This window comes from Chanodichthys erythropterus, chromosome 10 (genome assembly GCF_024489055.1).
Source record: "Chanodichthys erythropterus isolate Z2021 chromosome 10, ASM2448905v1, whole genome shotgun sequence".
NCBI lineage: Eukaryota > Metazoa > Chordata > Actinopteri > Cypriniformes > Xenocyprididae > Chanodichthys > Chanodichthys erythropterus.
This window is the reverse complement of record NC_090230.1, coordinates 32852578-33140935: the sequence shown is the minus strand read 5'-3', so window position 1 is coordinate 33140935 and position 288358 is coordinate 32852578. Positions and strand designations below refer to the sequence as shown.

The window sequence follows — 288358 nt, the reverse complement described above, 5'->3', positions numbered from 1 at the left end:
TTGCGAGTTATAAAGTCAGAATTGCGAGTTATAAAGTCAGAATTGCGAGTTATAAAGTCAGAATTGCGAGTTATAAAGTCAGAATTGCGAGTTATAAAGTCAGAATTGCGAGTTATAAAGTCAGAATTGCGAGTTATAAAGTCAGAATTGCGAGTTATAAAGTCAGAATTGCGAGTTATAAAGTCAGAATTGCGAGTTATAAAGTCAGAATTGCGAGTTATAAAGTCAGAATTGCGAGTTATAAAGTCAGAATTGCGAGTTATAAAGTCAGAATTACCAGTTATAAAGTCAGAATTACCAGTCATAAAGTCACAATCGTGTGTTATAAAGTCAGAATTGCGAGTTATAAAGTCAGAATTGCGAGTTATAAAGTCAGAATTGCGAGTTATAAAGTCAGAATTGCGAGTTATAAAGTCAGAATTGCGAGTTATAAAGTCAGAATTACCAGTTATAAAGTCAGAATTACCAGTCATAAAGTCACAATCGTGTGTTATAAAGTCAGAATTGCGAGTTATAAAGTCAGAATTGTGTTAAGTCAGAATTGCGAGTTATAAAGTCAGAATTACCAGTCATAAAGTCAGAATTGTGAGTTATAAAGTCAGAATTGTGAGTTATAAAGTCAGAATTGTGAGTTATAAAGTCAGAATTGTGAGATATAAAGTCAGAATTGTGAGTTATAAAGTCAGAATTGTGAGTTATAAAGTCAGAATTGTGAGATATAAAGTCAGAATTGTGAGTTATAAAGTCAGAATTGTGAGATATAAAGTCAGAATTGTGAGATATAAAGTCAGAATTGTGAGTTATAAAGTCAGAATTGTGAGTTATAAAGTCAGAATTGTGAGTTATAAAGTCAGAATTGTGAGATATAAAGTCAGAATTGTGAGTTATAAAGTCAGAATTGTGAGTTATAAAGTCAGAATTGCGTGATATAAAGTCAGAATTGTGAGTTATAAAGTCAGAATTGCGTGATATAAAGTCAGAATTGCGTGATATAAAGTCAGAATTGCGATATATAAAGTCAGAATTACCAGTTATAAAGTCAGAATTACCAGTCATAAAGTTACAACTGTGTGTTATAAAGTCAGAATTGTAAGTTATAAAGTCAGAATTACCAGTCATAAAGTCACAATCGTGTGTTATAAAGTCAGAATTGCGAGTTATAAAGTCAGAATTACCAGTTATAAAGTCAGAATTACCAGTTATAAAGTCAGAATTACCAGTTATAAAGTCAGAATTACCAGTCATAAAGTCACAATTGTGTGTCATAAAGTCACAATCGTGTGTTATAAAGTCAGAATTGTGAGTTATAAAGTCAGAATTGCGAGTTATAAAGTCAGAATTGCGAGTTATAAAGTCAGAATTGTGAGTTATAAAGTCAGAATTGCGAGTTATAAAGTCAGAATTGCGTGATATAAAGTCAGAATTGCGATATATAAAGTCAGAATTACCAGTTATAAAGTCAGAATTACCAGTCATAAAGTTACAACTGTGTGTTATAAAGTCAGAATTGTAAGTTATAAAGTCAGAATTACCAGTCATAGTCACAATCGTGTGTTATAAAGTCAGAATTGTGAGTTATAAAGTCAAATTACCAGTTATAAAGTCAGAATTACCAGTTATAAAGTCAGAATTACCAGTCATAAAGTCACAATCGTGTGTTATAAAGTCAGAATTGCGAGTTATAAAGTCAGAATTGCGAGTTATAAAGTCAGAATTGCGAGTTATAAAGTCAGAATTGCGAGTTATAAAGTCAGAATTGCGAGTTATAAAGTCACAATTGTGTGTTATAAAGTCAGAATTGCGAGTTATAAAGTCAGAATTGCGAGTTATAAAGTCAGAATTGCGAGTTATAAAGTCAGAATTGCGAGTTATAAAGTCAGAATTGCAAGTTATAAAGTCAGAATTGTGAGTTATAAAGTCAGAATTACCAGTTATAAAGTCAGAATTACCAGTCATAAAGTCACAATCGTGTGTTATAAAGTCAGAATTGCGAGTTATAAAGTCAGAATTGCAAGTTATAAAGTCAGAATTGTGAGTTATAAAGTCAGAATTACCAGTTATAAAGTCAGAATTACCAGTCATAAAGTCACAATCGTGTGTTATAAAGTCAGAATTGCGAGTTATAAAGTCAGAATTGCGAGTTAAGTCAGAATTGCGAGTTATAAAGTCAGAATTGCGAGTTATAAAGTCAGAATTGTGAGTTATAAAGTCAGAATTGTGTTAAGTCAGAATTGCGAGTTATAAAGTCAGAATTACCAGTCATAAAGTCACAATTGTGAGTTATAAAGTCAGAATTGCGAGTTATAAAGTCAGAATTGCGAGTTATAAAGTCAGAATTGCGAGTTATAAAGTCAGAATTACCAGTCATAAAGTCAGAATTGCGAGTTATAAAGTCAGAATTGCGAGTTATAAAGTCAGAATTGCGAGTTATAAAGTCAGAATTGCGAGTTATAAAGTCAGAATTGCGAGTTATAAAGTCAGAATTGCGAGTTATAAAGTCAGAATTACCAGTTATAAAGTCAGAATTACCAGTCATAAAGTCACAATCGTGTGTTATAAAGTCAGAATTGCGAGTTATAAAGTCAGAATTGCGAGTTATAAAGTCAGAATTGCGAGTTAAGTCAGAATTGCGAGTTATAAAGTCAGAATTGCGAGTTATAAAGTCAGAATTGCGAGTTATAAAGTCAGAATTGCGAGTTATAAAGTCAGAATTACCAGTTATAAAGTCAGAATTACCAGTCATAAAGTCACAATCGTGTGTTATAAAGTCAGAATTGCGAGTTATAAAGTCAGAATTGTGTTAAGTCAGAATTGCGAGTTATAAAGTCAGAATTACCAGTCATAAAGTCAGAATTGTGAGTTATAAAGTCAGAATTGTGAGTTATAAAGTCAGAATTGCGTGATATAAAGTCAGAATTGTGAGTTATAAAGTCAGAATTGCGTGATATAAAGTCAGAATTGCGTGATATAAAGTCAGAATTGCGATATATAAAGTCAGAATTACCAGTTATAAAGTCAGAATTACCAGTCATAAAGTTACAACTGTGTGTTATAAAGTCAGAATTGTAAGTTATAAAGTCAGAATTACCAGTCATAAAGTTACAACTGTGTGTTATAAAGTCAGAATTGCGAGTTATAAAGTCAGAATTACCAGTTATAAAGTCAGAATTACCAGTTATAAAGTCAGAATTACCAGTTATAAAGTCAGAATTACCAGTCATAAAGTCACAATTGTGTGTCATAAAGTCACAATCGTGTGTTATAAAGTCAGAATTGTGAGTTATAAAGTCAGAATTGCGAGTTATAAAGTCAGAATTGCAAGTTATAAAGTCAGAATTACCAGTTATAAAGTCAGAATTACCAGTCATAAAGTCACAATCGTGTGTTATAAAGTCAGAATTGCGAGTTATAAAGTCAGAATTGCGAGTTATAAAGTCAGAATTGCGAGTTATAAAGTCAGAATTGCGAGTTAAGTCAGAATTGTGAGTTATAAAGTCAGAATTGCGAGTTATAAAGTCAGAATTGTGTTAAGTCAGAATTGCGAGTTATAAAGTCAGAATTACCAGTCATAAAGTCACAATCGTGTGTTATAAAGTCAGAATATTGAGTTATAAAGTCAGAATTGCGAGTTATAAAGTCAGAATTGCGAGTTATAAAGTCAGAATTGCGAGTTATAAAGTCAGAATTGCGAGTTATAAAGTCAGAATTGCGAGTTATAAAGTCAGAATTGTGAGTTATAAAGTCAGAATTGCGAGTTATAAAGTCAGAATTGCAAGTTATAAAGTCAGAATTGCGAGTTAAGTCAGAATTGTGAGTTATAAAGTCAGAATTGCGAGTTATAAAGTCAGAATTGCGAGTTATAAAGTCAGAATTGTGAGTTATAAAGTCAGAATTGCGAGTTATAAAGTCAGAATTGTGAGTTATAAAGTCAGAATTGTGAGTTATAAAGTCAGAATTGTGAGTTATAAAGTCAGAATTGCGAGTTATAAAGTCAGAATTGCGAGTTATAAAGTCAGAATTACCAGTCATAAAGTCACAATCGTGTGTTATAAAGTCAGAATATTGAGTTATAAAGTCAGAATATTGAGTTATAAAGTCAGAATTGCGAGTTATAAAGTCAGAATTGCGAGTTATAAAGTCAGAATTGTGAGTTATAAAGTCAGAATTGTGAGTTATAAAGTCAGAATTGTGAGTTATAAAGTCAGAATTGTGAGTTATAAAGTCAGAATTGCGAGTTATAAAGTCAGAATTGCGAGTTATAAAGTCAGAATTACCAGTCATAAAGTCACAATCGTGTGTTATAAAGTCAGAATTGCGAGTTATAAAGTCAGAATTGCGAGTTATAAAGTCAGAATTGCGAGTTATAAAGTCAGAATTGTGAGTTATAAAGTCAGAATTGTGAGTTATAAAGTCAGAATTGCGAGTTATAAAGTCAGAATTGTGAGTTATAAAGTCAGAATTGTGAGTTATAAAGTCAGAATTGTGAGTTATAAAGTCAGAATTGCGAGTTATAAAGTCAGAATTGCGAGTTATAAAGTCAGAATTACCAGTCATAAAGTCACAATCGTGTGTTATAAAGTCAGAATTGTGAGTTATAAAGTCAGAATTGCGAGTTATAAAGTCAGAATTGCGAGTTATAAAGTCAGAATTGCGAGTTATAAAGTCAGAATTGTGAGTTATAAAGTCAGAATTGTGAGTTATAAAGTCAGAATTGTGAGTTATAAAGTCAGAATTGCGAGTTATAAAGTCAGAATTACCAGTCATAAAGTCACAATCGTGTGTTATAAAGTCAGAATTGCGAGTTATAAAGTCAGAATTGCGAGTTATAAAGTCAGAATTGCGAGTTATAAAGTCAGAATTGCGAGTTATAAAGTCAGAATTGCGAGTTATTAAGTCAGAATTGCGAGTTATTAAGTCAGAATTGCGAGTTATAAAGTCAGAATTGCGAGTTATAAAGTCAGAATTGCGAGTTATAAAGTCAGAATTGCGAGTTAAGTCAGAAGTGCGAGTTATAAAGTCAGAATTGCGAGTTATAAAGTCAGAATTGCGAGTTATAAAGTCAGAATTGCGAGTTATAAAGTCAGAATTGCGAGTTATAAAGTCAGAATTGCGAGTTATAAAGTCAGAATTACCAGTCATAAAGTCACAATTGTGTGTTATAAAGTCAGAATTACCAGTTTTAAAGTCAGAATTACCAGTTTTAAAGTCAGAATTACCAGTCATAAAGTCACAATTGTGTGTTATAAAGTCAGAATTACCAGTTATAAAGTCAGAATTGTGAGTTAAGTCAGAATTGTGAGTTATAAAGTCAGAATTGCGAGTTATAAAGTCAGAATTACCAGTCATAAAGTCACAATTGTGTGTTATAAAGTCAGAATTACCAGTTTTAAAGTCAGAATTACCAGTTTTAAAGTCAGAATTACCAGTCATAAAGTCAGAATTACCAGTCATAAAGTCACAATTGTGTGTTATAAAGTCACAATTGTGAGTTATAAAGTCAGAATTACCAGTTATAAAGTCAGAATTACCAGTTATAAAGTCACAATTGCCAGATATAATTTTTTTTTCCACATATCTCTGACTTTTTTTCTCATAATTGTGAGATATATAAACTCGCAGTTGCGTGTTATAATGTCCAATTGTGAGGGAGAAAAGACTGCCTTTTTTTCTCAGAATTGCAAGTTTATATCTCACAGTTCTGACTTTAAAAGATGCAATTGCGAGTTTATATCACGCAATTCTGAGAAAAAAGTCACAATTATGTTAAATTTGTTTTTATTTAGTGGCAGAAACAAGCTTCCACAGAATTTTTTCTTAAGGCAGAAAATCAGCATATTAGGATGATTTCTGAAGACTGGAGTAATGATGCTTTGCATCACAGGAATAAATTACATTTTAAAATATATTCATATAGAAAGTTGTTTTATTATATTACTTTTTTACTTTTGATTCAGTAAATGCAGCCTTGTTGGTGAGCATAAGAGACTTCTTTCAACAGAATGAAAAAATCTTAATTATTCCAAACCTTTGGAAGTATATGTCTTGGTTTTTGCTTTCAAATTAATTCAAATTCGAATTTAATCTTCTTGTGATTGTTCAGATGAAGTTCCCAGTTCAAAAGTTGTTCGAGATCTTTCCCACTTCTCAGATATCAGATGAAGACTCTGTATCTGCTCAGATGACACTGTACTCTTGATCTGGTTTTCCAGGGCACCATTAATAACAGTATCCAGTGATGTGAGCGATACTGTTACAGCACAGAGCGTCAATGAGACACGGAGCTCGATGGCAGCCCGCCAAACACTAAGAGGTGTAGAAATATGTGCAGATTGAACATTTGCTCCTTTCGCCCTGTTCTCCAGGGACGTCTCGCTGGAAGGGGAGAAACGTGGATCTTATCTCGCTTGCATTATTCTCCGAACCTCCCGTTAAAATCAAAGAGCCCGTCTGCCTCCAGCTATCCTACACGTCCTATCTGCTATTTGTCCCTAACATGATAACAGCCAGCAATTTGTAAACGCAACCCGAGGACCGAGAGGAGAACAATGACTAGTGTGAAAGGACAAAGAGAACAAGAGTGCTGGAGAATTTGAGGTGACGCTCTAGTTTTAGAGATTAAGAGCATAATTGTGGCTCATGGAGAATATGAATTGTGAAGCTGGATATTAAGTTTTAACATGATCATCTTGTGTTATCTGTAGGTGTTTGGAGAAATGGTCAAATGTAGGGCTATTAGCGACCTGCAGTGCTTATCAATAACGTATGAATAGAACAATATACTTTTTATGTATTATATTATACAATTTAAATATAACTATAAATATATATATATTGTGAAGTGTTCAATTATTTTTAATCTCCCTTTTGCCTTTGTGGGCCAACAAATGCATTTTTAAAATAGGTATGCACCATAGAACTTGCATGGTACACCAAGGTACTTTTTTCATTCAAGCAAAAAAAACATGTTTTTGTCTTCTCTTTTATAATATATATTATAGTTTTAGGGTGTGAAGTTTTAATCATCTTTGATTATAACCTCAAAGCAGATTTATTGAGCTGACACTGTTTACTCTCTGTAGAAATGAGAGGTCATAATTGGTTGGCTCGAATAATCTTATTCATAATGGATCCACACATGCTGTTATCCAGAGGGGCTTACAAAGAATAATTTATGTGGCCTAATGCAAGTAATTAGACGACATGAGAAACCCCGGCACAGATGCTCATTACTAAACACTGTATTGTTTACATAATGTCAGCCAATGCCAAACATACTCATGAAAATATTAAGACTGAGTGTGATGTCATGTTAGTCAGGACAGGAGTCGTGTTCAGAACAGCTCACTGCTTCTGCTGGAAGTAATGTGTAAACTGTGCACAGTTTAGATTTCAGTATGCATGAAATATGTCATACTTCATTTGCCATAATGTGCAGCTGCTAGAGCATGTTGCATGAAATGTTGCTCTCTACAATGCAATGCACGGTACTTGTACTAGAATACTGTTTAATCCATACTGTACACAAGACTAAATACTACCTGTTCTTTTTCTTGTTCAAAAAGTACATATGCAACATTTGAAACAGTGGCATTTGAATTGTGTTTAATCGAGTAATGTTACGTAACGCTGTTAGATCAAACACACGACGAGGAGAAGTAACGTATAATAAGTCTTTACTTGATAATCCACAGGGAGAAACAGAATCCAGAGCAGAACATACACCAACACATCTCTAGTACAAACGAGACCCGACAAAGACACACTGACAGAACTGAACTGATATACACACACTAATGAACTCAAAAGACTAACAGCTGTGATGATGATTAGTGTCTATGGTAACAGATTGTAGCGGGAACAAGGAACAGAGGAACACGTGACAAACAAATTGAAAGTCCATGTGAACGTGACAAGTAAGTGATGTCCAGGTTGTTTTTGTTTTGTTTTATTATGTTTTATTTTTTATTACATTTGATTTGTTATATATATATTTCTTTTTTATGATATGTTATTTTAATTCATTTTTTTTCTCATTCTCTCAATTATTAAGTATTTATTTGAGAGATTAACATCACTTGCTGGATTAAACATGCAATTTAATATGTCACTGTTTTAAATGTTTATTATATTATATTTAATTATATTACACTTTATTTTAAGGTGTCCTTGTTACAGTGTAACTATACATGTAAGTACTACTGAGTAATATTAATTAACATACTGCATAATTAGGGTTAGGGTTTGGTTTAGGGTTAGTTGCATGTGATTATGCATAATTTACTGTTATTATTACATGTAATATAACACAATTTTAGTGTCCTTGTTACATTACAACACATTTTTGACATTTTAATAATCTGTCTTGGCTCATTTGACCATTTTTACTCAAAATTGTATTAGAATGCAAATTAACAATATCTGTTTTAGATAATTGGATGGCAATCACTGAATTAAACACGCAGCCTACTGAGACATGATGACAATGCAGCATGATTAACATTTCAAACACTCTTTCTCATTCTATCTGTAAGAATAGTATGTATTATACTGTACAGTCTGCACTGCACAGCTATTACTTTCTTCACTCAGGAAGACATGTGGTTGAAGTGACTGCCAAAAGCTGTCATGAAGGACATATGAAAGAGTTAAACATTATTTACTGAATCATAAATCATTTTTACCTTTAAGGACGTCTCCCTAAAGAGAGGTTTTGTGAGATTTGCCTCACTTCTGATGCCGTTTTATGTCTCTAAAGTGAAGTGAAGTAAACAAACATACACAAACAGGATGTCTAGTGGTGTTACATGTAAACAGGTTGACGCATATCAGAGATAGTTTAGTGTAATCTGTATTCTGCAGACTGATGGACCCCTTGAAGGTACCTGAGAATTTCACTCAGTCAAAGAGATAAAATGGTTTGAGATAAATACTGAATCTTGTTGCTGTGAAATCAGTCACGCAAAAGTTTGCCAGAACTAACAACTCCATGAATTTAAATGAGATGCTCTTGTAGGTTTTGCACTCAGTATAAATGGGAACCGTGAAGAACAATCGTATTTACAGAGGCCAAAGGTACGAGCACCTAAAATGCCATCAGGGGTTATAAATGTAATGTCTTTCTCGTAACAGATCCCATCCTGTCATGAAACATGATCGTACAGGATTCCCTTACAGTTATATTTGAAGGTTTCAGTAGAAGTATGGTGATACTCTGTGTTTTTAAGCTTTCTTCAGCATGTCAGTGCCTGCTGGTTATTATTTAGAGCTTTCTGAACACACTTGTGTGAAGTAAGTCAAGTTATCTCTCACTACTGAGTTTGTTTGGGATGACACTGAGGATTTTGAGCGCTTCAGTGCCAGGGGCCAACATCTGCATGTCTGTGATTGTTGAAGAGAGTCAAACTTTTGCTTTTAGCAGGATATTACGATTTTTTATTTTTATTTTTTAAACATGTGAACGAAATTATTTTTATGTGTTCGATTCTGCTAATGGTTCATGAACATCTGTTGATGTGGATTGAACACTTGAAATACTCCAAGGCACCTCAGACTGGACTGAAAAAATGCTGTTGCTTTGGAAAAAAAGATACACGTTTTTTTGTAGCAGAATTTAAGACATTTGAAACTTTTACTTTTAATTGGGGTCCAGTTCCCAATATTAACTAATTGTTTATTAGCATGCATATTACTAGGATATTGGCTGTTTATTAGTACTTATAAAACACATATTAAAGGTGCTACAGAGGATGTTTTGTTATACATTTTTGCAATATTACTTGAAACTGTCTTTACTAACTGATAAACGACTATTTATTAGGTGCACTGAAAGGAATAATATTAATATACATCATCTGTGCACGAGGTAGGGCCTTAAAAACATCAGCCATTGGCCCTCTGGCTTGTCAATCACTGCCATGGCGTTCCTTGTGCGAGACTGCTTGCTCCAGTAACTATCCACACTCCACACTCCTTTTGTCAGGAGACAGGAGTAAAACTGCAGATTATGAGTTACCTGCGGCGAGTCCGACATAATGAATCCACTAACACGACACAGAGAATGCCGGTGGTAAACACTCGTGTTCCAATACTCGTGCGCGAGTTTTGGGAGGCGTTCCCTCGAAATGAACTGTGAAGGAGGGGGGTTGTTCTTACGCATGCGCTCATTTCAAAAACTAACAGTCTTTGGTTTCTCAGTCGACGAAAAGATCCTCTGTAGCACCTTTTAATGCCTTATTCTGCATGACCATATTCTACATCCCTTAATCCTACCCAATACCTAAACTTAACAATTACCTTACTAACTATTAATTGTCACAGTCATGTTTGATTCCCGCCACTCGTTCACTGGATCTTAAGCGTTAAAGAATAACTGACCAAGAATGGATTACGCGACAAAATTTTGTGCAACCTCATGGAATTCACCCAATGTTTTTGTCGTCTTGCCACCACCTGTCCTTACGACGATGAAACCCTGAAGTCACTGTTCTGAATGTGGGCCGTCCGCTGCTCTCTATCCCTCCACCCCTGCGGCTGCAGCGGATTCCTTCTTCCCCTCACCGTGGCCTCTGTCCTCATGCACACTGGCTCCGCCTCAGCCTTTGGATACTCTGGCTCCACCTTTGACATTCGTTGCTGCGGTATCGCAAGATCGCCACAGCCAGCGATGCCGCTTGAGTCCATTGGCTCTCTGTCTGTGCCCATGGATCCATCTGCCAAGTCTCTGTCGGTCGTCCCCCAGATGCCGTCAGTCACCGCCACATCATCTCGGCTCCTCCCCTCCTTGACTCCGCCGTGGGCTCTGGGTCTGTGCCAGCAGACTACCTCCACCATTGCCACCAGGGGAAAGTCATCGTCCACCTGTCACCATCCAGTCACCTCCTCCTGTCACCATCTCTTCAACACATCCTTGTCCACATCAAAAAAAAACCTTCCTCTGCTCTTTTTGATATTACGTGAGGTCACACCTTGCAGAAGGGTGTGCATTGTCATAGTCACATTTGATTCCTGCCACTCATCAGTCACCATAATCATCACAGCTGTTCATCTTTTAGTGAATCATCGGTGTGTATTTAAGTTCCTGCCTTTGTTCTTTTCATTGTCGGTTATTGTTTGTGTCTCGACACACTGTCTCGCATGTTGGCATTGTATTTGGATTATTCCAAATGTGTTATATTCTTCATCTTTGTCTTCACTGGATCTTAATAATTTCTCTTCACTGGAGAAATAATAAATAAACAGAAATTAACAATAAATAAATTAATTAATTAAATAAATGCAAATTTCATGTCACTGGTACTGGTCATATAATTCGAATATCGTGAAAAAGTTCATTTTTTTTACTGTAAATTATTTTAAAAAAATTAAACTTTCATTTATACTAGATTCCCTACATGTAAAGTAAAACATTTCAAAAGTTTTTTTTTTTTTTTTTTTTTTTAATTTGTTGATTAGAGCCTACAGCTAATGAAAGTCCAAAATCCAGAATCTCAAAATATTAGAATACTTACATTTGAGTTTCATTAAATGACCATCCCTACAGTATAAATTCCGGGTATCTCTTGTTCTTTGAAACCACACTAATGGGGAAGACTGCTGACTTGGCAATGGTCCAGGAGACAATCATTGACACCCTCCACAAAGAGAGTACGTCACAGAAGGTCATTACTGAATGTGGTGGCTGTTTACAGAGTGATGCATCAAAGCATATTAAATGCAAAGTTGGCTAGAAGGAAGAAATTGGGTAGGCAAAGGTGCACAAGCAACAGGGATGACTACAAGCTTGAGAATACTGTCAAGTAAAGCCGATTCAAACACTTGAGAGAGCTTCACAATGAGTCAAATGAAGCCGGAGTCAGCGCATCAAGAGTCACCACACTCAGACATCTTCAGAAAAAGGACTACCAAGCCACTTCTGAAACAGAAACAATGTCAGAAGCATCTTACCTGGGCTAAGGAGAAAAAGAACTGGACAGTGAACAGTGGTCGAAAGTCCTCTTTTCAGATAAAAGTAAATTTTGCATTTCATGTTGAAATCATGGTTCCAGAGTCTGAAGGAAGACTGGAGTGCCACAGGCTGATCACTTCCATGCCACACTTCAGTGATGCTGTCATTTGTGCTAGGAGCAAGTCTTGTGCTGTAATATGTGCTGCCGACCAAGTATTGAGTGTACAAATGAACATACTTTAAAGAACTTGAACTTTTCTGTTTTGAAAATCCATTTTTTTGATTGATCTTAGGAAATATTCTAATATTTTGAGATACTGGATTTTGGACTTTCATGAGCTGTACACTCTAATCATCAAAATTAAAAAAAAAAAAAAACCTTTTGAAATGTTTTACTTTACATGTAGGGAATCTAGAATATATGAAAGTTTCATTTTTAAAAATAATTTACAATAAAGAAATGAACTTTTTCCACGATATTCTAATTATATGACTAGCACCTGTATATATAAACTGTAAATATTTTTTTTTAAACAATGAATGTTAAGACACTGATAAAATACAAATAATAAAATACTGATAAAATACAAACAAATACACACAGCATGAGCGGTCAGAGTGAAGGACTCTTCTGAGCTGGTTCATTTTACTGAATCATTCAAAAAGGCTTATCAGACTCAAATGTTATTCAGTGTAGTTCTCTCAGCTTAGTTTACCGTGTTTCTATCCATTCTGCAGAAGTCCACTCATTTCTTTCCAAATCAGTGCTGGAAATGTGAAAACAGTCTATTCTCTCTGGGCCTGAATATGAGCTTTCATAAAAGAATTTTTAATGGAATCATTAAGTTGAATCCGAATTGGAGCCAAAATCATTACATTCTTTATGATTCTTATTGCTAGTTTGGGGTTTAATTTGTTGATTTGTTCTTTGTTTATATCTTTAACTTGAACATTAGTAGTTTTATGTCTGTTGTACTGTGGTTGTTCTTTGTTTTTTTAGAATAAGCAGCTTCATATAGTCACAGAAGTGCATCGTTATCAATAGTCATGTAACAATTGGCTTTTTTTAATTATAGAAGGAATCACTTTATAATTCTCCACAGGGTTCCAACATTAATTAAATTTTAATTCACAGGCATTCTATGTTCACTTTTAATTACCATAATATTTCCAATTAGGACCAACTGCATGACTACTTAGATCATTACTCACACTTAAAAGAACACGCTTCGTTTTATGTGACGAATAGCTGCATTTCGGGAATATAACGTCGTATCAAGTTAAGTGCATTACCTTAAATATATAAATGTGTGAGATTAATAACTGTCAGATCAAGGGAGTTATGAGGAGCGAGTGATGTGTAAATTCTGTATCGCTCTGAATATTTAACAAGTTCATTATCATTCTGTTAGGCCAAATCTTCCCGAACAACACTTTGAAGGATAATGACAGATAAAGATAGCGTTATTCAACCTTATTCTTCCACTTGTATTGTTCTCCCACTTTCCGTCTCAGAAAGCTGCCGACAAAAGGGCGGTCGAGGACTGAAGAAGAGAAATCATCAAACTTTGCATTTTTTGCTGTAGTCTTATAATGAGAGAGCTGCTGCGATACCAGCGTGCCATGGCTGCCCACTCGATGACCCTGTCCTAACTATCCACACCGACTTGTCCTCTAGTCATCAACTATAATGAGTGGATGAGCTATTTGGACTGAGGTGGTTTGTGTTCAGGTGAAGTTTTTAGTGATTAGATGGCATGAGATGGTAATTACTCTATGCTGTGTGCAAAAATAGAACCAACTCTACCTCATCAATGAGAATACAGTGATGTCTATTAACAGGATGTTCTTCACTTTTTAACATTTGATTTAATAAGGTGCAGCTCCTACTCGGAGTGTGCAGTACAACCAAAATTTAATGAAAGCTGCTTTAACTCATTTAATTATTACCATTCATGCTTAAACTGTCTACAGTCAGGTTAATTTTCAAACCAACAGTTTCACGAGAATCTTGAAGAGCATGCTAGTTAAAGTTGGCATGAAACAGAAGTTGTGATAGTCTTTTCTTCCCTACTGTGGTGTATCTGTATGAAATGGCTTCTGGTTTGCTATTTGCTACACATCATCAGAGAAGATAAGACTAAAGTTGATGCATTAAGACAGGGCTTAGCCTAAGCCAGGATTAGGCCTTAATTCAATTAGGGCATTTAAGTATCTTTTATAAACATTCACTAGAAAAAAAAAAAAAAACTGGTGTACGTCTTGAGACAAAACAATGACACTGATGTATTTTAAGATCTGTCAGGGCAAGTTGCTTTCAGTTAAAACAGCTCAAACATGCATTTTAGTCTAAGACTAGCTGAAACCTGGTCTGTGAAACTGGAGGTTATAGCCACAGGAGTAATAACACACGCAGGTTAATGCACAAACATTTGAAGGTAACTACTGCCTCCTTTAGGTTTGAAGTTTGTTGCCGCTACATTAGCACAAAAACGCACACCCTAAAAAATTCTGGGTTCAAAATGGACAAACCCAGCGGTTGGGTTAAATGTTTGTCCAATGTGCTGGGTAGTTTTATTGAACCCAACTATTGTTTAAAAATGACTATATGACTTAAAATGAACACAAAATAGGTTGGAAATCAGACACATAATTACTAGAGGCAACAAGAATATTCAAAAGTTGAACATTTATTAATAAGCACTTTAATAAATGTTTATTATTTATTCATTTCAATTATTAATACAGAAATTTCATTTCTGAAACATATTAATACATGTTAATTTCCAACACATTTTGGGTTAATTTTAAGTGAGCAATACAGTAATTTTTTATAGAGCCTGACCGATATGGGTTTTTAGGGGCCAATACCGATATTAGGAAGTAAAAAAAAGTCTGATATCAATATCATCAGCCAATATTCTTTATTCTTAAATATGGTAACAGTGTAGGACAAGCAAGCTACTGGCAATCCAACAGGGGCAGGTTTATGCAGTCAATGACTTGTTTTCTGGTAATCAAATGAACATGCAGAGGATCATATTTAAATAGTCTTTTTGCAGTTTAATATTCACAGACACTATAGTCTACATTGCGATTTGTTTTAAGTGTTCTGACCTGTTTTTTTTTATTTATTCATCAAAAATATGACAAATTCCATGTTATACAGTAAAATCCATTTTATGACTGGATTCCCGTGATTTCGTCCTACTAATCCTACTAATGTAGCAAATGAGTATGATAAGCTCGTTGTAAGAGTAAGAGTAAAGGATGGGGACATGTTTCTCAACATGACAGACAAAAGGACAGACTCAAGCCACCACCGCACCACGGTCTATTGGACTGCAGAAAGATACTAACTTTTCAATCTGCTGCGTTAACTGACTGTACTACTGACAAACTATGCTAATTTAGGATATGTGATGTGAGTGATGTGATATGCATGAGTGACATGGCAGTTTTAAGGGACGGGGGTGGGGGGGTGGTCATTGTTATTAAAAAACGAGAAAAAGAGACCTCTTTACTGAAGTGAACGGGTTGGCTGGGGCCAGTAGCGAACAATGGAGTGCACTCTGCTGGACAAACTACGTAATCACACCATTTACAACCATTTTATCTGCGATATGATATATGCAGATATATCGGCGACAGGCTCATATCGGCCGATTAAAATCAGCAAAAGATATATTGGTCGGGCTCTAATTTTTAAACAATGGCTGAGTTAAATAAAACATTTTCAACCCAACTTAGGTTGTTAATAACCCAGCTTTTTTTTTTTTTATTTTTTTTTTTTTTTCAAATTTGAAGCCGTATTTTATATTATTACAATATATTTCTATTATAAACATCATAAATATAAATGTATAAATTGTATATGTGTGTGTGTGTATATATAATATATATATATATATATATATATATATATAATATAATACACGTGTGTGTGTGTGTGTGTGTGTGTATTGTGTAAATGTATTTATTTATAATTATCAATGTTGAGAACCGTTTTTGATGCTTAATATTTTCATGGAAACTGACTGTGATACACACTTTCATGCTATTCATTAAAGAATCATGGAAGTACCACAGTTTTTACAAAAACATTAAACAAAGTTTAAAAGAACAGCATTTATTTGAAATAGAAATCTTTTATAACACTAAATGTATTTACTGTCACTTTTGATCAATTTAATGCATCTTTGCTGAATAAAAGTATTCATTTCTTTCTCTTTGTTTTCAAATCTTTCTTATCACACTTTCCACAAAAACATTTTAAGCAGCAAAAACCATTTTAACATTGATAATAAGAATAACCAAAAGTCCTCTAAGGGGGAAATGAAAAGCCCTTGGGGAACAAAAGTGTTATAGTTTGATCACAAGTTTCTGCCCACCCAAACTCCCCATGCATATGTATTAGAAGATGAAACCTGTTAACTATACACTGACGCGTTCATTTATCATGGGCATCAAGTTATTATGGCCAAACAGTGCATGCATGACTGGAGCCAATTCATCTTCTGCCTATATGCGCTCATGCCCTTACTTCTGATAAGGAGAAGTGTCTTCGGACAAACCAAGAAGCCCTGCGAGAACCTCGTTCTAGTGTAATTATCAACCCGTGAATCTGTGGCCATTGACAATGACCTTGCGCGTGACCTGATATACTTGCTGAAGTCAGATGTTTGCATTCCTAAGAGGCTCCGAAAACCGCATCTCATCTACTCCCATCCCATTACATAAATAGATGTTTGATGTACTGTAATGACTAGCATCATGCTTAATTGCATGAAAGGAAAATAAGCAAGTAATTGACCTCTGAAGCTAGAGGATGAGCAGCACGCTTGCCGCTAACCAACCAATTTTGAGATGCAATATGTTCCGTCAATAACATTTTATTAAGAAGATGCTTTTATAAAAACCTTTGCTGTTATTGCACTCGTGAACAAAGCTACTAGAGTCATATAATGACTTTTTATAAGGTATCGACTCTCTTGAATGCCACAATATCAACTTGTAACCCGTAATCCACCAGCTGCCGTGAAGAAGTCTCGGTATAAAGCTGTGTTTTCATGCTGTCATCTACGCTGGGATGCTTCTGCGTTTATTGTCATGCAGAACAGGAAAATAAGATCTCGCTAGACGGATGTGCTACATGACAGGTCAGTGATAGCGAGGTAATTGTTTACCTCGGCAGATCACTAAACCTCAACATGACGGCATGATCAGTCAGATGACCGTGGAGAAAACAAGATGTGTCTGTTAACTCTTTAGTGATAGCTGTTACAACAGGTAACTTCCACAGCACTGAGCGTGTGAAAAACGGCCCTGCTGACTTTAAACTCAAGCACTTATATGTTGTGATTTTTGCTTATTTACACACAAGCTCTGTTACAGAACCTAGTGAACTCGATGTGTGTTCACTGTAAAAAATGCTGGGTTAAAAACAACCTAAGCTGGGTAAAATATGGACAAACCCAGCAGGTTGGGTTAAAAGGGACCTATTATGCCCTCTTTCACATGATGTAATATAAGTCTCTGGTCTGGTCAAGTTTCAGCTTAAAATACCCTACAAATTCGCCCCTATTTGGGGGTGAGCAAAAACATGCCTTTTACTATATTACTGTATTGCTGGCTAAAAAAATAAATCCAAAATTGGTTGAAAAAAATGGCTGGGTGAAAATAACCCAATCCCTGGTTTTGTCCATATTTAACCCAGCAGTTTTTAGAGTGTTATCTATTCTACACTGACAGCTGCCTTTTAAGGGTCCTTCTGCTCTGATAGCGTTGGACATAAGTCGAATGAGTTTATCTGCTACAAAAATAAAAAAAACACACATGAACACTATGTAAAATGGCACCATTTTTGGCTAAAACAAATAGTGTGGGAGTAGGGCATTCTTAAAAACAACCCAAGTTGTGACTGGGTTTGTTTGTTTCACTCCATTTTCAACCCAACTTGGGTTGTTTTTAACCCAGGATTTTTTTTTTTTTTTGAGTGCAACACCTATATTTCTCTCTACATGTTGCAAACTATTTAAAAAAAAAAAAAAAACGAAAAACAGAAAAAGTGTAATAAAAATAAAATATTATTTGTCTTTTTTATAATCTATAACCTATAAAATATAATATATAACAATTGTGTGTGTGTGTGTGTGTATATATATATATATATATATATATATATATATATATATATATATATATATATATATATATATATATATATATATATATATATATATATATATACACACACAGTATTATTTATAATTTATAATTGAGAACTTATATACTTATATACTTGTAAGGTTTTTAACATTATTATTTAATAATATTTAATATAAATATATAAAGATATATTAATAATATTTTTATATTAACACTATTATTAACCAATTAAATTAAATTAAAATCTGATTTAATATGACACATATTTGCAATCTCCATATTAATAATTTATTAAATGATAACAATAATAACAATATACACAATTTTAACATTCATTTTCTTGAATTTTTTTTTATAAATTATTTTTTTGTAAAATGCAGAGAGGAATATGTGTTTTGAAAGAATGCTGTAGTACCAAATTATTTTAATGCATTCTCTTTTTATTTATATGCGACTTACTATATTTGACAAAATTACATCAGAGCACACTCTACAAATACACTGTATCCCCCAATGCAATGCACTTCAAAAATGTTTATTTATTTTTATCATTTTTACACAAGAATGATTTCAAAATAATCATCCCATTGTTTTTAGGATGATGAACTGGATGGCACTCACATGCAACATGGAGAGGTCATGATGTGACAATGTGGCATACTGCTATTTGGAATGTTCATTGTTGAATGTTTACTGTAGGCAGTATGCAGTAAACAGTAAGTATTCTTAGCCAGTGTCCAGGCGTGTGTCCCACTGAACTCCACTTTCACCCTTCCAAATCCCCCATCTGACTTCACTATTGAGCAAATCTACAGGAACGCTAAGTATTTGTTCTTGGCAGATTGCACGTTCACAGATTGCAACTTCATTTGATAATATCCCACACTTTGCCTGCGGGCGTGTTCAGAAGCTGGTGCCGTGCTTCAGGATTTACATTTCGCACTCATGCCGATTGCTCAATCCCTCTGAGATATGCAAAACAGCTGAATACATTCACTCAAGCTCCTTTTCTGCGATAATGTGTCCTATTGGATCTATGCCTGACTGCCTTACACCAAATGCTCAAGAAATCAGCCTGAGGGGAGGCAGAATATGTTTGTGTCTGATTCTGACTGATGTCAGATGCGAGATCTTGTTCAATCACAGATAGAGATATTCCTCTGGTTGTTTCTTTAGGAGATCAGTTTACACTGTGAAAATGCTGGATTGGGAATTTTAAGTTTTATTTCATTATTGTAGACACTGGGATATCGGCTTATGTTTAGATATTTCATTGGTCGTTAAATAATAAGCATGAGACTTTTTGGTTCAGTTTAAGTTGAAGTACTAAAATAAATAACACTAAATATACCAAGACTTGATAAAACTACATAGATAAATTTAAGATAGCCCAAAAATGTCAAACCCCAACTCAAAACAACAAAATTGCTAAAATGGTAACGAAAATGAAAATGGAAAATATAAAAATTAACTAATTCACAATATTAATAAAAACTATCAATGATACTAAAATAGCACAGTGCTTTATTAAGAATTGTTGATTTTGTTGGTAACTTTAAGAAAACTACTTTAGCAAAGACATACATCAGAAAGGAGAAACATGTAGAATCACAACTTCAGCAAATTTGCTTTACATTTAATCTCATTTGTATCTAGGAAACATAACTAATATATTACAGAGATCTCACTTGTGATTTTCCCTTCTTTTGAGTCGTGGCAGGCTTGGTACATTTACTCAACGCTGTTTTCTTGTAATACTCGTTAATAGGAAATGGCAGGTTGGAAAGGGAAGCGTCATTTACATGTTCTTAATGATTTCTGCTTTAATCTCAAGTCATCAAATGTGTGTGTTTTGCTTGAAGGGAAGGAAAGTGCTTTTGTTGGCAGAATTTAACTGCGCTGCGCCGCTGGCGCGGCTGAGAAATGCTGTTTCCACAGAATGACTTTCAAACGGATCCGAGGGGTCAGCAGTCTACGAGAGGACTTGTTGTAAGATTTCCTTAGCTGTCAGTGAGACATGTATGAGGGGTGAATCAGATTTACGACTGCACCTCCAGACCTCCAGCTTGGAAATATCTACATTTTCCTCCATCGCCCTGAGGAAATGATGCATGCGCCTCCCGCTATGAAGAAAGCTGTCGGTGCCGTTTGCAATTCAGATCACACCACAGTGTTTTGAAAATGAACACACGTGCTCACGCTGTCAGCGTGCACTTATTACAAACACGCACCGTCAGATGACATGCATGAGGTGTCTATATGTTCGTGCAATCACAGAATCTTATGAACATATGCCCCGGTCATATTTCACTCCAACATCAAAAGGAAACAAAAATAAACCAAGAAAGGAAAAGTTCGTCAAGACAAACTTTGAACAGTGATCTGAGGTTTAAGACTTGGTTGGTTTGACGTTTCTAGAAGTTTGACATAGTTTGAAGAGAGATTTGAAGTTTGAAGACTGTAGACCTTGCAAGATGGTTGCTAAGGTGTTCTGAGTGGTTCCAAGGAATTGGTTTTCGTGGTGAATGTGACAAGATTGCTAATGAGTTGCTTGAGTAGGCTATTCTGGGTGGTTTCTAAGTGGTTACTACTCGGTGTTCATAGTAGGGCTGCTTGATATATCGTTTTAGCATCGATATCGCAATGTGCGCGTCTGTGGTAGTCGCTTCACAGGAAGCGCAATGTCAAATAGGGATCGTTGTTGATCCGTGATCCATACTGACCAGCCACCACAGTTCGAAACGCACAGGATTCTCTGATTAAGTGCAAAGTTTAACCATCATAGAGTGAAAGTTTATCATTTGCATGTGTTTTAGGTCCTGTCAGTTTAAACATTCAAGCGATTTTAAACCATTTGAGTGCATAAAGACGTAAGAGAACTCAATTGGGACCTCACATGCTGTTTTTTGTGCGCACAGGCAGCATATGAACATCGAATTCCTTTCTCTTCCGTGTCTATTTGTGCTTGAACGGACACATACACGTGAAATTATGTCAAAGTTCCCATAAACACAGTCACTTATGGCTTACGACGTGAACGTAAACAATTGAGAAAGAAAATGGATGCGTATTATTATATTGGATTTGTGCATTAGCTCTTAAAGTGACAGCAGCCTAATATTCCTGCTGTTGTCTGAGTCATTAATGTTACTCAAACAACAAAATACAAAGAAAATCACTTTTGTAGTTTTAACAAAGATTAATTAATTGATACAGTGAAGACTATGCCGTGTTATTTTACATTTGATTATTCAATTTCTGTACCTGAGTATTGTTAGACATGCCTGAAGTTTATTTCAATTGTATCTTTGTTCTATTGTATTTACCTATGCTTGTAATTTATTATTTTCTATGGAGATTCACTTTCCTACAAAATCACCCCAATCATTCTAGAATGATTAATTCTTTCCAAATAGAGCTATTCATCTGGTGAAACTGTTTTAATATTGTAATATATAGCAGAAAAACTAAATATTGCAATTTCAGTTTTTATGTCACAGTGGTTTCTTGGCAGTTCTGGGTGCTTCCAGGGCTGGAATATTATGAAATGGCACGCAGGAACGCAGTTCCTTCCAATTAATTCCAGAGAATATCAGGCAGGCACTTTGAAATTGTCCCAAAATGGCATTGTGCAGTAATAGAGGATGATGCTTGCACAGACGCAACATAAGATTTTTTTTTTTTTTTTGCACAGAAGATTTTTAGTATCGCAGATAAATTCAAAATTAAATGATGTTGTGTGACTCACAGCAGCCAAAGCCGTTGTAAAAAGAACTCGTACTGGGATAAAAGAATCCCCGGCTCCCTTAGAAAACATTATTTAGGTGGAGCGACAAACAATAAAGAAGGAATTAGATATTGCTAAATCCACAAAGCTGGGGTGACATTCAAATACCTCTTTTATTCCAGCATTTTATTGAAGTGTCGATAAGCATTTAATCCAACGGGTCTTATAAAAGCAATACAGTGCATAATAGGGATTTCTAGCTGATCAAACAAACATTGCTATCAATCTGGACTTAAAGTTGACATAAAATTAAATCGGACTCCATTTACTTTCTTAACGCTTGTTCCTGGTCTAATTGTGAAAGATTCATCAATGCATGTTATTCTTAAGAAAATAATCCTAATTGCCATAAAAAAAAAAAAGTAATGCCAAGCTTTGTCCATTATTGGTTAACACTATAGTCATGTTATTTAGTTTACTTTAATCCACTGCTATTTAGTCTACTGTTAAAACAGCCTTACCAAATAGTCAAAACAACAATTCAATGCTAGAGATGTAGGTTACCTCATAAGAGCACATTTTTAAAGTGCCCCTAATATGCTTTTTCAGATATTATCTGTCATGTAGAGTGTAATACAGCTGTTTGTGAATGTAAAGCATCTGCAAAGTTTCAAGAATCAAAGTACATGATAAATGGAGTTGTTGTCTCCCTAAATAAAGAACCGAATCTGAACTACATGAAATGAGACGTCAGTAATTCCAGTCCTACTTCCTGCTCGAACCTAATAGTTTTATAACAAATTTGCATAACGCCAGCCTATGGTCTTCATTGGCTACATGCAAACAACGTCTACTTTTCATTTTTAGCGCTGTGTCACATAGATCAATACGCCATTTCATGTTGCATTATTATTGGCTAGTCAGTAGACATTGGTCGTAGCAGCAAACACACTGAGATGATCATGCTAAATTTCTGACACTTTCAGAAAATTATCTTTGGTCACAAGACCAACGCCCGTCTTCAACATACGACCACCGTTTAGGAGCCACAACTACAGAAATTGCTACGATTGGTCATATTTTGTCTAGGACAGCCCAAAATCGTACAGTGTGTACTGGGCATTAGACATTGAGAGAAATGAGCTGATGCTGCAGTGTATATTATGAGAAAATTAAAGTGTTTTTTGAGCTTGGAAGCATGTAAACCTATTGTAGTAGAAAATTAGGAGCCTTTAAGATAGCATAATAGGGGACTTTAAATGATTAAGTCAATGAAGAAACGTATACAACAATATCATTTTGTTTCTATGTGAATAATCAAAGCGTACAAAAGCAATCCTGGAAAGGACAAACCCTCAGAATGATTTTTGGAATGTTCTGATGATGGTGGTATTGAGTTGACAATCATAAATACTCTATTTTCAAATGTTAATATTTGTAGTGCATTTTCTCTATCCGTGAGTGATGTGCACATACAGTATCCGAGCCATAACCCGCTGCTTATTGGTGCAGGTTCACTGCGCCCCAAGAGAGAAAGGATTTGCATCTGTCTGCATACAAATGAGAGCAGTTGAGAACGTAATTGTGCTGCTGTGAATTAGCGAGGGAACTGCAAAAGACGACGCTGAAAATTATGTTTTGCATTCAGTGATGTTATTCTGAAGAAGGCCAATCTCTTTGCAAGTTAAATCATCCTAAAATGACCTCTGACTGTGAAATGTAAAGTGTACCGAGATAATTTTAATGAAATCGTTTCATTGGAATACACTAATGGAAGGTTATTGTAAAGGTTGTTAGATTTAACTCTCAGAAAGATATTATTGTACAGCTAAATTTTTACATTATCTGAAGAAAATGTGAGTGGCTCATAGGTCACAGTGCACTGGTGTTTTGGGTGGATGCCAGGCTGTTGCTGAGTGTCTGAGTGTGTTCTAGGGTGTTCCAAGTGGTTTCTTGCAGGTCCAAGTCAATGTTTCCATCCACACCCATATTACAAGACGTATAGAAAAATAGAATGTATATGGGGTCTTTTCCTCCTGGACAATTCATTAAAGGATTAGTTCACTTCAGAATTCATCCCCATGTCATCCAAGATGTTTGTCTTTCTTTCTTCAGTCGAAACATTCCAGGATTTTTCTCCATATAGTGGACTTCACCGGGATCAATAAGAGTCATATCTAGAGAAACCATTAGTCATTTTCTAAAAAAAAAAAAAAAAAAAAAAAAAAAATATATACTTTTTAACCACAAATGTCTTGCACTGCTCTGCGATGCGGCACCATTACGTAATCATGTTGGAAAGGTCAAGCGTGACATAGGCGGAAGTATCGCTGTAGGGCGAGAACTCCATCTCATTTTCTCCTCCAACTTCAAAATCATCTGACAATGTTTTTACCTTTTTTTATAAAGGCCATTTGACGTGATTACGTAATGCGTGGAGGATCACAGAGCTAGTGAAAGACAAGCATTTGTGGTTAACAAGTATAAAATTTGTATTTTTTTATAAAATGGCCGATCATTTCACTAGATAAGACTCTTATTCCTCGTCTGGGATCATGTAGAGCTCTTTGAAGCTGCGCTGAAACTGACATTTGGACAGTATATGGAGAAAAATCCTGGAATGTTTTCCTTTAAAAACCTTAATTTCTTTTCGACTGAAGAAAGAAAGACATGAACATCTTGGATGACATGGGGGAGAGTAAATTATCAGGAAATTTTAATTCTGAAGTAAACTAATACTTTAATGTTTCTCTTTTTTTCTGGTTCAATTCGACTGAGTCTTTGTGGAAAACACAGATAAAATTATTCAAACGCCTCCCCTCGCCACCCTCTGTGTATCAGCCATAAATTCCCATATAACTCTGCATCTCGAGAAATTATGACTGCTAGTGGTAATCTGTATCAGGTCGCTACTGCAAATTACATCTTATTCAAGTGAAAACGAATAAATCCAGGCAGAAATAGGATGGAAACAGTATCGCTGGATATAACTACTGCATGAAACTACTTGCGCTTCGCTGTGGGTGGTAGAAAAACAGCATCAAAAAACGTTCTATTAAAAGATGGACAGTAGCGCTTCTAAATTTATATGCATGGACATATTCGCAAATTAATCTGCAATTTCAACTGTGTTCCTTTCTTCCATCTATAAGTCATTAAATCAGTGCTAGAGACGAAAATAAACACAATGATTTTGACAGATCTGTAGCCTGTCTTTCCAGCCCAGCATGAGTTCAATGTTACTGAACACAGTTCAGCTTCTGGGTGTCAGAATAACAAAACATTTGAGAGATGCAGATTTTAAGCAAATAGTGTTTGCTTGGCTAGACTGTAGATATGGTCAGTTCATGTAGATTTTGCACAGTGCTTCAGGAACAGTCATCTTGGATCTTTGAATTTGCAATTCTTCAAAAAAATCTAGGCGTCGGGTGTTTTGTTTCTAGTTCACGGGTGAGATGTGAAATTAAGACAGAAGCCAGAGGACAGTTTCAGTAATATGGGAGACATTTATATTTTATTAAATGGTTTCATAACATCAGAGAGGGAAGGTCCTGACAGATACGCCCAGGGATGGATGGAATATTGCTCACATCAATAATGGAGTGTCAGATGACACTGAGAGCCCACGCAGGGCCACTGATGGGATGTAGTTACGCCATCACTGTCCCAGAAGAGCACGCGGTCAGCCACAGGGGTCAAAGGTACATTACTTATTATATAGTCGCTGATATGATAGACAAATATGTACACTTGTACTTTGCAGTGGCATTTTGTCAGACTACTTTATAATTATATATTTATTTATCTTTTAAAGGTGTCCTAGAACCAGTTTTTACAAGATGTAATATAAGTCTAAGGTGTCCCCTGAATGTGTCAGTGAAGTTTCAACTCAAAATACCCCATAGATTTTTTTAAATAAATTTTTTTAACTGCCTATTTTGGGGCATCATTAACTATGCACCGATTCAGGCTGCGGCTCCTTTAAATCTCGTGCTCCCTGCCCCCTGAGCTCTCGACTATAATACAGTGCATTTACAAAGTTCACACAGCTAATATAACCCTCAAATGGATCTTTACAAGATGTTCGTCATGGATGCTGCATGTATGCGTCGGATCATGTGAGTATAGTATTTATTTGGATGTTTACATTTGATTCTGAATGAGTTTGAGGCTGTGCTTTGTGGCTAAAGCTAACATTACACACTGTTGGAGAGATTTATAAAGAATGAAGTTGTGTTTATGAATTATACAAACTGCAAGTGTTTAAAAATGAAAATAGCGACGGCTCTTGTCTCCGTGAATACAGTAAGAAACAATGATAACTTTAACCACATTTAACAGTACATTAGCAACATGCTAACGAAACATTTAGAAAGACAATTTACAAATATCACTAAAAATATCATGATATCATGGATCATGTCAGTTATTATCGCTCCATCTGCCATTTTTCGCTATTGTTCTTGCTTGCTTATCTATTCAGCTTATCGATTCAGCTGTGCACAGATCCAGACGTTAATACTGGCTGCCCTTGTCTAATGCCTTGAACATGAGCTGGCATATGCAAATATTGGGGGCGTAAATATTAATGATCCCGACTGTTACGTAACAGTCGGTGTTATGTTGAGATTCACCTGTTCTTCGGAGGTCTTTTAAACAAATGAGATTTACACAAGAAGGGGGAAACAATGGAGTTTGAGACTCACTGTATGTCATTTCCATGTACTGAACTCTTGTTATTCAACTATGCTAAGATAAATTCAATGTTTGATTCTAGGGCACCTTTACATTTACATTTACATTTATTCATTTGGCTGACGCTTTTATCCAAAGCGACTTACAAGTGAGGAATACAACAAGCGAGTCGTTATGACGAGGCAAATAGACAAGTGCTCATAATACAAGTTATGGGCAGTGCTCAGATTATCCTAAGCTACAATAGAGAGGGATTAGAGGAAGTGAAAGGATAGGAATAAGAATTTTTTTTTTTTTTTTTTTTTTTAAGATGAGGTTAAGTGCTCACGAAAGAGATGGGTTTTCAGCTGTCTTGAATATTGCCAGGGATTCCTTTAAAGACCCCCTGTGGTGAAAATCAAGTGTTTAATGTTGTTCATATGTCTATGTGTCGTTTTTAATATGCTTTAAGACAAACCATGTGCAAATTCATAAGTCAACACCATTGTGGAGTATTTTCTCTTTAAAACTGCAGTGGAAAAAAAGACTTGTTTGGAATCGCTGGCATTTCTGTTGTCACAATCTTCCTTGTAACGTCAAAGTGTAGGCGGGCTTTAGCATATCATTACTTTGCTGCGAAGCATAGCAGTATATTTTTCTGATGGAAAAAAAAATTCATGTACATTTAGCATTATAGCAGGGGAATTATGTATATTATGCAGGATGAACTATATGTCTTTCTCAAATGACATTCTAAGTTGTTCAAAGTGTTTCTAAGGATACTGATTTTTAAAAGGCAGACTGAGGTGGTGAACGGGAACATGGTTTGTGTAACATTAGCAACACATTATTAGCTGTTTGATAATGTGGTCAAGCAAAAGGCTAATCATATTATAAATAATAACTGGTATGTAACCGATGTTGTAAAGAGCGATACCATTCTGCAGCGTTTACTATAGTAACTTGAGTAAAAGTTGACTGTGTGGATCTCTGAGCTCTTGCCAGTGAGTGGAGGCGGGGCTAATTTGCATATTCATTGTCTGCGTATACTAAATGAAGCAAGGGTGTAGAGTTACATTCAAGCTATTTTGAGGCATAAAGAATTTTTTTCACAGGAAATTTTTTTTACATATGTCATTTTGGTGATCAAAGATAAGTTTTAAGGGATACAATTATTATAATCATTTATGTAATTATTTTTTTTATTGTTTTTATACTTTATACCTCATGTTGTGTCAATCACATTTACACACTGCCTCCAAAACTTTCGTCTGTCATAAAAAAAATTAGGATCAGGTTCGATTTTCTGCATTTTTCGCATCTGTAGTAAGTATTTTGAGAGGTGTTTTGACAATTAAGAGCCATCGTACATGCGGACGCCAAAATCCAGAATGGCAACAGTGTCATTTACTCTTGGATTGGATTATGCACTTTCTGTTGTTAAATACTTTAGAAATTAAAAACTACTTTAATGTGAACCTTCAAATCTATATATATATATATATGTATGTGTAAAGAATCCTAAGAAACTATCTTTCCTTTACTTAGATTTTACAAATTAGTGTTTATATAAATGCAAATGCAGCAGTTTTGATGAAATAATGTAAAGTTTTTGCTCAGGTTTTATGCATATGGTGGTGTGTTCAATGATCCTCTTCCTAAAAAAAACAAAAAAAACAAGAAATATCGCCTTTCTTACAGTATCGCAAATATTGCAATAAATCATATCATGACCCCTGTATTGTGATGCATATCGTATCGCCAGATTCTTGGCAATACACAGCCCTATTGGTTTGTTGTGTTTTGCTGTAAAGCATACTGTAAGGAGAGCTGACAGACCATGTCGTACCACAAAACTTAATCTCAGCTGTGGCACGAGCAACTTACCTGCTGCAGAAAGATCCATTTATGTCGACCCCTGAGCTCAGTGAAGCATCTGTCTTTAAGACAACATGTGGGAGTCTGGAGGTTTCCGTGCTATATCAAGTCAAGGCTCCCACAATAAACTGCACATTGTCCACTGCTGGATGGTGTCCTGGAAACTTTGTTCCCCTTCAGACAGCTTATGAGTGCACACTAGAGAGGTGACCTCTTTAGCACACAGCGGTTTGATGGCCCTTTTATCCTTTTCATGCAGTTTTTCTTCCTGTTCAAATGGCTTCAAAGAAAGTGCAGCAGCAGTCTATGCATTAAAATCGCCACAGATAAAGGACGTTCTTATATGATGAAGTGAAAGTTTTAGAGTTTATGAGCCAGTCCACTGGGTGACACTGACTGTGTTTTCATGCAGAAGAATATTCTGATGTATATCATAATGCTTATATTAAAGGTGCCAAAGAACATGTTTTCAAAAGGTATAATATAAGTCTAAGGTGTCCCCTGAATGTGTCTGTGAAGTTTCAGCTCAAAATACCCCATAGTTTTTTTTTTTTTTTTATTCTTAATTTTTTTTTTAACTGCCTATCATTATAAATGCGCCGATTCAGGGTGTGCAGCCCCTTTAAATCTCCTGCTCCACGCCCCAAGAGCTCGCGCTTGCCTTAAACACCATAAACAAAGTTCACACAACTAATATAACCCTCAAAATGGATCTTTACAAAGTGTTCGTCATGCAACATGTCTAATCGCGTAAGTATGGTATTTATTTGGATGTTTACATTTGATTCTGAATGAGTTTGATAGTGCTCCGTGGCTAAAGCTAACATTACACACTGTTGGAGAGATTTATAAAGAATGAAGTTGTGTTTGTGAATTATACAGACTGCAAGTGTTTAAAAAATGAAAATAGCGACAGTCTTGTCTCTGTGAATACAGTAAGAAACGATGGTAACTTTAACCACATTTAACAGTACATTAGCAACATGCTAATGAAACATTTAGAAAGACAATTTACAAATATCACTAAAAATATCATGATATCATGGATCATGTCAGTTATTATTGCTCCATCTGCCATTTTTCACTATTGTTCTTGCTTGCTTACCTAGTCTGATGATTCAGCTGTGCACAGATCCAGATGTTAATACTGGCTGCTCTTGTCTAATGCCTTGAACATGAGCTGGCATATGCAAATATTGGGGTCGTACATATTAATGATCCCGACTGTTACGTAACAGTCGGTGTTATGTTGAGATTCGCCTGTTTTTCAGAGGTCTGTTAAACAAATGAGATTTATATAAGAAGGAGGAAACAATGGAGTTTGAGACTCACTGTATGTCATTTCCATGTACTGAACTCTTGTTATTCAACTATGCCAAGATAAATTCAATTTTTGATTCTAGGGCACCTTTAAGAGTAAGTAAGTGTCAAGCATTATTAAGATGCACACTAAATGCTGTTATGTAAATGGGCTGGAATCAGATTATTTTCCTGTTAACCATAATTATCTTACAGTGGAAGTCTGAAGCAGACTAATTGTTAAAAATAAAATTTTAAAGGGGTGGTTCATTATAATTTCACTTTTTTAGGTTTAGTTAGTGTGTAATGTTTCTGTTTGATGCATAAACAACATCTGCAAAGTTACAACGCTCTAAGTTCAATGCAAAGGGATTAGATATATTAAAGAATTCTCTGTTTAAGGACTACAACAAACGGCTGGTAGGGACTACAGAGAGCTTCCCCCGAGAACACACAACAAAGGGGTGAGGCCATGTTATTGCAATACAGATAACAACGTAAGTTATAATCGTAATTAAACTAAAATATACCTGTTCTATCTTCCTGCAGCATATATTCTCTGACTCTGAAGGGCATTTTACAACAGTTCCCACATGAGCGATTTATAGATTATCATGACAGAATATGCTAATCAATGACTTTAAAATACCCCACATCAGCTACATAAATTAACCAACTAACCACTCAGAAACGTCCTGTGGCCTTCCACATGTTGTCACTTCTTCTTGAGTCTCTCCATCTTTGTCGACTTCGGTTTGAACATGAAAGGCAGAACAGTTTCTGACATTTTCAGTGAGTCTGAGGTAATCAGTGCCGCTAACACAAGCTCTTGAAACTCCACCCTCTGCTTCGGGGCAGCAGCTCATTTGCATTTAAAGGGACACACACAAAAACGGCACGTTTTTGCTCACCTTCAGAAAGTGACAAATTTAACATGCTATATATATGGGGTATTTTGAGCTAAAACTTCACATACACACTCTGGAGAGATCAGAGACTTATTGTACATCTTGTAAAAATGGCATTATATGACCCCTTTAAGTGTTTAGAAAATGTAGCCAAAAATATGACATTAGTGTGATGAAATCAATTTATCTTTTCTGTTTTGATTTAACTTTAAAGTTAATATACTTCCAGCATGTTTTGTGTTTGTTTTTGCACACAATACAAAATATTCAGACGTAATATATCATAGGACTGGATAAGAAATCTTCCTGTTTTGTACATATGAAGTCTCCCCTTGAGAAGCTCATTGTTATCTGTGTTTGTAGGTTGAGTTATGAGTGCAGGGAATATGGTCTGGAGATAATTCATGGCGAATCAAACCTAAGCGCTCATGTGGTCATGTGTCCCATGAGGAGGAACAACAATAGGCTAGTGAAAAAGTGAACAAACCCCAGAGAGACGACAACAGTGACCAAATAAAACACTAAGGGTGGCGTTTCCCATGACCTTTCATTTTGATGTGCCGTAGTAGAACTCAACAGTCAGCTTCTGGGAGTACAATCCCATTTTCTTCCTCCATAGAGGGGAAAAATGTTTATATATATATATATATATATATATATATATATATATATATATATATATATATATATATATATATATATATATAAGTGATGATCTTGTATAGTAAATGTGAAATATGTATAAATATGAAATACCTGTGATTAAATAAATGGGAGAAATACTTTCTGAAACCAAGGCCACTGAAACAGTTGCCGCTCTAATATATATATATATATATATATATATATATATATATATGTTTCAGAATTGTCTAGTAATTTCTGAGGTATACAATATATGAGTTATGATGTCTAAACATCTAGTGAGTTCAGTGAAGGGTTGTGCATCTTTAGCCGTTCCAACCCCAGCGTCCTGTGTGTATCATTCATCATGAAAAGAAAGGGATGAAATATAACACAACCATAAAAGTGATTATTTTGGAGAAGATGAGAGTGGGACATTTCATCTCAAAGAAACAGCTCTTACAAAGCCCCGGCTAGACGCATTCAGTCGAGTGAAAGGAATCAAATCTGGGTTTTTTTTCTCTCTTGCAAACAAACACCACACATCTCAATCTGTCACCGTGTGAATTGTTGCAGAAACTGTAATGACATTTTATGCCGTATGATTAAACATATTTCTACAAAAGATGACTGTGTGAAAAAGGCCACATTTGAACGAATCTGTATGGTTGACCGAAATGAAAGCAATCAATTTTTCAGTCATAAATTAAGGTCAGTGGCGCGGCGAAACTTCTCAGACAGACTGCTTTATATCAAGTGCTGAAATAACTTAAATTGAACTGAATTTAATTCAGCTTTGTTTTGATCAGTAGGTCTGAGTGTGAACAATAGTAATACTGATGATTCATTTGGCAACCACCACTAAAATGTATATATTTTGTGTGGGTGCAGTAAGCGTTTCCTGAGAAACAATGTTGATATTTGAAATCAACCCAAACAAACACACCCCTCCCTTCATTGCTCCGCCCCCAAAATGCAATAACATGCAGTGCAAGAGTGGATGTCTTTTTATCATAGCTGAAGCCATGCAAAATAATGCTTCGCAAAAAATAAATCAAAGATGATGAACAAATGACAAAGAACAAAAAATGTACATACAGCACACAAGAGTATATACAAGCACAGCAGCTCCAGAAAAACAGTGACACTCAAACTGTCCTGTTACTAGAGCTAATTACAACAACAGCATGTGAAGCATACCATGTTACTAACGTATGGAGCAGAAGCAGCGCAACCTTTTCATGCCTTCCCACTTTTTCTAATGTTAATGCTGATCCTAAAGCACTTACCTGATCATAACCCTTCTTTTCCCAGGGATATTCCTCTGAACTTTTCTCCTTTTTTTAATGTCTCTCAACCACCTTTCTTTCTACAGTCTTTCTTCAAATCTCACTCTCTCTCCTCCCCCATCATGAATAGACACACCCCCTACTGCTAATTGGCTCTCTCTCTCTCCTCCCCCATCATGAATGGACATGCCCCCTACTGCTGATTGGCTACAAGTGTGTTGTGATGCTTGGTCTGATCCACTTTCGACAGCATTTCTCAGAAATCACTTAATGCACATTTAAGAAACAGCATAAATAAAATTCTCGAATAACATAATTTGTTCAAAATGGGCCACAAATTCATTTTATGTTAATTTTAGCCTTTCACTTTCTTTCTTTTTTTTTTTTCCTCACAGAGAACTGAGCACTGCTGGATGTGTTTTGCTGCTTTGTGTTGGACTGTGTTAAGATCTCAATTAAGATATGACTGTGTAAATTGAGTTGAAAAAAGCGTTAAGTTCCCCAGCAGTGTCACATACTGATTTGATGTCCAAGATGATACTTTCTGGTGGACTAACCAGTTAACAGATGGTAAAAATATCTCTTATGCCTTGACGGCTCATCAGATCTTTAAAGTACAGGTCACGCAGGCTAATTATCTAGCTTATTCTTTCTCTTATGTTCTGCAAATATTGTTGAGTTTTCTGTATTAAATTGCTTGTAATCTTCCTTATTTGTAAGTTGCTTTGGATAAAATCTCCTGCTAAATGAATACATTTAAATAGCATGTACAATAGGGAAAAAAAGGCTCATTGATTTTTGCTCCAATTTCTTAAGTGGTTGCACAAATTTCTTAATTTATGTACATAAATAATTTTAATTGAACTTGGCCAATATATATAATTTTCCAGTTGTTTTTGAATACATCTGCCAGTGATTAATTATTGAATAAGCAACAAAAATATACTGTATTGAGTGTATATTTCTATATTTTAATTTAGTGAAGCACATTGAGAGACTGAGGGAAATATTTACACATTTGACCTTCTGACTTGCTGTCTAATGTATTTCTTTAATGTGTTATGAGGCGGGAAGTAACTCATTTGCATAACAGGCTCATTCAGTGCCGCCCCTGATCTGAGCGCAGCTAATAGAGAGATCGCATGTATAGATTAGACGCTCTCAGGTGGACGTACCGTTAAGCAAAACAATTATTTCTTGCTCGTTCACTCAGTGTTGTACATCATCAGCATCTTGCATCTATTGAATTGATGTCCTCTTTTCAAAATGTTCAATTTCTCATTTGTAAAGGGGATGCAATGAATAACTTAATAACAAGTCGTGTGTGTGTGTGTTTGGGACTACACGGACAACAAGACTGCATAATGAAATCAATACAATCAAACGCAGCCAAGCACGCTGCCCCATAAATGCTGCTTCAGCATGTCCACGGTGTGTTTAAAGAACAAATGCATCGAAATTTTTCAAGCTCTCATCACCTCTACAAGGTTATCTGTATCAGAGCGCCACAACATCCGCCCCGCTGAACGTCTTTGGGTTTCGCTGATGGCTGCTCCTTTGCTCGGTTGTTATTTTCTAATTTAACTCGTTCATTTGCTGACTTTCAGATCCTCATAAGAGCTACATTTGTCTTATGCTGGATATTAAATGAGGAAATAATTCACCTTTATATTTAGCTAATCGCAGTATGAAAGTACGAGAGGCTCGTGATAAATTTTTATAACCGTGCAATCTAAAGGCTGTTAGTGTGGTTTTCTAGCTGTACTATAGCTGAACTGCAGAGGATCCAGAGAGTGGTGGAAAATGCTGGGAAGGTCATCGGGACTGTTCTCCCGGAGATTTCTACAGTGTACACCTCCCGCTGCCTGCGCAGGACATACAACATCATAAGAGACCGGTCACATCCAGCACACAGTCTGTTCCACCAGCTGCCCTCGGGTAGGAGGTATAGGTCCCTTCAGGCCAGAACCTCCAGAATGGCCAACAATTTCTATCCCCAGGCAGTCAGACTGCTGAACAAACACTGTTTTTCACTTAATTTGTAGTTATTATGCACCATCTTTCAATAACTGCAGTAACTGAAAACTGGACTTTGCATTGCTGCAGCACACTCAACTATACACATTTTTCTGGTTACTATAGAGTTTATCTATTTCATGTATTACATTCCTTGTTTGTCACATGTTGTCCGGGTTATATACTGTGCTATTGTAGACCTTTTGCACTTCATGAAATCGATTGATGCTCTAATGTAATCTTGTTGTATTTTACAATGACAATACATTTAATTATTATTATTATTATGAAGAAGAAGAAAAGAGCGCTGGTTAATACTTTTATTTTATTAAACCATTACTGCTTGAAGAATGGTACGATTGGATCCTTCAGGGGACTTTTAAACATTTTGAGCTTAAAGATTTAGTTCACTTCATAATTAAAATTTCCTGATAATTTACTCACGCCCATGAGTAAAAGAAATTAAGGTTTTCCGTCTTAAAGAAATTAAGGTTTTTGAGGAAAACATTCCAGGATTTCTACCAACAGTTACCAACGGGTTGAATGTCCAAATGTCAGTTTCAGTGCAGCTTCAAAGGGCTCTATTCCTCAGATGAGGAATAATGGTCTTATTCAGTGAAACGTATAAAAATAAAAAAATTATATAATTTTTAACCACAAATGCTCATCTTCACACTGGAAAGGTCACGTGTGACATTTTTTAACTGCCTATTTTGGGGCGTCATTAAATATGCGCCGATTCAGGCTGCGGCCCCTTTAAATCACACACTCCCTGCTCCACAAGCTCTCGACTATAATACAGTGCATTTACAAAGTTCACACAGCTAATATAACCCTCAAATGGATCTTTACAAAGTGTTCATCATGCAGCATGTCTAATCGTATAAGTACGGTATTTATTTGGATGTTTACATTTGATTCTGAATGAGTTTGATGATGCTCCGTGGCTAAAGCTAACATTACACACTGTTGGAGAGATTTATAAAGAATGAAGTTGTGTTTATGAATTATACAGACTGCAAGTGTTTAATAATGAAAATAACGACAGTCTTGTCTCCGTGAATACGGTAAGAAACGATAGTAACTTTAACCACATTTAACAGTACATTAGCAACATGCTAACGAAACATTTAGAAAGACAATTCACAAATATCACTAAAAATATCATGATATCATGGATCATGTCAGTTATTATCTCTCCATCTGCCATTTTTCGCTGTTGTCCTTGCTTGCTTATCTAGTCTGATGATTCAGCTGTGCACATCCAGACGTCCTGCCCTTGTCTAATGCTTGAACACAGGCTGGCATATGCAAATATTGTGGGCGTACATATTAATGATCCCGACTGTTACATAACAGTCGGTGTTATGTTGAGATTCGCCTGTTCTTCTGAGGTCTTTTAAACAAATGAGATTTATATAAGAAGGAGGAAACAATGTGTTTGAGACTCACTGTATGTCATTTCCATGTACTGAACTCTTGTTATTCAACTATGCCAAGATAAATTCAATTTTTTAATTCTAGGGCACCTTTAATATCTCAGTTGTTTCTCCTCCAGAAAGCAAATGGAAAAAGCCGCATGTCTCAAGAAAGAGTTTAACCCACGAGCTGAAGGAGGACGTTTTTACAATTACACTTAAAGGCTTTTATTTGCTTAAAAACTTTAAACTATCAATCAAACAACAGAAAGCATGTAGTAGATTGTGTACAACAGGTTTTTCTGCAAAGTTTTGATCATGTTGATAGTTTAGAGGCCTTCAAAATTTGGCTTTAAAAGGTGTTAAAACTTCAGAACTCTGTAAAGTCTCTTGAACTGTGAAAGAGCAATCTTTGAGCTGTTTGAAATGTAAAAACATTCACATTTAGCATTAAGTGGCGAAAGGGCAAGCATTTGAGCGATTCTGTATGTATGTGATGCCACAGGTGCCGTCCTGACCCGTGGCATTTTGACGGCTTGATAGACAGCAAGAGTGCTGTGATTTTCTTTAATAGGATTTGACACCAAAGGCCAAACTAAACTGAAGGACAATGAAACCACTGACATTTCCTCCCCGTTTGTGTGATCAATAACTGCAGCGAGAAGCAGACATGCTCCAGGAGTCGAATCTTATTCCTCAAAACCATATTTTCTAACCGTTTCATGTGACTGCTCTCCGACTCACCTGCTGGGAATTTAGATTTTGGCCTTGCTTTGCTATAAATCACTGCATTTTTGGAAGACCTTTTCAAGAGTTCTTCTCTGCCGTTGGCATGACTTTTAATGGTGTTTTGCGTTGTCCTGGCTTTTTGCTTTGGATCTGAGAAAATCTATGAGTCCTTGGAACAGGATGAAGCAAGAATCTCTGACTTTGGCCTGACACTGTCAAAAACACAAACATCTCCATTTCTTTCTTCACTTATTAAAGGGATAGTCCACCCAAAATGGAAATTCTGTCTTGATTTATTCACCTTGATGTCATTCCAAACCTGTATAACTTTCTTTCTTTATTGGTATCTATGGTTTGCATTGAACAAAAGGTTCTTTATAGTGGAAAAAGTTTCTTTAGATTGTTAAAATGTTCTTCACACTAAAACAAAATTGCCTATCTCCTTTGGTATTCTACAGAAGAAAGTCAGATGGGTTTGAAATGACCTGAAGGACAGTAAATGATGGTCAAATTGGGGTTTTGGTTCTCTTTAAAGTTGAAGGAGGAGGTAAGAAAATCAGCCTCATGCACTGGATCCAGTGTTGTTCAGTGGTGATAAGCAAACTAAATATAGCCTGGACAACACAAACAAGCATCTTGACCGGCTTTGGTGCATTCCAGCTGGCCGAGACAGATAATTGACCCGTCTTGGCATCTCGGATTGGATAACAGGTACAATCAGGAATCTCTCTGAGCGATCAGTCCAGTTATAGAGAGCAGAAACCCCAAAAATACAATTCTTCCACATGCAGCAGCTTTTGAACAGAAGCTGGAACGTTAATAGAAACCTAAATTGGTTTTGGAGTTATAATTTGTTTTTCTCCATACAGTCATAGGCGTTGTGTGCAATTTTATGTTTTTCTTTTCATGAAATACAATAACCAATTGTCCAGGGCTTCCTTTTGTTTTCCCAAGTTTTTGAAATTGATGAAAGTGCTGGTCAGGTTGGAAGTATTAAAGTACGATCGTTTGTTCTCCAGGCACTTCTGAAGGCGAATATTCTCAACCGTACAAACATATGTGCTGTATCCGAGATTAACACGGACTTCCCCACACTTTTTCATGTTATTCCTACATTCTACATACATGAATGAATGCACATGTTTCTAGCTACATAAATTCATGTGTCTCACTTGCAATTACAGTTTGTAATGCAGTGCAAGTACGCTTGCAGTCTTGGCATTGTTGCTGTTAGAGAACTAAAGTTAGCATTACTGTTAATTGTCTTTTACATCAGTTTTCTCCCGGGGTCTGGGCCTGTCTGGGGTGCGTTTCTCAAAGTGAACTATGGTCACAAGTTCCATCGTTACCAATAGAGTTCAATGGGACTTAAGATCATAGTTCAGCAACGACGCTTTCGGGAAACACACATGTGGCATGTGTGTAGTACCATATCCTGTAACTACTAGATTTTTTTATTTGGCAGCCACTGAAAGCGATCTGTACTCATTTTTTTAAATGCACATTAATTATTCTTTAATATTTTTAATCAGCTATTTAAAAATATATATTTTTCAAGGGTTCTTTAGCATACAGTAAGTTTGTGACTGCACTCTTTGCAATGCATTGACTAGGCATTCATATCTGTTTTTGCGTACTTGTGTAGAGTAAGTGTGAGGGAGACTGATATACTGCACAAATTGCACATTTTGTGTTAAATTGTGCTGCTAATAAGCATGTTTTATTGTTTGCCAATGAAACATGCTCAACATGCAATAAAGTTTGCAAATAGTAAGCAAATTACAATTTGAATTTGAATGTAAGAAACTCTCATTTTTAACTAGAAAAGTAATATTTTTTTTAACTCAAACTAAAAAGTTAATCAAGACAAACTTTGAAAGTTTTGAAAAAGGTTTGAAAGGCGTTTACATTTTTTTCTGTCTTTTATTGCTTATTTGATGGATGGATGTATGGATGGATGGATGGACGATGGAGAGAGATAGATGGATGGATGGATGGAGAGATGGATGATGGAAGGATAGATGATTGAGAGGGATATATATAGATGGATGGATGGATGGATGGATAAATGGATATATGATGGACAGAGATGGATGGATAGATGGATGATGGAGAAAGATAGATAGAAAGATAGATGGATGGATGACGGAGAGGTGATAGATACTGTAGATAGATAGATGATAGAGAGAGAGGGGGGATGGATGGATGGATGATGGAGAGATGATGATGGATAGATAGATGGAGAGATGTATGGACAGATGGATGGATGGATGGATGATGGAGAAAGATAGATAGAAAGATGGATGGATGACGGAGAGGTGATAGATACTGTAGATAGATAGATGATAGAGAGAGAGGGGGGATGGATGGATGGATGATGGAGAGATGATGATGGATAGATAGATGAGAGGTGGATGGAGAGATGTATGGACAGATGGATGGATGGATGGATGGATGGAGAGAGAGGGATAGATGGATGGATGGATGGATGGATGGAGAGATGATGATGGACAAATGGACATTTGAAATGCCACCAAGCCCAATATATATTTTCCTTAAGCTTATATATTTCATCATATTTAATAAATGAACTTTTGTGGATCAGGGTGGAAGAGCACTTCATTTCCCAGAATGCATCACTTGTGTGGAAATCAGAATTCAGTGCAGCTGTAGCTGTTTACTGTTTTTTTGTTTTTTCATACAAAAACTTTATGAGCAAAGAAACTTTAGCATAAACATGTTATTTCTGTTGCGTTGTAGCTTACATATTAAATCATATATTCCTTTAGTCACAAACGTGTTGAAGTAAACACATTCTTAAAATACAATTTTTTGCGACAGTGTTCCTGCTTCATATTAGATCTAAAATAATCTCCAAGGCATTATCTGTCAGAAATTTCAAAAGTCATTTAAATCACTGTCAGAGTATTTCTGGAAATATGCAAAATATGTATAATGAAAAACTCCTCTGATGTTGTTGAGAATGGTTATATGATCTTCAGCGTTAATAATGTAACAAGATGTCACATCTTATTCCAGTATAACATACACTCACTCCTGTCGAATGCACTGTGTTTTAGAATCCAGCATGTCATTTCCTGCCAGTGATGATGTGGATTGCAGCACTATGAGGTTCTGCATGAACAGCAGCGAGAGCGTAGACTGACGAATTTAGTGAAAATGTAATGTGCACTGCATCCCTTCTCATGCACTCGCTCTGAACTGACATGGGTCATAAATTAAGCAATAACCAGCGATTCACATGTCAAGGCTGCACCTTGAACAGGCGCATTTTCCAGAATGGACGTTCTTTAGCGGACAGAGCGATGTGCTGCAGTACTTTCTTGCATTATTCAGGTTGTGAACTCTGAAAGATCTGCAGACATTTGGACTTCCTTATGTGCGTCCAGGAGTAATGATGCAGACATTCAGAACAGCCCGCAGCCAATAATAGTAAACGAGCCGCTGTCTCATTCTGGCCATCTTCATCCACAAACCCTCAGCCTGAGCAGTTTGCTTTATTTTCAAACGCGCCTCTCTTTTTTTTGGCTTGACAAGGTAATTCCATTAATGAGGAGAAAAATGAGGGCGAGTAAAAGCGTCTTGGGGGTCGTTCATGTTCCAGAGGGCTTCCTGTGACACGTCATGTTTCGCAGTGAGGAATGGCGCATGTTTGCAAGCATGAATTTACACGACACTCATGCAAACGGTCAACGACGCGTCTGAGGCCACATTATTCACACGCTGAGTTTGTGTCTTCATTTCATTTGACCTGCAGTGGATTTATGCATATTCTGAAGAACATGTTTGTCTGCAGAAAAGATACTGCCATGCTTTTTAGTGTGTTGCTATGCAGTTATTCTGGGTGGTTGCTAGGATGTTGTCAGGATGTTGCTATGCAGTTGCTATGGTATACTGGGTGGCTGCTAGTTGTTGCTAAAATCAAGTATGCTGCCAGGGTGTTACCATGTAGTTGTAAGGGTATTCTAGGTGATTGCTCAGTGTTGCTAGGATGTTGCCAGGATGATGCTATGCTGTTTCTAGGGCATTCTGGGTAGTTGATAGTTGTTGCTTAGTGGTTTTGAGATTAAAGGGTTAGTTCACCCAAAAATGAAAATTCTGTCATTTATTACTTACACTCATGCCGTTCCACACCCGTAAGACCTTCGTTAATCTTCTGAACACAAATTTAGATATTTTAGTTGAAATCTGATGACTCCGTGAGGCCTACATAGGGAGCAATGACACTTCCTTTCTCAAGATCCATTAATGTACTAAAAATATATTTAAATCAGTTCATGTGAGTACAGTGGCTCAATATTAATATTATAAAGCGATGAGAATATTTTTGGAGCGCCAAAAAAAAAACAAAAAAACGACTTATTTAGTGATGGCCGATTTCAAAACACTGCTTCAGGAAGCATCAGAGCACAAATGAATCAGTGTATCAAATCATGATTCAGATCGCGTGTCAAACTGCCAACGGCTGAAATCACGTGACTTTGGCGCTACGAACAGCAGATTTGACACACTGATTCATTTATGATCCGATGCTTCCTGAAGCAGTGTTTTGAAATCGGCCATCACTATATAAGTCATTATTCTTTTATTTTTTTTTGGCGCTCCAAAAATATTCTTGTTGTTTTATAATATTAATATTGAGCCACTGTACTCACATGAACTGATTTAAATATGTTTTTAGTACATTAATGGATCTTGAGAGAGGAAAAGTCATTGCTCCCTATGCAGGCCTCACGGAGCCATCGGATTTCAACTAAAATATCTTAATTTGTGTTCCGAAGATTAACGAAGGTGTTACGGGTGTGGAACGGCATGAGGGTGAGTAATAAATGACAGAAATTTTTGGGTGAACTAACCCTTTAAGTATGCTGCCAGGTTGTTGCTACGGTATTCTGGGCAATTGCTAGGATGTTACAGGATGCATTGCTATGCAGTTGCTATGGTACCTTAAGTGTTTTAGAGTGTTGCTATGCAGTTGTCAGGGTATTCTGGGTGGTTGCTAGGACGTTATAGGTTGTTGCCATGATGGCACTATTTGTTGCTCAGTGGTTGCTAAGATTAGGTATGCTGCCAGGGTGTTACCATGTAGTTGTTAGGGTATTCTAGGTGATTGCTAGGATGCTGATAGGGTGTTGATACGTAGTTGCTAGGGTATTCTGAGTGATTGCTCGGGCATTGCTCAGTGGTTGCTAGGATGTTGCCAGGGTGATGCTATGCTGTTTCTAGGGCATTCTGGGTGGTTTTTAGTTGTGGATTTAGTGGTTGCTAAGATTAAGTATGCTGCCAGGGTGTTGCTGTATAGTTGCTAGGGTATTCTGGGTAAATTCTATGGCATTGCACAGTGGTTGCTAGGATGTTGCTCAGTGGTTGCTAATAGTAAGTATGCTGCCAGGGTTTTGCCATGTAGTTGTTAGGGTATTCTAGATGCTTGAAAGGATGCTATAGGATCCTGACAGGGTGTTACTACAGTATGTAGTTGCTAGGGTACTCTGGGTGATTGCTCGGGCATTGCCCAATGGTTGCTAGGATGTTGTCTGGGTGATGCTATGCTGTTTCTAGGGCATTCTGGGTGGTTGCTAGTTGTTGCTTATTGGTTGCTAAGATCAAGTATGTTGCCAGCACATTGCTATGGTACCTTAAGTGTTTTAGTGTGTTGCTATGCAGTTGCTATGGTAGACTGGATGGCTGCTAGTTGTTGCTCAGTGGTTGTAAGATTAAGTATGCTACCAGGGTGTTGCTATGTAGTTGTTAGGGTATTCTAGGTGATTGCTTGGGCATTGCTCAGTGTTTGTGAGGGTGATGCTATGTTGTTTCTAGGGCATTCTGGGTGGTTGCTAAGATCGAGTATGCTGCCAGGGTGTTGCTATGCAGTTTCTACAGTACATTAAGTGTTTTAGGGTGTTGCTATGCAGATGTTAGGGTATTCTGGGATGCTGCTAGGGTTTTGAGGAATGTTGCCAAGGGTTTAAAATGCTTTTGTGGGGAATTCTTGGTGGTTGCTAGACTCAGAGTTTAATACCTGTATCTCATCACTCTGAACACTAGTAAAAGTGAAGATCGAACAAACAGCAGCACTAATAATAATTTAAAGATACAGAGAACGAAAGGTTTTCCGTATATTTCCTTTGAGCTTTCTGGCATATCTGTTTACTTGGCCTCTGTGTGATAAACTGCTGCTCAGCGTTGATAATACTTCAGTGGAGAGAGTCACAGATTCATTTGCCAGTCAGCGGACTGTAATGCTCCAGAAGGAACAATATTTAGCTTAAAGCACTTTTCCTATATCTTTCCCTTCAACACCTCCAGGAACGAGTTCAAAGTGGCCATGTTTAGAAGAGAGAAATATGTATTTGCATGAAATCTCTCCGCTCGACCGGCGGCTCTTGGCACAGGACGAAAAGATCATGGGGTGGGAGTTTGCAATTGTCAACGTTTTTCTGACATGCATCCGGAAAATGTTTTCCATGTGGTGCTCTTGAAAAGCTGTAGGTTGGGAAGAACACAGATGTCTATAAAAGTAAATTACAGCCCAGCGTCGCTCCGGCGTAACCCTTGCTTGTGTTTACTCTGTCAGAAGTGTTTTGCCGACAGCGTTGAAGAATCGTGATTATTCAGAATCGCATGTAGGTTGAGCAATTCATATTTCTCCTAAATGGCTTGCTGTCGACGTGGGCTGGATTAAACGCACTTCGGAGTAAATCCAATTATCACATAAGAAAGGCAATCCATATTCAGATATGTAATTATACGCACCACCTTCCCCTGCTTTTAAAAGGCCAAGCATTCATTGCCCTCTAAATGGCATCACTCGTTTGTTTATCATCATAAATGAATAAGTCCTTTGTCGACACACAATGACATCTATGCAAATCCCTCTTCCTGTGTTTCCCGGATTTATTTATGAATAGTCGCTCATCTAATAGTTTTCATTGTAAGTATGCCAGAGTCCTTATTTTCATGCACACTTCATACTTGTGTGACTTTGGCAAAAGTCATTTGAATTAGCGAGCATTGCGACAAAGGCCGGGTCATGCATTTATGCACAAACCCATATATTAATGAACAATTATCTGCTAAGCAGCATTAGAGACTCTTAAATAAACGGGCCATTTTGCCGCAGTTGCTATGGGACACGCTCTTAGCAACTGTAATTAACAGCGACAACTAATTAAAGAGGTAATGCACAACTCTTCAAGCTGCTACGCCGCTGTAAATACGTGTATTTGTGGGCTGCTTTCTTGCAGTCTCCGGTAACTGCCGGTGGAATCAGTTTTTGCCCTCAAAATATTTGCTGACTTCTTTCTGACAGACAAATTGTCCCTCAACCGAAGCGAGATGTTTCTCCCTCCTTGTACCACCGTCTCTCTGGCCCTCTCAGGAGCGCCTCGGCTCAGATGTGCTGTTCGCTGAACTGTGAACCCAATCTCTCTCCATCAAACATGAAATCACTCTTGCTGTATCTGAGAACTCTGGTTTATGACAAGTTAAAGGGATAGTTCACCCCAAAATGAACCTAACTGTCATCATTTACTCACCTTCATGTCGTTTCAAACCTGCATGACTTTCTGTCTTTTGTGAATCATGAAATGAGACGTTTAGCACAGTGTCCAAGCTGTCATTGTCTATACAAAGGAAGTAGACAGTGATCAGGAGCCGTCAAGCTTCAAAAAGGACAAAAAGCGTGATGTTTCAGTAACGGAGTGAAATATTTATATTCATGCATTTGGCAGATGCTTTTATCCAAAATGCTTATATTACATTGCATTAATTTTGTTTTTCAATTCATGCATTCCCTGGGAATCAAACCCATGACCGTTGCATTAATGCATTAAGTTTCAAATGTCATTGGTCTCGTAACGAATTATGATGCATCTTTTGGTAACACTTTACAATAAAGTCTCATTTGTTAACATTAGTTAACATGAGCAAACTATGAGCAATACATTTGTACAGCATTTATTAACTTTTGTTAACGTTAGTTAATAAAAATAAATATTTGTTGAGCTGTCAAGCCTCCGAAAAGGTCAAAAACTAAGCATCATGTTAAATGACAGCTTCATTTCAGTATGAAATGTACAGAGTGAAATATTTATATAATCTCTTTATATCCATGCATTTGGCAGATGGGTCATTGACAAATAAGGTTTTTAAAAGTGTAATAAACATAATGGAGATGTAATTAATTTTGTTGTATTAAGTGTTAGCAATGAGATTGTGGTTTTTATAATCTTTTTACAAGATGGACAAAATATGTCACCAAAAAGTCATTTGGTTTAACCAAATAACACTTTTGGTTATACGGAATGTCGATATTTTCTGATATCTAGCTAGTGAAAGGACAATCATTTATCAAATATTTAGTACAAGTTGTTAAAATATTACAACATTTTCCATGTTTTATAGCGGTTGTACCGAATGACCTGATGTTTCGAGACATGCGTATGAGCAAGAGAAAACATGAATTTTTCAAATAGTTAAAAGAGAGTTAGCCTTGTTACTTTGCTTCATGACAATGTGGTCCTTTGCAGGCGTCTGAATGATGTCACATCCTGTCACATGATATTGACCACATGACTTGATCCAAAAAAATCCCTTGGTTACTCTGAATGACATCAATGAAATACATTTTTCCGGACATTCTTTCTCATAACAAAGCGACGACTTCTTCACATAATTTCAATATCATTTTGTTTATATATGATGTATTGCATTATGTCAATAACAAACAATCTTCAATGTTATTTCCACTTCCTCACCCTGTTATCATCTGTTATCCAGCACAGCAGCACAAGGGGACTGAAGCAGAGCTTTCCAGGAACATAATCCCTGCCGGAACAATATGAGGAAGCAGAGCCGAGATCCAGAGATTTAAGGAAGTTTGTTCATATTAGATGTGGAAGTGCCGCTGAAATGATCAGTTTTCAGTCTCATGGGGACGGGTGAAGCATTGCTGTGACTCTGATATCGTGTTGCAGCATCCACTGAATGAGTTTCTGTGTTATGAGGTCTGACGGAGTTAAGAGCAAAGAGTAGATTTTCCCAAATAATAAAAAAAATAAAAATCATGCTTTTTACACCACCATGAAGGCAATAACATTTTAGCATACCATCATGTAGGAAAGAAAATCTCCAATGAGATCTCTTTACTATCTCAAGAGCAGTTGGAAGCTTGTCTCAGATCCGATTTTCAGGATCAGATGATCTGAGCTACTCTCAACATTAATTTTATAGCATTATATATACTGTATATGGTAACACTTTATAAGGTTAAATTTATAAAATTACACTAGTTAACAACATGAACTAACCATAAAAATATTTCTAGTCTTAGTTAATGTTAATTGTAACATTTAGTGATACATTATTAAAATCTAAAATGGTGTCTGTCGATATTATTTAATAGACATGAGCTAACATGAACTACTGAACAGTTTTTATTAACTAACGTTAACTAATGAACCTTATTATAAACATTTCAAATTAGACATTAAAATTGAATTTTAATGATGTTTTTGTCCTGTTGAATCTCCTGTAACTTTTTTTTTTTTTTTTTTTTTAAGTTAAAATTTGGTAAAATTATTTTTATTAGTTAAACTACTGGTAAAACATATGTTGTCATGATTTATTGATCATATATTTTTTACTCTATATTGTATGACTTCCGGGTATTTTTGTTTATTTACAAAATATATTTTTACGATGTCTTTGCTTCCTTTCTTGGCCTTGAAATGTGCAATGACATTGCTGCCTAAGTGTGGTTGAGATAGCTCTCAGATTTCATCAAAAATATCTTAATTTGTGTTCCCAAAATGAATGAAAGTCTTACGGTTTTCATGATTAGAACAGTCATCATTGCAGTGAAGTTCTGCAGATGTGCTGGTTTGCTCACATTGCTCAATCGATTAACTGAATATTTATCCACGCATTTATGATGCCTGTAACATTCCTCAGTAGGTCCAAATGGTGACATGCGGCCAGCATTCACTAGTCATTTGCATAGCATTTGAATGATGGGAATTATGGTAATTTCGACAGCCTGTTTGGCGTCTGAGGGTAGAGTGAGAGCTGCAAGCACTCGTTCCCTAAAAGTGAGAGTATAATCAGTTAGACGTTGACCTCCCAGTCCAAACAGATGGTACTCAACACTGCCAGAGAACGAACGAGAAACGAAGATGGTAATTAGGTGGGATAAATATTCTTGGCTGATTCTTATGAGTTGCGAATTTTCACACCAGTCGGAGAATGACACTTGTTGTGTGTTTGGCAGTGTGTGCATGTGTGTGAGCGCAATCCATCATCATCCAAAACCTACCATGACTACCATGCTTTTAATTTTTTTATTTTTTTTTTTGGATATGACGAAGGATTTCCATTTCAATGACCTTTTTTTATCTTTGTCTGATTACTATCCGATCTATAAAAAAATGATTCAAATAGCTTTGATTCGTGAACTGGTTTGAACAATTAATTCAAAAGAACTGATTCAGATGAGTCGATTTGAATAAGTGGATTCAAGCAAACAAACTCCCCTGGAATCAATTCTTTGAATTCAGTTCATTTGAGTCAATTAATTAGAATCGGTTTGTTTGAATCTGTACTTTTGCTGATCTACATTAATGGCCAAAAGTGATGGCAGGACTAGGAAAATGTACATTTTCACCCTTTATTCAAATATTATTAAAAATTAGTTATATTAGCATAATGCATAGTTGTGCTTGAAGTCAGTTGTTTCATTTGTGATGATAATGCAATGAAACATGCCAAATTGTGCAACATAATTTTTGTCCAGGCTGTGATGCAAAGAAATTATGAACACAAATGCAAAAACAAGAAGGAACCAATTAAATATTAATAACTGATTATGTTGTAGTTAATGTTTGCTTTTTCCTGTGAGCTTTTGTTTTTCTATGCATTTTTAAATATTACAAAAATTTGATGGTTTAAACAAATATCCCCTCCAGACAAAAACAAATATCCCCTCCAGACATCGCTTTTGGCCACTACGGTATATGATATTTTACAGCAAATCAATCTCCACGATTTTTGAAAAGCCATGAAATGTATTATTTAAAAAAATAAAAAATAAATCTTTTTTAGATTAGATTCATCTTTATTGTCAATGGCTCTGTGCAGTGAAAACAACCCTGAATCTTTCTTCAAAAATCATGAAAATCACTTTACATATATCTATAAAAATAAATTCGTTTTTCTTTTAAAGCTCCTAATTTTTTTCTTTTTCTTTTTTTCAGTGTTCTGGGATTTTCATTGTTTTTGATTCATATTTTTACCCTCTTTGTGCAGTAACAGTGATATCCTGCTCCTGTAACCAGGACTAACTAAAGAATTGTAGCTTTCACAATGAATGTAGTTTCAGTGAGAAACATGATGTGATAATGATGCATCCCTCAGGTGAGAGTTTAGTGTGAACGCATTGTTCTGTTGCGTCTCGTAAAGTGCTCTCAGAGCTCTGAGGAAAACAGACACAAAAATAAACTGGAGCTTAACGTAAAACAATCGAGCTGTCCGCAAGAGGCTTGAATAACTGAATAATACTTATTGATGCAGAGGTCCGCTCATGAATGTGGTGATAATTGAGAAAAGCGTCGCCCAGCAAGACACAGCCATGAACATTATAACTGCAGCCTTACAAAATGAGGGCCGCAATGGGAAGAAATTGTTCAGGATGACTGCTGTCAAAGGATCTTTTCTTTTTGTTTGTGAGATGCTTTGTAAGGCAGTTTGTAAAGAAATACACATTGAACACTAATATATTCAGCCATGTTAACAGAATTCATGAATGATAAAACTAGATTTGCATTACCTGAGGGAAATGGCAGTGTGTAACAGAGACGCTCTGCTTATAGCGTTCAATAAGGTGAATGTACAGGTAGAAGGGCCGATCGCCTGTTCAATTACTCTAGTATTTGTATGAGCAAGACCAGACTGGAAAATAGCACTTTCTTTTTAGCGTGATTTAAGCTTAAGAGGCATGCATTTATGATACCATTAACGTCAAATTGTATTAATGATTTAAAATAAGTTACAGAAATGTAAAACTGTTTTGTTCTTTCTTCATTAAAATGAATCAGAACTATTTTTGCATGACTGAAAAAAAGACAGCTGCCAGCCTGGGGCGCGTTTCCCGAAGCGAACTATGGTCGCAAATTCCGTCGTTACCATTAGAGTTCAATGGGACGTACAACCGTGGTTCATCAACGATGCTTTCGGGAAATGCACCCCCTGGTTTGCCTTAAAGAGGGCAGTAAGTGATTTCTGAGAAACGCTGTTGAAAGTGGATTGGACCGAGCAGCACGACACACTTGTAGCCAATCAGCAGCAGGGGGCGTGTCCATACAGAGAGATGGCTGAGCGCAGATTATCACTGAGGAAAAAAAGAAGGCTTATAATCAGGCAAGAGGTTTGTGACCTGTGTTTTTATTTTAGAAAAGCTTTCCAGTGCTGCAGAGAACTAAATTGGAAGGCGTCAAATTGGATGCTGAGGTTGCATTGTTTCTGCTCCTACATGGGTAACAGTGGCATAGTGTCTGGGGATGCGGGGTATGCGCGTGCATATGGGCCCGGGTGGGTTGGGGGCCCACCATTATGGGCTTAACCCCAAAGTGTACTTCGGGCGTCCGTGCACCGTCCACACTGCGAAATTTTCATCAGCAGGAGGGTTCACAGACATCTCTGTCTGCCTGCAGCCCAATTTTTGTAATGGCACGGACAGCGCGTGTACTGTTCAACAGCCAATGCGAGAGTGAATTGAGTGCTTGAAAACAAAAGTGCACTAGACTGTGAGCAGTGCACATGCCGAGCGCGTCTTTCTGCAGCCAAATACTTTCAAAGGCTCACACGCGTGTCTGTGCGCGAGACAGAACCCGTGCATGTTCAGAAAAATGAAGTCTGATAGAAATAACGTTGTCAACTTGCTCTAGCCTATTTTAAATGTAGGCCATTAAGAAGCTGAATAAATGGACCATAAAATGGTCCATGCCATGTCTTAGCGATGATCTATTGTATTTGCTTTTCTGTCAGTTTTAAAGTGGGTTTCTGAAGCATGCAGTAAGTAGTACAGAATTTTAAATGAGTCATATTGGTTTTCTGAAAAAAACGGCTACGTCTGCACATTTTAAGATACTGCACAAGATGTGAATACATTTAACTTGAACACTAGCTGGGATACTTTTTATTCAGCTAAATAAAATGCACATAAAATGTGATGGAAACATATTTAGAGAAGAAACTATTAATAATTAATTCATAACTGGAATAATCTTTGAGCAGCCAGAGTCGAATCAGTGTTTTTAAATCGACCATCATTAGATATTGTTGAAAAGTCATTATTTTGTTTGCCTCATAACATTAATATTATAATGACATCATTATAATATTATAACATCATCGTTGTTGGTTATATTTTGAATGATGAACATTCTAACAGTGCAAGTTAATGGAAGTGTTTCAAACTTGAACCTTTAACGTCTTAAAGTGGCAATAAATGGTAACACTTTACACATAAGGTCTTATATAGTTAACATTAACAAACTTACAATACATTTCTTACAGTATTTATTAATCTTTGTTTATTGGTAAACTATTTATTGTTAGCTCACATCCATTAAATAACATGTTTTGATTTTATTAATGCTTTAGGAAATGTAGAAATGAACTGTTGGTAAATGTTAACTAGCTCAATGTACAGTACTAAACAATTATGTTAACAAATGGAGCTGAACAAGTGAATGGAGTTTGTATATGTTTTGCTGAATAATTTGCAGAATATGATGTAGCATAAGAATATTTTGCTGCTCTGCAAACATTGCGCTGTTGTGCTCCTTTCATGGTCTGTGATCAATTGTTTATGAGCCCGTATTGCAGTCGAGCTGAACGCACGGTCATCCAACACTTTGAGAGCAGAACACACCGTTAATATCAGTGCCACAAACGCTCGGCCCAGCTTCAATAACACAAAATGTAATCTTTTGAGCTTGTAATTTCAGAAATGTTGGGGCTGTACGTCGTTCTCTCATTCATCACGGAGTAACCAAGAAAAAACCTTGTTGTGAGGTGTAACACCTCTCTCAGTGCACCACAGTTGTCTTAAGCAGAGAGACGATTGATTCCTGACACGGCTGAATCCATCACCCTCTCGGCAGAAAAGCCCACGTAGAGTTAATCAGTCCTGCAAATGGACCGCAGGATCCGTGTGTTTGTGTGCCTGTGATTTGCTTAAAGTTCTAAAGTTTAACGTGTAATCCATCATCCAGCTTCACTGATCTTATCTTTGCTCTCAGCCGGACCAGACATGTTCTTTCTCCTCTGCACCTGTGTGTGTTTAAATGTTAATATCAGCATGTAATGCTCCTTCATTATGTGCTCTTAACTGATGTGCTGGATTATCATTATATGAGGTTTTAATTATGAGATGTTAATGACTTACACTAGAGGCCAATCTTGTGCAAAACTGATGTTGAAGAGGTGTTTTGTGTCAATGCCAGTGTTGTTTTAGTGTCATTGAGAGACTATTATGGTTTTTATGAATATTTTGAATTCGTTTTTATATTTATATTTTACTTAGTTTTAGTGTCATTTTTATTACATTTATTTATTTATTTATTTTTTAAGGTCTTGATTTTGTTTTTGGGCTCTACTAGGATAGGTTTTCATACTTGAATGTTCAACAAACGCATATTTTACATAACGCCTTTCTCCCAGTCTTTTGGTAATGCTCTGGAGTGCATTTCCCGAAAACATTGTTTGCCAACTATGGTTGCAAGCAGTATTGGGGAGTGACGGAATCCATAGGGGCTTTCGCACCGGAGGAACCTTTTCATAGTTCCTAGACCTATTGGCTGAAGCACACGGATTTTGCCGTGTTTGCACCGCCAGGAACTAAGAACGATTTTAGTTCTAGGAACTCCTTTTGGGGGATCTAAATTAGCTCCTACTTCAGTGTAGGGTCTAAACCAGCACTATAGGAACTACCAGTGACACAAGTGTGAACTGATTGGTCAAACGCATGTCAAACACTGGCACCCCGCATTTTTAAAGTTGTGTGAACAGATTTACTTCACGAACATGGAAAACAACTCTAACGGCATGTTGTGTTCTTTTCTCCGCCTGGATGATATGTAACGCTGAAAGTTGTCTTAGGAGATTTAAGGTATTTAAGGATCTTATCTAGCAAACGATAAAAAAAATGTATATACTTTTTAACCACAAATGCTCATCTTGCTCTGCGATGCGCCCCACATTACGTAATCACGAAAGGTCATGCTTGACATGGGCGGAATTATCGCAGTAGGGTGAAAAATCTTATTTTCTCCTCCAACTTAAAAAAAAAACTTCAAAATCCGACATTGTTGTTTTACCTTTCTTTTGTAAAGGGCCTTTGACTTCATGCTTGTGTTTATGTGATTCAGTTGCATTTTAAGGCATCTTTCCTGTCACCTTCTTTTGGACAAATTCTAAAGCAGCGTCACAAGCATCATTTGCAGAGAAGATCACAGAATGCATTGCAACAAGTAAAAAAAGATTTTAGATCCAGCCGCAAATTCAATAACAAAACCTAATATTTGTTTGTGCTTGTTAGAGTTGTTAGTTATTGTGAGTTGAGTCTCCTGTGTGAGATTTCCACTGATCCCATGAGTTCCTGTTTAGCCATAATTAGTGTTAAAATAAGTGTTATTGTTTCTTTAAGATGATAAATATTCAGCTACGCTCATGCTGCTTCTCAAATGAACACATTTCTACTTACTGATTCTGAGTTTCTAAACCTGCAATTCACGCAGCAGTCCAGGAGGTCTCGGATGAGCCTGTGCGTTTTGTCACGTGCATGCAGTCAGCCATATGCCTCGCTCGCAGGCATCACCGAGGGTGTGTAACCAGCTTCAAACTCATGCTGCTTCTCCCAGATTTACTAGAAACCCTGAGGCGGCTCATCACTATGAGAGCCGCTGCGCCAATCAACACGATGAAATGCACAAGTGGTCCATCCTTACTAAAACTTCATCTGTTTATTGAGGTGCAATTACTGAAACTCATTCTTTGGGAACATTATTTTTAACAGCTCATTACACCGCATTGTTATTATTTATGGAATGTGAGGTGTTTGTTACTTTGCATTATTTCTTCTTCACCATCAGTTGATTGAACTGAACTGAAGTACTAGATAGATATTACTGCTGTCAATCGATAACAATCACGATTAAAAAACTTTTGAACATTTTTATATTGTAATGATTTCACAGTTACTCTCCAAAGTAATATAGAAACAACTTAAAGACGGTTTATGTTAAATATTTGTTTAATGGCATCTTTTTATGAATGAAGGCCAGTGTAACTGGTACTGGTACTGATGTCTCTATGAAAATTATTTTTTAAACATGAATAATAGACATTCATCATTATAGTATAAATGAAAGCTATCAATTTCAACAATTATTAGGCTTTAAATAGTGAACTTAAAACAATCTTCGCATAAGCCCATTATAATAAATGTCATATTTACCTGTGGCCTGTCTAACAGGAATTATACAGAAATTGAATAAGTTATCAAACACTTGAGAGTCTTCACAGCATAAATTATAAACGAAATATATATTAATCCGTATTAAAGCGACAATTGTCTCTGTTACCTTTGTTCTTTGATTAACATTAATGACAGACATCATCACAGCAACTGGTTTATTAGGCTACTGTCACTTTAAGAGCTGCTGCTGCTGCTGCTGAGCATGACGCAGATCTGACTCGCATCTAATTTTCTCACAACTCTTTAAGTTCATTTAAGACATTATTTAACACATTTAAGACTGCTCTTATGAGGGTACTCCACAAAACGGGCATTTTGGCATAATTCTGTGTGTTGTTGTTTATTCGAGCTTGAAAGAGCGTGAACTCGATACTGGCATGCGTCTTTCTGAGCACTAGTAGTGTGTGTGTATGGAAGGCCAAAAGGGTCAAAAACACGTGTTTAATGCGTATTTCATGTGTTGTTTACATGTTAACGTGCTGATTTTTCGTGCATAAACAATTTTGTTAACCTGTTAAAATTCACGTTTCTGAACCTTTTGACCTTCCATATGTGTATGTCACAAACACGACATTGACAGACAGCACATTCTCCTTTGTCGCTTGGTGAGCTTGAATGGTTTAAAAACATTTGCGTGAATGAGAGCGTGATCATATAATATAATGCTAGGCAGATTATGATTGAAAAACTGATGCTGTGTGTGTGTTTGTGTTCAAGATATAATATATATATATATATATATTAGTACATACAACTAAAATTTACAGAACATCAAAATAGCAGAACTGGAGTTCATAAACCTTTAGACCAGCTACTATAATGCAGTATGTATCCCCAAAGAGAATTACATGAGTCATTCTTGGCTCACTCTCACAGAGGCCTCTTGGGAATAAAGGTATTGTGGCAGTTGATCCCAGCATGCAAGTCTTGACACTGGCGCATCAGCCGCGCATTGACTGGCAAACAGTCACTTTAAGAGCTGGAGAGAAGAATTGATCTATTTATCCCAGAGAAAACCCCTAGAGGAGATGGCAAAGCAGCCCGGGCTACTCGTGTGTAACAAATTGTATCCAGCAGCACACCTCTGTGAGCCGCTGCCGCTTCAGAGAGAAGAGCACGATTCCCCACTGGACGTGCAGAATGAAATCAGCATTCAGCCTGAAGTGAAAGTGACCACGGCCACCTAAACGAAACATCTTAACTCTATTTGCTCATGTGGAAACAGCTCAAGACAATTTCTTTAAAAGTTTCAACCCTGTGAGTTTTTGAACATGCAGGTTGATAAATCAAGATGGAGCTGTCAGATGGGTCACGGCTTCCACAAATCTTCAACAAAGTGAGCTGTTCACATACTGTAAACCTCATTAGCGGATATAGAAATAATGTTGTCTTATAATAATGCAGGCTTTCTGGTAATACTCACCACAATCTTACTTGTCCCCAAAACAAAACTGATCATTACATGACATGCCAAGAAAAATTGTATTGCTCGGTAGTATGCATATTTGGGTTGCATTTCTTTTGGATATCACTGTTATCTCAGATGCCAAGTCTTGTTCACACCAAGAACGTCAACTATAAAGATGACTATATTAGCGTCCACACTAATGCACAATATTGTTTTGCACACGCTGCAGTTTTGTCGCCTGTCACTTTAAATACTTGAGTTCTTTAAAGCAGGATGGATTCTGATTGGCTGTCAATGTTTTTATCATTCATCAGCTGGAAAAAAAAATGTTCTGCAAGTGATTCCAGTGATATTGAGTCTCTGTTCTGTTATTATTATCATTGTGGTGTAGTTATTTTTTACATTTAGAGCTATTTTTTGAGCTATATTTTTATCACTATTGTTATAGTTATCGTCCTTGGTGTGAATATCCCTGTACTCCTAAAAGTTGAATGTACATGAGTCAGTAGTATAAATGAATGTGGATAGCAGGAGTCTTTAGCAACATGCCATTTGCTCTTTGGAGTTCTACGAAAAATAATTGAGATATTAAAGCTGCAGTCCGTAACTTTTTTTGTTAAAAATGATCCAAAATCAATTTTTGAGCAAGTACATAACCAGCCAGTGTTCAAAACTATCTCATTATCTTAGCGCGATTCACAACGGTAAGCTTGTAATAATGTTTTATAATAAGAGTGACATGGTGGATTTCCGCGGGAAATTCAAGCATGCAGCAGTTCCTCTGGGCGTCATTACGTCACGTCCGTAAACAGAAAGAAGGAGTCCAGGCTAGTTGGTTTTATCACGTGAGGATGCTGCCGGTAGCAGCATGTTTATAGCCTTTTCTCACAGCAGCTGAAATAATTAAACTTATTAATTTGATGGTGGATTGTAATCCAGAAAGATCCAAATGACAATCATCAGTGACAACTGGAGATTCACCCGTAGTCAAAAAGCAAAATACTTTGGACTGTGGAGTGGCTACAGAAATTGAAATCTACAGGTAATGCTAATATACACATAGTCATGTAATGCTGATGTTGTTAACATTAACGATATGAGAACAAAGTATAACAGTAATAATAATTTGCACGGTTTGGCATGATCCGAGCTAAGCGATCGTTAGATTTAATCATCATTGGCAGCGTGATTTATTGTAGGCCTAATGCTTTTTTCCTCAGTTGGTCAAAACAAAAGTGGCAGAAATGTTACTTACTTGTTCAGATGATATTTTCCAGTGAAAATTCTTATGTTGGTCATAGTTTCAAGACGTCGAATCTGTGATTCTGAAGTACAGTATCCACACCGGTGCGGTGACTGACAGCAAACATTAGATTCATCCGCGCTGACGAGTTGTGCCGAGGCACAACACACGTACAGATAACTGTTCCGCATATGACTGCAATTGCACGTTTCAAACAGAGATGGCGACAAAGAGGAAAAATCGTGGACTGCAGCTTTAATTACCAATAAGATGTGCTGTAAATCTTTACAATGCAGTCCCATTCGTTGACTTTAAGGCCCTGATATAGTCACGTTGAAGTTCTTTTTCGTTCTTCGCTTTGGGGTAAAAAGTTTGAATTACGTGAGCAGCAGTATACTGTTAGCCAACATCCTGAAGCTGTCCACGCTGAGTGCAACGTCTAGATGGATGTGTGAAAATGTGCTGCACGCTTTCTTTTCAATAATGAAATAAACACACAACAAAAAATGACAGCGGTGAGAAAACAGTAGTTAAGAAAGCATCTGATCATAGCGATATGGATGTTTGCAATTCAGCACTCTATTAAAGTCATGTCATGTTTATTAATATACCACTTTATACAATAGATTGTTTAAAGGGGTCCTTGATTATGATTTCACTTTTTTAACTTTAGTTAGTGTGTAATGTTGCTGTTTGAGCATAAACAACATTGCAAAGTTACAACGCTCAAAGTTCAATGCAAAGGCAGATATTTTCTTTTACAGAAATCAACAACAAATGGCTGGTAGGGACTACAACGAGCTTCTCCCTGGGTTGGTGACATCACAAACCCCAAGATTTACATAAACCCACCCCCAAGAACACAACAAAGAGGGTGTGGCCATGTTGGGCTGCTTTAGAGAAGAGGAAGAGTTGTTGTAGTAGATTGTTGTTGACATGCCGTCATTTTACACATTGCTTCACATATTGCTTCACAAACGAGGATCAATTCAACGCTGCATTTGCACAAAAGATGAACATGACGGCACATGCTAGTGGATGAGTTGAATCAACTCCACAGCAACTATATAAATGTATCCACTAACCATTCAGAAACGTCCAGTTTCATTCTAAAAGTTGTAAATCTCTCCATCAGTGTCGACTCCGGTTTGAACAATGTAAGGCTGAACACCGTTACTGACAATCCTCATTTTGGCTGCGTGAGATTCTCCAGCTTTGTTGCTGTTGAGCTGTTAAAGCTCCGCCCTCTTCTGGAAAGGGGGCGGGAGCAGCAGCTCATTTGCATTTAAAGGGACACACACAAAAACGGTGTGTTTTTGCTCACACCCAAATAGGGGCAAATTTGACAAGCTATAATAAATGATCTGTGGGGGATTTTGAGCTGAAACTTCACAGACACATTCGGGAGACACCAGAGACTTATATTACATCTTGTGAAAGGGGCATAATAGGTCCTATTTAAAAAAAAAGGAGCTTTACATTATTAAGCATGAAAAAACAGTGTCAGTATATTTTTCAATTAGAAAACTTACTTCATTTTCTACTATAAAGCAGCTTCGTTCACGTTTCTACTCACGGACATCCCACCTCGAGGGACTGAACAGAAGAAATGAACCGGAAAAGATTTCCATGTCAAAGAAGGACCAATGGAAGTTTGGAGGTGTTTAACAGCCGCAGCAAACTTTTCCAGATAGTTTGCTTTGACAAGCTTTTTCGAACTCCCAAAATGAACACAAAATGAACTCGTTTGTGTCTGATTTTGTTCGAAATGACATCACACCAGTTCGTCCTTTGATCTCGCTTGAAGTATATCAGGGCCTTTACTAATACTTTACTTCCCAACTCATTGTTCATTTAAGTAATGTTAACAAATAGCACTTTATTGTAAATGTGTTACCAATTTTTCTTTATTATGGAAAAACCATATTCCCCTAAAAGATCTGTTCTTTCCATTGTTTCCAAGTAGTGTTGCATTCGAAGAATTGTTTGAGTTAGATGTTAATTGATCTAATTGGAGTTGTTCTCTTTCCTGTCGGTGCACTAACAGCACTAACCACTCAGAAGCTTGTCGGGAGAATCTCTTTGAGCCGTTGTGTGTGAAACAAACACCCTCTCCGGATGAAGGCTGCTTTTGGACGTGCTGATTTGAATGCGATCTTTCCCACCTCTTCCTATTAACTGCTAAATGAGTATCAGAACGCTAATTACTCATGGACCACTGCAGTGTTTGAATTTACCATGCCTATTTACCACATCCTGTGTGACTGTGTTCAAATAGCTCGGTTCTTTATAATTGGCTGGATGCAGGATGTTCAAGTGGCTTTGAACAGTTTTATGCTTGAAAGAAGATTCTTCCTGCACCGGAACTCTGGGAACATTTCAAGCACTGTTCATTCATAACGTTGATCACTAATGACTGAAATCCACATGGTGCTAACCGATAATTCTCATGCTGATTCCACTGATGCGATCGTGATGATCTCAAAGAAACGGACTTGATTGTCCTTCACCAAGTCGTGTTTTCCCTGAGAGAGCAGAAACTTGGCTTCGATTCTGAACCAACAAACAGCAATGTTGAAAGATAGTAAGGTTATAGAGGGATTTATTGTTGTTTGAGTTTGTGGTTTCCTCAGATTACGATTTACATATTTGTGCCTTGATGTCTACTGTCTACTGTACATCAAGGACGTCTGTAATACCTGGAGAAAGCCATTCGTTAGTATTCCCATTCATCTCGAAGGCAGTTGTTCAGCTGGTGTCAGAAGTACGTGATTTGAAATCTGCTATCTTTGCTCATGAGAACCACAGAAGTGTTCCTGCGCATCATGAAGTAGACGAGCTGAATAGAAATGTAAAAGGATAACTCTGTACTCCAGACCTCTTTGGCCCATGCTGAACCTCGAAACCTATTATTTTAGTTTATTTTAGCACTCATTTATACTGATAGATTGGCACCTTTATTTTATCTTGTGTACTTTTTTTATTGCTTGATTGATTGATTCATATGTATTTATTTTACAGCTCATTTATATGAATAGCTCGTTGTATTATAAACCTTTTTATATTATTTTTATTTAAGTATTATAGGCCTGTGCTAACCTGCGAAACCTTGAATATGGACACCATTATTCTATTTATTTATTTATTTATTGCTATTTTTATTTATTTATATCATTTTATTTTTACTTCAGTTTGTATTATTGAATTTTTTTGTTATTTTGTGTTATCTTTATTTATTTGTTATTTTTATTTTATCACTTATCATATGGATAACGCTCTATAAGTATTGTAGACATTTTTGGCCAATGCCAAAAATGAACATTTTGAACATTAACAACATAATTTAATTTAATTTAATTTAATTTAATTTAATTTAATTTAATTTAATTTAATTTAATTTAATTTAATTTAATTTAATTTTAATTTAATTTAATTTTTTGCTATGTTTATTTATTCATTTTATTTTATATTATATTTTATTTCATTTGTTTATGTATTTTATTTTTAACTTTATTATATATATATATATAATAAATGTATATATTTACTATTTATTATATATATATATATATATAAGTTAGCTCTCTATAATTATTATATTTTATATTTTTGTTTTTATTTTATTTATTTATTTGTTTGTTTTTCTTTTTTAATGTTGTTTTATTTTATTTTATTTTATCGCTCATTTATGATAAGTATTTTAGACCAGCTGAACCTTGAACACTGACACCGTTTTATTTTTTAATTATTATATTTTATTTTTGGTTCCAAGATAGCAAAATACTAGCCAGGTACTAGAATATTAGTGCCCTCAAAGCTAACAGGTCATGATTGAAAAGCCATTAAACTCCCATTTTGATTGAATGGGGCTTTGAGCAGCAGAAAATCATGTTGTATTGAATAGAATGAAAATTATATTAAAATACCATTACAAGTTTAGACCTGCAACTTCTGTGCTATAAAGGCTCTTTAGGCTGGTTATTTGTGCTTTGGTTCCGGTCACCAAATGAACTTGACTTCTGACTTTGCAAGTCTAGACAATGTTGATGCACCAGATATTTTCAAATGTCAAAACCTGTCAGCTTTATATAAGAGGATCTGGACTCATAGTATAATCTGCAAATGTGTCAGACTCAGACATAACCAACCCGGAACTTATCAAGCAGACATCAGAGCGAATAACATATTAGGAAATGTTTATCCGTAAAAGCCCTGCATTATATGCGGAAACCAATGTTCCTTTTCAAAGGAATAGATAATAGTTGGTCTAGAACAGACAGTCAGAGGTTGATGAGCTGTTCATAGCCTGAGAGGGAGGTTATCATCTAAAATCACACAGTTCCTCAGAGAAATGAAAGGAAGAGGGAAGCCTGGTCCTGATGCCCGGTAAACAGCAATTTCAGCTCTGCAGCAATCAAAGATGTCTGGCGCTTCTGATTGAAGAGGGTGAAAAACACAAATATCCCTGTGTTGTGTGTGACGCACTCCCTCACAAATAAAATATAGCGTGAAATGCTTCCTGCACGGAGCGACGCTCAGACGCATAAAAGAAAGGCAGGAGGAGGGGTGAATGAACCAATGAAAGCCCGAAAGAAAGGAACATAATTTCACAACGACTGGGACGTGATCCAAACCTCACTTTCTTCATGTCTTATCAGCCGGTGCAGTAGGGACACATTGCAATGCAGTACACAAGTAAAAAGACTAACAGATAGAATACATTAAACGAGTGTTAAACGGAAGGCTTTCATGAGCGCTCCAGTCTTTCAGTCCTGTATGCGAGCTGACACTGAACGAACGAGGCCGTGCGGACGTTTACTGCTGTAGAGAAGTGGTCTTGAAAGACTGGAGAGTGTCTGTGTTGTTTTGTTCCACTCTTCTCTGATTATGTGCGGCTCGAGTCATTGTGTTCTGTTTCTATTGTGTATTCAGTGTCCTGAGGAAAGAACGAGTTCAAAGAGTGAATCGAGTCCAGTAGATTGATTGTTGTGTGGATCTTTTCTCTTCAAATATTGTGCTTTGTTTTAGTAAATCCATCCATCCATCCATCCATCCAAAATAGTGAGCGCTCTATCTATCCAACGTTTGTTAATTCTGTCGTCTAACGAGCATTCTACCATTCCATCCATCCATCCATCCATCCGTTGTTCTATCATTCTATCCATCCATTCCATCCATCAATCCAACCATCCATCATTCCATTCATCCATCCAACCATCCATCATTCCATCCATCCATCCATCCAAAATAGTGAGCGCTCTATCTATCCAACGTTTGTTAATTCTGTCATCTAGCGAACATTCTACCATTCCATCCATCCATCCATCCATCCATCCATTGTTCTATCATTCTATCCATCCATCCATTCCATCCATCCATCCATTGTTCTATCATTCTATCCATCCATTCCATCCATCCATCCAACCATCCATCATTCCATCCATCCATTCATCCATCCATCCATTGTTCTATCATTCTATCCATCCATTCCATCCATCCATTGTTCTATCATTCTATCCATCCATTCCATCCATCCATTGTTCTATCATTCTATCCATCATTCCATCCATCCAACCATCCATCCTTGCATCCATCCATCCATTCAACATCCATCGTTCCATCCATCCATCCATCCATCCATCCATTGTTCTATCATTCTATCCATCCATTCCATCCATCCATCCATCCATCCATCCATCCATCCATCATTCTATCATTCCATCCATCATTCCATCCATCATCTATTGTTCTATCATTCCATCCATCATCCATCGTTCTATCATTCCATCCATCATCCATCATTCCATCCATCATCTATTGTTCTATCATTCCATCCATCCATCCAATCATCCATCGTTCTATCATTCCATCCATTCCATCCATCCATCCATCCATCCATTGTTCTATCATTCTATCCATCCATTCCATCCATCATCCATCCATCCATCCATCCATCCATCCATCATTTTATCATTCTCTCTAGGGAGCGTTTTACCAATCCATCCATCATTCTACCATCCAACCATCATTCTATCTATTGCTCTGTCTCTCTAGTGAGTATTCTACCATTCCATCAATCCATCCATCATTCTATCATTCTATCAATCATTCTATCTCTCTAGCGAGCATTCAACCATTCCATCCATCCATCCATCCATCCATCCATCCATCCAAAATAGTGAGCGCTCTATCTATCCAACGTTTGTTAATTCTGTCATCTAGCGAACATTCTACCATTCCATCCATCCATCCATCCATCCATCCATTGTTCTATCATTCTATCCATCCATCCATTCCATCCATCCATCCATCCATCCATCCATTGTTCTATCATTCTATCCATCCATCCATTCCATCCATCCATCCAACCATCCATCATTCCATCCATCCATTCATCCATCCATCCATTGTTCTATCATTCTATCCATCCATTCCATCCATCCAACCATCCATCCTTGCATCCATCCATCCATTCAACATCCATCGTTCCATCCATCCATCCATCCATCCATTGTTCTATCATTCTATCCATCCATTCCATCCATCCATCCATCCATCCATCCATCCATCCATCCATCATTCTATCATTCCATCCATCATTCCATCCATCATCTATTGTTCTATCATTCCATCCATCATCCATCGTTCTATCATTCCATCCATCATCCATCATTCCATCCATCATCTATTGTTCTATCATTCCATCCATCCATCCATCCAATCATCCATCGTTCTATCATTCCATCCATTCCATCCATCCATCCATCCATCCATCCATTGTTCTATCATTCTATCCATCCATTCCATCCATCATCCATCCATCCATCCATCCATCCATCCATCCATCATTTTATCATTCTCTCTAGGGAGCGTTTTACCAATCCATCCATCATTCTACCATCCAACCATCATTCTATCTATTGCTCTGTCTCTCTAGTGAGTATTCTACCATTCCATCAATCCATCCATCATTCTATCATTCTATCAATCATTCTATCTCTCTAGCGAGCATTCAACCATTCCATCCATCCATCCATCCATCCATCCATCCATCCATCCATCCATCCATCCATCCATCCATCCATCCATCCATCCATCCATCCATCCATCCATCCATCCATCCATCCATCCATCCATTTATAATTCTATCATTCTATTTATCGTTCTGTATATCTTTCTTTCTATTATCTGTCTATCTATTGCTCTAAATTTCTTTCTGTCTATCTATCTATCAATCATTCTTTCTATCTCTCTATCTATCTAGCGAGCATTCTGCCTGTCTATTGATCTAATTATGTCTATCTGTCTTCATTCTATCTATTGTTTGTTCTTTCAATCATTCTGATATCAAGTTCTGATGTTCCTATGTTCTATCACTTTATCGTTCTCTTGTTATATCATTCCCACTTTCAATTCTTCTGTTGTTTTTCACATTCCTTTGTTCTGTTCTGTTGTCTGTTGTTTCTCTGTAATGCTACATATGCTAAGATTTCAGTTATGAATTTCTTTGAATTTCAAATCATTTTAATTCCATTTTCTTCAAAAGTCAAAACTAAATTTGAAATTGCAATTCAAATGCGTGTGGCTCATCAGAATCTAGATTCAGAAGAACCATCCACAAATGAAGCGTTTTCCTGTTGTCCGTCTATGCAAATAATGTCTTCATCATTCGGCCCCAGCGCAAGACTCTTCTCACAGTAAATCAATACTCCAACTTTGTTCATTTATTGACGCATCTCGCTGTTACCCAGATCACCTGCATATTCCCTTGTCACATTTTCATCTGACTGTATTAAATCTTTGCATACCACCTGCTTACTTCTATTATAATTCAGTCTTTTCCTTGTCACAGTTACTGTCACTGGCGTACTGAGCACCTCTGTTCATGTAGCCGTTGCTATCAAACGCTTTCAGTTGACGCACAATAGGGATCTTCATATTGGCCTTTGACTTATCATGAGGTACAAATGAGAAGTCACTCCGGATCACATGGCTACAAATTCCCTGAAGGTTTTCCATTCTAGCGCCACAAGTGTGTAGTCACAGTTTATTGACCTCCTTCTGAGAAGTGCAACCCCTTTTCCTTTTCATTTGGTCTGGAGGCCCGCAGGATGTTTTATATATTAGCAGGAAAGTGCATCATTCAGGCGACTGCACCGAGCTCCTTAAGTGTGTGAGAGTTTGCGCTGATGAATGACCTAATCGCGTGCCAGAGGTGAATACGATTAAAAATCTTCCTGAGATGGAAAGATTATTATCTAATGAGAAAAGCATTAATCTGACGCTGCCTCCAAAGAACTGAAGGACTCGTTTTTGTGATATGAAAATCCTCTCAGCCCAAATGTCCTCTTATTAATGCCAATTGAAATTGTGTCGGGCGCAGCTGTGGCTCTTTGTGAGCTGTAAATGTTTGCCGAAGCACTCAGGTAACCTATGGATCTACGCGGATCTTTGCTCTATCTGAGCTGCTCTGGCGCTTTCAGATGGACTGATGATTTAACAGCCGTTGATTAAATATTTTGTCATCATTTTGCAGCCAGGGAGGGCTTCACTCTCGCTGTCATAACTCTCAATGATTCATTTTTTCCGACCCAATTTCCCTTCCATGTCTAGTGGGACTGTTTATTTATCTAGCTTGAAGTCTCATTTGTCACCTCTGAAACACAGGCGTGTTGAGAGGAGCATCAGTGTGACTCCAGTCCCTCTTTAGGCCTGAAACGTACTGTATGCAAGTACACTAGTGCAAACATGTACACTAATACATAATGCTGCAATGCAGTGTACACTTTTGAATTGCAATTTGACCCATTTTGTTGCACAATGATTTATTTGTTCACATGCATACTTTTGTTCAGAAAGGGCAAATTAAATTGATCCAAATTGACAGTAAAGACAATAATGTTATATGTATAATGTTAATGCTGCAAAAGATTTTTATTTCAAATATGTGCTGTTCTGTTGAAATTACAGTTTCCACTGAAAAATATGAAGCAGCACAACTGATTCAAACTTTAATTATAATTATAAAGATATGTTTATTGAGCAGCAAATCAGCATATTAGAATGATTTCTGGAGGATCATGTGACACTGAAGACTGGTGATGCTGAATGATCATCACCATGATGCTGAAAATTTAGCTTTGCATCACAAGAATAAATTATATTTTAAAATATATTCAAATAAAAAACAGTTATTTTAAATTGTAATAATATTTCACTTTTAAATTTTAATATTTCACAATATTACTGTTTTTACTGTATTTTTGATTAAATAACGGCAGTTTTGGTAAGCAAAATCTTTCAAAAATATAAAATCCTTCTGACCCCAAAACTTTTACATGGTAATGTACTTTGAATATTTTTCAGACCTAAATCTTTAGTTATCTGCATACACTGTGATCATGAACAAAGCAGACTATCAACGCACTTAATTGATCTTCCATCAGCATCTTCTTCATTGATATTTAATTTTCCGTTTTGACGTTGTTGTTGTTGATAATAGTCATTTAGACAGCGAGACGCTGTTGACAAACTAGCTTACACTTCTTACATTCATATTGCAGCATCTCTCTCCTGGCATCATGATCACTTCATTCGTCTTGTGCATCTAGACTTTACTATTGATATAGAGTTCGATACAATAACCATAAATACAGGTTATTTCTGTGCATCACGATTGGTTTACCTTGGCAGATTGTATGACGTGACCCCAGAGAGATCTTGTGTAGAAGCCGAGGCAAACATCAACTGACTGTATGTTTACTTATTACTGTATATATCATCATATGATTGACAGTGTGACTGGACGCTTTAAGTCAACAGTCTGTCCAGTCTGACGTCCACATTTGCGGCTGGATGCAAGAGGTCATGCTCATTCTTCAGAGTGAGCTTATGATTTCAGAAAATTTGGAGTATGATTGTATACTGGTATGCTACTTTTATCAAGCTTTTCTGTCATTTTTGGAGCTCAGTGGCCCATCGTCATCACCAGTGTTGGGCATTACAATTAAGTAACTCAAGTTACATAATCGGATTACTTTTTCAATGAACTAGTGAAGAAATGCATTACTTTTAAATGTACAACAAAATATCTGAGTTACTTTTTTAAATAAGTAACGCAAGTTAGTTGTTATTCCCATTTAGCTCTCCTGTCCCCATGAATCAAATAAAGGTCAGAGGTGTTATGTGTGCTGTGTGAACATGATGGGTATTGTAGTTCTAGACTAAATGTTAGCATGCATTTACTCACCTCTAAATGAATAAAAACAGTGAAATGCAAACTCAGAATATTACACAAACCTGCAATAATTAAATATCTTAACACAAAAGTACTTTATGTATTTAATCTCACTTTATTAACCAATGTCTTTGCTGCTTTTGTTGTTTTTATTGCTAAAGTCAGAGTGTTGAACTTTCTTCTGTTGTATCCTATTTTTCTCAGCACAGCTGAAAGGTTTGTTTGAGCTGCGCCTTCTACTGTACATGCATGACTTTCCTTCAGCCTGAGGCTTATTCATTTCACTTTTGGTGTAAAAGGGCCTTTACATTTGCCAAAAAATAGAACTTATTTATTGCTATTAAAAATAAGCAAGCCCAGCCCAGGTGAGAAAAAGTAACACAAAAGTATCATAATGCATTATTTTCCATAAAAAGTAACTAACACAATTGGTTACCTTTTTAGGGAGTAATGCAATACTGTAATGCATTACTTCTAAAAGTAACTCTCTCCAACATCATCATTGTAATGAAAACTCACCATGGAAATTCATTTGGGTTGAGAATGATGTGAGGGTGAGTAAATGATGACATAACTATTTCTATCAACATAGAATTGTTTTCATCTAAGGTTTGTTAGTTTGTGTGTTCAGCATTGACAGATTCCCATGAGATTTTCCATTTTTTTTTTCTATTTAGCTTCTATTTTTTTATTTCAGTTTTAGTTTTGACTGTAAAAAAAGGGGGGAAGTGTTCATGCTGCCTTCAAATTTTAAGTTTAGTCAACTTGAAATGTGAAGTTGTATAGACCCTCTTTGTGCCGACATCACAGTTAAGTCACGGCATTAGCTGGAGGCAAAACAAAGGGAAAACTGGAGGTGGCCAATACAAACCAGCAAGGAGTTGTGGCTACATAAGAAGCTTAAAATGTCATCTTGTGTTGTTGAGTGTTAGAATCGATGGAGTACAGGCTCCAATTTGAAATTTTATCATGTACCTGCTGCCATTGCCAGACAAAAAAACGGACGATAGTTGAGGTTAAACACAATAAAACGAGTGGACTGGACAAAAATGATCATGAAACTCACATTTGCAGCGCACACTTCATATCAGTTAAGGTTGAATAAACTATAGTCTATTGTTAGTATGGATTATGGTTTGGTTACGTGTCTAAAGATTTCTCATGCATGCCCACCTGATCAGAAGTTGGAGAACAAGTTAAGTGATTTTTCACTCGACTTTTAGTTGTACAACTAGCAGTTAGCTAACGACCAGAGACTAAACATAAAGGAAACCGTTTGCTTCATCAATCTTTCTACAATAGCCATAAGTGCATATGCACACTCTAACAAATGCTGAGTTAAAAACAACCCAAGTTTGGTTGAAAATGGACAAACCCAGCAATTGGGTTGTTTTAACCCAGCGGTTGGGTTAAATGTTTGCCCAACCTGCTAGGTAGTTTTATTTAAACCAACTATTGTTTAAAGATTGCTATATGGCTAGCTTAAAATGAACCCAAAATAGTTGGGAAATTAAAAACCAGATGCAATTAGAGACAACAATAATAGACAAAAGGTGAATGTTTATTAATAAGCTTTAATATTTTATTATTTTATAGTTTAATAGTTTATTAATATAAATTTATTAATAAGCAATTTCATAAATGTTTATTGTTTAATAATTATTCATTGAACATTAATAAATGTTCATTTCCAACATACTTTGGGTTAATTTTAATTAAGCAATATAGTAATTTTTAAACAATAGTTGAGTTAAATAAAACTACCCAGCAGGGTGGGCAAACATTTAACCCTACCGCTTGGTTAAAATAACCCAATTGCTGGATTTGTCCATTTTCAACCCAACTTGGGTTGTTTTTAACCCAGCATTTTTTAGAGTGCAGACAGATGGAACAGTGAAGGCCCATGTTATGTGTCAGGTGTGTGTTGCATTTGCTAACGATTGCCAGTGTTAATACATTTCCTATACATGCTCAGTTTCTCTATCAGGTAGGTGTAGACGTCTGGCCAGTCCTGTCAGATCATCTGTCCATTGAGTGAGCATGTATGATTCTGCCAATCTTCCTTCCGTTAAAGTTTACATTTTCAAATAACAATCCCGGACAGTGAGTGGCATTACATATTCAAATAAAATCGAATTTTCTCCAGTCATTGTTAAAAAACAAGCAAACAAAATGAGCTAGCTGTTGTTAGTGAAGCGGCCAGGGTAATCTTTCTGCCTCCACCTAAGCTCCGCCCACAAAAAACATCACAATGTTTAATAACTGAAAAAATGGGTCTGTAAAGAACTTATGTTATCTCAACAAGTTAAAACAGGATAAGATATTCTAACAATAAATTTAAAGCTGTCATAGCTAATTGCAACTAATATATATATATATATATATATAGTGGGTATGGAAAGTATTCAGACCCCCTTAAATTTTTCACTCTTTGTTATATTGCAGCCATTTGCTAAAATCATCTAAGTTCACTTTTTTTCCCTCATGAATGTACACACAGCACCCCATATTGACAGAAAAACACAGAATTGTTGACATTTTTGCAGATTTATTAAAAAAGAAAAACTGAAATATCACATGGTCCTAAGTATTCAGACCCTTTGCTGTGACACTCATATATTTAATTACATTACATTAAATATATTACATTACTTGAACTTAAGCTTAAACTAAAAAAAAAAAAAAAAAAAATCCCCTTACCATTCCCTTAACTCATTTTTTTGGTAACATTTTACAATAAGGTTCCATCTGTAAACATTATTTAACTTGATTTTACAATGAAAAATACTTGTAAAGAATTTATTAATCTTAATTAGTGTTAATTCCAACATTTACTAATACATTATTAAAATAAAAAATTGTATCTGTTAATATTATTTAACAGTTGTATTTTTATTAACTAATGTTAAAGGATTAGTTCACTTTCAAATGAAAATTAGCCTAAGCTGTACTCACGCTCAAGCCATCCTAGTGTATATGACTTTCTTCTCTATGATGAACACAATCTGAGATATATTAATAAATATCCTGCAAATCCACGCTTTATAATGAAACAATTAGTATTAGTAACAATTAGCGATACGTTTGTGTAAAAAAATATCAATGTTTAAGTTATGAAATAAAATTCTTCTGCCAGACCTACCTACCTTCTGTATTCAACTTACAGAAAAATAAAAAGTGGAACTCGCGTGGCGTCAGTTAAGCTTTTTCCATAAGTTGAATATGGAAGGCTTAGGACTTTCGTTGACTTATTTCTTATGACTTATAAGCTAGATATTTTACTTCATAACTTGTTAAATATGGATATAATTTTTTACACAAATGCATTGTTTCTCTTCAGAAGGCCTTTATTAACCCCCTGGAGCGGTGTGGATACATATACACCTAGGATGGCTTGAGGGTGAGTAAAGCTTGGGGTAATTTTCATTTGAAAGTGAATTAATCCTTTAACAAAGATGAATGAATACCTTAATAAATGTCTTGCTCAATTTCAGTTAAAGAAAACATTTTTAGTTTTTATTAATCACTGTTTCCCAGTGACACTGCATGTGAGTATTAAGCAACAACTGTAAAGTTAAAGAAAGCAGAAGTGTTGCATTGGCTGAAAGAGTAGAAGACACAAGCAGTCATTTAATTAGTCATGACTCGTGTTCATCACGCTGTTGATTAGATTAAGAGTGTTTTATATGTATGTGTAATCAGTGAAGCGTGTTGTGTTGATTTCTCTCAGGTGGTAAATGGCCCAGAGAGAATAAATGACCTGTAAACATGAGGAAGTAATTGGCCATTGCATGAATGAGAACTGAGGCCTTTGTAATTGCGATTGCTGTGATCTTTCTGTTTTGGTTTGTGCGTTTCATTCAGGATGGAGTGGAGACACTGACCCATGTGGTAAATTCAAATTATGCTAGTGATCGGGATAAACTGGATTGGTCCAATGAAAGTGGTTATATCAGATTTCACATTCACACTGCAGCCAAATACAGTTGTCACTCCACTTGTAAGTGTTTATTATGTCTTAAATTAAAATGTATTAAACTGCCATTGTTATTTCTTTGGACAAAAAAAATATTGAGCCAAGCAGGTTGAACTGTTGGCATCCATGTTTCTAGTTTACGGCTAATGTTTCTAGTTTAATCGTAATTTTTATTTCTGTGATCAAAGCTGAATTTTTAGCATCACCAGTCTTCAGTGTCACATGATCCTTCAGGAATCATTCAAATATGCTGATTTGCTGCTCAAGAAACATTTTCTATTATTATCAATGTTGAAAACGGCTGTGCTGGATTTGAACTTTGCTGGAAAGTTCAAAAGAACAGCATTTATTTGAGATAGAAATATTTTGTGACTATAATTGTCTTTCATGTACAAAACTGATTCCAAAAAAGTTGGGACACTGTACAAATTGTGAATAAAAAAGGAATGCAATAATTTACAAATCTGTTAAATGTTGAAAGGGAGACATTTTGAAATGTCATGCCAAATATTGGCTCATTTTGGATTTCATGAGAGCTACACATTCCAAAAAAGTTGGGACAGGTAGCAATAAGAGGCCGGAAAAGTTAAATGTACATATAAGGAACAGCTGGAGGACCAATTTGCAACTTATTAGGTCAATTGGCAACATGATTGGGTATAAAAAGAGCCTCTCAGAGTGGCAGTGTCTCTCAGAAGTCAAGATGGGCAGAGGATCACCAATTCCCCCAATGCTGCGGTGAAAAATAGTGGAGCAATATCAGAAAGGAGTTTCTCAGAGAAAAATTGCAAAGAGTTTGAAGTTATCATCATCTACAGTGCATAATATCATCCAAAGATTCAGAGAATCTGGAACAATCTCTGTGCGTAAGGGTCAAGGCCGGAAAACCATACTGGATGCCCGTGATCTTTGGGCCCTTAGACGGCACTGCATCACATACAGGAATGCTACTGTAATGGAAATCACAACATGGGCTCAGGAATACTTCCAGAAAACATTGTCTGTGAACACAATCCACTGTGCCATTCGCCGTTGCCGGCTAAAACTCTATAGGTCAAAAAAGAAGCCATATCTACACATGATCCAGAAGCGCAGGTGTTTTCTCTGGGCCAAGGCTCATTTAAAATGGACTGTGACAAACTGTTCTGTGGTCAGACGAATCAAAATTTGAAGTTCTTTTTGGAAAACTGGGACTCAATGTCATCCGGACTAAAGAGGACAAGGACAACCCAAGTTGTTATCAGCGCTCAGTTCAGAAGCCTGCATCTCTGATGGTATGGGGTTGCATGAGTGCGTGTGGCATGGGCAGCTTACACATCTGGAAAGGCACCATCAATGCTGAAAGGTATATCCAAGTTCTAGAACAACATATGCTCCCATCCAGACGTTTTCTCTTTCAGGGAAGACCTTGCATTTTCCAACATGACAATGCCAGACCACATACTGCATCAATTACAACATCATGGCTGCGTAGAAGAAGGATCCGGGTACTGAAATGGCCAGCCTGCAGTCCAGATCTTTCACCCATAGAAAACATTTGGCGCATCATAAAGAGGAAGACAAAGAAGACCTAAGACAGTTGAGCAACTAGAAGCCTGTATTAGACAAGAATGGGACAACATTCCTATTCCTAAACTTGAGCAACTTGTCTCCTCAGTCCACAGACGTTTGCAGACTGTTATAAAAAGAGGGGATGCCACACAGTGCTAAACATGGCCTTGTCCCAACTTTTTTATGATGTGTTGATGCCATTAAATTTCAAAATTAACTTATTTTTCCCTTAAAATTATAAATTTTCTCAGTTTAAACATTTGATATGTCATCTATGTTGTATTTCTGAATAAAATATTGAAATTTGAAACTTCTCCATCATTGTGTTCTGTTTTTATTCAAAATTTATACAGTGTCCCAACTTTTGTGGAATCGGGTTTGTAATTTTTTTATCGGTTTAAGGCATCTTTGTATTAATTTCTTTAAAAAAAAAATGAAAATAAAAAATAAACTGACTCCAAATTTGACCGATAGTGTGTGTTCAAGTTCAGAAGCATGAAAGTATTTCCATTGAATGAATCGTCGCTTTGACCTTTTTTCTTCAGATAAAACATTCTGGGAGCTTTAGATTAGACTTTAATTACCACACCGTAGAAAGTTCAGAACATCTGAATCACAGATCCGAACAAACATGTGTAAACAGGAAGCTGTCAGCTCTCATTTGGAGAGATATTCATAACTGCAGGACAAAAAAGAAAAAAGATATTGAACTGCGTTTGAGTTTGAGAAAGTCAGGCAGTGTTTATACATCAAAATGAAATGGAAAATTAAATCTGCAATTAGTCTTGGGAGGCATATAAATTAGCATATCTTTGAACAAATTAGTTATCTAATAATTGTAGTTGTGGTGAGCACTGGGAGGACCGTGTGGTGCCGGTTACGTAATCTCTCATCCTTGAAGCTCCTGTGGGGAATCACAGATGGGTCTTAAACTGTCAACCCCACTCGTGTCACTCGCACGCTTCAAGACTGCCAATCTGCCGCGCTCCATCTTTATTCTGTAGTCATCTTTCTTTTATGTTGCAGAACTCATCCAGAGCCGTCGCTTTTGCGAAATGGGCCTCTAAACGGTTTTGATTGAGTGCGCTTTTGGATCTGAGAGCGTTCAGAGGAATATTTATTTATTTGCCTGATGGTTGAATGTTTTATGGGCACTTTTGATGTGTGGCCTTTGTCTTTATCAGAATGCATCACAGCAAACACACTTCGCCATGTAAATGTGAGGACTTCAGGTGCATGTGGAACTATGAGTACAATCCTGCAGTTGTCATTTAGTTGTTTTGATCTTGCTAGTGTTGGTGAGTATAAATAGTGGTACTAACTTCTTTCAGTATGATGACAGTAGTTCAAGATCATTTTACAAGATGGCTGACATTTGTGTCCCTCATACAGTATGTGTGTATTAGGGGTGGGACAAAGGCGATATATCGTCTTCCTTCTCTGTGCGATACGAGAATTGATACCTTGTCGCCAAATATCGATAATTTAATTAATAAAATAAGGTGCTCTAAAGAGATTTCCCTGCTCCCAACGTCGCTACTTCAAGGTAGTGATGGGAGAAATTAAGCTTTTCAAAGCTTCGAATCAATTGAACCAATTGCTTTGCAAAATGATTCACTGTTTCGAAGCATTGGAAACGCCACACGCTGGTGACTCCTGCTGGTCAGAACAGTGTAAATGCAACAAAAACTCAGGCCAAACATGCATAAAAACAGCTTTAACAAACCCATTGCAAATGTTTTATTGAATATATAATTTATCAGATGCAATTAACTAATCATCTAATACCATTAAATATTAAGTGTCTGTATAATATGTATGTAATAATACTATTATTCCTTTTAATTATACAAATACCTTATTAAAACGTCTACAAATTTGTTTACAGAGATCGCCTCCCAGTGGTGAACCATTGAAATTTCTAAACATTTCAAAACAGTTATGACGTAACACAGCCTTGTTAACTGAAATCACATGATTTTGACCATTTAAAACACGCTCCGAACCACTGATTCAAATCAAGATTCATAAATGTTTCGAAGCTTCATGAAGCAGTTTCGAAAGCGCCCATCACTACTTCAAGGCGGCGCTCAACACATGAATGAGGTAAACGTGAACATAAGTTAGCTAGCCTAAGAAAAATAGGTTTTTTAAAGGGATGGTGGACAGCAGTGTAAGTAAAATAAGATGCCCCAGTCCTGTTTAAGTTCAAAGTCTGGACGCACTTAGGCTTTTATACCATTTTCATATATGAATTGGCACCTCTGAGTCCAGACCTTAAATTCATTGAAAGTCTTTGGGCTGGAGGAGTGCTCACCTCTTGCATTGTCAATACAAGATCTTGACCAAACATTGATGCACCCCTTTGTAAAAAATAAATGTTGTGATGTTATTTCCATCAAGAGGTGCATCAGTTTTTTGAAGAAGAATACAAGATCTTATATTGACAATGCAAGAGTTCAGCGACCATAGACTATTTAAATCCAAACAGTGACTTTTTTTGGTTGGTCAGTGTATTAGTAGCTGGCCGTACAATCTGTTCAGTGAATATCAGTGCAGACTAATATTTGGTCACCGATAGTAAACAGCTCAAGCCAAACCTGCACTGAGAACCAAAGTGACACTCATAAATATTCATTTGTGCCACATGTGGCCGTCTTCACTGTCACGTTTGTCACTATGCCTGCTATTGCAATGCAGTCCATGTGCTTTCTGTTCTCCCCACATGTCACATTATGACGGCTGCTACGCCAGCACTTTGCTCTGTGCTGCAGCTCAAAATGCCATAAGACACGTTTCCTCCGAGGACGGCTGTGCAGCAGCAGGACGGGGTGGCAAGAGACACTTTTCAGGGTAATGGGTATTTACATGGGGGGATAAATAGTTTGCTCAAAGCAGCCTGGCTCTTGTCACCGGCAGATTAGTGCACGGAAACAGGTGTCAGAACAGACAAGTAAAGCGGCGCTGTGGAAATAGCCATTTGAGTTGCATTTGAGAGCGATTCTGCCAGGGACAAGCGGGAAGAGGAAATTGGCTTTGAGAGAGGAAATTAAATCAAATCAAGGAAAAAGACCCAGAGGTGCTTCAACACGTATTAAAAGTCACAAAACACGTTTTTAACAAGAACGATTGTGAATATTTGGAAAGAATGAAATTTCCTTGTTTAAGAAGGTGACCGTTTGTGAACGCCACTGTGATTGAACTGAGATTCAATTCAGTTGAGCTGGATATTTTGGGAAAGTCATTATTGAAATTTGTCTCGGTTGTGGGGCCGACGATGAATGTGAATGTTTCATCTCTGTCAGAAACAAAATGCAATTAGACTGTGACATATTCCCAACTGGTGCGAGAGACGCTGGGTAGACATTGTTCAGGTTCTTACCTTGTTGCTATGCAGTAGTTAAGGTGGTTGGCTGGTTGCTAGGTGGTTTCTTACTGTACATTTCAAAACTGAATTCAGAATGCCTCATAGATATAATATTCTGTCAACAATTCAATTCCTGGGTTTGAAATGAAGTCATCAAAAACTAATTTGGAAGAAATTATGTTAGATAGATTTTGCAAACTAGTCCTAGCTTTTTGGCCCAATCTGAACCAAACCAGTGCTTAAGAGTTCCCTAAGGGTTGCCAAAACGTTTGAAGTGGGCGGAGCCACTTTTACTAAAATGGCTATAACTCGTGTACGGAATGAGATATTTTCACCAAACTTGGCACACCTATGTAAGAGCTCATTCTGTGGTCGTGTGAAAAAGAATGCTGCGACTGGCCATTCGGCGGCGCTATAACAGGAAAAAAAACATGAAAATTGGCATGCAGTGTCTTGGTCCAAGGTGCCATTATTGTCTATGAGGACATTTACGCATCTCAAAAAACATGTCCGCTATCGGCCAATGAAGTTTGAGCAGCTATCAGACAAGGTTTTGACATTCGTACCACATAGTAGAACTTCGCATACTGAGCAACTTTGCCTCAAGGACCGCTGCTGTTCATCGAATCTAGTCCTAGGTTTTGGCTCAACCTTGATAACTGTTAAAAAGCTTTATAACCCATACATTTCCTATGGTAAATTGCCTGTATTGGCTGTAAATGTCTTTTTCATCTATGATTGAGATGGCTACCGGCTTGCTAATAAAACTTAATACCTTTTTACGCATGTTCAAAGGCCTTAAAGCGATTGAACCCCGATACCTTGAATTCTGCTTTCTCTGTGTTGTGGCCAATTCAATTCAAATGTAAATTAAACTGAAAGGGAGCTAATTTTGATTTTTACATAAACCTAATTATTCATGATATGAAGTTTAGATGGCATTTGAGATATTTCTCTAGTGCTAATAAATCTGACACATAACAAGTCCTGACTGCAGAAGTGCCTGAATGACAATGCAGAAACAGTGACTTCAATCACACACTTGAGATTTTCGAGGTGTTTCAAGGTGAAATCGGCTTCTTTGAAGGTTTCATTGCGTTCATGTTGAGTTTAATATCTGACCTTGAGAATGAAAATGCTTATGTGAATGTCATAGCATCATTTGAATCAGCACACAAATAGCTACAATATTTCAGCGTCGAGTGCGTTTATCACTTTGTTAACAATGCAATAGCCAAAAAACTCCAAACTTTACATCAGAATCCACTCCAAGGCCTCAGAAGATTGAGCTTCATTGTTTTAAGTGCATAAAACCATCTGAAGGAAAACAATCCACAGCTTGTTCTCTGGAGAGTACATAAAGGTAACACTTTTTCCCAGCATGCACTATCTGTGTACGGGATGGCTGACAGTAGCTACAGGTCTGGCCCTCATCTGACCGGTCTGCTGACGTTGATGAATGACCAGTGCAATGATCCAATACCATTTTTCTCTTGCGTTAAGCTCTGTCAAGCTGCAGTTATTGAGTTCAGTCCAAAGCTGTTTTTGAGTCCATCATTCTCCTGCTGTGATGTCTGTTACTTTCTCAGATTATGTGCGTGTTTTGGGTCCAAAAGCGCCTCGGAAATCCTCTGATATTCTTTTCAATAAACGTCCATTGATTTCTTAATTTATGCAAAAAAAAAAAAAAAAAAACTTTCAATGACATTTGATTTGTAAATACTGTGTTTAGATCAAATTGACTGTATTCAGAATGAGATATATTGCATACTATTTACAGTATAAAAATATGGGTAATACTTTACAATAAGGTTTCGTTTGCTAACATGAACTAACAATGAAAAATACTTCTGTATCTGTTCATATTTTTGAATGGCCCAGAGCTGACATGGCCTAACAATGGACAGTTGTATTTTTTAAAAACTAATGTTAAAAAAAGATTCATAAATACTGTAACAAATTGCTCACTGTTAGTTAATGCATTAGCTAATGTTACCTAATGGAGCTTATTGTAAGTGTTTAGCTTTATGAATCTTTTGTTTCGAATCAGTGGTTCAGAGCATGCATCAAACTGCCAAAGTCACGTGAACCATTTAAATTTCAAAACGTTTTGAAACACTTATGTGACGAAGCCTCGTTTCCTGAAATCATGTGACCGTTTGATTCATGCTCCGATCCACTGATTCGAAACAAAAGATTTGTAAAGCTTCAAAGTTTCATGAAGCAGTGTGTTGAAATCACCCATCACTAGATATTGTTGAATAAAGTCGTTATTTAGTTTTTTTGGCACACAAAAAGTATTCTCGTCGTTTCATAACATTAAGGTTAAACCACTGTAGTCACATGAACTGTTTTAAATATGTCTTTAGTAGCTTTCTGGGCATTGAAAGTGTTAATTATCTTACTGTCAATGATCTCACTGAGCCATCGGATTTTATCAAAAATATCTTAATTCGTGTTCCGAAGATAAATGAAGGTCTTATGGGTGTGGAACGACATGAGGGTGAGTAATAAATGACAGAATTTTCAGTTTTGGGTGAACTAACCCTTTAAGATTTTACCAAATTTAGCTTGCCATGCATTTAGAAAATTCACAATATACGTCCTGGAGAAATAGTACAAGTAATTTTTTATTCTAAACATAATCAGATGTTCATAACCTCCTGAAATGTTCTTTGTATCTTGACGAATGTACCCTGTAATTCGACTGCCCTCATTGCCATCATTAGATAAAATCTCCACAGGCATTTATCTCCAAATCTGAAGTGAAGATGTCAGCAAAACAAACTAATTCTCAGGTAATTATGATTAGACAGATAAAGCCATTCTTCTACTGATAACATCCCACCTCCTTTCAGCAGTGAATCATGATTTCAGGAGATTGTTTGTGGTAATATGATTTAATTAAGCAATAAGGTGAGAGAGACTGCAGTTCATTATGAATATAGTCACAGCTAAAGGGTTTCATCAGACACCATCTATATGTACAATACAGCACCACCTCCAGTTTTAAAAAAAAAATACGAAGCATGCACATTTACTTAATGTCATTTTATTGACACTATGTTAATTATGTGATTATGACGATTCTAAGGGCCCTGGTCACCATGGCAATATTTGACCCCCCCATATGTGACCCCCATATATGATGGAGAATTTCAGTTCACTGAATTCCCCCACTGAGGGAGAAACTCGGCAGAGAAGTTACCCAGGGGGTCCAGAAACTCCTGCGGCGCCCCTGTCCAGGACCAGGAAATATACGTTTTATAATAATATTTATTATGCACTTCTCCTGTATATTTATTTTTTTCATTCATATCAGTTACATGTGTTTAAAGGGCAAATGCTTCACCTAATTTAGTTTTTTCCCCCCATATAATTCATGTAAAATGCTATGTTCCTCCCACTGCAGCGGACGCACTGACCCCACGTCATGTCTTGAGTTGTCAGACAGGGTCTAAAGCTAAAAGAGCCGAGGGTTTGAAATAATTCCCAATGCTTCTCTCTAATGGCTTTTGTGGAGGTATTGCAGGATTATTTGTGCTGGGAAAATTACAGCGCGTAGACACGTTGCATTTTCTCATAAAGCGCGTACTTGGCTGACATTTATACAGCGCGGCGAGGCAGATCCCTCTTCACGCTGAAGTTTAAATGCCACTCACATTAGTTTCAGACACCTGTGTCCTTTACCATTTCCTCACAGAGCAGCTGAGCAACTTCTGCTCTCAATGCACAGAACAAATCCAGCTGCATCTTAATTACAGAGAGACGGAACATGCAGACTGTATTGACTGTACATACAGACAGAAACCGGGTCAAAGATCTTCTAATCTTCACCCTAAAACTTCCTCAAAACGTATTTGAACTCTTAAGTCACAATTAAAAATATCTGAATACTTTGTGGGACCTATAATTTTTTGAGATAAAAAGTCAAAATTACTGCATTAAAAAAAAAAAAAAAAAAGCTGTAATTAAACCTACTTTGACAAATAATAATGAGGTGGTGTCGTAATTTCAACTTTTTATCTCATTTTTTTTTTTTTATGTTAATTTAAAACTTTTATCTCCTAATTATGAGTAGCATGTCATAACTTTGAATGTCATAACTATGAGATTAAAAATTTGACATAATAATTCATAATAATGAGATAAAAAGTCAACTATGACTTGTCTTGATAGTCATAATTATGAGATAAAACAAATCTAAATTATGGCAAATATTTTTAATGTCATAATTAAGATTTTATCTCATAATTATGACTATGACATGACTTTTTGTCTCATAATTCTGAATTAGTATTTTGACTTTTTAATCTCATAGTTATGACATACCATGTAATTTTATCTCAGCGTTAATTTAAACCTTTTATCTCATAATTATGACTTAGTATGTCATAACTTTGAATGTCAGAACTATGAGATTCAAAAATTGACATACTAAGTCATAATTATGAGATAAATAGTCAAAAATGAGATAAGGTCATAATTATGAGATAGAAAAAAATCTAAATTATGGCATACTAAGTCAAAAGTATGGTATATATATTTTTGTCATAATTTAGATTTTTATCTCAATTATGACCTTTTTATCTAATTTTTTACTTTTTATCTCATAATTATGAATATGTCGATTTTTTTAAAATTGACAGACTGTCATAATTATGAGATAAAATGTTTAAATTAACATTAAAGACTATTATTGAGATAAAATGATGACACTAAATCATAATTTCAAATTTTTTAAAATAATGTAATTAGTCAAAATGAGTTCAAAAGTGATAAAGATGCACACCAGTAATGTTTTTTCTAAGGCACATTTATAAAAGCTACTTAAATGCCCTAATTGAACTAAACCCTGTCTGTGAAACTGGGCCAAAATGTTATAATAATGACTTTTTATCTCACAATTATGACTTAGTATGGCACAATTGACATAATTATGAATTAGCGTGACTTTTTATATCATAGTTATGACTTATTCAAAATTATTAATTATTAATAATAATTTGTTACATTTATATAGAGCTTTTCTCGCCACTCAAAGCTCTTAACATGGAAGGTAGGAATCTCTTCAACCACCAACCAATGTTCAGCATCCACCTCGTGGATTTGTAACAACCACAGAGTGTCAGGACCTCGGTTTAACATCTCATTTGAAGGACATACCACGTCATTGTCACAGACACGCCAGGCTCTTCACTCACCCAATCACAACGCACTCCCTCCCCTGAGTATTAACAAGCTCCACCTGACACTCATCACAGTCACCATCAGCAGCACTACATAAGACACTCCAGATCCTACTATCATTGTCCGGTCTTGTTAATGCATACCTACCTGTTATGCTTAGCTTAAGGACTCCTTTAACGCCTGCTTACCTGTCTCCAGTGTTCTCCATGACTCCTAGTGTCTCCAGTGAGTGTCATCATGCCCTGTCTGCTCCACTTCTGCCTGCATCCACGCTCCCTGGGAAAAGATAAGAAACGTCATCAGATCCAGTCACGAACTTATCCTGCCATTCACTCACCTGCATTCTACTATTCATCCTCTGGTTGTTTAATAAACACATCTTAACTATTACCTGTGTCTCCGTCCCCTTCTGTGTGTAGAAGCCATATGTATGAGATATATTAAAGACATGAGATAAAAAGTTGAAATTATGACACTACATCATAAATATGAGTAAAAATGAGATTAAAAAGTCATATAAGATAAAAAAAAAACTCGAAAAAAATCGAGATTGACGTAATTATGACATACTATCTCATAATTATGAAATGTTATGCCATCTTTGAAATTTTAAGTCACAATTATGATTTAACAAAGCATGTTGTTTTTCTTATGTGGCTGAAATGGGCTTCCAAAATGTATAGTGTGAAATGTGTCACATAGTGGTTGGATGCTTGATCGTGTTCTTTGGTCTTTAAGAACCTTTTGAACCAGCTCAACGGTAACACATGATCGCCCTGATCTGTTCTGGTACTGTCTGATACCTGGAGGAAATAGTTCATAGTTTGAATGTTGACAGCTCTGTCTGGAGGGAAGCGTGTTGTGAATGCAGTTGCCGTGTGATTTGTTTGTGATTTTCTTTTCGTGCCGTGTCTGTCAGATTAATTGGTGTAATATGCAGAGCCTCTCATTTTGTTTTCATTCATGTTTTAGATTTGTGTTTTTCAGGCGGTTTATATTCCATTCGATTCTTTGCTAATCCAGTTGGAATGTGACCTTGGAGTGTTCCATAGGAGTTTTGAAAATAGAAGGTTTGAAAAGACAGACCTCTTCAAAATTCAGTACTTAGGTAATTATTATTATTTAAATCATGTGGTGTTGGGTTTTTTTCTGTTATAAATTTCTGCTTTTTGAATCGACACTAAATCTCATCTCTTTTGTGTTCTGAACGGCCCAGGTAAATAATATCTCCAGATCGCTCCTTGAATGGTAAAGGACTGTCATAAATTAGTACACCGAAGCCTTCCTGGTTTTATGATCTTCTGCTGTGCTTGGTGAAATGTGGACCATGAATTTATTTGGTCTTTAAAAGCAACATGCAGTTAGGCCACAAATTTAGCGCTCCGTGCGTTTAGCGGCTTTCCAGACTCGAGTGTCGTGTCCACAGAGTGACCTCCATTCAGACGCTGTCTAATTTACAGTGTGGCCTATGAAATGCCCCCCATTCCCAAAGGATGAATTACTTTCTGTATTGAAAAAAAAAAGAAATACCTTGATCTTTGGCCCTGTCCTCACAGAACTGTAAGTTTTCCAAAGAGCAAACAGCAGCTGCCCTGCGCGCCGCACGGGACATAAAAACACAAAAACTAATTGCTGGAAAACATGACAACATGCATTTTGACAACAACAGTGGTGAATAACACAGACCTTCTTCCATTAGGATCTGAAAGGAAGCAGAGCCAGATTGATCCAGTCATGGGCTTGTGTGCGTGGCAGGTCTCTTGGAAAAGCCCACGGCAAACCATTGATTAGGATGTAATTTATTCCTGAGTAAAGGGTAATGTAAGCAAAGTATTTTTCTGCTTAATGTGATTGTGATGTATGACAGCAGGGCAGTGATGCCGACAGGTATAAATGACTGAAGGTGATGAAGGGCTTTAAATTAAAACCTGTTCATCTAAACTAAGGCATAAAACACTGAGAAAGTCGAGAACGACATTTCAAGCTGAGCTGGCCTTTATCGCATTGCTTGACTAGAAACACATTCATTTTAAACTATTTCTTTAAAAACTGTGCTTTTAAAATCAGCATGAAATGGCATCCGTGCCCTGTTGTTCTTCCATAATGTGACATATTTCTGAGTCAAAACAGGATATTCATCATGTATGAATTGATTTTATCCATCAGGAATAATTGGATGGTAAAAACTCTCTCTCTCTCTCTCTCTGTCAGGCGAATGAAAATAAGTGAGATTGATGATGTCAGTTGTTTTAGAGGCAGAGTAAGTTATCTGCCTACGTTTTCAGCTGTGTAGTTTTTTTTTCTTTCAGTTTTCCCCATAGGAATTAAAAAAAAAAAAATGTTATGAGCCATGAACCAAGCCAACCAGCTACAATGTGAATCATATAACATTACAAACGTTGATTTGAAGCAAAAAAGTATTTGACAATCAGACAGCCTTAGTGATAGAATCCCATGAAGCATTGCAAACAGCATAACTGAATTAAAAAACATGGAGAATATTTAAGTATTTTGAGAGCATACACTAAAAAAATGCTGGGTAAAACACAACCCTAGTTGGGCTGAAAATGGACAAACCCAGCGATTGGGTTAAATGTTTGCCCAACCTGCTGGGTAGTTTTATTTAACTCAATTATTGTTTAAAAATTACTGTATTTATTGCTTACAATGAACATTTATTAATATGTTTAATAAATAAACATTTATGTTTAATGAATAATAATTAAATAATAAACATTTATTAAATTGCTTCTTGATAAATGTTCACCTTTTGATTATTATTGTTGTCTCTAGTAATTATGTGTCTGACTTTTAATTTTGGGTTCATTTTAAGCCAGCCATATAGTCATTTTAAACTATAGACCTTGAAATGAAACATGATGTCGCCCTCTTCCTTGAGGTAAAGTCTTCCAGAATTATTCCTCAAAACGATGTACATGAAACTGACTAAGCTTGATGCATTTTTTGCGAGATTTTCGTTTTTTCGTTGACTATTGCATGGATCGCCTCAGTATTTTTTTGTATAGTGCACGCTTTCCATGGACGTGGCCGCATTAGCTGATAACAAGGTGACTTGCGAACGACTAACATCTCTCTCTTTTGAAACAGATTACATAAACAGAGAATTTTTGTTTTTGATTTGACTTACATTATTTAAAATGTGACATTTCAATGTTTCTTTAGGCATATGTCTCATGTTTGTGTGATTAGTATTCACTTAATTACAGTTCATTTTCTAACGAGTATCAGAATAGACTTTATTGAGAAAGAGACTGCATAAAAAAACACAAAAAAAAAGCACAACGTTTTGTTTTTACTGTGAGTGCACACAAATAAAAGAAGACATTTCACAGTTTTGAATGATGTATAACTCTTATTTGTTTGTCCAAAAATTGATACTGCGCTGGTAAGAACTGGTAAGAAAAAATTGAGGTGGTATCGCCAGGGCAGCTGCTGACCCCAGAGAGTTAAATCAGACTGCCCAGCACGTTGGGCAAACATTTAACCCAACCGCTGGGTTTGTACATTTTCAACCCAACTTGGGTTGTTTTTAACCTAGCATTTTTTAGAGTGTAGGGAGACCGACTTGATTACATCATTGGGAATGGGTGGAGCTAAAGAGATCTTTTGAAGCATTTGCTTGTTTCCACCCTAATTGGTGGAATTTGCTGTACAGCATCATGGGTAATGTAGTTTTTCACCACAAATTGTGCTGTTAAACAGGATTATTTTAAAACTAAGTTGAAATAATGAAGGTTGACATGTTCAACAGCAAATATCATCAATTAACAACCTTATAGCTCACAGTAGGGCTGCATTTAAAGGTTTATAAGTTATCATTAAAAATGAAAAGTTTTTACTTCTTGAATTCAAGCATTTTGTGATTAATTAGACCAGGAACATAAATTAAGAAAGTAAATGAAGTCAATTTTGATTTATTGATTAATTTAAGCATTAATTAAGATACAAAGTACATGACAAAAATAACTGCTAAAAATGTCTTTTTATGTTAGTTTTGCATTTAAAAAAGTGTTGTAGACTTTAAACATGTCATTCTCTTCATTTAGTTTAGTCATGCACTGTGGGAGATTTTCAGATGAATTTGTCAGTAAATTTTACATAAATTGCTGTTGAATACAGTTAAATTTGTTAATATGATATCTGGAAAAAGTTATTCAGGCATCATGGTGTAAATTCGAAAAGTAGCATCATGACTTCCAAAAAATTAATCTAATTAACGCCCATTACCTTCAACACTTATCGTTCAGTTCACACACGATCATGTTCTGTTTTTAAATCATCCTTGAGCCTTCAATCGCACACACTCATTTGTGAGTTTTGCTTATTCCTTTGCTAATATATAAATAATTGCTCTTGCACGTATGTGCTTTGAATATGCATGAACACAGGAAGGATTAACAATCCAGCCGTGCCGCATCATTGTTGCAGATTGATGTCGCATTCACTTGTTCCTGTGAAAATCAAAACACACCGGAGCATTATCTGATAATCCTGTATTAATGTTTGTATAAATTATTCAGCTATTTACATGCGACGGTGGGATCTTGTGCTCACAAGAGTGTGTGAAATGCAAATGAGTTAGATTACTGTAAAGCATACAAAACAGAGATCACAGGATATTTGGGAACATAAATATGTATTTTTGGGGACGTGTGCTCTCAGAGGCCATTGAAAGTGTTGGTGGGTTTGTTTTGTGTGGTTTTCCGCGTGTGTTGGTGTCGGTATGCAGGCGGTTGTGGCTGATTTAGAGTGTGGCAGCATCAGTAATAGTCTAATTTTGGTTTTCAAAGGAGCGCTGGGCTTTTCTGGAGGAAGTTCAGCTCTGGACTGAAGCTTGTCTTCTGGGGCCGCATTGATCTACATTCGTGTCACGTTACTCTTTTAAGAGCCCCTTTCAGCATCGCTGTTGTTGTAGGATAGGGCGTTACCATGGGAAATAGCCGAAATAGCCATCAGAAAAAAAAAGCACAACTGTGATCCGAGTCGCTGAGCTCAACGGGGAGTCAGAAGAACAAAACTCACTCCTGTGAAACTTCATTCCCTCTGACTCTGAATCTACATGTTCATTCATGCACACGTGAGATGCACAAATGCTGCTTATTAAGTACAGAAAAAGATTATGTGTTTACAATCGTAAAAATCCTCAAGTTCTTTAGGTTTAGAGAAAAACACTTGTTGTGATATCTCATTCTGGGTTCTTCATATCATTGTTTTAATGCACCAGAACATATGGTTTTAAATGTTAGTATTTATCATAGCGTTATTTTAGTTTTTAGTTAACTATATATAGTTATTTTAGTTGAATAGTTTTTTTTTGTTTTATTAATATTTTGAATTGGCTTTCATTTACATATTTTTAGTTTTCATGTTAATTTTAGTTTAATTTTTATTAATTTTGTTATGTGCTTTTGTTTTGTGCTTTTTAAAAAAAAATTATCGTGATTAATCACATCTAACATGAAAGTTAATATATAATGTGTGGTATTGTATGTATGTATGTATAATATATACACACACACAAACTTTTGTGTTAGATGCGATTAATAGATTTGACAGCGCTAGTTTTTAAACATTGCTATTTAGATTTAATTTATATGTATTTTAATTTCATTTATAGCTTCAGTTTTATTTATTTCCAGTTAATAATTTTAGTGCTACAACTTCCATTTATTTTCAAGGCAATATTTCTCATTTTTAAGTTTGATTTTCAACTATTTATATTTTAGTTAATTTCAGCTTTATTAACTGAATGTTTTAGTAGTTTTAGTTATAGTTATTGATAATAACCCTGATTCATTGTGTACATTTTAAATACTTTCTTGCATTTAACACAAAAGGAGAATTATCAACATGCTGTTAATCTAATCTTGTATTATAATTAAAAAAAGTATATAAATGACAGAAATGCACTATAAAAAGAGTCAATACGATGCGTGTGCTATATTACAATGTCATATGATACTTTGTTTGAGGAATAGATCCAAATTTAAGTTATTCGCTGGTAATCTTCCCTATAATAGCTCAAATCTAATTTGCTTTTACAACTTCAGAGTTGAAACATGCACTGTTGTCAGTGAATAATGACTTAAATTTGGGTCTGTTCCTTCCATAAACCTGTTGTATGACTTTAGAGGACTTGGATTACAGTGTTTGCATGACCCATATGGACAATTTTTGTCTTGACAGTTATTGTACAGTACGTTAGGGTGCAAAAACTTTTTTGTTTCTAATTAGAACTAAATGTGCTACCCAGAGATTAACCGCTACTTTTGTACCACAGAAACAGTGACTGCTGCTAGTGTTAATTTAAAGGTGCCCTAGAATCAAAAACTGAATTTTCCTCGGCATAGTTGAATAACAAGAGTTCAGTACATGGAAATGGCATACAGTGAGTCTCAAACTCCACTGTTTCCTCCTTCCTCCTTTTTGTTTAAAAGACCTCCGAGAAACAGGCGAATCTGAACATAACACAAATTGTGACGCAACAGTCGGGATCATTAATATGTACGCCCCCAATATTTGCATATGCCAGCTCATGTTCAAGGCATTAGACAAGGCCAGCCAGTATTAACGTCTGGATCTGTGCACAGCTGAATCATCAGACTAGGTAAGCAAGCAAGAACAACAGCGAAAAATGGCAGATGGAGCGATAATAACTGACATGATCCATGATATCATGATATTTTTAGTGATATTTGTAACTTGTCTTTATAAATGTTTCGTTAGCATGTTGCTAATGTACTGTTAAATGTAGTTAAAGTTACCATCGTTTCTTACTGTATTCACGGAGACAAGAGCCGTCGCTATTTTCATTATTAAACACTTGCAGTCTGTATAATTCATAAACACAACTTCATTCTTTATTCTAAATCTCTCCAACAGTGTGTAATGTTAGCTTTAGCCACGGAGCACTATCAGACTCATTCAGAATCAAATGTAAACATCCAAATAAATACTATACTCACATGATCCGACGCATACATGCAGCATGCATGATGAACATCTTGTAAAGATCCATTTTGAGGGTTATATTAGCTGTGTGAACTTTGTAAATAAATTGTATTATAGTTGAGAGCTCGGGGGGGCAGGGAGCACGAGATTTAAAGGGGCCGCAGCCCGAATCGGTGCATAGTTAATAATGTCCCAAAATAGGCAGTTAAAAAAATTTATAAAAAAAAATCTATGGGGCATTTTGAGTTGAAATTTCACAGACACATTCAGGGGACACCTTAGACTTATATTACATCTTGTAAAAACTGATTCTAGGACATCTTTAATAACAACACTAAATTATATATATCTTTATTTTGAGATTTAAGGGCTCTCTTAAAATAGAGCACAAGTGTGTGTTTTTGAGGATGTTGTGTATTGGGAAACAGTTGCATTCAAAAGATCCATGGAACACACACACACACACACAGATTGGTCCAAAATAGTCACAGTATTCAAAACAAAACATCTATTTTCTCATCATCCTCTTCTGGATTCACAAGCACACAGGTATTTGAGGGTCTTTTGTTCAAATAAGTCTGTCATTAGATTCTGTTTGTGTTTCTTCAGAGTAACAGCACACACACACACACACTCCGGTGTGGTGTTCCTCTGAGGTTTTGCTGAGAGGTCTTGGCTGGTACGTTCCTCCTGAGAGACAATAAGTGATTTACTTTCTCATCGCTGGTCTGGTGGCATCTGCCGCATGTCAATCAGAGAGAAGTGGTGGTGGTGGAGGAGGAGGAGGTTTATCTGGATGTGATGTCAACACAAGGGTTATATATATATATATATATATATATATATATGTGTGTGTGTATTCATACACATACATGTATATTCCAACAGTTTACTGATGTTATTTGATACAGTATTTGGACTTAATTTTGCACAAATCCATGTTGTAATAAAGCTGAAGGGGAGCTACAGCACTCATGTAACCCAAGGCTGTTCGTCCATGATAGTTAACCTGACGGACAGTTCTCCTTAGAAGAAAAGAGCACTGGCCTTTGACACTCATGTTCCCACTCTCTGCCTCTCGACCTCCTCAGTATTGTTTCTTAGCCTTTATACCTGTAAGGACATGTGATATATCTATTTAATAGTCCAGTGGTTGCAGTGAGAGAAGTCTGTCAGCGGTGCGCTCGACTGTGATGCTCATGAGAGCATGACATCAGACACCTGAATGGAGCCAGTAAAACAGGGTTTCATGTTTCCCAGCTGCTGTTCAACAATTAGCCTCTGATTCTTTGATTATGTTTTTGTTGTTGGAACCTGAAGACATAGAGACCCATTTGGATCATATTTCACCTCAAAATTGAGAGAATTTTATTTACCTTCAAGTTCTCATTATTGTAATGTAAGTAAAATCTTTATTAGCAATGAAAATAATCCTTACTGCTCTATGCAAAAAAAGCTATTATATTATTATATGTACCGATGAGCCAAAACATTATGACCACCTTCCTAATATGCTGTTGATCCTCCATGTGCTGCCAAAACAATGGTGACCTGCAGAGACATGGATTCAATAAGAGCCCTGAAGGTGTGCTGTGGTATCTGGCACCAAGACATTAGCAGCAGATCCTGTAGACCTGTAGGTTATGAGGTTGAGCCACCGTGGATTGTACTTGTTTGTCCAGCACATCCCGCAGATGCTCAATTGGATTAAGATCTGGGGAATTTGGAGGCCAGTGCAACACCTTGAACTCTTCATGATGTTCCTCAAACCATTCCTGATCATTGTGTGAAGTGTTGCAGGGTGCGTTATCCTGCTGAAAGAGGCCACTTCCACCCGGGAACACCACTGTCATGAAGGCGTGTACCTGGTCTGCAGCAATGTTTATGTAGGTGTATGGTTGGGAATCAAAAATTGATTCCAGTTCTGGAATCGGATACTTAAGGTCAGGAATCAGATACTTGTTATAAAATTAACATTTTGATTGCCGTGTGCTCATTTTGATGTGGTTTTCAAGCACAAGAAGATCTGAAAGAGAACTCAGTTTGGCACTCAGACAGTTTTCTGTGCTGGGAACATCTAGAATACTGAACTGTGTTTTCTGTTGCGTCTTTTTGCATTTGAATGGACAAATACACACAGAATGATGTCAAAATATCCTTGTAAACACACTCAGTTATGTCTTAAAGGGATAGTTCACCCAAAAATGAAAATTTGATGTTTATCTGCTTACCCCCAGTGCATCCAAGATGTAGGTGACTTTGTTTCTTCAGTAGAACACAAATGATGATTTTTAACTGCAACCGTTGCGGTCTGTCAGTCTTATAATGTGAGTGAATGGGAACACAATCAATAAGAGTCGAAAAATCTTGCATAGACAAACAGTATTTATATCATTTTTTACCTCTAAAACACCATGTCCAACTGCATTCAGCACTCGAAAAAAAACAGATGTGTAACAATATATTGGATCCGTGCATTAGGTCTTAAAGTGACAGCAGCCTAATAAACCTGCTGCCGTCTGTGTCATCACTGTTAAAGAACAAAAGAAAAAAAAAATCACTCACTGATCTTGACTGAATAACTTTTGTTACTTTAATAAGTAATCAATTTTTAAAAAAAATTGTGTTATTTACATTTGATTTCAATTTCTGAACTTTATTTGTGCAGTTCTTATTGTATTACTGACTGTATATTTGTCTTTAAAAATGTTTAAAATTTATATTAGTCTAGTTCACTAGTTGTTCTTCATCATCAACACGACAGCCAGTGCCACAGTTTCCTCTAAATTATAATCACGATTATTCATCTTTATTCTATCAAAAGAGTAATGAAACTATGGCTATTTTGCAAGTTCTTTACTAACCTACACTTCACCCAAAAGGCCTGTAGGTGGCACAAAGACTTAAATTTAACCAACTATGATAACTTCGTTAGATGGTAAATCAATACAAAACATGGTTTTGGTGAGCGCTTTGTAATATGTATTCACATTAGATTTTAAAGCAACACAATTCGTTTCCAATAAGACAAACCAGATTCAAATTGCCCGGCAAATTCATAAAGCAAAGAAAAATCATTTCTAGCTGATCAACATTATGAATACTGGTAAAACCTTTAGGAACTTCAAAAGATAAAACAGCGAAATTCCTAATATTACTTCCAATATTTCCAAATTATGTTCATTTTCATAGAGCGGGCCAATATCGTGTCGATTATTTAAAATCAATCAAGAGAAGCAGATATCGTTATCGTGATAAATTATGATTAATCATGCAGCCCTAATTTAATTTAATTTGACTTGACATTTGATATTCAACAGTATCCTTGACATTTATTCAACAGTGCTTTTGATCTGCCTGCATTGACATTATTCTTTAAAAGGAAAAATTATATACCAATTATCAATGTAAAGCTGCTTTGACACAATCTGCATTGTAGAAAGCGCTATATAAATGAGGTTGACTTGACTTGACTGCTGATTTTTGTTCATGACATTCAGCTGCAACAGAATGTTTTGCAAATACATAGAATACATTCAAATGTTTGATATCTAAATGTTTGACTTTTTTATCATTTTGTAATCAAAAATGGGACTCATCATAGCAGGCAACCAAGCTATGATGCTATGACCAAGGTCCAGTTCTGTCACTCGAGTGCCCATTGTAGGCACTTTCAAGGATGGACAGGGATCATCATAAGCATTATGATTGGTCTGCAGATATGCAGCCTCTTTCGCAGCAGAGTGCGATGCACTGTGTGACACATTCCTCCCATAACCATCATTAAAATTGTGACCTTTGTGCCACAGTAGACCTTCGACTGCATGCTCGGACCAGACAGAATAGCCTTCTTTGTCCTCATGCATCGATGAACCTTGGGTGCCCAAAACCCTGTCGTCGGTTTGTGGTTTGTCCCTCCTCAGACCACTGTTGGTAAATTCTCACCACTGCTGACTGGGAGTTTCAGAGATATTCTGACCCAGTCGCCTTGCCATAACAATTTGCCCTTGTCAAAGTTGCTCAGATCTTTATTCGTGCCCATTGCCTACAATGTTACAATGCTGCATCTGACTTGTTACCTCGCTGCCTTGTAGGCAATGACTCTGCAGGCAGTGTTTGTGCACGAAGGTGTTTGAAACTGATTTCGGACACTGACTTCTGAGGCAGCGTAACAATTTAACTCTCTGGAATCCGTTAATGCACCGGCACGTTTTGCAGGATTTTTTTCACATTGCATCAAAACAGACTTAAAATACTCCGTCATTTCTTGTCATAGAGACTGTCCTCCAAGAAAAAAAAGAAAAAATGACCCTATAGGTCATTTTTCAAACACCTTATTATGACCTATTTATGTTTTAAAGTTATGCGCCCTCTAGCTGACGTAAAAATAATGAAAGTGTCGTGTTACATCTGTCGTCATGAAATGACGTATGACTGTTGTTACCAATCAAAATGCATGTTTATTTAAATGCAATGTGTGGACTTTTTACACCATTTCTCTAATTTCCATTTAGCAAAATTCATTTTTTATTAACAACTACACCTACCCCAACCCTAAACCTACCCTCAGTGATTTATAGTGCATATACACTTTGAGCATATTCGTTCCCTGGGATCAAACCCACGATCGCATGATCACATGATGATTGCATATTGTTATTGCAATGCTCTGCCAATTGAGCTATGCGAAACCCAAAATAAGATGCAGATAAAAGGGAACAATGCATTAAACTGAAAGTGTCCTGTTGTCGATAGGGGTGCAACTTTAGCAAACGCTCCTATGGGTCGTATTTCAGGGAAGTGACAAATGACTTATATAGGCGTACTGGTTGGAGAACATGTTGGTTTAATGATCTACAGGAAAACAGAGCAAGGTCTGGTGAGAACTAAAAAAACATTTAATTACAACAGTAGTCATTTCCCACTATAAATTACATCAGAAGTGGAAAACGGTCAAAATGTGCATTTACGAAAACTGACCAGAAACCGCAACTTTTAGACGCCATCTTTCTTTTTCTAGTTCAACTGTCACCGAATGGAACTCATAGGATTGTGGGATATCAAAAGCAATGAAAGATACATCTATGCTACCTTCAAAAATCATTAGGATGAAGACAGGAAGTGAAGCTAACATTGGATTTGGACATGCCTTGATGCCTTCCTACCTTGGAATGTGTCTTCTGAAGGCAGAATTTTTGGATGCAGCCCTGGATTATGACAACTGATTGTTTTCTTACCATCTAATCTACCCAGACCTTAATATGTGGCCTTTTTAGGAGATGATCAATGATATTCACCTCACCTGTGACCCATGACCTCTCTAACAATGTTTTCCCTTTAACCGTCTGGCTAAAAGCTTTTATTCCAGCAACAGGGTTCTGTTTGTCTAAACCTTTGTGAAGATCTGAATAATTTAGGTGAATAAAATGGTTTTGAGTGCGTGCAACAGTCTCTAGTTCACAAGTTCTGTATGTAGTTCAGTTTTAGTTCTTAGCAGAGCATAAATGCACTCACAATTCACCATGATATAGGATCTGAATTAATTTGCTTTGACATCAAAACGTTTTACCTGCACTGTAGCACATTTACTTTGACATGCACAGTTACTCGTTGAATTTATGAACACATACAACAACTGTGGCAGTCGTTTGGATATGAAACATGAACATGTATGAACAATGACGTTTTCAGAGCTTTGGAGGAGGGGAATATTTTCAGCGAGTAACATTTACATTTCTTTTTGGCACCACACAAGGACTTCAGAAGACTTGTAATATACTGCATGAGTCATACAGGCTACTGTTATATACTTTCATGGTGTTTTTTTCTCCTTTTTTCAGAGCTTGACAGATGTGGTCACTGAACTGTTGTTGTATGGAAAGGAGCTGCATAATTCAAGACTTCTCTTTTGTGTTGCTCAGGAAACTTTTTTTGTGTGTTTTATTCCCTAAAATAGTAATAAATTGTACCCTCTATGTGTGTGTGTGTGTGTGTGTGTGTGTGTGTGTGTGTGTGTGTGTTTCTCTCTCACACACAGATGTACTGCGGCTGATGAGACGCTTCACCTCATTCACAGCAGCAGCAGAAGCTGAGATCTGATGTTGATTAACTCCACAACTGTTCTCTGTTATCACAAATAGAACAAATTCATGCCTCATATGAATGATCATCTGCATAAGACTATTCAAGCGGGTACAGTACGGTCATCTGAGATAACTTGGCATGGTTCACACCACTGATTTAACATTTGCATACTTGCATGCTGGTAAAGAATAACTGATGGTTTTGTTGTAATTAATGAGGATTTATATTGATAATGAAAGTGAGTTTAATTGATGTGACACAAGACTATTAGACTATATCTCCTACGAAGTACTGGAAAAAAGTTCATTTATTATATATTTAATATATAATAATATTCATATAATTGAAACTACACTTTTAGCAGTTGGTTTTCTTTGCATTTAAATCCACAAACACACACATACAGAATATATATACACATATATATATATATATATATATATATATATATATATCAGAGGTTACGTTAGACTTTAACATTGTCTGTCATTTTGACGGACAGGGTCGTAAAAAATCAGTCATAATCTATTATTGCCCGTCATTTTAATTTTCCTATTTTAATTATAATAACACATTTAATTGGTTTTATTTTTGTTCACATTTGAACAAAAATAAAAGCAATTAAATGTTTTATTATAATTAAAATATGAAAATTAAAATGACTGGTATAATTCAAACATGAAATTTCTCTGTACTAATATACAGTACAGTCCAAAAGTTTGGAACCACTAAGATTTTTAATGTTTTTAAAAGAAGTTTCGTCTGCTCACCAAGGCTACATTTATTTAATTAAAAATACAGTAAAAACAGTAATATTGTGAAATATTATTACAATTTAAAATAACTGTTTTCTATTTAAATATATTTGACAAAGTAATTTATTCCTGTGATCAAAGCTGAATTTCCAGCATCGTTACTCCAGTCTTCAGTGTCACATGATCTTTCAGAAATCATTCTAATATGATGATTTGCTGCTCAAGAAACATTTATGATTATTTTCAATGTTGAAAACAGTTGTGTACTTTTTTTTTTCAGGATTCCTTGATGAATAGAAAGTTCTAAAGAACAGCATTTATCTGAAATACAAAGCTTCTGTAGCATTATACACTACCGTTCAAAAGTTTGGGGTCAGTAAGAATTTTTATTTTTATTTTTTTGAAAAGAAATTAAAGAAATGAATACTTTTATTCAGCAAGGATGCATTAAATCAATCAATCAATCATTTACTGCCAATCATGGCAGTAAAGACATTTATAATGTTACAAAAGATTAGATTTCAGATCAACACTGTTCTTTTGAACTTTCTATTCATCAAATAATCCTGAAAAAAAATATTGTACACAAATATTTTGTACAATTGTACACATTAAATGTTTCTTGAGCAGCAGATCATCATATTAGAATGATTTCTGAAGGATCATGTGACACTGAAGACTGGAGTAATGTGCTGAAAATTCAGCTTTGATCACAGGAATAAATTACTTTGTGAAATATATTCAAATAGAAAACAGTTATTTTAAATTGTAATAATATTTCACAATATTACTGTTTTTCCTGTATTTTTAATTAAATAAATGTAGCCTTGGTGAGCAGACGAAACTTCTTTTAAAACCATTAAAAATCTTAGTGGTTCCAAACTTTTGGGCTGTACTGTAGGCTTTGTGTTGCTATTAAAGAAAACGTAGTTTCATATTTATGTTTAAATAGTTCTATGTTATGTTTTAAATTCATTTATTTGTTTATGAAAAGTGAACAGCATGAGTAACATGTCGGGAGACATGGAGTGTGACAGACATGATTTTGACCACTTCATTAAGTTTTGTTTTGTAGAAAGCCTTTCTTTAAAGTGAATTTTGTTTTGTAAAAAATGTATCTTAATTTTAATCAATTTTTCATCAACCAATTGCCTGGATTTAATAAATAAGAAGCAGATATAATCATGTATGGAGGCGCCGGCGCGATCACTGGCGCGTGAACTGGAATGCGTCTTACAGGCTAAATGAACCGAAACTCAGCGGCTGCTTGCCTCACAGAGAAATATATCTATAGAAAGCTTTAAATATCTACTTTAACGAAAATGAAATAATTCAAAACAAAAAGAAATAGGCTAGGCTACTCTGATTATGTAGACTAAACTGAATGAAATGTGCATTCTCTCTCTAGGCGCGTGCATGAGGAGATGATGAGAGTCAGTATGTCAATTTCATCTTTGCAGCCTACACTGATTCAGAAAACATTACTTTATTAATAAACAATTAAAATGTCTCCTAAGACCAATATCACATAAGACACATAAGACCAATATCAATTCGTAAATCCCAGTCGATCTTTTGGTAGGCTATATGCTGTTTTCAGTTGATGAATTAACAGTAGTAGCCTACTTAGAGTGCCTCAGGGATGATGCATTTTTGTAGGCAGAACCCGGAAGCGAGTTAGCATTTTAGGACTTCCAGTTCCAACGCCGTCAAGTCTATGGTTTTTTTGAATGGGTGTTTGCTAAATCGCCTGAAATAAGGTCTGTGGTTAACAAAGCCTCTAAATACAATAAATACCGTTTTGGCGCTCTTTAATGTGGCACTCGCCTGTGTGTTATCAAACACATAGCAAAAGATTCTTGCCAGTTTAATTTTTGTTCTGGATCCAGAGCTCTGCTGCAACATTGTAGCGCACTCGCCACCAGCTGGACAGGGGTGGGAATTACAGTTACAATTTATTACAATAGATCACCCGTGTCGACGTGACGGATTTTTCCGTCATTGATAAAAAAAATTCCATCAATGACGGATAATTTTCTACGGAAGAGGATTAGGGCCAAGCAATAATAAAAAAATAAAACCATCTTGAGATTAAAGTTGTTAAATTTCGAGAAAAAACTTGTTGAATTACGAATTTGTTCTCATAATTTAATGACTTTTTTCTCGTAATTTAATGACTTTATTCTCATAACTTAATGACTTTATTCTCAACATTTTATCTCGACTTTTTTCTCGAAATTTATCGAAAATTTTCTTATAATTTAACGAATTTGTTCTTGTAATTTAACGACTTTTTTCTCGTAGTTTAATGACTTTATTCTCAACATTTTATCTCAACATTTTTCACGAAATTTAACAAGTTTTTTTTTCTAAATTTAACAACTTTAATCTCGAGATGGTTTTATTTTTTTATTATTGCTTGGCCCTAATCCTCTTACGTAATTTTCGGTTAACGCGACCTCTAATATAAACTATAACATACACAGTACATTTTTTATATTTTGATATATTTTTAGGCTACTAGTGGGTCCAGGACACTATAATTAATTTATGTAAGTGAGGATAGCAAAATAAAGTAAACTGTGACATATTATACCCAAATATTCTTCATGCAGTGGACGACCAGTAAAACCGATAAAAATTTGGGACCAAAAATTATTCAGACACTTTGACCTGACCATGTTTTGCTTCAGTGTTATCTGACATAATTAAGATTATTTTTTACAGACACAGTTTAACACTGAGATCTTGTCATATTTTATTACCATTTTTTTTAAACTATAGTGAATAAACTGTAATAATGAATGAAATGTTCAATGAATTTCAAAGTCATTGTGTGTTCTGAATGGTGCAATTATTTTGAATAGAAAGTGATGTTTGACAGCATTGCTGATTGTTCTTATAACCTGATGACATTAATTTAAAGGGGCAACAGCTTCAAACAGCGAGCGGTGCGCTGTATGTGTGTGTCTGCTCGTGTGTGTGTGTTTCATGCAGACTGTATTCAGATGTTTTCGGCAGCAGGATGGCGTGAAAGAGCCACTGAGAGCAGAGAAAGTGCGCGCTCACACACGCACACACACTCTCTATCGCGCGCGCTCGCTCGCTCGCTCACAGAGACTCGCGCTGAGGAGAGTCAGTCAGTCTCATTCCAGCATCAGTCGCGCATCATGGATCTGCGGGGCTCACACACTATTGGAATGGTTTTACCGCTGTATCTGATCTTTTACTTCATCACAGGCTCCATTAGTAAAGGTGAGTATCTCATTATTCATATTATTTACAGGTAATCTGAGGTTAAAAATGACTTTTCTGTCGGATTTGTGTGCGCGCGAGAGGCTCGTTTGCGCTGACTGGAATAACGGCTGTAAGTTGAGGAGGAACTTTGCTTTGCGCCAACCTGATATTAAACTACTAATTCATCTGATGTTGATTAATTATATTAGTTCATATAGTTTATTACATCGTTTGGATGATGTATTATATAGAATGTACCAGTCTGAGAGGGAAATTGATTCATTAATTCAACAGATTATGACGGTGTTTTACGCATCGAATGAGTTTGATCGAGTTTATATAATCTGAAATATCTGTTGTGTGATTGTATTTCATATAGTCTCAAAAATGAGCAGTTTTGTCTTTTTAAGTCTCTGTCATGTATGTAAATGAGCGTGTATCGGAGGCGCCGTATTCATTGTGTTTTATGCGCTCATGTCAGATGGTGGATTTATGACTTAACTTATTCATAATCATTGCAAATTATGTCATAATATTATGTTATTCAGAATATTTTTAATATTAACCCATTAATAGCCTATTAAATATTAGCAATAATTATAAAACTTTATTAACAATAGCCTAATTCATTATTAATGCGCATGCTCGTCGTGACGTCACAAAAGTCGATCGCGCAGAGCTGTTAACGCATAGTTGACGTAAGTTGCGCTGTATAGATACTGCATTGTCGGAAATAGATTATCTTAAACAGCCTATGATGGTTTCCTGGTCAGTCTGGTTTGGTTTGCTGGTTGGATTGGGGTTTTGGGTAGTTTTTAGGTGATCAGGATGTGAGACTTGCTAACCAATCCTCTTTAACCTGCAAACCATCTTAGGTGTAGATATTTAGAAATGTTGAAGGTTGTAACGTGTAAAATTATTATGCTATTCTATATCAAGACATTTACTAGTGGATTGTATTGCTGAAGTCTAGTCTTGATCTTACGGCTGATTGAAACATCAGAACTTATGTTATGTGGGTTTCCCCCCTCCAGCTAAGTGCTTTTATTATGTGTCGCTTTATCACATTGCACTTGTATCTGATGTTATTCAGGAGTCTTTCTGACTGACAAGTGAAGCAACCAATTTGTTTTAGCATCATTTAGGGGTGGATTTATATAAACCACAATGGACCATTCTCTGAAGCGGAAATTGTCATAAATGGTTGAACTTTATTAGTGGTGAATGGAAACTACAACATATAGTTTTTGCATTCCCATTTGTAACTATTTTGTTTTAATTTTTTAAAATTTAACTTGAAAATTTTAAATATTAAATAAATGAAATTAGTTCATTTTAATGCTAATTATTATAATTAAATAATACATTAAAACGTTAGCATGTAGACTATCTAAATCTAAATGACAGTAATCAAATGAAAATCAAAGAAACACATTACTGGTAACAACAAGTGGCAGGTCTATTGCACAATACTTTATACTTAATGCACAGATCTAGTTTTGACATATCAGATTTGTTTTTTCCCATCTGTTGTCAAACATCACAATTTCAAATTCAGTCCCTCATTTTAACATGGTTGTCACTCCCAAACTTACTTAGCCGCATGAAAAAATAACACTTTTATTCAAATTATGAATGGATTATATCAGAAAGCAATCAAAGAGCGCAGCATTTATAATCAGTGAAGCTGATATCACTTCAGTTCAGCCACAGCTCAAGTGAAAACTCCCATTATAATCTTAAAATCTGCCTATACTGCACAGTGAATATCTCATTTACATAACTTTCATGATTATAACGAAATGATTTGCGAGCGTGCAGAGCTCCCACTGAACAAAATCTGGCATATTAAACAGATTCTGCCTAATTTAAACACCTCTGATTGGCCATTACCTTCACTCGCTCAACAAATTTGTTGTGTGATTGACTACAAATGCTCAATGCTGCAAAAACACATTGTAAATAGAAACCTTTGATGCTCTTCACAAATCGCAAATACAGATGGGAGCGATTGAAAGCAATGCCTATCAGCGTATACTGAATTGACCTGATGCTTGGTACTATTGGTACTGCAGAAAGACTGGAACTATTATGTTTTTAAAATTTAAGTATCGACTTGGTACCGAAGTAACAGTACTTTTGATAACCCTAGTGAGCAGACTGTGAAAACTTCCATAGGAAAGGCATATATGCAGTCTTCTCGTGGATAACTAGTTAACCTGGCAGTTTTTGGCAAATCCAGTGACTAGTTCTTTCTCAGAACTGCTCATTGCATGAAACTGGTACCTTAAGCTTCTCTTTTGTTAACAAGCACTTCTCATTTATGTAATTAAATCGCAGCTCTAAACCATATCACGATTTTATTTCGATTAATCGCGCAGCCTTACCTATGGTTTGCATGAAATCAACCAGTTATGTTCGGTTGCATATTTGCATTCAGTTTTGCATCAGACGGTCAGTGACAGGGGTGACTGACTTCAGCGCTTCCAGTGCAGACAGGGTGTTAGCATTTATTTTGAGGCTTTCAGCTGTATTTGGTCACGGATGTTGAATCTGGAATGGAGGAATACATCAGAATGGGCTTACTAGAGTGGATCACGGGGAATTACACTGATGCAGTCTAATACAGAGTGATGCCCGCCACCATAAACGTTTGCTCACACTGTGTGTCGCTCCAAAAGAAGACAGTGACATTAGGCTGTGGGTGTGTATGTGTGCGAGGGTGTTCGTAATGAGATGCATATGCGTTGTAATTGAAACAGATGGTTATGAACTTTGTAAGCCCCTGGCTCTCCACAGCACACAGCACTCCAGGATACAATATCTGAAGTGATGGATGCTGTATTCTCCTCTTCTGTCTGCATTAGAAACGAGAGCATGCTGGTGGCCAGACATACCTTATGTTGAAGTGCTGTAGCAGTATAATGCATACAGTACAGTGATATCTCCACTCAGAGATACTTCAGAGAATATCACGGTACCCCTCTTCAAGTTTCTTTGATCTTCTGGAATGTGTGTCTTCCTTGTTCAATGTGTGTCTGTGAGTGTGAACACAGAATCAGCATAAATATATACATAAAAATCTTGTACTTGTCTTCCAGTTCAGTGCAATGAAAGCTTTTTTCCGCCATGGAATAAAACAATTTAAAAGATATTTGTGACTTTTTATCTCACAATTCTGATTTTTTTTATCGCAATTGCAAGTTTATGTCGCAATTTTGTCTTTTTTTATTAAGACATTTTGAGACAATTGAGACATAAACTCAGAATTACAAGAAAAGTCAGACTTGCGAGATATAAACTCGCAGAAATTTAGAGAAAAAAGTCACAATTGTGAGTTTATATCTCGGAAGTCTGACTTATTTTCTCAGAATTGTTATAAACTCAGTTGCGAGTTATAAAGTAAAAATTGTAAAAAATTGTGTTTATGTCACAATTCTATCTTTTTTTCTCGCAATTGCAAGTTTCTCAAAGTTCTGTCTTTTTTTCCTGACTTTTATTCTCGTAATTATGAGATATAAACTCTCAACTGCGAGTAGGGCTGCCACTAACGACTATTTTTATATCGATTAATCTATCGACTAATTTATCAAATAATCGATTGTTCTAAATGACTAATTTCCAGCAAAAATCAACCATTTTATTGGAAAAGAACATTTGATTTAATTTGCAACTTTGGCATTCAGTAATGTACCATAAAGTATAAATTTGATAATCATATTCAGGACACAGGATGTCCGCGCGTCTTTCAAAGTATACTAAACCAAGGATGCGCGCGGATGACAGAGTTCGAGACATGCGCAGTGCAATTTTTACTATACTATTACCAGAAAACCGGACATTCGCTATGCAGGATCGGAGAAGAAAAATAGTGCAGCCACCATTGCAACATAGTTCAGAAGATACACCAAGAGAACAGGAATCAAAAACGATAGAGAAGTCATGAAGTCATGTCTTATTTTTGAATCGCTGTTTACACACTTTTCTTCGACGACTGCACATTGTGCTTAGTACTGTGTGTATTGCCACCTAGTGGACTCTTCTTTCCTGTTTGCGCATGCGCTGTTGCCGCACACCCCGTCCGCGCGCAGCTGCCCACATTTGAAATAACGAATTTGCTTGTGCAAAAGACGCAATATGTGAACGTCCCCTTTAGCAGCTTAAAGGACAGTGGATTTAAACGTTCCGCCTACATTGTTTAAATCCACTGTCCTTTAAAAGGCTGAGGTAATTTAATGGACAAAAACACTTATGTTGGCTTTGCCTTTACCTATAACTCGCAATTCTGACTTTTTGTCTTGCAATTGTGGCTTTATAACTTGCAATCCTGACTTTATAACTCACAATTGTGACTTTATAACTTGCAATTCTGACTTTATAACTCATTTCTGACAAAAAAAAAAAAATGCAAGAAAAAAGTCAGAATTGTGAGATAAAAGTTGCAATTACCTTTTTTATTTTTTATTCATAGGCTGAAACAAGCTTCCATACAATGCTGTTCTCATTACATATTTACATTCCAGTCATTGCATGTGATTATTCTAAGATTGGCATGTAGACAATGTGGTTATGTAGATACCTGTTAACTGTCACCCCCACTTTTTGTTTTAGACAAGAAAATGCACTATCCAAACTTAAATGGTTGTAATTCAAGAATACTTTGGAGTATAGACATAAGGCTGATCTTGTTTTAAAGATGAAATTTGGCAGATTATTGTAAAAGTGAAATAACTTATGTAAGTGAAACAGAAAAAAACGTTATAGAAGTTTGTTTATGAAAATATAAAATGTTAAAATATAATATTTTATATTTTATATAAAATATATATTTTACAAAACAAGTTTTACTCTAAATCTGCAAGGAAATCAAAGGCAAAAATCTGAACAAGTTGTGTTCCAAATTTCAGGTTGATATCTCAAAAAATGAGCTTTCAGTAAGATTTTGTTTGGGCGCAGTACCACACTTTTTCACTAGATGACAACCAAGCTCCATTACTGACCATATAAAGGCGCCTCCATTTCCATATATGGTTTGAGTGATCTGAACCATATATTTACATTATTTTCATACAATTTATGAAGTAGACATCCTATATAGAAGTAGTATGGGAAGTTTGGCAGAATTTGATATGAATTTAGCCTCTAATAAACATAAAAATAACATGTATGTGGGTTATAGATCGCCGCCACAATCATAAATGTATTTTTTTTCTATTAAAAACATTTTCAGACCTTTTTTTCTAAAAAAAATTGAATGGATGTTATCTTTTGGCATGAAAACAAACATGTTTCAACCAATCTTTAATGATTTTTCATGTTCATCGCTATTTCAAAATAAAGGTCTGAACATGCCTTATGAGTATGAAAATATGCTTGTTGCAAATTGATAAATTACTGCTCCTCTGTAAATTATTTTGAAAATCACAAATATTTAAACTAGAGATTCTAAGCTTTCAAATGATATATAGTTTGTCAAGATTAGTTTAGGTTTAGTATAGAATATTACTGTTTTAAATATGTAATGGCTGTGGGCACACCGGTGGGCCCGTGACAGTTAACAGGTTAAGCATTTTTTCAGTTGGAATTCAAACAACATGAGGATAACTGAATATTGAGCTGCATTTTTTTTGACTTTAGGATTTTTATCTATATATTTATACTTTGTGTCTTATGATACTGTATAATTTGATATAGACTAATGAAAAGTTTTTTTGAAGAAACTGTGATGCTAGGGTGTTGTTACATTTTTTGTGGTTCTCCCTCCTTTTCTGATCTTCGGGAAATTGTCTTCCTCGTTCAATGTCCGTCTGTAGGATTTTTCCATTTGTTTTTATCATCCAGTAGGTGAAAATTAGCTGATCAGCACATGAATCTTCAAGTAACAGCACACCTAAACTGTACAAGGTCATTTTTTGTTTAATCTTTTCTGTATGGAAACCACTGTTAGCTCTATAAAGCACAAGCCTGAAATATCCTGCTCAAGTCCATATGAGACTGAGTCTGAACACAGAACCAGGGCACAATCAAAGCCAGCCCTGGACCCAGCTGGTTTCTCTGGAGGAAATGGGCCGAACATAAACCACTGAGCAAAACTTACATGTGCAGTGTGAGTCCACACAGGGCTGTTTACATCCAATGACCCACTTTCACTCGTCATTTTTAAGTCCTTGTGCCCTAAAGAGCCATCAACAGAAGCTTCATTTCTGAAATCACTTCCATTCTTCTTTTATCCTCCAAGGTAAATTTAGCAGGATATTATTATATCTGGATTTTGAGAATAGACTCAAGGGCTTGGTTGTGTAGTTTCATACTGAAATACACACTTAAGTATGAAGGTTCTTTGTAGCAAAGCATTGTGGGCTGTTTGGGGCCCTTTAGTTGTTTGTTTCTTTGGAGATAAAAATCAGTTTCATTCAATGTTTTTCAGATTAGTGTTTTGATTTCTAGGCTACTTAAAGCACTAGAACTAGATGTTTTCCTAAAGAAACGTTTAATAATAATTATAATAATAATAATATCAACAATATTTATTTATTTATTATATTTCAGATTTTTTATTTATATTATCTTTTACATTAATTATATTTATTTATTTACTTATTAAAAATAAAAAAACTATTATTTGTTTATTATATAGATTTTTACATATTTTATTTATATAATCTTTTACTTAAATACTTATTTTTTTTATTGAGTCTTCCAATTCAGTACAGTTCTTAATGCATTCTTTTTTACATTGCATTCATTGCCAGATTCACAATATAGTGTGCTTTTTTATTTCTATAAAATTGTATTTTTATTGTGCTTATTCTGTTCTCAGCATAAATAGTGTTATTATATAAATATATTTAAGCAATGTAATTATTTTTGGCTGTTTAAGATTCTTGAGATGCTCTTTGGTTTTTTGAAGATTAAAATGTTCTTGAGGTTTTATCGGTTCTTCAGATCCATGTTCTGGTTTCTTGGTTCTTTTATAGCAAATGTTTTTCTAAAGAACTAGATAATAAAAAGCTCACTTAAGACTTCTTGTGTTGCATCAGGCCGTGAAACCTGTTTAGATCATTTATTTAACAGTGTATAAACTCTTGTATGGGGTAATAGTATTTCTTTTTTGACACTCTGGCTTTGTTTACCTATTTGTAATAGTAATAGGCACAGAAATGTGACTGTTACTCGTACAGATGACAAATAGTGCGGTCAGTGAATTAACAGAGTAGTGCAGCAGCAGTTTTTTCACATTAGGCCTGAGCTGTTCATTCTGCCAAGCAATTATATTCAGCACCGAGTCACACTGGTGAGATCCAGGGCTGGTTTGTTGGCTCAAAATCCGCCTGCCAATCACGTCTAAACACTCAGTGTCTGCACTAAGCATATCAGGAGGGGTTTCCTATCTGATCTCAGGTCAGAAAGACTGACATCCCCTACTATGTTATCTTTGCTTCCAGGTCGTTTATCATTGCCGAAAGCTGGTCTGGAGGCATTGAAGTGTTCAATTTAATCATGACTGTGTGGCTGCTTATGCTTGATGGTGTGGTGCATTTTATGATAAAACTTAGTTGCCACCAGAATGTGGTGGATGCTTAGTCATAATTGTGAAGTATGTCGTCATTTATTGCTAAAAACGGGCAACGGAATCAATTAAAGAGCAGGAAGAAAGGAGATGCCAAGTGTGGGATGGAGTTTGGCTGAATTTCAGATTCTCTAGATGTTGGGAAGCGGGTCATGATGATGAATGGAAGCACGAGGGAAGAACCTCTTTGTTACATCTGAAGTTAATGGTTAAATAGTTCAAAATTCTGAAGGGTGAAACATTGTGACCCTTTTAGAACATTGATCTGGCATGTCAACTTCTGTCTCAACCATAGACAGTAAAAGAAATGGACACAGCGACCCCATTGGAACTCAATTGAGACAAGTGAAGCCCATTTTTTGCGATTTTTAGCACTTCCGTTTCTGACGCGCAGACTCAAACTAAGCTTGATGACGTCAGCAATCTGTCTGACAGATGTAAATCTTCTAGTAACTGTGCGTGCAAACTGCCATCATTAATCTTGCAGAGACGGCGAGCTTGAGCGGGGAGTTCTTTTGCGTGAGTGAGGAGTAAGTATTCTGATTAATTATTTTGTATAGTATTTTAAATTGTAACGCCAGTACGCCATATTAAGTTAATGCATACTATTGCCTGCGAGCTTCTCCTCCTGTCTGTACTGTCTCCTGTTCTCTACTGTGCGACAGAGAGTCGAGTGGTTATGACGCAATCGTTACCCTTTTTTTTTTACAAAAACTGTTTCTACGGGGCCATAATAAAACATGATGGAGCCCTTTATACATTGTCTTGTATCTTTAGAAATAAATAATGGACAAATGGAGTCTTTAAACGCCTCAGATGTAAAGTTATTCGCTGTCAAAGTGACGCCAAAATGAATGGGAGCCAATAGGATGCTAACGCAAGTGAAGTTCTGCTACAAGATGGCGGCACGCGGCCGACTTCAACTTCCGGTCGACTTCCTTGGGCACTGGTCTCAACCAATAGAGTGCATTAGTGCCCGCCCACTTTTTCAGCAGCATTGGTTCTGGAAGTATTTTATTCATTCATTTTTCCCATAGGGATTTTTAAAAAGCCTTCATTAAAGCGTTATAAGTCATGAACCAAACCGTAAAGAGTTCATAAATAGATCGTAAAATGAATTCATACAAATTGAGTGGTTTATCTAATTTTCTGAAGAGATACAATTATATAAGATACAATTAAGATACACATTATACGATCAACCAATTTAATTTAAGCTTTTATTCACATATAAACAGTCATCAACGTACACGACCAATGAGTTTGTTCTCGCATGTCAAGCATGTACAGCTGAGTTTTGGTTTAAGTTTGCTAATCAAGATTTCTATGTGAATAAAAGCCTAAATTCAATCTGTTCTTTATATAAAACGATCGATTCTCTCAGAAAATTTGGACAAAACCACTCAATTCATGTGGATTAGATTTACGATCTTTTAATTAACTTTTTAAAGTGACAGTAGCTACTGGTAGTTGCGTAGACTGTCAATAGAGGGACATATATATATAAATATATTGAAACAACATAAGGGTGAGTAATTGATGACCTTTTTTCATTTTTAGGTGAACTAACCCTTTAATGGGTTTAGTGAGGGAAAGAACTACAAACCCATGAAGCGTTGCGAATTACATAAAATAAAATCGATACAAAACTAATCATTTAAAGATGTGGATTATATCTATGGAAACCTTATAATATAATTTAATTTTAAGTTTATTGAAAATTTGTATATATACAAATATTTAAGCATTTTGTGAGTTAGCGAGGCCAGCTCGATTGTCGTTCGCAGTGCTTTATGGGAGTGGATGTTCCTTAAAGAGCTATTTTGCTCGCTACAGCTCTCTGATTGGTGGAATTTTCTGCATAGCTTAATGGGTAATGTAGTTTTTTCACCACAAATTCTGCTGTTTAACATGGATATTTTAGAAGTATGCTGAATTAATGTGAACAGATGCCTTCAACAAAAAGCATATACCATTGATTAACAACTTCATAGCTCACAGTAGGTCTGCCTTTAAAGATTTATAAGTTATTATTAATAATTTATTTTTCTTCTGGGACCCGACTGTTGTACTTTATGTAACGAGTTTGGGGGCAGGACTATCTGTTGGATTGGCTAATGAAGATGGAGGGTTCAGGAAACCTGTTTGGAAAAAAATCTTTATTTTTGCAGTTTTCATTTATTGTAGTGGCACAGATAAACATGTTGTTAAACTGAGGTTTGATAGCTGTTTTGTTTGCTACTTAGGTTCTAGTTTATGTTGATTGGTCATCAATAGTAACTATTGGCTGAAATATGGTTTTTATCTCCCACAGTGAGGTCTGTGCCCCATCAGGATTTATCGTTTATCAATTCTACTAGTTGTTTGTATGGAAAGAAACATAAACCCTCAGCATAAGATCAATTTGCTGTGAATATGCTCTGTATTTCCCCGCAAAGCACATTGTCCATTATGATTCATGACAGCGTGGTGTCTCAAAGAGCCTGGACGTCGGCACGGGGCGAAGCCGAGAACAAATCACCCTCATACGTCTTCTTTACTGTCAGTTATGAAAATGTGTGAATAGAAAGTCAAACGGTGAATGGGATTATCATGGAGTCAAGGTTGCACACTAGTGGCAGTGTTTTTTTCTCGTTGAACTCTTGGCAGACTCTCATGCATTTGCATTTATTAATACGGACTGCAGTATTTAAGCCCAAAATTGGCAGGAAATTACGCCGCAGCCATCAGAGACTCAAGGCCGAAAATCTCTCAAGGCTTTAGCACCTAAACCAAAGCACATTCATCTCACACACCTGCCACGGCTGATAGGTGATACAGCCCAGAGAATTCATCATCCTGAGTGATATTTTGTCTACAGAATATACTGCACTTGGTCAAATATTTCTTTAGCTGTCACTGTAGAGTACATTTGGGAGGAAATGTCATTTCTTTTCTGTGTACGTTAGATTCGAAACCAAAAGACTTAGAGATAGTTCACTCAAAAATGTAAATTCTCTCTCTTATTTTTACTTAAGCTTGTGTTATTGACATTTTTTGAAGAATCTCTTACAGCTGCATAACAAGCAAACAAAAAAGGTAAAAAAGATATAGTTTTATTCAGCAAGTATGTATACAATTGATCAAAAGTGACAATAAAGACATCATTAATATTACAAAAGATTTATATCTCAAATAAATGCTTCTCATTCAGAAATGTTTCTTGAGCAGCAAATCAGCATATTACAATGATTTCTGAAGGATCATGTGACACTGAAGACTGGAGTAATGATGCTGAAAATTCAGCTTTTATCACAGGAATTAAGTTATTTGAAATTGTAATAATATTTCACAATATTACTGTATTTTTGATCAAATAAATGCAGCCTTGGTGAGCAGAAGAGACTTTATTATTATTTTTCATATTTTGAGAAAAATCGAGTTAAAAGTTTTCTGAAGGTTCCCAAACAAAATCACCAGCAACCAGACCCTAAAATCCCTGGTAACACCACCAAATTTGGCACAAACCAGGTCAAAACCCATATCTATAGGAAATATAAATATTCAACTTTTTTCCATGATTCCACAATTGTTTGATTAACATTATTGAAACAGACAGACTATATATTAAAGGGTTAGTTCACCCAAAAATGAAAATTATGTCATTAATTACTCACCCTCATGCCATTCCACACCTTCGTTCATCTTCAGAACACAAATTAAGATATTTTAGATGAAATCCGATGGCTCCATGAGGCCTCCATAGGGAGCAATGGGTACCTCCTCTCAAGATCCATAAAGGTGCTAAAAACATATTTAAATCAGTTCATGTGAGTACAGTGGTTTTATATATATATATATATATATATATATATATATATATATATATATATATTAATATTATAAAGCGACGAGAATATTTTTGGAGCGCCAAAAATATAAAATATAACGACTTATTTAGTGATGGCTGATTTCAAAGCACTGCTTCATGAAGCATCGGAGCACAAATTAATCAGTGTATCGAATCATGATTCGGATCGCGCGTCAAACTGCCAACGGCTGAAATCACGTGACTTTGGAGCTCCGAACAGAAGATTCGATACACTGATTAATTTATGCTCCGAATCTTCCTGAAGCAGTGTTTTGAAATCGGCCATCACTAAATAAGTCGTTATTTAGTTTTTTTTGGCGCTCGAAAAATATTCTCGTCGCTTTATAATATTAATATTGCACCACTGTACTCACATGAACTGATTTAAATATGTTTTTAGTACATTAATGGATCTTGAGAGAGGAAGTGTAATTGCTCCCAATGGAGGCCTCACGGAGTCATCGGATTTCAACTAAAATATCTTCATTTGTGTTCTGAAGATTAACGAAGGTCTTACGGGTTTGGAACGGCATGAGGGTGAGTAATAAATGAGATTATTTTCATTTTTGGGTGAACTAACCCTTTACGAAGACCTACTGTACCAAATGGATCTAATATAATGTTACACATCATCAGATGTTTTTCCCTTACAGTTAACCAAACGTTCACTTAAGACATAACAGATAATGATTGTGTGAGTACTCACCAAGACAGCTTACTGTATATATAATATATATATATATATATATATATAATACTGTATTTCTGTGTATATGTGTTTATCGGGATTGCGTGCTGAGAAGTCTTTTTGCGCACACTTCAGATCTGTCAGTCAGCGCGATGAAAGCGTTTTGTTTACATCAGCATGAGTTTGAAAATCACATTTCATTGGTTCAGACTCATGCCATAAAGAATTTGCAATGAATATTCACAAAGTTGGAATGCTGCGCTTTACAATGTTACCAAACTTATGCTGAGGGAAGCGCCAGTCGTCCAGAAAAGAGCAGAGAAAACAGCATTTTTCATGGTCAACTCCTTTCAGAAAACATACAAATAAAGATACTTTTACATGTTTAATTGCTATTTGGAGCATTGGGATAGCTAAAGGCTTAATGAGCTCATTTCTGTGAAAAAAATTTGACCAAAATTGACATTTTTCACTCGCTTTGCATTCTGACTCATTTTGCCAGCACGGGTCACATATATATTTTGAATTTACTGTATGCATCTATTCTGAAGTCATAAGATAGTTTTGTGCAAGTATACAAATCTTTATGGTGTGTTTTGGACCTTGACAGTCATTGTCATTATGAATTGTCGTCTAAAAAAGAGCAGCATAAATTTCTTTTAAAAACCTGTGGTGTCCTACAGAAAAAGATAACAGCATGTGGGTTGGGAACGAGTAAATGATGTCAGAGTTTTCCAGAGCTATTCCTTTAAATGTTTTCCATGTTTTATATCAACAGCCTCAACCTCTCACTAATAGACTGTCACAGATGTGCCCTTGAAGGAGAACGGATAAAACTCAACAGAATAGACGGTGGGATGCTGCAGGAGTATAGCGGCTCCTTCCCGAGCTGTGTCACATTCTACACGCGTATTTCATTTCACTCTTCAGTGCTTCCCCTGTGGCAGGTTAGGAACGCAGAGTGACCTGCTAGCAAACTAGGTCAAAGGCGAAGTGTGCACGCTTTTCACCCATGAAGAAAGAAACTAATCAGATATTTCTCACCCTTGAGGTGTCGGAGCTCTCGAGTAGTTTCATGTCAGGCATCTGGATGTGGCTTTTCCCTGTGAGGGAAAGCTGATTAGTTGTTGGTAATGGACAGGAAAGGTTTTAGTGACACAGCTCGACCCTGCCTGGTATTTACACACAGACTGAACCGTCCCGCAAATAAGCACTTTGTAAATTGTTTATCTGTCTGTGGTTGAAAGACTCCATGATATCAAGAGTTTTGTGGCTTTCGCTCTATCTCTGTTAAACACACACTTTGGAAATGTTGTATTCAGAATTGCATATTAGCATACTATGTGTATTAGTCCTGCAGTGTTTAATATGTGTACTGTCCTAGTACGCAGATTTTCTGTATGCAGAGATAACCCGAATGACCTACTACATTTGCCAAAATGCGAAGCATACACTGCGTGCAATACGGTATCCCACAATCCCACTTGACTTGACTCTGATCCATCCAATTACATCTTCCCCCGATTTCACAGACCAGGCTTAAGCTAGTCCTTGACTAAAATGCCTGTTTGAGTTATTTTAACTGAAAGCAACTTGTACTGACAGTTCTTAAAATACATCACTGTCATTGTTTTGTCACAAGATGTACGCCAGTAATGTTTTTTTTTTTAGTGTACAATTATTAAAACTATTTAAATGCCTTAAAGGAACACTCCACTTTTTTTGAAAATAGGCTCCTTTTCCTAATCCGTCTATCTGTTTTGCACATTGTTTTCAACAAACCATATTATAGATGCGTCGTCAGATTTGGGATAAACCCCGGTGCAAGTGCGTGCCGAACCGTGGGTGGAGAACCGAACGGTTCGATTTTTTTTCACAAATAATAATGATTTTTTTATTCACAAATAAATACAACAGAACAAACATATAAATTAAATAAATTGTGCTTTTCAAGTTTTTCATGTAGGTTTAAACTAGATTTTCAGGTACAGAAATTGTAATCTAATGTATAACTAAATATAACTATAGATTAAACTTTATTAAAGTTAATCAGTCAAAAGCAGTTACAGATGCATAAAAATGTTTTTAATGTTGAAAATATAAAACGTTAAATACTGTTACTTGAAATTATAAAAAAAAAATGAAGACACTTTAAATGTGAAATTAAACCCGCCAGTAGGTGGCAGTGAATCACTGTTAATGAGGGAGTCATTGAGATTCAACTGATTCATTCAAATGGCTGATTCATTCAGGAAGTGTTGCTCAGAGACACAAAACAATTCTGTGGACTTTGGAACTATTTTCGTTGGCAAAATACAGCGAAACAGACGATTTGGTGTGTAAAATGTAAGTCACTTGATTTTAAGTTCTTGTTCATTAAACTGTACGCTGAATAAAATCAATATCACATTTGTAATCATGCTAATATTTGAAGAAAAACTGCACTCTTTGTGTAATATTGGTTAACTATATTAAATTATATAAATATGAAATGTATACAGGGGCATTGTTGCCCCTTATCTTGAATTCTGGGGCATTCTAAATGTATTTTAATAGACTAAATCACGCAGTGAATGCGTGCATCTAAATATGCACGCACACTAGTCTAACCTACTAGACTACGTCACATAGTGTATGCGTGCACTCAATGGGTGTTTTTTTGTTTGTTTTTTGAAAAGTGAGGGACATAATCGATAATATCACATCGTTAAATCAAGAATTACGATATCATAGACAATATATATCACACACCCTACAGCACTGGCCCGATCGGGCAAGTGACCTTTCCGTCTACTGTCCCGAGCGTCGTTCACACTGGCCATCGGGCAGTCCTTATTGTCGAGCCCTGTATAAGTAAATAATATTTATTTATATTTACATCAGTTTGGCTTAAAAACTATCATTTTTATTTTTATTTCCAGGATGATGCCTGGCACTGTTGTAGTGACAACAATGTTATGCGTACTGTTTCAGTTCTTTTAATAAAGAATATAAATCATTTTGCAGTAATCTGTAGGCTAGTATTCCATTCCGAACACAGCCATGGTCCCATTTGCATTTGTGTGTTGTTTGTTTATTTGCTTAAAGCCACCAAAATTTGCTGAATTTTGTTGCAAGTTCCGCCCCCAGCGCATGTCCTGATCCTGCTGCGGAGCGTCTTACTCATGTTTACTACGGTGCTGATGTCACCTGCTCAGATGAGCCATATATCACTGGCTTTCATGGCAGCAGCTCATTAGTAGTTAAAACAAGCAATTACAACATGCATGTCAAGAAAATTTATGTTTAATGTGATTTACCCTCTGAGGGTGTCCGTCCATTAAGAAATTGAGCATTCATCATCTTACAAACCCCTGCAAGAATCAAACGGCTTGATTTGAGGAGTCGTGGCTCCTTAGTAAGCAGATAAAACTGCGTGAGATGAAACAGACGTCCCTGGAGAGCCAAAACATGAATGTGTAGAAGTGAAGGAAATTGGCTTGGGGATATTCCACTTGCTCTGCAGATTTTAGAAATGATACATTTTAAAATAAGTGTTCTATTTAGAACCAGCCTGATGTCAGTGAGAATCTCTGATGTTCCACAAAGAACTTTTTATTCACTAGGTGTTTGGAAAAAACAAAAAACAAAAAAAAAAACATATATTTTCTAGTGCTTTAAACATCCCAGAAACCAAAACATTGATCTTAAGAAGTTGTAATAATCAAACATCGAGAATGTTTTAACCACTAACTGGGACGCTGGAGCTAGTTGTCACACTTTTTAATCCATCGAATATTGTCAGTTTCTATATGTGATGCGATCTGGGAAAACCCGTCAGATGTCGTGATGGAAGGTTTTCAGTAAATAAAAAAAAAATATAGGTCGAATGTCATTTTTTGTTGTCAAAAATGGGTTTTCATTAAATTATCATTCTATAACATCTTGTCTATCATCTCTGAAAATATCTTGGCAAAATTCGCCTGTTAAGTGCAGAAAAATTGCGATTTATAGTCTAATGTTACTGTTTAAGAACACACCCAGCAGAGGTAAAAAAAAAATGCTTATAGCTTTCCCTCTCTTAACACTACAAAGACAATTCACCTATCAAAATAAACCACATGACATGTAGAATGAAGGTGTATTAATGCAAATTCCCCGCCATAAAGACAAAAAGGACTGGACTGCTGCTGAGTGGTCCAAAGTTATGTTCTCTGATGAAAGTAAATTTTGCATTTCCTTTGGAAATCAGGGTCCCAGATTCTGGAGGAAGTGAGGAGAGGCACACAATCCACGTTGCTTGAGGTCCAGTGTAAAGTTTCCACAGTCAGTGATGGTTTGGGGTGCCATGTCATCTGCTGGTGTTGGTCCACTGTGTTTTCTGAGGATCAAGGTCAACGCAGCCGTATACCAGGAAGTTTTAGAGCACTTCATGCTTCATGCTGCTGACCAACTTTATGGAGATGCAGATTTCATTTTCCAACAGGACTTGGCACCTGCACACAGTGCCACAGCTACCAGTACCTGGTTTAAGGATCATGGTACACAGTAAATTTTGCAGTGTTAAATGAACTCTATAAGAGTCAAATTTAACACTCGGCCCGAGTGTATTTGGTCCCACTCAGAATTGGTGATAAATTGACTCTCGTCATAGTGTTAAATTTTCAGAGTTAAATTAACTCTATTTTGAGTAAAACTTTAACACTGCTCAACACTGAATAGTGTTACTAGAGTTTAACACTAGGAGAAATTAACTCTGTTTGGTGTTACTAGAGTTTAACACTAGGGGAAAATTAACTCGGATTAGTGTTAATATTTCACTTATGTAGAGTTTATTTACATTTGTAATAGTGAAAAATTCTCAAATTTTAAAACCCTATTGGTGTTTTTAAAACAGAAAAGAAAACAAGTTCAACGACATCACATTTAAAATATTTATTTAAACGTTATCAGGCTCAAGAAACATACACATATATGCACAAAAATACATCACATCTGCATGAAATGACAATACATCACTATATGCAGTACAGAATCTGTTGAACCACCTAGCTAAGCAGTCTTGCTCTAACCTCAGCAATACAATGACTTCCACTTTGTCAACATCTTTGTTGTACACTGTGGTCTGAATAAAAGTGTACATGTTGTGTAGAATAGTTTTATAAATGGTGCCAAAAACAAAGTGTGCCTTAAAATGTTAGTTCACCAAAAAATAAATTCTCTCCTTAACTCACCCTCATGTCATTCTAAACCTGTAAGGCTTTTGTTCATTTTCAGAACACAAATGAAGATATTTTTGATGAAATCTGGGAGACTTCTGTCACTTCATTAACAGCCTACACAACTACAACTTTCAAGGCCCAGAAAGGCAGTAAAGACATCATTAAAGTAACCCATGTGACTCTGTTGATTTAACTTACTTTAACTTAACAGTTTTATGGAGCAACACAATACCGGACTTGAGTACATGAGAGCACAACGACGCATGAGTGATTTGTTAAAATGAAAGCAGTCGTTGTGTGAATAGGTTAAACCAATAGAGTAACATGGATTACTTGAATGTCTCATTGCTACCTGTCGGGGCCTTGAATGTGCTATCTTCATTGTTGTTTCGAAGATGAACGAAGGTCTTACGGGTTTGGAACGGCATGAGGGAGAGTTAATGACAGAATTTTCATTTTTGGGTGAATTAATCCCATTAAAAATATCATCAAAAGGCATCAAAAAAAGACTGACTTGAATGGAATGACATGTTGATCAAGAATGAAGAACTGGTGAACTGAATTCTTGGTTTCAACAGCCAGGTGATAGGGCTAAGCACTTCCAGCGATGTCTTGAAGATGCTCCTCAATGCTCGTTTCACTCTGAGAAAGCCAAGCAAATTGCAGAGGACTAATGTTAAATAATGAAAACTACAAGAAAATAATAATAAAAATAATAATAAATAAAAACAAACCTTCTAAAAGACAAGATCTCTCTACATGAGATGTAGACGCCTTTTCTGGCCTTGACAAGACAATCCTTTTCCTGATGAACAATGAACAACAAAAGCATTTTAAGATCAACACTGCTTAAAGAATGCTATATTGAGTTAATCTTTAGTCACATTTAAAGGGACATTTAAATTCTCACCCTCATGATGTTCCAAACCCATAAGACTTTTGTTCTCGTTTGGAACACAAATTATGATATTTTTGATGACAAAATGCTGTCAGATTTCCTTCCATAGACTGCCTTTCCAACTGATACTTTTGACACTTCAAAAAGTTCATAAAGACATCGGAAAACTAATCCATATGAATTGGGGTTTAGATCAAATTGTTTGAAGAGACTTGATCGCTTATGATGAACAGATTTAATTTAGGTTTTTACTCACATGTAAACATTGATCTGTAAACATAAGCAGAAGCTCCACCAAACCTTAATAACACACAAAACCAAACCTCATCCGGAAGCTCAAACGCTGGTTATGCAGCACGTAACAGCACGGTTCTTGTGCATTATTCAGTTTCGGTTGAGCTTCTGCGTATGTTCACTGATCAATGTTTACATGCAAGAAAAAGCAAAAATTAAATCAGTTCATCATAACAAGTGACCGATTCTCATCAGACAATTTGATCTAAACCACTCAATTCATATGGATTAGTTTTACAATCTCTTTATGAACTTTTTAAAGCATCAAAGTGTCAGTTGCAAAGACTGTCTATGGAAAGAAATCTGACAGCATTCTGTCATCAAAAAGATCTTCATTTGTGATCTGAAGATCAACAAAAGTCTTAGAACGACATGAGGGTGAGTAATTAATGACAGACCTTTTTCGTTTTAGGTGAACTAACCCTTTAATGCAACTCCATGGCAATAAAACTGCCGTGAAAGATGACAATAAAATTCTCATTTCATTTTGTACCTTCAAATGATACTGCTTGTGCTTTAGCAGTGCCTCTCTGTATAGTTTTGATTCTCCATGGCAAGTAACTGGTGGCATTTTCACCAACATAGCAATGCTCCTTAGAAAGACAAAAGCACAGAAGAAGAAAAAAAAGTTTTAAAATCCAAGAGCAAAATACAGCATTTAAAATTTTTTTTAAAAAAATTTTAAAAAAAGAAAAAGAAAATGTGTGATACTTACGTAGCCATTTTTGAAGGAGGGGTCACTGAGATACAGGAACACCACAATTACTCTGGCATATTTCTCATTCACCTTCCTTGGTTGTGATGTACTGCAAAATAAATTTAAAAAAAAAGTATATATCTATCTATCTATATATCTAATATCATGTAAAAATACTTAAAATTTATAACTATTTTTCTAAATGTTTAATCGTATAAAGATCAAACTAATGTTGGATTTTTTAAATTGATTTATTAGTTTCAACAGTTTTTTTCTTTCCCCCTCAAATGCATAAGTAATAACGTGTTGCCCACCTTTTTTAGCTTCATCATCGAGCCTCATTCGTGTAACGTTACATGAAAACCTTTCTTCAATAATGAGTGTGTCCTGTGAGTCAGTGGAGTCAAAGGATGAAGACAGGGACTTGTCTGAGTGCACAGGAGAAGCTTGTTAATTAAAACAAAAAAGAACAAAATACGTTAGTTCAGCAATATGTGCTATACCATGCCAATAACAGTGACTTACAAAGAATGGATTTCAAAATGCGTTACTTGTATCAACCGATGCTCTGCTGAAGTCAACTGATTGTTTATGTCTAATAACAATAATATAAAATAGTTGTTCGTGCTGCCGTGATCATTGCAGAAGGTTAAAGTGACGAGAAACAAAAAAGCGGGTATTTTTAAATGAGACTTTCTTTCCGCCTTCCCCATCGCCTTCTTCGTTGCGTAGTGTTGGGCCATGTTAATGCTATCCCACAGCGCCATCTAACTTACGTGGCTTCAATAAAAATACAATGGTGGCATTTTGACAAATCGAATTTATAATTACCTTCATTGGACATATTTAATCTGTCGGGAGCTGAACAGTATCAAATATATAGTTTATATAACATTCGAACGATTTACATAATTCATAACATAATATATTCTGACATGTTTATGTTCTGTATGTAGCGTCGTAAGACATGCTAAAATATTTCAATCCACAATAACATTTGGCTACATGCTACACGTTACGTTTACATTATAAAATGTTGAAAACACCAGCCACAGCCCTAACTGCAAGATTTCGACCATCCAAACACATAAAAATGTGTCAGCTTACCACCTAGTGTGACGTTCAATAATTAAACGTTTAAAAAAAAAAAATATATATATATATATATATATATATATTAACTAACGTTACAGCTGAAAATCAAATTAAGTAAGATTACTGACATAATTTAAACTTTATCATTACCACATTGTGACGAAAAAGCACATTTCTCCAACATAGGCCTAGTGACTTTATTCCATATTTCCGAGTTTAAACCAAATGACCAGATCAAAAAACTACAACTGCATTATTATTAGCACAATCGTTAACATCAAATATTAAACTTACGTTTTAATAAGTTAATTAAAAGAGCTTACCTTTTAGTGCGAGGCAAAAGAAGATGGCGATGAGAGAACTTCCGCTCAGGTCTTCGGAGTTGGCTTAAGGGGCGGAGCTTAACAGAGTAAATTTAACGACGCAGAATTCAACTCTGATTATTTTCACCAACACTAGGGGGTATTTTTCACTATTTGTTGTTAAATTAACTCCTTAAGAGTAAATGCAGATTAACACTGTTTGATTAACACTGTTGATTTTACTGTGTATCCCTGTTCTTCACTGTTAGACATTTCAAGGGGTTTTTACAGTAACTTACTGGCAACACTGTTGCCAGTAAGTTACTGTAATTAAGATTTACAGTACTATAACCATATTTCAGTTTTACAGTAACTACATGATACTGTAATTTTTTATAATGCAGTGCAATTACTGTAAAAAACCCAGGTAATCAGTACAATATTGTAATTATTTGTCCTAAATATAGATTTCATAATTTTTATATAGAATTATAGAATTAATTTAATTAAGTACTACTGAGATACAATTCACACAAAATTATTCCAAAATATCATTTTATTTTTTATTTAAAACATTGCATATATATCACAAAATAAACAGTCTGCCAATGCTGGAAAGGATATGTTAAAAATGATTTTTTTTTACACATTAATGGGAGAGTTTAGGGACAACATTTTTTGTGTTAATTTTAACTCCTTAAGCTGTTATTGTTTGTAACAAAATAAATGTGTCAAAAAGGTTAGCACAAAGATGTGTAAACGTGTTAAATTAACAAACATAAATTAACACATTATGTGTTGTCCTTCACTACATGCATTACGTTAAAAAACATAAAATGATGTAAAGTCAATGGTTGTTTAGCCTATTGTCAAAAAAAATTATAATTAAATATCAAAAATTACATTCATGAAACTGCAAAATATAAATACATTTTTAAGCTGTCAAAAAAGAAATGTCCAACACAGGACAAAACAGTTCTTTTCTCAATCTCATTAGGTAACATGACACATACATAACCCCACTTTCAAAATCATTTCACTATTTCCAAAATTTGATTAATGTACACTGGTGGCCAAAAGTATTTGTGTCTTAATGTTTTTGAAAGAAGACTGTTCAAGAAACATTTATTCTTATTATGAATGTTCTCCTCTAAATTGAAAAAAAAAAAAAAGACAACACACTGTTTTTGTCCACCTTTGAAAATAAATGAACTTCTCAAAGATTGGTTCCAGTTCAGAACTTGACTGACAACATCAGAATGTTTCCTGGTCTGTCCACGAAAACAAATGTACTCAGTCCTTCAAAGGAGATCCAGGCTCTAACACTAAATAAAAACATGAGTGAGAGAGAGAAAGGAGAGATTCCATATTAGTGTCAAATTATTTTTAACCTCTGTTTTTAAATCTTTTTTTTTACTATAACTTAAAGGGTTAGTTCACCCAAAAATGAAAATTCTGTCATTTATTACTTACCCTCATGCCATTCCACACATGTAAGACCTTCGTTCATCTTTGGAACGCAAATTAAGATATTTTTGTTGAAATATGATGGCTCAGTGAGGCCTGCATAGGGAGCAATGACATTTCCTCTCTCAAGATCCATTAATGTACTAAAAACATATTTAAATCAGTTCATGTGAGTACAGTGGCTCAATATTAATATTATAAAGTGAAAATATTTTTGGTGTGCTAAAAAAAAACAAAATAACGACTTATTTAGTGATGGCCGATTTCAAAACACTGCTTCAGGAAGCTTCGGAGCGTTATGAATCTTTTGTGTCGAATCAGCGGTTCGGAGCGCTAAAGTCACGTGATTTCAGCCGGTTGAAATCGGATCTTGAGAGAGGAAATGTCATTGCTTCTTATGAAGGCCTCACGGAGCCATCGAATTTCAACTAAAATATCTTAATTTGTGTTCTGAAGATGAATGAAGGTCTTACGGGTGTGTAACGACATGAGGATGAGTAATTAATGACATTATTTTCATTTTTGGGTGAACTAACCCTTTAGGAATGTTTTAATATATATTGATATATATATATATATATATATATATATATATATATATATATATATATATATATATATATATATATATATATTAAGTAACATCTTTTTGTCAATAGCATATTCAAAAATTTCAGCTGAACTGTAAATTAAATTATGCCAGATTAAATTAATACTTACATATGCTAAATTCTGTCCAAAAATGCTGAGATCCATATAGAGAAAGATTGTAATCGATGATTTAGCCAATTTCAGCCTGTCAGGAGGGAAGGGGGAGCTGTGTGAGATAAATACACAGTAAGACGCATGCAAGAAATCATTATGTGATGATTTTTCTCCTCCCTACAGTAGTTAACCCAGTGCGCTGATATTAGGACCTTCCTGTCAGTACACATATTGCTAATTCAACAATGCTAGTGACTGATGCATTAGCTGTGCTTCAGCTATACTACTGACAATGACAATGAACTTTGTGGCCCGCAAAATGTCGCTGTGGCGCGCTTTTAAACCAGTATTACAATAAAATAGGCAGAAAACATTGCTTTTGTTAAGTCATTATATGATTTCAAGTACAGCTTACCTCAGAAATCTTGCTAGCAGTCACCGGCGCTTTGTTGCAGTTGAGACCTTTAAAACACGCATACATAAATAGTAGTAAATATTAAATTCCATAATCTAACAGAATCTTTTGTCAAATGAAATGTTAACGCAGTTTACCGTGGTAAAGATTTTTTTTTTACCTTGTTTGCTGGTCTCTCTCTCTCGGGGATGAGTCTTCACGGGGTGCATCAGTAAACCGGCCTCAGACTGTGGCGCTGCCGCGCTGGTTCCTTCTCTAATAAGTTACCCCAGGACGCGAACGACGCGATTCAACAAAAGACAGAACCCATTAAAATCACTGTTGTTTGTACTGAATGCTGAACGACACGACAAATCCCAGACAGTATAATGTTACTGATGCCCCGTTACGGCACTCCGAGTCCGAGTCCAAGCGCTCGCGCTATTTCTGACACTTGTATTACACTATGGGTTCAAGTGTACTATAACGGAGTGTTTGACTTGACTTGACTTAGTGCCCCCGAGAACACAACAAAGGGGGTGAGGCCATGTTGGGCTGCTTTAGAGAAGAGGAAGAGTTGTTGTAGTAGAGTGTTGTTCATGCCGTCATTTTATGCCGGACTGCTTCACAAACGAGGGTCAATTCAATGCTAGATTTGCACAAAAGATTAACATGACGGCACATGCTAGTCGATGAGTTGAATCAACTCCACAGCAACTACATAAATTTATCCACTAACCATTGAGAAACGTCCAGTTTCATTCTAAAAGTTGTAACTTCTTCCTGAGTCTCTCCATCAGTGTCGACTCCGGTTTGAACAATGTAAGGCTGAACACCGTTACTGACAATCCTCATTTTGGCTGCGTGAGATTCTCCAGCTTTGTTGTTGTTGAGCTGTTAACGCTCCGCCCTCTTCTGGAAATCGGGCCGGGAGCAGCAGCTCATTTGCATTTAAAGGGACACACAAAAACGGCGTGTTTTTGCTCACACCCAAACAGGGGCAAATTTGACAAGCTATAATAAATGATCTGTGGGGGATTTTGAGCTGAAACTCTTTAAAAATATGAAATGCAAATTCATTGATTACTTGTGTCATTGTTTATCACATAGATTTGAATCATATTATTTTGTAGCATATTAGTATAAAAACAGAAAAACAATCATTTGTGTGATTACACTTTTGACTCAAAACCTGCTAGCTAAAGACTAGACGTGACAACTAGCCCCGGCGTCCCCTTATACAGCAAGAAGAAAAGGATTCGTCATCTTTTCTGAATCTGAAGTGCAGCACAGACCCACTGAATGACTTTTAAGGGTGTATCTCCAGTGATCCTTTGTGCAGCAGTTTGGTTTAAAAATAGCGTGACGCAAGTGAGCGGTAGATCCAGAAGAATATGACTTAATGCCACGCGTTTGATCAAGAACGCTTTCAGAAGTCATGCAGTCTCAGGCGTCCTTATAAGCCCAGAACACAAACTACCACCCACAGATCAGGCCTGACTCGAGAGCTTATGATAATCTCAACTAGTGCTGAATTATGAATGCTGCAGAAAAAAAAGAATTTGCGTGTAGAGTTTCAGGCCATATCACACTGTCTTTTAAGTCAGAGACTGAGTCTTATGCAGCAGTGCAGGAAAATTTCCACCTGCTGGACAATAAAACAGGTTAAACTTCCGTTGAGGACTGTGCAAGATGAATGCACACCTAGATTTATTGAGTTACAAACCAATTTAACTTCTACCGGCAGCGCCAATTAATATTTATCCGTTGCATACTTCATATGTGCTGCATAGCAGAGGGAATTAAGTGAAAGAACAGCTGGAAAATGTCTCTGTGAATCTTAAGTTTCTCCACGTAATGATGTCAAAGCTGCTTTGATGCTTGGAAAAATATGTCACAGGAGCAGAAAAACAATGCATTCATATGGATAGAGTAATAAAACATGGAATGTGTCATCTCATATGCATTTCTTTAAGCATTTTATGCACAAAAAAAATGAATTGTTGGATTTACTTAAAGAAGCAGTGTCAAGTGGCTCCATGGAACTATGGAGTAATTTGTACAAATAACTATTTAGTTGAAATTCAAGTAAAGCTGACAAAATTTCTTTGAGTAAATACAAATCATTTGAATTTGTCACTGCTACATAATATTTATATATGCAGTTTACTTAATATGTAAGGTGAACACAGTTATTATTTTAATATGTATATTTATACAACAATTCAGTTTGATTGGCTGAGAGCCGTGCAATATTCTACTGATAACAGCACTCACCATTTCACTGTTTGTATCACTCCGCTTAAAGCGACTGTCATGGTGGCTGAGCAAATCCACTGTATTTTTCATAAATACTTTGTAGTGATTTTTACTTTGTCCATTCAAGGATGCAAAGTAAAATAGGGATTGGTACTCACGTCACCGCTGACATTGTGATTTTTGGATCACACGTCTCTTAAGGTGTGATTATGAGTACATCAGATGGCCACTTCCCCCTTTTTCCCTAGTTCAGGGTACCAGTCAAGGTCTTTTACTTTGGTAGTATGAGAACACTCCCAACAGGGGCTTTTCATTCATTTAGAATTAATGTAAAGTGGTCAGCTGATTTATTTGAAAGATTGGTGAGATTGCTAACTTGTAGAGCCTTTTCTGTATTATCAGCACAAGGAAGACACAAGTGTAATAAAATAAATTTTATTAACAGAAGATAAACAAGAATAACTAACACGACTACTAAATGAATACCATGAATGATAAAGGAATAAAGTGCATAAGATACATAGAATACAAGTGATTAAGTTGGGTGTGGCTATGGAAGAGTTACGTTATCTTATGGAAAGATAAACTGTTTCTCTGAAAATAAGGTGGAGAACCTTATGCAACAAACAAATAAACAAGAGATTATTTGTTATTGACTAACATCAGCTATATTGAATCTAATAGGAATTAGGAAACTATATACTGATAATATACAACAATGCCAAGGTCTCTGGAAAGAGGTTTGGTTAAGTGATATTTACGTTCCACTTGGTTGAGTCTGATGACGGTGACGTCTTCCACTGGTTGTGCTGGGTGACAATGCAGTGGGGAGAGGAGCCAGAATCTGTTTCAACAGTCTTGAACACGAAGCTCTGTGGGATGCTGATCTCCTGGAGCACCAAAGCGTCCTAAAATCTGGAACACGCAGATGAGGCCCTGGTATAGGTGCAGAAGGTCCTTAACAATCTGGAACACGCAGACGAAGGTACCTTGGAGTGAAGGTTTGCTCTCCTGAGCTTAACCTTGTTGCAGATGTCGTTACTGTCTCGCTGGACGGAAACTCTGAACGTAGTGTTTGTTGATGTCTCTTTCATCACAAGCTGGAGGCTTAGAATGTGATCGTCTCTGTTGCTGCCTCACAAGCTGTAGACTCAGATCATGGGATCTGTTGTTGTCTCTCTGGATGGACCAGAGGCTCAGGAGGGTGTTGTATCTGTTAATGTCTATCCCTGTACAGGACAGACTCAGAACAGTAAATCTGTTGTGTCTTTCCCCTTTGAAGAGCAGACTCAGAACAATATCTGTTAATGTCTCACTCTACAGAGTTGAGACCCAGATCCGTGTATCTGTTGTGTCTCAGCTTCGCAAGCCGGGACTCAGAACAAGGAGTGTCTGTTGAAAGGGTACCTTTATCCCTTTCCGATGAGGAGGAGATTGCAATTTGGCGTTTCTCCATTCGAGTGCTGTAATTGGCTGCTGGCATCAGAAATCTCCCCTGTGGAATTCATTTGCATAAAGCACAAATTAGGAAGTCTTTACAGTGTCTTTAAAGTTTACCAATGCATTTCTCACTTTCCAAACCACCACCAGAATTCCTTTGGCAATATTCTAAACAAATGGAGACTAAACATGATGGAAAAAGATTGAACTGTCATTCAATTGTACATTAACAGCTGTATTTGTATCAGATGTTGCACTACAAATGGCTGTCACTGAGAATACGTATTTCTGTGAATAAGTATGAAATGGATGTGTAGTTTGCAAGGGTTTTCAAACATAGTTTTGAATGGATTTGGATGGATCTTTGTGATCTCTTTTTGTTTCACCCATTGCTGCTAAGTTCCTGAGGAATTTTTATGGCGGGTCTGTGGCCAACCTTAGGAAGTAGTCTCTAGATGGGTCTAGAGACGGATCTAAACTGGGCCCTAGAATGTGCTGTTCACTACAACTTGTACAACAAATACACTTGTTGTACCACAAACTGTAGTTTTCAGAGTTTTTTAGGTGAGAATGTAGCTGTTTAGACCTGAAATATGTGACTCATATTTAATCGTAGTGCCTATTTTACAGTTTGTTTAGACATTTTTGGAGATGCGAGCTCCAGGCCGTCAGCGATCGTTCAGTGCTCGTTCAGTGCTCGCCAGTGCTATGGGGATTTGCCGCTGGCTCTTTTAGTGATTAAACATGAGATAGAATTCATTTTGGGTAAAACAGGCAATCTTTGGTCTTATTAATCTATTACTTGTTCCTGAGCAAATTGAATTGGGCTATGTTAAATGTATGTAATATTAAGGCTATATTTAACATCCTGTAGAGCACTGCTTTTGTATGTTTGACTAAATTGTGTTTATTTCCTATTGTCATTTATAATGGCTATTGTTGTTAATTTAAATATTGTTGTTCAATAAATATTATTTTATATAAATAATATGTTGTATTTGTTATTGCCCTCAGAGAAACCAACACACCAGTTTGTGTCCTATCACCACAGGATATCATTAAAAACAACTTACCTGTGATGGAGGATCACTTCTCAGTCCCATGTTTCTTGGGAATATCCCGGACGAGCCCCCAGCTGTTAGGGTCCATTAGTGTGTAATATGGATTGAGTGAAAGTTACAATAATATAATAAGCCATTAGATGGCAGCAAACTTTACGAGTGAATGAGTGAATGACTTTTAAATTGAAAGGGACTTTTGTAAAAAAAAAAGGGTGTTGTTTTAGCACTGTATGTTATTCCCTTAACTGTAAAAAGGACAAATATAAGGATCGCTTTCCTCAGCAGACATTCAAACGGATTTTTATAATGGATATAATATCATTGACATCGATCTGAAGAATGAATGTTATATCAGACACAGGTAATGCTCACTCAGGCGATCTCTCTCTCTCTCTCTCTCTCTCTCTCTCTCTCTCAATAATACTATATAAAATACAATGAGTTTACAATGAGTAAAACTTCCTTTGTTACTAATTCTAAAGTGACATTTTAGAATCAAACTGAGATTTAAGTCTGTGGTGGAAGGAAGTAGTTCTGCACAAAAGAGGGACACTCAGTTGTTATTTCTTATTTATTTACACACTCATGCCGTCGAACTGTTGTTTAAACACAATATCACACTCGTAACCATGCGATGTGGCTGTATATCAGCACGCTATGATTACCTACGGATGTGCTGATATAGAGCAATATTGCATGGCTACTCGTTTGATATTGGTCATATATTAACTATTTGCTCTACAAAATGAAATAACTCACTGAGCAAACTCAATTTGATTGAGAGCAGGAATTCACAGGTGCTCAAATACGCATAATGGTAAACATAAAATTTAAAAACATTACAGAAACTTATCTAAATGTCCAACATAACTGACCATTAAACATTAACAAACTAACAACATCTTTCCCTTAACTGAAAAACACCTAAAATAAAATTAATCTCTAAATTTACCTAATTCAGTCTCTTGCAAAGCATGCTGGGACCTACAGATCCACTGCCTAGTTATTTATGTCAACATTAATTTGTGCGTTTCACCTGGCAGTGTTAAGTTGACTGAACAAACACTTAAGTAAAGCTGATAATACTCATTCTTAGTAGAAACAACTCAGTTAAATTAAGTTCATGTAGTTACACGAGTCTTTAAGTAATGTAAACAAGGATGGTTGGTGAAACTAACAACAGTAAAAGTTTTGTTCCAAGCAAAGCTCTACATAAAATGCATGATGCATTTGTCTCGCTATTGATATATTATGCATGCTCAGCCATCGCAGGGATGTTTCTTGACTCACATGCCCACCTTGATAGATAACGTAGCTTTGAGTTAATCTGATGGCTGCTGATGTGTTTCTGATGTGCCTCTATGTGCATTGTGCTTCACTGTCTCTTAAAAGATAGTCTGTCATCATGACATTTTTCCTTAATTGTTTTGCATTGTTAAACAGAATAATTCTACGCAGCTGAAGGCTGCATTGTGGCCCGGCTGTCAGGTGTGTTTACCCGAGATAAAGGCTCGGATCAAAGGGAGATGCGCAGGGACTGACGTGCTGACAGTATGTTGCTCGGGGAGTTTGTTCAGTAGTTTCTGTGTAAGTTTGAATAAATAATAGGGGCATATTGGATGTAACCACTCATCAGATAGCACAGCATTAGTCATTGAGTCACAGAGCTGTGGCACCTTTCAGACACGCAGGGGTTTGGACGCATCGTCGCATTTAACAAGTTCAGTCTTCACAGAAGCATAAGACAGCTGCGGTGACATGCCGTTAATGCTGCGTCTGCTTCAACGCAGCTCTTACTGTCCAACACCCCAGGGTTTTATGTGAGATCTCCATAATGCACTGTATCTCAGGAAACCAGCATGTGTTATTACTTTTTGGTGGTAATAACATGGTATTTGTGAAGTACCTTGGTGTGCTCTAAACTGGGACACACTTGACTGAATTTGTCTTTCGTAATCTTGATAAAACCTTTAGATCTGAAGGATTCTACCTAAATGCTTGAAATTAGTTGTATAGACATTTATGAATTTTGCCTACATATGATTTTCTTTATTTGTTTTAATTTATTGCTGTGAAGTTTGTGTGTGTGTGTGTGTGTGTGTGTGAGTGCGTGTTTGTACACATACACATATGTGTAAATATGTATATATAAATATGTATATATATATATATATATATATATATATATATATATATATATATATATATATATATATATATATATATATATATATATGTGTTGTTAATATTTACATATATATTTATATTTAATATTATAAACACACAGACATATTATATAAACACATTATTTTATGTATTATTGCTGTTGTTGTTGTTGTTATTAAATATTATTATTGTATTGTTTTTACATTTTTTATTTTACATTTACATATTATCTTTGTTTATTTTTTATTTGGTTTTATTTTTTAAATAGTAATATTTGCATTTATTATTAGTAGTATTTTATTCATGAATGTTTTTTTTATTTAAATTATTTGCTTACATTTATTTGTTTGGTTTATTTTCATTATTCTATATTCTTTTTATTTTATGTATTATTATTTTATTATTTTTATTTATTTTTATTTCATGTGTTTTAAATATTAAAATTTTATGCATTATTTTTGTTATTATTATATCTATGTTTTTATTATTTTATTTGCTTAAATTTATTTGTCTGCTTATTTTTTTATATTTTTGTTTCTTACATTTTTTTAAATGTTAATATTTATTTTATGTATTTATTATTATCATCATCATCATCATCATTTTTTATTTATTTTTAAATGTTTTTCGCTTTGCTTAATTTGTATTGTATTTAGGGCTGGGCGATATGGCAAAAATTTTTAATCTCGATAATTTTTTCCCATATTGATCGATAATGATATATATTTCGATATATAAACTGTTAATGCTGCCAGCTTTCAAATAGTATCCCAACTATGACTTAAGCCACAAAAATGTGAGGGTTCATTAATTACATTTTAAAGTATAGTTTATTAACAAAAACAGATTACATATTTGGCCTTAAAAAATTAAGACAACTTACTAACTTAGCGTGTGACCTTTAATTATAAATAAGCCCGACATACACTTGGCTCTTATTTTGAAATGTATACACAATTGCAGGCTGATCCTTCAGATTCTTACAACCGTCTAAAACATTTTATATAAAGGCCATAAAGTAGACATTGTAATAATTCATCAACTTGAGTTCATTAGCAATCGCTTGGCATAAATCTGCTCTTTTTGTTGATTGAGAATCACTTTAGCAACCTGAAGTGCTGTTGCGTGAGCCTGTAGAATGTGCAACAACGCCGCCGCCTTGTGACTTTGTAACATGCAGCGCTCTTTGTGAAATATCCACAGCATCTCTGCAGCGCACGTGGGAATGTCAGCGGGAGTAAACAGTTCTGAAGCACACATAATGAGCAGGTATGAAATGCGTAGGGCGAGGGGAGATTTTCCACTAGTTAATCGATCGCGGATGGTTTCATTATCTTGGGCTGATACAAAAGTATGAGAGGATAAAAATAATAAAAGCATAAATGTGTCTCCAAATATACTTGGGCGGCCCACCCAAAAAGTGGGTGTGTCTCAATCAGCTCCCTAGTTCAGTAGTCAGGGCACTGATCAGGGAGTCGGTCACATTAATTTACATGATGTACTGATTCGCGACCAAAGAAGCTGATTGAGACGCAGTGTGAAGCACTGTGATGGAATAAGTTGTGTTGCCAGTCTTGTTTTTCACCACCCAACGACATATTTTACAGATCGTTTTAATCTGCGCCTGGTCGCTTTTCAAATAACCAAACCACTTCCATATAACTGAATATTTGCTACCTTTTTTGTCGACAATTTCATATTTTTTATACAATAACTCGAGGTTAGTTTCACTTTCGTCGCTGCTTCTACTCATTTTTGTCGTCCTTGTGTTGAGTTTGCTTTGCAAAGTGCCATGTTGCATGTTTATTGGCTGTGGTCGCATATTTCTGCTGATCGTTGATTGGCTCTTATATTAATCCATATCGAGTAAAAATGCCTAGAGCTTATCATGGTTATCGACATATATTTTATCGCGATTCGATACGATATTGTTTATCGGCACAGCCCTAATTGTATTCATTATTATTTTATTTAATTAATGTTGTTTTTATTTAAATTATTTGTTAACATTTATTTGTTGGTTTGTTTATTTTCATTATTGTATTTTTTCACATTCTATGTATTTTGTGCATTATTATTTTATCTTTTTAATTTATTTTTATTCATTTTTACTTTGTTTTTAAAAATATGAATATTTTATGAATTATTATTATTAATGGATGTGTTATAGTGGAGGAAAAACTGCCAACAGGTGTTCAGCATACATGTAAACTCCTTCAATACTGTGTTCACCTCATGTGCATGACATGAATGTTGAGAAAGTAAGAATCTCGCTTTATTTGCATTTAGAGTGCTGCTGATTGCATCAAGTGGCTTGTCAGAATCAATATGTAAAGATGGCGATGCAGTCATTGAGGGAAGTCTCTGAAGAGCTCATGACTCGCTCTGTTTTACCAATTATTGGACACAGAAACCTTTCTGAACACATACTATTGGCTGAAGCCATCTCCAGTCCATCCAGTCAATGTACAACCACGAGCTGTATACAGAAACATTGCTAATCCTTGTGTAGAACAATGAATGTATTGGCTCGCATGCAGTGAAAAAGAGGCCAACGTGAAAGCAGAAGCGTTCGCACATGCACAATCTGCTTGTTTTATAAATGCACATTCACAACCCCTGGCTCACATTTTTAATGACAACATAAAACATGTCAGCATGAAACAGCTTGCAACCCATTTTAATTGCATAATTAGATGCATTTCTGAAAAAAAAAAAAAAAAACTAAGTAAAAGTTTTTATCAGTCAGAAATTGATCGAGAAGAATGTCTAACTTGCACTGCTGAGTCTATTTTGATTTCATGTTAACCTCAGTGTTCATGAATTGATTGTTTCTTTGTTGTTTTCATCTCTTGTGTTCAGCTCTTCTTTGACTGTGTGAAATGGTTTAATAGTCCCTCGGCAGCTGTTGTGAGAGAAATGAGGGGAATATTCAGTTGTCACTGCGTTACTGCGTCCTCAGATAAGTCTGAATATGTAAAACTGATATTAAATGTTATGAGGAGGTTTTATCACAACGTGGGCTGCATGTATGATGAATTATCATCATTAGCGCTGCTCTCCTGGCATCATTTAGACTTCTAGGTGTTTCTGGAACTGGAAAGCAAATTGTAAAACCAGAGCGGAGATGAGAGTGGCCTTCATATCTGTCAGGACGTTACGGGTTCCTATCAATCAAAAATGGCTTGCTGGCATCCAGCGTTCATTTCCTTCTCCATAATAAACTTGAAGAGGTTCTCAAGAAAAAGACGATTTATTTTGTGTACTTTGAAGGGACATTTCATTGCTCAGGTGTTGCTCTTTCATAGCGCAGATTTGTTTGTTTCATAGTTGATATGTCAGATGTTTCTCCTAAAGTTCATAAAGGGGACCTCTAATGCCCCATTTACAAGATGTAATATAAGTCTCTGGTGTCTCCAGAATGTGTCTGTGAAGTTTCAGCTCAAAATCCCCCACAGATCATTTATTATAGCTTGACAAATTTGCCCCTGTTTGGGTGTGAGCAAAAACACACCGTTTTTGTGTGTGTCCCTTTAAATGCAAATAAGCTGCTGCTCCCAGCCCCCTTTCCAGAAGAGGGCGGAGCTTTAACAATTACGAATCGCAAAGATACTGTTGAAATACACAGTGTTATAAGATTTTCAGGTGTTCAGGTGCAGAAACTGTAATCAAATGTTAAGCAACACTGCAATTTATAAATAAAATATACATTACAAATATAGTTACAAAAGTTATTTAGTCAAGAACAGCGAGTGAATTTTCTCTGTCTTCTGTTGTTTGATTAATGTTGTACAGAGAAATATTAGGCTGCTGTCACTTTAAGAGCTGCACAGATCCAATATACTGTTACACATGCGTTTTCTTTGTCAACTGTTTACATTCACTTAAGACATAACTGACTGTGCTTACGAGGATATTTTGACATATTTTTGTGTGTATTTTTCCGTTCAAATGCAAAAATACAGTTCAGTAACGCACACTATACAATATGAGAGGCAGCTTTCTGTGCACACGTTTTGGATGTGTGTGCAGCGTGGGTCTTGCTCTTGAATGGTTTAAAGTCATATTAAAACACACACAAAGGAATCAATAAGAGAAATCAAATTGCAATAAATAAATTACAGTGAAATATTAATACAATTAGTTTCCTATTTGAATATATTTTAAATTATAATTTATTCCTGTGATGCAAAGCTGAATTTACTCCAGTCTTCCGTGTCACATGATCTTTCAGAAATCATTCTAATATGCTGACTTGCTGCTCAAGAAACATTTTTTATTTACTTAAAAACATATGCGATATTAGTGATCTTCTTTCAAGCATTATGTTAAAGGATTAGTTCACTTCAGAATTCAAATTTCCTGATAATTTACTCACCCCCATGTCATTTAAGATGTTTATGTCTTTCTTTCTTTAGTCGAAAAGAAATTAAGAATTTTGAGGAAAACATTCCAGGAATTTTCTCCATATAAGTGGACTTGGGATGAACAGGTTGAAGGTCCAAATAAGTTTCAGTGCAGCTTCAAAGAGCTCTACATAATCCCAGACGAGGAATAAGGGTCTTATCTAGAGAAACCATCTGTCATTTTATTAAATAAAAATTATATACTTTTTAACCACAAATGCTCATCTTGCACTGCTCTGTGATGCGCCACGCATTATGTAATCACGTTGGAAAGGTCTCGCGTGACATAGGCTGAAGTACCACATTAGGGTGAAAAACTCCATCTAATTTTCTCCTCCAACTTCAAAATCATCCGACATCATTGTTTTCTCTTTTTTTGGTAAATGGCATTTGAATTATTCTTTGCACGTTCACTTTGTAGACACTGGATCGGTACTTCCGCCTTCATTACACCGGAACTGTAATTTGGACCTTCAACCCGTTGAACCGCAGTGTTGATAGAAATATATATGAAGAAAAATCCTGGAATGTTTTCCTCAAAAATCTTAATTTCTTTTACACTGAAGAAAGAAAGACATAAACATCTTGGATGACATGGGGGTGAGTAAATTATCAGGAAATTAAAATTCTGAACTAATCCTTTAAGGCATTTCCATGGAGGTGAATAAGGTTGCGCTAATGTTGCAATCTGTAGGTGGGCTCCTTTCTGCAGACCAGGTTTGTTTGAAGTCAGCTAGTCGACCATAACCAACTCCCCTCGCATTTAGATTTGAGCGGGACTGAACCAAAAGCCTCCATACTGCGACAGAATCTTCTCCGCAATCAGTGGCGGCAGGATGGGCGGCAGGGGCGACTGTATTGATCAGTGACTGAAACTGCCTCCAATTCTGTTTTCCTCACTGAATACACGGAAAAGAAAAGAATAACCGTTTGTGGGCCAGGAAAAATGACAATATCACAACTGCAACAGAGCTTTTACTGTTTGAGAAACCGTATGGCCTGCTCAGATATGGAAACAAGATGCTGTTTTTCTACAGTATGACTGAGACTCGGAATGATATATTAGAGAGAAAATGATTGCAGCAATCCAGCTCAAGCCTATTGACTCTTCCTGTGTTTTATACACTAGACTAACACACTATATAGAGCTTCAGAAGTTGACTATACAAACCAGGACAGGGACAATTATGTTCCGACGTATATTATTCAATACGCACTCTGGGAATAACTATTACCATAAAAGTAATAGGGAGTGTGATTGTATTCCTGTGGGAATGCAAACAAGACTACGGTTACATGCGGTTTGTAATATAAAACTAGTGGAATAATGTACAAAATATTCAAACACATACACACACACTGCTTTCTCTTTAAATAAGTAAAGAAATATGGCTTTAACATGCTCACACTCTCACACATATATAAATAATAATGCGCTATAAAAAAAGCTTTGGTTTATATAAATCAGGTTGCCTGACCGAGTGTTTCATATGGAGAAAAATGGGTCAGCTTTGTGGAAAGGGCTTTTTTCTGTAGGTAAAAGCATTTTAAACAGTCTTCAATTACTTATGGACTTGAATATTAACTGTAAAGCTAGATGTTCTTTGAAAAAACATCTTCAAGTGCCCCAATTTCAGAGCGCTAATGTGAGGAGGTAAATTTGCAGTGTTGCTGGGAAACGTCAGCCAATTCAAGCGTCCTGATATTTACAAACAGTCTTGCAGTCATTAAAGTCAACATAAAAAATCTAAATTGACTATTTACTTTCTTAATGTATGTTCCAGGTCTTGTTTTGTCTGATATATCAGTGCATGTTATTTAAACAAAAAAAAAAAAATAATAATCAAAATTATTTTATCAGTCCCATTTTACGTGTCTGTCATATTGAGACTGTTCTCACCATCCAGTCAATTCTCAATCAAGTACTGTCTTATGTTTTTTTTTTTTTTTTTTTTTTTTTTTGATTTTCTCAGAAATATGTCTCATTATGGAAGTAAATAGGTTGCTTCATGTTTACTTTTAAACATGGTTTTAAGGATCATGTATTACTAAATACAGATAAAGTATAAAACATTTTTTACCTTATAAAATTTGTTTTATTATTTTCCCCCTTTTTCTTTCCCTGGTTTTTGCATCAAATGTACTTGAGCCACTTTTCCGCCAGAGGAACTTTCCCCAGGAACTAGGGACTCTGGGCTGGTACTCGGTGTGATTCAACTGCAGGGACCAGGGTCTAAATTAAGTTCTGGGTAAAAATTTACCCCTCAGAAAGTCCCTGCTCACGATGTAGTACTTTTTCAAAGTTCAGGAAATTTCAGGGGTGGGACTTGGACGCTGAACATGCTGATTGGTTGAGTTCATGTAGCATTTTGATTGGTTGACTCCATGCATCATTTTATTTCAACCACCATTTTTCACCAAGTCTGTTGTAGTGCGTGCATTCAGAAGCCATATTTCCACCAAAATTTTAGACTGTGATGGAAATGCAGACAGCAACAGGTCTGGGAAAAAAAAAAAAAAAAAAAGGTCCTGGGACAAATTGTTCCTGGTAATTTTGGTGGAAAAGCGGCTTTGGATAAAAGTGGCTTGTCGATGCAGCTGGTATATGAAAAACAAATGTGCTGAAAAGTACATTTGTACTGTACTGTATATGCAATGTTGAAGTTAAAAAGAAAATATAACAATGTTTACAAAGTGCTTTAATGTCAAAGAAGACATTCAGGAACAGATTTTTGAAAAAAAAAAAAATGTTTTAATGTTTCTGAAAGAAGTCTGTTCTGCTCAACAAGGCATTTGTTTGATGAAAAATGCAGTAAAATAGTAGTGTTATGAAATATTACAATTTAAAAGAACTGTTTTCTATTTTAATATATTTTAAAGTGTAATTTATTTCTGTGATCAAAGCTGAATTTTCAGCATCATTACTCCAGTCTTCAGTGTCACATGATCCTTCAGAAATCATTCTAATATGCTGATTTGCTGCTCAAGAAGCATTTCTGATTATCAGTTGAAAACATTTGTGCTGCTTCATATTTTTGTGAAAACCGAGATTTTTTTCAGGATTTTTATATGAATATAACGTTCAAAAGAACAGCACTGAACTCAAATAGAAATCTTTTGTAACATTATAAATGTCTTATACTGTCATTGATCAATTTAATGCATCCATGCTGAATAGAAGTATTCATTTCTTTCAAAAACAATCTTACTGACCCCAAGCTCTATGTTAATGTGTCTCTGTAGAGAGCTGTGATTCTCCACTGGTGTCCGGTTTGCCTCAGTCGGCCTTCACGAGTTCATCGGAGCTGTCGAGCAGTCACGGGCCGGGTTACGCCAAACTCAACCGCAGAGATGGTAATTAAACACCTTCAATCATTATTCACAGCTAAAGAGATGGTTCTACTTCATCATTTGCACTTTTGTGTGATATTTTATGATTAAACTAGGTTTTGTGAATCCCACTACCTTAGTGCAAGGCAGTTGTTGATGGTTGCCAGGGTGTTGATACGTGGCTTTTAAGGAGTTTTGATTGTTTTTTAACTTGCTGCTATATGGTTCCCAGGGTATCCTGAGTGTTTGTTAACCTGTTTTAAGGTGTTGTTAAAGGTATTGAAAAATGTTCACATTTATATTCACTTATGTTTACTACACTTGTAGTGTAGAGTAGTGCATTTCACTGATGCTTTATATTCATATTTATATTATCATGTTTACAATGTACCAGGCTGATCCAATGATCACATCTGAGGAAAAAACTAATTATTTGCTTTACTGGTTTAGTGGCTTTGAAAGATGCTCAGTTTTGTTTGAGGCACTTAGTAGTAGCATATGAACTAGATATACAGTGAGCAGAACTGTATATTCTGCCTTGCTTTTTTGAGTTACATCTGTAAAATAATTACTTTTAGACAGAAATTCTCAACACACAGTCTACAAACACTTTCTGCAGTGTTTTATCTAAGGAGATCACAGATAAACAGTTCTGTGCAGTTAATTGAACTTTATTTTCATTGACTTTTATTTTCTACACTAGTCTATTAATGCAATATTGATAATATCAGATCTAAACAAAACTAACTGTGATCGGTCACTTTACATGTCAGTCAAATAAAAGACAAGGAAATATGATTTGTTGATAAACTCAACTTTCAAAATCAAATGCAACTTGGAGGTTATTCTGGCCAAAACTGCCCATTTAAGCATGCAAAGCCTTGTGGGTCATGCAACATTTGATGACCATGAGCATCTGGTGTCATTTGTGGCACCTCATCAGGTTTAGTAAGATTCAGCGGTTTATCACATTAGTTGCGCTTGCGTTGTGGCAGTCGGTGTGTGTGTGTGAATGCTCCGACAGGTGACCACATTACAGATGAATTCAAAGAATGGCCCGTCTGGCATTTCAAGAAGTAATAGACAGACCTAAAGTATCATTTTATCCCATTACATGCTGCTGCAGCACTGTGTTAAGTGCAAACAAAATGACAACATTAATGACTGGAGTAGGAGGAAGTGTAATTGTTGTTCCTCATGGAAAATAGCCTTCAAAGGTGCGCGCTTTGATTTTATGCACACACTCACACACATTCGCGAACAAACAAACCAACACACACAGTGTAGGAGGCTCTGAGAGCAGCACGCTTCAAAGCCAGCAGCACCCGGTCTGATGTTTTTACTTAAAGGCCGCAGAGAAAAAAGCAGAGGCTGCAGTCACCTCATCCGCTCACCTGCCCACCAGAGACTGACATCAACCTCAACACGCTCGGAATGAAGCCTAACTAAAGATGCTGGACTCTGGTTTGGAGGGTTTTGTAATGTCTTGAATCTTAATGGATTTATTTTTATTTTCAGTCAGTTTTGGTGTTTTTTCTTATGTTTCATTCTAGGGCTGGGCGATATATAATCTTATTTTACAATGAGAGAAATTGTATTACACTATAACGATATATATATCATGATTTACAAACTACTGTTCAAAAGTTTGGGAGTATGTTTTTGTTTTCCAATACTTTTATTCACAAGGATGCATTAAATTGATCAAAAGTGATGGTAAAGACATTTACAGTGTTCTCGTATTTCAAATAAATGCTGTTCTTTTGAACTTTCTATTCATCAAAGAATCCTGAAAAAAAATGTAGCAGCACAGCTGTTTTCAACATTGATAATAATCATAAATGTTTCTTGAGCAGCAAATCATCATATTAGAATGATTTCTGAAGGATCATGTGACACTGAAGACTGGAGTAATGATGCTGAAAATTCAGCTTTGATCACAGAAATAAATTGCATTTGAAAATATATTCAAATAGAAAACAGTTCTTTTAAATTGTAATAATATTCCACAATATTGCTGTTTTTACTGTATGTTTGATCAAATAATTGCAGCTTTGGTGAGAAGAAGAGACATTAAAACATTAAAAAATCTTATCGACCCCAGACTTTTGAATGCTAGTTTTATTTTATTTTATTTTATTTTATTTTATTTTATTTTATTTTATTTTATTTTATTTTATTTTATTTTATTTTATTTTATTTTATTTTATTTTATTTTATTTTATTTTTTATTTTTTATTTTGTTTTGTTATTAAAAATAAGAACAAAAAAGAAAAACAAAAGGAAAGATACAAATAAAGGTACATTGTAAGAAATAAGTATAAAAAATAAAACACTGCTGTCAGAATTCTGTTTTCTCATGTCTTTTAATTTGTAACTTGACATTTGTTCTGTTGTAGTTCTCGTCTTGGTCATTGTAGTTTTTGTTAATTAGTTCCAGGTGTTTCTTATGTCAGGTAGGCCTATTTAATCATGTTCTAGGTCTTGCTTTGTGTGGTTTATTGTTGATTCGTACGTGTGCCTTTCGTGTGATTATGGATGTCTGGAGCTTTCATGTGCAGTGTCAGGGTCAAGTGATGGATACCTCTCACGTTTGGAGTTATTAAACATCTTTTATCTGCCTATAGATCCAGATTGTTTTTTGATTTCTTGAGGCCACGTTACAACTGCATAGCCCTTACTGTATGAATTAAATATAAATTGATTCTTATTAAAGATACAAAAGTTATTCCGTCAAGAAGAGTGAACAACCCGTTTTAACATTAAACACATACTGCTCTTTATTTTCACATTCATGCATGTTTCATGTTTCTTTATTGTTTCTAAATCGACATTTCCTGTGACACTTCACATTTGTTGGTTTTTCATTTGAAGTGCCCCTATTATGCTATTTTAAAGATTCCCAATTTTGTTGTGGAGTCTACAATAGGTTTACATGCATCCAAGATAAAAAAAAAAAAAAAAAAAAAAAACACTTTGATTTTCTCATGATATACATTGCAGCTTCACCTTTTTTCTCACAACAGATCTCTAAACCCCGCCTTTCCAAGAACTTACTCTGCTCTGATTGTTGTTCTTCCAGTCTGTTGTGATTGGTCAACTGCTTACAGGGGGTGTCGGAAACAAAACACCCATTTCAGCTCTGGAAGCTTCTTCAGCACTTGATGTGATACAAACAATAATGGTGGTGTTGGTTTTACCATATCAATTCGAGCTTGTGTCCTCCTCCTTTTAAAGTGCATGCAGACAACGGCATCTTCTCGACAACACAAACCAAACTCTTCCAGTCTCAGCTACAACTACAGTGTTTGAGTTTGGGACAAAGTAGATGTTGTTCGTGGGCAGCCAATGAAGGCCATAGGTTGGAGTTATGCAAATGTTACAAACTTACATAGGTTTGAGCAGGAAGTGAGACTGGAATTACTGAAGACTCATTTCGGCAGCTCAGAATCAATTCTTTCATTTAGCAGACAATAACTTTATTAACTTTAATAATCTTTAAAACTTTGCAGACCTTTTACATTCACAAACAGCTTTATTACACACTATATGAAAGGTAATTTTCCCATTATGAATTATGATACCACATAAGTTTGTTGGTCTGTTGGCTTGGATTGCTTTATCAACCCAACCGTACTGCTCTAGAGTTCGTTTTCAATCTGGCCGTTATCACCTCATTCAGGGGGTCTTGGATAAATTGTTTTGGTGTGGATCCAAGGGCGATTGCCATGTTCATATATGCCTAAACGAACTGAACTAAGAGAGAGAACGCACCAGGTTCTGAAACAAATGCTTCAAGTGAGCCAGGTGTGAAAACGCCCTTAGACTAGAAGAGACCATCTGACTGAAACGTAAAGAGACCAACCACAGTTCAGATTGTTTCTATCTGTCATTTAGAGGAAGATTTATTGGAAATCGATGATGCCACAATAGTAGACTGGTGTACTAAAAATCTTTTACACTATGAAGCTGAGATGTTTGAAAGGCAAATTACAATCGCTCTACATTTCTGTCTACTTTTTCAACACTGTCTACATTTACATTTGCATATGCTCATGACCTTGGCATATAGCTAACGGCGTGCTCTACTGTTTATCATTGTTTTCTGTCATTTTAAACCTAACAAACTTAATTTTCTTTGTATAGCGCTTTTTACAGTCTGTGCAATTTCAAATCAGATTTTACTGGAAACCATACATCAAGCACACTTTACACAAGCCCATCATTTCACCAATTTGCTTTAAGTGGATTGTGTAGTCAAAAGTTGTTTGATCATTTACCATCAAAGAAGAAATTTTGGAGAATACTGTCAGACCCAACTGACTTTAATTTTATGTACAAAAAACACTGAGGTGTTTCTCAACATATCATCTTTTTTGTTCCATACAAAAAAGAAAGTCAACCAGGTTTGGAAGGACATGAGGGTGAGTAAATGATGACAGAATATTTATTCTGGGATGAAAAATCCCTTTAAAACATTTGTTACTTGTTTGGCTCACATGTTTCTGGCACCTTCTGTGCCTGTGGTTTGAGATTCCAAACATTTTCGACTTCACAGTAAGTGTTTGTTGACCTGATCCAGACATCAGCCCTGAGGAATCTCAAACTACTTGTTATTTTCTACATGCTTCCAAATTTTTACGTGCCACCCAGTTTGACCTTTAGTCCGAGTCCTATATGGTGCTGGTTTAAGTTTTGTATTGATTTTCTGAAATCTCTCTAGCTTCTGATAGAGCCACAAATATCTTGGCATTTAATTTAGCCTGAAGTACTTACAGAAGAAGACAAACATCTAGTGTCTAGACAATGAAGTCGACAGGCCGTGCATGGAGTGATGGCTAAAGGGATGTCTGGGAACTAGAGATGGGAAACGTAAGGAATTTAGCAATTCTGGGACTGATTCCTCGTATCGAATTTCATTCCTAAACAGATGCAAAGAAACACGTTTATGATTGCATTCACTCTTCAGATGATGAGATAATTTCAGGTTTCGCAGAACAGATGGAGCAAATCAGATAGAAATTGAATGATTTCACAGAATATATAGTTCTGGATGTGTAGTTTAGTTGCTACTAAATGCCTCAAATTTGGAGTATCTTTCACATTTTTGATGCCACAAACCTGTAAACTAATTCTTACTCAGTATCACATGTGTTAACCATGGTAACTTGTTAACATGATTTCAAGATAAGTTTACACAGACTTTAGAATATTGCACAGAGGTGACATAAATGCAGTTGATCTTTATTTCATTTATATTGTGTGTGCGTGAATTTCTGTGTGTGTATGTATATATGTTAGGGGTGTGAAGAGACAAGACAAGACACGAGATTGAAAGAAAAAAAGCAAAAGGTTTTGCCACAAACTGAACTAACTGGCTTCTCTCCTGTATGATTTCAAATGAGTTTCTTCAGACCTTACTGTACATGATTTATGAGCTTTTACAGCTTTTGAACTCCTAACTGAACCCCTTTCCACAAACTCATCATAGAAATAAAAACAGAATAAATAAAAATGAATAACAGTTTTCTCTTAGTCTTATTAAGTGCAAACAATAAGTGCAACCATAATCATAAAAGTACTCTCTCAATATTCAAAGTGCAAATAGACCTAATTTTTCTTCAAGCATGATACAGATCTAAGAGATGACCGTTTGAAGTGCAAACTAAATTAAATAGTTTTTATTTCTATAAAAAGCAAAATGACAGTGGAATGACATGTCGTCATGAAATGACGTATGACTGTCGTTACCAATCAAAATGCGTGTTCATTTAAATGCAATGTGTGGACTTTTTACACCATTTCTCCTACTTCCATTTAGCAAAACTATTTTTTATTAACGACTACACCTACCCCAACCCTAAACCTACCCTTAGTGATTTATAGTGCATATACACTTTATGAGCACATGCGTTCCCGGGGATCGAACCCACGATCGCATGATCACATGATTGCATATTGTTATTGCAATGCTCTACCAGCTGAGCTATGTGAAACCCAAAATATGACAGATAAAGATAAAAAGGAACAATGCATTAAAATAAAAGTGTCCTGTTGTCGAAAGGGGCACAATTTTAGTAAACGCTCCTATGGGTCGTATTTCAGGGAAGTGACAAACGACCTATATGGTCGTATTGGTTGGAGAACATGTTGTTGTGTGTGTGTGTTTTATGTAACTGATATGAACAACCTATGAATATCTGCACTGATTTAAGTCTCAATGAATAATATTTTGAATTGGACATTCAGTAAGTGGTTCAGTAAGTGAGTCAGATTAATTCAGTATCGGTTCCAAATGATTCACATGTGTTTTTAATTCATTTCAAATAAACGGCTAATAAAAGTCGCTTGGGAATCGTTCTGCAGTCATTCTGCATTGGTTGTGCCATAGTTTCAGTAGGACATTTATGAGTATTTTACTGCTTTGTTCTATTCTGTACGGTGGCAGAATTAGTCACACTGCTTGTGTTCAGGCATGAATGATTCCTCAAATCATGTGCGTTGCTGAGGAGAAGTGTGCTCAGAAGTGATCAGATGCACCATTTTCACCCACTGGACCAGAAGACAGCTGAAAAAATCCCACAGATGTACATTATAGGAGGTTCAGAAGATCACAAAGATCAAAATATGGGAATTATATACATAGAGAATTTTTTTTTGGCTTTCCATTTAATGAATCTCTTGATAGCTTCCAAACATTTTAAGCCCTCAGCAGCTGCATTCTAGTTCAAACAACATTATTAGACCAATAATGAATTTGTGAGACGTCCATTTGTGGTATTTTTCCCGTTAGAATGCTTCCAAATGCAAGCCGGATTACATGCTGTATTTCATTGCACAAACCTGCCGGGATATCGGAGCAAAGCTCTTTGAATCATGGGATAAATAAGCAAAGCGTTCTCATTTATACGGCAGCTTGTGCTAATTCCCTGACCGCCGCAGGCTCTTGCTGTGAACAGCGCTGGATTTCTCAGAAACGTTCCACTGTGTTTGTATCATTACTGGCGCCATTAGCTGTCGTTTAAATCGTCAGCTGTTAGCCTATCAGCAGGTGTAATTGTTCCTCGCCACGTTGCGGATATGAATACTGCATGGAGGGTTTAATTAGAATGCAAATGTGATTGTGTTTCTCATGATAGCCACTACTACTTTTAGATTTTATCCCCAGGATATAACAACCATACTTACGAGGCCATTATATATTGAAGCAAAATAACTATATAACGCAGTCAGTAATTTGAAAGCCAGGCGTTTTCTCTTTAACGTCATGTGTTCATAAGGAAAATTGAGTGTATTTAATTTTGCATTGTGTGAAAACAGCTATTCGTGTGAATTTTTAGTGCGTGGCCAAATGATAATAACTATAATTTACTCTTTCACATGTTTCGCTTTCAACATGCGGATTAAACAGTCTGGTATTTAGATCTGCAATCAATGTGAAAAAGAGCAATTTAGATCCATATGAAATTCTAATTATAATCTTTCAGATAAACTCAGCAGATGCAATTAACCAGAAAGAAGTTATTTAACTTCATATCCTATTGTTACCTTGGTCTTTTTCACTCGAGTCAAGGGAAAATCATGCAGGTGGCAGCTTTCCAGATCTATTCGTGTTGCATTAGCTTCATCAAAAGCTCTATAATCATGCCTGCTCAACATTATAAAAGTCGCTTGTACTTTCATCAGACATTTCTGCTGATCCCGTCCCGCTCCAAACTAGCTTTTGTCCCTTGGCACTTGCAGGTGGAAATGTGGTAAATAATAGATGAGATTCTGGCCAGTTCATTAGACAGACGTCTGCTCTTCGTCAGAGCACTGTTTGCTTTGCTGAACTTGTTTCAACTTTCTTAAATCCTGTTAGCCACTAATATATTTATTCATTAACGTTTACTGCACCACAGGAAATAATCACTTGAGTGAATGTCATTACTGTAATGCAATTTGTTCTCATGTGAAAAGAAAAAACCTACATGCAATATGATCAAACGTTCGGGGTTTTGTTGATGTTTTTGAAGTTTCTTTTGCTCAACAAGGCTCCATTTATTTGATCACAAATACAGGAAAAACAGAAATATTGTGAAATATTACATTTTAGTCTGAATATATGTATATTTCAAAATCCAGGCTTCTCATGATCCTTCAGAAATCATTCTAAGATGCTTATTGGCTGCAGAAGAAACATTTATTATTATCAATGTTAAAAACTACGGAGCCCCGCACATGACGCATGATTTACTATTTCAAAATAGTGCGCACATTTTATAAATTGAGGGTATGAAATAGTAAATCGTGTGTGCGATTGCCTTTTTTGTCTGCATGTCATGTGTGGGGCTCCGTAGAAAACAGCTGTGCTGCTTAATATTTTTTGTGGAAATCTAAAATTAGATTTTTCCAAATTATCAGTCCCAATCCAAATGGTTTGATATAGGTCACTGATTAGCGTATAATAAGCCATTCAAGTCACTATTTTGTCTGTTTCTTACAGATTAAATGTTGCTGACGGTTTCTGGTGTTGGTCCAGGTGTTATAATATGATGAAACGGTCATTTAAACGAGTGTCAGACCACCGGTCAGCTGCCCTCATCATCGACCCCTGATTAACCCTAATCACTTTGTTCATTTGGAGGAATGGTTTTGTCGGCTTCGGTCAGAAAAAGTGCAATGAACGTCTGACTTTTGCTTCATTCAGTGTGACAGCTGAGCAAAGATGGAGCTTATTCAGAATTATGCTATTATTCTTTAATGAGGGCCGTGTAAGAGGTCATTAGGATGAGTAATTCAGTTTTAATGGAAACACAATGGAAAAAACCCTAAGAAATGGAATTGACAACAGTGACAATACCAGAAAAAGGTTTGTAATGTTTCACTGATTGGATATGCTTGATGTTTAATATTGAAATATACATTTTTATTAGGGATGGGCATTTTTCCAAAATACTGTATTCGATTATTTGGGCTCGTAAAAAACTAATATTCGAATATTCATTTTTTTAAATTAGGTTAAACGAGAAATACGTTATTGTTGTATATTCATCAATATTTTGTAACCATTTCTGAACAAGCTTACAATTAGGCAATATACACAACAAGCTTACATTATATCTTAAGGTTTTCTTTTAGTTCAAAGCATTAAACAATATGTGAAAAATATTAAGAACAAAAACATTTAATCTCAAGCAGCGCAAGCGGCAAAAATACTAATAAAGCAGACAGCGCCAGTTATTGTACAAAACATACATAATACACTCGAGTCAGTATATGGTTATCGCGTTTATATTGTTTCACATGTTCATGTTGAGAAAAACAATAATATCCACATGCTCGGGTGAGAAAACGAGCCGTGCTGACAGATGTTGCAGAGACACAAAGATAATAGCCTATATAACTGTGTGCTAAGCTAAGTTTCTAACAGTAGCACTTTGTTTTCTGTTCGTAAATATATCTCCCTCGACGAAACTTAAAGGAAACATATGTCTCAAAATCATTTTGCTATCAGATAAGTTATCATCTTGGCTCACTAGGGGATAACTTAAAGCTGCGCTTACCTGTCGTGAATGCAGTGATGGACAGCTGTCTTTCCTCACTCGACGGGTAACGTTATTTAGATTTCATGTGCTTTCTCATTATGGTGTTGATATTATGATAACTCGGTTTTATTAATTAATTTGATCAAAAGTAATTCCATTTTGTAAGATCATTTTCATCTAAGTAATTCCAAACTTTGCGAGGCAGACGACAACATTATGTGACGATCAAATAAAATAAACTTGTTAAACACGCTCCACAGCGCCACCCGGTGCATTTAGTTATAACTGCGAGTTTTAGTGCTTAGGATTTATCATGGATTCACTGCATTTACGGCCAGCAAAGCAACATAGTAAAATTCGAATAGTATTTTTATTTTTCGAATATTAATTACATAACGAATATTCAAATATTCGACTATTTGTGCACATCCCTAATTTTTATGTATCAGTGTTGTTTTAGTATCATTAATACACTTGTAATTTTTTTTTATTTTTTTTTTATCATTATTAATGTAGTTTTAAATGTCTATTTTTAAAATTAACTTTTAGTTTTTAGTTTATGTAATTATTGTAGTACTTTAATTAGAAGAAGATGAAGTTACACTTTATTTTAAGGTGATGTAATTAAGTTGTACTTAATAAGTACTGAGTAATATTAATTAACTACATGTACTTACTATAGAGTTACAGTTAGGGTTTGGTTTAAAGTTAGTTACTTGTAATTATGCATATCATTTACTGTTATTAACATAGTAAGTACATGTAGTGACATAAAGTGTTACCAAAAATGAGAAATTTTGCCTTGGCTACTAGCTGAAATAAAATAGGTTTACATTTTATTTCAGTTAATGTTTGTTTTATTTATTCCTGGTATATATGCTTACATATTTAAATTATGAAATAAAAAAATATATAAAAATATAAAATGTATTATTTACATATACTATATATTAATATTATATATCATATACAAATAAGTAAATCAATACATATCTAGTTCAGTCATGAAACTCTAGAGGGCGCAGGCTGATATGTCCTTTACATACAATCTGCAGGCATTACCGCATGGCAAGCTGATTGGCCTCCGCTGATCCTGTAGCCAATGAGATGCTTGCTCAACATTTATATAGTCTGGTTCAGTGTTTGTTGTAAGCTGGTCCGCTGAAACCCTCCACCTCCTTCAGCTCCACCTGCCTAGATCTGCTACGGGATTTATGTATGTCTATTTATGCAGCAGCAGCATATCTTACATGCTCAAAAATAGCATTATTAGCGTTACTTTATATTTATATTAGACTATTGTTTATTAATATGCAAGTAAATCTTTTTAGACATTCCAGTTAATTCCCACCTTCCCATTTTCTTTCTGGAAATATGCCTTCTTCACTAAAGTGAAATAGAATGTGAGTGTCATTTCAGGTTGAACCTGCAATATAACTTAAACACAGAAACCTTTTCTTTGTATTTTTCTGAGATGTGCAAGCATCCAGCTAAGCCTGATTCCTGAATGCTCTGCTCCGCCAGCGCTGAGACAACAGGAGCTCAGGGCTTTAGAAACCTTTTAGAGAAACACTCTGCAATCGATCATACATACTGCTGTCCCTTTTCTATGATATTAAGGACAAAGCTACTTTCTGGATGCTGGTTTGAATTCTAAGCACACTCTGGACTGCAGGCTTTGTGTCAGTATAAACATTCTTCCGGCTGTCCGCCCCTCCGTTTGGCTCTCAGTAATGAGCCGAGGTCAAGCATCTGCACATTTCAGTGGCCATGTCAATGTCTTCTGATGCACGTATTTAGCTCTGCTTTTTGCTTGCCACTGCCCTAAGTACTAAAATAGGCTAGTTATGCTACTCAGGTTTTGTTTTGTTTTGTTTTAGTGAACACGGTGAGCATGACAATATGATTCAGCAGGACTGCACTACAAGTCTAACCAAACTTTGATCTGCTAATTAGTTTGTACTCATAACGGCAATGCTAACTAATATAAATTAAAAATTTAAAAGACAAGTAAGCTGAGTGTAAGTATGCCGAGACATATAAGAAATGTGATATATGATCAAATGTTTTGTGAATTTGTACTTTCAAGTGCAAGAAGACGTGAAAGAGAGCTCAATTCATTATTGCTCACAAACAGTTACAAAAAGCATGCAAGTAATGAATTGAATTCCATTTTGCACCTTCTTGCGCTTGAATATTTAAATTGGCACGACTTAAAACTATCGTGATGATTCAGCACTGGCCTGACAGCTGTCCCGAGCACCGTTCATGTTTGTTTACGTTCATGTTCTCACAATATATATATATATATATATATATATATATATATAAACACATTTGCCGAGTACATTGGTATTAAAAATGGCTTTTTAAAAAAGCCTTCAATGTTTACAGTGGGTGGAATGGAGCGCTGTGATTGGTTGAGCGGATATATCGCGTTCTGCAGAAAAAGGAGACTGCCGTTTGTCACGTTTTGGAAAGAAAGGGAGAAAACATGACAGAATAACACGACAGATATCGCATTTTGAGTAAAATTAATAAATTACTTTCCAATACCGACCAGATACAATACTGATTTTGGCGGAAACTCAATTTTTTTTTTTAAATGCTGTTTATCGCGTTTTGGAACCAAACCATATATATATAAATATATATATATATATATATATATATATACTGTATACAAAATAATTAATTAGAAACAACCAGTAGAAACAACCAATGTTCCTTCTATTTTTTTTTCTAATTTTTTTTGTTGAGTGCACATTTTGGCCACCTGAGCAAAAACATACTTTATATCAGACCTGTGCAATCGTGCAAACGTAAACACACACACAAAAAAAATGGTTTTATCATGAAACTGTAACATTTAACTTTAATGTGCCGTTTCTATTTTATTTGACCCTTGATTTAACTTAGTGATATATTAAATAATATTATTTGAAAACAAGCAGTTCAGTCACTAAATTAAGCACATTTTAGGTTACTTGAGATTTTTCACATTAACTGTACCAGTCTTTACCAAGAAATTCTATTAAAAAATAATTTCTGTCCTCCTGCAGGACAGTTCAATTCTTTATAATAATATAATATGAGCAGTTACAATGATGGTTTGGAACAACCATAATGTGTTTTTGTACAGTCAATTATTAGCAAAAGACAGTGTTAAACCATTAAAATTACATGTTCATTGCTTATGAATTTCCCAGATTTTTTATACCAGGAGGTTTCAAGATTTTTCATGGCAAGGAGCCCTAAACAATCCTTGTGAGATCTTTTTTTTTTTTTATTAGGCTTACATTATAATATAATAAAATATAACGTAATATTTAAGTATTGTAACTGATATACAGTATTATATCAGTTTAATGCTTCCATTTGTTTTAATATATTATAAATGTGCACATGCACAGCTTAGAGGGAACATTGGAAACAACTTAAAGACAATAATAAGAGCGCAATAATATAATGAAATGCTAGCCAAATTATGACCGAAAAAACGGATGCTGCATTAATTGTTTAATATTTTTAATACATTAAACTGAAAAAAAATGAACCGCATGTGTATATATATATATATACATACATATAATCAATTATTTTTAATAAATTATCTGGTGTGTATTTTTATGCTTTTTAGAGTATCACAGGTTAAATGTGTCTATATTTCTTTCTTCAGAGTAATTAGAGGAGTAACAACTGAGACAGTGTTGATACTTCTGAGCAAACTGTGAGCATTAAAATGGTTCTCTGGGTATAAACATTGGCTTTTCTGTAGTGTAAGTAGGTTCCATGGCTGTCTAGAATATCCCCATCTTCGGTTTGGCTGTCCTGATTATGAGCTCCACCTGTCTGATCACTCTATCCATCTGGCATCCGTCTTTGGCCGCATTCAGCATTTTCACTTCCTCTGCTGCCAATGTGCCACGGCTCTTGTCCTGAACAGGTGTCGTTCTCGCCTGCTTCTCACAGCGCAGCCCACCTTAGTGCCCCACCGTTAGGTAATTTTATCATGATTTACGACAGACAGGTACCATTTATGATGCCGTCTTATCTGATTTACCCTGCACCGCTGAGGTAGAAGGTTCCACATCTGCAGCGTGAGGCATAGAGACACTATGGGTGGCCTCATGAATGCAGCTACTTAAGAGGGATTTGACTGAAGTTTTCAGGCTTATTTGTGTCAGTATTTATCGATCTGCTGTAGGTAAATGGACTCGGTTCTGATGGGCTTAGAATATTAATGGTGTTCGCAGTAACCGCCTGTTAGACAGTTTGCTAGCACAAAGGTTTTTAAATGCAAACCCTACAGTGTAAAAAAAAAAAGATTTTTCGATGTTGTAAATAAAAGAAAATTATTTTGGTCACTTTAGTTTAGGGTCCGGTTCTCACTATTAACTAACAATTAACTTTTGCTTTTGATGTATTTTGAGTTTTTAAGCTACACCTGTGGTGGGTGTGTGATTGTAAATGTCTCAGAGTTTTGTTAGCATTCTGTGCCTTTTTACAGGCACAATTAACAATTAACTAACAACTAACTTTTGCCTCAATAAACTTATAATTACTGCTTATTAATAGTATAGTAGTTGTTAAGGTTAGGTATTGGGCTGGATTATGGGATGTAGAATATCATGCAGAATAAGACATTAATATGTGCTTTATAAGTACTAATAAACAGCATGCTTATAAGCAACTAGTTAATATTGAGAATTGGAGCCTAAACTAAAGTGTTACCATTATTATTATTATTGTGCATGTTTATTGTAAATAAAACAGTAAATTATTATTATTCTACTTCAAAATTTCATGTTTGATTCAATGTTACTTGCCATTTCTTTGTAAATTATTTATATATTTACTAGCTATTTCTGATTGAAAGTTGTTTCAAAGGAAATACACCATTTTTTTTCCCAGTGTAAATAAGTAAATAAAAATTCTGTCGTCATTTACTTGTTGTTTCAAACCTGTACAACTTCTTCTCTGAGCACAAAAGGAGATATGTGCATGTTGACTTTTCTGTACTACATACAAGGACACCAAAAAATATTCCACAGAGACTTTTATGCTACTTGTCATGCTTTTTTGTCATTTTTGGAGATTGACTGCCTCCGTTCCAATGCATTTTCATTTTATGTGTCAATTCTCATTTGTCTTCCATGGAAGAGAGAAAGGGAACAAGTAAATGATAACAACATTTTCATTTTTGTGCAAACTATTGTTTTAAAACCATAATGCGAAGGCTTAGATGGGATATTGAAAGGGACAAAGAGAATTTCACAAATAAAAAGATCAAAATTATAAACTAATCTAATGAACTGGTTGTTAGACTACAAGCAGGTTTTTAACAGGATTTGTTCAGTGGAACGGCTTTATCCTCATTAAGATGTGTTGATAAGTGAACATAATGAAGGAGAAATGAGGAAAAAGGTTTTATACTATATTATATATTTTTTTATATATAAAATATGTGTGTGTATATATATATATATATATATATATATATATATATATATATATATATATATATATATATATATATATATATATATATAATATATATATGTATGTATATATATATAATATATATGTATGTATATATGTATGTATTGAAATTACTTAAATAGTGTACTTATGTAGTGTCTATATAGAGCGTCTCAAATTGGTCACTTATAAGGGTTCTATTTCAGTTTGCATCCTTCCTAAGAAGGCAGCTGTTGTTTTCTCCCAATAAATCCCTGCATCATTTATGAAAAGCGTGTGATGCAATCTATGCAGCTCGGACCATGATGCAGTATGTGACATGTGAGACCTTCAGCTCAGGCCAGCGCTTCATTTGTCTCTTGTGTCCTGCAGGTGCTGGAGGCTGGTCTCCGCTGGACTCTAATAAGTATCAGTGGCTGGAAATCAAGCTGGAGCAGCGGACGGAGATTACAGCCATCGCCACCCAAGGCCGATACGGGAGCTCTGATTGGGTCACACGCTACCTCCTCATGTTCAGTGACACAGGCCATAATTGGAGACCATACCGACAGGAAGATAGTATCGGGGTAAGGGTTTAATTCCTTGGTGCTGTGCAGCTTCACCTAAGATGGAGGAAAAACATGTTTTGACAAGATAAAATGTAACACATCGATAGATTTTAGTAAGTGTGAGGCTTGAGTTTTTGGGGGTTTTTTTGGATTTAGGAGCACTTAAAGGTTTTTTTTTTTTGTTGTTGTTGTTTTTTTTTTACTTTTTTAACTTTAGTTAGTGTGTAATGTTGCTGTTAGAGCATAAACAACTCCACAGCAACTACATAAATTTATCCACTAACCATTCAGAAACGTCCAGTTTCATTCTAAAAGTTGTAACTTCTTCCTGAGTCTCTCCATCAGTGTCGACTCCGGTTTGAACAATGTAAGGCTGAACACCGTTACTGACAATCCTCATTTTGGCTGTTTGAGATTCCCCAGCTTTGTTGTTGTTGAGCTGTTAAAGCTCCACCCTCTTTCAGAAAGGGGGCATCTCATTTGCATTTAAAGGGACACACACAAAAACTGTGTTTTTGCTCACACCCAAATAGGGGCAAATTTGACAAGCTATAATAAATGATCTGTGGGGTATTTTGAGCTGAAACTTCACAGACACATTCTGGGACTTATATTACACCTTGTGAAAAGGAGTATTATAGGTCCCCTTTAAAGAACTTTAGAGGTGCAATGAAAATTTATCTTATACTTTTTTCATCAATAAAGGCATACAAGGAGCAAACAAACAAGCATGAAATACACTATTTTTAAATGTCTTCGCTACTTCCAGCTGCTCATTCAACATATAAGGGAGATAAATTATGCACTTTCACAACCATTTGTTTTTTACTGTACTGTACTATTTTGTACAACCAACTGATTTGTACTGTAATCTATTTATTACAAGTACAAACACCATAAAGTAAACATTGATGATGACAATGTTTACTTTATGGTGTTTGTACTTGTAATAAATAGATACATTTAATAAATTTATCAACAGTAGATCATGTACAAAAATGTCAAAGGATTAGCATTTATTTTTTTATTTATTTCAGCATCCTAACTACTTTACAGTTGAAAAGATAAGTCTTAGATAAGTCTAAGTTTCTTTTGTGTACCTTCTGCTCCCCAAAGCTGAATTTATTTGATACAAATACAGTAAAAACAGTAATATTGTTAAATATTATTACAATTTTTTTAATTTTCTCTTTTAATATATTTTCAAATATAATTTAATCCTGTGATCGTAGCTGAATTTTCAGCATCTTCATTGTCACATGATCCTACAGAAATCATTCTAATATACTGATTTGCTGCTCAAGAAACATTTCTTTTTATTATAATGTTGAAAACAGTTGTGCCTCTTCATATTTTTGTGGAAAGCGTGATACATTTTCTTTTTCAAGATTCTTTAATGAATAGAAAGTTCAAAAGAACAGCATTTATTTGAAACATTTCTTTTGAAACATTATAAATGTATTTACTTATAATCAATGTAATGCATTCTTGCTAATTAAAAGTATTAATTTCTTAAATTTATTTCCCAAACTTCTGAACAGTAGTGCAAACATGAATATGATTAGTTGCATATTATTATTTACATCTAGTATTGTTTTTCTGTGACCCATCGAACAGGTCTGAGACCCATTTTTGCGTCTCGACAAGTCAGTCAGGGTTATGCGCAACAAACTTAAAAGAGGTCACATCCCTTCTGGTTCAGGTCTTTTGTATGTGCTTCATTAAATATAGAGTCGTTTTACTCAAAGTACCTTCAAAGGAGCGAGCATAGATGAGCATAATCTGAATATGTCCATCGCAAATTAAAAAAAAATTGTTTCTTCTCACTAACATTTAGATAATTAAAAACCAAATAAAATGCCAAGAATAAATAGAACTAGCTAGGTAGGCTGTCTATAGATATCGGCGTCAGTTTGCACTGCCCTTAAAGCGAAATCAGTAAGATTTGCGAAGCTCCCCCTACAGGTTCCTTCAGTGAATCACACTGTCATAAATACTCCAAGCACATCTCTGGACTACAACGCTCACCAGCGCAGTAGTTTTGCAAATACAGTACAAGAAATCTCGATGGAGGTGGGTAATTTTCGAAATTGTCTTATAAAGTCATAGTATATACATTGTTTTTGAATTACCGTAAAGCATTTTGTCACTCTCGCGTGAACGTGAACATGAGACGAGATTGCGTCGGGTCGGCGCAGCCAGAGTGCGAACTCGGCTCCCCTTAATAAGACATGGGCTTCCCTGAAAATGTAATTTGTGAAATTTTGGGGGGTCTCAAAAACTAGTGACAATGTGCTATTTTGACGTGCAATTTCAGTTTTGTGTAATGTGTTCATAGTGGATTATTATGTGTAAAATTGCAAAAAAATATCATTCATTCATGCATGACGGTAATTTAAACCTAATTCACTTCAATAAAGATAACTATACATGCTATTCTTGTCATGAGCATCAAGGTGTGGGGGCGCTGTGGTGCAAATTCAACTCATGTTTAGCACAATGTCATGTTAACTCGAACAGGAAGCTAACCCCAGGCCTGTGTTAAGGTGAGGCATGTTATTCGCAATTATGTGTTGTGGCTGGGTTGTTATAGCTCTGCGTGACTCTCGATGTATTAGACCTAATTTAACGCAAGAATTTTGGTATTCTTCTGTAGCCTGACGAGTAACTTTAACCGTTGTTCTTGTTGTGAACTCAAAGACAGCCTGATGCTTTGTTTATAGACTATTTGTGGGTGGCTGTTTGTTGTTTCACCTATCAATTCATGTCGATAATGTATAATAGGGTAAATCCTGTGTAGTGCTTGCATAAAGCAAGTAGTGTACACAGTCGTAGCTGTTATGTATCTTTGTAACTTATTGTAAGCCCTCTTTTGAAGCATGACACCCCCACTACAAGTCAATTAACCATTGTAAAAAAGTTCTTCTTTAACACTTTCCCAACAAGCGAATGCGATGAGACCTGTTTTTCTGTTTCTTCATGTGAGGTTCGGCATAAAGCCTGTTGAGAACAGCAGCAGTTTACGGTGAGAACCGTTAGTCACGAATCCGTCTGTCGTCAGAAGCACTTAGAGTTTAGGACACGAGCGTCTTTTTCCCCTTTTCTGAGTGCGAGAACTTGTCGCTCCTACCAGTGGAGGATTTGCACCTTGACTCTTGATATATTTCACAGGCCACTTTAGAGCAAATGAGATGCGCCTCCTCAGCAGGAAACAGAGCAATTTGTTCGGCTTAACGCTCCACTCCACCAGACGGCTGATCCCTTCAAAGGCACTGAGAACGCTACTCAGCTCGGAATTACTCTGAGCTAAGAAAGTCCAAATTGCACACAATTCTGACAGATATAAGGACAAAATGAACGTTCCTCCCTGCAAAATAATCCACAATAACTCTTCTTGTTGCCTCCGTTTGCCTCCTAAAATGGCTAGCGGGACCTTAGCTGGAAAATACCCTGATTATAAAAACCGCCTGAGGTGCTGTGTGGGTGTTAGCTGGTTTAAGCTGGTCTGACCAATGAGTCGACTAGTTATAGACCAGCCTGATCAGCCTGTCTTAGTTGTGAGATCAGCAGTTTTGTTCAGCAGGTTAGTATCTGGATGTTACTGGACAAAAAGTGCCTGTATTGATTTCCTTTAATACAGTGCCTGAGTGCTGGATGTTTCTGCTCATTGACCCATGGTGATCTTGAATCGCTCCGGTCTCCACAGGGTCTCGGCTCGTATTAAGTAGAATTTAAGTTATAGGCTGGTGTCATCTTGTCATATGTGAACGTGCCTGCCACCTGAGTTCAGGATTAACATTCTGCATCTTTATGATCCAATGAGAAACCATAAAAGATGCAAAACTGCATTAGTGCACAATGTCAAAGCACAAATATCATGAAAGGTCACGTAACACTGTTGTTCTTTTTATTTGAGGCCTTTTCTGGGAACTCCAATGCCGACAGTGTGGTGATGTACAAACTACAGCATCCAGTGATCGCTCAGTATCTCAGAATACTGCCGCTGGACTGGAACACCAACGGGAGGGTGGGACTGAGGCTGGAAGCGTACGGATGCCAATACAGTATGTTTTGAACATTTAAATATCATTGAACATCTTTCCTTTAATGAAATGACATTAATTTTTTATTTATTATTTATTCATTCATTCATTTAATATGATTTAAAATCTTACATGTTATATAATTATTTAACATTCAAAAATTAAAAATCAAGCTTTTTAATCAATCTTAAACTTAGTTTATTCATCATTTAAATACTTCATTATTTAATTTTTCATGTCATAAAAAGTATTTGTTTATTGAATTATGAATATTTTTTATTTATCATTTAAATATGCTTTATAATCTTTGATTATAATGTTTTATTTGTTTAAATATGATGTAAAGTCTTACATTTTATTTAAGATTTAAATATGATTTAAAATGTTTCGATGAAATGTATTTAACATTGAAATATTATTTTAAATTCTTTCATGTTATAAAATGCCAAATTGTCTTAGTTTACTGTTTTTAATAAAGCTTAAACTTTGTTTATTTATTTATCATTTAAACATGATTTTATTATTTAATTTTTCATGTTATAAAATGTTATAATATATTTGTTTATTTAATTAATTATAAATGTTTGTATTTATTTAAATATGGTTTATAATCTTTATTTAAATATGGTTTATAATATAAAAGTTATGAAATGTCAAAACATCTATTTATTTATTTATCTATCATTTAAATGTAATTTCAGTTTTTTAACTTTTCATGTTATGAAAGGTATTTATTTATTTAATATTTTAATAATATGTAAGAGTTCTTAGTCAAGCAAACTATTAGTAGTTTTATTCTTGAAGAGTGAAATACTGTTACACTTTCAAAACATTGAACTCTGGTGTTATTTCAGCTTCTGACTCAACCAGTAGAGTGAGTTTGGGGGCGGGGCTATCTGTTTATGCAACCAATGAAAGATTGGGAGAGTGTTCAGGAAATCTGTTTAGGGAAAACTCATTGATTTTTGATGTCAGTTTGGTGCAGTTTCCTTTTTTTCTCAATGTCAATCTTAAGCGACACTTGTTACTAACTCATATGTTGTCATGTGTTATCTCCTAAGAGCAGACGAGCGTGTCCGGCCCTCTCTCAATCAGACGCCAACCCACCGCACTGATATATGATTGGTCTCACAGAGGTCCTGTGTGGCAGCTTTTGTCCTGTGGCTCTTTTCGAATGAGATGTATTGTCCCTGAAATCACACGGGGCAGAACTGCAGGGCTTTAGCCATTCTGCCATTGAGAGCTGTCAGCAAGGGCTTGTGGGTATAAGAGCCCGTCAACATATATACAATGTTTATTTGCCTCAAGTGCATTAACACACCATTTGGATTGTTTCCATATTCATAAATATAGCAGACCATTAGGAATTGAGTGTTTTTTTCCTCTATCCATTCATACAGATGTATAATTTATTGAACAGATCCTGCAGGGACTGCCCAGTGTCAGCCAGTTGCATCATTTGTGTTGACCTCAGGTTTAAACTCTCTCTGCTCCACTTACAGCAGAGAAGGTGCTGAGCTGTACCTAAATACATTAGTGCCAACAGACCTGCTCAAAGACGCTGTATACAGCTCTAATTATAACACACAAACTTTAATACTTAATGTCAGGGGTTTGTTGACTCAAACAAACAGATCAATGTTTTAAAAGTGTCCCAGTGTTTCACTCTCCAGGAAGTCAAACTACTAATGACTGACTTTGAACATTAAACTGGCACAGCAGAATCTAACTAAACATCTGAACATCACACACAGAATATTTATTTATTTTAGTTCTTTATTGTTTACTTATGTATTATTGTTCATTATTTATTTATTATCAAAGTTCATTATTTATTTAGTTGATTATTATATATTTTAACTTATTATTTGTTGGCTTGCTTGTTAATTTATTTTAGTTCATTAAAAACTAATTTACTGAATGAAGTTCAAGCCTTGTTAACTTGAAATTAGGTGTCATAAATCCGTTATTTTGATTGACCAGTTCAGCATGACTTCTTCACTCTGATCTTTGAGTTATTTTCTATCAACACTGTTGATGTGCCTCTTGTGTTTTCAGGGTCTAATGTGGCCGGTTTTGATGGCAGCGGTCACTTGCTCTACAGGCCGGATCCCAGCACCAATCCAGCAGACAAAGACGTGTTATCCATGAACTTCAAAACCCTGCAGAACTCTGGGATGCTGGTTCATATGGAAGACCACAGCGGACACACACTCACTTTGGAATTATTCAAAGGGAAACTCTTACTTCAGTTTAGAAAAGGTACTAATATGCATGTACCATGTTAATATCCCATCTTTTTTTATTAAAAGGGACCTATTATGCGCATGCACTTCTACAAAGTCTTGATGTTGTTTTTGGGCTCTGCTAGAACAAGTTTTCATGCTTGAATGTTCATTATTTTTCTCATATTCTCCATTGTTGCAGCTCCTCTCTTCCCAGTCTGTCAGTAACGCTCTATTTAGTTCCTGTTTCTATGAAGCCCCTCCTTCTGAAAAACACAATGTGCTCTGATTGGTCGGCTTGACCAGTGTGACATGATTGGTCAAGCGCTTCGAGTGTGTTTGGGAAACGTCCCGCCCCTTACCATAACCGTCAGTTTCAACACACTACGAACTAACTCAACCAGACTCCATCCCTTTATTCTGCGTATGCCTTGGGTGGGAATTATTTAAATGAGGAATATTGTGATCTGTTCGTTCCCAGAAGAAAACTCAAGACTACAACTGAGGCGTTTCAGGGAGTTCAGAAACAGTGACACTGATATAGAGAATAACTCCCGCTGGAGGGACTTTTTCATGTTCAAACAGCAACATTACACACTAATGGAAGAAAAGCGTAACATGACCCCTTTAATGACTCTCACAAAATACATTATTTATAATAGATATTTGTTGTACTGTCTAAGGAATCATTGTTTACTCTGAGAATATTTTAATGAGAATCTATTTTTTTTTTGTTTAAAAAGGCCTGCACTGTAATAATGACAGACAATTACTTACTTAATTGTCTTGAAAATAATGTTTCATATATATATATATATATATATATATATATATATATATATATATATATATATATATATATATATATATATATTAGGGGTGTGACGAGACTCAAGACTGAGTTTACGAGAATGAGATGAGACAAGATTTTTACACACTATTTTTAAGAAATCCTCAATGGCGAAATACATGACTAGAAAAAAATATTCTGCAGGTGTATTTGAAATGTTTTAACTTTAATCTTCTTGTAATGAATGTCATTTCAGTTCTACTTTGAGTATGAATTATCATATGCAGTAAAAGACAACAATACTAAAGTACTATAAAAGGTTTTGCCACAAACTCAATGGACTGACTTCTCTTCTGTATGATTTGAGTCTCTTCAGACCTTACTGTACATGATTTATGAGCTTCTAAAACTTTTGACCTCCTAACTGAACTCCTTTCCACAAACTGATCATAGAAATAAAAACAGTATTAATAAAAATGGTAACACTTTACAATAAGGGCTCATTTATTAACATTAATGTATTAACCAACAATGAGCAATAAATTTGCTACAGTATTTATTAATCTTTGTTTATGTTAATAAAAATCATTCATTCATTGTTAGTTCATGATAGTTCACAGTGCATTAACTAATGTTAACAAATGAAACCTTACTGTTTGTGCTTAAGATTAAGAGAAAACTGTTATTCGTTTTTATGGCAACACTTTACAATAAGTGCAACCATAATCGCACTCTCTCAATATTTAAAGTGCAAATAAGACCAAATTTTTCTTTGATACAGAGCAAAGAGATGGTTACAACTACACTGCCCAGCCTAAAATAGCTTTCATATTGAGAGATATTTGCATGCATCAGGGAGCCGCTTTCAAAATGCAGGGTATTGAAATCGCGTTTGAATGCGCGCTCACATTTACTTTCACTTTCGCGATCGCGCGTAACTCTGTGAATATGGAGTGGCGGTGACCGTTATCCAAGTGAATTAAATGTTTTTTATTTAAATACAAAGCAAAACGAAAGTGGAGGCGTAATGTAAACGTAGCTGTGGCATATTCTTTCCTAATCATCCTAACACTCTGCATTGGCAATCTCACGAGATTAATTTTCGCCTTGACGAGAAATCTCGTCACATTTTAATCTCGCGAGATCTTGTGACACGAGATCTCGTCACACCCCTTGTATATATATATATATATATATATATATATATATATATATATATATATATATATATATATATATATATATATATATATATATATAACCTGGACATGTTATTCCAAGTCACTTTAAAGAAAAACATAAAATTACCATGGTACATCCACAACATATGACTTTACCATGGTACAATTCTGTAGTTTACGTTTATTGTTAGTTAACTTCTCTGGCAGATTATCAGATGATCTTATGAATCAGGGATTCAGGGATTCTGGTAAATTCAAAAGGCTTGCTCATAAGGTTTAAGACTGTAAAAAAAAAGCCTCAGGTGTCGGTCTGTCGTGAGCGGCCAGTATGGCACAGATTCCCATGTGCCATCTGTGATCGCAGTGTTCGGGTGTCACAGCCAGCACCACACTATTTTATTTTGCTGGTCACTCTCAAATACTGCTGAACTTATAACTGTAATGGCACAACATGCTTTCTGAACACGTCTAATCGGCTCAGGGAATAATCTTATTTTCAGACCTGTTTTCTGTGTGCTCACATCACTTCAGTTGAGTGGCAGCTTATTTTGGACATGCTATGAGATGTCATTTAGAGCCCGACACAGACCTGCTGGTTTACATGGCTGTCATTCACAAAACAACATGACAAACGGAAAGACCGGAGGTCTCCTAGAGATTTAGAAACATTTGTAACACTTTACAATAAGGTTCTGTTGGTTAACATTAGTTAACTGCATTCGTTAGCATGAACGAACGATGAACAATGCTTCTACAGCATTTATTAATCTTAGTTGATGTTAATCTCAACATTTACCAATATATTTTTAAGATCAAAGAAGTACCTGTTAACATTAATTAATGCGTTATGAACTATTTTCCTAATATTCCTTTTGATAAATAAAAATGGTAACATTCTACAATAAGGTTCCATTTTTTTAACATTAGTTAACTACATTACTTAAAGCAGTCCTTGATTATGATTTCACTTTTTTTTTAACTTTAGTTAGTGTGTTAAGTTGCTGTTTGAGCATAAACAACATCTGCAAAGTTACGACACTCAAAGTTCAATACAAAGGGAGATATTTTCTTTTACAGAAATCGCTTTTTAAGGACTACAACAAACGGCTGGTAGGGACTACAACAAGCTTCTTCCTGGGTTGGTGACATCACTAACCATAAAATTTACATAAACCCCGTCCACGAGAACACAACAAAGGGGGCAAGGCCATGTTGAGCTGCTTTAGAGAAGAGGAAGAGTTGTTGTACTAGAGTGTTGTTGTCATGCCGTCATTTTACACCGGACTGCTTCACAAACGAGGATCAATTCAACACTAGATTTGCACAAAAGATTAACATGACGACACATGCTAGTGGATGAGTTGAATCAACTCCACAGCAACTTCATACATTTATCCACTTGTTGTTGAGCAACCGAAGTGTGAGCTGTTAAAGCTCCGCCCTCAGGAAAGGGGGCGAGAGCAGCAGCTCATTAGCATTTAAAGGGACACACACACACAAAAACAGTGTTTTTGCTCACACCCAAATAGGAGCAAATTTGACAAGCTATAATAAATGATCTGTGGGGGATTTTGAGCTGAAACTTCACACACACATTCTGGGCACACCAGAGACTTATATTACATCTTATAAAAGGTCCCCTTTAACTAATATTAACTAATTGAATATTATTGTAAAGTGTAACTTGTCTTCTAGTAAGAGTTTAGAGCTATACAATAATGTGGAAAACAGCATATGATGAGAAATATTTGAGCTCGTATTGAGATCTCTGACATTTGATTGCAGACCTTAGCATAGTTTGACATTATGTGAGATTACTAGGATCCTTTATGCTGGAGAAACATGGAGTTCCAGCTAGTCTGTCCATTTCATCTCAATGCTGTCTAGGAGGAGAAACAGTTGAGATATTAAAGATTTCTTTAGCAAATGTTCTTTACTGTATTTTCTCCTCTTAGTCAGTTGTAAATCACATATGTTGCATATCTGTAAAAGCTGACAATTACACATCTGTGTTCAGTTTGCTATTTATGTTTGGCATTTGGAAATGTGAAGATTACAGCACTGGAGGAAGCGGCGAGCAAGTACAGTTTTCATCATATCTCAGCTTTACAGTGTATAAGTTGTATTTTATAAAGTCTCTTAGAGTTCAGTTGGGTCGGACCGGAGGAGTTTGAATGCCTCGCTTCTGTAAATCTTGGCACATCCGGCTGCTGTCGAGCTTTTCCATCGTAAAGTAACTGAAGTCTAACTGCTACTCTCTCCGCACACTTTGCTCTCTCTGCTTTCACCATAATTTCAAGCAAATCGAAGATGCCTGCCATCATTTATTAGAGGTGTTTCTGAAAGTGCTAAAGTGGTTTCTCGGCCTCTCTCGGATAAAGGCTCGACTCTGTTTGTCAGAAGTACACTCGGCTGTTGTCTTTTCCCAACCGATGATGCCCATGCCTTTCTCGTTTTTAGATGAGATTTACTGTGCTGTAAGGACATTGGCGTCGCTGCATTCGCTCTGGATTGTTTTATAAGACATTAAATCGTTGGTGTTTAGGAGCGAGTGTTGAATATAAATTACTTCAGGCAGCTTTAAAACTTTTTTAGGCTAGAAATACCAGCATATGTTGTGTTTGGGGGCTAGAAACTAAATAATGAAGAATAGATGAACAGAGTGTGCAAAGTATAATTCAATATTTGGGCTGTCCTGCTCAGTGTTGGTTAATTACGCTGGTGTTTCCGCTTAACCGGCAAGACAATCTTCCTCAACAGCTTCTCCAGAAAGACCAGACTACACTGTATAAAATAAAACAAAGTTATTGGAGAACTTTTTACCAGGAAATGCAGAAAATTTCAGTCTTTCAAAATGTCACATTTAATTCAATGCTACTTGCAGTTTCTTTGTAATTGTTTGTGAAATCCGACTACATGTTTTTCCTAGCTTTTTTCAAGAACATTTTTTTTCAGGTAGTTAGTCAACTTTTGAAAGTAAATACATGTTTGATCATGTTGCGCATAAATCCCAATGTTTGTTTATATCACAATTTTGACTTTATAACTCACAATTGTGAGTTTATATCTTGCAATTCTAACTTTTTTCTTTGCAATTGCGAGTTTATATCTCGCTATTCTGACTTTTTTTCTTGCACTTCTTACTTTTTTCTTGAAAAAAGTAAGAATTGAGAATAAAAAGTCACAATTATCTTTTTTTCTTTTTTTCATTTGGTGGAAACAAGCTTTCATATGTTGTTACTGCCAGCACCTTTAGATGAAATATTTTGACCTTAGTTCAGTTTTTCTTTGTTCCTTACTCTGGAGAAGCATGAAATGTCATGTAATCTCATTGAATAGGTGAATCAGATCTGATTGTTCTTCACTGTATTTTCTCCTCTTGTCTCAGTCTATGATTGTAAATCTCACATGCTTCATGCCTGTATATGAGTTTGACAATTAAACATACTTGCTTGATTTGCCATTTATGTTTGACTTTGGCAATTGTACATGTGAAGATTACAGCACTGGATGAAGCAGCGATCATATCTCAGCTGGTAGGACATGCTTTTTAGGGTGCAGTTGAATTTTATATAAAGTCTGTTGACTGGATTAGCTAATGTTTCCAGCATCATAAGATTTTCAGAGGTTTGTTTGATTTTGCATGTTGGAAGACAAACTGTGCCACAGGTCCTATAATCAGAAAAAGTCAGATGCGCTGAACAGGGTTTTTGTCTGACGTTGTTGTTGTTTTGATGCAGAAACAGATGTTAGTCGCTGGCAAACTCTCGCTGCTGTCTGTGCCGAATAATACATCTGCAAACAAGCTGTGACATGAAGATTTATGCCCCATATCCCAAACTATTTTATTTTGCTGGTAGTTTGCATTCATCAAAATGTCTGTTTATATTGTGCTTCAGTTTTTCATATTTTACCCCAAACTTTGTTAGGATTTGTATATATATACAATGTTTTGACTGCATTGACCAATACGTCATTATTCCAGCATCCATCCAACAACTATAAATATAGATATTAAGTTTGTGTAGCGGGTTGCTACAGACATCAATTTTCTGATAATTCAAAATAAGACCAAAAGCATGAATAAAGAAAGTAAATAGAGTCCATTTTGATTTCATGTTCCTTTCATGGTCTGTTTACAGCATGTGTTTGTAAAAATAATGCATTAATTATGCATACATATACATTCACAATGAATATGAATTTGAATTTTCAAACTAACTGAAATAAGATTTAAAGTGCTAACATTTAAACTGAAATAAAAATAAATTAAAACTAAACAAATGTTAAATAACATTTTTGCAGACTGTCCGTTTTTCAAGCACCTTATTATGACCTATATTTATGCTTTAAAGTCATGCGCCCTCTAGCTGGCATAAAAATAATGACAGTGTTGTGTTACGTCTGTCGTCTTGAATTGTCGTCACCAATTAAAATGCGTGTTCACATAGAATTTTTACACCATTTCTCTAATTTCCATTTAGCAAAACTCATTTTTTATTAACGACTACACCTACCCCGTCCCTAAACCTACCCTTAGTGATTTATAGTGCATTCACTCTAAAAAATCCTGGGTTAAAAACAACCCAAGTTGGGTTAAATATGGACAAACCCAGTGATTGGGTTGTTTTAACCCAGTGGTTGGGTTAAATGTTTGACCCAACCTGCTGGGTAGTTTTATTTAACTCAACTATTGTTTAAAAATGACTAAAATGAGCCCAAAATATGTTGGAAATTAAAAATCAGACACATAATTACTAGAGGCAACAATAATATCAAAAGGTGAACATTCATTAAAAAGCAATTTAATACATGTTTATTATTTAATTATTATTAATTAAACATATTAATAAATGTTAATTTCCAACCTATTTTAAGTGATCAATAAACTAATTTTTAAACATTAGTTGAGTTAAATAAATCTACCCAGCAGGTTGGGTTTAAGATTCAACCCAACAGCTGGGTCAAAACAACTCAATCGCTGGGTTTGTCCATTTTTAACCCAACTTGGGTTGTTTTTAACCCAGCATTTTTTAGAGTGTATACACTTTATGAGCACATGTTCCCTGGGATCGAACCCACAATCGCATGATCACATGATTGCATGTTGTTATATATTGCAATGCTCTGCCAACTGAGCTATGTGAAATGCAAAATATGATGCAGATAAAAGGGAACAATGCATTAAAATAAAAGTGTCCTGTTGTTGATAGGTGCGCAACTTTAACAAATGCTCCTATGGGTCGTATTTCAGGGAAGTGACAAACGAGTAGGCGTATTGGTTGGCGATTTGATTAATTTAGATGATTAATTTAGATGTTAATCTAAATTAATTAATTTAGATTAACATCTTGATTAATTGAGATGTTACCATGTAAGGCTTTATAAATAATACTAAAATAACTTTATAAATAATACTAAAATATATGTGAATATCAGACATCAATGCAACATAAGCTCAATTAAACATCAACTTGACAACCTGCTAAAACCCTGCATGCGTATCGCACAACTTGTGACTGGCTGGTGTAAAACTGTAACTTTTTTAAGCCTCAAACCCTTACTTTTAACCTCCCTAAAGTAGACGGCACTCTCAACTCCAGATCTGTGAAATCAACTGTGGTGTGTGTCAGTTCTGACGGAGATGCTGAGATGTTTAGAGCAGTTTTATTTCACCTACTGCTTTGACACTCTGGCAGCACTTCTACTGTGTGTTTTTATGGTTATATTAAGAACTAACATATTTTTGGGAGAAAATCGGTTTCTATTGCATAAACAGGACGACTTTAGACTGGTAAACATTTCAGAAGAGTTTGTTTACAGTGGTAAGAAATATCTATAGGATGGTGGTTCAGGGAATAAATGAATACATTTAAAGGGGTCCCATTATGATTTTTACATGTTCGACTTTATTTAATGTGTAATTTTGCTGTTTGGGCATGAAAAAGGTCTGCAATGTTACTCCAAAGGGAGTTATTCTCCTTATTTAAATAATTCTCGTCCAAGGCATATGAAACGGGGTTGAACCTCAAGGTTTCCGTTAGGGGCATGGCATTTCCCAAACACACTCGAAGCGCTTGACCAATCACAACACACTGGTACAGCCGACCAATCAGAGCACATTGTGCTTTTCAGAAGGAGGGGCTTCATAGAGACATGAACTAAACAGAGCGTTACTGACAGACAACAATGTCAAATATGAGGGAAACAATTAGTTTTTTGGAACATTCAATCATTAAAACTTATCTAGTAGAGCCCAAAAACAAAATCAAGACTTTGAAAAAGGGCATATTAGGCCCCCTTTAAGGAAAATCATTTACAATTTTGGTATTTTGTTGGGTTGTCACTTGATGTCTAATGTAAAAGCCTTGAGCAAAAACTGTCAAATTCAGGGTCACTTTTACCGAGACAACAGAAGCGGACAGGCGTTTCTCATTGTCAGATGATGACAGTTTAAAAAAAAGTGTGTCATATATTATTTTTCCATGTGCCCGTGGTGTTAATCAGAGCCGCTCTTCGAACACAAATATGAGTATCATTGTTGTATGAGCGAACATGAGAGGTCAAGGCTGAGAGCGGCGATTCTGCTGTTCTGCTTGCTTTCTGAAAGGAACAAAGATCATGAAATATTGAACAGCAAAACACTAAATGTTAAATGACATCAGAGCGTACAGCTGTCCTTGCATGTGCATAAAAACAAAGCAGAGCTTGTTTGTATTCTGATGGTAACTGACCAGCGGCATGACCAGCCGCACGTCACTGTAACTCTGATGAATAATTGATAGATGTGTTGCGTAACGTAAAACATTCGAGGGAGAACATGCATGTAGTTGCTGCACTGTCATTCTGTGGCATGTTCATAGGTCTAAATTTCAGAGTTTTTTGCTCGTCTGTATTCCTGAGTGTCTTAGTCTTTTGTTTGGATTATTAAAGCTCCATTTGCCTCATCTTAACTCTCTTTCCTTGGCAACCAGACAAGGCAACAACACTTTTAAAAATGTTTTTCTTCTTGTAAACTTAAAGATTATTGGAGTACATTTTACAAGAAAATGCTATTTCAGTGTAATATTTCTTTGTAATTATGCTGCGCTGTCATTCTGTGGCACGTTCGTAATGAAAGTTTCCTGCAGATCTATATTTCAGTGTCTGTGAGTCAGTGTTATTTCAGTATCACTGATATACTTTTTGTTAATATTTTGAATTAGGTTTTTTATGTATATTTTCTGTTTTTATTTTAGTTTTAAATGTTTTTTTTTTTTTAATTAGTTTGTTTTATGTCTGTATAGTTTTTAGGTTTTAGTATAAGTTTGTAAGGTTTTAGATTTAGTTATTTTAGGTTGTTTTAGTACTTCAACTTAAAGTTGTTGCCTTGACAACTAGCTAAAATAAAAAAAAAATCTCATATTTATCTCTCTAATAACTTGTGTTCAGAAATTAACAATTGCAAGCTGCTTACTGCATACTGGAAAATGCCATAAATGCTATATACACTACTTATTATGTTTAAAAATAGTATGTAAAACTATAAATGCAACAGATGTTTCAAATGGTTACATTGTTGTCACATGACCTCCATGTTAATCCAGTTAAAGGATTTGTTCACCCAAAAATGAAATTTCTGTCATTAATTACTCACCCTCATGTCGTCCCACACCCATAAGACCTTTGTTCATCTTCGGGGAGAGAAGATATTGTTGAATAAAGTTGTTATTTTTGTTTGTTTTTGTGCACAAAAAGTATTCTCATCACTTCATAACATTAAGGTTGAACCACTGTAGTCACCTGGACTATTTTAATGATATCTTTACTACCTTTCTGGACCTTAAAAGTAGGTGATGCATGGGTCGTCTCATAACCCACGGACCCTGTGGGTAACCCGCGGGTCGGGTTGAGGCAGGTTAAGAAATTGTCACTTTATTTGCGGGGCGGGTCATTAAAAAAAAAAAAAATCCATGTATGGTGCGAGCAATTCCCTATAGCCTATATTAAATATTTGGGAATATCTGTTTTCATAGTTTATTAGGTTCTTTGATAAGGTTACAATACGAGGGCCATAGCAATGTAACCTGTGTGATGTCCCCAAACCTTTGGCGTCACAAAAGCGGCCAGCAGCCAAGACAACAAATACGGAGAAATAAAACTAAATAAAATGCTACATTGAGGGTCAGTTCTTCTGGGATGGAGAGGACATTCTAAGCTTCCTGCAGTCACAGTCAATCGCCTTTCCTGTGCTTGCCAAGGTGTCAAAAATGATTCTCTGTATCCCCGCCACAAGCGCATGAAGCGAGCGCGGGTGGAGTCTAGGCGAAATAGATTAAACCCCGGTACAGTGGATGCCATTCTTCTTTTTTTTGCACGGCAAACGTAAAAATGCTAAATGAACATTTCCGTGTGTTAAATAAAACAAAAGTTCAGTGGTTATGTAGTGTAGGCTGTGAACTGTTGTCCTACAAATCTGAAAGGGATATATAAAACGCTTAATGTGAAAGAGCTTGACGTGGCTTAATTTACTAAGGCAGTGTTATTAACAAACCAAACTTAGTAAATACCATACAAATAAAGCATACTATATAGAATAATTGTTTTGTGCAGAATTTGATCTTTGATCTCTGACTTAGTAGGCTACATTAAACGACGTTAAGCTTTTTCTTTACAGTGGTTTTATATGGGAGGAAAACACAACGTGAAATTAAACGAATTGTGTTCATATTCTGGGCTCAACTGCTTTTCTGTAGTATACTTTATTAGTACAGTGGCATGAAAAAGTATGTGAACCCCTTGCAGAATCTGTGAAAATGAGAATTATATTAATAAAATAAGAGGGATAGTAAAAACTGCATGTTATTTTTTGTTTAGTACTGTCCTGAGTAAGATATTAAACATAAAATATGTTTGCATTTAGTTCACAAGACAAAACAATAGCTGAATTTATTAAAATAACCCCATTCATAAGTATGTGAAGCATTGATTCTCAGTACTGTGTGTGGTTACCTGATGATCCACGACTGTTTTTGTGTTTTGTGATGGTTGTTCATGAGTCTCTTGTTTGTCCTGAGCAGTTAAACTGAGCTCTGTTCTTCAGAAAAATCCTCCAGCTCCTGCAGATTCATCAGTTTCAAGCATTTTTGCATATTTGAACCCTTTCCAGCAGTGACTGTATGATTTTGAGATTCATCTTTTCACACTGAGGACAACTGAGGGTCTCAAACTCAACTATTAAAAAAGGTTCAAACATTCACTGATGCTCCAGAAGGAAACACGATGCATTAAGAGTCGGGGGGTGAAAACTTTTGAACAGGATGAAGATGTCACAATTTTTCTTATTTTGTTTAAATATCATTGTTTTTCATTTAGTTCTGGAAGCAACAGAAGATACTTGCATGTTTCCCAGAAGAAAAATTAAGTACAATTTACCTTGCTATTGAATTCAAAAGTTTTCACCCCCGACTCTCAATGCATCGTGTTTCCTTCTGGAATCATCAGGTGACCACACACAGTATTGAGAATCAATGCTTCACATACTTATGGGGTTATTTTAATAAATTCAGCTCTTGTTTTGTCTTGTGAACTAAATGCAAACATCTTTTATGTAAAATATTTTACTCAGGACAGTACTAAACAAAAAATAACATGCATTTTGTATGATCTCACTTATTTTATTAAAATAATTCTCATTTTCATAGATTCTGCAAGGGGTTCACATACTTTTTCATGCCACTGTATGATGTTCAATATGAAATTTGGTCTGTTTATATCACTTAGCACATTAAGCCACGGTTTTCATGTTAAGCGTTTTAGAATGTCCCAACTGAAATAAAAAAAAAATGTTTAGCCTATTAGATTAATGCAAACACTGCTTTGTAAATGTTAAAAATGTTTATCATTATCTTGTTATTACTGATTTATGGTTCATATTCATAATCGTATGTTGTTGCCAGTTTACAGGATGATGTTTCCAAGCACTTTCAGGCTGAAATAAAGGCTGTTTTAATTTACATTGCAATGCCTAACATGTCTATTAAATGGTCGCGGGGCGGATTGTAAAAATAGATACAGTGATGCGGGGCGGGCCAAATAATTTCATAAAAGCGGGACCCGCGGGTTGGAAAAAAAGCTGACCCGCGCATCACTATTAAAAGTGGTAATTAAATTGCTGTCTATGGAGGGGTCAGAAAGCTCTTGGATTTCATAAAAAAAATATCTTAATTTGTGTTCTGAAGTTGAACAAAGATGGAACATCATGAGGGTGAGTAATTAATGACAGAATTTTCATTTTTGGGTAAAGTAACTTTAACATCTTAGAAATGGAAATGGTCTTTTCTGGTGCTGGTTTCTGTTGAAAGACGTTTAAGGTTTAACCACACATTTGTAAAATCAACATGTCATCCTAACCAACAAATGATCCTGTGTTTGATTCAGGCAGGGGTTCGTCGGGGGATTTTCACCCTCTCGTATCTCTTGGCAGTCTTTTGGACGACCAGCACTGGCACCATGTCAGCATCGAGCGAGTTCGAGGACTAGTTAACTTCACCGTGGACAAAAACACCCAGCAGTTACAGCTCCCTGAGTATTTGAGTCACTCTGAGATTAACGAGGTGAGCAGTTAACAACCTCTCACACAATTAGTTCAGTATAATTTACAGAGCAGCTCATAGCATTTTAAATTGCTCACACAAAACATGCGCACATATCAATTATACACACAACATCAATTAACAAGAATTAGAAGGTCCATGTGTACGAGATTTCACTTTATTTGAGTAATTCACTCTGTTATGATACACTGCTAATGTATGTTCATTTCAACAATTTACAGTATATCTTATATTACAGTAAACTATCATCATGTTCAAGGCAAGGCAAGTTTATTTATAGAGCACATTTAATACACAACAGTACTTTACATAAAAATGATTTAAATAAAGCGGTCATAAAAATGTACAAGAAATAAAAAAAACAATAAAACAAAAAAAGTATATATTTAGACATGAAAGTAGACATGAAAGGTACATAAGAAATAAACAATAAAATGAAGAAATATTATTAATAATAAGTATTATTTTAAGTAATATTAATACAAATAATAATAAAAGTGATTTTCTCACACTAGTCTCGTTAACAATTATATTTTTTAAAACTATTTTTGATATTTACAAGTTTTTTATTACTGCATTTCATTACTGTAAATGCAATTTTTGCATGTTTTTTTAAATTATCGAGTTGAAATAATTAAAAAAAAAAGTTTTAAAAATGCATATTTAATCCAACTTTGTGTAAAAATGTCTCAATGTATCAAATATTGCATCAAGAAAAAGTTTCTTTCAGGTTCATTTGACACACTGGAAATAAAATAAAGATGAGCTTTGCGTTGTTGGATATAGTATCAACAGTCTGTCGAGAGAGTTTAGCTTATATTAAATTTGTAACACTCCATCAATCTGTGTGATTTCTGACATGAATCTGTCGTTCTTTTACAAGATCAGTTTTGGTGGTACTTCATTGGCTGGACTCCAGAAAGCCCATTCTAGAAGAAACTTCCATGGCTGCTTGGAAAATGTGCTTTACAACGATATCAGCGTGATTGATCGAGCCAAAGAGAAGCAAGTGGTCATTGCAGTAAGCAGAAACCATGTGTTAATACAGTTATGTCTTCGGGCTGCTTTATTTAGCTTGTTAGTAATTGTCAGTTGTTGGCTGCCTAATTTTTCCATAATGAGAGCTTTGTATTTCTGTGACCCTTACCATGTTCTCCTCAATTATACAAGGGTTTTTCCTTTTTTCACAACCACTGTCTTGGGAATTTGGGGGTTAAACCAATTACCAACCCTTTAATTCATTGTCGTAATGACCGTGACAGTGGTATCAGGAACAGCCAGGAAGGCAAATGCATAATTTACGAGGCAGACGTCATGGCTGCGGTACTTTACTCTCACAAATGTAATTTGTATAAAAAAATGGTTTGGTCTTTGTTATACTACAGTATCTTGTGTGTTTATAGGGGAACGTCACCTTTACATGCACCGAATCCATTGATGTGCCAGTGACGTTTGCCAGTCCTGGAAGTTTCCTTGGTTTGCCGTGGGTCTCCAGTGGAGAAAGCATGTCGGTCAGTCTGCAGTTCAGAACGTGGAACAAAGCGGGCCTGCTGATGACCTTTGACCTGCAGCATAACGCAGGAACACTGTGGCTTTATCTGAGCGAGGCGAGAGCACGACTACAGATCCATAAGACCGGACGGATCATGATGGACATCACAGCAGGTTGAACTCAGATATAAAAACGTATATAGTTTCAGTTTATTTGATGGTAAAAGCGAAACACATCTCTTTTTTTTCTCAAAGCCAACATCAGTGGCACCTGTTGCTCTGAGAATGGCAGCATGTGGCATTACAAACATCAACCAAATGCAAAATGTGTAAAAAAAATCTTAATTTAGTTAGGAAATGTTTTTAACTTTCTGGCTAAAACTACATTTACTGATAAAGCAAATGAATACGGAAGTACTTCGTATGACACACTACCTGCTATATGGTCAAAATAGTATGCAGTATGCAAACACAAACATTTCAGTAGCATGATATATTGTTGTCACGTGACCTCATTGGGTATCCAGGCATCATCTTGGAAGTAAATTAGTGCTGTCAAATGATTCATTGCGATTAATCGCATCCAAAATAAAAGTTTGTGTTTACATAATATAAGTGTGTGTGTACTGTGTATATTGTGTATATATAAATGCACACACATGCATGTATATTTTTAACAAAAATATATTATATTTATTTATAATATACATTATATGTCAATATAAATATACATGTATACATGTAAATATTTCTTAAATAAATACATGTGTGTTTGAGTGTGCATTTATATATACATAATATACACAATACACACATATATTATGTAAACACAAACTTTTATTTTGGATGCGATTAATCGTTTGACAGCACTAAAAGAAATATATTTATTAGTATTTTTTATACATTTTTGATACATGTCAAAAAACTTTTAGTTTATTTTAGTACTTTAAATGAAAATGTTGAAATATGTTTTTTTTTTTGCTATTTTATTTTAGTTAATGTTTATTTTTGTTTATTTCTAATGAAAATGTTTTTTGTTTTATGGTTTTAGTTTTAGTTAACGATAATAACCCTGGTTATAGATTGTAAAGTTGAGCATATTGCATTTTGGAATGCATCTAAGGGTATGTTAACACAACAATGATGTACTAAAAATGGAAACTTTTTTTATTGGCATTTTTGAAAAGTTTTGAGTACAGATGACAACGTTGTCAAAATGATCCCCATTCACACGGATCCACGAAAACGATTAAAAACGCTGTATTATTCATGCCGGGCCAGTAGATGGCAATGTCACTTTGTAAAGAAATGCTACGCGCCTATAGACTGATCATGTAATACACATGCGCATGACGTCACTGTTTTTTACAAATTCATGTTTTTGTAGTTTACACAGAGACAATAATAGTATCATTTTCGAAAACTTGCACTTTGAAACCCTTTTTCAAGCCCTCAAAATGCGGTTGCGAGTAAATGAACAGTCAAAACGCATAAAAAAAACTCTTGTTGTATAAGGTAATGCACCTTTGCTAAATGTAGTTGGTCGACTATATTCTGTGCATGCAGAAACTTGTTACGGTATGCTGGTGTAGAGATGAGGCAGATCACGGATTTCCACAAATAGACAATACTTTAATGAACATAGGCAAGGAGACATCAAACATACGCTTAACACAACATTCAGAACGGACAAGGAGTGCAGGGAGTGAGTGCATTATAAAGGGTGTGCTAATGAGAGAGTCCAGGTGCAGGTGATCTGTGAAGATGGGGAGATGACGAGGAAGTGGGTGCAGGTGTGGAGAACAGGAGGATCATGGGAAATGGAGTCCAGGGGAACAAGGGATCCGTAACAAAACTGTGCATACTGCAACATTTTTTAAATGCATATTTTGTGTAAAAATGTCTCAACTTTTGGCCAATCAAATATTGCATCAAGAAAGAGTTGCTTTCAGGTTCATTTGACACACTGAGATGAGCTTTGCATTATTGGATACAGTATTTTTACAGTATTCAGTAAGTGTGCTCTAGTTGTGTACTGCACATTTTGGCAGATGTCAAATGGGTATTTCATGCATACACAGTATATACATACAGTACACAATGTACATACAGTTTTGCACACTACTGAAATAGCCCAAGCTATCCTATTTCTTATATACTTTAAGTCTAATGCTGAAAGCTGAAAATAATCTCCCTAATGCAGCGCTGAGTATCTATGATTTTTGCCTGATCCACAATGCTGGCTCTTTTTCCACAGGTGCCAATTTAAATGATGGTCAGTGGCACTCGGTGGAGCTAGTTGTCCGTCGAGGGCGTCTCGCAATCACCCTGGACAAAACCGACAGCTCTACAGCGTCCACTTCCTTCCCTGTCGCGCCTGACAGCCAGCTATTCTTAGGCGGTAAGAACAACCTTTAGCCATCCATCGCCTTCTGCTAACACAAAGCTACACGCTAGCTCGGAGTAATTTCCCTCTACACAAGCCGAATCCTTCACGTTAATCAATCCGTCTTGTCACTCAACACACACCTTCCGCTGAGAAAAGCACATTCGTTTACCTTTCAAGCGGTTTGGGGCTGAATCTCTCTCAGCTCCTGGAGGCTGGTGGCTTAATTGCCTTTAGCTCAGACTCAGGAGAGAGTGTAACGCCATCTCTGCATGCATGGCAGTCTGCAATGTTTTTCCCTTGGGCCGCAGTAGAGCACGTATCATATGGCAGTCAAACACATATTATGTATACAGTCCTGGGTAAATTGTGTTGTGGGATAAAAATGTCAAATTATTTCCATGTTTTTTGCAACAAAGTTACATTTTATTATGTACGGACAGCACATACTCTCTTTCTCCCACTCTCTTTTCCAATCATACCCACACACATACAGTACAGACACACACTCGCACATTAATATACTATTATATTATATTAAAGGCACAATGTGTAACTTTTTGCCACTAGAGGTCGCCTATTCAAAAGGTGTAGCTTGATGATGGTCAAGTTTATGTGGGGTAACGCAGCGCTGTTTATCATATTGGATACATTTGAGTGTGTTTAAAATGATGTTATAACGTTACTCTGTAAGTTCGCTCGGCGGCTGCTATGAGACACTTGTTGCACACTGCAGTAAACAAGATCGATATTAGAATATCATATTAATATAATCAAGAAAATGAGATTCAAACAATGAGACTAAACGTGTTGAGCTATATAATGATTAGTTTTCTGTCTGTAAATGTATCCAAACAGTTGCTCACCTGTCTAATAAAATATATAATATATTAAAGACTATGTCTTTGGTTTTTACAAAATAAAAGGGTAACACTGGTATGATGTCATTGATAGGCGACGCATGAACACCGTCCGTGTCCTGGTTAAAATTCTCTGGATTTAACCATTCTTGGAAACATCTGGGATAATATAAGTACACAAGTCAACAAAATATATAACATTGTTCTAGTGGTTTTTGGATATCCAAAAATCGTACATATTGTGCCTTTAATGATACTAAAACACTGCAATGTTAACAACAAAGTTATTTTGTGTGTATTTGGCATCGGGTGAAAATGTGAGTGTTTTTGTCCGCAGGATGCCCAAACACGGAAGACGGCTCTGTGTGCAGAAACCCGTTAAATGTTTTCCAAGGATGCATGCGCCTCATCCGAACGGACAGTGGTTTAGTGGATCTTATCAAAGTGCAGCAGATGTTGTTTGGGAATTTTAGCGATCTACAGATGGACATGTGTGGGATAGTTGACAGGTAAGCACTCTTCCTGTCAATTACGCTTTTATGTGAACACGCAAAACGTTCCGCTTTCCATTTTCTCCCTCGCCAAATAGATGCGTTAGGCTTGATTATGTAAATATACCGATTAATTAGCTGGAGAAATGCAGCTGAATACTGATTTGCTAAAAGATGCAGATGATGAGCCTCAGGGAGAAAGTGCCCTCATTTGAATATTTATCCATCTGATCAATTAAAATGGAACACTAAGCCTAGTGTTTTGTTATAAATTCAACTTTTATTCACAATTTAGTTTAAAACGACACAACTTGTACTGTTTTTGCAGTCGTAGTTGAGCAATATGCCTTTTGAATGGCAGGTGAGATGAAATTGCTAAAATCAGTGCTTATTTTATACCATATAATTGTTTATTTTCCATTAACAAGGCTGTCTGTACACTAAAAAAGGATGTAATGCTTCTGTTTTGCCAAGCAGACATGGTTATCAACCAGTGCCAATAATCTTAAAATGGCCAAATACTATTACTAGTATGCAGTATTTATACACTTTCTAGTTAGTCAGACACCCAAAGATAAAATATTTTTACACATATCTGGATGTTAAAATGACTGTATTCATTGCAGTGCATTGGGCTTGACTGACAGTAATAGTGACGCATTTATCTTTTGCACACTGTTTCACATACTGTCTGAATAAATAGTAGGCTATTTTTTGTATATACTGCAATATTTTTGTGTGTTCTCGGTTCTCTGCTGTTAGTTTCATGTCAGTGAATGTTTGGTTCATTTGGCTTGATGCAGAAATCGGTTTATTTTGCTTTCAGACTGAAGTAAATCTCCTGAAGACGAGGCTCTTTTTCTTTCTTCTGTGTTTTTGATAGACGCTAAATGCACTGTTGTGACCGAGCAATTTAAAGTGATGGGGAACCTGTGGCACACACACTTATATCTCAAGTGAATGTTGTTGTTTTTTTGAAAGTACCACTGGTGACACTTGATGCAGATGTAGATTTTGTTGTCTCTGAAAGTTGCGTTGCCTCTGGGTACTCGTTTACATTCTGAAAGGTCTCACTTTCGTCTGTCACACTTGTTCAGCGCTCTGAAGACTTCTGGGAATTCTGTTTGTTTGTTTGTTTAAACGTTTTTTTTTTTGTTTTGTTTTTTTGGTTTATTGTGTTTTTAGTGATGTTTGCAAAGCTGTTGCAGTATAGAGTGATATAGTGATTTGAACAGACTCATCCTGCACCATTTGTGACATCAATGATCTCAAATTTTGTGGCTTGTTAAGGAGAGTTGTTCTTTTAATTTTTAGTGAAAAAGTCTTCCAGGCTTTTTTATTCTCTTGTATTATTATTTTAAAAATATGAAATATTATTTTTTAAAATATCAAAATAATATTATTAATAAAAAAAGAGCAAGTTACAGTTTACAGCTGAAGTGTGTCATTTCTATGGCACAAACATCACTTGGGGTTGCATGATATATTAGTATCATATTAGATTTTTTAGTATTATTATTTATAATTAGTATTAGGCAAAAGTAATCTAAATGTAAAAATAAGGTAAATGAGCATGCACAATTAAATATCCAGTTTACAGTATTGAATATTTAATTGTGCATGCTCTTTTTCACCTATTTTTTCTCTTAGATGATATTTGTCATTATGTAATGCTCACTTAAAGTTTATCTTTAAAACATTAATACTGTAAAAACACTATTAAATGTAATATTTAACATCTCAGAATGAATATCCATTTTTCATGCATTTTTGATGCCTAAATAATGATTTTTTTTTTATTATTATTCAGACAAAATAATTTTAATACAACATGAAAATTGTTATCAACATATCTGTATCTGCCAGAATTTTTATATCAGTGCATCCCTAGTGTCTACAAAATTGCAAAAATAGTGACTGTTTTCCATACAGGTTTCCTGAACACTTGGTCATCCAGATGATAAAATCTTTAAAGGGGCTATACATAAGAATTTTAATAAATTTAATAATAATTTATTGCAAATGTGTAAACAGTAGCGAAACTTAAAAAACGAGACCTTCCCCGACTTCCTAGGTTGTCTATAAAAGCCTGTAGACTGAAGGACGTTTCTGCCGGGAAAATCAAAAGGATGTGACGTTTATGCACGTTCCCGAGAGCATCTCTTCCGTTCAAAGACACATGAATTGAATGCTTACACAATGTTTAGGATAATGCCGAAAGAGCCATCTGTACTGCAGTGTCTATGTGTCATGTCAAGGAAAGGTATTAATTAAAACTATAGTCTCACATAGCCAGATCTATATAGTATATAGCCTCAAACACACTTTTTAGTTAAACTATCATAGCAGTGTAATTTTAAATATAGCTGCAAGCAGCGAATATCGGGGTTCAAGTGCTTTAAGGCATTTAAGCACATGCACAAAAAAGGTATGTTTTAATTAGTGAGCCTGTAACCATCTCGATCATAGATGGCAAAGCTTTTTAATAGTTATCAAGGTTGAGTCAAAATCCTAGGACTAATTCGCCAAAGTTAGTTTTTGAAATAATCTCCAATATTTAATGAACGATTTGATGGACATCGGTGGTCCTAGAGGTAAAGTTGCTCAGAGTGAGGAGTTCTACCATGTGGTACAAATGTCGTGGACATGTGCTAAAAATCGCACGATGCACAATCCTTTACGCACGTGAAAAACGCGAAGGCGCCCCCCTTGTGGCTGATTTCTTTCAAATTTCTCACAGGTCTTTGGGGCCAGGAGTCAAAGAGCCCTAGTGAGTTTTGTTCCGATTGGCTTCCGTTAACCTTGTCTGATATCTGCTCAAACTTCATTGGCCAATGGCGGACATGTTTTTTGAGATACGTTAATGTCCTCATAGACAATCATGGCACCTCAGACAAAACTATGCATGCCAATTTTCAAGTCAATCGGACTATCGGTGATGTAGTTGTAGCCATTTAAATTTTTTTCCAAGTGGACAGTTGCCATGTCTTTTTTCACGGAACCGCAGAATGAGCTCATACATAGGTGTGCAAGTTTGGTGAAAACATCTTCCCACACTTTGAATCGAAATTTGAACTTTCTTTATAATTATTGACAGTCAGACTCCAGAGAATCTTGCTGCACTGGTTTGGTTCTGATCGTGCCAAAAACCTAGAATTAATTTGCAAAAAATCCAAAATATCAGAAAATTTTGAATCCTTCAGGAGTCATGAGCCATTTTGTACTTTTGACCACTGTAGCGCCCCCGTCAGGCCGATCGAGGATGAGCCTTGCTGAAGATGTAGACGGTGTGAGTACTACCAGCTTTCAAAGTTTCAAGTCTCTATGACTTACAGTTTGGTCTGTGCACCATGTGGACCATGCACATGGTTACTTCCGCTCATGACCTTCTGGTCTTAGCGATGCTTGCATTTGATGCAAGAAGAAACTTAAATATGAAACTTGGCTAGACATAATAGGGTTTTTTTTTATTATTATTATTAAAGAGAAGATAGTAGTCTATCAGAGACGAAAGAAAACATCCTTGTTATATAATTGTGTAATGTTACCTCTGTGTGGTAATTCAACAAGATACACTGAGATACGCGATCTTTGACTTTCAGTCCTTCTATTGTTGATTATGCGGTTCAGGCTCAGCGTTGATCCACAGGGATCTCTTTATCCATACAAAACACTCAAGTTTGTAATATATATCTCCTGATTTTGTTCTGACAGCTGGAGGACTAAATGGATCAAAAACTGCATTCTCTTTCTGCTTGGAACAACACTCGATCTTCATGTAGATCTAATGTTTGCTATTGTCAACCGAAGCCTCAGTCCTCATCAGAAATATAAATAGACATGGGAATATGATATGGACTAACTGTATTAATTAGTATTATTTAGTATTATGCGCATTTCTATTAATTACTGCAGTTATTTAGTCAAGTGAGATGAGTAAAGAGCATCTGTTGCATAAATCATGAACTGTCTCGTCTAAGCAGCAAAAAACGTATTTTACTAAAGGTAAAAAAATAAAATAAAAATAAAAAACTTACCTATATTAAACTGTTTGTGCTACAGTTAAAAATGTAAATTAATTGCAATCTTTTCACAGCCCTTGTTTTTATCTAAAAAGATAATTGATGCAAAGAAATCATAAAATATGTAGTGATCATATTGATGGAGCAATTGATGTAGGTAAGTGAAAATATATGCGCAGAATTGAGAAAATAGTATTTGTGGAAATAAGTTTATCACAGGGCAAACGTGTGAATGTTCACAAGGCATTTTATGCAGACAACTCTAATCGTAGTTGTATATTTACAGGCATTTTTGTCATTGTATATGCGTATGCACCATGAGTTCATTAATCCAACCCATGCATGCATGCACTTAAATGCCATTGGCTTATGTACTATATGTACCATATATCTTAGTTGTATTTTAAGTGATATAACAGATTCTATAAACAACTATAAGAGATCATTTTCAGCTTACTCCGGCACTCTGCACCGGCATAAAGCAAACCGGAAGTGTATATGCGTACACTCCCTGATCGAAAATCCAACATGGCAGCCACATGCAACTAGTCCATATGGTTCAGCGGAACGCAGTCAGACTCTTGTACATATGCAAACAAGTAAGTTCCTGGCTGCAGTCCACTTTACGGCCACCGGTGTCGCTAATAACAAGAGTTTCGGAACTCTACATACAGTGGTATGAAAAAGTATGTGAACCCCTTGCAGAATCTGTGAAAATGAGAATTATTTTAATAAAATAAGAGGGATAATAAAAAATGCATGTTATTTTTTTGTTCAGTACTGTCCTGACTGTGTGTGGTTACCTGATGATCCACGACTGTTTTTGTGTTTTGTGATGGTTGTTCATGAGTCTCTTGTTTGTCCTGAGCAGTTAAACTGAGCTCTGTTCTTCAGAAAAATCCTCCAGCTCCTGCAGATTCAGCAGTTTTCAAGCATTTTTGCATATTTGAACCCTTTCCAGCAGTGGCTGTATGATTTTGAGATTCATCTTTTCACACTGAGGACAACTGAGGGACTCAAACTCAACTATTAAAAAAGGTTCAAACATTCACTGATGCTCCAGAAGGAAACACGATGCATTAAGAGTCGAGGGTGAAAACTTTTGAATTCAAATATCAAGGTAATTTGTACTTAATTTTTCTGCCGGGAAACATGCAAGTATCTTCTGTTGGTTCCGAAGGGCAGAACTAAATGAAAAACAAAATAAGAAAAATTGTGACATCTTCATCCTGTTCAAAAGTTTTCACCCCCCGACTCTTAATGCATCATGTTTCCTTCTGGAGCATCAGTGAATGTTTGAACCTTTTTTAATAGTTGAGTTTGAGTCCCTCAGTTGTCCTCAGTGTGAAAAGATGAATCTCAAAATCATACAGCCACTGCTGGAAAGGGTTCAAATATGCAAAAATGCTTGAAAACTGATGAATCTGCAGGAGCTGCAGGATTTTTCTGAAGAACAGAGCTCAGTTTAACTGCTCAGGACAAACAAGAGACTCATGAACAACCATCACAAAACACAAAAACAGTCGTGGATCATCAGGTAACCACACACAGTACTGAGAATCAATGCTTCACATACTTATGAATGGGGTTATTTTAATAAATTCAGCTATTGTTTTGTCTCATGAACTAAATGCAAACATCTTTTATGTAAAATGTCTTACTCAGGACAGTACTAAACAAAAAATAACATGCATTTTTTATTATCCCACTTATTTTATTAAAATAATTCTCATTTTCACAGATTCTGTAAGGGGTTCACATACTTTTTCATGCCACTGTATAGCCCTTTAACATTATAATTCTGACATATATTTTCAGCCTAAATGCTGCATTCAATACTATGAAAACAGAACACGTAAATCACACAGACACTTTTAGAAATACAGTTTAGCACATCAAGCGCGAGTATCTGTATCACACCCTTGGTTGTGCTCTGAAAGCACGAACAGTGGGGTTGAATCGAGTTCGGTAGCTCTCCGCTCTCATTAACACACACAGTATTATTGAGTCTGCAGGCATGAGACGAGGGCAGACCGTGGGTGATGTCCTCTCACTCCGTGCAGAAACAGCGGCTCGACTGTGAGGGTTATTACCTCTGGAAAAGGGCTGTAGGTTGTTCTCAAATAACATTGCTTCCCATAACTAAGAAATATGGGATGGCAGTAGCTCTCATTGGCTTTACATGATGTGCCTCATGTGAACCCACGGGCCCTGTTTGAAATGAGTCTAAGTGTTGACTAGACCAAAGCAGAGCGGTATATTAACCCCAGATCAAAGATAATATGAAGGAAGCAGAGAGCTGACGTGTGCTTACAGTGAAGGCTGATGGCGGTGCTGTCCTTTGGTTTAGTTTGGATGACAGAAGATGACCTTGTACTAGTGCAAATCAATCAGTACATGTGTTCAGAATTTGCAGTATATAGTATGTACACAGTGCACAATATGCATTTTTTTTTTTTTTTATGCATTGATTTTTATATATCTATTTTACTATCGTAACTTTGAACAATTATACAGTTAGTTGCATTTGATTTTTTGCATTCAGAAAATTGTGCACAAAATTAGATTTAAAATGGAAAATCACTGTATTTTTTCTGAGAAGATAACTGGATGCCACTCACTGGATTAAAAATGCAAGCATGTTAAAACACTTATATTTGCATACTCATTTTTACATATTATTTTACATATTTGTATGTATGGATACTGTATGTTATTGTGTAATATATAAGACTTGACTTTCCATTCCTAATACAGCAAATTCATTTATTAGTAAAATAAATTAATTCATAATTAAAATAACTGAATATAAATAAGATAAGATAGGATAGGATAGTAAATTATTTATTTATTTATTTATTATGTTTGGTAAAATATATATTTATTGATGTTTATTTATTTATTTATTTATTTTTAATAAAATATATATTTTAGTAAAATATTTATTTATTTTCATTGTTAGTAATTTATTTATTTATTATTTTTAGTAAAATATGTATGTATTTTTATTTTTTATTTTTAGTAAAATGTATATTTTTATTTTATTTTTAGTAAAATATTTATTTTTATTTATATATTTAGTAAAATATTTATTTTTAATAAAATATTATTATTTTTGTTTAGTACAATATTTATTTTAGTTTTATTTTTAGTAAAATATTCATTTATTTTTTTAATAAAATATTTTTTTAGTTTTATTTAGTTTTGTGATTTTTTTTAAATAATATATATTTATTTATTTTACTGTCCTAAACATGATTATGTAGTTAGTTGCAGATTATTATTTACATTTTGCATTGACTTTATCCTTCTGTCCACTGCCCTTCAGACTATAAATAAAACGAAATGTTCAGAAAATTGTGTTGTCATTGAACTAAACATGTTCTAACATGTATATTTGCATGCAGCATTTTATTACTGCAGTAGCCTATAAACTGCACAGTTTTCCATATTGAGCTGCTGTTCATTGTTTCAGTTTTTCTGTCTTTAAATAACGTGGCAAGCTGAAGGTTCACCTGAGGAAGATGTTTTCATGTGTAGGGTGATTATACGGTGACGCGGGAGGAACAGTGTGTGATGTAGTGCTCACTTTGACTAAAGTGCTGAGTAAGTGTTTTTGTAAAGGTGAATAATGGACAGAATAAAGAGGGAGTTTTTGCATTGTCAACACTTTCACTGAATCTCAGACATGTGAACTCACACTCAAGGTTAGAGAAATACAGCTTTTATTGTGCTTTTGATAAGAAGAGCATATCAAGTGTAGAGTATCATTACCGATGCTTGACATGAAGTCCCGCCTACCTTTTTAAAGAGCTAATCACTGTATTGATTTGAGGGTTGTTGCTACAGTGTTTTGACTTGTTGCTAGTGTGTTTTGGGTGGGAGATGAGTTGCTTACCAAGGTTTAATACACGCACTAACACTAATTGGGAGCAGTAGTACTAGTGATTTTTGATGATAATCAGTATTAGTACTGAAGTGAATAAAGCCTGTTCTCATTCTGTTACTTTAAAGCTCAGAATTAAGCTGTGAAAGTGCATCGCCACAAAAAGAAACAAAACAGAAAGACACAATATAGGTGTAAAGTTGAGCTATTTATCATGCACACTGTGAAGTTGCATCCATTCATACACCCTCTCACCGCAGTAAAAGAGCCACATGCCCACAGATCCTGTGTTTTGTGTTTATGCAGAACTGCCTCGTTATTTCACCAATACTGCATTGGTTTGAGTCACACAACAGTGTCCGTTCTGCAGCGTTTCCTGTTCTACTGCCCCACTCCATCTCCATGTCATACTAATTCTCATTTTGCATTTTCCTAGTGCACTTTTGTTCCCTTACATTGTTTCAGTGTCACCACAAAATGTTCTTAAAGTATGTACATTACTGTGATCATAAATTAATACTTTTATTCAGCAAGGAAGCATTAAATTGGTCAAAAGTGACATTTATAATGTTACAAAAGATTTCTATTTCAAATAAAGACTGTTCTTTTATAAATTCTATTTATCAAAGAATCCTGAGAAAATGTATCACAGATTCCACAAAAATATGTAGCGGCACAACTGTGTGTTCAACATTGATAATAATCAGAAATGGTTTTTGAGCAGCAAATCAGCATATAAGAATGATTTCTGAAGGATCATGTGACACTGAAGACTGGAGTAATGATGCTGTAAATTCAGCTTTTATCACAGAAATAAATGACATTTTACAATTTATTAAAATAGAAAACAGTTCTTTTAAATTGTAAAAATATTTCACAACATTACTCTTTTTTTCTGTATTTTTGATCAAATAAATGAAGACTTGGTGAGCATAAAAGACTTCTTTCAAAATCTTACTGACCCCAAACGTTTGAATGGTATATGGCTCACATGCAAAGTTGATTACATAATTGCAGATAATTAAGATAATTGCATTTTATGTTTTCAAATGATATTATTAATCATTGAAGCATCTCTAGACTTTTAATCCAACACTGAATGTTCTGCTTTAAAGTACCTCATAAACAAACAAAGATAAGCAATATGTTGGGATATGTCCATTTAAATAAATTATTTATTTATGTATTTTACTATCCTAACTATGCAGGAGTATATAGTTAGATGCATCTTATTATTGCATTTATCCTTTTATTTTTTATAGCATTTTGATTTTGCAACTCATTTTTGGGTCATGACCCTCTTATTTAAATCATCATAATTTAGGATTATGAATATTTACTGTATTTCTTGACATTAGTAGCAGTAAAAGCTAGGGCTGTGACGAGATCTCGTACCACAAGATCTCGCGAGATTAAAATGTGATGAGATTTCTTGAGGTGAAAATCTGTCTCACGATATTGCCATGATGGAGTGCGAGGGACAAATTAGGGTACAATATGCCACCGCTACGTTTACATTACGCTTCCACTGTTGTTTTGCTTTTTATAGAAATAAAAAAAAAAAACATTTAACTAAATTGGATAAGGTCTCTTCAATCCCATTCAGCTCATCCAACATGAGCTGTCATACGTAGCACAGCAGGAATCAGAGTTCACTGATCAAGTGACGAGAGTAAGTGACGAGATGACTGACGAGACCATGGCGGAGGATTCGTTGCACAACAGAGCCTAAAAGCATCTGATAAATAACTTATCTTGTAGAATTCATGCTCAGCACCACTGCTCCCTATTCACAGAGTACACACAATCACAAAATCGAAAGCGAAAGTAAAAGGCGAGCACACATTCAAACACAATTTCAGTACCCCACATTTTTGAAAGCAGCTCCCTGATGCATGCAAATATCTCCCAATATGAAAGCTATCTTCGGCTTTGTTGTGTAGTTGTAACCATCTCTCAGCTCTGTATCATGATTAAAAAAATTGGTCTCTTATTTGCATTTTGAATATTGAAAGAGTACTTTGATTATAGTTGCACTTATATTTGCACTTAATAAGACCAGGAGAAAACTGTGTGATTTGTTTTTATTTATTCTGTTTTTATTTCTATGATCAGTTTGTGGAAAAGAGTTCGGTTAGGAGGTCAAAAGTTGTAGAAGCTCATAAATCATGTACAGCTATAAGGTCAACTCGTATGAAATCAATCAGGAGAGAAGCCAGTCAGTTGAGTTTGTGGTAAAACCTTTTATTTTGTTGTCTTTTACTGCCTATAATTCATGATAATTCATACTTAGAAAGTAGAACTTAAATGACATTCATTACAAGATGATTAATTAAAACATTTCAAATGCCCTTGCAGATTTTTACTGTCTCGTATCTCGTCTCGTCTCGTGAGCTAACTGTCTCGTCACAACCCTAGTAAAAGCATGAAACACATTGCAGCCTAAAGACATTTAGAAACTATAATGCCTTGACAGGGCTGTTTAGAAAGTCATTGGTTGAGTCTGGGTTGTCACTGCTGGTCGGGAGGCTTAAACACACAGTAATGATCTGAAAGAGCCACAAGCGTGAGTTCACTCAACAGTTTTGTTTCAGCTTAAGCAGGTGCTGAATGCGCTGGAGCAGTGCTGAGTCATGAGTCTTTACAGTAAATTAAGTCTTTGTCATTCTTTTCAGCACCAACGCGTCTCCTTTGTATGCAAATGAGTCTTGTGCCATATTCGCAGAAGTCAGCTCTATTTGCCGGGTGCAATTAACATTGTGCCATCAGTGACCACCCGAAAACAGGAATCACAATTTCATTTGATGTTTTCTGCTCTTTCTATTGATCATGGCAGCAGTAAAATACATTAAATGATGACCAAACGATGTTGAAAGCTTTATAGCAGGTCATATATCAAGATAGTTCATCATGCTTTCTGCATCTGAAATAGCCAATTTAGGTGAATCACAGTGATGGAGGAGTGATGCTGTACAGTCACAGTGGAACACATCAATTGCTCATCTTTTTCATAAAGCTTTTTAACGTTTAATAATTATTGTTATCTATCACATGTTATGAAAGATGCATTACAAATAACACGTATTAGTGTTAGTATTATTAGTATTATTAGCAATGCACTGAACTTTCTGCTACCGAAAACCAATTTCTCGGTCGAAACCGTGGATTTGTAGGGCTGAAAAAATCATTGACCGAAACACAATACAATAATAAGAACACAATAACTATCAGCCGTTTAAAAAGTTACCTACATTTGGTTGTTGACCATTTAAATTAATAATATTACCCACTTTAGCTTTAAATTAACCTGTTTTCAGTTCATGTTGAGTTGTTGAAACGTTGCATGTTTGCATTTCTGCATCTCATCTCTCCCTTCACTGTTTGCTGCTGATTAGGTCGAGTTAAGGTTGCGTCGTCGGACTGGTTTCTGTCCGTCCTAATTTCCTCCGGTTGACCTCTGACCCCCAGGCTGAAAGTGCGGGTCTGTCTCCTTCCAGCTCTTGTCAGGTTCCCCTTGCGGCCCAAAGAAATGCATCAAAAAAGCGTCGTGGAGATGCGTGCCTTTCCCCTCAACACCTGCTGCACTTGTCTTTCAGGAGGTGACTTCAGCTCTGCGGGCCGTCGTTGGTAGTCACCTCTTTGTGATTAGGGTCACGACGAGTGACCTTTGGCTGCCGTCGAGGAGGGTTGAGTATTCATGGAGGGATGGGAAGGGCAGCGTGGGGCATGTGTGTTTCGATGCCGTCAAGCTGCTGCTCAGAGCTGTTGTCATTTTGTTCTCTGTTCAGATGTGCAGAGCTCGCTGCCCTCACACACATTCTGCTTGAATAGATTTATTTTCTATTCTGTCCCGCAGCAGAGGCAGTTTTCTGTCTGAGGGACTTTTTGTGTTTGATCTAGGTTTATTGCTTGGGAGGCGAGTGGCGCATTGAAATTCCTCTTATATCCTTCACCACAAAACATGCAGATTCCTTTCAAGCTGTTTTGTAGATAATTTCACTTCATAATTTCATATATTTTTGTTTAATATATATATATATATATATATATATATATATATATATATATATATATATATATATATATATATACTTGTAGCTGTGCAATCTGGCTCTATATCAGCACGGCCTATCACAACTATGGCCAAATCACAGCCGTGCTGATATAGAGCCACTCATGCTATATGCATGACCTGCATCTAGCTGATATTCTTCAGGTCAATCTTATATTCATAATCACAAAATCAGTTTGAATGTCCGCTGAGAAAAAAACTACATCTTTGTCCTTATAACTTTTAATAGGATTAGTCAAAGCATTTGTCAAATGCGTCTCATAAGATGTTGTTTAAAGTAAAACAATGTCCTTGTTTCCTTGTTTCAGTCCATTTCAATATAAAAGTCTTTGCGACTGACTTATCATTAATGTAACTTTCACTAAAGTCAAAATCACTGACTCTTTCTCAATATCAAAAAATATGGCATTTATTGAACAATAATATTTAAATTAACAACACCACCCTAGTTAGTACAGGATTTCATTTCAATTTAAATATAAAGTTATGAAACTTAATATAGCCCTTAAGCCAAATCCATTAGCTCTGAAACAAGTAATAGATTAATAAGACCAAAGATTGCTTGTTTTATATACCCAAAATAAATTATACCTCGTGTTTAACCACTATCTACATTAAAGCCAGCGGAAAATTCCCAAAGGACTGGTCGAGATGAAGCTGTTCTCTGCAGGTACATGAGTGCTGAATGGTCACTGACGGCCTGGAGCTCAGATCTCTGAAAGCATCTAAACTTTCTTATTTTCTATTTTCTAAATTTTCTAATTTCTAAAGTGTCTAATTTTCAAAAAGGCACTATGTTTACATATAAACCAGATATCTGAGGTCTAAACAACTACATTCTCAACTAAATTCTGTTACAGAATAACAGTAGTATCTATAAAAATATGGTGGGTTTGCTCGTCCACCATGACACTCGATGTGAGAATGCTGAAAGCGGAGTGATTCTAGCAATGAAACGGTTCCTGTGGCAATACTGGTAGAATACTGCATGGCTGGAAAGACCTTTCAGCCAATCAGATACTAGAACCAGAATGAACTGTTGTATAAAAATATATATGTTGCAAATGTATACTTTTTAAAGACCCCCTGTGGTGAAGTTTTTAGTGTTGTTTATGTCTTTAAATCTTTAAGTTTAATGTCTAATATGCTTTAAGACAAACCATGAGCAAATTCATCAATCAACACCATTGCTGAGTATTTTCTCCTTAAACCTGCAGTGCACCAACGACAGTGTCAAAACCGTGGTTCAAAACCATCCATTTCCTACCGTCACAAACATGTAACCATGCAGGCCGTTTCTCCACTCACTTTCCATGATGTTCAAAGTGTTTCTAAGGATGCTGATTTTTAGAAGGCAGCTGTCTGACTCTGAGATGAAGAACGGGAACATGGTTTTGTAACATTAGCAATGCATTGTTAGCTGTTTGATAACGTAGTCAAGCCAAAGGATAATCATATCAATTACCGTTATGTGTCCGACATTGTGGAGAGAGCGATACATAAGACACATTACCATTCTGATAACTCATTCACATTACAGGCTGACTTGTAGATAAGCCTGTATATTTCACTATTGCTCTTCTGAATCAGTTTCTGGTTAAAACATATATGGCTGGATTAAAACAATATTTCCACTTGCCATTGTGTAGTGTTTAGTACAGTTGACCAAGTGGAGCAGGTAGTCTGAGCTGGAGTGATTGAGTGGAGGAGGGGCTAATTTGCAAATTCATAAAAAGCAGCAAAGGTGTAGAGTTACATTCAAGCTATTTTTTAGGCAGAAGAAAAATGTTTAAATATGACATATTGATTATCAAAGATGAGTTTTAAGGGATACATTTATTGACTGATTTGTCTGACCAATGGAAGTATTCAGAAAAGAAATACGTTCAGGAAATATTTTACTTTTCAGTTCCGTTTTTTGAAAATCTTCCATTGACTTACAATTATAGAATGTTTGTGATTCAAAACGTAACTGGCATCAATTATGTAACTGTAGCAGTTGTATTTGAATTCTATTTGGGCTTCTTCTTGCATGTATTTGCATACTGAATTGTGTTTGGTTTCTTCTCTTTGTGGAAGACAGAGCACGTTCTTTCATTCACAAACAGCTAGCGAGAACGCCGCAAGGCAGTGGAGCAGAACACAGCCGTCTTGAGTTAAACTGTTTAACTTTAAGTTTATAACTTAAACTACTAGTTTTGCATTATTATCATTTGCAGATAGCAGCATGTGACTGAAAGAAGGAAGTGTTTGTTTTTCCTGTGAAATCTACAAACTATCTTGTTTCTCGTATATTTCCATGTCATCTACAGTTTCCTAGTATATATGTCCTTCAGGCACAGATGCTAGTGGGAAATCATATTGCCAGATGTCATGAACATGAGACCTAATTTCTTCTAATCTGTCCAAGATTATTTAAAGTCACCACACAATTGAAACTTGACCCTGTTTACTGGATTTATACATGTTCCTGGTGTTATTTTGAATGATTCATCAGTTCATGTGCATATGAAGACAATGTTTTATTCAGCAAGGACACATTAAATTGCTCAAAAGTGACAGTAAAGACATTTAAAATGTTACAAAACATTTCTATGTAAAAAAAAAAAAGAAAAAAAAATGCTGTTCTTTTGAACTTTCTATTCCTCAAAGAATCCTGGGAAAAATGTATCATGGTTTCCATGAAAATATGAAGCAGCACAGCTGTTTTCAACATTGATAATAATCAGAAATGTTTCTTGAGCAGCAAATCATCATATTAGAATGATTTCTGAAGGATCATGTGACACTGAAGCCTGGAATGCTGAAAATTCAGCTTTGATCACAGGAATAAATGATATATTCATTTTACATAATATATTCAACTAGAAAAGAGTAATTGTAATAATATTTCACAATATTGCTGTTTTTACTGTATTTTTAATCAAATAAATGCAGCAGAAGAGACTTTTTCAGAAACCCAAACTTCTAAACGGTAGTGGACTTCCAAGTCAAAGGAAATGCAACGAAAAAATCTTTTTAGTCTTTATTTATAGACGCTTACAATTTACATGTGTTTTGTTTGTGATTCATGTATTGTCTGTCTCCGAGGATTATTTCATCACAGAAAACGAAACTGTTTGGCAAGTCGTGCTCACATTTATCCTTTCTGCATGTTTCTCGGTCCGTCTCTGTGTGTGACAGTCAGTGAAGTCTGATCATTACTTGTGAAGACAGATTACAGGAGAACAGAGGAGTCCGACTGCGCCGCGGCCCTGTGTGAAGCCGACCGCTGTGGTTCAGTTGTGTCCCTGCGACGGGCTTGAAAAGCTCTGATGGGATCCGTGCCAACAAAGAGACGTGGCTCTCAGTATGCCATCAGCGCATGTGAGCCAAAAAGTGTGGTCTCATTTTTTTCTCTTGGTTTGAAGTGTCCGTTTTAAACGGAATGAAAGACACACTCGATCCTGTTCCGATTATAAAGCTACAAAGCATGAAACCGGAGCGGAGAGTGTATCTGTCCCGGCCACCTAAAGCAGAACAAAGAGTGTTTGAACGGATCCTCTAAGACCATCATTGTGGCCACAAATGGAAATCTGGTGAAAGATGTCGTCGGTAAAGTGAGCGCTAGTAATGCGAGCATGCATATAATCTGCTGGCATTCCCGGGAGAGATGGGAGAGGCAGGGAATTGTTTTTCGGCTCAGGCAAGGACATTTATTCTGACTAGAAAGGATTCGCTTAACAAAGAGAAACTGGAAGGTGTTTGTGGTCGAAGAGGCTGCTTTGAGTCACTTGGTTCACCTTGCTTTGCTCTTAGCGAAAGTTTATAGCTTCTAAATCAAGGCATCGTGGCATAAATGTTTATTAGTGGTGTTTGTGAAGTCAATCTTGAGGTTAATGGTGTGAGGAAACCTCTAATACAAAGTATTAAAGTTCAGCGTGTGCGTCGTCCTGCGGCGTTTGAGCTCCAGACATGAATGATTGCTCAAATCAGATGTGTTGTTACTTTACTAAGTGATCAGATGAGTTAGTTGAGGTTTCTTGCACCAAAAACAGTTGTCTATGTACACCCTGCAGAACATTTTCAGGGATTCAGATTTCAGTACTGAATAAAAAACACCATGCAATTTTTATAGGCCCTCTTTGTTTAAATAATTAACAATTTGCTGATTCTGCAAGGTACATTCTGAACTGTAATTTAGTTGTCCATGCCCATTTTTCCTGCTCTTTCTGAATTAAACAGGCTTTTTGTGCTTCTATATTTAGGACGGCTTTATGTAAATGAAGTCAAACAGATACATGTAGATTTATAATTATAATAATGAAGTATACTCATGATTTTGATTGGTTCACATCAGAGTGTTTCATTAGTTATGTAAACGTTCTTCTGAAGTTATGTGAAGAAAATATAAATGTGAGAAACAGACCCAAAATTAAGTCATTTATTTGCTTGCTTAATGATTAATATTTACTATAGATTTGCACTCTAAACAGTAACAGTTTATTTTGATAGTCCACTTTAGACATGCTATAAGCAACTATACGCAACTTTGCAACTACATATCAACTAACTTTTATTGGAGTTTTAGTAGACTGAAGCAGACTGTTAAAGGGATAGTTCACCCAAAAATGAAAATTATTCCATGATTTACTCACCCTCAAGCCCTCCTAGGTGTATCTTCTTTCACTCGAACACAATCAGAGATATTTTTAAAAAATATCCTTAGTCCCCCAATGGTTGTGAAAGAAGATAGTCATATACACCTAGGATGGCTTGAGGGTGAGTAAATCATGAGTTAATTTTCATTTTTGGGTGATCTAACCCCTTAATAGACTGTTTAGTTAGGGTTGGGGTTAGTAAAATGTCTGTTGGAGAACATCAAAATAAAATGTTAGCAGATATTAAGCGGACAGTCTACTAATACTCTAATAAGAGTTAGTTGACATGTTGCAAAGTTACTTATAGTTAGTAGAATGTCTAAATGGACCATCTAAATAAAGCGTTACCTTCAAAACACAATGATGTTCATTTTTTACTTCAAATAATGTCCTGTTGCACATTCTTTGATTCTGCTCCTAGAGCAATAGCGTGTATTTCCCTGCGATTTACATGCAACTGTCTTACTGCATTTCTCATTTATGTCACTAAAAGTGCACATGAATATGCATTTGAGCTCCAGACATGAATGATTCCTCAAACCTGGTTTGAACAATGTTGTGCCAGTTCCAACATGCATTGCAGCTTGAAAAAATTATCTGGTAAATAAAAACTCTAGTGTAAGTTCTGCCAGGTTACGTCACCTATTAGTTTGGATCTAACCAATCATTATCTTGCTGACACAAACCTTCACCTCCATCCTCCCCACCACCACCAGGATGGTCCCTGTCCGTACCTCCCAGGGGGTCGGCTATGCCCCTGCCTTCATCTTCAGGCAGGAAATGCAGAGTCCGCAACCCTTTAGGATCTGAGCTATAGATGGGGCCTACGCCAAAGAACTTTCTTCAAATATTTTGCTTGCTGATTGTTAATAAATATGGTTGTCACTTTATTTTACCTCCCCGTGTCTTTCTGGTAGAACTATTATTAAAAATGATCATTGCATTGATTTTGCTGGCTTGATTTATACTGCTGCTGCTATCACTGTTATTAGTTGTCTTATGGTTCAGAGTTCATATATTTACTGAATTGTGTTGAGGTATATGTGCAATGCATCTCTTTACAACTTTTGTGTGCAATATATTTGCCAGAGTAAAATGTTTGCCTCTAAATTTAAGAGGCAATTAATGTTCATATCATGTAGTTTGCTTTGAAAATCAAACATGAAGATGAAAAAACAATGATTGTAGCCACTTGTATTGCTAAATGCTAAACAACCTTTAGTTGCCTTGACAAGAATTTTTGGTAACACTTTAGTATAGAGAACACAAACTATTAACTACAACTTTTCCCTCAATAAACTCCTAATTTACTGCTTATTAATAGTTAGTAGTTGTAAAGTATTGGGTTGGATTAAAAATGTAGAATATGGTCATGGAGAATAAGGCATTAACATGTGCTCAGTAAGTACTAATAAATAGGCAATATTCTAGTAATATGCATGCTAATAAGCAACTAGTTAAAAGACCCTAAAATAAAGTGTTACTGAATTTTTAAGTTCAAAACACTACCTGTTACTCAAGAGATGTACAAATGTATTTAAGTTGACTTTAATTGGAGTGAATTAGTTGAGTTAACAAGTTCAAAGCGATATTGTGCCTTACTTTTTCAACTTAGAACTTTTTTTAATCCAATCTGATTTTAGATTCTGAAAGATCTGTTTTTATGAACCCTAAATGTTGCAAACGTATTGATTACTGCACTTTGCAAGTGTACAAAATATTTTTGAATCCAACTGAGAAAATAGTTTTCAATTGTTTAACAAAACGGTTTAATGGGGTTCTATATAGACCCTAGGGTTCTAGACTCATTTTTAAGGAACCCTTGGTGCCAAAAATCTTTAAATAAGGAGAAATTAACTATCTCACAAAAGTATGTTTAATTTATAAAATTTAATTAAAATTAAGAATTAATTACAACAAAATTAGTTATTAAAACTAAATCCATAATATGTCCCTATGATGGGAACCCTTAAAAGGTTTTATATATGAAGTGCCTGACAGAACCCTTTAAAGTTCTATATAGAACCTTCTAAGAGTGCACTGTCAAAATGTCTTGTATATGTTTCTTGTAAAAGTGCATATGACAACATCACCATGTGTTTTTCCATCTCTAGGATCAGATAAAGCCAACAGCAAGGTTTTCACTTTGTGCATAACTCTCTACAAAGGCTGCATGTGTAATGCTGAATGACTGTGTTTCTCTATATCTTATTGTCCTTGAGATCAAACATCAAATATGATTTTTCATGTCTTTTTTTTTTTTTTTTTTTTTTTACGTCAGATGCTCCCCGAGTCATTGTGAACATGGAGGGAAATGCTCACAGTCATGGAGCACGTTTCACTGCAACTGTTCTGCCACAGGCTACAGCGGAGCGACCTGCCACAGCTGTAAGAACGCTTCTGAAATACAGACACTACAAACATTACCTGTGCGTTTATTCCACATTTAAAGTCAAGGACACATCAGGAGTCAAATGCAGAGAGAATAGTTTACTCCATCTGCAAGATTTTTCCCCAAACATACATATACACTGCTCAAAAAAAAAAATTAAAGGAACACTTTGCAAAAACATCAGATCTCAAAGGGGAAAAATATCATGCTGGATATCTAATCTGATATGGACTGGGTAATGTGTTAGGAAAAAAGGGATGCCACATTATTTGATGGAAATGAAAATTATCAAACTACAGAGGACTGAATTCAAAGACACCCCTAATATCAAAGTGAAAAATTATGCAGCAGGCTAGTCCATTTTACTGAAATTTCATTGCAGGAAATCAAAATAGTACTCAGTAGTTTATATGGCCCCCACGTGCTTGTATGCATGCCTGACAATGTCGGGGCATGCTGCTAATGAAATGATGGATGATGTCCTGGGGTATTAACTTCCAGATCTGGACCAGGGCATCACTGAACTCCTGGACAGTCTGAGGTGCAACCTGGTGCCGTCGGATGGACCGAAACATAATGTCCCAGAGGTGATCCATTGGATTTAGTTCAGGCGAGCGTGGGGGCCATTCAATGGTATCAATTCCTTCATCCTCCAGGAACTGCCTGCATACTCTCGCCACATGAGGCCGGGCATTGTCGTGCACCAGGAGGAACCCAGGACCCACTGCACCAGTGTAGGGTCTGACAACGGGTCCAAGGATTTCATACTGATACCTAATGGCAGTCAGGGTGCCATTGTTTAGTCTATAGAGGTCTGTGTGTCCCTCCATGGATATGCCTCCCCAGACCTTCAATGACCCAACACCTAACCGGTCATGCTGAACGATGTTACAGGCAGGATAACATTCTCCATGGTTTCTCCAGACACTTTCACATCTGTCATGTGCTCAGGGTGAACCTGCTGTCATCTATGAAAAGCACAGGGTGCCAGTGGCGGAACTGCCAATTCTATGCCAATTGAGCTCCCCGGTGCTGGGCAGTGAGCACTGAGCCCACTAGAGGATGCCAGGCCCTCAGGCCACCCTCATGAAGTCTGTTTCTGATTGTTTGGTGAGAGACATTCACACCAGTAGCCTGCTTGGAGGTCATTTTGCAGGGCACCAGCAGTGCTCATCCTGTTCCTCCTGGCACAAAGGAGCAGATACCGGTCCTGCTGATAGGTTAAGGACCTTCTACAGCCCTGTCCAGCTCTCCTAGAGTAACTGTCTGTCTCCTGGAATCTCCTCCATGCTCTTGAGACTGTGCTGCGGGACACAGCAAACCTTCTGGCAATGGCACGTATTGTTGTGCCATCCTGGAGGAGTTGGACTGCCTATGCAACCTCTGTAGGGTCCAGGTATCACCTCATGTTCCCAGTAGTGACACTGACCTTGCCAAATGCAAAACAGTCAGAAAAGATGAGTAGGGAAAAAAATGTCAGTGGCCTCCACCTGTTAAACCATTCCTGTTTTGGGGGTCGTCTCATTGTTGCCCATCTAGTGCACGTGTTGCTAATTTCATTAACACCAAAGCAGCTGAAACTGATTAACAACCCCGTCTTCTACTGAACTGACCAGATCAGTATCCCAGGAGTTTTATTGGCTTTTTTTGAGCAGTGTGAATCTTTTTTTCTTTTCAATGCTTTTTTATTTGCTTTTTTTTTGCCAAATAATTTTGTCAGATCAATATCTTTAGTGTTTTGTTCTTCCTTCATATTTAAATATTTAAAAAATATAAAATATTTTCCTCATATTTTGATGGTTTAATTAAACTTTTTTTTTTTCCTCACTTTATTTAAATTTTACATATTAACAAAATATAACATACAATTACAAAACATACATATACTTATATAACCTCCATATCTTTTCATATCACAACAAATAACAAAAGAATCAAATTAATACTAGAAAAAAACAACAACAACATAATAATAATAACAATAATAACAACAACAGTTAAAGAAAAAAAAAAAAACTATAAAGCTTGGTCATCCAAAACTATAAAGAAATGAATAAAATAATATTCATTAAAAATAAACATCTCCGGAGGACATCACCTTCGGCCATAGCTAGAAGAGTTTCTTTCATGCAGTTAGTATCTACTTTGAATTTGTTATTCCCCAATACTGCTTAACTCTTCGTTGATAAAATACGTCCAGAACGATCCCTGTCAATTAGCGCTGGATCTTCAGTTCATCTGCTAATATTCCTCAGCAGACATGAGCCAGTAAAGTGTTTCAATGAGTATGTAGATGCACTTTCTTATCTGCCTTGTTTTGAACTTTTAATGAAAATTGAATTAGTGTGAAATGACTGTGAAGGCTGGATGCGGACATGGTTGTGTAACTCCCTTCATTATGACACAGATCACACTGTATGTTGTAATTGTGTTATATTTGAGTTTGAACTCACTACAAACTTTCTCTTCGGCTCACATTCATTCAAATTCTCAACACAATATATTTTGTACTATTATGCAAATATTGCACTCAGAGCAAATAATCAGAATCATATATTGGCCACTTAATTTTGTGTAACATATTCGTTGAATAAAATTTCCCACCTAGTGTATTTGTGTTATAAAGCGAAGGCAGTGATTCATCTGAAGTGTGGTGCCATAAATATTGCATGCAAACAGAGCAGCTTTAATTATGACCTTCTGCATCTGTTTAGCTCTGATTTCATGATGTAATGCAAATGGGGGAAGATAACTATCAATTAAGGTGGTTAGAGAGGAAATGAATTACTGTAGGTTTCACTTTCAAGGAAGATAATTACAGTCTATATGCAATCTGTTTGTTTCAATCTGTTTATTTCAGTCTGCTTATTTCATATGCAAAAGATAGAGGAGGATTATTTTTATGGACAGATTTGAGTTTGTGAACTAATAAAGTCTCATAACAACCTGATCGCAAGCCAAAAAAAGCACATATTGCATATATTATATTGTAAACATTATTAAAAATATATATATTACAAAATATAACATATATATTTTTTTTTTTTTACTATTCTGCTTATTTTCCTTGAAAGCAAAACCTAGTAACCAAGTAATCTGCTTCCCCCTAAACATCTTACTAAATGATTACTAAACATATTACTAAAACACATAAAAACTTGTTGTTGTTTGCTATTATAGATCAGTGAGTGTGCAGATATATTCAGCTACTGTACTGCAGTAATGTTCTTCCATTTATTAACCTCCAAACGCTCCTCTGACTGACAGCAGCTTTATATGAGATCTAATTATGAGGTCGCACTATAAAGTCCCTCTCAATAACGCTCACCCTTTAAAACAGCTCAAGTGTGAGCTTCTTAAATGCTGCCGCCATTAAATATTTGAGTGACATGTGCTTAATTTCAGATGAAATCTATTCCACACTCTTTTATGGGACCAAAACAGGCCTTTTCACTTCATTTAAGACTTGGTGTAAATCCATAAGGGTGTAAAACTCAAACTCTGCAGCTAATGAGCGGCTGACCTTGTGTCATATTTTATATTGTTTCTTTACAGGCCTCATATCATGAGGAATTCAATTTTCCTTGCTTTTCTGGGATAAAAGTGCTCAATATGCGATGAAAGTATGTGTTTCAGAACACAAAAAGTCCTATCCAGTACAAAAAGATTATTAAAACTGCTGTAGGCTGCAAAATGACACTATTTATGCAATAAATGCTAAACACATCCACTCCAAAAGTGAAGTCTGTAGGGGATATTTATTTTTAATGATCCTATATGTTCGATTAAACCATCAAAATATGAGGAAAATATTTTATATTTTTTAAATATTTTAAATACTAGTGAAGAACAAAACACTAAACTTGGTTACGGTGTTTATCTGACAAATTTTTTTTGGCAAATGTATAGAAGCTTGTTTCCACCACTAAATAAAAAAATAAAAAAAGGTAATTGCAACTTTTTATCTCCCAATTCTGACTTCTTTTTTTTTTTTTTTTTTTCCAGAATTACGAGATTTAAACTCACAATTGCTTTACATTAACTTTTTTGCTCACTCGCCACAATTTTGCTGTTGGGAAATTACATTTTATATGATTAAAGTTGACTTTGGCATGCTAAAATGACTCGATTTTGAGTCATTTTACTTGATTAGCTAGATTTAAAACCCTTTCAAACTTTCAAATGCAGATTGACCACCCAAATCAAGACTAGGCCTACATGGTATATCAGCTGGTATGTGCGGGTGGGCAAGGGGTGGGTAATATGACCATAATATGATCAATTTTATAAGCTATTTTTTTAGGCTATATAAAAAGAACAAAGAAGAAAATTAGTTAATCACAAATACAGTAGTAAATTAAATAGCCTAAACTATTGTTTTCAGATACAGTAGGTGTATTTAACATGTATACATTTATTTAACATCTTTTGTTGTTTGATTAACATTAATGACAGACATGTATTTAATTGGGCTGCTGAATGCATGGATGTAATATACTGACACACATCCAGTTTTTACTCACCATTTTATGTCCACTTAAGCCATAACCGACTGTATTCACGTGAGATACTCCACACGATGGACATGTTGTGTTGACTATTCAGGCGCAAGGGGATCTGATTGCACGCGCGACAGAGACAGAGCGCTTCTGTTCTGGTCATTCAGCGTGATTCCGCCTATCCCGCCTTCACTAACTGCAAGTTAATCGATAACGAATTGTGATTGGATTGTAATTTTGTGCTACGACGAGCTTGGGTACCTTTGATTAGGCTGTAGGCTGAAATTATATTCAACACACCATGGGAGTAATGGGAGTGACTGTCTTACCCGCCACAGCTGAAATCTACCCGCATTTGGCTGGTTGGCCGGTGTTAATGTCAAGCACTGATTGCAAGTCATAAAATCGGAGTTAAGTGTGATATAAAGTCAGAATTGCAAGATACAAAGTCAGAATTATGTGATATAAAGTAAGAATTGCGAGTTACAAAGGGTGAATTCTGAGTAATAAAGTCTCAATTCTGACTTTTTTTCTAAGAATTGCGAGATATAAACTCACAATTGCGAGTTAATAAGACAGAATTACATGATATAAACCCACAATTGCGTCTTATGACGTCAGAAATGTTGAACTTTTTCTCAAAATTGTGAGATAAAAAGTCACGATTACCTTTTTGATTTTTGATTTCATGGCGGAAACAAGCTTCCATACAAATGAAACCTTTAGGTTTCATTTTACTATGAAAAAAATTGCATAGAAAAGCAAAAAGCTCACAGGAGAAAACATTCATTGACTACAGCATAATTAGTTATTAATATTTTGTTATTTTTTGCATGTGTTGTATGACAGCCTGGCCAAAAATTATGTTGCACAATTTGTCATGTTTCATTGCATTATTATCACAAATGAAACAATCGACTCCAAGCACAAATGCAATAAGCTTATTTACTTGCTTAACTAAATTTTAATAATATTTGAAAGGGTGAAGATGTCAATTTTCCTAGGCTGAACATCACTTCTGCCCACTACTGATTTAGTTATATAAATTAGGGTTTTGTTATTAGTTTGTGTATTTATATATTAGTTTTAATGCTGCCACCCTACTTGTTTTGTGCCAGATAAATACTGATTTATGTGATCAAATCTAAAAAATCTTGGCCTCATTTTAATGGTAGCTAACTATATTTTCTAAAGGGCAGCTTGACTGGAATCTTACCATCCTGTTGTAATAACATTTACAGTGTGTGAAAAAAGTGATGTTTTTATGTGAGGCGCATTTTCACACGTTACATGAACTTCATCTGTAGACAGACAGTGTGAATGCGCACTCATTTATGTATGTTACTGTTATTATTCACAGTTCTGAACAAGAACAGCCTCACCTCATTATCTCTCCACACATGCATTTTGAAAACTTCTTCTGTGTTTGACTATGCTAATACTTCTGTGTTTACAGCCGTTTATGAAGCGTCGTGTGAGGCGTACAAACACAAAGGAAACACGTCTGGCTTTTACCACATAGACGTGGATGGAAGCGGCCCCATCAAACCTCAACTAATCTACTGCAACATGTCAGGTGAATCTCACGCAGCGTATCCAAAGTGATTAAATCCCTTTAAATACTCCGTAATTGGGACTTTAATCCACAGCTTTTGATCCTTCACGCACCGTGACACACCCCGCAGAGGAAGTCGGCTGTGACACTCGCGGAAAAAAAGCTCTTAAGAAGAACCCGACAGATCAACCTTTGAGCATGTCTGTGCGACGTGTGCTCTTACAAATAAAGTTTTTAAAAGGGCTTTACAGCCTGATGGAATAGAACAAGCTTTTGAAGTGCTATGGTTTCTTAGAAAACCATCCCATTACCTTTAGATCTTCACTTTTCCTGCTAAACTCGATATGAAATCCATATTGACTCTTTTTACTTTCTTATTAGTACACATTGCTCATCTTATTGTGCATGATTCATCAATGCATGTTATTCTAAAGAAAAAAATGTCTTTACTTCATAAGTTGTAAACCCTTGCCCTCAAAATAATGAATTAGTTTGAGTAGGACAAACTTAAATTAAACTAAATAGTTCAGTTATATGAACTTTTATGAGTATTTATGAGTGTTTTTCTTTTGGGTTCACAGAACTGACATACTTTTCATCGTTTTGAGTTTTATGAACTAATTTCTCTTAATTTAGCAAACTTAATTTTAACTGAAACTGGGCTGGGATTTCTATTTCCCAGCATGCTTTGCCTATGGAAAGGGGAAAGTAAATGCTAAAGTTAAGTGTTATATATTGTTTTTTGTTGTTGTTGTTGTTGTTGTTTTTTAGCAAGATTGATGTTAATTTTCTGTTAAATTGGGTTTTTTGAGAGTTACCATCATGGTCACAAGTGGTACATGCGGCTTTGAGAGCAAGTAATGCTTTATAGTGCTGTACTCATTCAGCAAGTGTTATACCATATGGCTAACATGTTAGCAAGTTAGCATTTTCTGAATTAGCTTGTTATCGCTAGCTACATTTGCGTTAATAAAAATGTTTATGTTGAGATTGTGCGACAATAAAATGTATAAATTAGTTACTTAAATATTTCAGTTTAAGAACAATTAAAATTTATGAGTACAAAATAACAATCTGTTATTTCTTAACTTAAACATTTTGATTTAACAGATTGCCTCAATTATTTTGAGTTTTGCCTATTTCTTAGCCAATCAATTCCCAATGGTTTGATATTTTCCTTCATTCAATATCGTATTTCACATTAGTATTATTAATATACTATTATAATATTTATTAATATTTCAAATAGTTTTTTATTTATATATTTTCATTTTTTGTTCATATACTAAATGATTAGTTTTTTATTAATGTTAGTCATTGCAGTTTTTATATAAAACATTTTAAATATAAGTCTTAGTAATATTTTTGAGTGTTTTAGTCATTTTTAAAAAAAATTTGGGGGGTTTAATAATTCTATTTAGTTTTTATTTCAGTTTAAGTTTTAATAACTTTAGTAGTTCAACCTATTTTATTTCAGTTAGCTGCTGAAAAAATCCTCACATTCATATAGTTAGTTTTTTAATGTAATACTTCTATTTTATGTTATTATATTACTATTGTTATTATTGTCATTTTTATGTGTTTTTATTTCAATTAATGAAAATGTTTTTTTAATTCAGTTTTAGTTTTTGTTAACGGTAACAATACTGTGTTTATGTCACATTACAAAAGTAAAATTGGTTGAAAATGTAATTTTATGTTGATTATAACAATTTTTGCCTTCAGTAGAATCATTATGAAGAACCTAAAATGAAACATTAATAATCTCTAATAATAAAGAACCATGAGGCTTATTAAAGATTCTAAGAACACAAGAACCTTTATTTTTATGATTGTTTAGTAGATATCACATGCTTTAGGTTTTTTTATGAACTTCCCGTGACCTTTTGAAGGTCATGTGACTGTTGCACAGGTGAAAATCAACAAAGCCCTAAGCTAAAACAGTCCTGCAGAGTGTGTCATTTTGGCCTTTTCATCGTTTGCATCCCTCTTGTCCCTGTAGATAAAGCATGGATGGTGATACAACACAATAACACGGAGCTCACCAAATTAAAAACCTCCTCCGGGATAAATCAGCATTTAGCCCACTTTAACTATTCCGCCGACGCGGAGCAGATCCAGGCGATAATTACCCAGGCGGAGTACTGCGAGCAGGAACTCTCCTACCACTGCAAAAAGTCACGGCTCTTGAACACACCAGGTAAGCCCTTTTTATTAGGAATATCGATCGCCCCCTCCATATGAAAGGTCAGGCTTATTAAAACCTCGCTCCATCTGCAGACTTTTGCATGGCGCTTAAGCAAACGGCACAAATTGATTGTTATACTCAGTTACAGACATTTTATATCGAGTTATATTTCCCCCCCGCTTTTTTCAGCTTTAAATTAATTGAAAGGCACCTTTAGAGTACATTTTTCATCTGCATTTGTACCTTTGAAGTGCTTTTATCATGTTTGTTTGTTTGTGTGGGTTTGTCATGGGCGGTTTGGTACAGTGTGTATCTATCACAGGTCGAGTGATAACGGTTCTCGTAGTCTCTCAAATAAACACGAAACATCGGCGCTCTCCGCACCCACAGTAATTGCGTCCATTAGTTGTCTCATTATCGGAGTTCTTGATGAGACGAGGAGAGCACGGTGTCAGGCGTAAATAAGAAATGTTGGAAATGTCAGGTGAGTGGTAATGAAAATAACACGCTCATCTCGATTAAACCTGGACAGATGCATTTAGAGGACGACGGGTGCGGGAGTGTGATCGTCTAGAAGTGAAAAATCACACATAAGATCTCTTTAACATCTCAATTCTTTCAATTAGACAGAAATGAGACTAAATATAGAGCAGATAGAGCCTGCTTCTCAGATGTTTCTCTTGAGAAATAGACCACAGTAATCACACACATCATCTCAAAATGTCTCAAATTGTGCTCAGATTTGCCAAGATGCCAAAGTCAGTCATCTCGATATGAACTCGAACATTTCTTATCAAATTCAGGGTGAAATGATCTGAACTATTGACCCATTTGTTTATTTATTTTAAAGAACTTTAATAGAAACTATGGAAGCTTGTTTCTGTGATGGAAAAAATATATGTAAAAGATAATTGCAACTTTTTATCTCCCAATTCAGACTTTCTTTTCTTGTAATTGTGAGTTTATATATTGCAGTTACTTTTTTTTACTCACAATTGCAAGTTTTTATCTCACATTTTGGACTATTTTTTCTCACAATTGAGTTTATATCTCACAATTCTGACTTTTTCTTACAATTGCAAGTTTACATCTTGCAATTCTGTCTTCTTTTCTCAGAATTGCATGATATAAACTTGCAATTCTGAGGGATAAAATGTCAGAATTGTGTGAGAACAAGTCACAATTACATCTTTTATGTTTTATTCAGTGGCTTCCATAATAAACATCTTATTTCCTGCTACTCAAATGTTTCTGAGACCCCAGTAATCTCACATTTCATGTCAAAATATGTCACATTGTGCCCCAAAGTCTGTGACCAAAACTCAATATGAACTGAAACATTTCTCATAAATTGCAGGATCAAATTATCCAAACTATTGACCCATTTGTGTCTACTTCTATTTCTTTTGAAGAAGTTTAGTAGAAATTTCCTGCTTCTCAGATTTTCCTCATGAATACCTCAACTCAAATGGTGCTCAGATTTGGCAAGATCCCAAACAAGTCTGCAACCAAAACTCAGAAATCTCATTCAAATCTTCCTTTTATAATGTCTAATGTCTCTTTTTAATGTCTTAGCATCATTTTGTAGAGCGGTTGCATCAGTCTCATTATGGACGCTCTGTGTTGGTGTTGTTGCAGATGGCACCCCCTTCACCTGGTGGCTGGGCAGGGCGGGTGAAGCACACATGTACTGGGGAGGAGCGGTGCCAGGCAGTCAGCAGTGTGCCTGTGGGCTGCAAGATAACTGTGTGCATCCTGAACACTTCTGTAACTGTGATGCCGACAGCAAAGAGTGGTACGACACAAATAATGTGTTCGTTCTTTTGCTTCTCATGTTCAGTACCAAAAAATAAAATGATACATTTAGTCCTGGTTTGCTTAGCATTCACACCAAACCTAAAGATATAAAAAAAAAAAGAAAAAAAAAATTTTGCGACAGTACTTACCAAACATCAAAGGCAATGCTGTGTGCTGGGCTAAATGCGCTGACTGTATGTGAGTACATATGACGGTATTTTTGCTAGCTGAGAACTCATGAAGAGCTTAAAAAATGTGTAAAGGAGTCAAAACAGTGGTAGGAATTCCTCCATTACACACAAACGATGATATGAAGTGAGGAGATGTGGTTCAGACACCTGAACTGTAATTGGCAACATAGCTCCTAAGATTAGAGGAATCAGCTATATTTGTGCATTCTGTTCTTTTTAGGGCTGCAGCTTGTGACATCATATCCTGTTTTTGGTTTGGTTCATTTAACACAAATACATGAAAATTTGACAATACTAAATATCATAAAAGGACCACAAAATATTGAGATACATTGGTGGTCAGAATTATTGGCACCCCTGGTAAATATTATCAAAGCTGACTGTAAAAATAAATCTGCATTGTTTATCCTTTTGATCTTTAATTAATAAAATTAGCAAAAATCTAACCTTTCATTGAAGGAAAAGAATTGAAAGTGGGTGGAAAATCACATTAGGAAATAAATGTTTTTCTTCAAAACACGTTGGCCCAATTATTGGCACCCCTAGAATATTTATGAGTAAAATATCTCTGAAGTATATTCCCATTCATATTTACATTTTTTAGCACACCAGGGTGATCATGAACATGAAATTGTCCAGCTATGACTTCCTGTTCCACAGGAGTATAAACATGAGGAAACACAAAGGTCAAATTCCCTTAATCATTCATCACAATGAGAAAAACCAAAGAATGTAGTTCTGATGTGCAGCAAAAGATTGTCGAGCTTCACAAAATAGAAAGTGGCTGTAAGAAAATAGCTAAAGCATTGAAAATCCCCATTTCCACCATCAGGGCAAAAATTAAGAAGTTCCAATCAACTAAACATATTACAAATCTGCCTGGAAGAGGACGAGTGTCTAAATCGTCCTAATGCACGGTGAGGAGGAAAGTTTGAGTGGACAAAGACTCTCCAAGGATCACAGCTGGGGAATTGCAGAGATTAGTTGAGTCTTGAGTCTCAAAACCCCCACAAAAAAAGGATCAAACAGCACCTACATCATATTGCATGTCAGTTGTCATGTCAAGCTGTTCGGGAGGGTTTCAAGAAAAATCCTCTGCTCTCATCCAGAATCAATCTCCAGCATATTCAGTTGTCAGACATGACTGGAACGTCAAACGGGACGAGCTTCTATGGTCAGATGAAACTAAAATAAGAGCTTCTTGGCAGCAAACCCACCAGATGGGTTTGGTGCACACATGGATAAAAAGTACCCCATGCCCACGGTTAAATATACTGCTGGATCTTTAATGTTGTGGGCCTATTTTTCTGCTGGAGGTCCTGGACATCTTGTTCAGATACATGGCTTCATGGATTCTACCAAATATCAACAGATAAAAAATCAAACCCTGGCCGCTTCTGCTAGAAATCCAATAATAGGCCATGGTTGGATCATCTGTCGGGACAATGATACAAAACAAACATCAAAACCAACACAAAAATGTGTCTCTGAGCACAAAATGAAGCTTCTGCCATGACCATCCCAGTCCCCTGACCTGAATCCTAAAGAAAATGAGTGAAGTGAACTGAAGAGAAGAAGCACCAGCATGGAGCTGGGAATCTGAAGGATCTGGAGAGATTCTGCATGAAGGAATGGTCTCTGATCTCCTCAGGTGTTCTTCAAACTCATCAGGCATTATAGGAGAAAACTGTTATCTTGGCAAAAGGAGGTTGCAAAAAGTACTGAAAAAAAGGGTGGCAATAATTTTGGCCAACTTGTTTTGGAGAAAACCATTTATTTCATAATGTGATTTTCCCCCCCACTTTCAGTTCTTTTCTTTCAATGAAAGGTTAGATTTTTGCTAATTTTATGAATTAAAGATCAAAAGGATAAACAATGCAGATTTATTTTTATAGTCATCTTTGATCATATTTACAAAGGGTGCCAATAATTCTGACCACCACTGTATGTTTATGTAGTAAATATTTTATATGTGATGCAGAACTACCATCTAGACACTTTTCTTTTCGTTTTTAAAATCAGTATATATTACAAAACTATGGAAGCTAAGTTTTAGACATAGAATCAAGAATGAAAAAGGTAATTACGTAATGACGTTTTATCCAAACATTTTGACCTTTTCCCCCACAATTGGTTTTATATCTCACAATTCTGACTTTATAACTCACAGTTGCAATTTTATATCTCTCAATTTTGAGAAATAAAATCAGAATTGCAAGATAAAAAGTGGCAATTACCTTTTTTATTCTGTGGTGGAATAAAGCTTCTTTACAAAACTACTGGCACCGTGATGCAATAAACAAATGAAGTTTGATAATTTTGCCTCTATTATTGACTTGAGCTTTTTTCCACATTATGGGGATTGGGAAATGTGCTTGCAGTGCAATAATGTTACAGTGCACACACACACATGGGTGAAATATGAGCTGGACATGTTCTTGACAGTTGTGTTCTTCACAGTTTACATGAAATGAAGATGTGTTGTTCTCAAATGTATAAACCTGCTGTTTTGTGACGTTTGACAGGTCTAATGACTCCGGGCTGCTGTCCCATAAAGAGCATTTGCCGGTCGCAGCGCTGGCTGTGGGTGACATCAGCAGATCGGGTTCAGAAGCGGCCTACAGAGTTGGTCCCCTGCAGTGTTACGGAGACAGTAAGTACAGCACGGATTTAATATCAGCCGCTTTAATCACACTGTAAGCACTTACCCTGTCATCCTGTCAGACCGGCTCTGGGTAGATTGGCACCCATGTGCAGTTGTGCTTAATGAAAACCATGACGTTGTTCCCGGAGAACTATATAAATGTGCTACTGTAAATGCTTTCTCCAGGTAACTTCTGGAACGCTGCCTACTTCAACAAGGAGACGTCGTACCTGCACTTTCCCACGTTCCACGGGGAGCTGAGTGCCGATATCTCCTTCCTGTTTAAAACCAGCTCTTCATCAGGAGTGTTCCTGGAAAACCTGGGGATCAAAGACTTCATTCGGATCGAACTGAGCTGTGAGTGTGTTCGACCTTCCGGCTTATTCCTGAATCTCACAAAACCTGCCAAGACATTTCACTCTGAAATAAAAAAAGACAGTTTTTTTCTTCTATTTTTTTAAGGACCATTAAGATATTTCAGCCTGGTCTCATTGTTAATGCGTAGTTATTAATACGTAACTTTAAAAGACACAAAACGTACATCTTTGTACGTTTTGAATGGTGCTAAAACTTACAAATACTGACGTAATTATGGCACCGAAACGTAAACATACTTACGTTTTTACTGCGAATAAAACGTAAAATATTTACGAATCTTTCATGTCATAAAAATATATGTATAAAATATATATAAATGTTCCCTTTTTAACATTTTTAGATTAATGTAATATCCCTAAACCCCACCCCACCCCGAACCTAAACCTACCCATTTTATACATAATGTTAAAAGAAAATATCATAATGGACAGAAATGTGTAGGAAAATGACAATTTTAGTAAAAATATGACATTAAAACGATATTTTGAGCCACTTATCCTACACCTACCCCTAAACCTACCCATAACAATTTCTTAAAACTACATACTGTTTATAAATGAAAAACAGACAAACAAGCGTACCGTTAATCACAATCATTTATTTTTTGCAAATATGTCAAAAGTGGTACCAAAAGTTCAAATGATGATGAGTTCCAGTCGCAGTCCTCTCTGGCTGTAACGTAATAGTTTTTATAGGGTACAGAACAGAATATAATTTATTAATCCGTGAAATTATGAATCTGTCTTCTCTCCGTGAAGGCGCGCACTGATTTCAAATGTTAATCCACTGAAACACGGCAAATCGCAATCTGCGACGAAGCAGGTGAGAACCAATGAGCGTTCGATATCAGTGCCGTAAACCATGTCGTAATGTTTCTCGAGGGTGGCGCAGGCGCACTGGCGCTATTTTTTTAAATTTGAATCATAATGTGCGCGGGCTTTGACTGTGACGGTTGCTGTTGCTGAGAATGAAGGTGAAGATCGACAGATAAAGGGCTGAATTTGAATCTGTTCCTCACAAACATATGGATTCTAAAGATATGGAGTACAGCAAACAAATAAAATGGGTGTGATTTGTTAATTTATGTTGTGCTTTGGTGTATCTTATGGTTGTATTGTCAGTCACTGCATAGGAAAAAAATCCCACAGCAAAATATTACAAAACGATTATAGAAATGTTATTCATTTTAAGGTTTCAAAGTGTAGTCTCGTTTAACATTATGTAACGTTAATGACAATTGAACACAACATATTTGAATCATTAAAGCCACAATTTTAATATTAATACATGGTAATTCATATACATTCACACTTTACGTTAGATGTTTTACGTTTTTTAAGCTGCTAATACGTAAGTATTTGTACGCTTTAGTGCTATAAATACGTCAATGTTGTACGTTTTTGTGTGTATGAAAACGCTAGTAAATGTACGTGTGATAGAACCACACTTCACGTAAAAATACACACGTATTCTCATGAGATCACGTTGGATATTTTGGTATTGGGTAAAATCTTTATATATATATATATATATATATATATCAAAAGACAACATTTCGACCAAAAAGGTATCCGTCAGGTCAGACAAAACTGACGAAGATCTTTTTAATAAATTTTGAGAGCAGCAGTGGCAGTGTGCCAATTTTTGTTTTTTGACATTCAAGTGTTTCTGATGATCGAGCACCTGCTCTAAGTTGCTTTGGGATGTGCACATACTACTTTCTTCTAAATAGCCACACTTGCAATGCTGGTGTCAGATTTCACACTTTAACAGGGTGAGTGGTGAAGTGAGGCTGCAGTATGAGGAACTTGGTAACACCACTTGACACCTTCTTTCAAATCTGTGGGGTGTGTGATATCACGATTTTTAATTGTGTACGATTAAAATGTCTCCACAGTCTGCTTTTGAAGAAATATTATAATATCATGCTACAGTACAGTTTCTATCATTTGCAATTCTAGTGCCTCTGTCCCACTATACTGTACAGTGCGACATACATTCACATCATATGTTAACACAGAGGTAGAGCTGCGCTCACGGGACACTGTAGTTATTCGCAATCACGAATGTTCATTAACTGCATGTGTTTTAAAGCCTTGCTGGTTAAACATTTTGTTTGTGTGCTGTTCCGACATCTGCTTTTCTAAGCACACGCACACTAAAAGTCTGTCAAACAGCACGTGATTACTGGACTAAGTTATCTTTTGCCTCTTATTGCACTAATACTGTCAAATACACACAAGGTTAACATAAACAGTTGATTATGTCTACAGTGAAAGCAAACAGTTGAGAGAAAGATGCATGTATGTAGATTAGATGTGTGCAGGTCTTAAAGTGACAGCAGCTAATAGTAAACCTGCTGTCGCTTGTCCTTAAAAGGGATAGTTCACCCCAAAATTAAAACTCTGTTATTAATTACTCTATTTTGCTACAAAATAATAGTTCCAATGAAAGCCAGATCAGATCAAAACTGCATTTCACAGTGGCGTTTTGTGAACAAATCTGTGGCTTAGAGCGAATCGTGAGAGTCAATTCATAAATATTTGTATTATTTATTTCATAAAGGTTCTTAAAAAGGTAAAAGATGCACTGGAAAATCTATTTAAGGGGGCAAATATTGCCCCTTAATGGAAAAGGTGTGACAGTAGTCGAAATGGAAGAGAGGGGTTACGCAGACGGATGTTAAATGCCTCGGGGTACGGCACTCTAAAAAGTTTAGGAAACACTGCATTACCCTAATGAGAATTGGATGTTTTAATGTGCTGAAATGTCATTAAAAAATGTCAGATTGCAAAAAATCTTAATGGCCATACTTTTTTTTTTCCTTTTTTCTTGACATGTTTCATGAGATTCACCCCTGTAGGAAAAAACACTCAAAATAATCAATATGGGATTATGTAGTAATTAAGTCAAACAGATGAAATGATGAACTGTGTGTGTGTGTACTTGTTTTTGTGAAATATCAGGACATAAATGTGTATAATGACATGGGTATGACATGGGTATTACAAAAAAAGGTGAAATATGAGGACATTCAGCATGTCCCCACTTTTCAAAAGGCTTATAAATCATACAGAATGAGTTTTTGTGAGAAAGTAAAAGTGTGCACAGTTTCCTGTGATGGTTAGGTTTAGGGTTAGGGGTAGTGTAGGGGGATAGAAAATACGGTTTGTACAGTATAAAAACCATTATGTCTATGGAATGTCCCCACATTTCACAAAAACAAACATGTGTGTGTGTGTGTGTGTGTGTGTGTGTGTGTGTGTGTGTGTGTGTGTGTGTGTGTGTGTGTGTGTGTGTGTGTGTGTGTGTGTGTGTGTGTTTGCTCATGTTTGCATGGGGTTACATACATGTCTTAGGTGTCGACATTGCTGATTATTTGTTTATCCACCAAAGGGAGAAATAATCCAGAGAAGCTGTCGGCTGAAAATATAGACATCACAAAACGTTTTTCTCCAGGGAAATTACTGCAGAATAGCTGTTGAACCAATATGTAGAGACGTGCTCCAGTGGTTTGCAATGCTCTCAGAGTGAAACCCCCTCTACATGATCAATTTAAGACCTTTGGCCATTTTATTAGCAGTGTTTGCTAAGTCAAGCATCTCGATTACTGTTACTCATAGTGATCTGGAGGCCTAAACCGAAGTATGAAAGTTCAGTGTTTGTTTTTGTGCTCCAGACATGAATGACTCCCCAAATCATCTGTTTTCCTGTAGCTGTAACAGTAGTGCATAATGCTAATAATGCCTAGGTCATGGGTTTGATTATATATATAATATTATAATATTATAGAAATAGTTTTACTGTTTAATTGGAGTTGTAAATGTAATATACATGGATGCATTTCAGTAATGAGAATTGGGAGTTTTAGTATAATATTCTTTTTGCCCACTGGACCATAAAGCAGCTTTTAAAAAATCACACAGATGATCAAACCGAATAAAAAAAAAAAATGCTAAAAATAATACAAACATGCACAAACACCACTTTCAGTTCCCTCTGAAAATGTAAAATCTAGTTTGACTGCTGCTAGATGAGCACTATCTGTCTGGTGTTCATCCGAACCCTATAAAATCCATGTCCTCTGGGTGTGTGTCTAGATTTTTATTATACCCTCCACCACATGGTCCCTGTCTATTACGCGACTCTTTAACTACATAAGAGAGCTGTTAAAAAATCCTGGACGTAATGGGCTCATGTGATGGATGAGAATAGAGTATGTGAAGACCTTACAGCGCCCGGACGCTTGTTCCTTTATAATGACAAATCCTTTGGCTGGAAGAGCTCAATTAACCTCTCATTATATTCTGAGTTGGGCGCCTGTTGAGGCCGCTCATGTAGGACGTGAACTTGCAGGAAGTTCGAGATCTGAGCTGTAGAGCGCACTGGAATAATTCAAGCAAAAATTGTGATTTACTCACAAACATGTCGAAAAGTTATTTTCCATATCAACGCCTTTTAAATTGCAATTCACTTCCTGGATTTGAATTAATACCAAACAGGATGCAGAATTGCAGTCTGAATTTGAAAATAAGGAAGTAGAATTCCATAAATGAATATAATGCGTCCCCTTCCACTTTCATATATGAAAAAGAGCAGCATGAACACTCAGCTAAACATCTCCACTTGTGTTCCACAGAAGAAATAAAGTGTTTGGAATGAGGTGAGTTTGAGCAAATGATGACAGAATCTTCATTTCTGGCTGAAATATCCCTTTAATAACGACTGAGATGATAATGACTCGAATACGCTTGCATCTAAATTTCCAAAAGCAACTCACTTTCGTGTCATGTTTCCCACACAGACGCTCCAGAGGTGCTTTTTGCTGTAGCTCACCCTGAGAGTCAGCTGTGGTGCGTGTGCAGTGAATAATAAAGAGTTCGTAGCACATCATCAGCGTTTTTGTGGAGTTTTTTTGTCGTTAGAGAAGTGCTTCATGACAGAAGGTGCTGATCTTTCTCAGCCGCAAGACGTCTTCATTCAGATGTCGTGAAATCCTGCAGATGGAGCGGCGGGAGCCTGAAGTTGTGCCAATTCTTGAACATATGTGAAGACTGAGTAAGAAACTAAGATGTAGGAACTAGATTTAAAGGGGTAGTTCACCAAAAAAATGAAAATTTTGTCATCATTTACTCACTCTCAAGTTGTTCCAAACCTGTATGAGCTTCTTTCTTCTGCTGAACACAAAAGAAGATATTTTGAACAATATGTGTAACCAAACAGGGAGTCGGTGGGGTCCATCAACTGTTTGGTGACTGACATCTTGCACAGCGTTCTTGAATGAATTGCATGTCAGTCTGTTATTGTAGGGACATCGGCTTTATATTTACATGATGCTGTGATTGGATGCTTTACATGTCAGTCAGACGTCCTCTCGGCCGGTCCTTGGCCAATGAAATCTGCGATGGACTCCAGACCTTCTGTCGCCAGTCTGAAGCAAAAGACTCTCCATTTAATCTCATTGGTTCCTGGGAAAAGCAGTTGAGATCTTAAAGGATTTGTTCACTTCAGAATTAAAATTTCCTGATCATTTACTCACCCTCATGTCCATCCAATATGTTTATGTCTTTCTTTCTTCAGTTGAAAAGAAATGAAGGTTTTTAAGGAAAACATTCCAGGTTTTTTCTCCATATAGTGGACTTCACTGGGGTTCAACGGGTTGAAGGTCCAAATGTCAGTTTCAGTGCAGCTTCAAAGAGCTCTACATGATCCCAGATGAGGAATAAGAGTCTTATCAAGTGAAACGATTGGTCATTTCCTAAAAAAAAAAGGAAATTTATATACTTTTTAGCCACAAATGCTCATCTTGCATAGTTCTGCGATCCTCCACTCTTTACGTAATCACGTTGGAAAGTAGGCGGAAGTACCGATCCAATGTCTACAAAGCAAATGTGCAAAGACTCAAACAGCCTTTACAAAAAAGAGATAAAACAACGATGTTGGACAATTTTGAGTTTTTCCCCCTAACTTACCTCTCGCCTTCATCATTCGTGACCTTTACAATGTGATTACGTAATGCGTGGTGCATCACAGAGCAGTGCAAGATGAGCATTTGTGGTTAAAAAGTATATAATTATTTTTTATTTATTAATTTTTTTTAGAAAATGACTGACCGTTTCTCTAGATCAGACTCTTATTCCTCGTCTGGGATCATGTAGAGCTCTTTGAAGCTGCACTGAAACTGACATTTGGAACTTCAACCTGTTGGTAACTGTTGAAGTCCATTATATGGAGAAAAATCCTGGAATTTTTCTTTTCGACTGAAGAAAGAAAGACATGAACATCTTGGATGACATGGGGATGAGTAAATTATCAGGAAGTTTTAATTCTGAAGTGAACTAATCCTTTAAAGAGATTTGATTTGAGATTTGGGTTTTTAGCTCTATACATGATGATGATGCTCACCTCACATCCAAGGCAGATGAATAATTGTTTTATCATTCATTGGAAGTTGTTTTAGACATTTAGAAAACAGCGTGTCGTTTTGGCATTATTCTCAAACCGTCAAACATCTGCCATCATCATGATTCATTTTGGACTGGTTCTAATGTCTCATTTCTTTTGAACAGTTGTGTCTTATTAACATCAGTGAAATATCAATCTGTCAGTATGATGATGAACATCAATCAAATCTGTTTCCCTTTCCAGCGCCGCATCAAGTCGTCTTCTCGTTCGACGTGGGAAACGGTCCCTTCGAGGTGAAGGTTGAGACGCCTGCCGCTCTGAACGACAACCGCTGGCATCACGTGAGAGCTGAGCGCAATGTGAAAGAGGCCTCGCTGCATGTGGACCACCATCCCGCTGCCGTTCAGAAAGCTCCCGCTGATGGCCACATTCATCTGCAGCTCAACAGCCAATTATTTGTAGGTAGGAAAAATAAATGATGTCTCTTCACTCTGTGTGCTGTTCAGAAATCTGATAGCTGTTATCATGTTTTGGATGGCCATTATTTGTCCCTTTTGTTTAAATCTCAATGTCCAGATCATATATCAGATCATATAAAAAACAGACTTAATTGTCTTAATGTGTCTAATTTTTTAATTTCCTATTTTTTGAGAGTCACTCCTGTAAAATGCCATCATGGGAATCTTCAGGGGTTGAAACAGGCTGTGATGATAACTCTCAATTGCGAATGGTTTCTGTGAAGCTAGATTTGTTGACCTTGACCGAGCTCCTGGCAAATTTGAAAGGTGTTTCTCTGTTGGAGGAATTCAACGGGAATGAATTGAAGTTTTCCAGTAAGTGTTGAGAAAGTAGTGTCATTAGAGCTCAATCTTTATAGCTCTATTGTGCAGCACTCAACTGCAATTGGATTCGGAGGTTCCCATGACTGTTCAAATGTGCCGTCTGCACATGAAGGTATGAAGAACTCCATTTCAACCAGTTTATAATGCAGGTCTTCAGGAGACATTTTCAGTATTGTGTATATTATTTCCAGGACATATCATGGGAAAGAGAACTGTTTTTGTCAAGACACCATATTTGATAGGCTGCCACAGACACAAATGAGTCTCATAAGTTGCTCTTTCAGCACTCAGGAAACTTAATGGAGATCTCCGTTATGATTCACCTCACGTATCACCAAAATAGGAGAAATAAAAATAAACACAAACGAATCAATAGTTGTTAGTAAGAGTGAAGAGCTATAAAATAATGTGGATAAAATCTCAGATCATTTGAAGAGAAATCTGTGACTTTATTTTGACATCTCAGACTTCAACAGTTTGATTTCTAGCTTTTTTAATGATTGAAAATTATTTTTAATAGATTGTTTTAGTTAACAATAACAACACTGTTCTATTTGATATTGTTTACATATTATAGGAACATTAAGATATTTTTTTGCATTATGCATTTTGATATTATTTTAATGAAAATTAACCACAATATATTTGTTGCTGTAATATGAAATAAACCTCATTTGTATAAATATATTGGGCCCTATTTTAACGATCTAAACGCAAAGTGTGAAGCGCACGGCGCAGGTGCACTCAGGGCGTGTCCAAATCCACTTTTGCTATTTTAACGACGGAAAAACGGTCCGTGCGCCGGGGCGCATTTTTGAAATGGGTTGTCCCTATTCTCTTAATGAGTAATGGGCGTAACGTTCAATAAACCAATCAGAGTGTCATCTTCCATTCCCTTTAAGAGCGAGATGCACTCGCGCCATGGTGGATTGCTATTTACATGCCGGAATTTGTTGGCGGAAAAGCTGAACGCTTTTCAAGTGAAGAAACCGATCTGCTCGTGCACGAAGTTAAAGTGCGCGAGCAGATCATCTACGGGAAAAGCAGGATATAACATTATATATATTATATAATTATATATTATATAACATATAACATTATAAAATACACTGACTTATTAAACACACCGATTCAACTGAGGAGTTCAACGAGTGATGTTTTGCTGAAATTACCTGTTAAGTGGCCAGTCAATCTTTCAGTCGTCTGCGTTGGATGCAGGCTTTCAAATAGCTCCGCCCGATCAGTCAGTTAATATATATGTGTGTGTATTGGCACGATTGTTCAATTAATTAGCCAGTTTCGTTCATCATTATAAGTAGTAATAGGCTGAATTGAAAATAGGTATCCTAATTCTAATACACACAATGACTATTCATCATTACATTTTTATATTTATGTAGCCTACACAATAATATTCTTTTACACTGTAATCCTTTTGTTTTTAATATTTGGCATGTTTGTGTGATGCGCATCCCTGTGTGTAATAAGCAAAGTCAACGCGCACTGTGGATGCGCCCAGAGGTGCAGTTTCTACCAACGCGCTCTAACAAAAAAATATTGTGCCATTGGCTTTAGACTTTAGACCAGGTTTGAGTTGGTCTATGGCGCAGTCTATTTTCAGCTCCTTAAAATAGCAATGCGCCGGCAGTGCGCCTGAACTCACCTCTTTTTTAGACCAACACGCCCATGGTCCCACTAACTGGCGCAAATGCATTTACTAATTTAAGGACGTGGCGCTGAACGGAAAACGCGAACGGCGCCGGACGCAAACTAGCAAACACACTTGCGCTGCGCCTTGCGTCGCATTGCGCTGGGTGTATTATAGGGCCCATTATATTTATAATAAAAATGTTTTTTAAAAGTTACACTAATGGACAAACCCAGCAACTGGGTTGTTTTAACCCAGCGAATGGGATGTTCTAAACCAGCGAATGGGATGTTCTTAACCAGCGATTGGGATGTTCTAAACCAGCGAATGGGATGTTCTTAACCAGCGAATGGGATGTTCTAAACCAGCGAATGGGATGTTCTTAACCAGCGATTGGGATGTTTTAACCCAGTGATTGGGATGTTTTAACCCAGCGATTGGGTTGTTTTAACCCAGCGAATGGGATGTTCTAAACCAGCGAATGGCATGTTCTAAACCGGGGATTGGGTTGTTTTAACCCAGTGATTGGGATGTTTTAACCCAGCGATTGGGTTGTTTTAACCCAGCGAATGGGATGTTCTAAACCAGCGATTGGGTTGTTTTAACCCAGCGAATGGGATGTTCTAAACCAGCGAATGGGATGTTTTAACCCAGCGATTGGGTTGTTTTAACCCAGCGAATGGGATGTTCTAAACCAGCGATTGGGTTGTTTTAACCCAGCGAATGGGATGTTCTAAACCAGCGAATGGGATGTTTTAACCCAGTGAATGGGATGTTTTAACCCAGCGATTGGGTTGTTTTAACCCAGCGAATGGGATGTTCTAAACCAGCGAATGGGATGTTTTAACCCAGCGATTGGGTTGTTTTAACCCAGCGAATGGGATGTTCTAAACCAGCGATTGGGTTGTTTTAACCCAGCGAATGGGATGTTCTAAACCAGTGAATGGGATGTTCTAAACCAGCGAATGGGATGTTTTAACCCAGCGATTGGGTTGTTTTAACCCAGCGAATGGGATGTTCTAAACCAGCGATTGGGTTGTTTTAACCCAGCGAATGGGATGTTCTAAACCAGCCATTGGGTTGTTTTAACCCAGCGAATGGGATGTTCTAAACCAGCGATTGGGTTGTTTTAACCCAGCGAATGGGATGTTCTAAACCAGCGAATGGGATGTTTTAACCCAGTGAATGGGATGTTCTAAACCAGCGATTGGATTGTTCTAAACCAGCGATTGGGTTGTTTTAACCCAGCGAATGGGATGTTCTAAACCAGCGATTGGGTTGTTTTAACCCAGCGATTGGGTTGTTTTAACCCAGTGAATGGGATGTTCTAAACCAGCGATTGGATTGTTCTAAACCAGCGATTGGGTTGTTTTAACCCAGCGAATGGGATGTTCTAAACCAGCGATTGGATTGTTCTAAACCAGCGATTGGGTTGTTTTAACCCAGTGAATGGGATGTTCTAAACCAGCGATTGGATTGTTCTAAACCAGCGATTGGGTTGTTTTAACCCAGCGAATGGGATGTTCTAAACCAGCGATTGGGTTGTTTTAACCCAGCGAATGGGATGTTCTAAACCAGCGATTGGGATGTTTTAACCCAGCGATTGGGATGTTTTAACCCAGCGATTGGGTTGTTTTAACCCAGCGATTGGGTTGTTTTAACCCTGCGATTGGGTTGTTTTAACCCTGCGATTGGGTTGTTTTAACCCAGCTGTTGGGATGTTTTAAACCAGCGATTGGGTTGTTTTATCCCAGCGATTGTGATGTTTTAACCCTGCGATTGGGTTGTTTTAACCCAGCTGTTGGGTTAAATGTTTGCCCAACCTGTTGGTTAGTTTTATTTAACTCAACTATTGATTAAAAATGACTGTATTGCTTGCTTAATATGAACCCAAAGTATGTTGGAAATGAACAGAATTAGTTAATTAATATTAACATAATAGTAATATGTTTAATAAATAAACATTTGTTTCATTAAACAATAAACATTTATTAAATTGCTTATTAATAAATGCTCACTTTTTGATTATTACTGTTTCCTCTAGAAATTATGTGTCTAATTTTTAATTTCCAACCTATTTTGGGTTCGTTTTAAGCCAGCTATATAGTAATTTTTAATCAATAGTTGAGTTAAAACTGTATAAAACTGCCCAGCATGTTGGGCAAACATTTAACCCATCTGCTGATGATGGACCTCATTGACTTCCATAGTTGTTTTTTTCCTACGATAGAAGTCAATAGGGTCCATCAGCTGTTTGGTTACCCACCTTCTTTAAAATATCTTCTTTTGTGTTTTTTTTTTTTTTTTTTTGTTGATGACAACATCTTTACTTTTGGGTGAACTATCCCTTTAAGCAAAGCTTTCCAAGTGCTCTCCATTTACTGTGATTTCTATCTAGGAGGAACATTGAGATATTGAAGGGAACTAATAGTGATTGGTGTTTCCTGTGGGTTTGTAACACATTTGCCTTTGTCTCTTATTTCAGCATTGGCATGTCAAAACTTAGTTTTAACAGCATTTCCAACTTTGCATCGAACATTTCACAAATGATTATATGGCACAGCTGGCACAGCGAGGTGTTCGCTCAAACAAATTAGCACTAAAACGCCAAGGACTAATGTGTGCAGAGTACATTATTTCTGTATTTATAGCTTGTCGTCTGCAGGAACAGAATGTAAAAAAAAAATACAATATTCTTCCTAAAGCAATTACCATATCAAGGACAAAACCACTGTGAAAGACTGACAGCACAAAATGACAGCAGATTCAACACATCAGTGAGGAAAGAGGGTCAGCGATCGTTTGTTTTGAACGGGCTGCTGGGGTTGAGAGAACAGTATCTGCCCGCCGCGACTCAAACCCTTGACAACATTCGAGAAGGTTACACTGTCTGCGTGATGAAAGCCATCTTTTTCCTGTAACTCTGCTGTCATCATCTTGTCATCTAAATGGCTTTTGTGCTTTTCTCAAAGTCCTGACAGCTGGAGAACGACAGCAGATTCATTCCTTGTTTCTTTCCGGTTGTGTTTTCAGGAGGAACTGCTTCCAGGCAGAAAGGATTTCTAGGCTGCATTCGTTCGCTGAAGCTCAACGGGAAGACTCTGGATTTGGAGGAGAGGGCGGAGATCACGCCCGGAGTGACTCCCGGCTGTCCCGGACACTGCAGCAGCTACGGCGGCCTGTGCCAGAATCACGGCACCTGTGTGGAGAATTACAACGGCTTCACCTGCGACTGCAGCCTCTCGCCGTTCACCGGAACCTTCTGTCATAAAGGTGCGGAAACAAATGTGGTTCATTGTTGTTTTTCAACCCTAGTAGTTGGGCTGGGCAATATATTGATATAAAAAATAAATAAATCTTCAATATCAATAATGAACTTAATCATCCAGAGCTGCACTTCATGAGCATTTCACCATTTCATTTGATAAAATTACGCAAATATTTTACAAATATTTTATATATATATTTTTTATATTTCTATTTCAGTGCTATTTTAGTGTTATTTAAATACTATTATAGCATTTATTAATATTTTTTAATTAGCTTTTATTTTTATATTTTCAGTTAAGTTTTTAATTTTTAGTTTTAGTCATTCTGTTGCTTTGTCATTTTATTATTTTTTATTTTTTAAATATTTACGTATAAATTCTTTTTATTTCAGTTTTAAGCTATTGTAAAATACATTCATTACACAAATATTTTATATATTATTTTATTATATTTCTATTTCAGTGTTGCTTTAGTGTTATTTATATACTATTATTGAATTTATTAATATTTTAATTAACTTTTATTTTATATTTTCAGTTCATTTTTTAGTTTTATTATTTTTTTTGTAATTTAATTTTTAGTTTTAGTTAATTTCTTTTTATTTCAGTTTTAAGCTATTGTAAAATGCATGCATTATGCAAATATTTTCCAAATATTTTATATATATTTTTTCATAGAATACTTATATTTTATTTTATTTCAGCTTCATTTCAATGACCAAAAATGATTTTTAATAGGTTTAGCTTTAGTTAACTATCATAAAATACACAATAAAAGTTTGGTTTAACCTGAAGGAATCATGACAGAAATATATTACTATTGTGTAGTAAAATAATATTTTATTAAGATTTTATGAAAAATTATTATTGTTATTATTATTATTATTAAGTAATATCATACAACCAAGATATTTTTCATCTATGTTGTAAATAAAAATACAGTATATACAAGTTCAGTACAGTATACAAAATGCTTTAAATTTAAAAAAAAAAATTGAAAATTAATTGCTATATTTTCATTTCATTACATTTTAAAAGATTGATATGTTGTTTTATGAATTTGCTTCATTGGGCACCATTTGTGATTAAATCTTGTATTAAATCATAAAACACACAAACCAGAAAAAAATCAAATGGAAAACACAGAATTTTATAAAAAATATTATAAAAAGAAAACCGATTGGGGCACTAAAAGGAAACTTATTCTCTGGAGTTTACAAACAAACCTTTACAAAGGTCTAACAAAATGTTATTAAATTAATATTGTGATAAATATCAAAATCAAATGATTTGGGGAAAAAAATTACTTTTGGCCATATTGCCCATTCAATGTTATTATAGCACAGTGATCTTACAGGGTATTATAGTTATGCATATGTATAATCCTAATCCATGTGCATTTAATCTCTTCTAGATGTTTCTGCCTTCTTCAAACCTGGAACATCAGTCACGTACACGTTTAAAGAGCCGTACGAGCTGAACAGGAACATCAGCGCGCTGTCGTCCTCCATCTACTCTGATTTAACGCTGAGAGGAGAGAATATCTCGCTGAGCTTCAGGACGAGTCAAGCGCCTGCGCTACTGCTTTACGTCAACTCGTACTACAGAGAATACCTCGCCGTCCTGCTCAACAGAAACGGTCTGAAACTCTCTAATCTTCCTCTCTGGTTTGCTTCTATGCACCCTAAGCACATTCATTTGGATTAGCTTGAGTCTGGGGAATCTCTGAAGACACCTGGATGTCAGCCGCAGTAAATTACTTTGTATATTGTCTGAAATCCGCCATAAAAGAAATGGCATGTTGTGTGCTGGCGGGGGATATATTCCCTCCTGAGACTGCCATGCATTCATGACTGCGTGTAAACATGCGTCTGTGATCTTGCATGCCAGAAAAGCTGTTTTTGAGCACATGCAGGCTTTCTGTGTCTAATTCTCGGAGGGAATTTTCTCAAAAGCTTTCGTCATTTAAAAGGTTCCCAGACTTTCATCCAAAAACGCCACCTGGACACAGAGACACGTCTTATAGGGTTTCCTAAATCTACCAAAATATTTTGCAGAATTGAATGTGATAAGATAAACACTGCCTCGAAGTAATGCACAGATAATAAATAAATAAAGCGTCTTTCTTCACAAGACATACAGCGTGACCAGTGTAATACGATTAAAAGATTCTTTTGAGCCATTTCGTTTAATGATTCATGCAATAGACTTACAATAGATTTACAGAATTGAATATGATGAGAGAAACAATCTGCCAGCCACGAAACATTGACAAAAACATACAAGATATTCTTCTATTGCATCTTCTTGGCAGATTTATTTCTTATAATGAATCATGCAAAAAGACTGAAGCTGTGTCCTAACCGAGCTTGATGCAATAAAGCTTTTTTTATGTAAATTTTTGTCCCAGACAAATATTATTGGTGCTAGAAACTTATTGCATCAGTTCTGGTTTGACCTAAACCTAAATCTGTAGCTATTTAAAATGATTTTCTTTATTTTCTCTTTCTTTTTCTAATTGTTTAAATAAAGCTGAAATAAAATATAATTATTAGTTGAAAAACTTAAAGGGTTAGTTCACCCAAAAATGAAAATTATGTCAATAATTACTGACCCTCGTGTCGTTCCACATCCATAAGACATTTATTCATCTTCAGAACACAAATTAAGATATTTTTGAGGCCTCCATAGCCAGCAATGTCCCTGAACCTCTCAAGATCCAAAAAGGTTCTAACCCTTTAACTGAAAACTAAAATTGAAATAAAAATAAGTTAAAACTAAACATATATATATATATATATATATATATATATATATATATATATATATATATATATATATATAAAATAAAACTAATAAAAGTGACAAAAGGTAAATCTGAAATTAATAAAAGTCATTTTCTTTGTTTATTTTGTTTTCAAATCATTGAAATGAAGCTGAAATAAAATAAAATATAATTATTAGATGGACAAACTTAAAGGGGACCTATAATGCCCCTTTTATAAGAATGTAATATAAGCCTTTGGTGTCTCCAGAATGTGTCTGTGAAGTTTCAGCTCAAAATCCCCCACAGATCGTTTATTATAGCTTGTCAAATTTGCCCCTATTTGGGTGTGAGCAAAAACACGCCGTTTGTGTGTGTGTCCCTTTAAATGCAAATGAGCTGCTGCTCCCGGCCCCCTTTCCAGAAGAGGGCGGAGCTTTAACAGCTCAACAACAACAAAGCTGGAGAATCTCACGCAGCCAAAATGAGGATTGTCAGTAACGGTGTTCAGCCTTATTGTTCAAACCGGAGTCGACACTGATGGAGAGACTCAGGAAGAAGTTACAACTTTTAGAATGAAACTGGACGTTTCTGAATGGTTAGTGGATAAATTTATGTAGTTGCTGTGGAGTTGATTCAACTCATCCACTAGCATGTGCCGTCATGTTCATCTTTTGTGCAAATCCAGTGTTGAATTGATCCTCGTTTGTGAAGCAGTCCGGCGTAACATGATGGCATGACAACAACACCCTACTACAACAACTCTTCCTCTTCTCTAAAGCAGCTCAACATGGCCTCACCCCCTTTGTTGCGCCGTTTGTTGTAGTAAATATAAATATTTCAACGAAAACAAAAACAAATAAAAACACATGACAAAATTAAAATGCAAACTAAAAAAATATATAAAGCTATAAAATATGAAAAGTCAAAATATGAATAAATAGTAAATAAACAATTATAATTAAATAATTATTATGAAATAATACTACACTGTTAGAAAACAGTGTAACAAATTAATTGAATTTGGAATGTATATTTATATGGCATTGTGTAGATTTCATTTTAATAAATGCTGTTTTAATTAACCAAACATCAAAGTGAGTTACACAAAATAGTCTTGTTTTATTTACCATGTTTGATGCCAATTATTGTGGTGTCCTGCGCCGCTGAAGCGGAATTCAGTAGGAAGCTCTGGATCTGGCTTATCACAGCACACTGGGTTTCCACAGAGAGGAAGCGCCAGACAGCGTGTGCCAATAATACCTGCTAGTCCAATTATGCAGAAGGTCCAGAAGTCTAGATAACAGCCTCCAGAACCCTGGCGCTCAGTCTGACAGCTTCCTGTTCCTGTTGCATGCAATTTTTATTTATTTCTGAGGGTCCATATACACATTAATTAACAGTTCACCAAAAAATGTAAGCAAAACCAACTCATCCATTAACATAAAAAATGACCATCCAGAGCAACATGCTATAAACCCCCTCATCACCTGCGAAACCTGAAAAAACGATAGTTTTAGCTTAATAAAGACTCACAAAGGTGATATTTTCAGCTTAAAAACTTTCTGTTTGTATACAGATGGTTAATTCCTCTCAGAACTGATGAAATGTTAGTTCTTTAATTTATTTCGGCATCAGTTTTGTTTCACAGAGGATAAAATATTAATCCTCTTAAGATGGAGCTTTGTAGTCGCAGAAACGTGTTCGCTTCTGTTGCATGTTAATGTTTCTGTTTGTCTCAGATATGTACTGTGGTTAAACGGTGACTTTTTACCATATAAAAGCCTGTTGAGAAATCAAATGCTCTTTGTTCTAAAGGACATTTGGACATCAAGTACAAACTGCAGCACAACAGAGACGCGGAGGTTTTCAGAGCCAGTGCGAGGAATCTGGCCAACGGGCAGCTCCACAGAGTGAGCATCCAGAGACTCACCAAGACGCTCAGTATTCAGGTACTGTGACGGATTTGAAGGACAATGAAAGTACATCTCTCTGCATTTTGCATCAAAGTGGGATGGTGTTAAATTGGATATTCTGGTTGTTTTCAACAACATCTGTGGCGTGATGTTGACTTCCATTAGAAATATCACCAAAACATTAAAACTTAAAGGATTAGTTCACTTCAGAATGAAAATTTCATGATTATTTACTCACCCCCATGTCATCCAAGATGTTTATGCTTTCTTTCTTCATTTGAAAAGAATTTAAGAATTTGAGGATTTTTTTCCATATAGTGGACTTCAGTGGGGACCAACAGATTGAAGGTCCGATCTGTGCAGCTTCAAAGAGCTCTACATGATCCCAGCCGAGGAATAAGGGTATTATAAAGCGGAACGATCGGTCATTGGTCAAAAAAATAAAAAAAATCTGGTAACACTTTACTTGAAGGGGTGTGCATAAGACTGACATGACACCTTCATAATCATGACATGACACATGTCATGAATATGAAGGAGGGTTTATGCATGTTTATGACAACTGTTATCAAATGTCATTCACTCAATTATGTCATTTTTAATGCAAAGATGACATTGTTTGAGATGTCTTTGTTATGACAACTTGACATAAACCAACACATCATAACCTGTCATAAACATGACATAGCAGATTAATTATCAAACTTAAGAAACTACTTGGCTTTATACAACATTACATTACATTATTTTGGTAACACTTCAGTATAGGGAACACATATATAAATGATTAACTATGACTTTTCCCTCAATAAACTCCAATTTACTGCTTCTGAATATAGTTAATTGTTACGTTTAGGTATTGGGTAGGATTAAGAATCTAGAATAAGGTCATGCAGAATAAGGCATTAATATGTGCTTATTAATTACTAATAAATATATATTCTAGTAATATGCATGCTGATAGTAATAAGCAACAAGTTAAAAGACCCTAAAATAAAGTGTTACGGTCCCACTTTATATTAAGTGGCCTTAACTACTATGTACTTACATCAAAAAATAAGTACAATTTACTTATTGGTTTCATATTGAATTGCAAAACACATTTGCAGCTATTGAGGCGGGGTACGGGTAAGGTTAGGGAAAGCTTTGGTGGTATGGGTAGGTTTAAGTGTAGGGGTAAGGGTTAAGGGATGGGTCAACAGTGTAATTATAAATGTAATTTCAGAAATTAATTACAGATGTGTAAGGAACCCCCCATCGGCACAAAAACGGAGTCTGACGGCGTTGGGCGAAGTTTAACGAGTGTATGCCTTTTCAGCGTCTCTGTGAAGTTCACTTAATTTCACTCGTTTAATCTGACTCCAATTTCAAATGATTCTTATTCTAAGGGTTGTGTCTCCAATTAGAAATTAATCATTTGTTATGTATTAATTTAGATATTTGATTATATTGGGTATTTCTTATTTTCAATTATTCTTTCATTACTGACCCATTATCACTTAGAGAATTTTGCATCGGCCGACTGCGTTCTCACGGACATAAATTCGACAGTTTATGATTCTTAGTCAGAGGGTGCAGAGTTTACTAATGCATTTGAGTCGAACCGCCACATGCTTGTTCATACAAAAACACAGTTTTCTTAGTCACGATACTGCAACTAAGTCAATAACAGACAAACTCAAAAAGTCCCATGATGTGCAGCATGCTCCTTTCATGGGGCTCTCTAGTTTGACCTGCCCTGACGCAGATTTACGGAAATAACGGACTCCAATAATCTACCGGTCATAATGATTTCAGAAGAATCTATTGACTGCTGTGAAATTGAGACCATTTTACCAACCGTACTGAGACTTTTAAAATGATACCAAACATGAAAAGGGAAAAACAATAAATACACAAGTTACATTAAACATGTTGAATAACTTTCAGTCAGGGGGAAGGAGAGTTTGTGTGTGTGTGTGTGTGTGTGTGTGTGTGTGTGTGTGTGTGTGTGTGTGTGTGTGTGTGTGTGTGTGTGTGTGTGTGTGTGTGTGTGTGTGTGTGTGTGTGTGTGTGTGTGTGTGTGTGTGTGTGTGTGTGTGTGGTGGGGGGAGGCGTTGTCCTTTTAGAGTTGGGGCAAGGCGTTGCCCCTTGCTATTCTTTTAAGATCTTTTCTCCAGATACACTTTATTGCTTTATTGCAGGATGCTTGATCTCAGTTTTTGTTTAGCAGGAAAATCAAGCCTTACAGATGTAATTACATGCAGGTGTTTTTAAAATATAAGTACAATGTAAAAACATGTATGTACACAATAAGTGCATTGTATCAAATGATTAATTTAAATGTAAGTACATAGTAGTTAAGGCCACTTAAAATAAAGTGGGTCCAGTGTTACCATTTATTTTATAACGGTGTCATCTTTTTTAAGAAATTTGAAATTGTCTATTATCTGACCTTCTGTTGGAGGAAACTTTAAAAAAAAAACAAAAAAAAAAAACATGAAATTAAAAATATTCATTACGCTGTTATAAAATTATTTGTCAGAGTATTGTCACTTAATGGCATTTTAATGACGAATTCAATTTGTACCACTGTACTTGAGCTAAAGATACATATTTATGACACTATTATAATGGCCTCATGACAGCCAATGTCAAAACCAACCACATGACAGTTTAATGTAATGTTAACCCATAAAGTTAAATAATGTCAAGTTGTCATGACAAAGACACTGACAGGTTATGATGTGTTGGTTTATGTCAAGTTGTCGTAACAAAGACATCTCAAACAATGTCATCTTTGCATTAAAAATGACATAATTGAGCGAATGACACTTAATGACAGTTGTCATAAACATGCATAAACCCTCCTACTGTTACGGGTGGCTGGTAGAGAGATGAGGCAGATACGGATTTCCACGATAATAGAGACTTTACTTCAAACAATGGCAATGAACAACAGACAGACACCTTAACAAAACAGAGAACGGACCAGGAGTGCAGGGAGTGAGTGCATTATATAGGAGTGCTAACAATAGAGTCCAGGTGCAGGTGATGAGTGACGATGAGGAGCTGACGAGGGAAGTGAGTGCAGGTGTGGAGAACAGGAGGATTCTGGGAAATGGAGTCCAGGGAAACAAGGGATCTGTAACAGTACCTCCCCCTCCCGGTAGGCGCGTCCTCGCGCCGTAGATGTAACAACCGGGAGGGGGGCGGGCGCCCTGGAGACCTCAAACCGGAGCAGGGGGATGAGTAGACTGGAGTGGAGGTCTCCAGGGCGGGCTCAAAAGCCATGGCGGGTCAGGAGCCGAAGGCAGCCATGGCGGGTCAGGGGCCGAAGGCAGCCATGGAGGGTCAGGGGCCGAAGGCTGCCATGGAGGGTCAGGGGCCGAAGGCGGCCATGGAGGGTCAGGGGCCGAAGGCAGCCATGGAGGGTCAGGGGCCGAAGGCAGCCATGGAGGGTCAGGGGCCGAAGGCAGCCATGGAGGGTCAGGGGCCGAAGGCAGCCATGGAGGGTCAGGGGCCGAAGGCTGCCATGGAGGGTCAGGGGCCGAAGGCAGCCATGGAGGGTCAGGGGCCGAAGGCAGCCATGGAGGGTCAGGGGCCGAAGGCAGCCATGGCGGGTCAGGTGCAGCGGGCAGCCATGGCGGGTCAGGTGCAGCGGGCAGACATGCAGCGGGCATACATGGCGGGTCAGGTGCAGCGGGCAGCCATGGCGGGTCAGGTGCAGCGGGCAGCCATGGCGGGTCAGGAGCCGAAGCCTTCGAGGCGTTGAGCCCAGGCGTCGCTGAAGGACTGGCGGGTGATGGCGGAACCGAAGGCTCCGCCGACCGGCGCAGCCGGGGCTCCAGAAGGCCGCAGTGAAAGCAGAAGGACAGCCAACAAAACGAACACCGGGGGGAGTGAGGAGGCCAACTGAATCCGAGGGACGGAGTGACGGAGCGGAGACGGAGGAGTGAAGTCCAGAGGGGAGGGCAGGCTGATGAATGACCAAGGTGTGAGTGGAGGCAGGATGGAGACTGGTGAAGCTGGAGGACTGATGGGCAACGGTGGAGCAGAGGGAGGTTGGAGCCGGGGTGAAGGTAATCGCCCAGAGGTCCGAGGTGGAGATCTGGGCGAGGGGGCTTGAGGTGGAGGTGCAGTATAGACATGACTTGGAGGAGGCGGGAGAGGGAGGCAGGGAGGAAAACAGTCTTTGGGCTGGAGAGTTCAATCACAGAGACCATACTAGGAGCGGCTGGCTCGGCGGCGGCTGGAGCGGCAGGCTCGGCGGCGGCGGCTGGAGCGGCAGGCTCGGCGGCGGCGGCTGGAGCGGCTGGCTCGGCGGCGGCGGCTGGAGCGGCAGGCTCGGCGGCGGCGGCTGGAGCGGCTGGCTCGGCGGCGGCTGGAGCTGAGGGCTCGGCGGCGGCGGCTGGAGCTGAGGGCTCGTAGGCGGCGGAGACTGGAGAACTTTGCTCGGCGGCGGAGACTGGAGAACTTTGCTCGGCGGCGGAGACTGGAGAACTTTGCTCGGCGGCGGAGACTGGAGAACTTTGCTCGGCGGCGGAGACTGGAGAACTTAGCTCGGCGGCGGAGACTGGAGAACTTTGCTCGGCGGCGGAGACTGGAGATCTTTGCTCGGCGGCGGAGACTGGAGATCTTTGCTCGGCGGCGGAGACTGGAGAACTTTGCTCGGCGGCGGAGACTGGAGAACTTGGCTCGGCGGCGGAGACTGGAGAACTTGGCTCGGCGGCGGAGACTGGAGAACTTGGCTCGGCGGCGGAGACTGGAGAACTTGGCTCGGAGGCGGAGACTGGAGAACTTGGCTCGGAGGAGACTGGAGAACTTGGCTCGGAGGAGACTGGAGAACTTGGCTCGGAGGAGATTGGGGTTGAGGCCATTTCATCCCCTCAAATACAATTAAAATCCCCACAGGCACTGGAGCTGGCTCTGTGGGGACTGGAGCTGGCTCTGGAGATACTGGAGCTGGCTCTGGAGATACTGGAGCTGGCTCTGGAGATACTGGAGCCGGCTCTGGAGATACTGGAGCGGGCTCTGGAGATACTGGAGCGGGCTCTGGAGATACTGGAGCGGGCTCTGGAGATACTGGAGCGGGCTCTGGAGATACTGGAGCGGGCTCTGGAGATACTGGAGCGGGCTCTGGAGACACTGGAGCGGGCTCTGGAGACACTGGAGCGGGCTCTGGAGACTTTGGTGCCGCTTTCTTCCTCCTCCTCCGCTTACTGGGCCCAGTAGCGGAATATGGGTCCAGCCTGGGGCAGGCAGGGAGTTCGCTGGAGCGGTGTGCGGAGGAAGCCGGAGGTTGACTAACTGGCCCGGCCAACCGTGTTTCTGGATGGACCGGACGACAACACTGATCCTGAACCTCTTTCACTAAGAATTTGGAGCCATTCAACCACAAAATTAAATTGATAGTGTCGCTTAAGGAGGAACAAAAAACAGGTTCATCAAAACGGATAGTGTCGTCATCCAATCCATCCAAAAACAGGGAGATCAACTGAGCGTCGGGCCAGTTAGACAAGTAAGCAAGCTCAACGAACTCCTCCACATACCTCTCCAGCGAACGTCCTACCTGCAGGAGCCCGATAATGCGTTCGCTGGCTGTTAGGGTGAGAGGCGATGGAGGAGTTGGATCCAGGGAGCTGGGGAAAGTCTCCATTCTTTTTTTTCGTGGAAAATCCGGTCGGTTTTGGGTCCGTTCTTCTGTTACGGGTGGCTGGTAGAGAGATGAGGCAGATACGGATTTCCACGATAATAGAGACTTTACTTCAAACAATGGCAATGAACAACAGACAGACACCTTAACAAAACAGAGAACGGACCAGGAGTGCAGGGAGTGAGTGCATTATATAGGAGTGCTAACAATAGAGTCCAGGTGCAGGTGATGAGTGACGATGAGGAGCTGACGAGGGAAGTGAGTGCAGGTGTGGAGAACAGGAGGATTCTGGGAAATGGAGTCCAGGGAAACAAGGGATCTGTAACACCTACATATTCATGACATGTGTCATGTCATGATTATGAAGGTGTCATGTCAGTCTTATGCACACCCCTTCAAATAAAGTGTTACCAAAATTATATACTTTTTAACCACAAATGCTCATCTTGCACTGCTCTGCGATGCGCTACGAATTACGTCATCACATTGGAAAGGTCACACGTGACGTAGACGGAAGTACCGATCCATTGACAAAGCGAACGTGCAAAGACTAAGTCAGACTGCCTTTACAAAAAAGGTAAAACAACGATGTCGGATGATTTTGAAGTTGGAGGAGAAAATGAGATGGAGTTTTCGTCATGCGTGATTACGTAATGTGTGGCGCATCGCAGAGCAGTGCAAGACGAGCATTTGTGGTTAAAAAGTATATAATTTTTTTTTTTTTTTAGAAAATGAAAGATCGTTTCACTTGATAAGACTCCTATTCCTCATCTGGGATCATGTAGAGCTCTTTGAAGCTGCACTGAAACTGACATTTGGACCTTCAACCCGTTGAACCCCAGTGAAGTCCACTATATGGAGAAAAATCCTGGAATATTTCCCTTAAAAACCTTAATTTCTTTTCGACTGAAGAAAGAAAGAAATAAACATATTGGATGACATGGGGGTGAGTAATTATTGACAGTATTTTCTGATTTCTAAAGTGATATAAAGAGATTTCCAGAATTCCCTCAGTAAAAACCTTTAACTCTAATATGTCAACATAATCAAATAAGAGTTTTAAATCTGGCTGTATTCAGTGTTCAGATTTCTATTCTGGAAATGTATGCAAATTAGTCATATAACATTAATAATACAAAACAATTGTCTTAATGTACTGTTTAGGAAAGTATGGTGATATCTATTATTTAAAATTTTGGTAACACTTTAGGCTCCAATTTTCACTATTAACTAGTTGCTTATTAGCATGCATATTACTAGGATATTGGCTGTTTATTAGTACTCATAAAGCACATATTAATGACTTATTCTGCATAACCATATTCTACATCCCTTAATCCAACCCAATACCTAAACTTAATAACCTTACTAACTATTAATAAGCAGTAATTAAGAGTTTGAGGCAAAAGTTTTAGTTAATAGTTAGTTAATAGTGAGAATTGGAAATTTTTACTCTATTCACATGTAGTGCCTTAAACGGCTATAGCAAAGAAATGTCTATAAATAAATTGATAATATCCCAGAATATTCCTTGAATCTCTTTGTAAAAGGCTACAAAATGCATCAATATATTGAACAGAACATCCTTGGCATATATATATATATATATATATATATATAAAAGTAATGCATATATTCATGAATTTGAAATGGAGCATTTGATCACATGGAGGATTAGATTTCGAGTGTCCAGTAAAGCACTGCAGCTCTGATTCATGACACGCGCTGTTCAATAACGGTCAATGTGCTGCGGCGGTGCAGGTCGTGGTGGGAGCACTGCTCTGTCAATGGCCTCAGCAGTTAGTCTGATCCTTTGCAATAATCACACTTTGAATGCAAACACACGGCTGGACTGAAGCACATCCTCTGGTTTTGAACCAGCGAGCGTCCACTGTTTGACAGCGTGCAGTAACGTTTTTTTATGGTTGCTTTGAAGAGCAGTTTTAATTGAAATGATTGCAGATGTACATGCCCTTGCTATGAACAGAGATGATGCTCAATGCACATACAATTTTAACTGTGGCTTGTTGTGTCTTTTGTAGGTCGATCAGCATGCAAAAGAAGATTTCAATCTAACATCAGACACTGAATTCAACGCCATCAAATCTATTGTCATCGGAAAAGTGCACGGTGAGTAAAATCGCTGTCAACACCTGGAATATTAGGGAATTTTAAAAATATGATTTTTAGGACTGGAAAAGCTTATAGTGAATATAAATTTCCGATTTATAATCTGCTTAAATAGTTGCATTTTGACTACATTGAACTTCTAGTTTGGAATTGATTCTGACTCAACAACATTATGAATTTAATTGCCTGCTCATATGGCAATGTAGCAATAATTTTAAATTGTGCATATTGTACAATTTTGGCCACGGTTTGTCTGTCTGAGACAATTTTGTGAATCCTAAAAGATTCCTTGCATCCTAGGCCAAAATCTGTAGTCTTTGATCGCTAGTTTGACATGTTCACTAATAGCCGATTAATGATCATTTCGATCAAACCAATTTGCCAATTTGAAATTCTGAAGTTTTGAGGCACAGTCCTACAGTGTGGCTTCTATAGAAACTTGTTTCCACCACAGAATAAAACTATTTAAAAGATAATTGCAAATTTGCAAGTTTAAATCTCACAATTCTGACTTTATAACACACAATTGCATGTTTTTGTCTTGCAATTCTGACTTTATTTCACTAAATTGCGAGTTTATATCCCATAATTCTGACTTTATAACATGCAATTGCGAGTTTATATCCCACATTTCTGTCTTTATATCACTAAATTGCGAGTTTATATCTCACAATTCTGACTTTATATCACTAAATTGCGAGTTTATATCCCACAATTCTGTCTTTATATCACTAAATTGCGAGTTTATATCCCACAATTCTGTCTTTATATCACTAAATTGCGAGTTTATATCCCACAATTCTGACTTCATAACATGCAATTGCGAGTTTATATCCCACAATTCTGACTTCATAACATGCAATTGCGAGTTTATATCCCACATTTCTGTCTTTATATCACTAAATTGCGAGTTTATATCCCACATTTCTGACTTTAGAACACTCAATTGCGAGTTTATATTAGGGATGCACCGATACCATTTTTAAGGACTGAGTACGAATACTGATACTTTTTTTCTAGTACTTGCCGATACCGATACCTATACATTTATTAATTTCTCTGTCTTTTTTTTTTTTTTTTTTTTTTGGGTGATGTTGCAGATTTCAAAGCACAACACAGTGAAACTAATGAATGTAGGACAGCTTCTTTATTATTACTCTAACGAAAAAAAGTAATCATTTTTATGTGCTTGTCACAAACTTAAAGAACAAAAATTCCAGCATCCAATAACCTTTACAAATTACAAACAATACAACAAAGACTATAGAGATACAAATTAAATAAACTTGTTTTTCAGATACAGTAGGTTTATTTGCCATGTATACATTTATTTAACATCTTTTGTTGTTTTATTAACATTAATGACAAATAGGCTATGGTCCCTTTAAGACCGAATCCATGGATACTGACACACATCCTGTTTTCACCCAAATGTTTACATTGACTTAAGCCATAACCGACTGTATTTACGTGAGATACTCCACACGATAGACATTTTGACCACTGTGTGTGCATTTGACCATTCAGGCGCGAGAAGAATTGATCGCGCGCTGTTTGAGAGAACTGGGATTGCACGCAAGAAAGAGAGAGAGTGCGCGCTTCTAGTCTGTGTCATTCCGCCTATCCCGCCTTCACTAATCAATAACGAATTGTGATTGAAAGCATGGTATCAGTGCATCCCTAGTTTATATCACGCAATTCTGACTTTATAACACGCAATTGCGAGTTTATATCACGTAATTCTGGATATAAACTCACAGTTGTGAGTAAAAAAGGCAGAATTGTGATTTTTTTTTATTTTTATATACAGTGGCTGAAACAAGGCTTCATAGGCTTCTTCTACGACAACCATTAAATCAAAAACCAATAAGAGCAAAGAACACAATTAGTGCAAAAACAACAAACCACCTCTTGCTCCACACATATCATTTCTTTTTTTGTCTTTTCAAGACAAACCATGATCAAAATTAACACTAGAAATGTTTTTTGTTTGCTAGCCATCCAATCCCGCATGTACTGCAGCTCACAGTCACTGAACGTGTCACAGATTGATGATGTAAAACCCTAGACGAGTCTTCTTGGCTGCATTCGTTTTTAACAAATCTTGACTGCCGTACAGTCTGACTGACATTAATGACAACTGAGATCCTACAGTGTGACATGACTTACAGCGGATATCATGTTTGTACAGCCTGACAAGCAACAGCCGTAAAGGACTATTAGAAGTCGTACAGTGTGCACCCGGCTTCAAAATAAATGAGCAAAAACCAAAAGTCTTACATATATCCTGTTTTGTAGGCAGTAATATTGTATTTTGAAAATCGCCCCAATGTCTCTGTATAAAGGAGGAAATGTCTCTGGATTATAATCGAGTGCTGACCTCAACGACATGCAGATGGTCAGTTAAGTGGCCATTATATATTATTATATTCCTTTTAGAGGTTTTCTAGCCATCATGGATGCTGAAATGTATGGAGGAAGCGGAAGCATCAGGAGTTTGTTTGTTCAGTCAGGCGAACTCTTCAGTCTGAATGTGAATAGAGTAGGCTTTGTCCTATTTACTTCACATAAGACTAATATTGACTTTACATGTTATTATTGTCGTCTGTGGGGGACATGAAATAGGTCAGTTTGATTTTGTTTTATGTCTATAAATAGGACCTGAAGCACAGCACTTTCTAGTCATAAAACCCAAATAGATGAATAAAACATTCAGTTAATAAATAATACAGCAGACGTTTTAAATATAAGAAGCTTGCAGGCTGAATCTCATAAAGACATTTTGCATTAAAAAAAGTCTATTATTAGGAGCTTTTTATAAGGAGGATTTTTTTGCATCGTGACATTATTTTCATGACACGTTAGCACAAATTGCTGCCAAATCCTCATTTCAATGCAAAATATTTAGCATTTTAATATTTTTATTTGAATAACTGTAATATGGAAAAGACATTATGTAAATGATAAAGTACAGTTGCATGTAAACTGCATTGTAGTATTTGTTATACTGCTTTTATTCTTTGCTGACTTTAATAAAACATTTTGTTCAGTATGAGTTTTATAACTGCATGACAAAAAATCTTAATAATCCTAAAAATAGACTTTTCTTTTCTTTTTTTAGCACAATTATTTAGGTCATGGTGACTTTTGGAAATAGTCTTTTGATAAGATTTACTGGCAGAGTTTACAGATATAAAGAAAATAAAGAGCTTTTTATGATCTCTTATGATCAGTGAGGTCGGATGCGTTTAGAGTGTTTTATTCTGTATTTCCCCAAACAGTCATTTCTAGTTACCTAGAGATGCTCATGAGCCAAATTAGGTTGGTTCAATCTCGTTGTGATGTCGTTCAGGTCGAGGTTGGCGGCGCTTTATGGAGGGAAACATTCTCATGTGGCAGCCTGTGCATTTATACGACCTTTCATAGGAACATGTGACATGAAACGCATTTGCTGTAACCCTTCAGATAGTGTGTCACTGACAGTGGGCTGTGTGACATTTCCAGTAAATACTATCGATCAAAGCCAGAAATCGACTTGTAATGAATACTAAATCAAATGTGAAACCTGCATTGAGCTCCTGAAGATTAATATTTGACCAGTACAGGCCCATTCAGAGCTGAAATGATGTCAAGCTGATGTTCTTGAGATGTTCAAATCGTGCTGGAGAACATGATCATCTGGTCTGGTCTGGTCAAAAGAGAGACATACTCAATATTTATTTTTTTATTCATTCATTTTTCAGATTTTTCAGTGTAAAGTCTTACATAAGAAATAATAGTCAGACAAATATTTTTTTTCTAATGTAAGATCACTCTAAATTGTAATGTAGACACACACTTTCTGTAAAGCTGCTTTGAAACAATATGTATTGTGAAAAGCTCTATACAAATAAATGTGAATTCAATTGAATTGAAATAAGTTTATTGGACCTTTAAATATATAAAAAAGTGTTCTTTGTTAAGTATCTTATTTAATGCATCAGGCTTTTATGACTCATATAATATGATATAGTGAGAACATGGAGGAAATATTATATTATTATAATATTGTATAATAAATATTATATAATATTATAAATATTAGGAAATATTATTTATTCAGAGGCCAAAACTGAGCAAAAATATGCAATTTGGTGCAGTTGCTGATATTTATATGGCCAAAATTAACATTCTGATCATGTGAATCAATTAGAGTACTAAAATGCTTATAAATATCATTTATCACTCTATATCTCACAATAATATGTCTTAGTAAGATGGTTCAAACCTTAGTTTTATGATCAAAGTTTCAAAACACGTAATGCAATGCAATACATTGATGATAGAGAGAGAACAGATAACCCTTCCTCAAAAGCCTAATGGATCATATTTGATACTCATAGGCTTTTACTTGCTAAAAAAAATCAAGTATGATACAGTAGGCTTTATAGAGTTAAAGGATTAGTTCACTTTTAAATAAACTTTTTCTGATAATTTACTCACCCCCAAGTCATCCAAGATGTCCATGTCTTTCTTTCTTCAGTCGAAAAGGAATTAAGGTTTTTGATGAGAACATTCCAGGATTTTTCTCCATATAATGGACTTCAATGGGCACCAAATGGTTCAAGGTCCAAATGACAGTTTCAGTGCAGCTTCAAAAGGCTTTTAACGATACCAGACGATGAATACGTTTCTTATCTAACGAAACGATCAGTCATTTTAAAAAAATAAATAAAAAAGTTTAAGTTTTGTAAGCACAAATGCTCGCCTTGCTCTGTTCTGCGATGCACATTCGCGACGTCACGTAATACGCAATTACGTTGAAAAGGTCATGCTTGACATAGGCGGAAGTACCGTGTCAGTGTTTACAAGTTGAACGTGCAAATACTAAGTCAAACGCCGTTTACAAAAAAAGGTAAAACAACTAATGGTTCTTCCATCCTGTGTTGTCAGTGTCATCAAACTGTCATCCCCTTCTCTATCAGAACAAAAACACCTCTAAAGAGGGTCGCACACCGGACGCGAAGCTCAGCGCTGTGTCTCTGACAACTCACAGGTATCGCACACCGGCCGCGCACATTATATACGCGCAAGCTCAATTTTGACTCGACTCCTGATAGAAGAGCTGCACAATGGGAGTGTTTTACGTCAACAGGGAAACGTTACATATGCTTTAATATTTCGCACTGAGGTTAGTGTACATGGAAAAATGGCTCAACAAAGCAAAAGGAAAGAAAAGGCTACATTTTTAGACTTTATTCAAGCAGTTAAACTAAAAATGTAAAACTAATGTATCTTGCAGCACAGGGTGAAGTCAGTATGTACATTAATGATGATTTGAGAGAAATATATTATACATTTAATGTAAAACAATGTACATGGTGTCCTGTGGCGCGGCAGGATTTTGAACAACTTCCTGAGTCGTAGCGCGGCGCCGCAGACATGCGCCGTATGTCGCCGCCGGTGTGCGTACACTCGTAGAAAACAATAAGTTCGAATTTTAAAGAAATGGCGTGGCGCTGAGCTTTGCATCCGGTGTGCGACCCCCTTAAAATGCTGTTGCTTAGTAACGTGGAAATCCATTTTGTCCGGTAATGTAGCGAGATGGAAACAGGGACTCACTGACTGATTCTAATGGCGGGATTTAAATGGTCCAGTCGTGGCAGCATTGAGATTCCTCCTCTTCCTCCTTTCGCTAGATAAGACCTTTATTCATCATCTGGTATAGTCTGGTATCGTTTAAAGCCTTTTGAAGCTGAACTGTCATTTGGACCTTGAACCGTTGGGTGCCCATTGAAGTCCACTATATGGAGAAAAATCCTGGAATGTTTTCATCAAAAACCTTAATTTCTTTTCGACTGAAGAAAGAAAGACATGGACATCTTGGATGACATGGGGGTAAGTCAATTATCAGCAAAAGTTTATTTAAAAGTTAACTAATCCTTTAACATTTGAACATAATGAAAAATGTTGCATAGAATTAGAAAATCGAGCAAACAGCAGACCTAAAATCTTGATGTTGAACCAAAAAAAAGGATCAAGGACATGTTTATTGGTCAAATACGTCATGTATTTGTTTCTTCCCATGGACCATTGAGTCGCCTTTTGCTCAATATCTGAATAAAAGGACTTTCATCAGGCTTGATGTGTTCAGTTCTCTGCCGTTGCTGCGGAATGGAATGCAACATGCGGTTTTCGCTCGAGATGTCCTGCACAAAAGCTAAATCGCATTGTTTTGTGTTGAGTTGTTGCTCTTCATGTTGCTAGTGTACGCTTGAAGTGAGACTCGTATCTAGTTGCAGAGGGTGTGAGAAAACATGCTGTGAAGAATACTGTTGCTCAGTGGTTGTTCTTTCTAAGCTTAATGGAGTTCACAAGTTATGTATTGATTAAGTTTGTTTCAGATGTTTCCCCTGAATATCCTTAGAAGAAATAAAATAGACATGAATTGATAGCTGACATATAGTCTATAAACTGAATATGGAAGCAGCGCAGATCATTTGGTCCTGGAAGAATTTAAGGAAAAATGACTCATGAGTTCGTTATGAAACTTCTGACTTTTGATTGCAGATCTCATCTGAAGCTCTAGAGGAGACACATGAGAGATTGTTGGGGTCTTTTTGTCAGTAGAAACACCTGAGATCCAGAAAACATAACCAAACATTTCCATTAGATCTTCATTTACCCAGGAAACAGGGAACCTTGAGAACTTTGGCAGAGTTCTCTCAAAGTTATGAAGAAACATTTATCCAGTAACTTCATTAGAATGTTTGTTCAAATTTATCTGGTCTTTAATAATGTTCTCAAAACATTTATACATTGTTAATAGAACGTTTTTTTTCTGAAACATTTTAGTTAGACGTTTAAATGTTACAGCTTGTTTCGGAATGTTCAGAGAACATTCAAAAGTAACATTCCCAAAGTGTTCGCAGAATGATGAAATGGAAGGTTTCCTTAACAATGATCAAGAATAGAACATTTTTTTAAACATTTAAAAAAATATATATTTTGAACATTCAGAGAACACTCAGAAATAACATTTTCACAACTTGATAGGAACATTACCAAACATTCTTAGAACATATTTTTGTTATCTGGGTAATTGCTATCTGAGAAGCAATTGGGGTATTTTTTAGATCTTTTACTATATTATAGTATCTTGGTAAATCTGAGTCCAATCTGAGATATTTTGATCTCTTCTGAAACTCTAGAGGAGGCATATGTTAGATCATTGGGGTCTTTTTCTCAAGAGAAACATCTGAGAAGCAGAGAACTTAACCAAACATTTCCATTAGATCTCCATTTACCCAGAAAACAGGGAATGTTCTCAGAACTTTGGCTAACGTTTTGGCAAAGTTCTAAAAGTTATGAACAAACATTCTTCTGGTAACATCATTAGAATGTTTCTTCAAAGTTATCTGGTCTTTAATAATGTTCTCAAATCTTTAGCACAAAAAAACATTTATACTGTCACGGGATGCACAAAGACGAGATGGTAAAATCCAAGCAGAGCTTTAATAGGGTAATCCAAAAACGTAAATCCAGAAATAGGCAAGGGTCAAACTCCACAGAACAGTCCACATTAAACAGGAGACCGCAACAGAAAACCAGGAATACAAAAATGCACGTAAGACACATTAACAAACCACAAACAAAAGCAGAAACAACTCAGTATAAATAGACAGACACTAATGACAAACTCAAGACAGCTGGTGCAATGAGGGGATAATGAGTCCGGGAAGTGAGTTATGGGAAATGAAGTCCAAAAGTGTGGTGAACAATAGTCCATGTTGGAGTGCCCTATTTGGCCGCCAAAGGACTCGGACTGATGATCATGACATATACATTGTTCATGGAACATTTTTCTGAAACATTTTTGATGGACGTTTAAATGTTACAGTTTGTTTCAGAATGTTCAGAGAACATTCAAAAGTAACATTCTCAAAGTGTTCACAGAATGATGAAATGGAATGTTTCCTTAGCAATAATCAAGAATAGAATGTTTTTGAAACATTTAAAAAAATGATATTTTGAATGTTCAGAGAACACTCAGAAATAACATTTTCACAACTTATTGGGAACATTACCAAAACATTCTTAGAACATAAATTTTGTTCACTGGATAATTGCTATTTGAGAGAAGCAATAGGGATATTTTACTGTATATTATAGTATTTTGGTAAATCTGAGTTCAGTCTGAGATATTTAGATCTCTTCTGAAACTCTAGAGAAGACACATACAAGATCATTGGGGTCTTTTTCTCAAGAGCAACATCTGAAAAGCAGCAGCTTAATCAAACATTTCCATTAGATCTCAATTTAAGTGCTATCCGAGAGAAGCAAGTGAGATATTTCTGAGATCTGTGACTTTATATTGTGACTTTGGTAACTTGGGTATTTGGAGATATTTCGATCTCTTCTGAACTCTAGAGGAGACACGTGTGAGATAATTGGGGTCTTTTTCCCAGGTGTAGCGATGTACAGTTATTAATCAATTTATGGATGAAATATGAATATCATAATTCAGAAAGCTTTATGACGTTCATATATCGACCCAACGGGGAATTAAACATATATGGTGAATTAACTACAACGAATTATAATCAATCACATATATGATTAGTTCTGGTTGAATAATTATGTGGAAAACTATCAGTTCGTCCACCGAAACGGACAATTATCCACAGATTATCATGACAGAAATGTTATTCTCGGGCCGGGAGACTAACTTTCTATCATAGCCTTCAAATATAGAGCAAGGATATTAGAATCAGAACGTTAAAGTGACTCGGTTGTTGCTAAAATGAGCAAGTGAACAAAAAGCATGGATAAAATGAGTTTAATATACGAAACGGGTAATACACAGGTTATACGGCTAAATGGACACAAGTAAATACAAATACATACAAAGTAGAGGGAAAGGCAGAAACGAAAGAGATGATCAAAGCAGGTCAAATTGCAACAGTTCACCTTTAAGAGCCAGCAAGGAAACTCAGTATTTAAGATCGTAAAAACGTTATACTTGCATAGGTTAGTCAGGGTGCTTGGAGTTTCGGAGCGCTCGGTTTGATAGTTGCTTCTTCTTCCGGAGGTTGTTTCGGCGAAGTTTCAAACGAAGGTTTAACTGTTGTAATATGACCGGAAAATAAAGAAGAGAGTCCGTCTTGACGGCAGGAACTCGTGCAGAAAACTTGTGCCCCCAAAAGACGCGTGTCATGGTGTTTTAAAGACAACAAACCAGAACGCCTTACTGATAACGTCCTCCAATGATAGCGTTGCAATTTGGCGGGTTTCCACATTCCTTTGTCCTGTCTCCCGAATAAATTTATGGTATGTTGAATCAGTGCATTTCCTTCATAGTATTATTAAACATTGAACGATGCATTTGGCAGAAATGTAACGTACATGAGTGAATAGCTCGGATTCACAGCTTTACGGAGAGATCAAACTCGACAGGTGTCGCTCGTCATATAAAGAAGATACACTTTACACTCTATTACTATCGTTTAACATGAAAACTAACCTACTACAGTCAATTCTACGATTCTATACTAGTAACACATACATGCAGCGAGCACTACAATGGCAGGTACATTCATATTTGCAGGTATAATATTTGTGTATACAGTCTTTGTATGTGAGTGTGTGTCTGTGGGTGTGTGCGTGTATTTTCTCTTTTTATGACCGTTTGGAATTCGGGCCTGTCTTTCGAAACCCGATCCGTGGCGTTCGCATCTCCTTTGAAGTCACAGAGGAGAGGTTTGGGACTTATCGAAATAGTCATAAAAAGAAGGTCTCGTGATCCATTAGTGTCTGCCGGGCCGGAATCGATGTAAGATTTACAAACCAAAGTTCCGTGAATTGAGGCTTAAACACAGTTTATGGTGGGACCTGCTCATCCTTGAGACTGTGCAGACCCTACAGTTTCCCCCTTTCGGCCAGTGAGGTCCCCGTGCGGATCTCGTTGGACGGTAGCGAGGTCGGATGGCACAGATGTCGGACAGCAGGTGGTCCCTACTGGTCCTCGGTCTTTGGGTCGTCGAAGGGAGAGTCCATTTCGATGAGATTTGGTACGTTCTCCATGTTGGTGCCTCCTCTCCTTGGTTTCCTCTTGAAACCCCGGGGAAGGGCAGGCAGGCACTTGTCCATGGACGCTTGCATCCCCTTCATCCTCTTGAAAAGGATGAAGGCTAGGCCTAGGGTCAGTATGTATCCGATTGCCATGGAGAGGCAAAGGGCTGTGTCGGCGGCAGTCCAAGCTTGGGCTATAGGTGAGCTGGTCAGAATGGGCAGTCGGGAGAGTGCTTGGAGGGCGGCGTCGACAGGAGCACTGTCAATTAACTGTGACCCCCTTTCTCAATCCTCAGTTCCAGCTCGGGGGCCAAAGTGAGGTTGTGGTTCATGAAAAAGGGTGGGATCTCCAGTTCTGACTGGTACTCCTCACTTGAGATGTGGTACAAGGCCAGGTCATCGAGGTGGAGGATGGCACCCAGGGGTACCTGGATCCACATGCTTTGACTGGGCAGGCTGACCCGAGTGGCAGTGTCGTGCTGATCGTAAGTCAGGGTGGCGGTGCGAGTGGGAGTGTTAACAAGCCATCGATTGCCCACAATCTCAGCTTGTGTTCCGACGATTTGGGTGCGAGGCTTGGCCTCGGCAGGGCAGCGTGTGTCGCTGATCATGGGCTGTAACCCGCAGATTCCTTCAGTATTGTCTCTGAGGAAAGGTTTGCTAGGGCAGAGGTAATGAATGTCTTTGGTCAAAACACACATGCGTAAATTGGGAGCCAGGTACAGTTGGGGGTTGCTGTCGTGGTATGCTACCACAGCTGGAGTGTGTATCTTGATGTGGGTGTTACCCTTCCAAAACCCGACATTGACAATGTCTTTGAGTCGGTAGATGTTATCTGGTTCGATGATAGGTAGGTTTAGGAGGAAGGCCAACTCCCTTTGTTCGGGGTCGACATGCAGTAGGATGGCACTACCCAGGGAGTAGGCAAGGTGGGTTTGGATAGGGTCCGTGGGTCTGACGGCAGCAGAGGCCAGCACAGTTTGTACGAGGCTCAGGGGTACGAGGTATGGGGGAATCCTTCCCATGGCCAGGTTGTCCATGGAGGAGCTCACTTCCCGCAGCATGTCCGTCATTAGAGCAGTGACGAGCTGAGTTTGGGCGAAGTCATTTTGGAAGACAGTAAACAGTTGCTTCCTTGAGTTCACCGTTTGGATCAGCAGGAAACTGTGAGTATAGAGAACCACCACAATACCTTTCCGGGATTTGCAGGTGGTTCGTAGTGTTTGGCTCTGTGTTGCGAGTTGTTTTCTCAGTGGTAGGCGGAGCTTGTTGCGATGCTGATGAGGGGAGCAGGCTGTGATGAGACTCAAGTCTCCCGGTTGGTACAGGTGCAACGGCAGTGGCACCTGCCGTGCCATCAGTAGTTCCGTGGGGAACACCTGAGTTGACTCCTGTATGGTGTCTGTGATGGCCATGAGCATCAGAGGAGGTTTTACAGTCCAGTCTTTCTGGTCGACTGACCGTGGAAACGTGACTCCTCGGTTTTGCAGTGGAGCTCGGTGCTTTGCGTTTGCAGTCTGGACGTGACGGCAAACTTGACATCCTCTGGCGTGCTCTGCCACATCTTGCTGCATGCTGGGCCAGTACGCCACTTGTTTTAATGTCTCATGAGTGATTCTGGTGCCATGGTGTTTGGCACATGGTGTGTTGTGGGCGTACATCAGTTCACCCCCTTTTGGCCCTGTGGCAGTACAAGCTTTGGCGCAGTGAGGACATCAGGGACATATTTTAGAAAGTTCACTCCCACACGCAGCATGTGGTTGGACTCATGTAGTCGTTTGTGGCCAGGGGCCGTCGTGGGACCATATGCCGTGAACGGGAGGTTGGAGGGGTCTGAGTGGTGGCGCAAAACATTTCGCATGGAAGTGTTGGCAAGTTTGGTTGTCAGTGGCAGTGGCAGTAAGGCGGGAAATGTTGCAGGAACAGTCCGCTGGCTGCGGGTTGTTGTTGCCACACTGAGGGTGGGTGAATGGGGTGGGTGTGACCATAGCTTGTTATGCAGTGTGCCAGCCTTGGCAAGGGCATTAGTTTGGTCGTTCAAGCCTTTGTCACGCCCTGGTTGCTTTAAGCATCTTTTCACCTTTTCCCCGTAAGTGATCGTGTCGTGTGTTTGGGTGATGTCATCACGTGTTTGGAACATGTGTTGACGTTTCACCTGCTTGTTGCATTTAGTCTTGAAACCAGTTTGTTTCCAGCCCAGAAGATGGTATGTGAAACAAGATCTAGCATAGTGTGCGTCTGTGCACATGAGTCCTCTGATGTTATGGACAGAGGAGACTTGAAGGGTTATGAGGGTAGCTGCTGCTTCACCATACTGACGTGACTGGGGACCCCACCTGCCGTTCTGTGGTTGGCAGGGTTGGTTGTTTAACCATCGTACCCCTGCACTTGCCTGTAGGATGCCCTCATGGCTGTAGGAACGTCCATCGACGTAGGCCGTGGGCATTCCTTGGCACGCATTCTCTTTGAGGTACCTGTGACAGGTTGGTTGCTGTTGTTGGGGTACCATTATCTCAAGTGTCAATGCTGGTGTGCTGTTATAGCCGTTTTGGCAGGCAGCTGAATCTCCGCTCCGTGCAGACTTGTGCTTTCTGGCACGTCGTGGCAGTGGCACTTGCTGGTTCAGCTTCCTGAAGTCGCTGGTGGGTCGCCACTTGCTGTCTGGTTTGACAATGGACCAGGTAGGGACTGAATAGGTGCTGTTGCATGGGCAGGTGACACCTTTTTCTTCCATGAAACGACTAGTTTCCTGCACTGGTTCATGTGAGGCAATAGGACCATTGTACTGTTTGATGCAGGTGGGAGGAGTGTTTGGGTGTGTGGAAACACCCATTGTATGAAAGTTAGTGAGGCCACAGTCTAAAGAGTCTTTGGCAAATGACACTCTGGATTTGTTCAGGAACTGTTGAAGTTTTTGACAGTCTGCATCATTCTTTGGGACATTTGCATTTTTCTGGATCTGTTGGCCTTTAGGCTCAAACCTTGGGAATGGCTCCTCTGTTGTGGGGTTAGTTGTCAGGTTGGCTGTCAGTGGTGCAGCGCCTTTTTGAGTTTCGCAGGCAGGCTGGTCAGAGACTGTGGGTACTGCAAGGTGTTTGTCCTCCATCAGCTCCGTTCTGTGCACCTGTTCTGTGGGTACCAGTTTGATGGGGGTGATGGAGATGCTCTTGAAGGATGCTGTGAAACTTGTGTTGCTTAAGCTTCCTTCTGGGGCCATGGCAGCTGGTATTAAGTTAATGACTGTTAACCTGAGTTCAAAGTCATAGGGGCTGTGGTCCATTATCCATTCTAGATGATAGGCTTTGGGAATGCTGATGTCTGTGACCATGCATTCGTTGAGCCAACTGTGGACTACATAAGATGACACTTCAGTTAAGGGTGTGGCTTTTAGAGTGAGTCTAAGTTCCACGCCTTCAGGTGAAAGTGTGAAGGAGCCCAGCATGTGGCTTAAGGTTTGACCACATTGCCTGTTGAGCCAAACAGCACCCCCTTTGGTGTAAGGTGGTACTACAGTTTCCTGTGTGTGGAGCCAAACAGCACCCCCTTTGGTGTAAGGTGGTACTACCGTTTCCTGTGTGTGGAGCCAAACAGCACCCCCTTTGGTGTAAGGTGGTACTACAGTTTCCTGTGTGTGGAGCCAAACAGCACCCCCTTTGGTGTAAGGTGGTACTACAGTTTCCTGTATGTGGATCAGGATGCAGACCTCTTGGGTGGTCTGGCCTGACAGGAAGTTGGCAGTGTTGACAGGGACAACAGGAAGCTGTACAGTCATTGGGGCCCACAACAACTCATTTGCACTGTCCGTGTGAGCATTAGAGTGCATCAGGAGGTCTGGAAGGACCAGGAAGGGATGGGTTAAATGCCGGTTGTTCCATTTGCAGTTCAAAACGCAGATGTCCTTGACAGTCATCATGGTTGGCAGACGAAAGTCTAGTGGAAAGTGTGTTTGCTTGTTGACAAATGGGAGGTCCGGTGTTCCTTCACTGAGAGCACTTAACAGCGTGTGGCTGAAGGCTGAGTTGTCTGCCCACAGTGTGGGAATAATGTCTGTGGTTGTTAAGCCGTTCAGCTGCAGGTCTGGTGTGACCTTGGGGCAGAAGGAGTCAGAGTCTGTGGTGAGCTGAAAGGTGCAGAGGAGCGAACTTGAACTTTGCCCTGGTGCTGAGACGGGGTTCCCGCAGCTAGCTGTGGGGTTTCCCGTGACCTCTGTGACCTGACAGTCTGGCTCAGATGACCTGGGTGACTGGAAAGGCCGCGGTTCTCGTACTTGAGCCCAAATTTTCAGCTGTCTGAAGTCCAATAGGGGCTCAAAGCGATCTAGCAAATCTTTGCCAATGAGCAGGGGAAACGTGTCCATCGGTGAGATGTATACGGGGTGTACCAAACTCATTGGACCGATGGTTAGATGAATGGGAGCTATTTGTTCAAGTTGGATCTCAGTTTGGCTGTATGACTGCACATTTAGCTCACATTTTTGTGATTTAAGAGTTCGATTTTGTTTCTTTGCTTCATGTCTGAGTCTTTCAAAAAGGTTAGTTGACATCAAAGTTAGGTCTGCTCCCGTGTCTACAAGGGCCTCAATCCTCACATCATTTTCCACAGTGATGGCTATGTACAGCTTTCGGGCCACCCCCTTTTCGATAAGGTTTCCCAGGAGTCTTGGTACCGGGGCTTGGGTGCTGACCGATAAGCAAGTGGGGCTGGTGTTATGTGATTCGTTTGGGAGGCAGACAACCAAAACGGCACTTTCTGGTACCGTGGCGTCCTGGTCGTCGGTGGGTTGATGTGAGCTGGTTTGCTCGGAGTGTGCGGTTGTTGGCTGAGGTGACTGTGTGATGAGGTCACTCTGTGATGTACTAACTGACTGTGTGGTAAGTCTCTGGTCAACTGTGAGTTGGGTGTGAGGTTGTGTTAAAGGGCTGTCAGGGCAGACGTTAGGGGCAGACCTTGCTTCTAGTCATAAGGAGTCTGACTTGTCCTTCTTTTTGGGCTTTTTCTGGATCAGCTCTTTCAGGACTTTCAGAATCTCCGCAGACTCAGACATAACTGCGTTGCTCGACTCCTGTGAGGGCTCGGACTTGGACTTGTTTGATGCACATCGAGAGGCCTTCTGTCTTTGGCGATTGGGGCTTGAGGCTCTATCCGATGAAGGCCTGCCATTTCTGGGTCGCCGGCTGGTCTCCCATGCGGCCCCGCCCCTTTGGTTGCTGGCTGGATGTGGCCTGTCCCAGAATCTTTCAGAGTGTCCGCTCTGGTGCTTGGGACGGGCGCCCTCGTGGTGAGGCTGCCCTCTGCTGGCTGGGAACTGTCTTGCCTCTCGGTTGAACGGTCTGTCACTGTGGTGTGTGTGTGCGCCCTCTAGGACCAGTTCTGGGCAGTGATCAGAGACCGGGTAGATGGTTGGATTTTTAACAGTCTTTTCAGATATGGCCCTTTGCTTGGAATAAGCTTTGTAGGCTAAATCTCGCAGCTGTTGAATAGACATACTTCGTGGGCAGGCCAGGACTCCCAGATGATGACTTACTGCAGTGTGCAGGTTTCTAAGAAACAAAGTCTTAAAGTTGAAATCTTCCTCCATTCCTGGTTCGTTGCGTGCTCCGAAGTAGGCCTTTCGTATACGGTTGTAATATGCTTGTGGAGTTTCCAGTCGGCCCTGTTTAAGATCCATGGCCGCGAGGAGCCCTTGGTCCGATTCAGGGTCAGAAAACTCTTTGATCAGAGCCTGTCGCAGCAGCTGGTAGTCTGCTTTGACAGCTTCTGGCTGCCGATCCAGGAAGCTGCGCACGTCACGGCTGGACGTGATGCGGAGTAGATACAACTTGTCCCATGCACTCACGTTGGCCACATTTTGCAACAGGAAGTCAATGTCTTGCAAATACGCGTGCACGTCGACACCCCCTGCTGGGTTTGGAGTGAAAGTGGGGATATTCTTTGCTAGCTTGTCCAGCTCTTTGGGAATCACGCCATAGCTCGCAGCGCGGCTTTTCTGGGGTGGCTCCCATCCCTTTGCTCCTGACCATGGTTCTTGGAGGCTGGATGTTTTTGGCAGTGGGCTTTCACCCCCTCGCGAACTAGGGACTCTTGACTGGGGCACTTAGGTCCAGTGGCTAGAGGGAGCTGCATGGCATGCAAGTCTCCTCCCAATTCGCTTTGCAGTTTATAGGAATGCTTTGGTTCTCGGTGCACAGTGTCCAATTCATCTCTAAGATAGTCTCTTTGCTGTTTCAGAGCAGTGATCTCACTTCGGGCCAGTTTAAGGTGATTTTCACAGGCCCGGGCTTTAGCATCTCTTTCTTTCAGTTCAATCTCTGCTCTTGCTAGGAGAGCTTCACCTTGCTGGAGTTTTCCAGTTAGTTCCTCTATGGATTGCTTTTCCATCTGCTCTCTGCGCCCCGTCTCCAAGTGGAGCTCTTCGAGGGCCTTTTGGAGTCTCTCGACTTCCTCCTGTAGCTCAGGATCAGATTCCTCCGCTGTCCTACGCTGATCTGGGGTTTCGAGCAGTAGCTGATCAAGACGATGTTGGGTCTGAGCCTGGTTCCTCCGGGCTTCCTCAGCCTGGAGCTTGAGCGCCGCGACTTCCTGCTCCAGAAGTGCGTTGCTCCTTTCATTGAGCCTTGCCTGGGCGATGAGGTTGTGGGCGAGGCCTCCGATGAGTCTTGCCCATTCTTTGTGACTGTAGCTCTGCATCGGATCGTGGGCCATCAGTCGATTCAAGTCCCCGTCCAGCTGCTCGCGGCTCAGATGCTGGAGGTCGCCGGCGGCATTGGGCAGGAACGGGTTGGTCATGACGCCCAGCCAGGTCTCGAGATGGTCCCAGTGGGTGTCAGGGCTGGATGCTCGTGACATAGTGGCTTCTACTGTTGACGAGAGAAAAACAGCACAACAAAGACAAGAACCAATGCAAGCTTGTGCAGGGATTAGCGGTTACGTAATACGTAATTAGATAATTCTTTTGTGTGGTTCCAGTTAACTGGTGCAGACAGTTAGTGGAAGGTAGGTTTGACACTTAATTGTCAAACCAAGAAGGACCACGTAGGTCAATTTGTGTGAGTGAGTGCCGGATTTAACTATAGATTTTGACAGGCGGTAGTTCTAAGAGTCCTTTGGCGACTCTCGCTGCTCGGTCGTCTATCTATTACTCAGTTTTCCGTGGTGGCTCTCACAGGTTCTGCTTCTACGTGAACTGAAAGAAACAAACACAGCAGAAAAGAAAACAGAACAGAGTGGATGCAATTAAATGAGAAATAGAGCAGTAAACAAAATAGAAAGGAATAGACGTAGAATAGCAATAAAACAAAATGTGAAGGGCTAAAGGGGAGAAATTGAGCTTAAACTTCCTATCGCCTCTGGGATTATGACGGGGCCAGGCGAGGGCGCCGTTGAGTCATAAAACTGAGAGGGAGGGTATGGCTTAAAAGTAACAGCGTTGGCCAGAACCTAAAGGAATGAAAGATATGTAATATCTTGTAGTTTTCACTAAGGGAAGGGACTGTGCGTTGTTACTCTAGGCCTGGGGTGAATTGCGAGTGCCCAGATGAGAACTCAGTGACGGGGCAGCCTCTCCTAGACGTTCCCACACCCGACTGCGGTGTCCGCGGACGTCCTGTCCTTCTTGCACCACGACGCAGCCTCTCAAACAGTGACCTTCAGCACAATTGCGTTTTCAGGCGAGGTATTAACGCCGACGGCCAGATTGGCAGGTCAAAATTGAATTTTTCCCAACCCCTGAGTCTGACCCCGCAGGCAGTTACTCAAAGGGCGGTTCTGTCGAGCAGAAACAGGGAAATTAAACAAAATTGCCTTGGGTTCCAACTGGACTCGTCGCCTCCCTGCACCTGACACACCCAACCTGCTAATGTCTCTGCGTGCTGCCCGTGGTGTGAGGCCAGAAACGTCCTGCGATTCACACACAGGCACGTGTCAGATTCGCCAGGCCAGGCAACTCCACTTCACTGGAACCCACTGGAACAACCGTCAACTCACCACCGGGTGCTAGAGGGCCTTGTCTGCGAGTACACAAACAGTCAAGTAAACACAACTTAATTGTACATTCAAATCTCAATTTAAATCTTGTTTAAACCAAATTTAAATAATCAAGTGTGTAGGATAACAGGATAGGGGTCTTAACTGAGCTGGAAGCCAGACAAAAGGCAAAATAAAACAAAACAATTCAGATGCATTTGATTCAAATTTGAATTAAAGCCTGTTCAATTAAATTTAAACCAGTGCATAGAAATAGAATGGGAAAGGAGAGAGAAAAGAAAAACACAATTCAGAGGCACTTGATTCAAACTTGAATTGAACTCTTGCTCAATTAAATTGAAATAAATGCACAGAAGAACAGCGTGGGGCAAAGAGAGGAGAAAGCCTTCCCTATTTGTGAATTCCCTAAAGCGGAGTGCTTCTTGGTAAGCAGAATGCCAACTGATTGACACTACTTAATCTTAAATTACAATTGAATGTTGTTCAATTAAATTTAAAAATAAGTGTATGAAATAAGGGAGGCTTGGGTGTGTGTGTGTATGTTATTGCCAGCCAATAACATACAGGACACCGGACTAAGAGTGAATAGAATACAGCATTAAGTAATACAAGGGAAAGAATTTCCGAAGTAAATAACGCAAAATAAATAAACAAACAAACAAAAAAACAATTACTAATAAAATAACATAAAATAAAATAAAATAATAACTCAAGAGAAAGAGAGGGAGAAGAACCAACAAAACTGAGTTAAACCAAAGGAGTAGAATGGAGTAACATAAAATAAAAATAGAATAGAATAGAATAGAATAAGTCTGTGACCAAAGGAACCAAGGAGAGGAAAGGACACACAGATGGCAGGGAATTGACTTCCGGATCCGTCCACACGGGGGAGCACTTCCAGGAAGTGAATTCTCTGGTTGGAAGGGCAACTTAATCTAAATTAAAAATTTAAAACGTGTTTAAACCAAATTTAAATAAGTAAACCACCTTCCAAAAACGATTGGAAAGCATAACCATCAACAAACAGTTATAACAGCAACGTTGAAGTAGTCACGGGCGAATTTGGAGACAATTCAGTTCAAAGTACGGAGAGCAGCTTTAACTCAGAACGTCCACACGGTGGCGTTACTGAGTCCACACAACAGTGAAGTAGGGGGTGCCCCACCTGGACAGACTGCCCTCTGGCGTCTGGTCAGCGTTACTGCATCCACCTCTGTGATATTTTTAAATTAGCGTTTCAGCTGATCTAACTGCACATATCACATACAAACTCTTTTTAGAATCTCGGCGGATTCTTCTGTGCCAGTTCACTGGACTGGTGCAACCTTTTATCCTAAGTATAAAACTTTGGAACCTCGGGGTTTAGTGACCCCGTTTTTGCACAAATTTTAGTGCACAAATATGTAACTGCAGGATAATTCACTGCTGTTATTAGTCACGCTGGATCAGGGCGTTTTTTCGACTGGCTCCAACTTTACAAGTCAAATCGGATAAAGCAGGTAAACTGTTTTCTGATAAGACTTGTATTTGGTAACGTCTTTTGGGTAGCTAGTCCAATTAGTTACCAAGGGAGCGAGACGCTATTTTTGAATAATTGGACGACACAAATAATTCAATTAAAATAGCGGCAGATAAGGCCTTTTGCAGAGATTAAATAGGAAACTCGCTACAAAATCTCGTTTCAGAACACGCTTAATGACGATCAATTCGTTTCATTCAAGCGGAAATTAATATTCAAAACTGTAACTTACTGCAAAGATTGTCGTCCTTCACAGATAAGAGCTTGACATATTAATGGACTGCAGTGTATTTCACGTTCAACAATTTACTACCGTGTTTTTAGACACAAAAGCAGCTTGTTAACGGTGAGTAGTGTGAGGACTCGTGCGTCTTCTCACTGAATAAAGCGCGCATGAACATTAAATCACACACCAATTATTCTACCTTGCTTCTTTTTTTTTTCAACAACCAAGTTTAAAACGATGCTCGCGAATACTCCACCAAATAAATGTAGCGATGTACAGTTATTAATCAATTTATGGATGAAATATGAATATCATAATTCAGAAAGCTTTATGACGTTCATATATCGACCCAACGGGGAATTAAACATATATGGTGAATTAACTACAACGAATTATAATCAATCACATATATGATTAGTTCTGGTTGAATAATTATGTGGAAAACTATCAGTTCGTCCACCGAAACGGACAATTATCCACAGATTATCATGACAGAAATGTTATTCTCGGGCCGGGAGACTAACTTTCTATCATAGCCTTCAAATATAGAGCAAGGATATTAGAATCAGAACGTTAAAGTGACTCGGTTGTTGCTAAAATGAGCAAGTGAACAAAAAGCATGGATAAAATGAGTTTAATATACGAAACGGGTAATACACAGGTTATACGGCTAAATGGACACAAGTAAATACAAATACATACAAAGTAGAGGGAAAGGCAGAAACGAAAGAGATGATCAAAGCAGGTCAAATTGCAACAGTTCACCTTTAAGAGCCAGCAAGGAAACTCAGTATTTAAGATCGTAAAAACGTTATACTTGCATAGGTTAGTCAGGGTGCTTGGAGTTTCGGAGCGCTCGGTTTGATAGTTGCTTCTTCTTCCGGAGGTTGTTTCGGCGAAGTTTCAAACGAAGGTTTAACTGTTGTAATATGACCGGAAAATAAAGAAGAGAGTCCGTCTTGACGGCAGGAACTCGTGCAGAAAACTTGTGCCCCCAAAAGACGCGTGTCATGGTGTTTTAAAGACAACAAACCAGAACGCCTTACTGATAACGTCCTCCAATGATAGCGTTGCAATTTGGCGGGTTTCCACATTCCTTTGTCCTGTCTCCCGAATAAATTTATGGTATGTTGAATCAGTGCATTTCCTTCATAGTATTATTAAACATTGAACGATGCATTTGGCAGAAATGTAACGTACATGAGTGAATAGCTCGGATTCACAGCTTTACGGAGAGATCAAACTCGACAGGTGTCGCTCGTCATATAAAGAAGATACACTTTACACTCTATTACTATCGTTTAACATGAAAACTAACCTACTACAGTCAATTCTACGATTCTATACTAGTAACACATACATGCAGCGAGCACTACAATGGCAGGTACATTCATATTTGCAGGTATAATATTTGTGTATACAGTCTTTGTATGTGAGTGTGTGTCTGTGGGTGCGTGCGTGTATTTTCTCTTTTTATGACCGTTTGGAATTCGGGCCTGTCTTTCGAAACCCAATCCGTGGCGTTCGCATCTCCTTTGAAGTCACAGAGGAGAGGTTTGGGACTTATCGAAATAGTCATAAAAAGAAGGTCTCGTGATCCATTAGTGTCTGCCGGGCCGGAATCGATGTAAGATTTACAAACCAAAGTTCCGTGAATTGAGGCTTAAACACAGTTTATGGTGGGACCTGCTCATCCTTGAGACTGTGCAGACCCTACACAGGAGAAGCAGAAAAGCTTCCATTTGTCTCCTCATTACTGTCTTGGAGAATATATTATTGAGATCTGATTGAATGCTCAGATGTGTGCCTCCTTCTTTGCAGAATCTGGTGAAATGGATCCAGAGATCGGCCGTCTGAACGCTCTGGGCTTCACTGGCTGTCTGTCTGTAGTTCAATTTAACTCCATCTCTCCGCTGAAAGCAGCCCTGCTGTATCCAGACACGAGTCCTGTCATAGTCACCGGACCGCTGACCGAATCCAGCTGTGGTTCATCCTTACCATCAAACCCCTACGCAGCTGAGACGACTCATTCTCTCACAGGTAAAGCCATCCACTTCCTTCACTAGTTTGAAAACAGCCCTGTTTGCACTAGTTATAGAGCATAACAGTCGGAAGTAAAAATCCCATTCATTTTCACTGTAGGGGAATTGATTTTTAACAATACCTTAAAGACCTACTGTGTGCTACGAGGTTGTAAATCAATGGTATATGCTTTAGTTGCAGCAATTATTTCAATATTTTCTTTTTTTTTTTTTTTTTAAACAATCATGTTCAGCAGCTGAATTCCTGATGAAAAACTACATTACCCATGATTCTGTAGAGAATCCCATGAAGCACTTCGAATGACATAATTGCTCACAAATTACTGGGTACTAATGCACTCAATTGTTTTATTGGTCAAGCCAATTAATCACCTGATATTTGGCCATTTTTAAATCAACATCGACCGATACTCCTTGTTTCAGTCCTAAAATCATTTGCCAATGGATTAACAATTTATGTTTTAGTAAATTTAGAGTCAATATCAACCCAACATTTAAACTATTGAGACCCTAAACTCTGCACAAGTACATGAATGCAAGCACTTCAATGCAAACCAATGAATAATTGTGGATTATAGAATTTAGTTTTGCAATATGAGATATTAGCAAAATAGCAAAATAATTGTGTGTTTTTAATTACAATTGTCTTTAGGAACCTGTACTAATGCTGAAAGGTCAATAAAAAATCAGTAAAACTCCAAAATTTAGCATTAGTATAAATTTCTGTCAGTTTTGTCTTTCAGTTCAAGTACTTATACTAGAAGAGCAACAGTCTGAGTCTAGGTTAGTTAAACTGTTGACATGTTTACATCGAGCTGCTTGAGTACACTTTTGAGGTACAAGACTCTCTGGCATCTATATCTTCCTCAGACTTTGTTTTCCAAACTTCTCCTTAGTTTGTTCAGTCTTTCTGCCCATATTCCTCCTGAAAGTTGAATTTCAGCAAACTTTGGTCGCTGGCTCACTGAATCCATCCGCAGTGCTAATTAAATTAGAGCAATAATGATCGTAATGGCTGATCACTGTATTAATCTGCGTGAGAAAGACCTTCATTTGCATAATCATTTCTCGATTGCCTCTGCGTTGGTGCTGCATCGCTCCTTCATCAAGCAGCAGCGTATTCAATGAGCCGCGACCTGCGAGTGATAAGCGCTTCAATCCTGCTGATGATCTGTCTGTCTTTCTGTCTGTCTCTCTTCCTCTGCTGTAGATCATGTGGGTACAGTAGGTGCGGGTGAGCCGATAGTCAATGCTATCAACAGCGACTCGGCTTTGATCGGAGGTAAATGGATGTTATGCTTTAGAGAATTACTCCATTCCTCATCTTTTCTCATTTCATTCCTTATTATATTGCTGCTTTTTGCTCATATGTCTTGCTCTAGGAACAATTCTCCCAAATCCTCATTTACTCGTTCCAAACCCCTTTGACTTCATTTACTTTGTGGAAGACGAACTGAGAAGTTTACCTGCTATTTTCTGTTCAGTGAGACTGTTGAGCTCCAAAAAGGACAAAAGTGCAGCATAAAAGTACAGTAGTGGGCAAAAGTGATGTCCGGCTTATAGGAAAATTGACATTTATACCCTTTGTTCAAATGTTATTTAAAATTAGTTAAAGATTTTGTAAGCATATTGTGTAATTGTGCTTGAAGTCAATTGTTAATTGCGACTTTTTATCTCACAATTCTAACTTTTTCTCGCAATTGTGAGTTAAAAAGTCAGAATTGCGAGTTATATTCAGAAATTTGAGATATAAAGTAAGAATTGCGAGTTATAAAGTCAGAATTGCAAGTTATAAAGTCAGAATTGCGATAAATAAAGTCAGAATTTTGAGATATAAAGTCAGAATTGCGAGTTATAAAGTCAGAATTTTGAGATATAAAGTCAGAATTGCGAGTTATAAAGTCAGAATTGCGAGTTATAAAGTCAGAATTGCGAGTTATAAAGTCAGAATTGCGAGTTATAAAGTCAGAATTGCGAGTTATAAAGTCAGAAATGTGAGATATAAAGTCAGAATTTTGAGATATAAAGTCAGAATTGTGAGTTATAAAGTCAGAAATGTGAGATATAAAGTCAGAATTTTGAGATATAAAGTCAGAATTGCGAGTTATAAAGTCAGAAATGTGAGATATAAAGTCAGAATTTTGAGATATAAAGTCAGAATTGCGAGTTATAAAGTCAGAATTGTGAGATATAAAGTCAGAATTTTGAGATATAAAGTCAGAATTGTGAGATATAAAGTCAGAATTGTGAGATATAAAGTCAGAATTGTGAGATATAAAGTCAGAATTTTGAGACATAAAGTCAGAATTGTGAGTTATAAAGTCAGAATTGTGAGATATAAAGTCAGAATTTTGAGATATAAAGTCAGAATTGTGAGATATAAAGTCAGAATTGTGAGATATAAAGTCAGAATTGTGAGATATAAAGTCAGAATTTTGAGATATAAAGTCAGAATTGTGAGATATAAAGTCAGAATTGTGAGATATAAAGTCAGAATTGTGAGATATAAAGTCAGAATTGTGAGTTATAAAGTCAGAATTGCATCATATATAGTGTCAGAATTGCAAGTTAAAAAGTCGCAATTACCTTTTTTTATTTCATGGTGGAAACAAGCTTACATACTTTTGACCACTACTGTACACTGTAAAAGAGTCAAAGTTCACCACAAGTAGCTTTTCCACAAGTTGAGATAAATATTAATATATAGAATGTGCACACGTGCAAAATACAAAACATCAATATGGTAACATACATGACACTAAAATAATAAATATAAACATTTATTTATCAACATATGATGTAAAAAAAAAACGTAATGTACATAAGTGATAGCAAAAAACTTTTAATGTCAATGTATTGTTTTTCATTGTAAAATATAAGATGACTTGTTCTCACTTCCAAAAACTGTGAATTTAACTGTATTTTGATGTAAAATAACATGAAATGCATGTTAGATTTATTCACTGTATACAGAAAGGAAACATGCTGTTAACCAATTAGCAGGTTTTTACCATAGCATTTTTACAGTCTTTTACTGTAAAAAATTATTTTTTTTTCTTCTGGAGTTATATGAAGCTTTCTGTAAGAAACAGACCCAAGTTTAATAAGTTAAGTTAAGAAGAGCAGCATCAGCATTGTGCAAAACATCTCCTTTTGCGCTCAACGGGAAGAAAGAAAGTCATCCGGTACAGTTTTGGAATTACATCTCTGTCCGAGTCAGTAAATGATGGCAGAATTTACATTTTGTGTGCTAAAACTTGCACTGAATGACAAAGACTTTGGATTATTTGTCATGCAAAGAGAAGTGGGAAGCTCAGCCACGATGTGCATTTAAAAGACTCTATAAAAGTAATCAGAAAACCTCTAACCCAGCAGCGGCCCTCAGTAATGACTGATTAACAGCTGCGTTCACATTGACTGAATATAAAGACTTCTCCAAAGTTATCGGTAAATAGAATGAAATTAACAAAGGCCCCCAAAACTAATTAAACATTTAAAGAAATTATTTGCTGATTAAGGGGCTTCTGCTACCATCCAGAATGCACTTTGTCCTTTTCACAGCCACCGTAATGTGGCATTAAATTGAGTTGAGATTTATTTTGGTGCCTCAATTAGACATTTCTTTTACCCTTTATAATTAAATGCTCCATGCTTAACCGGCCACAAAGGAGAGAAACATTTTAGAGGCGTTTCACTCTGACAGCGAGTAGAATTGAGACGAAGAAGCATTCACAACACGTCTCGTGGTGTAACGAGACCATCAGAGCGCCAGGCGCAAGGGTTTTTTGCCAACTTTCTCACCCTTATTGATAGTCTGTATTTAACAGCTCCAGAAACATCGCTAATGGCATCTAAATTACGATTGATTGTGACATGACGGCGGCGTGAGGTCTGCCCTTCAGAAGCGCCTCTGACTGTCCGCAGCTGCAGTTTAAACAGTTTGTCACTAAAAGCCACCCGCCACTAAATGACCAATTTATGTGATTACTTTTGAATGCTTTATGGTGATTAGTCAATTAAACCTCATTAAGTTACATTTGGTATCTTTTTTATATGCAGTAGTTATCTGAAGATGAATTATTACTATAAAACAAATCCTTCAGTTTTCATTACAAATTATATATATATGTTTTATATTCATTACATTTATATTAATTCATAATATCTTTACCTTTTTATATTTATATTAACATGAATAAATATAATCAATATTAATATAAACATATTTATATTAATTAATTCATATTTTGATATTATTTACATACATTTCCCATTTCTTTTTTTTTTGCAGTAATTACATCCAATTTTGATTTATCATCATAAATATGGATTTTTTTCAGTTTTCATTGTGAATTATAATTTGTATTTGTTCATCATATGTATTTTATTTATAAATTATATGTATAGATTTAATGAATACACATTAGTTAAATGTATATTCATTAATTTAACTAATTTATATTAATTAAAAGCATGTTAATTTATAATACATTCATATTGTATATTATTTCATTTAATTTCCATATATATTGGTATATTGTTTTTTGTAGTGCTTACATCCAATATTACATTTTTTATGTTTTTTTGCAGTAGTTATCCAAAGTTGAATTATCACCATAAAAGAAATATATGAAATTCCCTCAGTTTTCATTACAAATTATATTGTTTTATATTCATTACATTTATATTAATTTATAATATGTTTGCCGATACATATTTATATTAATATGAATTAATATAAGCAATATTAATAATAAATAATATACACATATTTATATTAATTCATTCATATTTTTATATTATTTATATAAATTTCCCTAAATATTTTTTTGCAATAATTACATCCAATTTTGATCATCAAAAAACATAGATATGGAATTCTTTCAGTTTTCATTATGAATTATTATCATTTTTATTTGTTAATTAATTTATATTTTATTAATTATATGTGTTAAATATTTTATTAATACATGATAGTTAAATAGATATAAATTAATTTAATTAATTTATATGAATTAAATGTACATTAATTTGTAATATATTTATTTTGTATATTCATTCATTTGGATTTTATATTATTTATATTCATTTTCCCAATCTTTTTTGCAGTGTTGAATTATCATCATAGATATGGAATTCCTTAATTGTTCTTCGTAATAATGAAATGTACATAAATGTATTGCATATTTTATTAGTATTAATATAATGAATATTAAATAATATATTTATTTTTATTAATTTGTATTTTTTACAATATTTTTATTTATATTATTTTTCATTTTCTAAAGTTAGTCAACCATGTGAAAACAGTGTGACATCACACATTTTGCATTATTTCACTATCCAAAGATAATGAGTCATGAAGTCCAGAGGTTCCTCACTGTCTTGCGTGTCACTGTGCTGTTTTTCAGGTGTCATTGCCGTCGTGATATTTGTGAGTCTCGCCGCGCTGGCTGTGATGGCGCGATTCCTGTACCGGCGGAAAGAAACGTTTCAGACCCAAGAGCCCAAAGCGGGAAAAACGGACGACAGTCCCGAAACGCCCTTTAACACGGATCCAAACTCACAGAGCATTATCAGTGACAACCAAAAAGAATATTTCATATGACGCTCTTTCACCTCGTATCGGACTAATCCAGTTAAACCAATGGACTGAAATGCCTTGTCGAGTCTAGAGACATTAACATTCACGGTGCATTATGGGAAACCGTCCGAGAGACTGTCAGCCGACGAGGCAGCTGAAAAGGAGCGACGTGTCCCTCCGTTTATGCCCTTTTTGTACATAAAACATTTATTGTCCAGAGATTTGGCACAATAGTACGGTTTCTAAGGTGTGTATAATGACATTCATTGGTTGTAAATATTCTTTTGAAATGAAACTTTGTAACGTCACCTTCTCCTTCTGCCTTTGAACGGATCAGTGCTCGGTATTACGTTTAACGGAGTCAAAGAAGCGATCATTGTGTAACTAAATCGAAATAAATGTGAGTTGGCGAGTGTGATGTTGTTGTGAATACATGCGTTCGAGATTTTGCGGAAACGCACAAGGCTGTATACTCCGTATTTATCACTCTTGCAGTTTTCCCGTGCTTTTTCTCAATGATTTGCCATTTGGAACAAAAAATACATCCTATGACAGTTGTTTATTGTGGACAACGTGTGTCTCTGGTCCTTGAGTCTTTTTTGTCTCTTAAGAAGCTACACATTTATTCATGTATTTCTATTGAATTTTATGCCACAAGAAAAAAATGTAAAGGGGTCCTTCTATGCTTTTTTTAACACATTCATCTTTCTTTAGTGTGTGATGTTGCTGTTTGAGCATGAAAAAGCTCTGAAAAGTTTCAAAGCACAAACACGCTCCAGCAGGAGTTATTTTCTGTATCTGTTTCTGAACTCCCTGAAACGCCTCCATTGTAGTCTTGAGTTTTCTTTTGGGAACGAACACATCACAATATTCCTCATTTAAATAATTCCCGCCCAAGACATACACAAATTAAAGGGGCGGGGCCTGGTTGAGTTATTTAGTAGTGTGTCGAAACTATAGACTGTATAAAACAATGAACGTAGTGTCCATGACATCAGCCGTAGGTTCTGAAGAGCATTTTTGAAGCCCAAAAGTGGGCGGAGCCAGTCGTCGCCATCTTGGCAGCACGTCACCACGTGTCACTCCTGGAAGACCAAAAATGGGCAAATAGGCGGAACGTGGGTGGAGCTGTGGTGCCTGGTTGCTGAAACCATGCCCGCCTAGCTCGACGTGATCAAGTTAGCTCAGGCTGAGGAGCTATATATCTATCTATCTTAGATACTATCTAAAATATAAATAATGATAAGAAATTGTACATCATCAAGGGTTTACTTTCAATCTACGGTGTTTGTTTTATGACACTCCAGCAACAGTAATATTGTCATTTGTGTCGGGTGTGCAAATGACAACACCGGGACTTCATACCTTGGTAATGAAATAGCGATCGCGTGATGAATTCAATCTGTCACACTTGGGTAAAATGTCCATGAGCGTCCATTGAGAAACATCCAACAGCACTTTTTGTCCGTATTGTCCATTGTTTGCGTCATATTTCTTCTGAATGATCTGCTCTCCATCATTGTTCTTCAAGAAATTATGCCATCTGAGCACCGTTTATGTTGTGAAACTGTATACAGTCGTATACATTGGACTCACAAACAAATGAGCCCAAATTATATTTTTCAAAACTGCACAGCAATTTTAGTTATAATATCCAAGCAGTGCTGTTGGATTTTGTGGTGTCTTGTGGCATATTCTCCAGCCATTGTCATTGTAAATCTGACAAACTTTTAGCCAATGCCAAGACGATTCAACAACAATTCCCAGTTCAGTGGCTGGAATTAGCTGAGGTGACGTGACGGCTAACAGACAGCAGACAATTGGCTAGTAGCGACAGCAGCGGGAATCCACCTGTCACTCAAGTGGCCCCGCCCTTAATTATGCAGAACTTTAAGGCTTAATATAATTTAAATGGATGAGTTATAAAAAAAATCCCCCCCTCACAGTTGTCATGAAGGACAAAATTACCTATATAGACCAAAACCACTTTTTGTAGCAGGCTGTAAACATATTATTTTCTGCCGTAAAGTTGGGCATTTTAACATGGGGGGGGTCTATGGATTGACTCTAGTGGCCAGATGAATTGCAGTTTAAGTCACTTCCGTGTTGGATTCAAGAGAGAGACTGGAAGGTTGCTGCTTAGATGAAACTCACAGTAAAGTTAAGGGACATGGCATTTCCCGAACACGCTCGAAGCAGTTGACCAATCACAATACACTGGTCCAGCCAACCAATAAAAGCGCAGTGTGCTTTTCAGAGGGGATTCTGCTGCGTTCATGCCATAACGTAATTACAAGATAACGTTCTACTCGGAGCGGTTCGCTTTTTTGGACTGGGAATTATGCATTTGTTTGGCAACACTGTCAACTCCTAAATTAATCTGCAACAGTCAGGTGGTAAAGCGGTGTGGTACAATTCGGAGCTCTCAGAAAATTATGAGTTTACAAGTTCTACGAGAATCTGAACGCCTTTTACTAGTTGGAATATTGTAACTATGGTAATTACGACATGGCGTGAGTGCACCTTTCATAGAGACAGGAACTAAACAGAGCGTTACTGACAGACTGGGAAAAGAGGAGCTGCAACAATGGAGAATATGGAGGAAATAATGATCATTGCATGAAGCATGCAAAACTGTTCTAGTAGAGCTCAAAAACAAAATTAAGACTATGAAAAAGGGCATAATAGATCCCCTTTAACACAGGAAAGTATAAAGTAAACAGTGCATTTTGATTTCATGCATCTCCAAAAGACCAAGACGAAGTCTCCTGGGTTTTTGTGCTTTCTGTGATGTTTTTGGTCAAAAGTAAATGACGTTAAATCATGTTGTCAAATACTTCAGCAGCACACGAGCCACAGGATCATACGTGAACAAAGCGTCTCTGACAGCCTCATGTGAAACACAAAACACTGAAAGGTTCCCGCACGCTTTCTGACTTGTACTCGACGCAGCTGGATTTTGAAACATTAATGCCTTTGATGTGATTTGAAAGAAATGATGTATAATAGCAAGCTGTAAAACTGAGCGACACTGACAGAGAAAAACACAGATTATGACTAAGTTACTGTTGTGATATGATTGGAGAAAAAAAAAATCACATTCAAGAAAAATCTTCAATCTCAAAGTCTATGTGGTCAAGGCCTGATAACACTTTACAATAAGGTCTAATTTGATAACATTAGTTAATGCATTACCTAACATGAACTAAAAATGTGCAATATATTTTAAAAGCATTTATTAATCTTTGTTAATGATAGAGGGATATATATTGTCTGATTCATTTATTCCATAGGGATGTTTCATGATAATAGGTGGTTAACTAAGTTAAAGTGAGTGGTATTTGTCTGATCATGTGACCCTGACATAATGCCAGTGACCCATTAGATTATTAAAATAAAGCAAGATTTTCTAGACCACTGATATGACTGGATTCTTCATCGCATGTGAGATAGATAGATAGATAGATAGATAGATAGATAGATAGATAGATAGATAGATAGATAGATAGATAGATAGATAGATAGATAGATAGATAGATAGATAGATAGATAGATAGATAGATAGATAGATAGATAGATAGATACATAGATAGATACATAGATAGATACATAGATAGATACATAGATAGATACATAGATAGATGCTCACTTCTCATCATCTATTCTTCAGGTGAGGCTCGTCTTCATGAAGTCCTCGCATGTCTCACCGTCACGTTACAGTCACAGCGTTTAGCCATCTGCTCTGAGTAGAAAAGCAGATAGAGCAGAAACACAGAGGCCACACACACACACACACACACACACACACGAGTCTCTCAGGAAAGGTGACCCTCAGCTCACAGCTGAAATATGACATCTGAAAATAAAAGATCTGATCAGTATTAGTATCATAAAAGTAAACAAAAGCAGCTCAGCAGATGTGTGTCACTACAGCATGACAAGCTGTGACTGTGTTAGTGTGTTTGGTTATGGATTGTTAATAATTTTTTGTGCTGAGCAAGACATTTAGAATCTTCTTTTCTTTGGCTAGAACAGTTTTTAACCTTTATGAATATATAGATTTTTTTCTGAGCACATTAGTTTATGTCTATCTTATATCTATCTAATTCATACTGCTGTGGGTCAGTTCATTTAAATCTACACTCAGAGTCCCTGGAAAACTGTATATATACTGTAAATAGACAGGCTGTATAAATTAAATCTGCCCAGACATTTCCTGTCCCAACATCATCCCGTATTTTCAATCAAACTCGCATCAGTAATTATCGTCTCAATAGTTACAGCTCTTATGTACTTCAGTTAATTCCCATTTATTTGTGTGAGTGTGTGTGTTCACAGGTGCACCGTATGGAAAAAGAGTCAGGATTGTATTATGCCACACTCGTTCAGTGTGTTCAGTGATGGACTGTTTACACTCACTCCTGAAACACACTCTGTGTCAGGTGTCAGGTGTCAGCGTGCAGTCGCCCAGGCAAATATGAAATAATTTTTGTTGACAGATTCAAAAACACATTTAAATGGGCTTCAAGGAAAGTTCACATTCAAAACAAGTTGAACTCTGTGCACTGCATCTGTGATATGCTGTTGATCACTATGCAAAATAACACATCTCTCAGCCTGTAAAAATCCAAAAAAAGGGTTTGCATTAATGCATTTTCAGTGGAAATCTAAGTGTGTTTGTGTTAAAGCACTCAAATTGACTACAAATATGTGTAGTTTGAGCTGTAAAGTGCTCTTCTTTTCTAGGTGGATGAAACTTTAGTTTTGAGATTGAGATTGAGTTTCTAGTTTCCATGTAAACTGTCCATTTCTCTCATGCAATAGTTACATGAGTTTACATGAGCATGAGTTCAGGTCAATACGTGATTTAATCACAGTACTCTCATATTAACAGACATAATGCCTTCCCCTATACACTTCCACTGTAAATCATTACTGTTAATTAAGCTTTTGTTTGTTTTTACATATATATACAGTGGGTACAGAAAGTATTCAGACCCCCTTATATTTTTCATTTTTTGTTATATTGCAGCCATTTGCCAAAATCATTTAAGTTCATTTTTTTCCCTCATTAATGTACACACAGCACCCCATATTGACAGAAAAACACAGAATTGTTGACATTTTTGCAGATTTATTAAAAAAGAAAAACTGAAATATCACATGGTCCTAAGTATTCAGACCCTTTGCTGTGACACTCATATATTTAACTCAGGTGCTGTCCATTTCTTCTGATCATCCTTGAGATGGTTCTACACCTACATTTGAGTCCAGCTGTGTTTGATTCTACTGATTGGACTTGATTAGGAAAGCCACACACCTGTCTATATAAGACCTTACAGCTCACAGTGCATGTCAGAGCAAATGAGAATCATGAGGTCAAAGGAACTGCCTGAAGAACTCAGAGACAGAATTGTGGCAAGGCACAGATCTGGCCAAGGTTACAAAAAAAATTCTGCTGCACTTAAGGTTCCTAAGGGCCGTTACATAGTCAACGCGAGAAACGCGAGCAAGCAACGCGAGCGACGCGCTCCCTTTCATAGTCTAAAAAGTGTATGCAATACACCGCTCACGCAACAGGGAGTAGTAGAGTTGGGTGATATTAGTAGAGTCCTGTCACGTGATATTCAGATCAAAATGGCCTATGCTTTATGAATTTTATGAAAGTCAATATTTTTGGGTAGCCGAAACTTAGCTGCCCCGCACCACTTCTGCAAGCCACCTTCCACTTTTTGTGCACCTTGGCGAATTTGTCACGGGCACTTTTCCAGTCCGTTTTTACTTTATCTATGGGTTTTCCCATCACGGTTGCAACCTCTCTCCATGCATTTTCCAACTCTATTTTATTTGAGTGTAATTGCGATGAACTATTGTATAAATGTGGATGAATACGTATAAGTTCGCATAATTTTTCCTCTTCGCCCGCCATTATATTCAAACCTTCTTCTTCTGTAAACACAATATACTTGAATTAATGTACAATACTTGCAATGTCGCCCCCACCGTCAACGCATAGTATTGCGTGCATCGGCGTGTCGCGTATCAAAAACTAGGACGACACATTTGGCTATGCACTGACGCATAATGGCGGCCGAAGCGTAACGATGCATAGCCTCGGGGACGCGTATGCGTACAGATGCGTTGACTATTAAACGGCCCTAAGAGCACAGTGGCCTCCATAATCCTTAATGGAAGATGTTTGGGACAACCAGAACCCTTCCTAGAGCTGGCCGTCCGGCCAAACTGAGCTATCGTGGGAGAAGAGCCTTGGTGAGAGAGGTAAAGAAGAACCCAAAGATCATTGTGGCTGAGCTCCAGAAATGCAGTCAGGAGATGGGAGAAAGTTGTAGAAAGTCAACCATCACAGCAGCCCTCCACCAGTCGGGGCTTTATGGCAGAGTGGCCCGACGGAAGCCTCTCCTCAGTGCAAGACACATGAAAGCCCGCATGGAGTTTGCTAAAAAACACCTGAAGGACTCCAATATGGTGAGAAATAAGATTCTCTGGTCTAATGAAACCAAGATAGAACTTTTTGGCCTTAATTCTAAGCGGTATGTGTGGAGAAAAGCAGGCACTGCTCATCACCTGTCCAATGCAGTCCCAACAGTGAAGCATGGTGGTGGCAGCATCGTGCTGTTGGGTTGTTTTTCAGAACGACTGGTTGCAATCAAGGGAAAGATGAATGCGGCCAAGTACAGGGATATCCTGGATGAAAACCTTCTCCAGAGTGCTCCGGAACTCAGACTGGGCCGAAGGTTTACCTTCCAATAAGACAATGACCCTAAGCACACAGCTAAAATAACGAAGGAGTGGCTTCACAACAACTCTGTGACTGTTCTTGAATGGCCCAGCCAGAGCGCTGACTTAAACCCAATTGAGCATCTCTGGAGGGACCTATAATGGCTGTCCACCAACATTTACCATCCAACCTGACAGAACTGGAGAGGATCTGCAAGGAGGAATGGCAGAGGATCTCCAAATCCTAGTGTGAAAAACTTGTTGCATCTTTCCCAAAAAGACTCATGGCTGTATTAGATCAAAAAGGGTGCTTCTACTAAATACTGAGCAAAGGGTCTGAATACTTAGGACCATGTGATATTTCAGTTTTTCTTTTTTAATAAATCTGCAAAAATGTCAACAATTCTGTGTTTTTCTGTCAATATGGGGTGCTGTGTGTACATTCATGAGGAAAAAAATCAACTTAAATGATTTAAGCAAATGGCTGCAATATAACAAAGAGTGAAAAATTTAAGGGGGTCTGAATACTTTCCGTACCAGCTGTATATACAGTATATATACCAAATGGACAGAGGGAATATTTTATTTTATTATTTAATATATATAAATAGCCTTTCATGTCTGCCATATTTCTTTAAAAAGTAAAATTTTTAAAGATCAGTTAAAGAAAGTGGCTAATTTAATATGGCAATGGTTTAAATCTTTCATTTCTCAAGGGAGGGTGAAAATGTTTCTGCACTAAACTATGAACCTGCTCGAATCAATATGACAAACTTTAATAGACTCATGAACAGCAGGAGGAACCTTTTAAAATGCAAAGCAGTGTGCTCCAATTTACCTCCTCAATATTTTGCTCATAATCAAGTGTATCAGCAATTAAATGCACACATTATCATGACCTTGGCATGGCGGATGATAAGACACGCAGATCGGAAGGATATGAAGCTGCAGGTTTATTTCATCGCAGTGACCGAGGCCTGATTACTCGCACGGGCGTCTCCATTACCCTGCTTGTCACAGGTTTTAAGGCATCTAATCAGGCTGCATGTTTTATTCAAATTTCCCACTGATGTGTTGCTCTACACTTAATTTGCCCTGATGACGGCGATAATGATGCTCAGCTCAATGAAAACGGTTTCGCGGGAACACGACACATAATCGTTAAGTGAGCTGATCCTGCAGAAGATCCAAAGGTCATCCAAACACCCCATGTAATTAACATACAACTTGTGTATGTTAATTATACAGAATACATTTCTGATATCAGTTGACCTTACACTCTAAAAAATGCTGGGTTAAAAACAACCCAAGTTGAGTTGAAAATGGACAATGATTTGGTTGTTTTAACCCTGCGATTGGGTTAAATGTTTGCCCAACCTGCTGGGTAGTTTTATTTAACTATTGTTTAAAAATGACAGTATTTCTTGCTTAAAATGAACCCAAAGTATGTTGGAAATGAACATTTATTAATAAGTTTAATGAATAATAATTAAACAATAAACTTTTATTAAATTCCTTATTAATAAATGTTCACCTTTTGATTATTATTGTTGCCTCTAATAATTATTATTATACCTATTTTGGGTTCATTTAATCCAGCCATATAGTCAAAAACAGTAAACAATTGTTGGGTTGAATAAACCTGCCCAGCACATTGGGCAAACATTTAACCCATCGCTGGGATAAAACAACCAACTATGGTTGTTTTTAACCCAGCATTTGTAGCATGTTTCTAAATGAAACGACATAAAAACTGGAATACACAGAAATATTGGGAGATATTGTCCATATTTATTTCATATTAAGCTATTAGTTCACTACTTTTCAGTATTGAATGAAATAATTGTATGTATACATTTATATACACATGCACTCTAAAAAATGCTGGGTTAAAAACAACCCAAGTTGGGTTAAATATGGACAAACCCAGCAGGTTGGGTTAAAGTGCACCTAGTATGCCCTCTTTCATATGATGTAATATAAGTCTCTGGTCTGGTCAAGTTTCAGCTTAAAATACCCCACAAATTTGCCCCTATTTGGGGGTGAGCAAAAACATGCCTTTTACTTTATTAATATATTGCTGGCTAAAAAAATAAATCCAAATTTGGTTGAAAAAAATGGCTGGGTGAAAACGCCCCAATCCTTGGGTTTGTTAATATTTAACCATTTAACATTTTTTAGAGTGTGGAAAAAAAAAGTATCTTCATCATTTTTCAGCCCTTGTGTGGAGACTCCACCTATGACACCTCCTCCCTTAAAATACTTCCTACATAGGCAGCTCTAGCAGCACAGACAGCATCATAGTGCTCAGTCATGCTCTCGCTGATGTCCTCAATGTCACACGGGAAAAACAAAAGGATCCGTGGAGTTTTATTGCTGCAGGTCCATCATAAATCAAGCTCAGCTGAGCTCTGGAATCAACATAAGCGATTACCAACCACTTGAGTAAGAAGACAGTGACTCATCAAGCGTCCTCAGGGTTTAGTGAGGCTAAACCATTTAAAACGTCTCAAAGAAATTACATACAACCTCCCAGCTCAAAGTCAAATCTTAAATCATATGGCGGCAATACATATGATGGCATTTACCATAGTAATACTATGCTATTTTTTATAGTATCTTGGTGATCATTCAGTAAAATGAAATTTACCATCTTTTTGGCATTTACCATGATAATACCAAGATATTACGTTGAGTACCATATTGATGGTTGTAATAATGCAGTACTATAGTATACAAACCCGATTCCAAAAAAGTTGGGACACTGTGCAAATTGTGAATAAAAAAGGAATGCAATAATTTACAAATCTCATAAACTGATATTTTATTCACAATAGAATATAGATAACATATCAAATGTTGAAAGTGAGACATTTTGAAATGTCATGCTAAATATTGTCTCATTTTGGATTTCATGAGAGCTACACATTCCAAAAAAGTTGGGACAGGTAGCAATAAGAGGCCGGAAAAGTTAAATGTACATATAAGGAACAGCTGGAGGACCAATTTGCAACTTATTAGGTCAATTGGCAACATGATTGGATATAAAAAGAGCCTCTCAGAGTGGCAGTGTCTCTCAGAAGTCAAGATGGGCAGAGGATCACCAATTCCCCCAATGCTGCGGCCAAAAATAGTGGAGCAATATCAGAAAGGAGTTTCTCAGAGAAAAATTGCAAAGAGTTTGAAGTTATCATCATCTACAGTGCATAATATCATCCAAAGATTCAGAGAATATGGAACAATCTCTGTGCGTAAGGGTCAAGGCCGGAAAACCATACTGGATGATCGTGATCTTCGGGCCCTTAGACGGCACTGCATCGCATACAGGAATGCTACTGTAATGGAAATCACAACATGGGCTCAGGAATACTTCCAGAAACGGTGAACACAATCCACCGTGCCATTCGCCGTTGCCGGCTAAAACTCTATAGGTCAAAAAAGAAGCCATATCTACACATGATCCAGAAGCGCAGGCGTTTTCTCTGGGCCAAGGCTCATTTAAAATGGACTGTGGCAAACTGTTCTGTGGTCAGACGAATCAAAATGTGAAGTTCTTTTTTGGAAAACTGGGACGCCATGTCAACCGGACTAAAGAGGACAAGGACAACCCAAGTTGTTATCAGCGCTCAGTTCAGAAGCATCTCTGATGGTATGGGGTTGCATGAGTGCGTGTGGCATGGGCAGCTTACACATCTGGAAAGGCACCATCAATGCTGAAAGGTATATCCGAGTTCTAGAACAACATATGCTCCCATCCAGACGTCGTCTCTTTCAGGGAAGACCTTGCATTTTCCAACATGACAATGCCAGACCACATACTGCATCAATTACAACATCACAGCTGCGTAGAAGGAGGATCCGGGTACTGAAATGGCCAGCCTGCAGTCCAGATCTTTCACCCATAGAAAACATTTGGCGCATCATAAAGAGGAAGACAAAGAAGACATAAGACAGTTGAGCAACTAGAAGCCTGTATTAGACAAGAATGGGACAACATTCCTATTCCTAAACTTGAGCAACTTGTCTCCTCAGTCCCCAGACGTTTGCAGACTGTTATAAAAAAAGAAGGGATGCCACACAGTGGTAAACATGGCCTTTTTTAAGATGTGTTGATGCCATGAAATTTAAAATCAGCTTATTTTTCCCTTAAAATGATACATTTTACTCTAATAATACCCTGTTTTTGGACATTTACTGTGGTAAATTCACTCTACCATGAGAGTGCCACATTGTTTTTGTGAGAACAAATGGATCTAGATCATTATAATATTCAGACATTATTCATTAATGATTTCTTATATGAGAAATTGATTGTATGTCATTATATTGTTGATTATATGTCATTATATCAGATGTGATTATGAGCTCTATGTCTGTGATTCAGGTGGATGTCTGGTGATTTCTTTGAAGCGTTATCCCTCCGTCTGCGGAAATGACTTCCATATGTCAAGCTGAAAGACCACCACGAGTCCATTACGTGGTAATTGTGTCACTTGTCTTCTGCTGAATCTTTTCTTTCTCACACTGAATAAAGGATGATTTTTCTGGGCTGGTTATAGAGAGCAGAGTAACACCGCCTGTCAGAAGCAACACACATCTACTGCTGATAAAAAGCTTCTGTTTATAATAATACAAACAACTTGATCTAGATGAGTTTGTGTATACCAGAGTTTAATCATCGTGTTCTCTAGTTAATGAATTAATGCTCCAAAAATCCCAAAGGATTTTCTAATGGAGTGTGTATCATAATTTGGCACCAGTCCTGTTCATCCAGCAGGATCTTATTTGACTCTTGGCAGATTCTCAGAGGATGTTTATTGGGTCCCATTAGGATTGGTTACAAATTATGATGGAATTTCATTAGTGATCTTGTACAGATTTTGACTATGATTACGAAACTAACCTGATGTCATACAGTGTCTTTAAATATGTTCCAGTGAGATGCCTATTTAGGGGACGTTTTAATATTAACCAGATGCATGTGGAGAAGGCAAGGTCAGTGAAAAAAAATCAAATGCTGATTAGAAATATATTTTGTTCAATACTGAATAGTATGGATGGTTGAGTGCAATTAAAATGGACTGTTTTATCCGGTAATTAATTTTATGTGATGTATTTTATGCTTTGTAGAGATACATGCTTATATTTATTCTCAAGAGGATGTTTTTCTGGATCTCATTAGATATTTTAGTAATGGTTCCAAATTATGATGGAATTTCATTAGCGATATTGTACAGAATTTAACTATGAATACAAAACTAACCTGTCATACAGTGTCTTTAAATATGTTCTGTTCCAGTGAGCTGCCTATGTAGGGAACATTTTGTACACTGGACATGTAATTATTCCACATAATTATGCTAATATTAACCTCCTAAGATATCCTTTTTGGGGGGACAATCCCAGAATACATTAAAAAACACAACAAGGAAATGTTGATTATAAATATTTTTGTGCAATACTGAATAGTATGGATTAAAAAAACTTTATATTGATTTCTCGATTTTAATCGATTCTCATTTTTACGAACCGATATCAAATCGATTAGCCTACCCTTTCATTTGAATGAACCGAACATTTTAGCACGCTTCTTATCCAATAAATCGCAGTAAGCTTTGTGTTTTGTTACTTTTGATATGAAACAAATTCTCTGATTTCAAAAAATCCGTTTTGGCGCAGTTTAATGTGACGTGACAGATCGCTGTTGCGCGTGTGCGCTGATCATCGCCTCTGCTTTAATACCAGTTAAAGTGTGAAATAAACTTAAATGAACATCTGAAGGTATGTTAAAAGATACAGTACAACTTACCGAAATCTGTATCATGTCTATAGATGTTTCAACCACAGAAAGACGTCACATAACATCTCTTTTACCTCAGAAAAAAACATTCAGTGAGCATAAACTCATTAGTTAGATGAAAATGAGATCTAGAGGGGAGTGATTTGCTAAATATGTGCACCATATTCATTATCATTTTTAATGTTTTTCAGTATTTAATGCATGTTTGAATAAATCTGTCAAGTTTTTATGTCAGCCACCATTTAGATGTTTATATTTCAAGAAACGACTTGGAGTACAAAATATAATTATGTAATTGTAACTTTATTATTTAAAAGCTTCCTTGAGTGTAATTTAAGTGTTTGTTTACAAATCAGATCAAAATTATAGTAATGTAGTACCAACTCACTCCCATGTATAGTTTACAGCATTAGTTGAGAGATTTTTTTTTTTCCTTGAGAAAATTTGCCATGTCTTGTAGCTGATGATATATATCCAAAATAATCAATTTCAAATCGAATTGAATTGAATTGAATTGGAATCGAATCTAATCGAATCGTGAAATTTGTCAATACCCATCCCTATATTACAGTAAACATGCTTAATGTACGTCAAACTATATGTAAAACCTTTATTATTCAGTGTGTTTCATATTCTGCTAATGGCACGGTAATGCATGATGGAAGTGTATCTTTTGTCTCATTTAGGTCTCTATACAGTAACAGTGGACTGAAGTGAGGCGTGGAGCTGATCAATGACTCAGACAATCACTCAACATGACGTGTGCATGAACCCAGAAACCCGAGAGCTTGATTCCTGAAAGACCTGCAGATCTCCTCGTAAGTTACTGCCTGAGTTACTCTGCACATTGTGAAATGAAAGGAAACTGTATGTTTAGTTGATGATGCTCTTGTTTAGTGACTCGTCCCTCCCTCATAATTAAACCTGCCATGACAGACGATCAAGATTAATGGCATGTGCTTATCACACTAACTCACTGTCAGTCGCAGCACAGCATCGGGTCGTAGCGGTCAGAATCTTGTGAAGAACATGCTCAGGTCATATTTCACCCCAAAAGTAAGAAAACAATGTGCTTGATTGTCATGAAATTGTCATCGGCTTAATATTCTTCATGCATTTTCATTTTTCTAAGTGAAATTTGACCTGGACGTGTTTTTATACAGGGTTTCCCCTGTAGAGTGTGTAGATGTTTACCAAGCACTTTTTGCACTTCTGAAGTGAGTTTTTCTCCTGAAGGCTCGAATGAAACTCAGTTGGAATTATTTATAGTGAATTTAGAATTGATATATTTCTACATTTACTCCATGAATTAATGAAGAGAATAAAAGTAAGATTATTCTCTAAATGATCAAATGTTTCACACCATTAGCCTAAACATTTGTCTGAAGTGTGTTTGTTACCCATAGTGCACCGCGGCCTCTCATTACACCCGAAACGAAGCAGGAAAAGTGTGAGGAGCGTCTGCTGTGAATTCTGATGCGTGTATTGATCGCGGTGTGCGAGGAAGCCCATCTCTCTCAGCGGTGGCCGTAATCTATAGCACGTTCTCTGTGGATATCCATTTTTTGCATGAGTGCTTTTTACTGCAGCAGTTCTGCAGGACTTTCAGACCAGGACCTCGCTCAGATTATTCTTATAAAACATGCTCAGATTCATCATGTGAGTTATTGATCTCCTATTTCATATCATGCCATTTACAGGGTGGGTGACGGAGTCAAGCCCCTCATCTGTGGCAGTAAAAGAGATTTCAGTGTGGCTTTATGTTAAGTACTGTATGCTGATTTGAAATCGTCATGCAGTTATTCAGCTGCTTGAATCACCTGTGCTAGAACGTAAAGATGAAGGTCAAACTCTCATTTAGATGTGTAAAAACTGGAATGTTAAATGCAATGAATAGTAAAATCCATCATATGCCAGTATTAGATCGGTGTTTGACTCGAGCATTAGTGTAATCTAATCCGTGAATGATTATACAGACCACACCGAAGAAAATCTGGTTACAATTTCTACAATGTCTGTCTTTTTGGAACAGAACTTTATGGTCGCTGGATGGTTGCTAGGGCGTTGCTATGCAGTTTCTAAGGTGTTCTATGTTTTTATTGCATTAATTTGGTGTTACTAGGGTGTTCTAGGTGGTTTCTAGGGTACTGTTTTGGGGTAATTAAAGCGCCCTGTGTGATGCTTAGCACATTGCTATGCAGTTGCTATGGTGTTGTTAAAGTTTTCTAGCATTAATTTGCTGTTGCTTGGGTGTTCTAGATGGTTGCTAGGGTGTTTTTTGGTGGTTTCTAGGGCATTGTTTTGTGGTTATTAAGATGCCCTGTGTGGTGCTTAGCAGGTTGCTCTGCAGTTGCTATGGTTTTGTGGGTCATTGCCAGGGAGTTGCTAGGTGGTTTCTTAAGTATTCTAAATGTTCGGTGCAATCTTATATGGTTGCTGAAGTGTTCTGGGTGGTTGCTAGGACATTGCTATGCAGTTTCTAAGGTGTTCTAGGTTGTAATTGATTGAATTTGCTGTTACTAGGGTATTGTAGCTGGTTGCTAGAGTGTTACTAGGTGGTTTCTAGGACATTGTTTTATTGTGTGGTGCTTATCACATGCTCTGCAGTTGCAATGGTTTTGTCGGTCGTTGCCAGGAAGTTGTGTTTGCTAAAATGTTAAAAAATGTTCTTTGAAATGTTATATGGTTGCTGAGGTGTTCTGGTTGGTTGCCAGGGTGTTGCTATGCTGTTTCTAAGATGTTCTAGGTTTTTATTCCAATTTTATTGTAATTACAATATTAAAATAGTAATTTGCTGTTACTAGGGTGTTCTATGTGGTTGCTAGGTGGTTTCTGGGGCACTATTTGTTGTTATTAAAGTGCCCTGTGTGGTGCGTAGCACATTTCTCTGCAGTTGCTATGGTTTTGTGCATCATAGCCAGGGAGTTCCTAGGTGGTTGCTAAAGTGTTTTAAATGTTCAGTGCAATGTTATATGGTTGCTGAGATGTTCTGGTTGGTTGCTAGAGTGTTGCTAGGTGGTTTCAAGGGCATTGTTTTGTGGCTATTAAGGTGTCCTGTGTGGAGTACATTGCTATGCAGTTGCTGTGGTTTTGTGGGTTATTGCCAAGGAGTTGCTAGGCGGTTGCTAAAGTGTTCTAATTGTAATTTTGACCTTCAACTTCCTGGAGGCCATTGAAGTCCACTATAAGGAGAATAATCCTGGAATGTTTTCATCAAAAACCTTAATTTCGTTTCGAGTAAAGAAAGAAAGACATGAACATCTTGGATGACATGGGGGTGAGAAAATGATCAGAAATTTTATTTAAAAGTGGAGTAATCCTTTAAGGTGCCCTGTGTAATGCTTAGCACATTGCTATTGCTATGTTTTCTGGGTAATTTCCAGGGAGTTGCTAGATGGTTGCTAAAGTGTTCATTGCAACAGAGCATACTGCAGCAGAAGGTTAACTTTATTCCCACTGAAATCGAAACACGATCACGCTTATGATACTCTGCTGCTGTCTGTTTATTCATTCGTAATCTTCATTTAAAGTCATCATAAGTTGCAGTGTTTACAATAATTAAATTTGAATGCCTTCAGTGAGGTGTCAAATGCACTGATAAAACATTGATTAGAGCATTTGAAGTCCATCCGTCCTCTGCGGCTCTCGTTCTGAAGGTTCGCTAGATAATTACTGCCAGTCTATATCTGATTAGCAATCCTGTGGGACTGAACGCTACACGGAAAAACATCTCCACGCACCGGCCAATTACAAATGACACTACACACTCCTCTTGTCAGTTTGTATCCATCATAATCATCATGTGCAGTTCACTGAGAATATTAATGTGACACTTATTGATACAAAGGAGACCCGCGGTGCGCCGAGGTCCTCCGGTTGTGCAGTGTGCCCCGTCGTGTCAACCCGCCGCAGGAAACACGCTGTACATTCTGACGGGGTCGCAATCGGGGTCACTGCAACAGAACTCTGAGTGAATGCTCATAGCAGGCTCGTTCCGACGGATATTATTCATGGAATCATCTCATTCGCTTTCTTGAGTTACAGTCTCAATCGTGGAATAAATGCGAAGCAGCGTTTGGTATCGACAAACACTATGAAATAAGAGTGAAATACAATATTAGCAAAGTAAACAAAGGCCTACGTGATATTTTGTGGCATCTGAAAGATTCCCCCTGTGAAGTGCATAAAATACATTTTATTCTCAAGTTGCACCATAATGAATTGATTTCCAGAAAATGCTTTTCAATATCACCTCTGCAACCAGCTGCGGTGAAAGCAGTGTGCAGCTGTGGGTCGTAACATCTGTAAGTACATGAGATATTAATTGAGCCGCGTTCGGTGCCTCTTCCAAAACCCTGAGAGATCTGATAACGTAAAGACATAGATCATAGGGTTTTGTGAGCAGCAGATACTGATCTGAGGCGCCTACATAAATAAGAGCGATCTGTTAGATGTGAAGCCTGCTGCTCATGTTTTATTGATAGTCGCCTGCCTTACCTTCAGCCCGGCGATAAGTCTTTCCAGCCGCGCGTAGCTCAATAATCCCACAGCACTTGAGCAAAACTCACAGCTACACTGCCTGCTTTAGAGTGTCAAGTGAATTATGACGTGTCCCTGTGTTTGTGAAGTACATGCTGGGAAAATTTAAGCAATATTGTTGATGCTGCTTCATAAATGGATAAGCTGCTTTTCACTGGTTGGTTACACAATGTTGTTTATAGTTGTGTTTATAGCTGTATAACATGTAAAACTATATTTTATGCCTATGCAAAAGTTGCAGCCACAGTGCTAGAATGGTAAGGGTGCTTGTGTAACAGAGGCCAGCTAGTAGTTACTGTGCAGGTAAACCTCACTCCTCTGATCTCAAGAGATGTTCTAGCGACTGATGCCAGAGGTTGCCTCCTTGTTAGAGCGTCCGACTCCCATGCCGGAGACCCAGGTTTGAGGCCCGCTGTGAGTAGGACCTGGGTGAGGGGTTACACTTGCCAGGGTGTTGCTATGAGGTTGCCAAGATTTTCTGTGTGGTTGCTTGCCAGGGCGTTACTATGAGGTTGCTAGGGTGTTCTGTGTGGTTGTTAGGATTAGTGTTAGGTGGTCCTTGTCAGGGCCTTGTTATGAGGTTGTTAGAGTGTTAACGGTGGTTGCCAGGGTGTTGTATACGGTTGCTATAATGTTCTGTATATTTGCCGGAGCGTTGCTATGAGGTAGCCAGGGTGTTTTAGGTGATTGCCTGGGCGTTGCTATGGGTGCTCTGTGTGGTTGCTGGGATGTTGCTATGAGGTTGCTAGGCTGTTAGGATTAGTGTTAACGATGGTTGCCAGGGTATTGCTAGGATGTTCTGTGTAAGTGCCAGGGCATTGCTATGAGATTGCTAGGGTGCTCAGTGTGGTTACCAGGGTGTTGCTATGAGGCTGCTAAAATGTTCTGCATATTTGTCAGGGCATTGCTATGAGGTTGCTAAGGTGAGGTGTTCTGCATGGTTACCGGGGCATTGCTATAGAGATTGCTAGGGTGTTATGTGTGGTTGCTAGGGTGTTGCCATGAGGTTGCGAGGCTGTTAGGATTAGTGTTAATGGTAGTTGGCCTGGCATTGCTATGAGGTTGCTTAGGTGTTCTGTGTGGTTGCTTGCCAGGGCATGACTATGAGGTTGTTAGGGTGTAGCCATGAGGTTGCTAGGCTGTTAGGATTAGTTTTAGGTTAGTCGTTGTCAGGGCCTTGCTATGAAGTTGCTAGTGTGTTAACGGTGATTGCCAGGGTGTTGCTGTGAGGTTGCTAAAATGTTCTGCATATTTGCCAGGGTATTGCTATGAGGTTGCCAGGTTTTTCTGAAGGGCAATTTCCTGGGATTTGCTATCAGGTTACTTGGGTGTTCTGTGTGGTCACTAAGATGTTGCCATGAGGTTGCTAGGCTGTTAGGGTTAGTGCTAGGTCAGTCGTTGTCAGGGCCTTATTATGAGGTTGCTAGAGTGTTAACGGTGGTTGCCAGGGTGTTGCTGTGAGGTTGCTAAAATGTTCTTCATATTTGCCAGGGCATTGCTATGAGGTAGCCAGGGTGTTCTGGGTGATTGATCAGGCATTGCTATCAGGTTACTTGAATGTTCTGTTTTATTGCTAGGATGTTGCCATGAGGTTGCTAGGATGTTCTGTGTAGGTGTCATGGCATTGCTATGAGATTGCTGGGGTGTTCTGGGTGGTTGCCAGGGTGTTGGTATGAGGTTGCTGGACTGTTCTGCATATTTGCCAGGATATTGCTGAGTACAGTTTAATGCATTTTTTTATGCAGAAAGACGTTTTGTCAACGTCTTGTTTTGTTTTGTTTTTTTTGTAGATAAAGAGGAACGAGTTGCAATTTTTTTGGTTTTGAAATGATAATTTAGAAATTGCAATCATATTACATGAGAACTGACGAAAGTCGCGCACACACTTAACGATTGTAAGGCCGATTATGAATGTAAATTGATAATTATCGCGCTCAAATGCGTCCAGTCGTGTCCAGTCGTGTTCACTCTGCGATTACAGTCCCCAGTTTAAGCATGCAAGATTCCTAAATTTGAAACTCTTTTTAATAAAACCTTAACACAGAAATGTGTTTGACATTTAAAAGAATAAGACTGGCAATAATTGTGATCTTGATGCAGATTATATCACAGTTTCAGCTTTCTACCAAACCCATTTTGGCAGGAGAAACAGTCTTTAATTATGGTCTGAGGACAGATAAGACAGTGAAAAGCCATCTGAATTCAGCATGTTTCCATTTTTATAGATTATAAAGTTTCAGCACTTGTCATGCTGTTTGGTTTAGCCCGTCTGAAGCGTTCTGCTGCAATAATGAAGAAATGTTTTTTTCTATAGATGACAGGGAGGTATCCAAATCACATCAACTGCTCACTGGGGTACCTCAGGGATCAGTCCTTGGGCCCCTCCTCTTCTCCATATACATTACATCACTGGGACGCATTATACAGGTGCATGAAAATATGAAAATATTTTTCATTTAATTTTTTCATGGGATCCAGATGATCCCATGGTAGCTGCACAGATCTTAGACTGTCTGGCAGACATCTCAGCCTGGATGAAAGAACATCACCTAGCTAAGACAGAGCTCTCTGTCAGTACAGCACAACACCAGTTTACCATCTAGCTTGGTTCATCAATGATAATCTCATAGAGTTCGGCCAGGGATCTTAATTCTTGATGATCAGCTGACCTTTAAAGATCATATTGCAAGAACAAGATGATGCATGATGTAGGTTTGCACTGCACAATATTGGGAAGATCAGGCCTTTCATAACCGAGCATGCAACAAAGCTTTATGCCCAGGCCCTTGTCATTTCTAGGCTGGACTATTGCAATGCTCTTCTGGCTGGTTTTCCAACATGTGCAATAAAACCTCTTCAAATGATTCAATACACTCCAGCACGTCTTGTCTTCAATGAGCTCAATAGAGCCCACGTCACACCTCTCTTTATCTCTCTGCACTGGCTTGCCTGCCTCCCATGCCGGAGACACCGGTTCAAATCCCTCTCGGAGCAGGTTGAGTAGGACGAGTTACATTTGGTGCCGTGACCCGGATGGGAGTGAGGTTTAGGGGGTGAGTATAACTGAGGCCAGTTAGTAAGTGTTGTGTTAGTAAACCTCACTCAACTGGCCTCAAGAGGCACACTTCCCATGCCACAGATGCCGGTTCGAATCCCACTGGGAGCAGGGACTGGTTACATTTGGTGCCATGACCCGGAGGCAGTGAGGTTTAGGAGGGTGAGTGTTCCTCACTCGACTAGCCTCAAGAGGCGCACATCTCATGCCGGAGATGCCGGTTCAAATCCCGCTCGGAGCAGGTGGAGTAGGACCAGTTACATTTGGTGCCGTGACCCGGATGGGAGTGAGGATTAGAGGGGCTCAGAGCAGGTCGAGTAGGACCGAATATATTCAGTGCTGCAACCTGGATGAGTTTCAGTCATCATTCAAGATAGTTAACTCCCTGAAGTCTGAAAACGCGTCGGCACGTTTTGCAGGATTTTTTTCATATTGCAGCAAAACAGACTTAAAATACTCCGTCATTTCTTGTCATAGAGACATAAGTAATATATCAATTGAAACTATAGAATATCTTCTTTTATTTGTGTACACTCAGAGTAAAAACACAATGTTGTGCTTTTTGTAAAATAAAGAAAACTAACATGATGCGTGATCTCTCGTCTCCCTCGGAACGAACTCCAATCTGATAGTTCTCAGAAAAAACTGTAAACTGTAACTTATGAATACTAATGACAAAAAAAGATGACACTTGTGTCTAAAGAAACGTTGAAATGTCAGGTTTTGAATTGTGTAAGTCAAATCAAAAACAAAGATTCTGTGTTTATGTAATCTGTATGAAAACAGAGCCATGTCAGAAGTCTGTGATTCAGCTCATTATCCGCTAATCGCTAATGCGGCCACGCCCACGGAGCCAGCACTATTCAGACGCAAATTCAGAGGCAATACATGCATTCATCGTCTCAATCGTGTATTTATTGTCTTGAAAAGTGTTTATTTGGATGGTAAAGCCATGGTTAGCGATCTCTAGAAGACATGCTGTTAGTTCCTAGTTCCTTTTCTTCTTTATATGAATTTGGCCTAAAGGTGTACAGAGAGCGCCCTCCGGCTGCAAGTATAAATTAAAAACACAGTATCCAGCACTCATAGTGATGACAATAAATATTACTTCTCAGTATAGAAAGTGCAGATTCACGCCTCAACGCATACTGTGTTTCTTGACAAAAAGTGTCTTACAAAATTTAAATCTCTCTATTGTTTTATATGAAGGAGTAGGCAGCATAATTTTTACATAATTCTGAAGCAAAAACTCTAGTCTACAACCCCCAATAACCAGAAGTCTTGTGAACACAGATTTAATATACTTTTTTTGGCTTTATTTCAGTGACTTAAGTTTTTTGTTTTTTCAATAACCACGCATAAATGTTATTCCTTCAAAAACACAAACATGTACATACATGTTCCTCACATATTATTGTAGCCTAGTTTGTGCTGAATACAGTGTAATGACACTTTTTCCATTAATATGTTTATGGACAACTGAAAAAAGCACAAATGTCAGGGCATGTCAAAACTTCTCCAAGCCCCAAATCAGCCTCAGACTCCAGAGGGTTAATAGAGAGGGATTAAGGAATAGTGAAAGCATAGAAGTTTTTTTTTTTTTTCAGCAAGATGCAGGGTGGAGTGAGATTTACTCACACAGCTCTTACTAGCTGGCCTCTGTTACACTCACCCCCCTAAACCTCACTCCCATCCGGGTCACGGCACCAAATGTAACCAGTCCCTGCTCTGAGCAGGATTCAAACTGGCATCTCTGGCTTGAGAGGTGTGCCTCTTGAGGCCAGTTGAGTGAAGTTTACTCGCACAGCTCTAACTAGCTGGCCTCCATTACACTCACCAACCATACTTTACTGAAACTTTAACATTACTGTCACTTCTCGAGTCTATTGCCTTCTTAAGATTAATCCAAAACGACTTGTTGAGGAATACAACAAGAGATTCAAGCGTCTGCTAAATGAATAAATGTAAATGTCTGTCTGCTGTCTTTGCTTGTTGACTGCAGCAGCTATTGTCCTTGTTTTGTCCTCTGCTGTTGAAACTTGCTGTCTGAGCTGTACATTAAACTGCATTTGCTGACTGCTGTCCAAAAACATCCTCATTAGTTTTATTCAAAGAATGTTAATTAGTTTTATCACTTTACCTCAAGCACCTTCATCATGTGGATTGTCAAAACTCTTAATAATGTTTTTGGTTTGTTTTGATTTTGTCGTGACATAGAATCGCCCACGATTGCAAACAATTAATAAATGAAACTGAGGAAAAGTGACTGTCGGATACAGAAATACTCATTTTATGCTAAAACAGATGCTACATGACATTTACTTCATAAAATAAACAATGCTAGATTTTTTCTTTTTTTTTTTTGTAGTACATGCCTCCATCATGTTAAGGAGTTGTACGTGGTTGCCTTGCGGTTAATAAGGTTTTTTGAGTGTTTTATGACCCTGCTATGCAGTTGCTGTTCTGTGATACTATAATCCAGGAAAGAAACAAAGTTCTAGATAACAATAAATGAAACATTCAAATCATCTGCTAATGCATCTTTATGTCACTTATATTATCTATTTCTACAATATCTTCCATCTGTTTTCCATATTCATATCTGCTGTCCGCTGCATTTAAGGGCATCTGTATCTCAGTATAATTATTCACCCTCTGCTCTGTAATGCATCACTGCTGTTGTTTACAGCTCAAGGTCACGGCTCTACATCGAGACAAAGAAACTGTTGATGGATTAGTATTTTGCCAGCTTCTGGACTACATGAGACAGATGCTGCATTTCCAAGATGAAGAAACGGCCTGTTTTGCTGTCAGAATCTGTTTAATGCCGCATGAGTAATGTCTCTGGCTGGAGCATTTCTGCATGACCTTACAGCATTAAAGCACATTTAAACACATCACCCTGGTGGGTCTCTTCACACTTAATCTTATGTCAAAAAAGAGGCCATTCGTATTTACTACACTCAGAAAGTAAATGTTGGCAGCTGAATAAATGTCAAGGTTTATGACATGCTTTCCTTGTCTTTTATCAAAGCGCATAAGCTCTTTTAAACAGCACCGCTCATGCCATTCACGAACAAAAAGATGAGCGATTGCCATCAAATATCATTCAGCATTATACAGACATCAAGTCATTCAACTTAAAATCTGTTGAAGTGTAAAAAGTCTTTTTGGGGGGAAAATGACTTGATGTGAACCACAATGAATACCTTGAGCAATCATCTAAGTCTAAAAGAAGTGGATTCTTACATGCACTTTTTTATTTATTTACCAAGTCAATCGTAACTAGTACTAGAGCTCTTAGTGATGTGATTAAACCTTTACCACCAAGTCTTGAAGCTGTGCGTGGGCGTCATCCTGCAGCATTTGTGATTTTTGTTATAATAGCATAACTAATACTAAAATAACATTGACCTGAGGTGTGCTGTTATTTTACTAAGTGATCAGACATACAATCTTGAAAAGTAGCATACTGTATTTACCAGATTTGTTAAATGTACAATCAGTGGTGACATGTCTCTCTTGATGTTATAATGACTGTCAGGGTCTCATTTGGAATAATAACTCAAGTGAAGCAACACACTGTGTTTAGCGCCTACGGCTGTGTTTGTTTTACCGTTTGCCATTGTCGCCCGTTCAAGGCCGAGCCAATTAAAAAGTGCTCTGCAAACTCACTTGTGCGACAACAGATTGAGCTTAAAAAAGTGACAAACACACCCGTCGCATATGAAGAGGAACACATTTACACATTATAAATGAGCATTGACAGATTTTCTGTACTCCAATTATGTAGAAATTTTGAGCAAAACATGTTTTTGGGTGAAAATAGTCTTTTCAGTTTGTTAGTTTCTTTTAGGTGGAAACAAAGCAGACAGTTTTAAGTCAATTGGCCACTGCTAATGGGCCATTAAGGGTCACCTGATACATGTGAATGTTAAGCATCTTGCTCAAGGGCACAGAAGATCAGCAGGGCTGTTATAACCAGCAGCCCTAGGGTTAATTTAACACCCCTGGTGCCGTCAGCCACATATTTGAACCAGTAACCTTGCAAGTGTTTGTGGACTAGAGCTGTTTCATTCAGCACAGCCGTTATGCATGAGTGTCTTCTGTAATGACCTCAAACTTCATCTGTAAAATGTATGCATACTGTCCACAGCCACACAGTATATTGTCAAAAAATAATGACTTGACCATCTGCTATTGATTAGATAAAGAGGATGATCTGGCTCATACAGATTGGTTGAGCCATTGTTATTATGTTCAGCCCAGTCCACTAGTTGTGCACTTCAACTTTAAGGCAAGTTAGTCCAATTGGTTGCCATCTTATTTATTATTTATTATGTAAATTCATTTTTTTAAACAGACATCTGCTGGAATGGGTAAAGAGCAAAAACTCTTAAATCTCTTAAAACTCTTTAAGTTTACATTTCACTAACATATTTCAAATCAGTCGAGCTGGTCCATAGTTATGCATGCACATTTCAGTTATTGCTAACTAAAACTAAAACTATAAAAAATCCTTTTGTTAAAGGATTAGTTCACTTCAGAATGTCCTGATAATTTACTCTCCCCCATGTCATCCAAGATGTTCATGTCTTTCTTTCTTCAGTCAAAAAGAAATGAAGGTTTTTGAGGAAAACATTCCAGGATTTTTCTCCATATAGTGGACTTCACTGGGGCTCAAAGGGTTGAAGATCCAAATGTCAGTTTCCGTGCAGCTTCAAAGAGCTCTACATGATCCCAGACGAGGAATAAGGGTCTTATCTAGTGGAACGATCAGACAAAAAAAATAAAATTACATATTTTTTAACCACAAATGCTTGTCTTGCACTGCTCTGCGATGCGCCACACATTATGTAATCATGTTAGAAAGGTGAAAGTGAACTGATCCTTTATTTGAAATGAAGATTGAATAATATATAAATATTAAATGACAAACTTAAACTGTTGCCTTGGTAATTAAATGAAATAAAATAAGTTTGAGTTGAACTGCTAAAATTACTAAAACAGAAATAAAAAGAATTTTATAGAAATAATTTTAGAATTTTAACTAATGAAAACATAAATATAACAACTAATTCAAAGTATTAAAGAATCAGAGTGTCTATTTACACTAAGTGCAAATAGCGTCCCTTGTTGGCAAATACTATTTACACTAGCTCCACCCACCAATGTCTGGTTGGGCCACTCAAGTTTTAAAACAGACACATGGAATTCAACGTCTTCAGTGGTGCAGCAGTAGCGAGTAGACCTGGCTTTTAACGCGATCGACTTGGGTTCGAATCCACCTTTTGCAGAGCTCACTCTTCTCCATTTTCTCATCACATATCACATCAGAAAGGCGCTTATTTTCAATAATAATGAAAATAATGTTCCAAAAGTGGAAATAAACTGCGAAAGAGTGTTTACTACACTCTAAAAAATGCTGGGTTACAAACAACCCAAGTTGGGTTGAAAATGGACAAACCCAGCGATTGGGTTGTTTTAACCCAACTGATGGGTTAAATGTTTGCCCAACCTGCTGGGTAGTTTTATTTAACCCAACTATTGTTTGAAAATGACTATATGACTGACTTAAAATGAATCTAAAATGAAATTAAAATGTTCATTTATTAAACATATTAATAAATGTTAATTTTCAAGATATTTTGGGTTCATTTTAAGTAAGCAATACAGTCATTTTTAAACAATAGTTGAGTTAAGTAAAACTACCCAGCAGGTTGGGCAAACATTTAACCCAACTTCTGGGTTAAAACAACCCAATTGCTGGGTTTGTCCATTTTCAACCCAACTTGGGTTGTTTTTAACCCAGCATTTTTTAGTGTGATTTTATATTAAAAGTGTTTATTGGATAGGGTTAGGGGAAGATGTAGGGAGGGTTTTTTATTCTCCTAGTAAGGCAGCATCCATTTAATAAATTTAATAAGTATAATAATTTACACTCTATTATTGCATCCTGTTAATGTACAAAAATATTGAGGTGCAAATAGTAACTGCCAATATAAAGTATAGATAGCATCTAATTAATATTTACTCTTATTGCAAAGAACTGATACTTTTACACGGTGTAAATTGAATCTATCGCTATTGTCACCTAGTGCAAACAGCATATCGCTAAGAAAGTGCTGCTATTGTCACTTAGTGTAAATAGAATATATTGCTATTTTCACTTCTATTCAGCATCTATCGCTAAGAAAATATGCTATTTGCACTTAGAGAATAATAGTAATTATACTAAAACTAATGTAAACTTTAATTGTTTCTTTTTTGCTGCTCATTCTGTATTAATGCACTATATACAGTATCTACATTGCAAACAGCCTTCATTTGGTCTAATTAGCTATATTCATTATGATAATTATTAATAAAAATGTAATAATTTAATAAATAGGTTGTCTTTATAATAATATTGTTTCTGCCATTTTATAAAAGTAATAATGAGGTTGTGTGTTACAGTGACGTTACCTTTGCTCGATTAAAAGCACCCTTACCATGGTGAAATCACTGCATCCTCTCATGGCGTGTCGATTTATTTTGTCCATAATGAATAACAGCTCTTTAATCTGCCGGTCAGGAGCACATACTGTGTTGTTTTTGACATTGCGCTGACGGCTCAGATGGCATGACGTGGTCCCATCGGTCGAGGGCTAATTTTCTGGTGTCTCTGTGTAAACAGCAGTGTCATGATCGTACAGTGATTATACAGAGTTGACCGGCCGCGGCACTGCTCATTGAATTCTCATTAAAGGCCTCCAGTCGAGCCACGTGAAGAATGCTAATGCTGTAATTACTCCTCCGTTAAGCAGACAGACTTATCAAGAGCCACTTTGGCCGAGCTTAAGAGTTCTGAGAGTTCGGCTATGAATATAACTGTCTTAATGCTAATTATTTAACATGTACGTTTTGAATTAGGCCATGAAAGTCAATTTAACTTATCTCTAAAAGAGCCACACGAGGAGGAGGCTTTGAATCGTGCCAGCAGAGGGACTGTGATATTAAAGACAGCTTTGACCACTAGAAGAGAACGAAACGCTTTGAACATAAAGGGTAGAAAATGAGAGATTTTTTGTGGTCTACTGAGAGTATGACAACTTCCTGTGAATGTCAATTTGATAAAGGCACGGAGAGGCTCTGTATGCAACCAATATGAAGCATCAATGTTAAAGGAATAAGTTTAAAAAAAAAAAAATTCTTAATTAATCACCATCATATCATTGCAATACTGTATGCTGTTTAATTTTATTTATTATTATTTATTTATTTTATTATTTATAATTTTATTTGTAATATTTCTTATTTATTTATTTTTAATATAGAATTTTTAATCATGTATTCGTTTCATTTTCATTATTTTTTATTTGTCTTTTTTAAATCATTTACATATTTTGTCATGTTATTTATTTATTTATTTGTAATATTTTTTGTTTATTTATTTCATAATTTTCATATCATTTTTATCATTTATTTAATAAATTAATTATAGTCATTTTTATTTTAATTTATGTTTTGCCATTTTTATTATTTGTTTATTTATTTATAATTTTTTTTATTTTATTATTTATTTTATATATCCTTTTTAATCATGTATTCATCATTTTACATATCATTTTTTATTATTTATTTAATGTTTTTGTGGCATTTTCATTATTTTTAATTTATTTATTTGTCATTTTTAAGTAATTTAAAACTTAAATCATTTTTCAATTGTTTTATTTTGCTCTATATTATGTATTTGTTATTTTTAATCTTTATTTATTTATTTCATCATTTTCTATAATTTTTAACATTTATTTATTTATTTAATAAATTAATTATAGTAATTTTTGTTTCCATTTTTATTATTTGTTTATTTATTTATAATTGTTTTTATCATTTACTTGTTATTTTTATGTTGTGATTTTATTTATTTATTTATTTATTTAAGCTTCATGCTACTTTTTTCCAGACAACAACAGTTTATTTTATTTTATTTTATTAAAAATAAATGAATGGTGTAAACATTCTTCAGACATTTTCTGGGACAGCATGAGGGTCAATAAATGATGACTTTTAGATGAACTTTAATACCATGTAATGAATGATTTCATATGTCGTTGTTTCGGTGATGCTGTTTTTAACGATGCAAGTTAAGATGCAGCGCATGCTAATTATTTGAACGCAGCAATGAATGAATTATGAATGAGCCGAGAGATTTTCAGTTTAATTGGACCTTGAAGGATAAGATGAGGTCATACCTTAAGACGAGCATAATCTTATTAAAAAGGGCACATAATCACCTCTAATATTTGCTCATACATTACCAGCAACTTGAAAGATTTGGGAATCAGCATCGCTGTGAGAATTATCTGCCATGTCACGGCTTTTTTATTAATGAGAGCTTTAGTTTCTCTGCCAATATCACAATATATTATTATATTAATACATGCTAATGTTTACTAATGAATAAACATGAGCACAGTTCAGCTGTTGTGACACAGTTGGTGTGTTCATTCAGCATTTCCAACCCTTTTGTGTGTCCTCCACACCTGGCATTTCCAAGAGGAAAACTTCAGGAAGTGCTGTTTATTTATCATTTGCATTTTGAAAGTGTAATATTTGGCACTCGCTGGCATCACTTTTATTATATTAACACATGAAATCAAAATGTGTTTACTGTACACATGTACATCATTTACATTCATTTGCTCCACAGAGGATTTTGTCCAAAAGTGACTGAAACATCAAGATGGTGTCGCGTCCCTCCATCAATGAGATTTAACAGCACACCTCTCCTCAACATCACAGATGATCTGAAGAATCAGGTTAGTGTTTGGGGTTTATTTAAAGTGTAAACAATATCGTGATGGCTGACTTATCAAACACCATTAATGACAGAAAATGGCGAAAATCAATGCGAATGTAGTCGGTTTGTCATTTTTAATAATGCATTTATAATTTTTATGTAGTGTTGTTATTTATTATTAATCATTTTTGTTTAATTATTAATTTTGACATTTTCATTATTTATTTATTGAACATTTAATATTTCAAATTCATTAATTAGTTCAGCTTTTATTTATTTTTTGTGTCATTTTAGTTATTATATTTAATAATTCACTTATTTTTATGTAGTGCTTTTAAAGATTTATTTAATCACTTTTATTGTTTATATATTCTTTTGTCTTTTTCTTTATATATTAAATTTGTGATATTTTAATCATGTGCTTTTATTATTAATAATCATTTTTGTTTACAATTGAACATTTAATTTTCTAATTCA

The 288358-nt window shown here is 36.7% G+C and overlaps 1 protein-coding gene across 1 annotated transcript; it reads left to right on the top strand.

Annotated features, from left to right (window-relative positions):
* Positions 1 to 97182: 97182 nt before the first annotated feature.
* cntnap3 (contactin associated protein family member 3) lies at positions 97183 to 259069 on the top strand. Its single transcript, XM_067397378.1, has 24 exons — positions 97183 to 97267; positions 134986 to 135096; positions 150453 to 150646; positions 154545 to 154692; positions 156730 to 156933; positions 169287 to 169462; positions 170346 to 170483; positions 170866 to 171127; positions 173211 to 173354; positions 174537 to 174708; positions 193592 to 193698; positions 199658 to 199777; positions 201759 to 201956; positions 203583 to 203739; positions 206458 to 206585; positions 206763 to 206933; positions 213603 to 213821; positions 218883 to 219122; positions 220533 to 220757; positions 223701 to 223834; positions 231476 to 231563; positions 253163 to 253381; positions 254594 to 254665; positions 258795 to 259069. Exons 1-24 carry the CDS (start codon positions 97183 to 97185, stop codon positions 258989 to 258991), a joined length of 3909 nt encoding a protein of 1302 aa, XP_067253479.1. The 3' UTR covers positions 258992 to 259069.
* The last annotated feature ends 29289 nt before the right edge of the window (positions 259070 to 288358 follow it).

Coding starts and splice junctions, on each gene's coding strand:
- cntnap3 (XM_067397378.1), top strand. CDS start 97,183: ATGGATCTGCGGGGCTCACACACTATTGGAATGGTTTTACCGCTGTAT. Junction 135,097..150,452: donor CAAACTCAACCGCAGAGATG/GTAATTAAACAC, acceptor TGTGTCCTGCAG/GTGCTGGAGGCTGGTCTCCG. Junction 173,355..174,536: donor CAGCCAGCTATTCTTAGGCG/GTAAGAACAACC, acceptor TTTTGTCCGCAG/GATGCCCAAACACGGAAGAC.